The sequence below is a fragment of the Oreochromis aureus genome, linkage group 17 (genome assembly GCF_013358895.1).
Source record: "Oreochromis aureus strain Israel breed Guangdong linkage group 17, ZZ_aureus, whole genome shotgun sequence".
Taxonomy (NCBI): domain Eukaryota; kingdom Metazoa; phylum Chordata; class Actinopteri; order Cichliformes; family Cichlidae; genus Oreochromis; species Oreochromis aureus.
In genome coordinates, this window is record NC_052958.1 from 1,829,392 (window position 1) to 2,076,139 (window position 246,748).

At 42.5% G+C, this 246,748-nt stretch overlaps 12 protein-coding genes and 1 long non-coding RNA gene across 24 annotated transcripts; 6 read left to right on the forward strand and 7 right to left on the reverse strand.

Moving 5' to 3' along the window:
- The first annotated feature begins 28,736 nt into the window (after window positions 1-28,736).
- ptprc (protein tyrosine phosphatase receptor type C) lies at window positions 28,737-45,799 on the forward strand. The gene is given in 31 exon segments (XM_039601322.1): window positions 28,737-29,026; window positions 32,130-32,144; window positions 33,591-33,813; window positions 33,816-33,898; window positions 34,045-34,194; window positions 34,402-34,419; window positions 34,649-34,915; window positions 35,012-35,251; window positions 35,342-35,470; window positions 35,611-35,745; window positions 35,860-36,009; window positions 36,816-37,036; window positions 37,149-37,209; window positions 37,331-37,439; window positions 37,639-37,676; window positions 38,929-39,038; window positions 39,187-39,277; window positions 39,365-39,441; window positions 39,637-39,673; window positions 39,756-39,853; window positions 40,020-40,145; window positions 40,263-40,420; window positions 40,712-40,847; window positions 41,710-41,859; window positions 42,182-42,272; window positions 42,361-42,500; window positions 42,661-42,795; window positions 42,877-42,993; window positions 43,100-43,260; window positions 44,096-44,231; window positions 44,767-45,799. Coding segments are annotated over 31 exon segments (3,990 nt in total). The 5' UTR covers window positions 28,737-28,962; the 3' UTR covers window positions 45,091-45,799.
- Window positions 45,800-50,051: 4,252 nt separating this feature from the next.
- abhd8b (abhydrolase domain containing 8b) lies at window positions 50,052-60,027 on the reverse strand. Its single transcript, XM_031758695.2, has 5 exons — window positions 59,598-60,027; window positions 55,852-56,661; window positions 53,319-53,489; window positions 52,726-52,942; window positions 50,052-50,835 (listed from the first exon to the last, which is right to left on the reverse strand). Exons 2-5 carry the CDS (start codon window positions 56,649-56,651, stop codon window positions 50,596-50,598), a joined length of 1,428 nt encoding a protein of 475 aa, XP_031614555.1. The 5' UTR covers window positions 56,652-56,661; window positions 59,598-60,027; the 3' UTR covers window positions 50,052-50,595.
- Window positions 60,028-62,445: 2,418 nt separating this feature from the next.
- Window positions 62,446-65,986, forward strand: dda1 (DET1 and DDB1 associated 1). The gene is made up of 5 exons (XM_039600991.1): window positions 62,446-62,783; window positions 63,349-63,429; window positions 63,531-63,582; window positions 63,717-63,778; window positions 64,131-65,986. The coding sequence occupies exons 1-5, from the start codon at window positions 62,775-62,777 to the stop codon at window positions 64,233-64,235; spliced, it is 309 nt and encodes a 102-aa protein (XP_039456925.1). The 5' UTR covers window positions 62,446-62,774; the 3' UTR covers window positions 64,236-65,986.
- Window positions 65,987-66,044: 58 nt separating this feature from the next.
- ano8b (anoctamin 8b) lies at window positions 66,045-104,390 on the reverse strand. Of its 2 annotated transcripts, XM_039600990.1 has the most exons (20): window positions 103,700-104,390; window positions 85,236-85,346; window positions 83,515-83,647; window positions 80,334-80,472; window positions 80,155-80,251; window positions 79,881-79,997; window positions 79,666-79,793; window positions 79,414-79,575; window positions 77,576-77,728; window positions 77,173-77,299; window positions 76,590-76,645; window positions 76,432-76,506; window positions 76,208-76,342; window positions 73,962-74,209; window positions 73,488-73,647; window positions 73,022-73,405; window positions 71,311-71,502; window positions 70,990-71,121; window positions 70,207-70,317; window positions 66,045-69,888 (listed from the first exon to the last, which is right to left on the reverse strand). In XM_039600990.1, exons 1-20 carry the CDS (start codon window positions 103,875-103,877, stop codon window positions 69,139-69,141), a joined length of 3,588 nt encoding a protein of 1,195 aa, XP_039456924.1. In that variant the 5' UTR covers window positions 103,878-104,390; the 3' UTR covers window positions 66,045-69,138. The 2 variants fall into 2 exon arrangements, with proteins under 2 accessions (XP_039456924.1, XP_031614544.1); XM_031758684.2 differs by lacking the exon at window positions 76,208-76,342.
- LOC120433919 lies at window positions 70,333-71,396 on the forward strand. Its single transcript, XR_005608838.1, has 3 exons — window positions 70,333-70,606; window positions 70,901-71,151; window positions 71,287-71,396. It is a non-coding gene; the product is annotated as an uncharacterized LOC120433919 (long non-coding RNA).
- Window positions 104,391-106,386: 1,996 nt separating the features above from the next.
- gtpbp3 (GTP binding protein 3, mitochondrial) lies at window positions 106,387-121,285 on the forward strand. Its single transcript, XM_031758706.2, has 11 exons — window positions 106,387-106,754; window positions 107,064-107,338; window positions 108,777-108,863; window positions 109,614-109,696; window positions 111,062-111,181; window positions 113,977-114,049; window positions 114,737-114,880; window positions 116,992-117,157; window positions 119,737-119,852; window positions 120,049-120,223; window positions 120,437-121,285. The coding sequence occupies exons 1-11, from the start codon at window positions 106,690-106,692 to the stop codon at window positions 120,666-120,668; spliced, it is 1,536 nt and encodes a 511-aa protein (XP_031614566.1). The 5' UTR covers window positions 106,387-106,689; the 3' UTR covers window positions 120,669-121,285.
- Window positions 121,286-125,187: 3,902 nt separating this feature from the next.
- Window positions 125,188-129,891, reverse strand: plvapb (plasmalemma vesicle associated protein b). The gene is made up of 9 exons (XM_031758691.2): window positions 129,486-129,891; window positions 129,002-129,178; window positions 128,806-128,893; window positions 128,246-128,447; window positions 127,939-128,158; window positions 127,016-127,165; window positions 126,798-126,854; window positions 126,226-126,330; window positions 125,188-126,068 (listed from the first exon to the last, which is right to left on the reverse strand). The coding sequence occupies exons 1-9, from the start codon at window positions 129,684-129,686 to the stop codon at window positions 126,060-126,062; spliced, it is 1,209 nt and encodes a 402-aa protein (XP_031614551.1). The 5' UTR covers window positions 129,687-129,891; the 3' UTR covers window positions 125,188-126,059.
- Window positions 129,892-132,125: 2,234 nt separating this feature from the next.
- Window positions 132,126-136,901, reverse strand: babam1 (BRISC and BRCA1 A complex member 1). The gene is made up of 9 exons (XM_031758692.2): window positions 136,767-136,901; window positions 135,722-136,171; window positions 135,577-135,635; window positions 135,381-135,501; window positions 135,114-135,192; window positions 135,009-135,033; window positions 134,765-134,894; window positions 134,574-134,660; window positions 132,126-133,015 (listed from the first exon to the last, which is right to left on the reverse strand). Exons 2-9 carry the CDS (start codon window positions 136,154-136,156, stop codon window positions 132,815-132,817), a joined length of 1,137 nt encoding a protein of 378 aa, XP_031614552.1. The 5' UTR covers window positions 136,157-136,171; window positions 136,767-136,901; the 3' UTR covers window positions 132,126-132,814.
- A 390-nt stretch (window positions 136,902-137,291) lies between these two features.
- ushbp1 (Usher syndrome 1C binding protein 1) lies at window positions 137,292-146,680 on the forward strand. 2 transcript variants are annotated; one of them, XR_004200604.2, is made up of 15 exons: window positions 137,292-137,503; window positions 138,495-138,718; window positions 138,940-139,067; window positions 139,239-139,402; window positions 139,630-139,788; window positions 139,910-140,157; window positions 140,739-140,879; window positions 141,008-141,096; window positions 141,221-141,356; window positions 141,487-141,694; window positions 142,138-142,296; window positions 143,787-143,884; window positions 144,375-144,497; window positions 144,608-145,237; window positions 145,840-146,676. XR_004200604.2 is itself a non-coding variant. In XM_031758702.2 (14 exons), the coding sequence occupies exons 1-14, from the start codon at window positions 137,498-137,500 to the stop codon at window positions 144,771-144,773; spliced, it is 2,049 nt and encodes a 682-aa protein (XP_031614562.1). In that variant the 5' UTR covers window positions 137,292-137,497; the 3' UTR covers window positions 144,774-146,680. The 2 variants fall into 2 exon arrangements, 1 of the variants encoding a protein (XP_031614562.1); XM_031758702.2 differs by having other exon boundaries at window positions 144,608-146,680.
- A 3,255-nt stretch (window positions 146,681-149,935) lies between these two features.
- nr2f6b (nuclear receptor subfamily 2, group F, member 6b) lies at window positions 149,936-174,809 on the forward strand. 2 transcript variants are annotated; one of them, XM_039600703.1, is made up of 7 exons: window positions 149,936-150,121; window positions 151,642-151,715; window positions 165,833-167,822; window positions 168,625-168,719; window positions 171,766-172,100; window positions 172,184-172,430; window positions 172,982-174,809. In XM_039600703.1, exons 3-7 carry the CDS (start codon window positions 167,551-167,553, stop codon window positions 173,254-173,256), a joined length of 1,224 nt encoding a protein of 407 aa, XP_039456637.1. In that variant the 5' UTR covers window positions 149,936-150,121; window positions 151,642-151,715; window positions 165,833-167,550; the 3' UTR covers window positions 173,257-174,809. The 2 variants fall into 2 exon arrangements, with proteins under 2 accessions (XP_039456637.1, XP_031614561.1); XM_031758701.2 differs by lacking the exons at window positions 149,936-150,121; window positions 151,642-151,715 and adding an exon at window positions 163,170-163,390.
- A 1,562-nt stretch (window positions 174,810-176,371) lies between these two features.
- si:ch73-61d6.3 (occludin) lies at window positions 176,372-193,727 on the reverse strand. 2 transcript variants are annotated; one of them, XM_039601160.1, is made up of 9 exons: window positions 193,456-193,727; window positions 189,719-190,310; window positions 187,386-187,577; window positions 186,835-187,002; window positions 181,789-181,952; window positions 179,801-180,061; window positions 178,627-178,798; window positions 177,734-177,775; window positions 176,372-177,604 (listed from the first exon to the last, which is right to left on the reverse strand). In XM_039601160.1, exons 2-9 carry the CDS (start codon window positions 190,295-190,297, stop codon window positions 177,506-177,508), a joined length of 1,677 nt encoding a protein of 558 aa, XP_039457094.1. In that variant the 5' UTR covers window positions 190,298-190,310; window positions 193,456-193,727; the 3' UTR covers window positions 176,372-177,505. The 2 variants fall into 2 exon arrangements, with proteins under 2 accessions (XP_039457094.1, XP_031614501.2); XM_031758641.2 differs by lacking the exon at window positions 193,456-193,727 and having other exon boundaries at window positions 189,719-190,416.
- A 7,744-nt stretch (window positions 193,728-201,471) lies between these two features.
- On the reverse strand, window positions 201,472-235,588 carry csnk1g2b (casein kinase 1, gamma 2b). 7 transcript variants are annotated; one of them, XM_031758624.2, is made up of 12 exons: window positions 235,329-235,588; window positions 231,857-232,632; window positions 219,640-219,709; window positions 212,577-212,725; window positions 211,654-211,888; window positions 210,655-210,740; window positions 209,475-209,559; window positions 209,237-209,382; window positions 208,897-208,980; window positions 206,809-206,910; window positions 205,720-205,826; window positions 201,472-204,024 (listed from the first exon to the last, which is right to left on the reverse strand). In XM_031758624.2, exons 2-12 carry the CDS (start codon window positions 232,082-232,084, stop codon window positions 203,970-203,972), a joined length of 1,347 nt encoding a protein of 448 aa, XP_031614484.1. In that variant the 5' UTR covers window positions 232,085-232,632; window positions 235,329-235,588; the 3' UTR covers window positions 201,472-203,969. The 7 variants fall into 7 exon arrangements, with proteins under 7 accessions (XP_031614484.1, XP_031614479.1, XP_031614481.1 ...); XM_031758619.2 differs by having other exon boundaries at window positions 209,237-209,385; window positions 235,329-235,586; XM_031758621.2 differs by lacking the exon at window positions 235,329-235,588 and adding an exon at window positions 235,205-235,265 and having other exon boundaries at window positions 209,237-209,385.
- A 298-nt stretch (window positions 235,589-235,886) lies between these two features.
- On the reverse strand, window positions 235,887-239,020 carry zgc:101100 (uncharacterized protein LOC445169 homolog). Of its 2 annotated transcripts, XM_031758659.2 has the most exons (4): window positions 238,871-239,020; window positions 238,073-238,245; window positions 237,408-237,583; window positions 235,887-237,239 (listed from the first exon to the last, which is right to left on the reverse strand). In XM_031758659.2, the coding sequence occupies exons 2-4, from the start codon at window positions 238,236-238,238 to the stop codon at window positions 236,754-236,756; spliced, it is 828 nt and encodes a 275-aa protein (XP_031614519.1). In that variant the 5' UTR covers window positions 238,239-238,245; window positions 238,871-239,020; the 3' UTR covers window positions 235,887-236,753. The 2 variants fall into 2 exon arrangements, with proteins under 2 accessions (XP_031614519.1, XP_039457366.1); XM_039601432.1 differs by lacking the exon at window positions 238,871-239,020 and having other exon boundaries at window positions 238,073-238,427.
- Between the last annotated feature and the right edge of the window lie 7,728 nt (window positions 239,021-246,748).

The window sequence follows — 246,748 nt, forward strand, 5'->3', positions numbered from 1 at the left end:
CTACATTTGATATTTTTGTCCTTTTACACGTTTTGTCCATTTAACCTCCTGCGATCAGTTTACATGATTTAATTTCTGGGGAAATAGATGGCTTTACATCAGTGTTGGGTTTAGAGCTTTTATTGACAACAGCAGGAGAAGTTAGAAGTCAGGAACATGAACTCTACATGTGTTCAGTCGTCATGTCCTCATATTGTTTTAAGCTGTGAAGGACATGAGTGTGTTTAAGTAGAAGTCCTCATATGGTAGGACCAGTGATTGTAGTGTGTGTTACACTGTCCTCATATTGTTTTAAGCTGTGAAGGACATGAGTGTGTTTCAGTTGCCTTCTTCATGTGGTTGGACCAACAACTCTAGTGTGTGTTACACTGTCCTCATATTGTTGGTAGCAGAACTGTACAGTGTTAAGTTTCTTTAGAATCTGGTATAAGGAAGTCGGATCCTTCTGTAATAATGTTCACTGCTACAAATATGATCTGTAGTTGATCATCTAGTCGGGATTTATACTAGAGAATGTTTCTGACGTTATATTGTTGTCTTTTGTTGCAGACACCAAGTGCTGAGGTCCTGTCTCAGCCTCATACAGACCAATCGGTGAGTGACTTACCCACTTCATTCTTCCAACAGGTTACACATCATATTTTTGTATTTGGTATCAAGTATATGTGTCAGATGGGCCTAGTGCATAAATGAAATGTACTTTAATTGTATTAAAACAATCAGTTTCAGTCAAAGTTAACCAAAATCAACATTAGCATTAGGAGAAAGTAATTGTCTATACCAGGGTGCCCAATCCCAGTCCTCGAGAGCTACTGTCCTGCAGCTTTTAGATGCATCCCTACTCCAACACAGCTGAATCAAATAGTTGGATTACCAATTCGGCATGCCATCAAGTCTGGCAAAGGCCTGATAACGAGCCATTCATTTGATTCAGGTGTGCTCGAACAAGGACGCATCTAAAAGCTGCAGGGCAGTAGCTCTCGAGGACTGGGATTGGGCACCCTGGTCTATACCATTTGTTAGTCCAAACTTTCCTTAAAGCATCAGCGTGATCTTTATTCTGACTACATTTGATATTTTTGTCCTTTTACACATGTTTTTGTCCATTTAACCTCCCGCTGATCAGTTTACATGATTTAATTTCTGGGGAAATAGATGCCTTTAAATCAGTGTTGGGTTTGGAGCTTTTATTGACAACAGCAGAAGAAGTTAGAAGTCAGGAACATGAACTCTACATGTGTTCAGTCGTCATGTCCTCATATTGTTTTAAGCTGTGAAGGACATGAGTGTGTTTAAGAAGAAGTCCTCATATGGTAGGACCAGTGATTGTAGTGTGTGTTACACTGTCCTCATATTGTTTTAAGCTGTGAAGGACATGAGTGTGTTTCAGTTGCCTTCCTCATGTGGTTGGACCAACAACTCTAGTGTGTGTTACACTGTCCTCATATTGTTGGTAGCAGAACTGTACAGTGTTAAGTTTCTTTAGAATCTGGTATAAGGAAGTCGGATCCTTCTGTAATAATGTTCACTGCTACAAATATGATCTGTAGTTGATCATCTAGTCGGGATTTATACTAGAGAATGTTTCTGACGTTATATTGTTGTCTTTTGTTGCAGACACCAAGTGCTGAGGTCCTGTCTCAGCCTCATACAGACCAATCGGTGAGTGACTTACCCACTTCATTCTTCCAACAGGTTACACATCATGTTTTTGTATTTGGTATCAAGTATATGTGTCAGATGGGCCTAGTGCATAAATTAAATGCACTTTAATTGTATTAAAACAATCAGTTTCAGTCAAAGTTAACCAAAATCAACATTAGCATTAGGAGAAAGTAATTGTCTATACCATTTGTTAGTCCAAACTTTCCTTAAAGCATCAGCGTGATCTTTATTCTGACTACATTTGATATTTTTGTCCTTTTACACATGTTTTTGTCCATTTAACCTCCCGCCGATCAGTTTACATGATTTAATTTCTGGGGAAATAGATGGCTTTACATCAGTGTTGGGTTTAGAGCTTTTATTGACAACAGCAGGAGAAGTTAGAAGTCAGGAACATGAACTCTACATGTGTTCAGTCGTCATGTCCTCATATTGTTTTAAGCTGTGAAGGACATGAGTGTGTTTCAGTTGCCTTCTTCATGTGGTTGGACCAACAACTCTAGTGTGTGTTACACTGTCCTCATATTGTGTGTAGCAGAACTGTACAGTGTTAAGTTTCTATAGAATCTGGTATAAGGAAGTCAGATCCTTCTGTGAATAATGTTCACTGCTACAAATATGATCTGTAGTTGATCATCTAGTCGGGATTTATACTAGAGAATGTTTCTGACGTTATATTGTCTTTTGTTGCAGACACCAAGTGCTGAGGTCCTGTCTCAGCCTCATACAGACCAATCGGTGAGTGACTTACCCACTTCATTCTTCCAACAGGTTACACATCATGTTTTTGTATTTGGTATCAAGTATATGTGTCAGATGGGCCTAGTGCATAAATGAAATGCACTTTAATTGTATTAAAACAATCAGTTTCAGTCAAAGTTAACCAAAATCAACATTAGCATTAGGAGAAAGTAATTGTCTATACCATTTGTTAGTCCAAACTTTCCTTTAAGCATCAGCGTGATCTTTATTCTGACTACATTTGATATTTTTGTCCTTTTACACATGTTTTTGTCCATTTAACCTCCTGCTGATCAGTTTACATGATTTAATTTCTGGGGAAATAGATGGCTTTACATCAGTGTTGGGTTTAGAGCTTTTATTGACAACAGCAGGAGAAGTTAGAAGTCAGGAACATGAACTCTACATGTGTTCAGTCGTCATGTCCTCATATTGTTTTAAGCTGTGAAGGACATGAGTGTGTTTCAGTTGCCTTCTTCATGTGGTTGGACCAACAACTCTAGTGTGTGTTACACTGTCCTCATATTGTTGGTAGCAGAACTGTACAGTGTTAAGTTTCTTTAGAATCTGGTATAAGGAAGTCGGATCCTTCTGTAATAATGTTCACTGCTACAAATATGATCTGTAGTTAATTATCTAGTCGGGATTTATCCTAGAGAATGTTTCTGACGTTATATTGTTGTCTTTTGTTGCAGACACCAAGTGCTGAGGTCCTGTCTCAGCCTCATACAGACCAATTGGTGAGTGACATACCCACTTCATTCTTCCAACAGGTTACACATCATGTTTTTGTATTTGGTATCAAGTATATGTGCCAGTTGGGCCTAGTGCATAAATGAAATGCACTTTGATTGTATTAAAACAATCAGTTTCAGTCAAAGTTAACCAAAATCAACATTAGCATTAGGAGAAAGTAATTGTCTATACCATTTGTTAGTCCAAACTTTCCTTAAAGCATCAGCGTGATCTTTATTCTGACTACATTTGATATTTTTGTCCTTTACACATGTTTTGTCCATTTAACCTCCCGCTGATCAGTTTACATGATTTAATTTCTGGGGAAATAGATGGCTTTACATCAGTGTTGGGTTTAGAGCTTTTATTGACAACAGCAGGAGAAGTTAGAAGTCAGGAACATGAACTCTACATCTGTTCAGTCGTCATGTCCTCATATTGTTTTAAGCTGTGAAGGACATGAGTGTGTTTAAGTAGAAGTCCTCATATGGTAGGACCAGTGATTGTAGTGTGTGTTACACTGTCCTCATATTGTTTTAAGCTGTGAAGGACATGAGTGTGTTTCAGTTGCCTTCTTCATGTGGTTGGACCAACAACTCTAGTGTGTGTTACACTGTCCTCATATTGTTGGTAGCAGAACTGTACAGTGTTAAGTTTCTTTAGAATCTGGTATAAGGAAGTCGGATCCTTCTGTAATAATGTTCACTGCTACAAATATGATCTGTAGTTGATCATCTAGTTGGGATTTATACTAGAGAATGTTTCTGACGTTATATTGTTGTCTTTTGTTGCAGACACCAAGTGCTGAGGTCCTGTCTCAGCCTCATACAGACCAATCGGTGAGTGACTTACCCACTTCATTCTTCCAACAGGTTACACATCATATTTTTGTATTTGGTATCAAGTATATGTGTCAGATGGGCCTAGTGCATAAATGAAATGCACTTTAATTGTATTAAAACAATCAGTTTCAGTCAAAGTTAACCAAAATCAACATTAGCATTAGGAGAAAGTAATTGTCTATACCATTTGTTAGTCCAAACTTTCCCTTTAAGCATCAGCTTGATCTTTATTCTGACTACATTTGATATTTTTGTCCTTTTACACGTTTTTGTCCATTTAACCTCCCGCTGATCAGTTTACATGATTTAATTTCTGGGGAAATAGATGGCTTTACATCAGTGTTGGGTTTAGAGCTTTTATTGACAACAGCAGGAGAAGTTAGAAGTCAGGAACATGAACTCTACATGTGTTCAGTCGTCATGTCCTCATATTGTTTTAAGCTGTGAAGGACATGAGTGTGTTTAAGTAGAAGTCCTCATATGGTAGGACCAGTGATTGTAGTGTGTGTGTTACACTGTCCTCATATTGTTGGTAGCAGAACTGTACAGTGTTAAGTTTCTTTAGAATCTGGTATAAGGAAGTCAGATCCTTCTGTAATAATGTTCACTGCTACAAATATGATCTGTAGTTAATTATCTAGTCGGGATTTATCCTAGAGAATGTTTCTGACGTTATATTGTTGTCTTTTGTTGCAGACACCAAGTGCTGAGGTCCTGTCTCAGCCTCATACAGACCAATCGGTGAGTGACATACCCACTTCATTCTTCCAACAGGTTACACATCATGTTTTTGTATTTGGTATCAAGTATATGTGCCAGTTGGGCCTAGTGCATAAATGAAATGCACTTTGATTGTTTTAATACAATCAGTTTGAGGAAAAGTTTCCCAAAATCAACATTAGTATTAGGAGAAAGCAATTGTCTATACCATTTGTTAGTCCAAACTTTCCTTAAAGCATCAGCTTGATCTTTATTCTGACTACATTTGATATTTTTGTCCTTTTACACGTTTTTTGTCCATTTAACCTCCCGCCGATCAGTTTACATGATTTAATTTCTGGGGAAATAGATGGCTTTACATCAGTGTTGGGTTTAGAGCTTTTATTGACAACAGCAGGAGAAGTTAGAAGTCAGGAACATGAACTCTACATGTGTTCAGTCGTCATGTCCTCATATTGTTTTAAGCTGTGAAGGACATGAGTGTGTTTAAGAAGAAGTCCTCATATGGTAGGACCAGTGATTGTAGTGTGTGTTACAATGTCCTCATATTGTTTTAAGCTGTGAAGGACATGAGTGTGTTTAAGTAGAAGTCCTCATATGGTAGGACCAGTGATTGTAGTGTGTGTTACACTGTCCTCATATTGTTTTAAGCTGTGAAGGACATGAGTGTGTTTCAGTTGCCTTCTTCATGTGGTTGGACCAACAACTCTAGTGTGTGTTACACTGTCCTCATATTGTTGGTAGCAGAACTGTACAGTGTTAAGTTTCTTTAGAATCTGGTATAAGGAAGTCGGATCCTTCTGTAATAATGTTCACTGCTACAAATATGATCTGTAGTTGATCATCTAGTCGGGATTTATACTAGAGAATGTTTCTGACGTTATATTGTTGTCTTTTGTTGCAGACACCAAGTGCTGAGGTCCTGTCTCAGCCTCATACAGACCAATCGGTGAGTGACTTACCCACTTCATTCTTCCAACAGGTTACACATCATATTTTTGTATTTGGTATCAAGTATATGTGTCAGATGGGCCTAGTGCATAAATGAAATGTACTTTAATTGTATTAAAACAATCAGTTTCAGTCAAAGTTAACCAAAATCAACATTAGCATTAGGAGAAAGTAATTGTCTATACCAGGGTGCCCAATCCCAGTCCTCGAGAGCTACTGTCCTGCAGCTTTTAGATGCATCCCTACTCCAACACAGCTGAATCAAATAGTTGGATTACCAATTCGGCATGCCATCAAGTCTGGCAAAGGCCTGATAACGAGCCATTCATTTGATTCAGGTGTGCTCGAACAAGGACGCATCTAAAAGCTGCAGGGCAGTAGCTCTCGAGGACTGGGATTGGGCACCCCTGGTCTATACCATTTGTTAGTCCAAACTTTCCTTAAAGCATCAGCGTGATCTTTATTCTGACTACATTTGATATTTTTGTCCTTTACACATGTTTTTGTCCATTTAACCTCCCGCTGATCAGTTTACATGATTTAATTTCTGGGGAAATAGATGCCTTTAAATCAGTGTTGGGTTTGGAGCTTTTATTGACAACAGCAGAAGAAGTTAGAAGTCAGGAACATGAACTCTACATGTGTTCAGTCGTCATGTCCTCATATTGTTTTAAGCTGTGAAGGACATGAGTGTGTTTAAGAAGAAGTCCTCATATGGTAGGACCAGTGATTGTAGTGTGTGTTACACTGTCCTCATATTGTTTTAAGCTGTGAAGGACATGAGTGTGTTTCAGTTGCCTTCCTCATGTGGTTGGACCAACAACTCTAGTGTGTGTTACACTGTCCTCATATTGTTGGTAGCAGAACTGTACAGTGTTAAGTTTCTTTAGAATCTGGTATAAGGAAGTCGGATCCTTCTGTAATAATGTTCACTGCTACAAATATGATCTGTAGTTGATCATCTAGTCGGGATTTATACTAGAGAATGTTTCTGACGTTATATTGTTGTCTTTTGTTGCAGACACCAAGTGCTGAGGTCCTGTCTCAGCCTCATACAGACCAATCGGTGAGTGACTTACCCACTTCATTCTTCCAACAGGTTACACATCATGTTTTTGTATTTGGTATCAAGTATATGTGTCAGATGGGCCTAGTGCATAAATTAAATGCACTTTAATTGTATTAAAACAATCAGTTTCAGTCAAAGTTAACCAAAATCAACATTAGCATTAGGAGAAAGTAATTGTCTATACCATTTGTTAGTCCAAACTTTCCCTTTAAGCATCAGCGTGATCTTTATTCTGACTACATTTGATATTTTTGTCCTTTTACACATGTTTTGTCCATTTAACCTCCCGCTGATCAGTTTACATGATTTAATTTCTGGGGAAATAGATGGCTTTACATCAGTGTTGGGTTTAGAGCTTTTATTGACAACAGCAGGAGAAGTTAGAAGTCAGGAACATGAACTCTACATGTGTTCAGTCGTCATGTCCTCATATTGTTTTAAGCTGTGAAGGACATGAGTGTGTTTCAGTTGCCTTCTTCATGTGGTTGGACCAACAACTCTAGTGTGTGTTACACTGTCCTCATATTGTGTGTAGCAGAACTGTACAGTGTTAAGTTTCTATAGAATCTGGTATAAGGAAGTCAGATCCTTCTGTGAATAATGTTCACTGCTACAAATATGATCTGTAGTTGATCATCTAGTCGGGATTTATACTAGAGAATGTTTCTGACGTTATATTGTCTTTTGTTGCAGACACCAAGTGCTGAGGTCCTGTCTCAGCCTCATACAGACCAATCGGTGAGTGACTTACCCACTTCATTCTTCCAACAGGTTACACATCATGTTTTTGTATTTGGTATCAAGTATATGTGTCAGATGGGCCTAGTGCATAAATGAAATGCACTTTAATTGTATTAAAACAATCAGTTTCAGTCAAAGTTAACCAAAATCAACATTAGCATTAGGAGAAAGTAATTGTCTATACCATTTGTTAGTCCAAACTTTCCTTAAAGCATCAGCGTGATCTTTATTCTGACTACATTTGATATTTTTGTCCTTTTACACATGTTTTTGTCCATTTAACCTCCTGCTGATCAGTTTACATGATTTAATTTCTGGGGAAATAGATGGCTTTACATCAGTGTTGGGTTTAGAGCTTTTATTGACAACAGCAGGAGAAGTTAGAAGTCAGGAACATGAACTCTACATGTGTTCAGTCGTCATGTCCTCATATTGTTTTAAGCTGTGAAGGACATGAGTGTGTTTCAGTTGCCTTCTTCATGTGGTTGGACCAACAACTCTAGTGTGTGTTACACTGTCCTCATATTGTTGGTAGCAGAACTGTACAGTGTTAAGTTTCTTTAGAATCTGGTATAAGGAAGTCGGATCCTTCTGTAATAATGTTCACTGCTACAAATATGATCTGTAGTTAATTATCTAGTCGGGATTTATCCTAGAGAATGTTTCTGACGTTATATTGTTGTCTTTTGTTGCAGACACCAAGTGCTGAGGTCCTGTCTCAGCCTCATACAGACCAATTGGTGAGTGACATACCCACTTCATTCTTCCAACAGGTTACACATCATGTTTTTGTATTTGGTATCAAGTATATGTGCCAGTTGGGCCTAGTGCATAAATGAAATGCACTTTGATTGTATTAAAACAATCAGTTTCAGTCAAAGTTAACCAAAATCAACATTAGCATTAGGAGAAAGTAATTGTCTATACCATTTGTTAGTCCAAACTTTCCCTTAAAGCATCAGCGTGATCTTTATTCTGACTACATTTGATATTTTTGTCCTTTTACACATGTTTTTGTCCATTTAACCTCCCGCTGATCAGTTTACATGATTTAATTTCTGGGGAAATAGATGGCTTTACATCAGTGTTGGGTTTAGAGCTTTTATTGACAACAGCAGGAGAAGTTAGAAGTCAGGAACATGAACTCTACATGTGTTCAGTCGTCATGTCCTCATATTGTTTTAAGCTGTGAAGGACATGAGTGTGTTTAAGTAGAAGTCCTCATATGGTAGGACCAGTGATTGTAGTGTGTGTTACACTGTCCTCATATTGTTTTAAGCTGTGAAGGACATGAGTGTGTTTCAGTTGCCTTCTTCATGTGGTTGGACCAACAACTCTAGTGTGTGTTACACTGTCCTCATATTGTTGGTAGCAGAACTGTACAGTGTTAAGTTTCTTTAGAATCTGGTATAAGGAAGTCGGATCCTTCTGTAATAATGTTCACTGCTACAAATATGATCTGTAGTTGATCATCTAGTTGGGATTTATACTAGAGAATGTTTCTGACGTTATATTGTTGTCTTTTGTTGCAGACACCAAGTGCTGAGGTCCTGTCTCAGCCTCATACAGACCAATCGGTGAGTGACTTACCCACTTCATTCTTCCAACAGGTTACACATCATATTTTTGTATTTGGTATCAAGTATATGTGTCAGATGGGCCTAGTGCATAAATGAAATGCACTTTAATTGTATTAAAACAATCAGTTTCAGTCAAAGTTAACCAAAATCAACATTAGCATTAGGAGAAAGTAATTGTCTATACCATTTGTTAGTCCAAACTTTCCTTTAAGCATCAGCTTGATCTTTATTCTGACTACATTTGATATTTTTGTCCTTTTACACGTTTTTGTCCATTTAACCTCCCGCTGATCAGTTTACATGATTTAATTTCTGGGGAAATAGATGGCTTTACATCAGTGTTGGGTTTAGAGCTTTTATTGACAACAGCAGGAGAAGTTAGAAGTCAGGAACATGAACTCTACATGTGTTCAGTCGTCATGTCCTCATATTGTTTTAAGCTGTGAAGGACATGAGTGTGTTTAAGTAGAAGTCCTCATATGGTAGGACCAGTGATTGATTGTAGTGTGTGTGTTACACTGTCCTCATATTGTTGGTAGCAGAACTGTACAGTGTTAAGTTTCTTTAGAATCTGGTATAAGGAAGTCAGATCCTTCTGTAATAATGTTCACTGCTACAAATATGATCTGTAGTTAATTATCTAGTCGGGATTTATCCTAGAGAATGTTTCTGACGTTATATTGTTGTCTTTTGTTGCAGACACCAAGTGCTGAGGTCCTGTCTCAGCCTCATACAGACCAATCGGTGAGTGACATACCCACTTCATTCTTCCAACAGGTTACACATCATGTTTTTGTATTTGGTATCAAGTATATGTGCCAGTTGGGCCTAGTGCATAAATGAAATGCACTTTGATTGTTTTAATACAATCAGTTTGAGGAAAAGTTTCCCAAAATCAACATTAGTATTAGGAGAAAGCAATTGTCTATACCATTTGTTAGTCCAAACTTTCCTTAAAGCATCAGCTTGATCTTTATTCTGACTACATTTGATATTTTTGTCCTTTACACGTTTTTGTCCATTTAACCTCCCTACGATCAGTTTACATGATTTAATTTCTGGGGAAATAGATGGCTTTACATCAGTGTTGGGTTTAGAGCTTTTATTGACAACAGCAGGAGAAGTTAGAAGTCAGGAACATGAACTCTACATGTGTTCAGTCGTCATGTCCTCATATTGTTTTAAGCTGTGAAGGACATGAGTGTGTTTAAGAAGAAGTCCTCATATGGTAGGACCAGTGATTGTAGTGTGTGTTACAATGTCCTCATATTGTTTTAAGCTGTGAAGGACATGAGTGTGTTTAAGTAGAAGTCCTCATATGGTAGGACCAGTGATTGTAGTGTGTGTTACACTGTCCTCATATTGTTTTAAGCTGTGAAGGACATGAGTGTGTTTCAGTTGCCTTCTTCATGTGGTTGGACCAACAACTCTAGTGTGTGTTACACTGTCCTCATATTGTTGGTAGCAGAACTGTACAGTGTTAAGTTTCTTTAGAATCTGGTATAAGGAAGTCGGATCCTTCTGTAATAATGTTCACTGCTACAAATATGATCTGTAGTTGATCATCTAGTCGGGATTTATACTAGAGAATGTTTCTGACGTTATATTGTTGTCTTTTGTTGCAGACACCAAGTGCTGAGGTCCTGTCTCAGCCTCATACAGACCAATCGGTGAGTGACTTACCCACTTCATTCTTCCAACAGGTTACACATCATATTTTTGTATTTGGTATCAAGTATATGTGTCAGATGGGCCTAGTGCATAAATGAAATGTACTTTAATTGTATTAAAACAATCAGTTTCAGTCAAAGTTAACCAAAATCAACATTAGCATTAGGAGAAAGTAATTGTCTATACCAGGGTGCCCAATCCCAGTCCTCGAGAGCTACTGTCCTGCAGCTTTTAGATGCATCCCTACTCCAACACAGCTGAATCAAATAGTTGGATTACCAATTCGGCATGCCATCAAGTCTGGCAAAGGCCTGATAACGAGCCATTCATTTGATTCAGGTGTGCTCGAACAAGGACGCATCTAAAAGCTGCAGGGCAGTAGCTCTCGAGGACTGGGATTGGGCACCCTGGTCTATACCATTTGTTAGTCCAAACTTACCCTTAAAGCATCAGCTTGATCTTTATTCTGACTACATTTGATATTTTTGTCCTTTTACACATGTTTTTGTCCATTTAACCTCCCGCTGATCAGTTTACATGATTTAATTTCTGGGGAAATAGATGGCTTTACATCAGTGTTGGGTTTAGAGCTTTTATTGACAACAGCAGGAGAAGTTAGAAGTCAGGAACATGAACTCTACATGTGTTCAGTCGTCATGTCCTCATATTGTTTTAAGCTGTGAAGGACATGAGTGTGTTTAAGTAGAAGTCCTCATGTGGTAGGACCAGTGATTGTAGTGTGTGTGTTACACTGTCCTCATATTGTTTTAAGCTGTGAAGGACATGAGTGTGTTTAAGAAGAAGTCCTCATATGGTAGGACCAGTGATTGTAGTGTGTGTTACAATGTCCTCATATTGTTTTAAGCTGTGAAGGACATGAGTGTGTTTCAGTTGCCTTCCTCATGTGGTTGGACCAACAACTCTAGTGTGTGTTACACTGTCCTCATATTGTTGGTAGCAGAACTGTACAGTGTTAAGTTTCTATAGAATCTTGTATAAGGAAGTCGGATCCTTCTGTGAATAATGTTCACTGCTACAAATATGATCTGTAGTTGATCATCTAGTCGGGATTTATACTAGAGAATCTTTCTGACGTTATATTGTTGTCTTTTGTTGCAGACACCAAGTGCTGAGGTCCTGTCTCAGCCTCATACAGACCAATTGGTGAGTGACATACCCACTTCATTCTTCCAACAGGTTACACATCATGTTTTTTGTATTTAGTAATCAAGTTTATGTGTCAGTTGGGCCTAGTGCATAAATTAAATGCACTTTGATTGTATTAAAACAATCAGTTTGAGTCAAAGTTTCCCAAAATCAACATTAGCTTTACTTCTTTGTGAAGATCTTAGGAGAAAGAAATTGGCGTACCATTTGTTAGTTCTAACTTTCCTTTAAAGCATCAGCTTGATATTTATTCCTACTAAATTTGATATTTTTGTGTTTTTGTGTTACATTGTCCTCATATTGTTTTAAGCTGTGAAGGACATGAATGTGTTTTTGTAGCCTTTCTCAATTGGTAGAACCAACAACTCTAGTTTGTGTTACATTGCTCCTTTAAAGTGCTCCAGTAGAAAGCAAGGTTTAAGAACATTTTGTATTCACATTATAAACTATAAACTAGAATATTTTCTATCTTTTCTTGCATTCACATTAAGATATTTTCTTTTGTTTCCATTTATGACAGCTGGGAAGGTGAGAAGCAAGTGGACAAATGATGAAGTAAAGGTTGCTGCAAAGTACCAGGTAAAAGGAATGTGACTGCTGCTTCCAAGCAGAGCCGGCAGCTCGTAAAGGCAGAGACTGGGTTGCCATAAAGTACTACATCCACAACAGGATCATTGCATTAAAAGAAAGATGCAAGGAAAAAAGAAACAACCAAGAGAGATACTTTGTTGCTTCCACAGTTATGTCAATATTGTAGTTTTCTGTATTGCATTGTTCTTACTCATAAATCTGTGGTTTATGCTGGGTGCTTTTTCAATTAAATGATAAGAAAGGCAGATAATGTTCCACGTTTTTATTGACATGAACATTCACTACAAAATGAATTAATGCATTACAATATTAAGACTTAAAAAGTAGACTGACCACATTTGACCTATGTCTTTTTAAGTCTCTACACAGCTCATATTTACTGTTTTATTAACACATAAATGTCTGATATTTCTGTCAGAAGTTACCCGACTGGTGAGCATTACTATTGTGCATCCATGCCTATTATATTGTAATCTCAAAAGGAGCCAAGCTTAAAAATACAGAACCTACCCTTACCTGGTCCTTATAAGTCATATATACTTGAAAATTATGTGTTTCCATGGGCTTCACAATTCACCTAAACATGAAATATCAGTGTGTGACCTTATGGTACTCATAAGTCACATAAACCTGACAGTGTCCTCACAAGTAGCATTAAATTCAGGTTTGACCAAAATTTCACCCTAGCCAAAATCTCAACAGATGGGCGTGTTCCTGGAAGCATGGGTCAAACTTTGTGTGATTCCCATGCCTCTAGGACCTTCAGAAAGGCACGTTCCCATTTGTCACATTTTTGTCATAGGTCCTGATATTTCACGAAAACACGTATGTGTGTGTGTGTGTGTGTGTGTGTGTGTGTTTTCCTCAGAAATGGTAATGCCCTTAACCCCAATGCAGGGGAGACTTAACAGTTGGTATTGACTTTGTGAACATTTACCATTGAGGATTCAGACTATTCAATTCTATTTCAACTGAGGGCTGCAGACGAAGAGGGAGGAAGTCCCAAGGCGCCGTGTTGCTCACATACAAACACACACACACACGTACACAAGCACACACCCATACACACACTCAGACTGCGAGTTGAATCTGTTATTCTCCAGTGATATCGACTCAGTCGGATTTTAACCCCTCTCTGCCGTACAGAGACAAATGCTCTCAACATAACAAAGGCTTTGTGTGTGTGTGTGTGTGTGTGTGTGTGTGTGTGTGTGTGTGTGTCTGCATGCATGTGTGTGCTTTTCGCATTGCTGTTTCAGATGTGTAGCCTTTTGAATAATCACCACACAGGGGAGCACAAATGCCACTTCCATCAATGCAAATCAAAATAAAACAATGATTTATGTTTGCATGCACATTTTTACTTCATTTTTGCCCTGAAATCAGTTTTTAATGTGACAAATTGACGCTTTGGGAAATATGATTTCTGATAGAGCTGGCTCAGTGAGAGGATGGATATCACTGCTGAATATGTCCTTTAAAAGTGGGAAATTAGAGCATCCAGTTACCTAAGCGCTAACTCGACTGTTCAGCAGAAAGAAAATGGCATTGAGTACTAACTAACTTACAAAGTATAAAACCACCGAGAGGGATGAAGACAAGAACATCCTCAAGTTTCTGTTGGTTCCCTGCCAACTGCTCTCGAAGGCTACGTCCTCTTTTTGAAAACAGAGATTTTCCGGTTTTTTTTTTTTTTTTTTTTTTTAAATCCCGTCCACATGTGCAGTTTTGAAAAAAATATCTCCATCCACATGTCATCATGTTGGCCAATCAGAAGCCTGGGAGGGAAACAGGGTTTTTGTGTCCTCACAAAACATTAAGTACTTCTGAAACGTTTTTGTGCCTTCATCATTTCACATGTTAATAACGAAAGACAGCATTTTGTTGTTGTGTAGACTCACAACTTAGGAATGAACAAAATGCATACAGCACACATAAATAAAAAAATTTTTAATTAAATTTATTCAAAACTGACGTCGAGATTTGGGCCCAAACGCATAGAAAAATCTGTGTTTTCGAAAATACCCGTGTACGTGTGGACGCAGCCTAAGAAACAGTAACTATAGCAGCAGCTGTCCTCTCTGCACACAGGGAAACATGGGATTGTATGACCCAGCGCTGGTTAGTTAGCAGTGGCTAAATTTCCAGAGTAAAATATTCATAATTGGGCTTCTACAGTGTATTTCTACACTGCAGTGACACGTGTATTTACTTCTAAGGCCTCCTCGGCCATTCTTTGCATATTTTTGCTCTTCTCTGTGCTCTGGGAGCACTTTGCGGTTTTCTGTCCTCCACCATTTGTCAGCTTCTGGCCTGTTCCTCCCGCCCACGCTCTCTGAGGATTGTGTCCACTCAGCCACACATCCTACACCCCCTTCAACAACCCACCCACCCACATCATTTATACATGTGAGCATTAGGACTTGTCACAGCCTTTCAGTCAGGGCACTTTATCAGTCCAGGCCATAGATCCTCATTAAACGGGTGAATCCCCAGTCCCTGACACTGGGGCCATCACATGTCCACTCTGCCATCTTACCACTACTGACCATTTGTCCAATCTAACTGGACAGATAGTGGAGAGATCCCTGGATTGTTTGCCTCTCTGGATGCTAGACTGGGATTTCTGCACTGCTGTTGTATTACACTGTGAAACGTTCACGTTAAAGTTTTAGAAAATTACACAATTTGTCCAAGAAAAAAAAAAAATCCTACACGGAAAAGCAATGATGTGCCGCGTGGTCATGACTGTGCCTCTGCTTACTGTATCTTGACTGGATGACGGGCTAATCAGTCGAGCCGGTGGTCAAACGCGGTCAGGAGATAGCCGGCTCTGTGTGGTCACTAGATAAGAGACACGGATCCTCAAAGGCCGGGCGAGCTGCCTCGTTAGTGCCGGGTCAGTGAACTGCCGTCCAGATTTTTAAATGGCCACTCAAAGCCGAGAACTGGATTTGTATGGATGTGTGTGCGTGAGAACGATGTTACTGCCGAGTCCCTGGACTTTCTCACTGAAGGGTGCAGCATGTCGTCACAGGGGAGAAGTGTTTAATAGGGATGTTTGTATTCCTGCACTGCTGCTGATTTGAGATTAGAGCTGAACTGTTGAGCGGGGGATATGCACACACACACACACACACACACACACACCATCCTGAGGGGCTTTGTTGCAATATTAAGGCGGGTAAGTATCAGCCGCATATAGTATTTAGGGGGTCTCATCCAGCCCCTTGACCCTGTGCCTGTCTGTGTACATGCTCACATTCACACAAACACAGACATCCAGCTCCTGACCCCCACAACAGAGAGGCAGTGAGGTCTGCACTGCGCTGCTGCCTGATTGACTGGCAGTTCGTATGTGCGTGCAGAGAGATGCAGGCAGTGTGTACAGTAGTGTAGGTGTGTGTGCTACAGAGGCCCAGACCGGCAGAGGGAAAGCAGGATCTCCAGGGATGGCCGCGTGTTGGGTCGGGAAAAGAGGAAAACAAGAATGGAGGAAGAGAAGAGGGGTAGGAGACATGGAAGACATGAATCCATTGGTGTGTTCCTGCGTGCACGCGTGTGCAAAGTGTAAGAAATGGATGCATCCTCCACCTCCTTCTGTATTGGCTATTTGTTCGGCATGTGGGAATCTCCTACACAAACCTATAGGATAATAGCCTATGCATGCATGTGAGGGGAATCTGCAGCAGATTTTGATTTATACATATATTGTACATATATTTTTGATACTATACATCAACATTTAATAGCAGCAGAAGGGTGGGAGCCTGCACATTTTTCCACCTCCTTTTCAATGCACCAGATCTGTCACTGCACGGGGGGTAGAGAGAATGTCATGGAGGAGGTATGTCTTTCTTCAACGTATCCATCCACATAGTATTTTAATTGGGTTTTCGCTCCCTCACAGAAAGAAAGGAGGTAACAGAGGTGAGAGGAGGGATGAATCATGAAGGCGTGGAGGGGGGAGAAAATGTGCTTCTCCGGGTTTCCATCTTCACCTCGCCAGCTATGCCATCTCATCACCGAGGCCCTCACAGCACACTGACACACTCATTCCTGCACCTGCACCTCCTCCAGCCCGTATTGTTTGCCGCTGTAACATTTGTATTGAACCATATCGAACAATGGTGCAGCTGACATTCCTCCTGTGTTGGATAAGGCCGCTTCATAGAGACAAAATAATGCTGCTAAACCTGCCATGTCTCCCAGAGACGGTCAAACGTTCCTTCAGCAATGGACGAACTGATTGAGGCTCAGAAATGGGATGGAGAATGCGTGCAGAAAGAGAGGGTAGATGTGTTTGTGGGTGTGTGTGTGAGCATAAATATGGGAGTGAGCGTGCGTGTGTGCGTGTGTTGTATGTTGATAGTTGATGTACAGGCCTGGAGGGCAAACGCTCTAGGCTGCTCTCGTTAAGAACCTGTCAGTCATCGGCAGAGAGGAACCAAAAGGAGTCCAAATCGCAACACTGAGCGGGTGTGTATGTGAGCGTACGCATGTTTGTGTGTGTATAAAATGCATTCAGCCACTCGGCTATTCCCAAAAACAAGTCAGAAGAGAGATATGTGTGAAAAGGGAACGGCTGTGCCGCAACGTGAAGCCACACTGCCCTCCAGTGGTTTTCTGTTGCTTCACCACAGAAAACCAGCGTGCTGTGAAACTCTGGAGGCTCGAGTGACAAAACACAAAGTCTGCTACTAATTTACTGCAGAGATTTGTAAACTAGACGAAATGCAAAACATTTTTCTTGAAAGTGAACGTATCGTTACAAGTGGAAGTACTCGGTGTTTGCATAAATAAATGTCGTAGTGCTGCAGTGCGCACAGAGTGCAGCAGAGAGCTGAGACAGGAAGGAGAAAGGGGAAGTGTAAGAAGAGGTTCTGACAGCGATCTGTATCGCTCAGCACAGTCCTAAACAAGCCTGTCTCCATTTCAGTGTCTGACGTGGAAAATATGTGAAAAGAAACAAAGGACGTTTGTGTCTTTTGGATCCGGTGAAACATTGATGAGAACTGAGAGCACAAGTTTCTAAGTTCACGTGTTGATGCGTGAGCAGGTCTTGTTGTACTCTCATGGCACATGCTAACGTGAAATGGTGTCAGTGTGTGTTTTAAGAGTCCAGAGCCGGATATCCAGAGCTCTGGGCTGTAGTAACCACCTACAGGGTGCGCAGCTTTTAACGTTAGATGCTTTTAAGAGCCCACCTCCTTTATGTTTTATTGTATCAATGCAAATAGCACAGCACGCCAAGTTTACCGCAAGTGTTTTATAATAACTTTTGACCTTTTGTAATAAAGACAGAGTGTAAATCTTCTTCCCTCACCTCAACCGCTTTTCTTATTTGTACTTGCTCCGAATCTGACGGTGAAACAAAGAAATAAATCCATCTATTTAATCAGGTTTCCTAAAAACTTGTATCTTTATGAAAAGAAACAGATCTCACTGAGACTGCCAATCGATATATTTTTATTGGTTTGCTTGCTTCCATTGTGTTGTTTCCATTGTGGCTGCCATCTTTGTCAATCATCTAAAAATAATAAAGTCTTCAAAACAACAGGAAGATGTTCAAAAGCCCAAATAAAAAAAATGCATTATCTGAAACCCTTAACCCACAAAGTGTAGGTGCAGGGTGCAAAGAGTAGAGAAGAAGCTGCATGCATCTATCTGGGTGTAGCACATGCACAGGCATGCACACGCATCGCTTGCAATCCATTTTTATCTCACCTCCCTGTGGTCACAGCTGTGACTGCACAGAGGAACTAACAGCGCACATTTCAGTAGATAGTTTGTGCCCTACCACCGGTGTAATATGTTCACTGCCATTGTCTCGCCCCTCAGACCTTTAGAGAGCAGAGGGAGGAGACGAGAATAAGGAAGATGAAACTTTCATGCAACAACCCAAAATTGCAGAAGAAATTGGGGAAGCTGTGGCACAGTTTCTCATTCTCATTCAAACCCCACCCCCTCTTCCTCGTCCCCTACATAAACATTCAGACCTTAAAATAGAGGCCTGAGATAGTTTTACTGTTAACACTGTGAATTATGTTAATTCCTGCTGTGTAGTAGCTGGAAATCACTAAAATCTATCTGACCTCAGTCTTCCTATGACATTTACATTTGCTGACTGATAACAGGGAAAGTTTCAGTTGTACAATAAAACAGGTTTTCTCTCTTTTTAACGTGCTTCACGTCAGGAATGTACCCCGTCTGAGGTGAGATCAGTATTTCCCCCTGAAATCTTACCAAACAAAGGAAGTTCTGTCGAGTGGGAGGAAAGACGACGTATTGTTTCCCTTCACCTTGCAGCCTCACAAGTTTCTGACTGATGGATGTGAAACAGGGAGCCTGTAAATAAAAGTAAACCAGGGTTGGTAAAGTTTAGACGGAAATCACAGTTTGAGTAGGATATTAATAAACGTGGTTTAGTTTAACAGTTTGTTTCTGATTTGGATTTTTAGTTTGAAAACTGAACTGATTCCTTTTCACCAAAGAAAGAATTAAAAAATATGGTGTGTTATAGTTTTTGAAGTATTATGAACAAAGTGTAGTGCAAATAATAATAAGTGTTACTATGTATAGTAAGCCTTATTATCATACACCTTATCAAAGGCCACATGTGACTGTTGACGGAGACATAATTCATTCAGTCACCTCCTGAAAAGAGGAAAGTTCGTCACCAGTTAAAAGCACAAATCGAGCTCTAAGATGAGATGCTGGTAAACTTACGGTGCAGTATAAATGTATTTTAATGGGACGCGTGACTGTGTAAGATAAATGTTTTTTTGGTTTGTGGACTTTAAGCCTCAGTCTTTGCATTTTGGGTTTCTTGGTTATTTGAAACTACACATACTGACAGGTCTGAGTGAGAACACGAGGACACTGTGCTCTAATATGCCAGTGACTTGTCAGTCACACAGTAACCACATCCTAAAGCACATTTATGTTAGAGCTTCTAATTGTCTCCACAGATTAACTATTCAATTCAATGTTATTTATACGGCACCAAATAATAACAACATCATTTATCAAATTATGTTATCAGAAAACGAATGTGGGACAGGTTTTACTGCCATTCTAGTGCTATAATCACACACACACACACACACACACACACACACACACACACACACACACACACACCAGATGCCCCATGAGATGATAAAATATTTTTGAGTCTTTTGCAAAATGCTTACTGTACATTCTGCTTAAAAATTCTCTTTCACTGTAACAAATTCATTGAAGGCTTGTTTTCATTTTTGTTCACTAATCTCGGTACAATGATCCTGGCAGGATGTGGCATTTTTAAAGTGACATCAGACCCTGAGGGACAGCAGCATCACTGATGTGACAAAGCACCACATCCAGTTCTACTCAAGTATGTTTGAGCCCACAGAGGCAAAAGGAAACTGTATTAATATTAACAGCAGGAAATGAATAATGATGGAGAAGGTTTGAAGTTTCATGAAGGATACAGGGACACAGTGATCAGGCGTCACCAAGACCAAATCACTTAACTAGAACCTGACAAAGTAAAGTAGGGACATTATGTCACAGTCTAAGATGGGTTAAAAAGCCACGTTTGAGGCTTTGTGACTGCATTGAACCACAGTGAGAACCATCATCCACAAATGGAGAAAACTCAGAACACTGATGAACCATCTGAGCAGTGGCTGGGCTACCAACGTTATTCTAAGAGTGCATCAATGACTCTTCCAGGAGGTCACAGAAGAACCCAGAACAACATCTAAATAACTGTTGGCCTCACTTGCCTAAAGTCAGAGTTCATGGCCCCTCTTCTGTGGAACCAGCTTCCAGTTTGGATTCAGGAGACAGACACTATCTCTACTTTCAAGATTAGGCTTCAAACTTTCCTTTTTGCTAAAGCATATAGTTAGGGCTGGACCAGGTGACCCTGAATCCTCCCTTAGTTATGCTGCAATAGACGTAGGCTGCCGGGGATTCCCATGATGCACTGGGTGTTTCTTCTTCACTCACTATGTGTTAATAGACCTCTCTGCACTGAATCATATCTGTTATTAATCTCTGTCTCTCTTCCACAGCATGACTTTATCCTGTCTTCCTTCTCTCACCCCAACCTGTCGCAGCAGATGGCCCCGCCCCTCCCTGAGCCTGGTTCTGCTGGAGGTTTCTTCCTGTTAAAAGGGAGTTTTTCCTTCCCACTGTTGCCAAAGTGCTTGCTCATAGGGGGTCATATGATTGTTGGGTTTTCTCTGTATGTATTATTGTAGGGTCTACCTTACAGTATAAAGCATGTTGAGGCGACTGTGATATTGTGATATAAAAACCTGAAGCCTCCGTTGTACATAAACTGAGGGTTAATTTTTTACTGTAGTATAGTGTGCTTCTTACTTTAACTCTAGTTTCAATGACAAAGACACAGCCGATGCCCACAGCAGAGTTTGTCAACATTTAGAAACAATCATCACAAAACCACAACTTTTTCCTGCGCGTGCAGAGCGATTAGTGCTGAATAATGAAAATGTCAAAAATGATCAATAGTCTGCATTAAAATGCAAAATAAAGCCACGAGTCAAATGCTTGGATACTAATCTCTAAATATGTATATAAGCATCAGAAAGCACCGCACTAATTGAAGAGAAGTTGGTAATTTAGAATAAATGCATTCGGATTGTTGAAGTAATTCGTGAGAAAGTAGGAAATTGTGGAAGTTGGTGTTATTTTTTGATGCTGCTGATAATAAAATGCTTTGTGCAAAGATGAGGCAGAGGTCTTTGTTTCGTTCTTTCGTCGAGGTTTCATGAAGCACATACGCTGTAGGATTGGTCAGGTCTGGCTGATGATAATAAAGTCCATCAGTGTGTGAAAGGTTCCAATTGATTCCAAAGTAAAATACTCATGGTTTTAATCAGCCTCGTACCAAAAGGAGGTCTGAGGCTTTCACAAGCAGACATGGCTGTTTGCTGACTCCACTGACTGAGACGTTTTTCAGGCCATGTGACTTCTGTTTTCAATTTGTGGTTTTGTTGGGTTTTTTTAGAAATAGCAGTGAGAAACCCAAGTGGGCAGCGTAACAGTGTGTCATTTTTATGGTGTGACTCACTTCAAAGAAAAGCTTTCATTTAGTATGTCAATGTGTGTGATGGATAAAAAGAAGTAAAGTAATTCTGCCTTGAAGTCTTACTGTAGTCGTGTGTTGTTATATATTTTATACAATGGTTCATAGCAAACAACAGTGTGTGGCAGTAGCAGTGTGGTACAGGGTGACTGTTACACGGCTTCTGATCTCTTCTCACCCAGAATGAAGATAAAACTTTTACACAGATCTCTGTCAAGTTTGTGTGTGTGACAGGATGATTTGTTACTCTAACTAAAGAAGTAATTGTATTTCATTCATTTTTTAAAAGGTCAGTTCAGGCCATAAACCTGTGTTCGTAGTACGCACACCTTCAGTTCTTCTTCTTCGTTTGGCTGCTCCCTTTAGGAGGTTGGACAATGGATCATATTCCTCCAACATATCTTTAAGAATAGGGCGGAGTACAAGGAGACGAAGGGTCGACAGATGCTAAAGTTCGTGTTCACTGCAGCCATTTCCATTCATTTTTTGCTAAACCATTTGTACTTCTGTATTTTCTCTCATTTTTTTCTCCTTAACACCGTCTCTACCCAACTCATCCCCATCACTTGCCTACGTGTTCAGTAAAGTCTGGTCCAATATGTTCGTATACCACGTTTTGGGCCTCCTATCATGCTTGTCCTGTATCATTTAAGCTCTTTGTGTCTGGTTTCTGATACCATGTTGTGTTAGATTGAGTTATTCTTTGGATCCTGCATTTGGGTCCCCTGTTCTCAGGGGTCCCAATACTGTAAAGGTTTACAGGATTGAATATGCTGTTAAACAGGCATGATCTGTAAAACAGTATCTAATTGGTAAGCATTAAACCATAACCAGCAATGTTGCACATACAAGTGTCAAGGTCTTTATTTAAATGTCTTTCATGCTCGCTGCTACTTTCTTTCGCTTCCTCTTTCTTCTACTTTTTTGCCCCTCTCTTTTAATTTCACCTTCTATCTGCTGAGCTTACAAAAATCCTCCTGAAGGTGGGCCCTGGTCCATTTCCAGTATATATTGTGCTATTCTTAGTTAGTGTATTGTCTGTCTTTGTTAATGTTTGTTTATAATGGAGCACTGTAACAAAAAAATTATTTCCCCTAGGGATCAATAAAGTATTCTGATTCTGATTCTGATTTCCTATTGGATTCCTAGCTGACACGTTTGTTCCTCATTAACCGTTTAACTGCTGTTTAACTGTTTAACTGGTTATCTGTTTAACTTTCTGCAAAGCTGTTACATCACTTTAAACGGTGTTACTTCAGGCCTATTCATCTACTTTGGTCACGTACTCCTTGCACTCATCTGCGATCAGTACAACTGAAGGTGCGAATGCAAGACCAGCTGACCTGAGAGACAGGATCATGATCAAGCTGGAAATTCATGGTTTATCACAAAGAAGTACTCTCTGAGGGGCTACTAGAGGATGTGGATGCAGCATTAAAGAAAGTCCCTACTGGTACATCACCAAGACTAATCAGCTGATCCACAGCAGCAATGATCACTGAGATGCTTGGCTACAAGGTCAACAGCCACAAGGAGCAATACCCTCCATGGAGAAGGAGACAAGAGGCCAAGATCAAGGCAGTGCAGAGAGACGTTAGCTACTACAGGAGCTGCAGACAGGTGGGATGAAGAAAGGGAAACAACAATGCTCAGAGACTTGTGGCTCTAACAGGAGACCACAGGAATCTCCACTAACCATCACAGTGGCAGACATCCAAGAAAGGGTCTCCAGTATGAAGAGTTGGACAGCACCAGAACCCAACATGGTTCACGCCTACTGGCTGAAGAAGCTGACTGCACTCCACAAGAGTCTGTCAGCACAAATGAACCAACTGCTAAATTATGAGAGACACCCAAAATGTCTAACTGATCACCAAGGATCCCCAGAAGGTACCAGTCTCATCCAACTACAGGCCAATAACCTGCCTCAGTACCACATGGAGGCTCCTGTCAGGCATCATGCGGGCTAAGATGAAGGGGCACATGGCTCAATATATGATTGTGGCACAAAAAGGGATGGGCAGGAACACCAGTGGATTGCCTGGAATGACTATAAGAAAGCCTGTGACTCGATGCCCCACACATGGATCCTGGAATGCCTAGAACTGTACAAGATCAACAAGACCCTAAGGGCCTTCATCAGAAATTCAGAGGGGATGTGGCGAACAAAACTGTAGGCCAACTGCAAGCCAATAGCACAACTCACCATCAAGAATGGGATTTACCAAGGAGATGCTCTGAAACCAGTCCTGAGGGGGTCAGCTAACTGGCAAGAACAAGATTTGGGCAATCAACACCTACGCCCTGCCGGTGATCAGATACCCTGCTGGGATAATAAGCTGAGAGAAGAAGGAGATAGAAGCCACTGACATCAAGACCAGGAAGCTCCTGACCATGTATGGAGGGTTTCACCTCAAATCTAGCACACTGAGCAGAAGGTAGGAGGTTGGGTACTAGTGAGAGGCACTAACCTTGGCAGCACAGAAACTAGCTCTGAGTGCAAGATCCATAGAGGCTGGGGTCTATCACACCAGGCGAGACCAGCCAGGCTGTGTAAAGATTCCCCTCAGGCAAGCTACCAAATTACAGCAGGGTGTAAGATGCTAGCAGGCAACATCCGTGCCAAGCATGGCCTGGAAGTCCTGAGGTCAAAATAGGACACGCCCCCTACAGTGGTTGAGAATGACCGAACTAAGATCCTGTGATAAATGAGCAAATGCAACATTAGATAAAAGGAACAAGAGAAGCTTGAAGTACAAAGGGCTGAGAGAAGAGTTCAAGAAGACGTAGCTTTAGCAGATCCCAGGAACAAAGTTCTCTGTCCAAAAGAGCACAACCAAGGAACAGCAAAGATACAGCGCAGGACCTTCAAGCTCCAGGTGTCTGGTAGAGGACCTGAACTTGAAGGATAAAGTGGGGTTTTTTAATTTAAAATATTTTAACTTGCAGAAAAACATCTTTGTCTTTATTTGCATTGCCTGGTGCAAGTTCCTGTCAGTGTGGCTCCTTTCACCAATACTGAGCTCCATCTCGAGAAACTCGTGTCTCTGGACTCCAGCTGCAGCTGCTCCCTCGTTACACTCTGCTGCTGAGCTGACCCTCTGACATACTAATGTCTGAACTTGTTCATCCTTTTCACTCCCAATGAAAATATTAACATTTTCAGCCTTGCTTCCTCCTCCTCCTCTTCTCTCCAGTGCATACCTCCAACCTTTCAGGCTCTTTTCCACCTGCCTCAGTGGCAGCACTGCAAAAACTCAAAAGCTGCAACTCACCATTTTCACTTGTTCCATTGGCAGATTTTTTTCACTTATTTCAAGCTAAAATATCTTGTATTAAGTAAAAAAATCTGCCAATGGAACAAGTGAAAATTGTCTAGTTTTAAGATTTACTGTCTTGGAACAAGTTCCTTTAGCTTACTGAAATGTTGCCCTTTAGCTGATTCTGTCTTATTTGAAGTGTAATGAGATAATTTTGACTAGAAATAAGGCAAATACTCTTGGTAAGATTTTGAGTTTTTGCAGTGAGCTGTTGCCGACTTGTCAATTCAATTCAATTCAATTCAATTCAATTTTATTTATATAGCGCCAAATCACAACAAAAGTCGCCTCAAGGCGCTTTATATTGTACAGTAGATAGCACAATAATAAATACAGAGAAAAACCCAACAATCATATGACCCCCTATGAGCAAGCACTTTGGCGACAGTGGGAAGGAAAACTCCCTTTAACAGGAAGAAACCTCCGGCAGAACCAGGCTCAGGGAGGGCGGGGCCATCTGCTGCGACCGGTTGGGGTGAAAGAAGAAAAACAGGATAAAGACATGCTGTGGAAGAGAGACAGAGATTAATAACAGATATGATTCGATGCAGAGAGGTCTATTAACACATAGTGAGTGAAGAAGAAACACCCAATGCATCATGGGAATCCCCGGCAGCCTACGTCTATAGCAGCATAACTAAGGGAGGATTCAGGGTCACCTGGTCCAGCCCTAACTACATGCTTTAGCAAAAAGGAAAGTTTTAAGCCTAATCTTGAAAGTAGAGATAGTGTCTGTCTCCCGAATCCAAACTGGAAGCTGGTTCCACAGAAGAGGGGCCTGAAAACTGAAGGCTCTGCCTCCCATTCTACTTTTAAATACTCTAGGAACAACAAGTAGGCCTGCAGAGCGAGAGCGGGTGCTCTAATGGGGTGATATGGTACTACAAGGTCATTAAGATAAGATGGGGCCTGATTATTTAAGACCTTGTATGTGAGGAGCAAGATTTTGAATTCAATTCTGGATTTAACAGGAAGCCAATGAAGGGAAGCCAAAACAGGAGAAATATGCTCTCTCTTTCTAGTCCCTGTCAGGACTCTTGCTGCAGCATTTTGGATCAGCTGAAGACTTTTCAGCGAGATTTTAGGACATCCTGATAATAAAGAATTACAGTAGTCCAGCCTGGAAGTAATAAATGCATGAACTAGTTTTTCAGCATCACTCTGAGACAGGATATTTCTAATTTTAGAGATGTTGCGCAAATGGAAGAAAGCAGTCTTACATATTTGTTTAATATGTGCATTGAAGGACATGTCCTGGTCAAAATGACTCAAGGTTCCTCACAGTGTTACTGGAGGCCGAGGTAATGCCATCCAGAGTAAGAATCTGCTTAGATACCATATTTCTAAGATTTTCAGGGCCGAGTACAATAACCTCAGTTTGATCTGAATTAAGAAGCAGAAAGTTGGCGGCCATCCAGGTCTTTATGTCTTTAAGACATTCCTGCAGTTTAACTAATTGGTGTGTGTTACCTGGCTTCATGGATAGATAGAGCTGCGTGTCATCTGCATAGCAGTGAAAATGTATGCTATGTCTTCTAATGATGCTGCCTAAGGGAAGCATGTATAATGTAAATAGAATTGGTCCTAGCACTGAACCCTGTGGAACACCATATTTAACCTTAGTGTGTGAAGAGGACTCTCCATTTACATGTACAAATTGGAGTCTATTAGATAGATATGATACAAACCACTGCAGTGCAGTACCTGTAATACCTACAGCATGTTCTAATCGCTCTAATAGGATATTATGGTCAACAGTATCAAACGCAGCACTGAGGTCTAGCAGGACAAGCACAGAGATGAGTCCACTGTCAGAGGCCATAAGAAGATCATTTGCAACCCTGATTAAAACATACGTTTGTTATGTAACATTTATGTCACATTAAAAATGCTTTGGGCCTTTCTGTCGTGGATACTGAAGGTCAGGAGGCTGTAATTCTTTGGACTGTTCAGCTGTTCTATTATTAAAACCACTGTAGTAAGATAACCATGTTACATGTAACCATGTCACTAGTTGGTCAATAGATGGTAAAGGTAGCCAATCGACTTCTTCTTTCTCTTTTCATAATGATAACAATCTAATTTTGATACAATATTCAGGAAACCAAAGTTTTCAGTGGTTCCTCAGGACGAACTGTTCACTTTTTAAACAACAAAACTTTGTAGTTTCTTACTAAAATGAACACACTGTTCATACTTTAAAGATCATATTTAAAATATATCTTGTGATGAAATAATTTAATCCGATTTTGCGATCATTTCGTTCTGAAAGGCTCGAGTGCTGACAGCATTTTACAGCATTTAAATGTGATTAAACATGAGGCGATTTTCTTTCTTCTTATTTTTCTGTCTGGCGGGGGAGGGCGTACAGGCGAACACAAGCAGCATTCAGAGGTTTCATCGTGCTACATTATGTTCTTCATTTCTAAATACAGTGTGTATCTAATGAATGACATGCGGTTACACTGGTTAAATATCTGTGTAGCTACTAACAGCAACACTGCGCTCCTCGTACAGTCTTGCAGTAACACATTTTATTTGTACCAACAGCTTCAATTTGATTACATGAACATTGGGCTGTTTGCTCAAGAGTCACTTCCTGATTACAAGAATCTGCACTGTGAGAAGTGGAAATAGCCAAATGCATGTGTTTCATTCGTCTAGGAGGAAATCCATATTTAGATTTTCTACAAAAAGCTGATGTCTTTGTCGGAAACAATGTTTCTGCTGGGTTTGTAAATTCAAACTAATTTCCACAGAATATTTCAGAGTGAAAGAAAGAAGAAACTTTCTCTTCTTCAAAATGAATGAAAACATCAAGGAGATCATGTGACTATGACTACTGCTCTTTTTTAAATAGACTATATATAACTGTGTGATTCATATCAGCTTGTCACGCCATGCAAAGTGTGCTGTGTAAGTTTAAGCAAAAGGTTTTATCAGCTCAGTACGACCGTCTCAGCTCACAGAAGGCTCCGCTTAGTTCCCTGCATTATTTCATATAAGAGCATGAAAAGCTGACTGTGTTTCATCCATTTTTACATCAGCTCACCCCCCCAGTTTGTGAGTCTCACTCCCCGGAGAGTTTTCGACTCCTCTCCTTCCTCTTTTATCCCCTATTTTCTTCTGTATGTAAACAGAAGTAAAGCATTTTTGGGCTCCGAGGCAAAGCGTGGTGATCAAACACCACGATCAATGACTTTGAAGAGATCTAACACCTCTTATAAATGTCGTTCATGCGAGATGAACTGAAGCAATGAAGAAATTCATTTCTGGAGCCAATGGCCGCGTGTTTTCTCTCTTTAGAAGGAGAGAAGAAGAAAAAAGAGAACAGAGTATAACAAAGGAAAGACTGCCTCTGGTTTCTTGCACGTTGCAGTGTTAACTTCTTGTTAGCTTTGACTGCACGGACGAGCAGTCGTGGGCCTGCAGGGGAGGAGTCAGTGGAAAAGACGAGATGCTCTAAGAAGTTTCACAACTCTGTGTCTCGCGTCTCACAAGCAAACTTGTTGAAGTTTAACATGAATAAAACAGAAATTACTCAGGCCTGAAACTTTAACCTGGAGGCTTCACGGTGCTCTCATCAGTCTCATCTTCCATTTGTGTGCTTCATGTTATTTGAGCTAAACCCTAATATGTCAGACGCAACCCTTAAACTGAAATCTTGACCGTATTGGTAGCTATCAGCCTCCTTTTTCAAAGGTCAGAGCGATTTCACCCTTGAGCAAATTCAAGTGAACATTAGACGAGCGAAGGCTTCCTGTTCTTAGTGGCGTAGTTGAAATGATGCTTCCTGTCAGCAGACGTTAAGGTAAAGGCAGTCTCTTAAGTGTGACATCACTGCCACTCGCTTGACTCGAAACCAAAGGCGAGGTTTAGAGTTTGGGGAACAAGTCCAGGAAGCTGTGTCAACCGATAAGACAGAGAACTTATGTAGCTTTAACAAAGACAGCTTTTTCTATGTTAGCTTTGAATTGAGGTAAGAGTTGGAAATACGGTTTGGCGTGCGACGATCTGCCGGCTGGTTTCACTGCACGGTGTGTGGCTGTACACACCCTGACTCCTGGACATGGCAGGTCTTTGGGGTCTGAAGATCCTGCTGTTCTGGGCCGGGATCATCGGTTTGGCCTACTGTAAGTGACCATCTGCAGTGTTCTCGGTGCTGCTTTCTTTAAGGATTGTAGAAAGACTTTGAAATGTCTCTTTGTGTCTGTAAACTGAGGAGAAATAACAAAAAAACGTCTGCAAATGCAAATCATGTAGGTGATGAAGTCTCCCCCCTAAACTCGCTGTGTTTGAAGTCGGATGTTGAGCTTGTGATCGTGTATGAGGATTATTATCCATGTGTTAGATGGAGACGTGAATCTGTCAGCTGAAAAGCTTTTTTAGTTTTTGAAAACTGTAAAACATCATCAAGCAAAATGTGACCTTTTAAATAAAAACCGAGGGCAGAGGCTACGCTGTAGCACGCTTTGGAGATGCATCCGCGTTTGTGCTGCTTCACGTTTCTTAAACTTTCCAACCCCAAGAACAGCAGACAGGAACTGCAGACGCTTGTGATGTGAAAGCTTAAAAAATGACAGGTTTCTGAGCCCTTTGGCAGAAGAATGAACTCTTATGTTCAATCAAAGGCGGCTGTTAATAGGAAGAAGGCGCTTTTAAAACATTTTCCTTTATTTGGTGCTTTGGGAATTTTTGCAGTCGTGTTTCTGTTCTGCTTTGATACCGTGCACGTATGAATGTGTGATTGTGTCCTGTATATGTGTAACTGTGGGTTAGTGGGGGGAGGTGGGGGGGCTGTGTCTGTCTGAAAGGAGAGACATTTTCTGGGGTGTGTCCCTGCAAGCTGCTTCTTAACCTCGGTGACTGTGGGTGCTGTATGTGATAAAGACTTCAGTGTGTGTGTGTGTGTGTGTGTGTGTCCGTGCACGTGTGTGTGCATGCACGTGTGTGTGTGTGTGTGTGTGTGTGTGTGTGTGCACGTGTGTGCACGCTGAGTTACACTGACCTCACTGCCTCTAGCATCACTCATAATTCATCTATAACTCTGCTGTTTTCAGCCTGTCTGTGCTGATGAGCTGAAATAAAATCTGTCATTTATTTCACTCCATCGTCTTTGCCCTCAGTCTGGGTCAGTGTTCCTTGTTTGTTTCTAACTCAGCCAGTGTGAAGGTGAAGGCACCCAAAACATGGTTGTTGTTTTCCTTTCAGTCATATTAATATGGATTTTAACTGATCAGCCATTATTTAAAAAATAATTAATATATAAAAGTATCCAAAAATCAAATTTCAAATTTTTCTCTTTAGTGATGTATCTCATTTTAATTACTGTACTTTATGCCCATCATCCAGTAAATCTCATCTTGAAATATTATTATTCTAACTCCACTGAAAACTTACAGTTATTATTAAACAAACATTGTTTTACAATTTAACTGATTTTTACATTAAATTTTATCCAACACTAAACACATAACACTGTGAACTGTGTTTAAATATTTACTTTAATAAATACTGATATACTTTTATTTACTTACATGAACTTAATTACGTTTAAAGAATCTGAATTCACTTTAATAACATTTGATTTTATCTTTTATTATTTATCTTTAGCAAGCTATACGTGTAATCGTTACAGACAAAATGTTAAGAACACCGCTAAACATCCACGCTTTTAATCAATAAAGTTAAATTTGATTGTGCCATTATTAATCTAATGTCTCTCTGAGATGAAAGTCTCTTAAAAAGTTAAAAGACATCTCCCAAAAAGATGTGGATTAAAATAAAAACACATGCTCTCAGTGTGTGATTGTCTTTTAATATTAAACACATTTAAAAGTAGTTTAAAACTCTGCTCAACTTCTTCATCTTTTTCTATATTTTCCTGCTTTTTTTCATCACTTTTAAAGAATTACTACATGTGTGTGTCAGCTCAGTAGTAAATGCTGTTCACGTGTCTTTTGCTTAAACTGGGCGAGAGAAGCTGGGCCCCGTTTGCATTAGCAGCAGCAAGACGGCGTTGTGTGATCAAAACGTTTGACCACTTCCGTGTTCCATTCTGAGTCGTCTTCATTTCCTGGCAGCGCAGCGCGGGCCGAGCAGACCGAGGCACCGCGCAGCAAATGACTTGAGAAAAAAAAGGGGAAGCACAGGGTCTAAAATGAAGAAGTGAGGTCAGAAATGTTAAGCATGATTTTAAAGTTTCTGGGAGGAGGAGAGTGTCACACAGCAGGACTCTGTGGTGAATGCAAAACATGAGAAGGAGGAAAAAACAGAGAAAATCAATGAATTAGAGGCAGAGCCGGTTACTGTGTCAGTGTCTTTACTGCATTCAGGGATAATCACATTATTGCATTTATGATTGTCATAATACTATAATACTGTCATTAAAATTTTTACGTTCCTGGGCTTCAAACACATCATAACAACATAGTTATGATATATATAAAGATTCAGTAAAACGTCCCTCAGATCTTCCACTAAACCTGTTGCAGTCATCTCCAAACTAATAATCGATGAGCTGCGTTTGTGCGAGGCGCTGAAATGTCGCTGCAAACATGTTGCATCTCTGCACGATTGAGTGAAACAACAACGCGCCAAACCACATCCTGAGTCTCATTGTTTGACTGTCCCCAATCACCCAATCATACAGTTCTCATTTCTATTGTTATAAAGAACAAATCGACAAAATCAATAAACCCATTCAAAGTAAACTAACTCCTGTACTTGTGGATATGTTTCAAATTTATTTTTTTATTTTTTAATTCTTTGTAATATCGAAAATACTGATTTTGGAAGTGAAAAGAAATTCAAACAAAGAACAAAAGAGAACTTCATACCTGACAAATATTATTTGAAACCATATTTATTGAAACACTTTGGTTAAAAATGTATTTTTGGTTGTGTCTGGTTCAGTGACACGGCCAAACCGAAACCAGTTTTGTAAGTATGGGGTGGTTTTAGGTTTGAGTGCAGGCAGGAAGCTGCGGTTTGCTTTCTGATATAGCATCTGTGGCTCTTTGTCACAGTGTCATAGCAACCAGGTTACACAGCAGCGATACCTCATCCACAGTGCTGGGTAACAAAGTTTATCCTGTTGTGTTCAACAGATGGATGTGTGAAAATATTTAGTAATCACTGGTTGTTTATGTGTTTTCTTTTCTTTTTCCTGCATGTACAATAAATGATTTAATCACAATCAAAGTGATTTACACTTTTTTTCTCTTTTAATTACAGCTCAAGTCCCCACAAGTGAGTGTGATTATACTTTATCATGTTATTGAATCTCTATAGTTGTTCACATCACGTAGTCATCATTACAAATATTTGGGAATCACTCATTGTTTGTGTTTTCCTGCATACACAGTCAATGTTTTCATGACCAAAACACTAATTCTGACATTCTTTTCTCTAATAATTCCAGATGGCACCAAACATGAGTTCCAATATATTTATGATGTTAAATAGTTTATATAATTTACTTCTTATTGTGTCGTTTTCAGACTTGTTTAATTGCAGTTGTCCCCTGCTGTGCTTCATGATGTAGCATGCATCTCCCTCAGCCTCCTACTGTTTACATGATCTCTTCTCTTTATAGATATATACACCGTCCTCAAACACTTATTATGAAATGACAGAAATATGTCTTGTTACTTAAATTCATGAACAGAGGCTTCCATCTGGGTTATCTGTGTCAGCAATTTAAATGCAATCACCAAAAACAAAAAAATAGTTATGTTTTTGCAAAATGTGTAAAATGTATTGTTATTTGTGTTCATTTAATTGTAAGTTTACTGTGAAAAGATGAAATCCTTATTTTCATATAGTTGCTGTTTTGCACAGATAATTTTCCATAAATGGGTAATCACATATATGTGATCAAGTATTTTCAAATCATTTTTACCCTCTGTGAAGCTGATTGAAAGCAAATTAACATGCTGTATACCAGCGGTTCCCAGTCGGTCTGTGGCCCGAGTCGTTTGGTACCGGGCTGCGAGAGTTGAGGCTCGGTGTGAAATTTATGGTTTTCAGGGTTTTTAGCGTTAACTCAGTTTCCTGGGTCTTTTCCCATAGTGACCAGGGAGCATTAAGGGGCAGAGAGGCTAATAAAGTTACACAGTTACACAGTGAATTCACGTTAATTATTATATTTACAAAATACCACAGTTTTTGTCTCGGTTGTATCATTTTATTTTGTTCTATTTATCCGCACACCTTAAAGGCCGGTCTGTGAAAATATTGTCTGACATTAAACCGTCCATGGTGGAAAAAGGTTGGGGACTGCTGGTGTGTAGCTCTAGTCGTTACTGTCATGTTTGGGGTTTATTGTGTCTCATAGAGTCCAAAGCACTGATGAGATTTAGATCAATTTTCCAAGGGTTAGAGTCGTGCACACGCAAGTCTATCCATCATTGTAACTTGTAAGTCAATGATTGTCCAACCTGTACAACAGAAGATAGTACTATATTTATCTAAAGCATTAAGTTATTGATAGGATTATATTCACATACCAGTGACATTAAATCCACCTTTAGCCAAACATGAAAACATGTGTAGATGTAAATGAGGGAAAGATATAAAAGTGGCATATTTATACTGAGAGGAGGGAAAACTGTACATGAAGCACGTTTCACAGCTGATGAAAATACCATTATGATGTCATACTTACTTCTTTTTCTGGGATTGAAAATGTTTCAGCCTCCTCACCTCCAAGCACGACCACAAGTCCTGTAACAGACACGCCGGTCGCCACCTCACCTCCAAGCACGAGTGCAAATCCCGTAATAAACCAGTCAGTCTCCTCCTCACCTCCACTCACTGTGAATCCTTCCACGGTCACAGCATCTACTTCCACAGCACCTGCTTCCACAGCACCTGCTTCCACAGCACCTACTGCCACAATCAAAGTCATTCCAACTACCCCAATTCTTCAGTTAGTTTGACAAATAACTCCTCCTCTCAATTAAATTCTTCATTTCAAGAATCCACTTCAACTACTAAATCTGGTAATGTATTCAGCCTCAGCTTGAGTTTTGCATTAGTTATTATTTTTACAAGTCAAAGTCCCAAAATGTTAAACACCATATAAGGTAAGACTGCTGGCAGTTAGGTTTTTCTGCCTAAAGCTGACTCCAAGCATGCTCTCCAACAGCAAGCACTCCTCCTCCAATCACCTCGAAAGAGATCTCACCCACATCCAATACATCCAGCATCCAACCAGCCTCTCAGGCAAACAGCTCTCCCACCCAGACCTCACCTCCAGGCACTCCGCCCAGCACCACAGTGACAGCTACAACCAAAGGTTGGACGTTTCTGTTTTTATCATACAAGACTGTGATAAGATTGTTGAATCCACATATAGTGTACAGACAGAGATCACCAACACCTCTGAGGTACCAGTAGCTGTAAGGTGCTTTGAGGTATTCTGATACTTTCATTGCATAATTATAATCATATACTAATGATTTGTTTTCTTCTTTTCTGATCTCATTGAAATGTGTCCTCTCAGCCTCTCAGCCTCAAAACTGTGAGTATCAGTTTAAAAGATCAGTTGTATTGAATGTTTTCAAACACTGTTGGTGCTCAGCATTTCTCTCTAAATCTATTCTGAATTACAATGAAAGCATTTTTTACACTGATAGAAAATGTATTTTCATCTTCACCATGATGTTGATCACAGTCAACATCAGAATTAAGAAACTATCTGAGATCAAAAGTGTAACTGACTGATTCTTACTGACAAATATATTTTGCAGGTTCTTACACCGTCACATACAACAACATCTCTGGTGTGCAGATTGAAATAAAACCCTCTCGTAACTACACACTGACTGTTTTTGAAGAAGGACGACCACAGACTGGAAAGAAAATCCAAACTGATCACTTAAAGCAAATCCCAGTGGGGAAAACTGGACACCTGAAGCCGTGCACTGATTACAGTCTTAGTGTTTCATTTATTAATGATGCTGGAAATGAAATATTCTGTAACTCTACGGAAAATAAATTTAGAACAGATCCAATGAGTGAGTACAATTAATTCATATATTTATGATTTACATCCATCTTCTTTTAACTTAACAAACTAATCTTTTATAAACTGACACATTTGTTTAATTTAGGTAAAGGAGACGTTAAAGAAACCAGCTGCATCCCTGGATATGTTTGTTATGGAAGTGACTGGGACATCAGCTCTTCAATATCAACACCAAATAAACATTTAGTTAAACAGTGTAGAAATGACAGTCAAACAGTCTGTGTCAGACCTGCTAACGAGGACATTTGCTCAGATTTGAACGTAACCTTTACTTCAGGAAGCTGTGTGAATTCTTCCTTTAGCTTCACCAAAAGCATCAGTGTTGGTACGCACGCGACGCAGTCCACGTCTGCTCTCAGATTCAAACATTCACACCTGATTTAATCATGTTTGTGATCATTCATTTTTTCCACAGATTTCTTAAATCCCAGTGAAATACAGCAGATTGAACCCACTGGACTTCCTGCAGAAATAACCACAACATTACCAAAGTGTAAAACCTCTCAGTTAGTTACACCTGTTCAGGTAAGTGCAAACCTTACGAGTTAGAGACACGAGCTTTGTGCTCTCTGTGAGTCTGTTCGGATTTATTTCTTTGAATGTGTTCACATTTGAATCTAAACCCAAAGGATGAATGTTCACACACTGAGGAACAACAATGATGTCATCTTTGTGTCTCCTCAGAAAAACACAACCCTGATGTTGTGAAACTGTCTGAGCTGGAGCCGTTCACAGACTACAACTGTACTGGTCTGATCTTACAGAACAACACCAGCATAAATAAGACGACTCCATCTGTCCAAGTCAGGGTTGTTTGTGGTGAGTTTATATTTCCTTTAGCTCAGCGAAATAAAAGCTTTTATTCTCACACAGTTTAGAGTGAAGCAAAGGAAACTTCATTCACTGTTACTGATGTTTACTTTGTTCCAACAGATCTTACAATAACCTACACAAAGAATGATTCAACCAGTACTTCCATTGAGTTCAGCTGGACAACAACCAGTAAGAACTGTCAACAGGAGCTTCCCAACTTTCATAAGCTTTCTTATGACTGCAGTTGTCAGAAACACAGTCCAAAACCAGGTGAGTGAGACGACTTCTCTACTTATGTGTTCATGTTCATGATGTTTGACTGTAAGTGAAAAACCAAACCTCTGACTGGGTGTGAATAAATACATACACAGTTATTAAAATAAATAGCAAATATAAAACAGAATAAACACTGAAACATCAGAGTCGAGTTTCACACAGAAGAAATGATGAGAAGCTTTGAGCTGTTTGAAGGTAAAATCTGATGTTTGAAATTTAATTGTCTTTATAAAAGCAACATAAACAGTTTCTCAGTCTGTTGGTTTCTAACATGTACGTAGTTTCTATGAGAAGCTTGTAGCATCAGTGCTTTATGTCAGCAGGAACACAGACTGTAAGTGAAACAGGGTTTTGCCAGTTTATGGATCAGCTGACAGACAGAACTACCAGCTGATGTATGTTTGTGAAACTTTAACCTGACATTTGTCATTTAAAGTTTCTTAACATGATGATGTTGATTTAAATCTCTAAACACTTCACAAGGTTCATGGAAATTATGTTACAATTACAGCCACAAGTCCTGATGGAGGAACGTGTGTTGTTACTGGATTAAATCCATACACTGATTATAAATGTAGAGTCGGAGCCAAATACAACGAGATTCAAGTTTCCACTGGGGTGAAGTTGATGTGAAAACTGAGGTTGGAAGTAAGTAATCAAACATTTTTATTACATAATGTTAGAATTTATTTCTCACTGGATATTTGAGCAGTGAAGATAAACAGGAAGGACACACAGCAAAGGGCTGCAGGTCTGTCAGTCTTACTTTAAATATGGCTTCCTTTAAATTTCTCCTACAGCACCTGCTGCAGTCACTCAGCTGAAATTACATGTTCACGATCATAATACGATCAAAGTGAGCTGGCACAGACCCTCTACATTCAACGGACCTGAGGAAAAATACATAATACAACTAAAAACAGCTGATGATAAGGAAGTGAGAAAGAAGGGGACGCAGAGTTGTACAAAATGTGAAGTTGAATTCAAAGATCTGAGCTACTCTACGACCTACAAAGTGAAGGTTTGTTAAATCCATCATTTTTGGTTTAATAAATAAATTATTATACTTATAAATATTATTTTAGACTCCTGAATGTTGTAATTCACAGTGAACTGACATTTTGTCTTTAAAGGTGACGGCTCACAACGGACACTATGAGAGTGACCCTGAAATAAACCAAATCAGCACTTTCTGTACGTCCTGTTTTCATTCATGATACAGTTTAATGACATAAATGCTTTGTCTCATTTTAAACACACATATTTCTATAATTTTTATCTTCACATAAATGTAATTTTTAATATTATTTCACAGACAACGACAAAGCTGTTATTGGGTTTCTGGTCTTCCTCATCATCCTCACGTCTGTGGCTCTGCTTTTTGTCATCTATAAGATCTACATTTTAAAACGCAGAAAGCACCAGTAAGGAAACTTCTGCTTTTGATCATTTAGTTTTACTCAAATCAGCCCTCTTTGTTGTAGTTTACACATATTTTTATATAAATTGCAGACATTCATGTTGCCTTTTGATTTAGATTTTATAATGTTATCACACTATTTATGTAGACTCTCTAGTGCTAAATATGACTCAAAATCTTTGTCTTTCCTAACTTCTTTTCAGGGACTCGGGTGAAAATATTCATCTTATTTCAACAACAAGTGAGTTGAGCTTTTTTATTGTCATTTTATTTTTTTCATTGCATTTACTACAGCCTTTACATTCACACTGTTTCTTTGCAACGAGATACCGCAGTCCCTCTGTTCACATACTGATAATAATTAAAGGATATTTAATGTGCTGATGTTCCACACTGTTTATAAAGCACGTTTATAAACAATAGCAGGGCTCAATAAAACCTCTAGGTGTCATGTTTCGGCTGTGTGCAGGCAGGAATTGGACCCAAACGCAAACTCACAGGAACAGAAATTAAACTCAAAAGCACAGCTTTATTGCTGGGAACAGGCGATACAACAATATGAAACTAAACTGGGAAAACTAATTATAATATGCACAAGGAGACACAGGGGTAATCACACACAGCTATGAGGGATGACGTGACATGGAACAGAGGGAGACTCTGACATAAATACGCAGAAGGTAATGAGGGAAGTGGAAGCACACAGGGAACACAGCTGAGGACAATTACACCAAAATACTCAATTTTGCTCTTAGGAGGTTAAACATAACACAGGAAGTACACAGAGACAGCCTGGAGAGAGAGAGAGAGGGAGAGAACATGAAGAAATACACGAAGGGAAGAGGAAAACACGTAACACAAAGCACAATAACTCACATCACTATATAGACAGTCACATAGAGGGAGACCCAGAAGGCAACAACACAGGGGGGAGACTAAACACAGAACAGAGGGCGCAGAGAACCATGAGGTGCAGAGGATCAAAACCTAGGAACCGTAGAATAAATGACAACTGAACCTGACATAATACAAAAATCACAAAGAACTGAAAACGCTGGGTCAGGAGACCCAGGACCCTGACACAAGGAGCCTGTATCTCAACCATGTCTGCTGAGTTAAAGGGAAGATGTTACATTTAGGATGAAGACGATAACAGAGACAGAAGCATAGCAATGTAAAATACCTTCCTTTTTTTTGGTAATGAAATTCCCTGTTTGAATGATGTTGTCCATACAGTACAGATGAGCAGCACCAAGAGGTAAAGATCAACACAAGGTTGTTGCATAGGCCAGGCATAGCCATAGGAAGAATATGGCTAAAGTCACTCATATGTAAGATCCATGATCACAACAAGAGGCACATGAAATAACTAAAGCTGTTTCCTTGAGATTTGCTTGTTAATATTGTGTGAAACACATATGCATAACAATCAGTGGTCGGGTAAAAGTATGTGTATTTGTAATAATCTCTCCTTTGCTGACTGCTTGTTGTAGATGATGAAGAAAACCTGTTGCTTGTTGAGCCCATCGCAGCAGAGGTCCTGCTGGAAACCTACAAGAGGAAGCTCGCTGATGAGGGGAGACTTTTCCTGGCTGAGTTTCAGGTAAATTCATTTATCGGCTTATGGGAGGATGTCAAGGCGTCAGTTTCAAAACACAAAGGCTTGTTGGTCTTGGGTAGTACAGAGATGAAATGGTGTGAATGGGTGCTGAGTATTTTCTGTAAATAACACAGTCTATATTTACTTGCAGAGCATCCCCAGAATTTTCTCAAGATACACGGTGAAAGAGGCCAAGAAGTCCTGCAATTCTGTCAAGAACCGCTACGTGGACATTTTGCCCTGTGAGCTGATGAATGTTATTAAAGTTACTGAGAGTAACTGTAAAGACTGTCATCATTTATTTTATTTTATTTTTTGTCTTGAACTAGATGATTATAACCGTGTGCAGCTAACCACAGGAAATGGGGAGCCAGGATGCGACTACATCAACGCCAGCTTCATTGACGTACGTAAAAATGTTCAGCTTGTTCTGTCTTTGCTGCTGCTGCAGTTAACAGAATCACATCATTATTAAACTTCATACAAATTTAAAAATATTCTATATATCAAATCACATCAAAGCTTTTGAGTTATTACTCACATAAAGTTCATGACATCTGTTTGATAAAACAGTCAAATATGACTCCTGTTCTTCCTGCAGGGATTCAAAGAGTCCAAAAAGTACATCGCAGCTCAAGGTAAAGTCACGCTCCCGTTCTTCACACAGCAGCACTGAATGACTGTGTGTTGTGTGGTTCTTATAAGCTGTGTTTGCTGCAGGACCAAAGGAAGAAACTATAAATGACTTCTGGAGGATGATCTGGGAACAACAGTCCTCAATCATCGTCATGGTAACACGATGTGAGGAGGGAAACAGGGTAAGATCATGTTTAAACTTTCTTAAAATGAGTCACAGAGAAATATCCTTTCTTTGAAAATCTTCTTTATCAGATTTGCTTAAATCTTAAACCTTCGTATTGTTTGCTCCGTTCTCCTTCCTCACTGAGTGACAGTCAGCTTCTCTCCTCTCTCATCATTTCACAGGTCAAGTGTGCTCAGTACTGGCCGTCTCCTGACCGAGAGACTGAGCTCTACGAGGAGTTTATTGTGAAGCTGAACTCAGAGGACCACTACCCAGATTACACCATCCGCCGTCTCAGCCTGACAAACGTGAGCCTCCGTCACATGTTGAACAGACAAAACTGTAAAAGTGTTTAATGTCTGTAATCATATCTGTGTAGAAGTGTTGCTCAGCATGCATTTTCATTTAAATAAACACACCTGCAGAAGAGAGAGAAGAACTCAGAGAGGGAGGTGACCCACATCCAGTTCATGAGTTGGCCCGACCACGGAGTCCCCGGGGAGCCACACCTCCTCCTGAAACTGAGGCGGCGCGTCAACGCCTTCAAGAATTTCTTCAGTGGGCCGATCGTTGTTCACTGCAGGTATGAAGAGGTCACACTCCACGCTCGGCTCAGGTTAAAGTGTTTGTTTAGGAGCCATTTCACTTTGTTCCATCAGCCATGTCAGTACATTTGTAGGCTGAAAACAAGCAAAGTCTGACTGGATGAATGTCTATTTGTAGCCACACCTACTTCTTCAGATCCCCGCCTCATAGTTTAATTCAGATTAAACCAGAGCTGTTAATTGAGATTAATCTAAAGTACGTCATTGTACATCAGACACACGTTAAATAAGACAACCACACTCATAGGTGATACTTCTTTCTCGTGCAGTGCGGGAGTCGGCAGGACAGGAACCTACATTGGCATCGATGCCATGATGGAAGGTCTGGAGGCAGAAGGCAGAGTGGACATCTACGGTTACGTGGTCAGACTCCGCAGACAGAGATGCCTCATGGTCCAAGTCGAGGTAAAATATCAGTATAGACAATATAGAGACAATGTAGACACTTAGACACTTTACTATATTTGTGTGTGTGTGTGTGTGTGTGTGTGTGTGTGTGTGTGTGTGTGTGTGTGTGTGTGTGTGTGTGTGTGTGTGTGTGTGTGTGTCAAATAGAAGAATAAATGTAAATACAATGAATTTGATGCCAATTCTCAGGAAACACAGAAAGTAAATCTCCTTATCTATATCTGCATCTACAGACAGAATAACAGATGGATGGATAGATATATGACAAAGATGAACAATTAGTTAAATCAGCTAAACTTATATATGTACAATTGTATATATTATATATATTTTTATATATTTTTAAAAATGTTCGATTTATAAAAAGTTGTATTTTGAACATGTACACCGTACTCTTTCTGTCATTTCCTGTCTACCTTGGTTTTATTATCACCTGTCTTGTTCCGGTTTTGCTTCCTGTGTTTTTTTTGTTGTTGTTTCGCCTCTTTGTGGCCCCGCCCTCTTTTTCTTCACCTACATCTGACTCTGTGCAGCTCTGTGTCAATCAGCCCTCTGTGTGTACATGTAGTCCTGTTCTTTATTCTGCATGTTCATATTTCAGACTTATTCACCTTTATGTTCAGCTACTGTGTAAAGAAATCACTATAATAGCTAAAAATGTATGTTATGTGTGTTGTTTCATATTCATCCTCACAATCAGTTAGATGTACATACATTGACTACACGACATATAAACAAAGCTTAACTTTTTTAACATCCTGTATTAAACCAATAATTGAGGGTAAATGAGATATAAACATGTGGCACATTCGAGGTTTGTCTCTTGTGTATTAACATGAGTGCATTTGTGTGCACACAGGCCCAGTACATCCTGATTCACCAGGCCCTGCTGGAGCACAACCAGTTTGGAGAGACAGAGATCAGCCTGTCTGAGCTGCACAGCGCAATGAACACGCTCAAAGAGAAAAACTTAGACAACGAGCCCACGCTCATGGAGGAGGAGTTTGAGGTACGCAGTATTTTATCACTTTTATAGCTGTAAACTACAGAAGAGCAGTGCGAGGGACTGAAAGTGCAGCTTCGATCATGTTTAAGTCGCTGAGTGAGTCACAGGTTCTTACCAAACTGCAGAGAAATCACGTGAAGAGTGTCTGAGAAAGCTCTGACAGAATCATGTAAATGACCTTAAAACATTTATCAGATGTAGCACAAACGTCTTAAATATAAAAATATCATCATGTGTGCCTATCGTCCTCTTTTCCATCACATCCTGCACGATGGATTGGATGGAAGCAAAGTTTTAATATTAAAAAGAAAAAATGACCTTGCAGAGACTCCCCACCTTTAAAAACTGGAGGACGTTCAACACAGGAGTGACCGAAGAAAACAAGCAGAAGAATCGTACTTCGTCGGTCATCCCCTGTGAGTTTACACGTCTTTGCATGCACACGTGCGCTCACATGTAAGATTACATCTGCTCAGTTCCACTTCTTTCATATGAAACCTGCAGATGACTTCAACCGAGTGTTCCTGAAGCTGGATGAAGGACGAAGTCAGGACAGTGACCCTGACGAGGATGAGGAGGAGGAAGATTCTTCAGATGAAGAGGATGAAGACTCCACTCAATACATCAACGCCTCGCACATCACGGTAACGTGCAGCCAATTTATGAACCCGTTTCTATATAAACTGCTAAAAATACCAGCTGATGTTAAACTGTGACAAACTGCTTCCTGTCACGTCTTTCCTGTTGCACCGAAACGTGTCTCATCTTCTTCGTTTGGACTCGATGTGTTTGTCTCCCACACAGGGATACTGGGGCTGCCGTGCCTTCATAGTGGCGCAGACCCCACTGGCAGACACCATGGGCGACTTCTGGTCGATGATTCACCAGAAGAAAGTTTATACTGTTGTCATGCTTTCAGACAGCAGTGAAGGAGACACGGTACATACAATATAATAAGCTTATAGTGATACACATTAAATGTACATGTGGTAAATATGCTTGTTTTCTTCTGCTCAACAGGACTGTATTTACTGGGACAAAGAGAAGAAGAGTTTTGGGGAGATTGAGGTGGAGGTGACGAGCACAGACAACTCGCCAAATTTCATCAGACGCACCATGCAGATCCGCCACGCCAAGGTAACACAGCAGCCACCTACTCTGCCTCTGTAACCGAGCATCGCCCGCTGATGAGACCGGACATTTTTAACCCAGCTGTGCTCTACTCGTCCTCTTCTATCCACAGAGGAAAGACAGACGGGAGATAAACCATTTCCAGTTCCTGAAGTGGACGAACAAAGAGGTGCCAGAGAAACCTCAAGACCTCACAGACATGATCAAGGACATCAAGCAAAACTGCGGCACCAGCAAATCACAGAGGAACAATCCCATAGTGGTCCACTGCGAGTAAGAAACACACGGGAAACATGTCGTCTGTTCAGTGATGAGATCTGAACGGGACAGCACGCAGCGAGGATGAGTCATCGTTCACAGCTTTCAGATCAGCAAAATGTGTCGCAACAGCCGACTTCTCCATCTCACCGGGTTTCAGGGTGGACTCTAGTGTTCCCTCTGATGAGTGTTTTTAAATAAAGAGCTCAGTAAAAGATAAACAGCAGGATGCCTTTTTAAACAGAGATCAGCTACGTAGCTGCATTTCTGCGCATATACAGATGCTGCTACATGTTTTAGTGCATGCCTTAAAGTTGACAGAACATGCATGAAAACAATGAATGCAGCAATCATTTACGTTGCAAATTTTAGATAAAGATCTTGATGAAAATGAGCTCACCCTGGTTTGCAGCCTCACCTCATTTCAAGGAAACGATGCATTTGATTTCCTTTGGGGCGTGAATATGTTATAAAAATAGTGCGAATACTCCCAACTGCACTCTCTAAAGCCACCTTACAGAAAGTGTGATTACTGAGTGTACACAGTAAAATGCATCTATGTTAGTGTGAGAGACAATAAAGCTCAGCTGATCAGGAATAGTTGATTATTCCCATGGATTTAACCCAGCATCATTTATTCTTTTAAGGAAATTTTAAATCCTTGTTTAATGTTTAATTAGTTATATTTTTATTTCCTATAACAACAGATTCACTTTCAAACTTTTTCTTTTTCGTGTGATGTCCTTCACAGGCTCACAGCTGTCTAACACATAAATGGATATGTATAAATTAATAAACTGATCAGGAAACTGGTTCCTGTTTGTAACTTGTGGTGTTTTGTGCTCCTCAGTGACGGCTCGTCCCGCTCGGGGGTTTTCTGCGCCCTGTGGAACGTGCTGGACAACGCTGAGAGCGAGAAGCTGGTGGATGTTTTCCAAGTGGTCAAAACGCTGCGCAAAGAGAGACAGCGCATGGTCTCCAGCCTGGTGAGAAAGAGGAACCCAATCGTTCACACTAAGCGCTGTTTATAACCAGAGATCAGCATTGCACATCACCAGTTCCCTGTTCTAGCTCACTATGAGATGCAGTATTTTATATTACTGTTTTAAAATCAAAAGTAAGCTCAAGTCTAAAGATGATTTATGCCTTTTATTTGATAACAAATCCATGAGAAGACCACGCCCATTTGTTTTCTCCCCACTCTTACTATAAATTAAGTAAATATGAGTAATTGTTGCATTTTGCCTGTTTTCAGCTGTGTGTTCAGGCTTATGTGAGCTTTTACAGCGGCTGGAAACTGTAATGACTAGTTTTTGGCGACAGTAGCAGTCTGATATGAAGCACCTGTGATATCCGTGCTTGTCCACACAGAGTTTAGTAGTATCGGTTCAGTGTTTGTGTTGTGTTCGTGCGATTCTTCTTGCTGGTTATTTAGGGAAGTGTGTAAGACTGTCTACAAAGCAAGATTAACTCTAACAAGAAACACACTGAAACAATATTTGTTTCCTCTGTTTCTAACAGGAGCAATACCAGTTTATATATGATGCCGTGGAGGCTGTGTTCCCCGTTCAAAACGGGGAAGTGAAACCGGTGCAGGCCTCCGCGGCCGACTCGGTGCAGATCGTCAACGAGACGAAAGCGGCCGAGCAGAAAGACGAAGTCAAGGCTGAGGAGCCAGCCAGCACTACCAGCAATGACCAGCAGGCGGCAGCAGAGAGCACTCCTCTGGTGTCTGACGGAGACAAAGAAGAGAAGAAAGAGGAGGCGGAGAAAGAGGCCCCACCCACGGAGACCACGCCGCTGGATGACACCAGCAACGGTCCCACTGTCACGGTGGAGGTGTGAGGGTGACGGCCGTGACTGTGTCCACTGATGGAAATAAGCGCTTCAGTTGTTGCTTTTTTAAATTACCTTATGAATGTATAAACATTGTAAAGCTTTTGGATTTGTGGAAGAATTTGACCAAATGTCTCATGTCAGTTTCCAAAATGTTTGATTTAAATTAAGTTATAAATGTTTCTGAATGCAAATATAATTTCTGTCTTTTCACAAAGTTTACCAGCACAGCTGTCATCAAACTAGACTCTGGATTTACTGGATACTTAAAGGCATCTAACAACTAAATCTGAAACATACAGTAGACCAGTTGTTGTTTTGTCTTCTGTTGATTTAGTTCATCTTCTGTTTTCCTCATTGGTACATAGTGACAAGTATTTTTGAATCATTTAGTTAAAGTCAGTGTTTTTTGTTTTTTATTACACTTAAAGTTGTATTTATGTGATTTTTATTTGCTCACTGTCATCGGCTTTGTTAAGCATATCTTTAAAAGATAAGTATGTTACTCACTCAGCTTCTTACCGCAGGAACACTGAAAGGTTTGAAGTATTTGTTGTATATTTCTCCCACTAATGAAGTTGGAGCAACATTTGAATCAACATTTTTTGGTTGTGCCGGTTTGAGTTTCTTTAGGCCACACCAGTAACGTACTCGTGGAGCAGACGAGGTCAACGATTTTCTTTTTCCTTTGCAATAAATTTACCTGATGACCATTTTACTCTGGATCTTTCCTTGAATAGAAAAATGTGCGAGATCTGAAAACAAGCTCAAGTTTTCAGGAGGTTTAAATCATACACGTGTCTTTGTTCTTCATATTAGTGTCAGGGCTGATTGTGTTGATCAGGCAGGGAGAGCACAACACGTCTCAGCTTTGGTATGAATCAGAAAACTTCTCAGGGCGGCTCTGAGCAAGAAACCAAAACCTTGAGCTTCATCAAAAGTCGTCGCTAAGTGTGTTAAAGTGTGTGATTGTTTCAAAAGATGGGAAAAAAACAAATTAGAAAACTGACAGTGCAAAAAAATAGACTCAGTCATATAATTGAAGCTCTTTAAAAGACATAAATAGAAATATCTCATTTCAATAAACTGGGTGTTATTCATTCTGCCTTAAATTATTAGAAACTTTGCTCACTGTTAACATTTATAGTTTGCTTACATTTATTTAATGTGTCGCTGTGAGAACCGCTGGGCTTGTTTTATTGGCTGTCTTGCATGACCTGTGCTTTGGTGATGGTTGGATCTTCCTTTGTTTAGGTTGATAATTATGATTTAAGTGAATAATATGAACTACAAATATTCTGTTTCCTCTGTGTTTAAGATTCTCTTAAGTCCTTCTTTCAGTCTCATCTTAGAAGCAGGAGCAGTTTTTATGTCTTTACTTTTGTTTTATCGAGATTTAGTCTCAACTTTGAAGGGAACATCTGAGAAATATCAAATTCTACAGATTCAATTATTGTTTGTACCTTTGGAAGCTTTCTGAATACTCGCCCGGATGTCAGCACTTTAATCCTCGAGGACGTGTGTGTGTGTGGGGGGGGGGTTGTGAATCCCAGTGCTAATACGCTGTGGTTGGACAGCTTCTATGCAAGTTTATGTGCAACAATATGACTGTAAAGAAGGTTGTTTCTGATTATTTTTTAATTAAAATGGCAGCTGCTCGAAATGTAGAAAAAAACAGAAGATTTATCTTTTATTCTTTTGAAAATTCACATTTACTGTGATCATGTAAATAATTTATCACGTTTTTCATTGTCAAAGGCCAACAGTTACAAAATGTAAGACACACAAGATACAAAACAGACAGTTTCCTTCTATTTAGGACAATCAAAAGCAAAATTTCCTGCTTTGAGTCTCAAAAACATTCATCCCAACCTGAAGTCAAATGTATAAAAAGTCTGTCCTACGAATTTAAAAAATCTAATATATTTGAAAAGAAAGAAAACGGTGAGATCTGTGCCACACACTGTCCTGTACAGCTGACTGAGGCTTTGAGGGTTTGTGAACACAGCAAATGTCAGAATTTAAATACACAAACTAACTAAACCTTTACAGTCACAGAGGATTTAACAGCATCGTAGTGTTGACTGTCTACACTGTGGAGACACAGATGTCCACATTAAACTATGAAGGACTCAAACGTTACATTATTACAGTCAGTGCACTGGACAGTAACACGTTTCCAAACTAAACTCTTTTGTGTGCGTTCAGCAGACACAATAACACCACACAGTGTAATAACGGACGTGTAGAAGCTGTTTGTCAGTGACTCTCAGTCAGTTTTAGTGAGGAATTAAATCTCAGAGGTGCTACAGCACTGACACGTAGCTGCATTACAAAATCAACAATGTCTACAAATACTTTGTGGTGTTCAGCTTGGACACATTCTCTGTTGCAGTGCTCGACATGCTTTGTTTCCTGCTGCATTAACACCTCACTGCATACATGCAATTATGTTGTTCTTGTAAATGTAGGACTCAGCAGAGGTGTGGACTCGAGTCACATGACTTGGACTCGAGTCAGACTCGAGTCATTAATTTTATGACTTTAGACTTGACTTGAAAAAAGGCTGTAAGACTTGTGACTTGACTTGGACTTTTACACCAGTGACTTGGGACTTGAATTGGACTTGAACCTGTTTACTTGAAAAGACTTGATATTTTACCCAAATCTAAAATTTAACATACATATTATATAAAAAGTGCGGACCATTAATTCACTTTATTCATTCATTCATTCATTCTTACCACACTCCGTATGTATGTGAGCGTGGGCTGTAGCACAGCCAATCAAATTAACCAGATTTGAAAAAACAAGAACAAAAACGCTCGAGCCAAAAATGCTTCCAAGAGTAATTTCTTTCGGGTACATAAACTACAAGTAGTCAACAAAAACGAAATGCAATATGCAAAACATGCAAGAAGAGAATCACAGACGGAGATGGAACAACTTCCAACTTTGTCCGACATTTGAAGTTGCATAAAGAACGGTAGGTGGTGCTTTTTTTTTTTTTTTTTTTTTTACGATGAAATAGCTGACTTAGCTAACTTCATCTTATTAGCAAATGTTCTTCGGCTACGTTGATGATACTGTTTGGCTTTAACAGGTATGATATGTTTGTCATGCTATTTTAAATCCGGTCCTGCAAGCGCATCCAAGAATAACATGCAACTTGTTAGCTCAGAATTGTCGGTGAATGGTGAGCAGGGTCCGTTTCAGAAAGTGGGTTCTGTAGCTGTACTCAGTCTCTCCGTCTCCTCCCATCATTAACCCCGTAGATTTAACCCAGTTTAGACTGACAAATATTTATTTTACCATCACATCACAATTCAAAATCACTGTGTTTAATTTGCAATTAGTGTATGGTCGTGTTTAACTTTTGCATGTCTGAGCCTGGGAAATTTTTTTTTTTTGGTTCGAAAATCTGGCCCACCTTAGTGTGTAATTGAGTAGTCCTGCTATACATGGCCTTTTTCTTCTGTCATTTATGTCAATACATCAAATAAAATACTTGGATCTTATATTATTAGCTGTTGTTTATTTGCAAAGGTTATTCTCAACAGGGATGCTAGACAAAAACGGCGTTTTCTACAGACAGCCTAGCATACGCTCTCCACTTGCGAGTGAAAAAGAAAAACACCCCTTCCCTATTGGTGTTAGAGTTTACCATGTCAGCCAATCAAAAAAATGATAAGGCAACATGTGACATTTGGTTGTTTAGGGAGAAGGGGAAGTTTTTAGGAGTGACACCCGCGACGGAAAGCGGGCGAGCGAAAGAAAGAGAGAGAGAGAGTTTTCATATGTGAGACATTAGTGACGTTTAGCGTGTTTGGAGGCTGTAGTTAGTTTGTTGTGTAGTTATTGTTTTGTATTGTGTGTCGGTTAGACTGCTGAATTTCATATTTGATCTAAAAAAGCTGTCAAAGGCAGATTCCAGTGTAAACGCTGTCTCCACATAGAAAACTGGACTGATGCACCTCCAGTTGTCAGACCTGCAGGGTTTAGGCCTGTGGTGTTCTCCTCTGTCTTATACTGAACACAAACTACATTTTTTGGACTGGCACAAATAATTTGTGTGCCTTCTTATTTGATGCAGCACACCTGATTGTTCTGTAAATAGATTTAAATGGTTATATAAAAAACGCCTGAGGCCTTGGCTGCATTTTTAGGTAAATAGTACCATATAACTTTGTTGTTTGCAAAACTTGTGCATAATTTTTAGAAATGTACAATTTCTATTTGCATTTCAAGTTATGAAAATGATTCGTTAAACATGTAAAAAATATAACTTTTTCTACTCGGATTCTGAATTTTTGTCTGAATTTAGATCAACTGTGCTAATATAGTATACCAAAATGAAAAAAATAACTCAAATTTCAGATATTTGAGGTTGTGCTGTAAATAATGATACCAAACAAGGCAAGAAAAACATATTTTAAAAGTGAAATATAGAAGTAAAATCAAAAGTAGTCAAGAACGGCCAATTATACCCGGGACCCCAGAGGGTTAAAAAAAAGACTTGAAAGGACTTGAAAGTTTCGGACTTGGGACTTGACTTGAAAGTTGTCTGTCTTGACTTGCGACTTGACTCTGACTTGCTTGACTTTACTTGAGACTTGACTTGTGACTTGAGGATAAAGACTTGGGACTTACTTGAGACTTGCAAAACAATGACTTGGTCCCACCTCTGGGACTCAGTGATGACCTGCAGTTATTGCTGAGTTTAGCAGTGCACACTCGATTGAACATCATTTTCTTGATGTCTCAGAAGTAGCAAACTTACTTTCACTTCTTTCTGGATCCTTTTCACTTTTTCAGCTTGACAAGTCTCCCCTATTATTACACCCCATTAATGCATTTCTATTAAATACCAGAAGCAGCTGCTTTCATAGCTGCACTGAGCATGAGATAAAGCTTCATGCATCAGTGCACAGTGTGAAGATATTCTGGTTCAATTTTAAGAGAGAAGAAAAAGGCCAGTGGACGAGCTTTTTTATCAAAGAACATCTTCCCAATTTGTTATTTTGCGTATGGCATTGTGTTATTTTCACATGCTTACCTTTACAACAGGTAAGGTTTGCAATACTTATGAGGAATAAAAAAGGCTAACTGACTATCCAGCTACATTTCATAAGGTTGAGTCTCAGCTGTTAATTTACAGATTGTGCTCAACCAGGAGCCACATGTTCTTGTCCCGGGTTACCATCTTTCCCACGTGGCAGCTGTTTTCATCGTTGCCTTCATGGCTGTTTCCATTTGTGCTTCTCTGATCCAGGTACCGTCACTATGCAACACTTAAAGGCACAGACGCGTCCTCGCTGCTGTGTTAGATGGCGGGAGTTTATTTGGAATCAGTGACGTCTGCAGAGTGTCCCGCCTCCAGCAGGACCAGTTCAGATAATCTGGCTCATCATCAGGTTCAACATCTCGCACCAGCTCGGCTGCTCGGGATGCACCGACTGGCTCGAGTCACCGTAACAACCAGTGTTTCAGCACTGATCTGAACCTGCTGCCGCTTCATTGGGCTTGTTTAGCAGTCGCAGGCCGGGCCTTGCTGGGCTCAGCTATCGCCTGAGCGTTATCAGTTCGAGCTTTAGCGGTCTCTGGACGGGTTTTGGACTCTTTCTTTGGCGCTGGGAGGGTCGGCGGTTCCCAGAGGAAGAACTCATGCAGGAGCGTATTAACAGGATCCGGACACTCCATCATGACCATGTGACTGCCGTCCTCCAAGACCTTCAGGAACGCCATTAGAAGTATCTGATAAAAAATAAGGATAAGAATAAACGTTAGACTCGTCACCGGCTCGACACTTTCTGAATGATATTGTCAAATATTTCTGCAAATAACAAACTACAGTTTAAATGAATGAATCAGAGTCAAAGTGTTAATCCAAACAAAGCTGTGGGAGGTAAACAACCACAGTATGTGTGTAAGTTCATAGAAGGGCACAATTTGGCATTTAAATGAATTTCTGTGTCTCTTCTCATGAATCAGTCTGTGAAGTTCAGCCGCTGCATCATCATTTTGGCTGTTGTTTACCCGAGAATTTGTTTTTTGTTTTTGCCTGTCCCGTTTGGCTCTTTTGCCATCAGAATTATTGTCTAAAGGCGAAGAAAGATGCCCAACGGATTTACTTTACCAAATGGACCATCCCAGCCTTGCCGTATTGGTCTATTTGATTCACCTTTTATTGTTTATTTTATTTTATTTTTATTTTCACTTGCTAAATACGGGACAGACTTGAATGAGGAAAAGAAAAGGGAGAAAGAAAGAGGGGGAAAAAACAGCGGAGAAGAGGGACGGGGATAAAGGGCAAAAAACAAAAACCAACAGAATAAGCAGACAAAAAATACATATATCGCCTCTGTCAGTGCGCCCCAGGGTGGCTGTGGCTACAATGTAGCTGCCATCACCAGTGTGTGAATGGGTGGATGACTGGATGTGTAAAGCGCTTTGGGGTCCTTAGGGACCAGTAAAGTGCTATACAAATACAGGCCATTTACCATTTACCATATATCAATCACCTGGATCACCTGTTGAGAAAGAAAAAAGAAAACAAGCAGAAGAAAACGAGAGCAATAGAATAAACAACATCACAATGATCTGTGGGAATATAACAGTAAATACTAAATATTAAACATTATTGTGCAGCACGTGAGAGCGACAGCGCACAGTGTGCTTTGAGGTAGGAGCCAAAAAGGGTGTAGTTTGTGTGTGTGAGCCCCCGTGTGTACACCTGTGAGCATGGACGCGCTTGTTTTTAAAAGGTTCCTTCATGTAATGATCTGCTAGAGTACCTGAGAATTTGTTAAAGCAGCTGATTTTTTAAACGTTCACTGGATGCTGCAAACAGATCTCTGACATGATTTCATATTTCAGCTTGTTACAGTGAATTTGTTTGCAAACTGCTGCTCGTTTAGCAAAGCACTGATTCATTTGTGGTGTTCAGTTGCTTTTCTGGCCACCTGAGAATTATAATCATATTTCTGTATTTGCTTTGATTACCGACCCCTGAGGGAACTATCTCGCTCTGAAGCTGCTAATTTCATCGCCGTGTTGCAGAGCAGCTATTCTCAGCAGAGAGAAAAATCAGGCAAAGAGATTATAACTGAACTCACCAGGGAGTTCAGTTTGAAACACAAAGAAAGGTGATGATTCCTCCAGCAGGTGCTTTTTCTTATATTACATAACTGTGAAATTATGATGCTTTTCTACAGCACAGCTTTGTCCTGTCTTCCTCCAATCACCAAAGCTGGTCGCAGCAGATGGCCCCGCCCCTCCCTGAGCCTGGTTCTGCTGGAACTTTCTTCCTGTTAAAAGGGAGTTTTTCCTTCCCACTGTCACCAGTGCGCTTGCTCTAAGAAGGGTAAGATGATTGTTGGGTTTTCTCTGTTTTCTTCGTATCATTGTAGTGTCGCTACCTTACAATATAAAGCATGTTTAGGCACCTTTTGTTGTGATTTGGTGCTGTATAAATAAAGCTGAACGTCTGCTTTAATGAAGATTTTTAACTGGATTTTCTTCTTTCCAAACTGGGACACATTTCTTATCTTTTTCACCGTGAAATGATGTTTTCAGTCCACAGTCTGTTATTTATAATAATAATAGCTTCATTTGGAAGTGTGGCCTTGGAGACCCCCCTCTTACCTCTGCCATTCGTTGGTCCTCTTCAACAGGGACAAATTTGTCATGCATGCCATGCACCAGCAGGACGGGCACTGTCAGCTCAGCGTGGTAGACCTCGTCCCCCTCAGGCCAGTACTGCCCGCTCATCATGGCACGCAACACAAAAGACGACACATTGAAGGCATTGTTCTCTTTCAGCAACTGCTTCTCCCTGGCGCCCTGCCGAGCAAACCCCGCCCTGCAGAGTAGACGACATTTAGACCAAAGAAGAAATTATTATTTTAAACATTAATCTAACAGCAAATGAAACATGGGAAGAATTATCCTAGATACACGATATTACACATACATTAAACATGATTTACATTTAATACTACTGCAGACAGTTTTACTGTCTGTACTTCTTTTATTTCTTTGTCAAACTCTCTTACTTATACTTTCTGCTCTTTCTCTTTCTTCTGTACATTTGACCATCTCGTTTCATCTGACTGTGCTTATTGCGTTAAAGCTTTTATGTTTAGGAGGCTACAAACCTGAACTTCAACTGTTTAGAGAAACAGAAAACAAACTGAGTCATGGCCTTTAGTGACGACCTTTCAGTTTTGCTGTCTTACTTGAGGAAGCACCAGGCGAGCAGCGGGGAGAGGCAGTGAAGCACACAGGTGGGCAGGTTGAAGATGGAGCAGAGGCTGGGCTCCAGAGCTGTGGGACCGCCACCGTTGATCATCACCATCTTGTGAATTTGTTCTGGATATTCATGAGCCAGGAACGTGCAGAACGACACACTACACAAAAAGAACAAAAGGCCGGTTACAGGACAGACTGAAAAAACGAGGTAATCATGATGTGGTAGTCATCTTTGAAATGAAACTAACTGTTCAGGGGATGTTAAAACTTTCTTTTGCTTTTTAATCTGTTTGAATAGATCTATGGTCTGACAGGAGGGTGAAGAGTTGGCCTTTTTTATGTGTGGGTCCAAATATTGTGCCCCACTTTTTCACTTGCTCACATTTTCACAAGACAGCACTGCAAGTGTTTAAAGTCTGGATTAAATATAGATTAGAAAACAGTGAAATAATTATCACAACAATAACACCAATTTTAATGGCTATACAGGAAGTAAAAGGAAGTTAGTGTAGCATAAGACCAGGATAAATAACAGACAGAATCAAATTTAGCATTATTTATATTCACTACACTCAAAGATTTACTTATGCACAAAATGCTGACTTCAAGTCATTTAATTTCAGAAAATTACAGGAATTTGATTACGTGTAAATTTTCCATGTAATTTTGTTACATAGGTACAATGTAACAAAATTACATTTATTAGAATCTGGTCAAAAGAAGTTCACCTGATGGGCATACATTCAGTTTACAGGCTCAGGAGGCAGAGCAGGTCATACATACTAACTGGAAGGTTGGTGGTTTGTGGGTGATGCCAAATATCCTTTGGAAAGATACTAACCTCAAGTTAGTCCCCAACCGGTCGCAGCAGATGGCCCCGCCCCTCCCTGAGCCTGGTTCTGCCGGAGGTTTCTTCCTGTTAAAAGGGAGTTTTTCCTTCCCACTGTCGCCAAAGTGCTTGCTCATAGGGGGTCATATGATTGTTGGGTTTTTCTCTGTATGTATTATTGTAGAATCTACTGTACAATATAAAGCACCCTGAGGCGACTGCTGTTGTGATTTGGTGCTGTATAAATAAACTGTAGTTGTTCTCTGATGCATCCATCCGAGTGCGAATGTTAGTTAGAAAGCACATATGCACAGAAAAAAGTGCTTAGATGAATTATGCAAGTTGTATAAAGCTACCTGAGTGCTCAGTGGAGTAGAAAAGCACTATATTAGAACCAGTCTGTTTACCATTTCATTCTGTTGTATTTTACTCAAAGTTATTGTTTCATGCTTATGAGGGCAAAGAATCATTTGAGTGTTTATTTAGTTAGACTGGAAAGTCCCTTTAAATTAAACATATATGTTATTCAGTGGAGGAGTTTAAGTTCGCGAGTGATGGGAGAAGGGAGCCGGAGATCGACAGACGGATTGGTGCTGCGGCTGCAGTGATGCGGACGCTGCACCGGTCCGTTGTGGTGAAGAGGGAGCTGAGTGTAAAAGCGAAGCTCTCAATTTACCGGTCGATCTACGTCCCGACCCTCACCTATGGCCACGAGCTGTGGGTAGTGACCGAAAAGAACGAGATCGCGGATACAAGCGGCAGAAATGAGCTTCCTCCGAAGGGTGGCTGGCCTCTCCCCTTAGAGATAGGGTGAGAAGTTCGGCCATCCGGGAGGGGCTCAGAGTAGAGCCGCTGCTCCTCCACATCGAAAGGAGCCAGTTGAGGTGGTTCGGGCATCTGACAAGGATGCCCCTGGGCGCCTCCTGGGTGAGGTGTTCGGGCATGTCCCACCGGGAGGAGGCCCCGGGCAGACCCAGGACGCGCTGGAGAGATTATATCTCTCGGCTGGCCTGGGAACGCCTTGGTGTTCCCCCGGATGAGCTGGAGGAGGTGGCTGGGGAGAGGGAGGTCTGGGCTTCTCTGCTTAGGCTGCTGCCCCCGCGACCCGGCCTCGGATAAAGCGGATGAGGATGGATGGATGGATGTTATTCACATACTAAATGACTAATCTGTATACGCTTTGTTTTTAGTTATAGCTCTAATTATATAAATTTAACAGTTTATGGCAACTTTCTCTTCCATAGTTTAGTATGACTTGTCTAAACAAAACCTATTTTTAGAATTAGTTTAGAATTATTTTTAAAATTCATCCCCCATAGGTCTTTGATCATCTTATTTGTTTTTATTGTAGTTTAATTGGCATCATTTTTGTACTTTTTATTGTTTTTAATGTATTTAATAATTTTTGCGTCAGCACTCTATAACTGCTGTGGCTGTTGAAGTGCTTTGTAAATGAAGTTTGGTTTGATAAAATTCTTGTTTTATCTGACTAACTTCATGAAATCTAAAGATGTTCAATTTTAACTGACATGAAACTGCAGAGAAATACTCGTATTTAAGAACCTCCAGTAAGATCTCAGATCTTTGCCTGATAAATGACTGAAACAAAGAGGCGCTGAGGATGTTTCCTGAACACTTCTGGATGACCTCTGGCACCGTGTTCTGTTTGAACGCTGTGATCTGGAACTCACCCGTAAGAGTGTCCTATGAGGATATTCCTCTTCCGAGCATATCTCTTGAAGATGATTCTCATATCCTCAGCCAGCGCATAGAAAGTGTACGCTGCAGGGATCTGCGGTGCTGAGCTGGCTCCGTGTCCTGCCAGGTCCGGGGCAATCACTTCGTAGCCCAGCCGAGAAAAGAAGTCCAGCTGGCCTCCCCAGATATCCAGCGACCCTCCGACTCCGTGAATGAAGAACAACGCCACATCTGGATGTGTCCCTTTACAGGCTGATATCTTCCTTTCACAGTCGATCACCACAGTGCGCTTTGGCTTCCGCCTGCGCTTCCTGGGTTGCTGAGATTGGTCAGTCTGTCCAGCAGCAGGTGCCTCACCTGCTGCTGCTGCTGTCTCAGATGCGCCGTTGTTTCCAGCCGTGACAGAGTCTGATCTCGCCTCAGGAATGCTGACGGGCGGCGACAACTTACCACAGTCCGTCAGTTCCACCTCCACGGTGCTGTTGGGTTCTGTCTCTCCATTCTGGCAGCTTTTCAGCTCTGCGCTCGCCCTGTCACCCAAGTTCTCAATGAACAGCTGTCCATTACGGTAAACTGTGATTTTTCGTTTGCAGCTCACACTCCCACCAAGCCCGGTGGGCTCCTCCACCACCGGCCTGTCGGGGGTAATGTGCCGAACTCGCAGGATGCGGCCCGGTTTTACCTCCACAAACTCGTAGCCATCAGCAGGTTCTGAAGTTTCTACAGGAACCACAATATTGGTCGACTTTGAGGTGAAGCAGCAGAGCAGACCTTCCAGAAAGCTGGTCAGCATGGCTGCCAGTCTGCAGGGAATATAGTCACATAAAAACCCACATAAATCAGAACTGAAGAGATGCAGACAGGCAGCAATGTGAACTTGAATCATACAAGCAAGCTCTCTAGTTAAGTTAGAATAAGAACACAAAAACATGGCAAAATCATTCTCTGCTCATGTCATTAGAAATTAGCTTTGGAAGATGAATATGAGGAGATGAAGGCACAGTATACATGCATACATGCATCAAACATGCATTTGGAGAAACAGCAGAGTTAAATGGCAAATATTAAATAAATATATGCTACATGTCATTTAAGACATCTCTACATCAACTGAGTATCTGGGAAGCTTAAATGTACCATTCAGAGAGATAAACAAGTTCGGGTGCCTTTACAACCCGGCATCTGATTACAGCTTAAAGCCCTGCTACTTTCTGTCAGACGTAACTGAGCACCATCTTTACTCAGCACGGCCTTTCGTGGTATTAATAGATGTGAACGGACGGTAATAGCTCCCTGAGTTAAAGCTGTCCACCATGTGATCGCTCTGCAGGAGCAACACGCAGCAGTGCTACTGGTTAAAACCACACAACAACCCATCGATGATTAAAGCTGCTTTTTTGAAGCGTTGCTCAGTGATTATTGAAGGATATTCAAGAATAAAGAAAAGCCAGAGTGTTACTTTGGTGTAAATTAAGCTCATATAGAAAACACATTAGCGCTTCGTCTTCTACTGTATACCATATTCTTCTATAACAATACAACCACCTATCTACTTCCTTGCTTCTTTTGAAACTTCTGCAACAATTTTGTAACTAAAAAGTCCCCAAAAAGGTTGTTGCTGTGCAATATACAGCTGCTCCTGCAGTATCAGTTGTTGGTTGATTATCTGCTATGGCAGGAGCACAGCAGCCGTGCAGGGTCTGCAAGCGTCTCTGCTGGTTGCATTATCCTACCTTCCTCCCTGCTAGAAAGGATTATACTCTCAGTCTCACTGTTTAAGTCCACACAGCACAATCTGTCTATCTCTGGATGACAACAGGAAACTATGGCACTGTGCAGAGACAGTTTTATACTTTGTGTGAACTGTTGCATTTTTCTCTCAACTTTACATCAGCTCCTGATTTCATGTGGGGATTATAAACACAATGTAAAACAATATTCCTGCTTGGCTGGCCCTTTTAGCCCTTTCTGCTTATACTGGCACATCCACTCTCCAAATAACAGTGCGGTGCTGCGTTTACTGACAGGAAGAGGCTGAGAGTGACATTTTCACATGAGTGTAGGTCACCCATCCATCTCACAACAAAAGGCATCATTTTGATCAGGCAGAAGGAGTGACGCATTTTATTTCCTGTTCCGTTTGTATAAAACACTGGTGAGGCTGGACCATAACCTAAACCAGCTTACAAACATAAAAAATAAACATTTATCCATCCACCACGCCCCCCGTGACATAGTCCGATCCCCCCTCACCAGAATTTACATTTCAAATATTGTTTAACAAGACAAAACTGCAAACTCTAAAGCCTTTGATTGAAATACCAAATAAACACATCGGTCCTCTCTTTCACACGCGGCAGCATTTCTGCAATGATTTTATTTGTATTGAACAAAATCAGAATCCAGACATAAGTGACACATGAGTTTGTGACTGTCTCACTGAACTAACACAGCGGATCCCTCTGCATGTTTGTGCTCTCTGCCCATGTTGGCTTCATATTGAATCATTTTTGGAACTTATTTTAACATCGCACTCCACAACAAACAAATCCTCCCTAACCATAAAAGTCCCTTCAAATTGCATTATGTTTCCTTACGTCAATATACGACCTGCAAGTGACGTGGGCCGCAAGTGGCCCCGAGCCATGAGTTTGACACCCCTGATGTAAAAGGACTGAACACAAAGAATGTCTTAAAACAGAGCAGTTTGAATCCACCACCAACCAGGACACATTCAGGCATTAACCCAGAAGGACTGCGTTTGAGCTCTTTTTTTTACATGTTGTAACACAAAGTCACACATAAAAGTATATTTTTAATGCAAAGTACAGCCAGGGTGTTACTATCTATTGATTTAACAATGATGAACTTATGGTCAGAGGCCAGGCTGCTAAAACTTCCCAGTGATATTCACAACATGCTCCCTCTGGCTGTGCCGTCCATTTAAATATCACCTGATTAAAGTCGTCCCTATTAGTGAGTTTGCTTCTTGCTAAAGTTTCTGCTCGGGCCCTGTTGTCAAAGACTGTGACTGGCTGTTATATAACGTTGCATGCAGGTTAGACACAATCACAGTAGGGACTGGTGCCCAGAAAAACGAGTAGAGACTGTAATTCGGATTAAAAACAACTGCATTAGCTTCACTGTTGCTATAGTCCCACACTTGTTTATTTAATCAAGTGTATTAGTTGTGCTGTACCATTAAAGATCCATGTTTGACACAACTGGAATCACATATCAGACTGAAGCTTTGAAATCTGTTATGTTAGTAAGTTATACATTTTTATAAGCAGTTTGATGTAACAACAAATGCATAAAGTGATCATTAAGAACTAATTTAAGCAAAAACAAAACAACAAAAGTCCATCTCTAACGGTTTGGCTTGTGGTCTACTACTAATAATAGGAGTCTTGTACCTGGTATTTAAAGCTGCTGGGCCCATCCATTCACTAAACACAATAAAAGCTCTTTGAATAGACTGCTCACTGTCTGGTGCATCAGGTGAAGCAAGTGCCAGAAGGTTTCTCTTTGAGGGGACACTAGAATTTAATGCCAAATAAAAAATCCTTTTCGTTATTCACACCGACTGACCCGTGCGTCTTCAATGACGGAGCTCACCTTTACATGGCGACCTTCGTCTTGCCTCCTGCCAGAAATCCTTAAACTACCTTATAATCTAAATAGTTACAGTCCATAGAAAAAAGGGGGGTAAACACACCAAATAAATCAGCAGGCTTACCTTTCCCTGTATTCCCTCAATTTCCGTCTAATTTTTCAGATTGTTTTCTCGTCAAGCATCGGGGAAGTAGGAGAACTATAATCTGTTGCGGTCAATCCAGTAATCTAATTTATCTGGATTTTGTTGCCCTGTCGGTAGCCTCCACATGGCGGCCAGTATCGGCCGACTGACAGCGCATCTCTTTGTGGGTCACAGGTAGATCCACATATCTGCGCGCTCCAGAAACTCCACGTCCACGCCGAAATATCTGCGCGTGCGCTCGGAAACCCACCGGAGCTCCGCGGATGCTTTTAATCCATCAACAGCTGATGCGTCTTACAAACACCGTGGGCTCCCGGTTCTGTTAGTGGGAGTGAACGCATGTCCCCTGCTGCTATGTAAGGGGAGACTGCAGCAGACGGACGATTGGAGAGAAACCTGTTTGTCCAGCTAAAAGGTGCCAGTGAAGTAAAAGTGATTAACATTTAAATCAATTTAAAAAGCAACGAAAAAGAAACGTAAAGAACGGTGTGTGTGTGGGGGGGGGGCTGGTCAACGAAACCTGCACCTCTTCTAAAAGAAAATAAAAATGTACTATAAGCATAAATGTTTGAACAATTGACATTAAGAATCTTGTTGTCGACTTAGATTTGTGTGTGTGTGTGTGTGTGTGTGTGTGTGTGTGTGAGAGAGAGAGAGAGAGCGGGGGGGGCGGTTAGGGTAAGCAGTTAGGGAAAGCATTATGTCAATGAGATGTCCCCACAAAGATATGAAAACACGTTACTGTGTGTGTGTGTGTGTGTGTGTGTGTGTAAACAGAGAGACTGATCGGGTCAAACAGCATTTTCTTTGAGCAAAACCCACTGGCACACTTTTAGAAAAGCACTCAGTCCATCCTTCCTTGCCACCTTTCCTCACCGCTTCCTCTTTGTTTTTCTTTACCTTGCATCCTGTCTGCTTCTCTCTCTCTCTCGCTCTCTCTCTCTCTCTCTCTCTCTCTGCCACACCCCTTTGTCTCTCTCTCTCTTCTTTTGTTGATCAGGGAAACAATTTAGCTGAGCCACAGTTTCTCTTTAAATGTGGTCAATTTCTTAGACAGTCTTGCTCAACAAAACCAAGAATTCTTTCATTCACTTTTAATAATATCTCCTTCACCTCACCTTTAAATAACTTTAAAGGTAACTAAGCTAGATTTACAATGGTTAACTTGAAAGGTCAAATTCTGAAAGTGTCTTGTCATTGATTTGAATATTTCAGATGACTCCTCCAGTTAATGAGAAGTCATAAGCACAGAATAATCACTTCAGTTAAATTTAATTCAGTCTCATTTGTACAGTGATCCTTCAAGACAGCAGCAATCTCAAAGAGCTTAAATTCATTAGTTTGTGAATCTGAATACTCTCTCCATCTTCTTAGCATTTTTCCTCCAGCATCATAAGGCCCTGTGGCTGCTGTTGCTATGTAACTAAGCCACTCAGCCAGTTATAATTTAAGTGTCCCTGTTATCCAGAAGCCCCATTTAAATCCATCAGCCAACTTAGAACATACTTCAGATATTTTGCACAAGTCTTCTTAAGTCACAGTGAAAACAGATGTCATACACAAATAATATTCTCTCTATCTTTGCATTTTGTTTTATTTTTATTTTATTTTTTGTCCTTCTGCATCATAAGGAGCTGCTGTGGAAGTTGCCATGGCTGTTGTTGCTATGTAACTACTTGTAAGGAGTCCAAGGAGGCAGGTGACAGCGAGGTGGGAGAACATACAGAAACCAAGACCCAGCAAACCACGAGAAACCGGAAGGACTGGCAAATCCACTCACGCACAGTTATAATTTACATCTCCCTTAAAGTCTATGATGTTACGCAAGAGCACTGTTTAAAATAAAGCGTACAATAGTGTGACACTTCAACTGTGCTTCTTAAGGCCCTTTTTAAGCACCACTACCATCATGTGATTTAAATCTCATCTCCTGGACAAAGTAAATACTCCTGCCCTCTTTACTCATATGGATTCCTGTTTGACTGAATCCATTCTGACTTTCTCTTTTGTGTGCAGGTACAAGTCACTGAACCTAAGAAACACACTAAGAGACTTCAAAGTATACAGTGTGCAGCAAAATGGCCTTTGTCACCCATATAAGGTTAGAAGGCACAGTCTATTCTGTCTGATCCTAACAGCACCTTATTAGTCTGGGTGTAGACACAGTATACTGACATGCAGTCTTTAAAATATATCATTATATTCTTAATATTAATGATGCTCAGTCCTGCTTTTTTTGTATATTTATTGCCTATTTATTGCATTTTGCTTGATTGTTGTGTGATTTTTTAGGACAAATTCCCCCTTGGGGAGAATAAAGATATTGTGGATCCTTGATTTCAGCGATTGCTGTGCACCCATCATAAATTAGATATTTCTGATGCTAAAAAAACCAAAACAATTTTGCGCTACACTCTTTAAACACACAGGATTTAAAAGAACAACAGCGCCTGAAAGACTTATGAAAAACCTTTTTTTATCCCTAGTTTTCGGTTTGTCACCCTTCAACCTGAAGTTTTCGACTTGTGTAAACTTGCAATAAAAGTGAAAAGAATTAAATAGTCCTTCAGTTTCCTGAAGCCTTTAATACAAACACCCATAAACATTAGCGCGTGCAGGAGATACGTGCGCCAAAATGCTTTCCACATGATGACATCAATCATGGACTCGGATCAATAGTGGATCAATAGTGGTGATGGTTTTCATAATGAAACTCAATGAGGGGGAGGAGATTGCCTGGTCAATGGTTTAGGGAGGAGCTAAATTGTGTTGTCTTTAATAATTGGTTGTCCGGTCAAGCTACTACCACGTGGGAGTAAGAATAAGCCAATAGGCGCTACTTGGGGCGTGGCCTAGAAAAGCGTCGCTGCCATCATGCTAGCTGAGGAAGACCTGTGTAACTAGCTTTGCGAACTCATGTATTGAGCGTTTTGGTGTGTTTGCTTTTTTTAATGTGCGTAGTGTCATTTTTTTTCACAGTCACTGGGAAGTAAAATGGAAACAGCAACTTGTGTTTGAGGACGGTGAATTTTTCTTTCAAAAAGGACGTAGGACAGCGGTCTCGGTTTCCTAGCCTGTAAGCTAGCGCGGCCATCACGACCAGAACAACACACACCACAAGTCGGCGTTTGGCAGTTGGACCTTTCTGCCACCATCATGGAGAAGGTAGTTCGCATAACCTGTGTTTATTACGGTGGTTTAAGCTGTATAGCTGGTGTCATAAGGCATACTGTAATTGTAAGCCAGCTAACTGAGGCTACCGGCTAGCTGCTAGCCACACCTGCTCCTCCTGTTGGTATTCAAGGCCAAGCCGGCATCGATTTGTGCTCTGAGCTGCTCAGCTCTGTCTTGCTCATTTGAAACCTCTTGATGGACACTGTGCGATATTGCATCCACTTTGGAGGTTAATGGCGACGTTGAGGTCGGGGGGAGGCGGCAGGTTTGTTGTCGTGAAAGATGCGGTAACGCCCTGGATGCTGTATCCAGTCATCTGCAGGGACCTGTCACCTGCTCAGCAGCATCTGCATTAAGAGAAGCACACATACACTCGTGTCGGTGGTGATGATTTAGACTGTTGCTGTCAGCCGACGCGAGTAAACTACAGCAGTCTGGCTGCTAAAAGTCAGATGATTTGAGATTTGCGATCTTTGGAGTCGTAACAAGTTGAAGATGAAAGACAAATGAAATCAGAGCTGCAGAGTCTAACAGTCACCTCACTTTCTTTCCACAGGCTGATTTCTTGAAAGGACTTCCTGTCTACAATAAGAGCAACTTCAGCAGGTTTCATGCAGATTCTGTTTGTAAAGCATCTGTAAGTAGCCTTTAAAATCACTTCATGCAGTTTTTTAAAGGTTTGCTCATACATAGAAGGCACAGCTCTAATTTACAGCCTCTTTCTGATCTGTCCTATAGAACCGCAGGCCCTCCGTGTACCTACCAACACGTGAATACCCCTCTGAACAGAGTAAGTACAGTTGAAACTGTAAACCAACCCTCTCTGCTGTGGTGGTGTTTTCAAACACTTAGTAACCGTGGCTAAACTAGCACCGTACGTCATGTCTTTTGTATGTAAAACATCTTGCATGTGTTCGTTTACAGTCATTGTTACAGAAAAAACCAACATTCTCCTGCGTTACCTCCACCAGCAGTGGGACAAAAAGGTGAGCATGTGCAGTTCTTTAATTTCTCTCTAGTCTTATTTCGCTGCCAGGGACCACATCCTCAATTAGGGTTAGGGTTAGGGTTTAACAGTCAGCAGGTACTCATGCAAGAACCTCACTAAATGCTGTGTATAGTGCAGGAAAGGAAATATATTCATGGAATTGGCAGAGGAGAGTATGAGCTGTGGTCCCACTCCTGAAATTCAAAAGTCTTTGTAAGGAGTCTTTATTAGCTGAAATAATCATGTGGTATAAAGCAGCTGTTTATCTGTGCTTCTGTCACTGACATGTGTTTAAAGACAGAGAGGATGTGATTTTGCTGATTCCTGTGTTAATCCTCTGTGTCAAACAGAATGCAGCAAAGAAAAGGGAACAGGAACAAGCTGAGGGTGACAGCCCGGCGCCTCCGAGGAAGATCGCCAGGACAGATAGCCAAGAGATGAACGAGGACTCATAAGTGCGCGTCTGAGTGCGTGTGCGTGTGTGTGTGTATACATGTGTGTTTGCATCCACGGGGTATAGCCAATTTAAGCAAAACCATAGGATAATCCCTCCTGCATGCAGACTTCCTGGTTTTTCCTGGACTATAGCAGGATGTCTTTCCTGGCATTCAGTTAAGTCACTCCAGAGAGAATTCCGGGAAATTCCCATTCACAAAGCCGCCATTTATGGTGTATGAAAATAACATTGGTAGAAATGATCTCAAGTCGTGGAGGGGAAATCATTACTGGTGTTTTGATTATGTTGGCTCTTCCCCATGTGGGCCAGTACACATGTATATGTTTGCGTGCATGCTGAGCTGTGAGTGCAGACTGCGCGTGTGCCGTACGTGCGAGTGGATCGTAGGATTAAGATGAGACGGACTGGACAGAAAATGTCAGACACTACTCTTAAAAATGTAACTGGTACAAGACTCGTGTAGCCTCTCTGTCATCCGGACAGTCTGTTCTGATTTGTGTGAATATTTTGTTACTGTTTTAATTTTATTTTATGATGTTTTTGTTGTTGTTTGTAAATGGCAATGAGCTTCCTGCCAGCCACAGTGCCCACCATCTCAGTTTCACTGCCCACTCTGCAACCACACGGGGGCATTGCGACTTCTTTTCCACACTGTTTGAATCGACAGAACCAAGAATGCACTGTGAAGAACAGCACAAAGTAGAAGCGACTCTTCCCGGATCCCCACCTTTTTAAACGTGTGGCTTCTTTTGTTTGTTTTATGGTGAATATATTAATATCTGCGTTCTATCCTTGTAGGATTAATGTTGTGTCGGCGTGGCTGAGAAGTAGTGTCGCGTCTAGCTCCTCCCTCTGGCTGGTCGAGGCGAGTAAGAAGAAAAAGAAAGCTGTTATGTCTTAATAGGAAAATACAGAAACAGCACAGACACTAAAGAGAAATATCTATAGTAACGTGTGGGAAAGGGAAAAGAATGCATAACGTGTGTAAATAATTACAGTAGCGTATCCAATTTAGTGTCTTTGTGTCTGCCTTTTTGTAAAAGACTACAGAATAAAGTAGAGAAGAGCCCCAGTGTCCAGTGGATGTTATCTTGCCTTGCATGTTAATGTTTCAGTGGCTGGATGTTATAATCCTGGACCAGAAATAAAGTGTTGGGGGGGGGGTGTTATTTTTGTGTGGAAGGTATTAGCCGAGAGGCCTTAAGACTCGTCACGATTCGGATCCAGCTCAGGGCCCGGGTTAGCGTTACTGCTCGTCTCATCTTTGTGACAGCCCTGGATGGTTTTTATTTTATTTCCCCCTTCTCGACTGAGAGCTGGCTGTTATGAGCACCGGGGGGTTTAGAGTATTATACTTTCAGCCGTAGAATGCACAATAAGCATGCACAGCAAAGTGCAGCTGCCATCCTGCCTTGTTCCTTGTATGACATTCAGTTCGTATTGGTGTCCATATACTGTGCAACACCCAAAAAAGCTTTTCTTTTCCTGTCCTCTAAAAAAATTGTTCCTATCACTGCCCGGCTGAGTCACGACGAAACCTCCTCTCTTTCCTGTTTTGTGGGTCGACAGTGCGGTCAGTCATCTTCCTACCTACAGTGTAAATATCCCGTCTTGTTATTTCAAGTATAAAAACCACATTATGCTTCTGCTCAGATAGACTGTTCTACACCACCCGAAGCCTTGCCCCACATGTGTTAGATCAGATATGTTCTTTTTAGCTTTGCTGAAATAAAACTGGATTAAAACAGACTTTTTTGGTTTATGTGGTACTTCAAAAATGTAAAAAAGCAGTTCACAGCACATGGAATGCATTTGAAATAGTTTTATTAACTATTTGTCAGGTCTTACAAAAATATGACAAAATAAATTAAAAGAAATAAATAATCCCATTTCCCAGTATTTTTCTTTAAAAGATCTTTTTTTGTACAGTGGTACATTGGAAGAGCGTATGATGTTGTGTAAGTGAGGCTTCCATGAAAATGTCTCATCTTTGAGGTTCGGCTCGGGCTTTAATGTAGCTGCGGTGAGAGTCTCACCTGTTCACATCCACTCTGAAACACAGAAACATTAATACGTCCATTCAGTCCTTTCCTGCTTATTCCAAATGAGGCAGACGATCTCCGAACCTTTCAAAGAAGCTGTTCTGATAAAGAGTCCGAGCTTCGGTCCTAATGCAGGCGATGCCTGCGCCGTGACGCTGCTGTTCCTCCAAACGTTACAGATCTCTGTTGCAGAACATGTTTCGCTGCAAAATGAAAAAAGTAACAAGCCGATTTCTGTTGTGATGCTCTTCAGCTTTACCTGAATAAGGTGGGAATGCACACATGGAAGTGACCTCCGCTCGGCATCAGCAGATCTATTCAGCGCAAAGTTCTGCTTCTCTATGGGACTTTTTCAAATGATGATAAATGGACTCTTATGCACCATGAATCATTTATCCATGAAATCCTGATGCTGCAAGAATAACAAGGGTTTCATGACACTGTGCTCAGCTACGTCATAACCGTCTCGCTCTGCTGCTCCCATGATCACAGACGCTGATGATGTCACGTTTGTCTTAGCCTCAAAATGATATTCCTAAAAATGATAACATGACTGCACAGACTATTTCGGTATTGCATTTAATGTCAGTAAGAACTTTTTGCCTCTCGGAAAGAACATTTTTCGTCTCTTCTGCAGGCATGTGAGCGAAAAATGGACAGACTTTTAAAACTAACACATTAAAGCTGCAACAGAATACAAAAACCTGTTTAGCCGATGGAGGCTGTTATTTTAGGTCAGGGTAGGTTCTTTACATTAAATAGGAAACAGGCGATCTGAGAGAGCTGACACTAAAACATAAAGGGGGGAAAATGCATAGAGTCTGGGTGAGGATGATGCTGTGGAACTGGGGTTTGAGGTTGGGTGGGGGGTGAGTGTAGAGCTTTAGTACTACACGTCAACTTTAACTCTGTATTATTGCCCGAATCCTCGCCGGAGGTGAAAGTGTGGAAATGCATAGTTAATGTTTCCGTATCTCGACAGTGCGACGGCCTCTGAATCCTCTCTCAGTGTCTCACATCATCACAAACTTGTCAGACTGCTTTAATTTTGCTGCCTGTGGTGTAGACTGGTGACTAAATAACCAGCTTCTTAACGTCATCATTTTATGTGGATAAACTGGCGCCACCTTCTGGAGACCCCGCAGAAGTGAAATACCAGCTAAGGGTAGATGTGCTGGGCTCGTTGAAAATACATGGATCATGCAAACAATATGCAAAGTACAGTACTGTGAAAAAGTTTTAGGCACTCTGAGATGTTTGTATGTTTTTGTAAATCACATGATGTCATCCTGCTTTTTGAAAAATGATGATGACCTCAAAATGTATCTTCAATGAGAAAAGGGAGTCCTGCAACACATGCATTGGTCCCTGCAGAACCTTGATGGTGATGTCATCAAGTAAGTCAGTAAATGCATGAAGGGAGAGACGCAGCCCGACTCCAGAGAAGGATTCTGGGTAAGATCTCCATAATGACTGAGCGACATGAAGAACTGCAGCTGCAGGCAAGTCTACTGTGGAAAAGTAATTAAATCATGTTCTCGCTGATGTAGGGTTTTTCTATTTACTGAACTCCTGTCAGGTAAACTGACATCACGTGTTTTAGTGCCTAAAACTTTTATAGAGTACTGTACGTCTTGGGTTAACATTTATTCTGAAAAGTTCTGCACTGGTTAAAAAAGGGGGAATTTCCATCATCTGCAAATAAAAACAGCTGTTCAAGAACAAAAGAAAACATGAATATTTTGAAAGCTCGTTGTTGCCGACAGCATGCACCATGTGAAAGGAGGAAATGAAAAGAAATGCAGTTTTTTGCATAATGATGAGGCAGGCTGGTGTGGGCCCTCTGTGCCGAGGTGGTTTCTATGCAGGGCGTCAGGCTTTAGTGCAAATGTTACTTCTTTAACTCTGTGCTCGTTTGCCAAGTCTAGCTGGAGTTTGTGGAATGAGGCACCATCTGTGTTTACAAGGCGCTCTACGGGCTCGGATGGAGAACAGCATGCGACGGGCATCTCTGCTCCTTTTCCTCGAAAATCACTCGCTCTTCCAAAATACTGTGATTTTTACGACTTACTAAGCTCACCGCTTTCTATTCGAGCAAACCGGGTTCTGCAAAGCTCAGACCTCACCTCTGCTTTGAAAATAAAGCTGGTGATACATCAGGGGCGACTGTTAAGGAGGGGCTTATGCGATGATTGACACTTAATAAAAAAACAAAAACACTGACTCATATTGCTTTTCCACTCTTCAGCTTCAGTATGAAAGCGAAGGGCCCAACAACTCCTCGCAGTTTAAAAATGAGACTGATTTCTAACGATCGTTGTGTGGTGACAGCTAAAAAAAACACTCTCAGTAATTATTTGATGTACAATCTCTGATCCGTTCGTACCGCCATGTAAGCGTTTTCTCCTTAAACTCCTCCCCTCCACGACAGACTGTCACGTGTTGGTGTGAAGCCAACGAGATGTTTACAATTTCTGACAAGAAGAAATCAGGAAACACAGCTCTGCTTTAAAGGCTTAAAAATATTAGAAACGCAGCTCATGCATTTCTTTATGTATTGCAGACAAGGAAGAATTTGTATATTTGTGTGTGTGTGTGTGTGTGTGTGTGTACTCGGTCATGGGCTTTCGTCTTTCTTACAAAGCCTGTTTTTTTGTTTCTTTCTTTTTTTTAATTTATTTTTGTCTCGCAGCAAAAAAGCCAAACCGGAACAACAGTCTCGTCTCATCAGCTTCAGCTCCGAGTACACCGGCCTGTGACAGCACAGAGGGCAGGTCAGGCCTTCCTCACAGTAAACACGTCACCTGTTCAGGTGAGATGGAACCAAAGACAAGTTGGGCTTTTTGTTGTTGTTGTTTTCTAGATTTTAAAACCAGCCGCGTCCAAGTCTGACGAATGTCCGTTCTCTGCGCCTTCCCCTCCGGGTGAGGGGATCTCGTCTGGAACGCCATTCAAGTCAGACCGGGAAGGCTGTCTTTCCGACGTCTGCGATGATGACCCCTCTCCTGACCGGGGCAGCGGAGCCCCGTTCGTGCAAGTCCCTCCCTCGGATTTCCCAAAGTTAAACAACTTCCCGGGGTTGAAGGCTTTATTGGGTGACTGAGAACGCTCCTGAGAGCTGCTACCTGATAATGATGATGATGATGGCGCCGCTGTCGCCGTGGCGCCGGCGGATGTGGCGCCGGTGGCCGCAGAAGCCGCAGCACCTTCCCTCTTATTCTCAGGCGACTTGAGGAATTTGAAGCTCAAGAAGCCGGGCAGTTTTGGCTCGCTGCCCGTGGGTGACTGAGGGGAGCGGGCGCCACCCGAGGAGAACTTGCTCTGCAGCGGGATGATCTGCTTCAGCTTCATCACGTTATTATTGGCCAACAGGGAGCTGGGCCTCTTGGGCTTGTCCGACCCGCCGCTCCCTCCTCCGCCTCCACCCCCAGAACGTGATTTGCTGCCGTGACCTTTGTCGTGGTGGTGATCCCCCGAAGGGTCGCCTTTGCTGTCGTCCCGCTCCCTCTCCCTGCGAGCCATGTGCTCTGCCTGCCTTTGCCTCTCCTCCTCCTCCCTCTTCCTCCTCTGCAGCTGCTGGTAATGCTGCTGCGCCTGCCGCTCGTGCTTCTGCAGAGGAAGGGAAACGTTCTCACAATGCATTCACAAAGAATCAGCACTAGCCAACTACTACAATACTGCAGCGCGACGTCTAAAAAAGCCTTACTACAGTCAGAATCTTGCATTAGTGCTCCCGGGGCAGCTACAAGCTAATCTCTTTTTCTGTGTTGTGCAGCAGAGCTGACAACTTTACAGTAACACAGTCATTTTGCTACAATATCAAAGCAACTTTAGTCATTTATTTCCAAAAAGAAACAACTGCAGTTCTGTAGCATCATAAGGTTAATGAGGGAGACTAAAGGGCTTCTTCAAACTCCCTGAAGTCACCTTAAAGGCCTCCCTGCGCTGGTAATCCAGTTTAGCCATCTCCTCTTTGACCCACGTAGGAATGTCGGGAATAGCCACATGGATGATGTATTTCAGCAGGATGGCAAAGTGCTGCAAACAGACAGAGAGGTGGAAAACAAGTCAAAGAATTATAAAGTAATTCACGTACAGTAAATAGGACACAGTGCTTCAAACACCCTCTTTAAGCACTTGAGGTCATTCTCGCAACGTTTGGGCTCAAACTATCTTCATTATCAGGGCAGCACAGAGCTGCAGGCTGTTTACCTCTGTGGCTGCAGACGGCCGGCACACAGTGAAGCACAGCCAGTTTCTAAATATGTTACAACTGCAGCAGCAGCGTTGTGCACAGAGGGTTTCAGTTCCTTTGTTCATGCGTTTGGTGAGTTAAAACCGGTTTGATGTCATCGCTTTGAACAGCACGGGCGATTTGATACTTTGGAATAAGTTGTTACACAAAAGGGGTTTTTTTGGTCAGCGAGTAAAGATTATCTCACTGCAAAAACTATAAAATGCGTAGTTATAATATAACAGCACGTGTCATGACGTGACCGCCAATCTCCTATTAGTAAACTATTTCCTGTTGTGTCATGAAAGTGGAATCTCGGTGTTAAACAGTTTACCGTCTGATGAAGTGGTTTGAGTAAATGTTTGTTCTGTTAAATGTCCATCGCAGTCTTTACAGGTAGGAAAACTGTGTGACGGGAAACGGCTGAAAGAGCGCCGCTGTGTTTCCGACTGACGAGCAGGAAGTAGCTGCGGTACCTCGAGGATGACGATGGAGATGATGGCCATCTCAGGGCTGAGCCATGGAAAAAGACGCTGTAGCTGACCACACTGACCAATCAGGTAGCAGTTCACTATGATGGCAATCAGGCCCATGGCTTCCATCGCAGTCTGTGAACGGGGAAAAAAAAAAAAAAACAGGTTTCCATTTTTTTCTGACTTTGCTCTTAAATCAAGTTCAGCCAGACTCTGATTACTGATTAACTTCGGTTATTAACATTAATGCCGTTTGTGTGTTAATCGACTCCCCTTGACCTTTAAATCCATCACTTTTAGATGTTCACACAGTGCATTTCTTACCTGCCACTGGCCGATGCTCTCCACACGGACTCCAAAAGGTCTCTGCAGGCCGGTGCAGAGCTTAAAGGCATCACTGCGGATCTCTATGATGTTGTTGATGAGAGCGCACATGGCAGCCAGAGGAAAGGCGGAGGAGAAGAGCACCACGTAGCCAAACTGGACAAACATCTCCTGGTAGTCTTGGAAAGTGTCCTAAGAAGGACAAAGTGGAGCAATGAGCCAAACACGGTCTGTTCAGTACGTGACTACGTGCTGAGGACGACGCTGCATTTTCTGTGGACTAAAGTCATTTGTAGATGAGATATTTAAGATATAATGAGATATGACAGTCATACAAGTGTTTGTAACCTTTTGAGTTCTGTAGGATTCATGTTGTAGTTCTCATATTCAAAATGTGACCAATTTATAAAGAGAATAATAGAGAACGTGTCATTCTGCCTGTAAATATTAGATGTTTAGAATGAACTGTGATGAAACTCTGCAGGTGGGTGGAGTCGAGTCATGTTAACAATCCAGCAAACTGTGGCTTACATCTACCGAGGTCTGCAGGGTCAACTTAACGATTTATTGGTCAGAAAAATGATAAAAAGGCTTATGACTTAGAAACTATGATTATTACACGTGTGGTGGACAGTCAACATCGGTCGACATATGTAAAGTACTGATTTTAAAAGGCTCAAAATATCACATTTGACTCGGATTGATCTGAAGCTCAAAGTGACAGTAATGCTGTACCGAGCTATGTAAATCTATGCAGGCTTTTAGTGATTCTAAGTTTCACGTTACTCAATCACCTCTGATCGCTTCTTCAAGGTCAACTGAGGTCAAACTTTCAAAAGAATCTCAGATCTTTAAAACTATGCTTCACATTCTGCTGCCCTATGGGGATACTAAATATCACACTACAGTTTGGATCCAAATATGTCACACTTGACCTCTGACCTCACTTTTGCATTTCCCTTCTGTCAGTAGTTTAAGGAGCTTGGAAAAAAAATAGTCTGGACTTCTTTAAGTTTCCTTGAAGATGTTTCATCCGAGAAGCTTCTTCAGTTCTAAGAGCGACTGGTGGACAGTCCCAGAGCCCTGTGGGAGTGTCCCCAAGAGGGTCGTGGACCCCCTATTGATCCTCTACCTAATCACACGAGCCAAGGTGTGAAAACAGGTGTAGGTCACAATCAGTCAAAGTTTTGGGTGAGCTGACTGTGAAACCTAGCCCCACCCTATCATGTGATTTCCTGAGGTCAAAGGGCCCAGGATGTGAGTGGATGTTAAGGCGTCTGGGAAGGATCTCAAAACTGGATTATAGATGTGTTTTAAGCCCTGCCTCTGTTCAAAGATGGTCGTCCACAGTGGACATAGATGTTTCTTTCACTGACGATGCTTCTTGGATGAGAGGTGAGAAGAAGTCCAGACACTTTTCTTTCCGAGCTCCTTAGACTAGGATGAGCTGGATGACTGAGAACCTTCACAGACACCTTCTGTCAGTTATTTCAAGTCTATTAAAATGAGTTTCAAAAGCATAAAAAAGTTTAAAAAGAGCAAAGTAAACACCGCCCAGAGAGTGAGTCTGTGTTTGAAACTGTCACTGATGTGTTTCTGCTGGGAAACAGGAGGAAATGATAATCTCCTACGACGGTAATAACAGATTAAATATGAGAACAACACCCAGGGTAACAGGATACGTGCAGGGTGAGTACATATGCACACTTACTGAGTACGTCTGCATGCAGCTCTCCATCTCCGCCTGGGTGAGCGTGGTGCTCTCTCTCTCCTCTGGGGGATCCATCCACGATTCCCTTTTCGTTTTCGGCTCGACCCTCTCGGCGCTCCGGCCTCTTCTTCTGTGACGCAGCGATGTGCTGCCCTCAGATCCAGAAGGCAGCGGGGCGGCGGCGGCGGCACCAGCGGCAGCATTAGCAGCCTCAGCCCCGCCCCCGCTCGAGTCCTTCACATCATGAATTCCGTTGTCGTCGTCGTCGTCGCACATTTCGAACACCGAGGCCGGGTCCATTCCCTTTTCCACCATCGTGGGGCTTCCCTCCTCCAGAAAGCTGCTGTCCACGGGGGGCCCACTGCACGCCGCCTTTCTGTCCACCTTAACGACGACATCACTGATCAGTTACGTGATTCAACCTCTAAAGCGTGAACAAACTAACGCAGGTCACACGGCACTGTACCTTCTCTATGAAGCTCACTTTCCTCAGCTTCAAGCCGCAGTCGATCAAACTTTCCTCCTCCGTCTCTCCTTCGCTGAACCTCCCGCTGTCAGCCTCGTCCTTCTCACCTCCCTCCTCCTCATCAGGCACTCCACATCCTCCGTTCAGACACTTCTTTTCCCTGAGAGCAGGTGAAGAGGCAGATAAACGTCAGAGTAACTGTGTGCCACTCACAGCGGCGTTCTGGTGGTCTGTGCACTCGATGTCTGATAGCTATGAATCATAACTGCATGCGGTGCGTGAACAATAGCAGAGGACGATGTGTCGTTCTGTTTGAACCCGAGCGGCTCTGTTTGTAGTGACTAACGCAGTAAGTGTTGGTGTGAATGACAGCTAAACGCATCAACGTCACGGTTCGCCACACCGACACAATCGGATCTTTCAGCACATCCTTTCTTTACTGCATCATCTTTACTGAACAGCTGACAGCACCACCTTCTTTCTGGCTGCCCCACTCCAGGCCTGGTGCCCCTCAGTCCGGGTCCTGGCATGGTCTGGTCAGTGGGAGATGCCATGGCTCTTCCAGCTGCCAGCCGGGCATATTTCAGCAGCACTGAGAGCAGCAGGTCCCACACGGCTCGCAGCGTAAGCTCTCCCAGCTTGTGACGCTCATACAGGTAAGGCTGCAGCACCTCCTTAACGTTTTGAAGGAACTGGCGTATGATGAGTAGAGTGGCCAGCATCTGACAAACACAAGGCAGAGAAACAGCTGCAGCACTCACAGATCACAGCAGACTGATTGGAGCATTGAAAAGAAACAACAGGATGGATTACAGTGGACAGAGCAGAGAGAGAGAGAGAGAGAGAGAGAGAGAGGTCTTCATAAAATAAGGGAAGAACATTTCAAATAAAGAGACGTGTATGCAGACTGTGTGCTCAAGGAAGCTCCGCCCTATTCAAAGCAGTGGGAAGGACCCTGTAACTGGGGGTCCTGAGGTCTGTGTTAGGCAGCAGATCTGGTTTATCCTTCAGTCGTTGTGTCACGTCCTAATCTAACTCTAAAAAGTCCAGCAGCCTCCCACCTACAGACCTCGCTGCACACGGCTGACAAGAACGAACCGCCGATCTCAACTACACTGTTTCACCAAGCCGAGACACAAAGTGACGCACAATATTCAACATGCACACCCCAATAATTAAACCTCCACCCTGTGGCAGCACAGGGTGGAGTGAAAAGTTCATCAGTCTTGAAACTACAAAGTCTCTTTAGACGCAGCAGTCAAGACGTGTGACAGGCTTATCTGTGGACAGCTGACTAGAAGCATCAAAGTTGTCATGTTTTCCCGGCTCTGTCATGGCTGCACCTCTTCCCACGGTCCCACAGAGGCCCGGTCCCTCGTTTAAATACTTTGACCTGTGGGTGAACAGGAGACGTCCAAAACAGGAACGTGTTTGTGCTTTAAAAGGAACTGACGGGAAGCAGAACGGCTACAAATAAAATAATTTCATTCGTTTTAATCTCATGTGTGAGTCCAACAAGGACAAAGTTCTTTGTTTCTGAAAATCTAATCTGAGAGAAGAAATATAAATGATGCGTGACAATAACAGAGATTAAGATTAAACGGGTAACTGAACACAACTATACTCTTATCATTTTGGGATTCATGTGTAATAACACTGTAGACCTTCATTTATGTTTGATTCTTATTGGATGTGAACGTGTCTGTCTGTGCACACAGGATTTATTTAGCTTTACAAAATAAAGCTGCTTATTTAATCTGGTTAAACTCTGTGATCTCCTGTTTTTTCCAACAAATAATGTTTCTTTGTTTGTCTGATCTTGTCAATAACCACAAAAACAGAAACTGAGTTGCATTAAAACATAACTGAGCTTTAACAGTCAAAGCCAAGAGTTTAATATGTCTTCATTCATTTAATACACACATGCAGAGGTTAGACATTTCAGAGACTGCATCACTGCAAAGCTCAGTTCCTCCGGGTCAAACACTGATGCAGAAGATGCTACAGCACAGAAACACAGAGAGCATAATGGACATAGTCTTCTGTCAATAATGGACAGTACAGGAAGTGAGAGAAGGAGACGCTGGTCTCTGATTGCTGATATATCTCAGCACTGCTTAGTCACATAACAGCTGATTTCTCTCTCATCAGCTGGAAACAAGAAAAGTCTCACATGTTTTCAAACTGATCCTTCGTGGGAGTTCTAGTAAATGGATTAACTGACTCTGAAAAAGCTTGTACCTGGGCTGTGCTGGTTTAAACTGGGAAAACTGGGAAGTCAGCTGACACCGAGAGTCTGAAAGGTGGAGCAGATGGTGAGAAGCTGAGGGACAAGACGACTCACAGAGAGGAAAAAGCCCAAGAAAGAAATCCACAATTCCCATCACAAGGATAACCAAGGACTGATCCCAAAAGAAGAAGCATGAAGAGGCGTGTTTTGAGAGTTGATGTCATTGAATATAAAGTTTGTTTTAGATAATCAGACGTTATCTGCTGACAGCTACAAAGTCCCAAGTCTCCCAAATACAGAGACATAATGAAAGCAGCCCTGCAGCCATTTAACAACATGGAAGTTTGGAGCTTTCAGCAGACAAACCAGCACAAGTTCTTTCCAAAGCACAGCTGCTCACTGATTGGCACCGAGCTGGCATGCAAAGGCATAACGGAGGTGGTCAGAAACGGACCTCTGACCTTCCCTACACGCGTAACAGGGATCGTACTTTGTTCCCGAGTAAAGCCCTGAAGAACCAGGGAACAGAGACCACCAGCATCTTGATCTTCAGGGAGACGTGAGGCAGCACATTGACCCGGACCTGCCGCTGCAGACTCCTGATCAGAGACAACACCAGCAGCATCTTCCACAAACGGACAAACGCACAGATGTGCGGATTAATGACAACGTCGACGAGTGCGTGTGAGTATCTGAGCGGCGGAAACGTCTCACCTCTTTCAGGCGCTCCATGTCTTTGAGGTAGAATCCGATGTAAAAAAGGCTGAGATAGGAATTTACAAACTGAAACTGCAAGAGACAGAAATGCCAGGTGTGATTAAATAGGAAGAGGAATTAGCACTATAAATCCCAAAGCAAAGGACGACACTTACAAGAACCATTTTGATGATGAGATTTTTCTCATAGGCACTCTGGAGTCTATAGTTTTCTGTGGAAACAACATCAGCCATCTCTTAACACACCTGGCGAACCATTAAAAAAATGCAGCACACAGTGAAAGTTTTGATAATTAACTACTTAATTAGTAACTAATGAACAGACTGGTACTTCTGTAGTGCTTCACTCCTTTATTTGAGCGCTCAAAGCACTTTCTTCTACAAGCCTGATTCACCCAATCACACACTCACACACACACACACTCACACACACACACTCACACACTCACACACACACACTCACACACACACACACACACACACTCATGCCTTTTTCGTTCAGCCTAACATTCACACACGCTGATGGACGCATCGTGTCCAGACTGCAGGAACCTTCTGATTAGTCCGACCTGCTCGACCTCTCGAGCTGCAGCCAGCTCAGCAGGTCACGCTCAAAAGGAATTGCAAGCGATTCATAATTAATATTAAGGAAGCGACTTTTAGAAGATCATCTTCAATAAGAGACGCTCTGCTCTGAATCTGCGGTTACGTTTTACCGGCCTAGAAGCTCAGCGCTCACCCATGTCATTGAGCCAGCAGGCGATTTTCCTGTACACCTCATCACATGCAGTCACAGTGATAGCGAGCATGATTTTGGGGATGAAGCGAGCCAGCCGAGGCATTTCCTTGATCCCCATCACAAACTCCTGCAGAGACACAAATACAACTTCTCACTTATCAGCCCCCAAAGGAAATAAACACTCGCATTCTGGAGCCGGATTATGAAGCGTGCAGTCTATTCGTGTATTATCAGTTACTGTTGTTTTGGTTTCGTGGCCATTAAAGCTTCTTTAAAACGCTTCATTACGTCAAACTCTAAAAGAAATCTGACAAAAGAAGATGATTTTTTGGTGTTAAATTTGCTGCTGCGTTCATCAAAGCGGGACACAACAAAGAAAACAGATGCTGACAGCTGGACTGACCTGCAGCTCAAAGCAGATGAGCATGACCAGGAAGACAAAACAGAGACAGAGGATACAGATGGGCAGGCTGACCAGCCACCTGAATAGACGCCTCCGCCACGGAGGATAGTAGAACTCCTCGCATCCCGTTATAGGACTGCAGCGCTTGATTCCCTGCAGACAGGCAGAGAACATGAAACAGCGTTAAAGAGGAGAGGCTGGAGGAAAAAGTATTATCTGTAGAAAGCACTTTTATTTGAGTTCTCAAAGGTAAAAAGTGAAGCGGAGCCTTCAGCCATCGATACACGGGAGACTCGCTGCCTTTATTGTTAGCTTTAAATGTTCCTTTTTGATAAAGCCAATATTTCAGGGGTGGATCAGGTGACCCTGAGCCACTCATTAGTGACACTGTTAGATAAAAACAATAACAGTCATATTTTTGTTTTGTGCTTTTTCTCCTCTTTGCATTTTTTTCTTCAACTTTTGAAAACACAAAGTGCAAAATGTGCACGTTTCACATAAATGGACATAAATGGACTGTTTTCTACTCACTGCTCAAAGCACTTTATACAACTCGCCTCATTGACTCACATCAGTACTGTGGTTAAGTCGAGGCAGCCGTCAGAAATGAAACCCGTCCTGTCGAGTCTCTGATCTAAGCATTTACTGTAATTCATTTGCTTCCCATTAAGTTTTGAATCCATTTTAAAATTCTTGTATTTGTTTTTAAGTCTCTTAATGGTCTCGCCTCTTCTTATCTGTCTGAGCTGCTTCACCCTGATGTGCCGCCGCCTGCTCTCAGCTAACCAGGTGCTTCTGACTGTCCTGGAGACATATTAGAAATCCAGAGGAGATCGAACCTTTGCAGCTTTGGCTCCCAAAATGTGGAATGAGCTTCCTCTCAGGCTCCATCCCTCAGCTCATTTAAAAACACACCTTTCCTCCTCGGCCTTTAGCCGATGTGAGTTATCATCTGTGTTTTTGCCCTGTGTATGTACCTGCACCGATTTATTCTTTTGTTCTCTTATTTTTATTTTTGTACAGCACTTTGATCAGCTGTTGTGTTGTTTTTGAAGTGAAATTCTCACAAACACTGTTTATGCTTTTGTACTGAAGTGCTTTCTATCTGACATTCATACTTCATTATTTTCTTTCCCGAAGATATTTGGCATCCAGGCTGGAGCAGCCAGGGATCAAACCACCGACCTTCCGATTAGTGGACGACCTGCTCGACTCCTGAGCTACAGCCAGTCAATCAATCAATCAATCAATCAATCAATCAATCAATCAATCAATCAATCAATCAATCAATCAATCAATCAAGCAATCACTCCTCAGTTCCACTTCTGACATCTCCTTGTAATGGGGTAAAAAACTAAACCTCCGTTCCCAAATTATATAGTTGAAGTTTCTGTCAATAATAGCAGGAGAAAAAAGTCAACTGTACAGGAGTCAGCATCATTCTGATGTGGCCGCTATCATTGGTGAGCATTTATCAACAGGTCGCTGTATTTTCAGCTGTAGTCCTGCAGGGATGTTTTTCCATAACAAGGACAGCATGTAACCAGTTTCACCAGTGTTATACTGGGAGCTTCCAAAAAGCTATTGTTTCTCATTTTTAAATATTATCTGGATATTTGCCCACTATAGAGCAAATATCACTCAGCTTCATTACATGTTGGACTATTTGTTGATTCATGCTCTGCTTTAAATCTGTCCTCCTATTTTCCATCAACTTTCAGATCCACATTGTTCACCTTTAATTCCTGTTACAAAGCTTTGTTCAGTGTTACTCTGCTGTATAGTCTCTATCTGACGGTGTAAAGCACCTTGACTGAGTCAGAGTTAATTTCTCTCACCCGGAACTGAGGCCGTGGTTCCTCCAGGGACTCTGCAGGCGCGTCCAGCGTTCCCCACTTATACGCCAGCTCCGCCCCCCTCCGCTTCCACCGCTCCAGAAACAGAGTGGCCCACACCACATTGAAGAGGGCAAACACCACGCAGCAGATGTCCCGGCTCGTCTGAGGCAAGCATGCAGACATTTATCGGTTTGATTGGGCGGTGTCATTGTTTCCTATTCCTACACAAGCACACGGCTCGTCTCTGCTCACCTGATCGGACTCGGTGAGCATCCAAAGCACAAAGCCGATCACGGCAGGATATAACATGGAGGTGGTGTAGAAGCCCAGCCAGGCAAAATACATGGCAATCTTCACCCCGAAGTAGTCACAGATATCATCTGTTTATGAGATTGATAAGATACCAGTAAGAGAAACAGCAAAGTCAGAAATGGAAACAGCGTAAAAGCGTGCTTTAATTTATTAACCTAACGGCTGCTTCTCACAAACAGCCTGGACCCAAGACTTCATCAGCTGGCTGAGGATCCTCTGCTCATGGAGAGGGAACACCTGCTGGATCACACCTCTCGCACTCAGCTCCGGGACTGCAGAGAGTAAGTGAGCAGCAAAACATATTTAAGCAGATAATTTACTTTATTTAGTTAGAGAGAGAAACACTCGAGGAGAGGAAATCATAACTGCAGTAATCACACACATCGCAGCCTCCTGAAGACAACGGAGCGTTTAGCTCTGATCACTTACTGATTGGCTGGCCTTCCAGGAAGCTGATATTATGAAGCACCTCCCCTTGTTTGGCACGTAGATTGTCCAGCCAGTATTTAATGATGCTCTGCCTCTCCTGCAGCCGCCGAGAGGAGGAAGCAACGTGAGAAAAACGTTTCCCAGTGTAGTTACCTGGGAATAACTGGAGTCGCACTGACCTGCGAGGTGAAGAAGCACAGCTCGCTCTCGATGTTCTCGTAGATGTAGTCCTCCTCGCAGGAGAAGCTTCGTGTTCCTCCACCAAACTCGGGCTTCACTGCTTTCCTCAGTCCCATTTCCTCGGCGCCTCGCAGCAAACTGCACGACGACATCAGGCAGGTTTTTTTTTTAAAGCCAGCCTCAGACGCCCAGACTACATGTTTAATCTGTGTCATCTGCAGTGCATTAATCTCGTCTAATTAAATCTCCTTTTGTTTCTAATTGCCTACACAGCAACACCCGGGCTCTCACACTCTGCTGGTGGTTACACTGCACATTATGGAGGCGGCGAGAGGAATAATGGGAGTAATTACATAGTAACAACAACACGCGGTGTTGTCTCTCTTTTTACAGCTATGAATTATAAGCATGTATGCCTGCATACTGCCACGGTGCTTTTTTCTTCTAACATGAGTTTGGACTGTTGGTTAAACCGATGATTGAACACTAAAAATAATCCCAATAATCACCTGATTTATCTCCATTTATTCACAGCACTGCAGCATTTCTGTTTGGCCAGTTCTCCTTTTTACCAAGGAAAACAATGGTTTGTCCTTCAGCTGTAATGTCTGAACCTCATCTCATTTCCCATCATGCCTTCCTGCACATCTTCTATCCCCATGCTCTCGTCCTCTTTCATGCCCACGCTGTCTTCTCTCAGCCTCCCCTCTTCATCCATCGCTCTCCTCCCCTCCTTCTATCCCATCATCCTTTTTTCCATCTCCGTCTGTCCTTCCCGCCGGCCTTGTGCTGAAATCTCAATAATAATGCAGCTCCCTCTCTGTTCCCTACAGGCTAAGAGCTCACCTCGCCCTCACATGTATATATAGTCTTTACGCGCACACACAAAGAAGTACAGCCGATGTGGGCCTGTAACAGCCATCCATCATGCAGCTCCGTGTACTCGCAGGGGCAGCACAAAGAAGCACGGACGGCACCTGATGGATTACAGCAGAAATCTGAGGTGTAAGCTTCTGTTTCACAGCTGAATACTGCTTACAGCGCAGAACCGTCACAATAAAGGTCCTTGTGTGAGGAAGAAAAAAATAAGGCTTTATCTGTTTAAAGCAACTGTTTAGTAATCGAAGCCAAAACCAGGAGGCCTTTTAGAGGCGTGCAGCTGCTGCTGCTGCCAGGAATCTTAATGAGATTCTCTCTTTTCTTATTTCATCAAAAAATGTTCAGCTTTTTAACAAGAAAATACAAAAACACAAAGAGAGAAAGTCTTACTGTGAGGCTGGACGCAAAGTGTGGACAAAGCTAACCTTGTAAAAGAACGTAATACTGCTGATGGAGAGCTCTGCATGTAAGGGTTTATGCTAATGTAGCAGAGGTAATGCAGAAACTCAGCAGATCCAAATGCCACACTGTAAACTGCCCCGTCAGAGCAGCAGAATGAGTAACTGATGACACGTCAGGTAAGAAAATGTTCTGTTACAGCTGAATTTGCTGCTTTCAGATAAATGAATGAAGCCTTTCTGAAAATAACGAACAAAACGCTCCCGAGGCCACACGTACAGCTCCATCCTGCACCCAGAGCTGCTTCTCTTTCAACAATGATAACAACACAATTATAAATCATGTGATGATATAAAACACGCAGGACAAATGGCACAGCTGAACATATCCAATAAAACTGAAACAGGAAAGGATTTCTCACTGCTTCATGGTGGACCAGGAATCATTATCCGAGGGGAATTCAAGAGGACGTGGAGTACTTTCTGGGTTATGATTTCTATCACATGAAATGTAGGTCAACCAACAACAGCAGGTGTGTGTGTGTGTGTGTGTGTGTGTGTGTGTGTGTGTGTGTGTGTGTGTGTGTGTGTCTTTACATATCTTTGTGGGGACCAAATCCTGGTCCCCATGAGTTTGAGACTAAAAATGTGATTTCAGTGTCAGGGTTACAGTTGAGTTATGATTAGGTATCATCTCTAGGCAGGTGTATCTCTTAGGCATTGATTTTTCATGGTTAGGGTAAGCAGTTAGGGAAAATGAGATGTCCCCACAAAGATATGAAAACACATTACAGTGTGTGTGTGTGTGTGTGTGTGTGTGTGTGTGTGTGTGTGTGTGTGTGTGTGTGTAAACAGAGAGACTGATCGGGTCAAACTCCATTTTCTTTGAGCAAAACCCACTGGCACACTTTTAAAAAAGCACTCAGTCCATCCTTCCTCGCCACCTTTCCTCACCACTTCCTTTTTGCTTTTCTTTACCTTGCATCCTTTCTGCTTTTATCTCTCTCTCTCTCTGCCACGCCCCTTTGTCTCTCTCTCTTCTTTTCCACAATCTGTCCACTCTTATTGCATTCACAGGTAAAAGGTTTATTTTAGATAAGCCCTTTGTCTAAAAGCGCAGTCAGCACAGAGGACTCAACATTTGTTAAGAGGTGAAATGCAGCACAGGAGCAGCTGCCACCCTGATCCCCAGATTGTATTTCTCTGTATTTATACGTCAAAGTCAGCACTGATATTAAAGTGACCCTGGACTCATCTGTGACGGTCTGTGACAGTGGGAGTGTAATCACAGCAGATCCACTTCACAGAGGTTAGCATGACGCTAAAGCCTCTGGAAAACCTGAAAGACCAGCAGCAGAGGAGTAATGCTGATTCACCAGGCGTCAGCTCCACTCGTGATTCACAGAGTACGAGCTAAACTGCTGCGCCTACTATAAGCTGCAACTAAATTTAAAACTATGATAAACAGAGGCGCTGCTTCACACCGACACAGAACAGCAGGGTTATTCTCGTCTTTTACATCCCGACTCCCGTAGTAACGTTCAAAAATAACTACACCTCGAGCCAGTGGGGGACGAGGCGATATTAAGTAATATCTGCGATGGGTAGTTTGTTAATTATTGATCAGTTAAAACAGCACCAACATCTAAACTATGATATGGCTGAAGAAGCAGTGACGACGAGAACAAGCGAGAGTAAAAATCAGTTTTATCATAAATCTATAATATTCCAGTCATTTTAAATGAGAGAGTGAAACATTGAACCAACTGATTAACTAGAAGAACAGTCGAGACGATAATCAATAGTAAAGTGCTGCAGTCCTACTGTCAGCGGCATCAGCCAACAAAATGAACAGAAGCATGAACCAGAGATTTCTTTCTGATTTGATTGGTTGATTTCTTACTTTTCATACGTGGCGGTGATGAAGAATGCGTAGACTCGCGTGTGTTTATGATGTCGGATCTGGATGATGAGCTCTGGGATTCCCAGTCGGATGTGGTTCAGCAGCCATAGTAGCGTGTGGTCATCTGTAGTATCTGTAACAGGAAGTGGAAACACAAAGAGCTCGTGTTCACGCCCCCGTAGGATCTGCCGAGTACTCCCACAGTCTTTGCTTTTACTGCTGAGCAGCTGGAGGTGTAAGGTCAGACTACTGAACACGTGAGAAACACTTTTTCTCTCTGTTGCTGTAAAAATCATCACGTTCTTCTTGGCCTGCAGGGTGCCGACCTAAACTAGGAAATAAGAGCACATTTAACATTTTTCCAGCGATACTACAGCGACTGACTGAGCGTCGGAGTAAAAGCTCGTGTTCACTGCAGTTATTGGAAAGTTAACATGTATCAATAATAAGACTTATGTTGCTCCAGGACTGTCATTGCAACTGAAAAGTCTTATTGTATGCTGCGGCCAATCAGCTCCCAACAGTCCTCATGGTAAGTAAAGACCCTGCAGCACAGGTGTCCAACTCCAGGCCTCGAGGGCCGGTGTCCTGGTTTTAGATGTCCTTGATCCAACACAGCTGATTTAAATGGATAAATGACCTCGTCAACATGTCCTGAAGTTCTCCAGAGGCCTGGTAACGAACTAATCCTTTGATTCAGGTGTGTTGACCCAGGGTGAGATCTAAAACCTGCAGGACACCGGCCCTCGAGGGCTGGAGTTCGACACTCATGCCCTACAGTCATGGGGAGAAACCCCAACAATCACACGATCCTCTATGAGCCAGCACTTGGCGACAGTGGGAAGGAAAAACTCCCTTGTAACAAGAAGAAACCTAAAGCAGAATCGGATTCGAGGATGGACGGCCCTCTGCTGGGACCGGTTGGGAGTGAGGGGAGGAAGATGAGACAAAAGACACACCATGGACGAGAGCCAGAGATGAATAATAACTAATGATTAAATGCTAAGTTGTGTTCAAACATATAGAGAGTAGAAGAAGAAACAGTGCAGCCCTCAGCAGTCTAAGTTAGATCTGATCCAGGTCTAACTTTAAGCTTTATCAAAAAGGAGCGCTGTAAGCCTAATCTTAAAAACAGAGACTGTGTCTGTCCTCTGAACCTTAAATATTTCAGTTCTTTCTTTGGTCCATGTGATTGTTTCTGCCAAAACTCTATAAATTTCCTCAAGGCATTCCCAGGACATCACAATGGGCCGAACAATCCAAAGAAACACTGTGCCTCCGAGAGCCTCTGTGCTACAACAAACAATAATTCAACAATAAGTCTAAAAACACCAGCCCTGACTTTTGGTTTGCAGAATACGAGGCGTAGCCTCCCAGGTGAAATTTAGGCGTTCGGCCCGTTCCTCTGCCAACCTCCTCGGCCTGTGAAATGAGTCTCATAACCGTCAGTTGCACTGAGGGTCCTGGAGCTGCATTAATGTTGTGCTTTAAGAGCAACACCTACATCCATCGCTTGTTCCAGCATTTCAAACACAGGGATTACCCTCTTTTCCTACATGAAAAGCAAATTAAAATGTGTGTGATGATGAGCAGTAGCTCCACACTGAGGATTAACTGTAGACAGTTCTGTGGTTGTGATATCAAAGGTTAAATGAATGAGCTGTCAGTCGGGGTCCTCACACATATAGAAACAAGCAGGAATGTGTGTGTGTTTGATTGACCTGCAAATGTCATGAGGACGTCGCAGTTCTCTGTGGGCACCGTTTTCATCCAAGACTTATGAGACATGATGTGTCTTCCAGCCTGCAGCAGCCGCTTCCCGAACAACTTATCTGAAAGACAGAGAGACAGACGGACACTCAGAGAGGGGGACAGTCACCTTTTCAAAGAGACAGAGTGTAAGCAGAAGTGGCATTTTTAACATTTTCACACACCCCCGCCACCTGAACCCACTTTACCCAAACCCTTACCCCTGCTGACACACACACACACACACACACACACACACACACACACACACACACACACACACACAGGTCTTTCTTGACGGGAGAGATTTAAATGTCAGGCCCCTCTGACTCACAACACGACACTGACTGAAATAATCCTGCCCTGCCAAGACCAGAGGCCACACATTGTTCACCACCCTCTGCTCTGATTTATCTCACACACACACACACACACACACACACACACACACACACACACACACACACACACACACACACACACACACACACACACACACACACACACACACACACACACACACACACACACACACACACACACACACACACACACTTAAAGCTGTTATTTCTGAGTGTTGTGATATGTGGTGAGTCTCAGAGACAATGCAATGCTCTGCACAGCGGAAAACAAAGTCTCTCACATGCATGAACTCGGTCTGTGTACATTTACTTCATCTGTGGTTCCTGAAGTCCAGAGCAAACTGAAAATAGCTCGACTGTAGCCACACAGTAATGTGACATTCAAAACGCTGCCAACTCCAGGCGGGCTGAGGGAAGACCAAGACAATAAATTTTCCTCCCTGGATCCTGTAACATCGCTGCAATCTCCAAATGGGCTTTGCTGTCGCTGACACCTCGCTCATCTTTCAACAACCTCGCTGAAAAATCGGAGCCAGTGCGAAGAGTTAAAAGAAAGCCGAGTGAACTGCGATCGGTGTAAGCTCACATCCTGCTCGGCTGTCACAGGACGGTCTGTGTAAACGGTTTACGAGTCCTAAATAACAACGACAGCAGCCTGGAGAGGCCATCCCACAGCATCCCCCCCTAATGAAGAGCAAAGTCAAGAAAGGTGGAATCGCAGTCATGAAAAGTTTATTTTTGTATGTTTGTAAAAGGTATTTGTCAATGAGTAAAATGAATCTTACAAATGTAAAAGCTCGTTGTCAGTCTTATCAGTTCAGATATCACTTAAATGCTTTTAAAATGTGGCAAACAGGGAAGTTGAGGCCATGGCTGCTAATTTTATTACGGTGCTTTAAATCAAACTGTCACATTAATGCATCTCTGCGGTGGTGCCATCAGCGTGTCATTCGACTTCCTGGAACTGCGAACAGACGGACGTCCGGTTCGGCTTCGGGGAAAAAAAGCCACAGAGTTTATTTGCACATCTAGATTTGTTTTTCACCTTAACATTATATATGCACATCAGCACTGGATCAACGTGCATTATGAAGTCATCTCTGTATTCATGAAAGGTGATGAGATCGGCTGGTATAATCCCTCAGCGTTTAAAGCTCTACCAATGCAGATTTATTTATTTATTTTAAACAAATAGAGCAAATTACCAGGTGTACCACGCAGGTGTTACTGGCACCCGAGAGCCGTTTGTTCATGGCTGACAGATCACCGATAAAACCCGCTGTAAGTAAAGCACACAACACACTGGGCTGGCTAACTAAAACAAATAAACTACAACAACTACAGCCCAGTGCTGGATGCTGCACATGTGACGTATAAACAGGAAGCTTTTTGGTGATTTTTAAACATTTTATTTAACCAGGAAGTTCCCACTGAGATTTAAAACCTCTTCTTTGAGGGAGACTTGGCCAAGATGGCAGCAGCGAGTATCTCACAGTTACAAAAATCCTCAAGGATTCAGAGTTTTGATTTAAAAGCACTTAATGAAATGAATTCTGTTGTTTTCCAGTCGTTGTGCAGCTTGTTCCAAGCCGAGGGTGCAAAATGGACAAAAGCTCTTTTTCCAAGTTCAGTTTGTGCAAATGGAACAGAAAGCAACAAATAAGACAATAACAAGCAGCATGTTTCACTGCAAGCAGGAAACATTATTGTATTATTAAGAATGGATGGATCCACCTGACCATAGTTGTATATTATAAAATATACATAACAGTATATTTTACAGTTTTTATTATTAAGGCCATTATTATTATTATTATTTACCAAATATATACAAATATATCCAGTAAATCTAAAGATTCGTCTGCCTCCTGTTATATCAGGTGTCTTTTGTTGAGAATAATGATTTCAGTACCAGCATCAGTATTTAAAGAGTCCCTCGAGTACTTACGAAGAGGTTGCAACCGCTTTATCTGGTTCCACGCTGATTTTCCTCTGAAGAACATTTTTAAACATCTCAACAGGCCAAAGAGGAGACGGAGGTGTTTGGAGTCTTTATTCTTCAGTGCTTCTCCTAGATACTGAAATGTGACTGGTTGTTCCTCTGTGCTTTAGATGAGATGCTGCAGGCAGTGCTGCAACATGACAGCAATTCTAATGAGTCCTGTATTCATCGCTGAAGGCAACACACACACACACACACACACACACACACACACACACACACACACACACACACACACTTGGAGCAGCTAACAGATTGGTTTCAACAATTCAACAAAGCTTCATTTTATGTGTCCTGGTGTTTGATTCATACGTCGCCCATCAAGGCTTTAATGCAGAGACGGGCTCGTGCTACAGCTTTGTGTTTGCACGTTTCTCCCCCTTTGCTATAGAAATAACCCGCCTCTCGTGTTCTGGGAATAAGTTGTTGTCATTTTCATAGAAATTTATTTCCATCAAGCAGCACAAATGAGCCCACGGCCAGATAAGCAGCTATTTTTGGAGTGTTTTGAGGTAACGGTTTGTAAACAGCAGCAAATAACGGTATTAACATGGCTTGTGCAGTGAGGGTCGTGTGATTTGTTTACTCTTTTGATCCATATTTATCTTTAAACAACATCTCGGTAAAGACTATGGAGCAGGTAGACAGAAAAAAGATCCCGGATGTCATTTTGGTCGGTGAGACTAACGTCTGAGCTTGAAAGCCCCTTTGGCCCCGTAACAGAAACCAGGTCACTGTGGAGTCGGCTGGTCCAGGACTCACAGTCATACAGATGACTCCTGTATCACTCACGGCCTTCAGAGTGAGGCGGCTGCTGCGGGGCTAATGCTTATCAGACAGCAGCCAGGCAGGCATAGCAAGCAGGGCGTCGTTCTGTGATCTGAGTCGACTCTGAAGTCTTTCTCTGGGACGTCTGTGTGTGTGTGTGTGTGTGTGTGTGTGTGTGTGTGTGTGTACATGAGATATAAAGTATGAGATTAATGGGGTGTAATTCAGTCATGAAACTCAAGCAAAGCCTTTAAATGAAGGTCACAGACACTCAAAGAAAGACCTGATCTGTCTTCAGCGCCTGTGTGAACAGTTTGATAACTGATTGCCATTTATGTGACCTTGAGCCTCCTTTAAAGATTTTGCTCTGCCAGGTAAAAGCATGTTTGTTTTTAAAGTTTTTATGAACTTAATTTTGAGCTCAGTCTTTAAAATGGGATAAAAGCTGGGACTGAAAGCAAGCAGCAACCTGCGAGCCTGAGAAATGAAGGCAGCAACAGAGACTCCATCAGGTACCAAACATGGTCACAGCAGATACAAACAGTGGCCAAAACACACAAGTTAAGCATTCAATCTGATAATAATATGTTTTTATGTGTTATTGAGTTTGTGCACAACTAATTAATTGTCTTTTGTTCCTCACTCAGTCCTCACAGCTTCCAGGTTTTACCTCAAACAAACTCATGGATGTCTGGTTAGACAGTGAGGTTTTTTTTATTCTCTGCCAAAAGATGTGCAGACAGGAAAAAGATCAAATGCACATGCTATGGAAAAAAAGCCTCATTAAACTGTCAGAATAAGCAGATTTAAGTTTGAAGTCCTTGAAAAACTCATTTCAATGTGAAATAAACTGGTGAAAATAAGGGAGCAAGTGAGTAAGGGCCCACACAGGCCTGCAGAGTGGTCGGCTACCATCTGGCAGTTTCTGGTCATGAGTGAAAAATGACTGAATGAGTCCCCAACCGCTGGGAAGTGGTTGCTGGAAGTTGATGGCAGTTGTAGTGAAAATGTTTGCTGAAGGCTCTGTCACAGAGGGCTACAGTAACCCCTGGCAACCACCTGTCACTGGGAAAAATGAGTATTCCCCAACCAGCTGGCCAAAACCTCCCAGTGATTGTTTTGCTGCATCGGTTTGAATGGAAGAGCCGGACAAACAGTTACTCTAAACATGCACGTTTTCAAGTTTCACTACTGCTGGAATATTTACTGAGATTTCCAGAGAAACGTGGAAAATTAGAGGAAATTTGCTCCAAACTAAAGAAATCACAGTTAGATTATTGTTGCAGCACCTTCTGTGCAACCGGCGTAACCTCCAGGAGCCACTCCCAACCGACTGGTAAATACACATCTCTACCTAGCAACTGGAGGTTGTATCATTTCCAATATGGCGGACAACTCATGAGCAATATGCACGTGATGTCATGTGACCCCAACACTCAGAGCTGCTGTGAACCCACGACTGATAACGCTGATTGATGTGGGACTATGAAGCTAAAGGAAGATGCTTTTACCTTGTGGTGCATCACTATGTAGATAATGAGCGAAGCTTTGCGTGGCAGACCTACAGAGGTCCTTAATGAGCATCCTTAGAAATCTCATTAAACTTTTACTGCAGCTTTCAGGTCCTACAATGAACCGCAGGACATTTGAAGACCGCACATTTCTCTTCACGAACTTTCAGCTCATCGCTTCAAACCACATTCCTGAAAATATGGTCACAGACATTTGGTCCCGAACAGAAATCAAATGTGTCGCTTTAAGTAACAACCGGCAAGGAGAACACGTTTATGGTTAGCAGTCATAGCTTCTGTGCTTCACACAGGAGGAAGTTCGGTGAAGCGTCGCACTCTGATTTATAAACAGGTTTCATATAAACAGAAAGCATCACAGGAAGGCACACGCACACAATCAGTCAGCCTTTATCATCATAAGAAACTGTCTATAACAATATTATGTAGTCTTTATCAAATATTCTGTCATCATGAAGTCTGATTTGTTTTCCTCAAAAATGACATCCTGAGAAAACAGCAGGTTTGATGATTCACTGATGAAATCTGTTAAATCAGTTTAATGAAAGTCTGTATTGAGCTTTTGAAGACTGGATGTTTGGTCTGTTCAACAGAGAGTCTGAGACAGACATAAAGTAATAAAGGCAAAGACACAGACACAGCTCCCAGCAGACAGGAAGGACGGCAAAATATAAAACAGGCAGAAAATACTTGTACTGTCACATCTAATGTGCAAATGACCCTATTACAACGATTACATCAGTAAGTGGGACAGCGAGCCTAATCGGGTTCAAACACCCAACAGTTTCATTTATGTTCCGGACTTGTTGCCATCCTGCGAGTCCACAAACAGCCACAGAGGACCCGGAGCTGTAACCCCAACACAAAGAGACTGACAGCTGTGCGTTTACTCGTACAAACACACAGCATTTCTACACCGAGTCACCAAATCAAATCGTGGCGCCGAGACGAAATAAATAAAACATTAGATCATTTCGCCCGAGCACAAAATGATCCTGCGTGTCTCGAGGAAAGCAATAGAAACCACATCCGTCCTGCTTCCTCCTGCTCCCAAACACTGACTCACTCCATCGCGGCAGCGGCCGCCTCTCTGTACCACCGCAAGGTACATGTACAGACACCGACATCGACCAACGCACACACTTCGATCTCGTACACCACGTCCTTCTGGCATCTGCACACACAGATGTGTTTTAGAGGATATGAAAGGCCCTCATCCCAAAGCAGCACAGCATTCCTCCTGCCTCTCCTCACTGTCCTTCCCCTCAGTCTGCTGCTCTCTCTCCTCTTTATATCTTTTTGCCAGCATCACTGTCTCTTTTCCTCCATCTAAATCCTCTCTTTTCAGCCCCTTCTAGGCAGAATCCATCAACCCCTCCTTCCCGCCATGCTTTCGTTTTATCCGTTTCTCTCCTTCAGCTCTCCTGCCTCCTCTCTCAGTCGGGCTGTCTCAAGAGGTATTTGTCATCATTGTGTACACAGAGCTCTTACGGATGATGCCTTCACACAGGCAGGGGGAAATCCAGAGGAAGCTTTATAGTGTGCTATAGAGCTAGAGAGAGCCCGCTTCCTACGAAATTACCCTCACCCTAAACCATTCTTCATCACTGAAGGTACACGAGGAAGAGCACGCCGCTTTATTTAAAACACACACAAACACCAGCTACGGTTTCAAACAGCCAGGCCCAGTGATAACAAGCCATCTTCTTTTTCCAGCTGTTAACACAGGATGTTGAGGTACTTTGGGATAAGTCCTAACATGCTCATAATTAGAGCCCGACTGATGCAGCATTTTCAACACCCATATTTAATCATTTAAAATCTATCAGCTGATATTTTTTTCCTTTCAGACACATCTCTTTTTTTTAAGATGATTTTTTTGCATTTTTTGCTTCCTTGGATGTGTAGCAGTGAAAGCTAACCGGCTATAGGTCAGACCTGAACCTGGCCCCCTGCGCTCGCGCCCACAAACAGATTTTTCTGACACTGTTTTATGTGTAGCTATTTGTGAGTCCGTCCCTAGCTAGCACAACAAAGCAGTTTAAACTAAATCTGTTTTAATTGTTGAAACAAGTTGTGGATTAATTCATTTACACTCTGCCCAACTCTGCTGGTTGTTGCCGATGACTGTAAAAAATATGGACGACGCGGCTTCACTTCCTCTCATTGTGTAAAACTGAAGCCAAAATATCCCGGATCTGGGAGACGCCATCTTGCAAATTTGGATCTAGAGTCTGCGCAGTAGTAGCCACGGATGGAGCCGTGGTATGAAACTCCCACCCACAGACATACGTCAGTACAACCCCCTCTTAACTTTTACGTAGCCTGGCCGTTCTCCTGCTGGTTGCACTACACAAATTTTCCAGAAGGAGAAAGACCCATTAAAACACGGTAATTACAACAGCTAAGAAACGTACTTTGAAATTCCCACATCTCAACATGCCGTCATTATTAAAAGATAAGTAAAGAGGTTTTTTTGTTAACGTCAACATACCTGTTAAAACATGGTGCTTAGCTAAACTATCAGTATATTTTATACGATTGGTTGTTGCCAACAGGGGGGGCTGCAGAGCGCCCTCTGGTGGATAAACCTCGCAACATCAATGCTCATAACATAGTTGAATGGTGTTTCTCCCATCTGTTCTTAATGCTGATACCAATATATCAGCCAATTTATGCATCTCCACCACCTGCACAAGGCAAGTAAAAGGTTGTTGGTTCGATTCCAGCCACAGACACAAATCCCCTTTGAGGCTGTGGCATCAAACAGAGAGCAGAGCTCCTGACTGTGGCCACCTCCTGTGGCAACGCAGCAGTAGCTTCATATCAGTTCTACTCATAGTGACAATGATAACATGCTAGTTTTTAGCAAGCATGTTTTTGCACCAAAGCATTTTCCAAACATGGGATAAATAAAGTATCTAATGTTATCCTGACCCAGTGACACAGTCTCCTGATGGTGCTGGATTAAAATTATAATGACTGTGTTTCACTGTGTAGACGCCGAGAGTATTCATATTTAATGCTGAATTACAGTTGTTAGGATATCTAATTCAAAACTACAAGTATGAAATATTTAGCTTGAGAATATTAAGGAGATGTAAAAGGAAAAAAAAACCTCAGGGTTTGTTTGCAAGTCTGTTGTTTGATTGAAAACAATTTCTATAAAATTTTATTGAAACTTGTGACAAATTGGTCCAAAGGAGACACATAAGTGCAGAGAGCTGTCCTGAGATAAAAGCACTTATCGATGACGTCGCTCGGATTACAATTTCTGTGTTTGTTACACGTTTGTGACAAATGGGATAAAGACGCGAATGCCCGTGGATGTCAGAACTCTGGTTTCCTCATTAACAGACGCAGGGAGGATAACAGAGACTCATCCTTGGCTTCAAAATGACAATGATTGTTTATGACACTGGAGCCGCCTGTGGCTGAGAGCCAAGAGCACGTAAGAAGAAAAGAGCCCCACTGCTCACATGGCAGAATAATCAAAGCATGGCGTTTCCCATCCCGGCGTCTTTCTACCCTTTACATCACTTCTTTGCCTGCACTTCAAACCTAGTCTCTCTAAATGTGACGCCTTTATTTCCGACTCTCTTTCCTCTGCCAAGTGGGCTAATCGCTGGTTCATTTCAGGTTAGCTGGTTAATTTGAATGAGCAACCTCAGCGAAACAGCAGAGAAGCAGGGACTGGGCTGTTGTTTACAATATAAAACTAGGGGCTGTGTGCATTCATCAGGTAATAATCATAAACAGAAGCCGGCGCCAAATCCCTCTCATGCCCGGTCGGTGCAGAGTACGCCTTCAGACGGCCACAGACTGGTTATCTAACTGCATGAACTGAACATTGTCAAGCAGGGATTACGAATTATGAATAAGTGAGTGGTGATGATGAATATAGTGGACTGAATAGCACCCTTTGTGAAGCAAACAAACCTCCTTGTTGAGCAGTGGACAGCTGCCAGTGTGGAGGAAGGCTTTTCTGAGGGACACGGAGCAAAAAGGACACGAATTACAAAAGGCAACGTGTGCAAGTGGGCAAGTGGGCCTTTGTGAGCTGTACACAGCGACGTTTTTCACTTAAGTCACAGATTAGATGTAGTTCTGGCTACATTTGATCACAAAATAAACAATAAACTCGCTAAGCACTGACAACGTTGTTAGTTTCTGGTGAAGAGTTTGACGTGGAAGAAAAAATATTCAGAGATGTTATCTGAGAAAACATCGATTCGCTTCGTTTGGATACGTCACAAACGTCATGAATACGAGTTCTCGATGTGTAAAAGCCATCACCTTATCTAAATGAGGTGCAAGGTGAAATCTGGGCAAAGTCCTGCTGATGATGATTTTACGGAGAATCAATACGACCTTTTATCCAGACATCACGCAGAGGGCCGTATGGACGACTGAACAGCTGAGGCACTGAGAGAAAACAGACTCATACATTTTTAAAAAGCTTTAACAGAGAGCATTAGTGTGCAAAGTACACGAGCCCTGTTATTGTGAAAGGGACTGACTTTACTTTAAAGTTCAGCAGTCGTTTCGGTGGGACCGAGCTATTTGGGGAAGGTTGATTGAATTGTTGTCAGATCCTCTGAGATTGTATTCGCAATGACTCAGAGGATCCAGCTCCTACCAGCATCCCGGAGGATCAGAAAACACTATTAATCATTTGATAATCAGATACTGTGGTGCAGTGAGAGATCCCAGTAAACACTGGGCAAACTGGGCATTTTTATTCATGTCAGAAAGCATAAGGGGGGGATAATTAGATCATTTAGAGAAAAGGTACTATAGTCAGTCAGTCTGACGGAGCTGTGTCTGTACGATGGTACCATACGCTATTCCTGGACAGGAAAGCCGGAAAGGAGGCTCCGAGTGGGATCAATACCCCGGAGGAACCAGTGATTATTGGACATAACGACACCATTGCTCCCATTTCCTTTCCCACTCAATTACAAGCAGAAGAGGATATCATTAATGACTTCGTCAGCTTTGATTTCTTTTTCAAAAGGAAACATGAGGAAATGCAGCAAATCATCATAATTCATTTAGCCTGGCAGCGCACAGAGAGAGATGTTGGGAAGGTCAGTTAGGCCACCGTGCACGCAACAAGGCAGAAATCAGATCTCTCCAAGAAGCTAACACAGTTTAAACAGATGCAGCTGAACTCAGGGAAATGGATTCTTACTGGTCGGCGTGAGGCCTAATTCAAATTCAAAGTCACAGCATCTCTGAGCTGCCGAATGCTCTTTTGTTAAAAGGGGGCCACACAGTCGCACTCAAAGACCCTCACACAAACGTTAGGCGCTCAGCTGCCGCCTGAATAAACAGTGATTGGGAGAAACGTGAAAACGGGAGATCGCCCTCTCTCACAGCCAAATACAGTAAATGGTAAATGGACGGGTTCTTATATACCGCTTTTCTACTCTGAGCACTCAAAGCACTTTATACAACTAATTCATTCACCCAATCACACAAGCACTTTCTCTAAGCTGTTAGTGCCTATCTAACATTAGTAGCTTGCCATCACCAGTGTGTGAATGTGTGTGTGACTGAATGTAGTGTAAAGCACTATACAAATGCAGGCCATTTACCATTTAACATTCATGCACATTCACACTCCGATGGATGCATCGGAGAGCAACATGGGGTTAGTATGCCCAAGGATATTTGGCATGCAGACTGCGGGGAAGCCAGGAATCAAACCACCAACCTTCCAATCAGTGGACCTGCTCTACCGCCTGAGCTACAGCCACCCCAAATACAGGTGTTATAGTCATGGCGATGCAGATCCTGTCCCTCGGCGCGCTTTGCCACGACGAACGAGCTGGAGTAAAAGCTAAAGGGCGCGTAGCCGCAGAGGACACACTGAGTTTGTGCTCCTTTTGTGATGACGTAGACTCAAGAGTAAAGATAAGCAAGGAGAAAAGAGAAAACGGAGGAGGAAGAAACCTCTGCTCCATCAGAGCTGGAACTGTGTGTTCCTGTTCAGCTGTGGACTTTCACCACATTCAAGTTCTCATTAAAGGCACAGGCCAAGATCTGACTCACGTTTTTCAGATAAGGAACAAAGGACGCAAACAAAGAACGAGGAATGAAAATTACCTCATTACACTCATTACTAATTACACACTCTTCAACCCCACAAGCCTATCAGGCTGTACAGACTCATGCTACGCGGCCGAGCTTTATTAAAGGTCCAAAACCTTTAAAGACTTCAAATATGTCAATATGTCAAACTCTGTAAACAAACAATAATACATAAATGAAGAATATTTCCATCCTGTAGAAGAGAACAGCTGTGAGCGTATGGAGGCTTAAAAGACATATAATGGTTTCATTGTTGGTTGGAACAGTTGATACACAATATACACTCACCAGCCAGTTTGTTAGGTACACCTATTCAACTGCTCATTAACGTAAATATCTAATGAGCGAGTCGCGTTGCAGGAATTCAGGACGTTCAGGGACGTAAACACAGCCAAGACGGCCTGCCGTAGTCCAACCTGGCTGGACTCCTCCGCAATGGAGGAGAAAGAGAAACTATCCGATGAGCAGCAGTTCTCTGCCAAGAACAAACATGGAGCATTTTAACAGGACATTCAAAGAAAAGCCTGGAGCGACGCTCTTATCTGTCATCTACAGCTCTGAGCTTTGTGCTCATATCAAAGCAACAAAACAATGTTTTTTACACTCACACATGAGCTACTTTCTCTTCAGTTTGGAACAACAAACCCTGATTCTGATCCTGATTTGCACTAAACCAGCTCCATGTCTCCCTTACATGAAACCAAATCACATACACACACACACACAGAGCCGTGTCAGACAACCAGGGTGACAAGCACCTCGAAGAAAAACCAGACAAGTAATCACAGGGAGCTGTAACATTTCTGACTTTGCTGTACGTCAGACAGACGCTGTCTGCTTTCAGGCTGCTTCAGAGAGGTGAAGGAGACGACCGTGAGGACTGATTGATCAAGTTTAGTGGCTGAAACAAAATGAGTCACAGGAGGGTATTTACTGAGAACCGTGAGTGATAGATAGGACAAGAACCAACGTTACTGTGCTTTAAAACTGTCTCCGTGCTAACACTGACATGAATATGTCCGGCTATGAGCTTCAGGAGAAAGAGCATCCCTCCCTGGTGAGTCGTACACTACGCTCTGACAAACCTTTAGTGTTTGTGGACACTGCGGAGCAGCCAGTGTAGAGCAGTTTCCTGCGACTGCGACAGGAAACAGCATTCTTCACCATGGTCACTGTATTTCTCCTGGCTTTGCTTAGCAACTGACGAGAAAACGAGGAAATCAAATCCAGGCCTAGTCAGTGCAGTCGCACAGGATAAAGGGCACGCTGACCCAACTCATCTCAGTCCTCGTATTTATGTTTCTTCCTTTCAGGAATGAGATATCAGCCGGCACAGGACCGAGCTTTGATCACAGAGTGGAGCCTAAACCCGCTGATAAGGTTTCTGCATTGTGTCACTGCTTCCACACAAACAGGAGGACGGGCAACACCAGCAGCGCTGCTCTGCACGCCTCACACGCATTAAGCTCCGGAGTGTGCATTATCGTTTTCCGCGTGCAGGACCGATAATCTTCATGGCTATAAATGGAGGAGCGTAAACTTCCAGAGGCCATGAATGGAGTTTTCGAAGTCGCTTGGCTAGAAGCAAAGAGGCATTACGGATGATATGATTAAGCCATTAAAAACTTGAGAATGTAGGGCAAGTGAATCACTGCTGGCAAGACAGACGGTTTATCGCAGCTCTGGGAAATTATCTGTAACTTCCTAAAACATATCTGCATCTAATGTTGTTGGATACACACAAACACCTACACAGCAGGAAGCCTGATAATGAAAGTTATGTGTGTGCTGGAGCATCTCTGCAGTTTAAAAAAAAGCCACCAACAAGCAGGTAACAAGAAGGTGAGGGCGGGGCCACACTGACCAAGGGCGGGGCCACACTAACCAAACGCTAAAGGGATAAAAGTTCATCAGAGCGGATAGCTCTCAGTTTGTTTTAGGTTTCCTTTAGTTCGTGTTTCAGTTTATATTACTGACTTTAGCTCATGGGCTGGTCCCAGTATGGCCTACAGTGGGCTGGGCCAGTAAAACCACCACACATATTTAAAGGTTACCTCCGAAAGCCTGCGTTAGAAAAAAGAAATAGAAACAATCTCTGTTTTCTCAGGTCCATCATTCGACTCATTCTGTCACAAAGGCCCAATAATGATGCTGTTCCTTTCACGCACTGCAGAATCAGTGCAAAGACAGCTGTGTCATCAGGCCACTGCACTAAAGAGTTATAGCAACTTATCATTTAAGGTCCTTTAAAGTTGTTTTTGTGAACGTGCGGCTACCAGGGAACGTTTTTGTGTTTCTTTGTGTGGAACAGTTTGAGTGTGGAGTTAAAGCAGGGTCCAAACATAAAGCACTTCAAAAAGAGGAAATCCACCGAAGAGGAAAACTTTCAGTAAATGTCTCGGTTCAGTAAGTTGCTGCTTCATTCTTATTCAGATGTTACAGTGGAAACTGGGGGTCGTTGGCTTTAATGTGTGGAGTTATGGAGTTGTAAAAACGAAATAATATGATGATAATTTGTATTTTACACAGTTTAATATTCAGTGTTATTAGAAATATGTCTATTGCTGATATATTTCGGAGAAGGATGGAGTTAAATAAGCGTGCACTTCTTCCCGCTCCTTTTGGATATGTAAACTGAGAATAGATGGAGTGTATTTTGCTTTATCTTCTATAGTTTTTTTCTTAAATGACTTTCTGTATATTGTTTACATCAGGGGTGTCCAACTCCTGCAGGTTTTAGACGCGTCCTTTATCTTGACCTAAATGACCTCCTCAACATGTCCTGATGGTCTCCGGAGGCCTGGTGATGAACTAATCATCTGATTCAGGTGTGCTGACCCTAAACCCTGCAGGACACCGGCCCCCGAGGCCTGGAGTTGGACACCGCTGCTTTACATGATCAGATTAAATTGAAAAAACAAAAGAAGATCTGTTCAGTGAACAGTGTCGATAACTCCTTATGCCAGATTTAAGACTCCTTTAACAATCTGGGGAAGCTCACTTTGTTGGAACTCACAGGAATCCTTTGTAGGCAGTCTGACATTTTTCTGGCACACACAAAGATCCACTGTTTCCACAAACACACCGCCGCTGTCATCATCGACAGAAAATCATTGCAGCATTAACTGCAGTGTTTAATATCATCTGGTCGGCAGCTTGACTTTAAATGATCCCAATTTAAAGGCAAGCTGCTCGTATAAAGAGCGGGCCGTTTCATTTTATAGTCAGGCCGACGGTCTCAGGAATACTCGCAGGAAACGTCTCGCACCATCAAAAGCTGGTTCGCCAAAGCGATCAGTCAGCTGTGCGTGCGTGTGACGTAACAGGGAAAGGCTGATAAAGCTACAGCATCGCAAGCAGCAAGGTCACCCCACACAGAGGCATTTTTCCTTGACTGCTAATGCAGCTAATGTGCAGCTCAGCGCTTACACCAGAAGGCGAGGAGAGAGGGAGGAACAGGAAACACATCTCTGTGGAGCGTGCGATGAAGATCGGGGGACACAGGCGAGGAGGCAGATGCAAGAGAGACATTAAGTTCAGAGTCATTAGGCACAACGCATTGCTGTCATTATATCATACTGCACGACATTCATCAGCCCTTTCATTACGAAGCCGTGGGAGGGCACAAAAGCAGAGGCTCGTCTGCCGCTGCTGTGAAAAGCAGCTCTTCTTTTAGGAAGTTCAGTGGGATGCTTTCCCCTCACGCTGCTGTATTTAAAGCAACCTGTGTGACACTCAACCTGACTAAATCTGTCTGAGGCAAAGCTGAGGCATTCAACTCGCTGAAGAGGCGAGAGAGAGCCGGAGATACAGCGAGAGCGGCGCTCTGGCAAAGAGTGTACGGCTGACTGCTTAATATGTTGTTCTCATGAGGACGAGGCCAGACAAGTTTACAGGGATGGAAATGGGCCGCTCCAGTCTCCCCACTGGATCAGACTAGAGTTTCAGATAAAGCAGGGGTCCAAGAATGGTTTCGGACTATCACCTGTGAACTTACTGTCAAATGTATTTCGATTTTACATCAGAGAAATGATCACACGGGTTTTCCTGTCATCACAAAGTTACATTTATCTTTATTCCCAAATTCTGGGCTAGTTTATAAAAAAAACCTTCCACATTTACAATCCACTAACTGGTGTTTGGGGTCAAAAGAAGCTTTTAACAGCACCATGAAAAAAGTGAACCATTATCAGTGCAGGAATAACCTCAGCGCATACGTGTCCTTAATCCTAAACCACAAATTGCATGGCCTAATTTCCATAACAAATCTTATCAACACTGGCCTCAGAGGGAACACAAACTAATTGGTGAGGCGTTAACGTTGGGGCCTAATTAATCCTTGAAACGCGGGCTTTTGAGTTTTGAGGCTACAAAGGAGGATGGCTGCGAGGATCAAAGTCATGCCAGACTACTGCGGTGGGAGAGATTAGCAAAATACGGTGGAGGCACGGAGACAATCGAGCATCCGAGCCTTTCGGTTCCAGAGCGCAACCAAGACCTCAGCTGCACGAAGAAGTCACCCTGCCCTTGTGCTTTGCTCGCTGACTGACACTGACACGTGCGGGGGCGTTATGTGATATCGTAGTAATGCCACTGAAGTCCCAGAGCCTCTTTTTCATAACCCATGCAGGAGAACAGACACAGGAAGGAGTTACAGTCACTGCTGCAGTAACTACTGACAGCTGGATAGCAGGTTGTTGTTTTTATTTCATAGTTTGTGACAGATGTGGGTGATTATGAGTTTAGTAAGCATGCATGTTGTTTATGCATGACAGTGACCAAACTAAAGGAGAAGGTTAGGACAAAAAATGTAGCTGATTCCCTAAAAACACAGTAGCTGTTGCAGGGGTGTCCAACTCCAGGCTTCGAGGGCCGGTGTCCTGCAGGTTTTAGATCTCACCCTGGGTCAGCACACCTGAATCACATGATTAGTTCGTTACCAGGCCTCTGGAGAACTTCAGGACATGTGGAGGAAGTAATTCAGCCATTTAAATCAGCTGTGTTGGATCAAGGACACATCTAAAACCTGCAGGACACCGGCCCTCGAGGCCTGGAGCTGGACACCCCTGAGCTATTGGCTGCATGGTTTTCCCTTTGTTTATGTAATTAACAAGTATTTATTATAAGTAAATGGGGCAGGTCACTCCAAAATCTTATAGTTATTTCAACTTTTATATAAAAATAGGAGAACAAAATGGCAAATCTGCAGAAAAATACATTTGAAACTCTGCAGCAGTGTCTCTTTTCAGAAATCCTGACCCAGTTACTCAAAAACAATACACAAACCTTTACGTAGGAACTATTTTCTCTCACCTAACAGCCGATGGAAGCTTGCAGCTCAAATTTAAGCTCAGTTTAGGGGAACAGCATTAATGTTTACATCGTGTCACACTGCCATGAGCGCGAGCCTCTCGTCACGGGTGAAGGCACTCTTGCTTCTGCACGGCGATACAGTTCACATTCTCGAATATGGCTCCATCATATTTAAGGGAAAGCACACATGTCTGATAACTCCAACACTGGGAGCTCACAGCAGCACAGCTCAGAGGAAAAACATTGGATTTCGTGGTGAACTACCCCTTTAAGAACTGCTTCATGGAAACGTCACTGCATCATTTCATCATCGCTGCTATCTGTGAAACAGTCTTCATTCACTGAACGACTGCAGGTGTAATAGTAGAGCCAGATGTGCTGTGAAAATCCTCACATTTCCCACTATTTGCTTCTCTACATGCATGTTTCTGTAATGCTGGGGAAACTATTACACTAAAGTATCTGTTTTCATGTAGATTCCCACACTGTAGATGGTTTTGAAGTTTAACCATCCATCTATGTTCTTATGCTTATTTAATTCAGGCTTGAAGAGGATGGGCCAGGAGCCGGAGCCTATTCCAGCTCGCTGGACAGGTCACCAATCTGTCAGAGGCAGAAAACCATCCATGCTCACGTACTGAGATTCACCAATCCCCCTGTTTGTGCTGGAGTACCCAGAGAGAGCCGATGGGGGAGAATGTGCAAACAAAACCAAACAAACCTGGATTCAAACCCAGCACCTTCTTAAGTGAGGCAACAGTGCTAACCACCTCACCACCTGCCACACATGTTGATGTTTATTTCTACACATAAGATTCTCGAGCACAGATGAGAACAATAAACATCTCCGAGCCTAGTTCATGTCACAGAAACCTTTGGAAGCATTATGTCTGGCGTACAGCTAATATAAAACCTCTTTTAGTTACTGTCCCTGCACTGTGGGAAGCACAGGGACTTTCTATAATCTCATTTCTTCTCTTATTAAACTTAATAAACATATAGAGTCAAACAAAACCAACATCTGAATAAAACTGTGATTCCTCTGACTGATCTGAAGATTAACAACACAGTGTTAGAAGTCTGATCAAGCATTCAATGCTAGCTTTCTGTACAGCTCTGCATACTTGATACTATTTAGATTTGTCCCACACATGTTTGTAGACGGCCTCTAGTTAAAGCCCTAGTCTCTTCTCTTTGCCCCGGCACTGCCTCTAGCTTGTCGAACCACCGTAAAGTTGAACTCATCTCCATTTCACCGGCCCTCCACCAGCCTGTAACCCATTCAAGGACCACTGGGTGCCACCCTCTCAACTGGATGACAGGTTGCTCTTCCATTCGGCAGCTGCCTGCTCAGGTTACCTCGACCAAGAGTGGAAAGAAGGTCTCATCTGCTGACAGCCCACTGCTCCACTGCATCACTCTGCAGCAGTACTCACAGGAGGCACGGAGGCTGTCTCTGCACCCTGCATGCAGGAAAACAATCCTGCCTTGGCAGCTGAGGCTCCCTGTCCCAGCTAATATTGTGGTCTGATCCAAAAATAGCCTCACTTGTAAATCTTGCAAAGAGACAACTAAGATATGGGCTGTTCAAATCCACTGTCAGAAGCACGGAGTATTAACATGAAGCAGGTTGATTCTGTTTATCCTTTGTAAATAAAAAGGAGGGAAAAGTCGATTTTATGATTTTTATTTTCTTGCAGCCTCCAATACAAGAACAGCACCGGAGACCAATATACAATTAAATGTGAGGAGGTGTGAACCAAGAAAAAAGCAAACACTACGATCTTAAAGCAGATTAAACAGGCACCTGTCCTCGAGTCTGTCCAATAGCATGGAAACTGGCACTGAGGAAATAACGGTGCGCGACGCTGTGTGCAATAGTGCAGTCCACCTGCAATAGTTCGGAAATGCCGAGTAAAGTGATCTCGAAGGTAAACAACCTTAAACCTTGACAAGAGAGGACCCCCTTAAATAAAAATAGGCTAACTATCAGCCAATCAAGGCCGCATGTGAGGACAGTATGGACAACAACAGCTGCCCAGAGGGAACAAATGGGCTCATAACAGGAGGCAGGCTAATGGGCTAAACAAACAATAACCGACCAGAAGGTCATAACTCGGATGTGCCAAAGTGGCCATTTTTCCTGAACACCTTTTATCACATCAGTGATTTTTGGAAACAGCACGAAATGCAAGTCAGAGCCATCGTTTACAGGCCTGCTGCCTGACCAGGTGTTGATTTTGGGACGCCCTCGTGGAGACAAAAGAACCGTGCCACCGCGAGGTGCGCGACGGCAGTGCGCCTCTTGTCTCGTTTTCCAACAGCGTCGCGTTCACCTGTCCTTCCCTCCGCCTCCTCTCACTCACCCAGCACGCCGGAGGAGGTCTGTGGCGGAGCCGAGCCCGGATCCGGCCTCTCTGCGTCTCCTTGCGGCGCTCGGTGTCGGTGCCGGGAGCTCTCGGGGCCGTCCCCGGAGGTGGTCGCGCCACCGGCGGCCGCCCCGGCTGCAGCAGCGCCCGCCGCTGCCGTCCCCGTGTCGGGCATGCTCTCTATCAGCGAGGAGCGACTGAGGATGAAGGTATTCTCCGGGAAATCGTGCAGCGGTGTCGCATCTCAAGAGGAGGGCAAAGCATGGGTGTAGCGTAGGGGCCGGTGGGGGGTCAGAGTGGGGGTTAAATGAGAATGAAAGTGAAGTGAAGGTTGTCGGCGTTGGCGCAGCGGCGGATCATCCTGGTGGTACTCTGGAGCAGGATGCGCGGTTAGATGGAGAGCGCTCCTCCAACCACTACAGGAGGAGGGACAAAGAGAGGGAGGGAGGAAGGGAGGGATGGATGGAGGGGGCTGTGTGACACACATGCACCTTCATGGTCGATGACTGATTTAGCGACTGATTGTTGTCTCAGGTTGCATTAGCAAAACTGTTAAATGTAACAAAGCCGCACCACGCACACTGTAGGAATTTAAAAATCTATGCATGCATGTAGTAGCGGTTCCTCCATCTCTGAGAGAAATGTATTTTTATCACCTCGCAGGCTGCAGATCGAGGACAAAAATAGAATCCAAATGGCTACATTAAAGGAAAACTCATTCAAAATGCATGGTTTTCACAGTGATGACATTATTTTACAGGCAAGATGCCCATTCAGATGATCTTTTAATGTGCACGCCTTTGATAATCCTTTCATAGACTATCACTCTTCTTTGAGTATGACCGGAAAACTGAATAGGCTGTGCAAAAAATATCTTCATGGATTCAATTTTTAGTGACACTTGGGTGTGGCTACCGGTAATATCGCTTCTCAGTCAAACACTCTACAGTAAACACAGCGTGGAGCTGTGCAATGTTTGCTTTCCTGCATAATAAGCTTGGTCATTCCATCACTGTATCGCTATAATAAGGCCAGTTTACATGGTCACACTGTCTTGAAAAGAGAGCAAAGAGCAGTCCTCCACCCTAAAGAGACACACATCCCTCAAAATAAATGTTGTTACAGCAGAGCGAGTCAGATGGTCCTCTGCAGGTAAAATATGTGCTTTGTCTTTAATTACTATGTTTGCCCCTTTTTCAACCTGTGGGGGAGTTGCTAAAGCAAATGTTAGGAGTACTTGTGTGTGCAAGGAAGGTGAACACAGCTATCGTTGTAGACAAAGATCATTTCATAACCTTGAATCATAATCGGGGCTGAGAGGTAACTGTCTCTGTTTGGACTGTATTCTGCAGCTGTGAGGTGGCAGCTGTCATGCTCTGTGCATACACTGAGCAGTCTATAAATTATTTAGATCCCAGGTTAAAGATTGCTCCCAGGCCTCGGGCCATGCCTCTTCACCGTGTACACAATCTATCATCTTGGTCGTCCCTCCTGGAGGCCGTGTTTCACTGTGCGGCTACAGAGGCAGGCTGGCAGCCCGCCCCCTCGTATGGAGCATCTCATCTGTGAGCACAAATTCTGCTTACTCACCACTCTGGGATGACAGCTGCAAGACGCTGCAGTGGGGCACACACACACACACACACACACACACACACACACACACTGATGCACAGAATATAAACAGATGCTCTGTTTATATTCTGTTACATGCATGCATTTATGTAGTATATGAAGAACCACAGATCAAATCACTGTTAGTTTTAATAAACACAGAACGCAATCTAAACAAATACTGTAAAACTTATCATTTAAAAATAAATTAAAAATAGTAGTGCTGTAAGAATAACCCTGTTTGCACTGCTGTTGATTCTCACACACTAAGCGATACCTTCCACCTTGTGCTGAAAAAACCAAAACTTGACTGCTAATTTGTGTCCTCAATAACATGTGCATTCTGCATAATGTGCCAGAGGTGTTTCCCCCAGTCTTCGGTGATTTGATAAGAAAATTGGCAGTAAAACAAACTCTGGTCTGTCCTGAACTGAATTTTACAGCCTCCTTTTTTCCATATACTAACCACAAAACAAAGGTGACAGACATGTTGGCACGGACATCGCACAAACAGTAGATCCTTTGACAGCAGGTGCATCACTGAGTTAATCATTTGAGTTCATGTAAACATAAGTAAAACATTAAACAGTAGTGATAAAAAGTGAAATGTTTATAGCCCCAATAATAATGATATTAGTTATATACACAAAAAGTAAAACATTGGAATTTGCAGCAGGGATCGATGTACACCAATGACAGTGTTAATGAATCGTTTTGTGGCCTAAATCACATAAAATCCCTTTATATTAGAGGAAGATTTGTAAACATCACAACACAATTTCAAGTTAAACAACGAGTCATTTTCATGCTCTATTTCATGCAACGCTACTTTTGTGGGGGACAAAAGATTACTGTCAAACAGATTCCTTCCATAAAATAACCAAAATTTTATTTTTACATTTTTAAACGGATGTATTTGTTTAACGTGATATAAAACAACAAAAAAGGCTGAAAATCAGACCTATGATCCCGGAACCGATCATATTTGAAATAGTCACACGGACCGAATTTTCAGCGTACGATAGGCGTGGCTTATGCTAGATTGACAAGCGTTGAACAAACGGGAGAGCTTAATCTGCTGTCGTTGGGAGAAACGGTAACCAATCGGAATCAAGAGTGGGAGGAGCTACTTAAATGTGACTGAAAGATGGGAAGGACAAATCACGAGCGGGATGAGTTTGTAAATTACGAACATTATACTTTAATATAACAGAAGATAAGACGCAAATGATTGAATGTTCGGATTTGGCAGCTAACATTAGCTTCACAGACACTCCGACGTTAACTGAAAAGAAGCAAAGTGGAAATAATGTGTTGGGTGTCAGTCTGTATGAGAAGCAGCAAATAAATGAAACGTTTGGTGTCTCATAATCATGCTGCCGCTGCGGACCGTGTGTGGTGGGATATGGAGAGCTGCTGTGCACACAGTCAGGACGAGGTTTGTTCTGTTTCCCGGCCTCTATGTCAAATTCATGTCTTTATTTTTATGGCTGCATTCACTGAAGCAAAATAGTGCTGTTAAAATATAGTTACATTGATTTCTTTGGGCACTTTCCATTATTTATCCACACTTTTACCCACACAAGTTTAATGCTCGTTGTTACACTGACTTAACTTGCAGTGTTGTTTATTTAAGTGCTTATTTATTACTTTGATTTTGAGTTTAAATAATACAATAGAGGTATAATAACTAAAAACAAGATGTACAGTATGTTATAGTATGAATCAGTCATTTTCTTATTTCCAGCCGTGGAGCTCCACCCTACAGGCTCCTCTCTTCTACCTGTGATGGAGCCCCGGCTGCACTGGCTGATGCTGACACCATCTTTGCGCTGTCGTCCGGGCACGGCAGGTGTGGGGTGGCAGTGGTACGTGTCAGTGGTCCCGCCTCAGCTACGGCCCTGAGGGGTATGGCTGGGTTCACGCAGCGTCTGCCCCCTCCACGCACCGCCCTGTTACGCAGCATCACAGACCCCCGCTCCACAGAAGTGCTGGACCGTGGGCTCGTCCTGTGGTTCCCAGGTCAGTTCCACTGGACCGTTCTTACATTTTGTTCTTCTCTTTTTTGTCTGAGAATATGAGGATGTGGATATGTTTTTGTTTAGAAGCACATAAGTTACATTCATGTCCAAAGTTGTATCAGCATGTCCCAGATATGTAGACAGACTCGTACTTAGTTATGGTAAAAAAGGAAGTATTCCCTCAGCCAGTGTTATTGTTTTACATATCAGTACACAATATAAAAATGATGTCGTGTTTGGCAGGTAATAAAAGTAGGTAAATACAACCTGAGATGAATATTGCCGTTTGATGTATTACACAGTGTCATTATTCCTCAGGCAGGGACCACACCTCAGTTCTGATTAAACAGTGCTTATTGAAACAGGATGATGGATGGAGTGAGCACAGATCTTGATTGATGCTGCGGTTTGGGGAAGGCCTCAGAGAGGATCAGCAGTTTCTCCTGAGTCCTGGGTACCAGGAAGCAGTGTGTGAAAAACTAACTACACTCCATGATTCAGGAACTAGTAGAACCACATTTAGCAGCAATAGCTTGAAGTATTGTTGTGGAGGAATGTAGGCTCACTCTTCTTTTCAGATGTGCTTCAGTTCACTGATGTTTGTGGGTATTTATTAAGCCACAGCTCTCTTAAGGTCCCAGCATCTCAGTCACGCTCAGGTCTGGACCATCGCAGCACCTTGATTCTTTTATAGCCATTGTGTTGTCGGTTTACTGCTGTGCTCGGGATCTTTGTCCTTATGCAGGACCTAATTTGGCCAAGGTTTAGCTCTTTGATAGACTTTTGACTCCAGAAGACTTTAGCGTACAGAGGAGTTCATGCTCGACTCCGGGACTGCAAAGTGGCCACACTCTGTGGCCAAACCTTCATCACTCCAACACTGTGCTGAAGTGTTTGTGCTAAGATGCTGTGTTTCTCCACTTTGGTCTCATCTGCCTAAAGCACATTGCTACAGAAGGCTTGTGATTTGCTCAGATGCAGCCATGCAAACCGAACATGCTAACTGAGGCCTGCAGAGTCTGAGACGTAGTTCTTTGTTTCGTTTTTTCCCCCCATTTCTCTGAGCACGATCTGAGCTTGGAGTGACTTTGGTGGAAGGTCTACGCCTGAGAAGTCTAGCATCTGCCTCAAATGTTTTCCACTCGTGAAATAAGGTTTTTCACTGCATTGTTTGGAAACGGTGGAAATAGAGCGGTGCGCTGCTTTAAAAGTGGGACACATTCTCTAAACAACATTACAGAGTTTGGTAAAACCACATCATTTCTCACTAACATTTAAAGTCAGTAACCCACAAGTGAGGGCTGCTGTGTTTTATCTAAAACCAGTAATAAATCTTTCCAGCATGTCACGTCCTGCCTGTTATTCACTTCATTTCTCTTTACTATGTAAATAGCTAAAGGACGCACAGAGTGTTGTTATTCCTTTGTTTGTTTCATCAGCTCCTCGTAGTTTCTCCGGAGAAGATAGTGTGGAGTTCCATATCCACGGAGGTCCCGCAGTCATTACTGCTGTCTTACAGGCTCTTGGTAAGATGCGATTCTCAGTATAATGTTTTCAACAACTTGATATAATTCAATGTGACAAGCAAACATATGCAGACTTGAGATGCAGCGCTCCCTTTGAAGAGCGTTTTGAAGTTTGAGTCTTTGTAGCTTCCTGAGCTCTAAGCCTCCGTAAGTACGATATCTGTTGGAGTCAGGCGGCTATCCATCACTGCGACTTAAAACAGAGAACTGACGCATGCATCGGCGTGTCTGAGATACTTTTAATATGCGCTGTGGCAAGCGTGACCGTCCTTCTGTGCTTGATGTTTTTACTGCAGTTCTCCTGTTGACCTCCCAGGGGGCAGCATTGTATAAAGCAGAGAGTCAGTCTATGCGCTGTAAGGTGTTTTTCTAAGCAGGGAGGAATATTTAATATTACATTACCTTTGTTTTCAAGGTTCATTCAGATAAAATTGTTGCCTTTGTTTGGAAACCAAAAACACTGAGATTGTCGGCGAGATCAGTCGGGTAAAATGTCTCTAATCAGGAGACGGTGACCCACGTTTGCCAAATGGTTTTGCACTCACTATTGTCTCTCCTGATGAGATTTGCAAAGTGTCTGAGAAAACAATGAACCCATAACCTACTTAACCTGTAGTTGTGCCTGTTTTTGCTCTCTACGTGAGTCATTGACCTTGTGTTTTGTCCTCCGTGTGTGCATTGTGTGCACGATGCATGCCTACCTCGTGTCTCATACATTTCTTCGTGTTTGTGTTTACGTGTGTTTTTCAGGAAGCGTGCCTGGCTTGAGGCCGGCCGAAGCGGGGGAGTTCACGCGGAGAGCTTTTCAAGCAGGGAAACTCGGTTTAACGGAGGCGAGTCGAGAGGAATGTGTAAAACACATTGTTGTGCATCTAGAGTTATTATAGCGACCTGTTCGGGGATTTCATACGCATGAAATGTAAACAGGGACATCTTCTCCTTTTGCATATTTTGCCCTTTGGCAATTTTATTTCATTGAGTTGTTCGATATTCCCGCATTAATGCAACAACTGGGCCTCTGTAGATGTTTTTTTTAATATACAGCCTGAAGCATTAATAAAAGTCTGTTTGGATTTTCTGTGAAGCGTAAAAAAACCAATATATTAACCTCACACAGTACATTGGATATGAATAACACGCACGTACAATTTAATAAAGTTTTTAATGGACTGTTTTGAGAGGACAAGTAAAATTGCAGATGAGCCAGACGCTCGCAGAACTTTCAGATAAGATGAGTTTTATTGGTGCTGAAAGGAATTTGGCCTGGGTGTCTATTCTGTGGCAGCGACATCCCTCTCTAAACAGCAGCAGGATGCACTTTCCTGTAGATAACACCTAATGGACATAATAAGGGAAAAACACTTGATGAAACAGCCCGCAGCACTTCTGAAAACTGTTGTCAGTGAACACAATTCATTTTAAAATTGGTGTTGGAAAAGCCTCTGATGATGGGACGCATCAAAGTTTGCAAATATGTTTTTTGGAAATCGTGGGCGCCAAAACGGGTGTTGCACGTATCCCAGCAGCCAGACTCTGAGTGCTGAACAGGCAAGACCCACATCTGCGTATTCAATGGGCTGCATTATATATATTTATATACACCTCAGCCATAAAAGGCTGATTGGGGGGCAGGGGGGTGATAGGTCAGACAAGTTTGAATCCCAGTGTCTTTGACCAAAAGGTCAAAGGTCAGAGGGCAAGGTTCCTGAAAATCTTTCTAACCTTTCAATAACTTGAAAACAAGTCAGTGTAGGATTGTGAAACTGTTGATGGCACAGGGATGTCTGCTAGGACGCTGAGCTCTGGGTGTTCCCAGTATTTTTTATACCCTAAAACTCTTGCAGTGCGTCTGCTCATTTCCTCATATGCTCACAGTGTGTTATAGATCTGATAAACACACACGGCAAACATTTCCACGTCTCTGCTTTTTTTGGAAAGATGACGGCTTCATTAAAGCCAAAAATGATTATTTATGTTGGGTTATGTTAAAAAATAATAGTAATGACATTTCTAACCTTTAACGTTTGATATGTTGTGTTTAAATATTCGGTTTAAATGATTTGGAAATTATTGAATTTGCACTTTATTTTAAACTTTTTGGGAGAAACGTTGGTGTTATTACAGGAGACAGAAAGGATGTCAACATATTAAACATTCCAGTATAAGGATATATGTAACATATGGTGTGTGATTCATAGGTGGAGGGGCTTGGGGATCTGATCCACGCAGAGACAGAGGCCCAGAGGAGGCAGGCTCTTAGACAGATGTCAGGCGAACTGGGACGCCTGTATCAGGACTGGAGCGACAGACTGAAACGGGTACGTCCTCTGGTAGAAAAGTGGCTGGTGTGAAGAAGTATTTGCCCCTTTTACATATGTTTAAATTTTTTCTGTGTCACACATACATATTTAATTCATTTACACCTGACAGACCTGCTGAATCAAGAGAAAACGAAGTAGTATAAAAAATCTCAAAAAGAAACTGCTGAGAAACAAAGTCGGTTTGGAAAGAGTCACAGAGCATCGTTCAGCTGCGGTGAACAATCGCAGGCGTGACCGGCCGACCAGAATTACTCACATCAACGACTCATCCAGGAGGAAGAACTCAGAACAACATCTAGAGAGCTGCAGGCCTCACGTGGGAAAATGAATTGAGGACATATCCTGATGAGTCCAAAGCTGAACTTTTTGGAGTATTTGAGGCCATCCACCGCCACCCCAAACAGTCGCAGCAGATGGCCCCGCCCCTCCCTGAGCCTGGTTCTGCCGGAGGTTTCTTCCTGTTAAAAGGGAGTTTTTCCTTCCCACTGTCGCCAAAGTGCTTGCTCATAGGGGGTCATGTGATTGTTGGGTTTTTCTCTGTATGTATTATTGTAGGGTCTACCTTACAATATAAAGCATGTTGAGGCGACTGTATAAATAAAGCTGAATTGCATTGAATTGAAAAACTGACGCAGTGATTCAGTCAAACCTGGTGGTCGTGTGATGGTCTGGAGCTGCTTTGCTCTGAAACTTGCTCCGGTCTTCAGCTGGACTGGATGCAGCAGCTTGGACACCCGGTCTCTCCTATCTGCACCTCGTCTCTGCACAAACAGAAAGCATCTGTTTTAGCTCATTCTAGCTTGGCACCTGAAACGAGGGGAACTTCTGGAGTTTTCCCAGAAGAAACTCAGGAAAGAACCTGTCCTCACTGTGCTGTAGGTCAGGATTCACTTGCTTCGTACCAACACAATGCATTTTTGTACCTCTAAGACTGCACAGTGTTGATGCAGCAACCTATGGGAGTCTGAGGCTTCCTGTTTTCAAGTTGCTGCAGTACGTGCGTTTCTGTTCAATGCTTGGAATCAAAGTGATAGTCTATCCCGGGCACATCTACACAAAGTATTAAAGTACTTTTAGTTTGACCTCATAGACATGGAATTAAAAGAAAGTCATATGAATCCAATCAGCCAGCGTAACAGTGAAACAGAAGGTTTTCTAAAGTCGCAGTAACTTTTTAAAATGGTTGAACATTTCTTACAAATACGAATAAAATGCTCCGACGGGAGAGTCAGAAGCGGTCGAGTGAGTAACGGCAGCGTTTCCTCTGATCAGTGATGTGACTCGCTTTCCAGAGAAAAATAAAAAACCTGTAATTTTTAGCATTCGTGGCATCAGACCTGAGTCACTGCCGCTGACAGACTGTGTTAACATTTTTATTTCCTGAGGAAAAGTGCGGTGTTAGTAAGCAGACAGCATCTGTTTCTGACAAACAACTGTTGTTTTAGAAATGTGATTAAAACCTGCTGCAGTGCTTTACTGAGCGTCTGAAAGATGAATTATCTCAAACGTGGCCGGCGTTTATCTGAAAATGACCACAGTCGAATAAAAGCATGATACAGTACGTGCAGCGGTATTGTTCTTCTTATCTGTGTGAGGTATCCTGTGTGCGTCATAAATCAGTAGGTGTCGCTCAGGTTAGGAGAAGTGAACGCGAATGTAAATCTCGGGTTAGAGACTGTTTTTGCTCCTCTTACTGTAGCTCGTTGCCTTATTTTGCCTTATTATTTCTAAAGATTTAAAAAGCAACGTTGTTCATTTGTGGTTGAGTTGATGCATGCAGTCCAAAATGATAAAGAAGTCATCGTGAGTTGAGTCCAAAGTTAGAGGACGCTGACGTGGTGCCGTGTGTTGCTGTGCGTTTGCATAATCCTGACCTGATCGTGTTTTTTGTTCCCATTTTGTGGAGGCAGTTCACAGGAGAAGGTCGCTGACCGCGGATGAACACTTGAACTCGCTGGATGTGGGCCAAGCCCTTTTGTACTCTGACCTGTTTTGAAAAGCATAAAACGGTTGTCTTTCAATACTTTGGCACCAGACCTGACCAACCGGTCCAGGTGTTCTCCCCTGAGAAAATCTACTTAATTTGCTTGTTGGCAGCTACTTAGCACAGTTCCTAGAAGCTTTTAAAACACGGCTTTATTTTGGACCCGCGTTTCTGAGAAGATTGCTAATAAAAAAGTATCCTATATGTGTATGTTGGTGCAGGTCAAACCTGCATTTGACACCAAAACACTGCTGCTTTTTTAATCATAGGTTTCCCGCATTTACAAATTGATTCAACTATGGGAATCTGATGCTTCCTGTTTTTCTGGAGCTATACCGCTATTGTGTTTATGTTCCACAATGTCAATCAAGATACTGATCTTGGTGGAAATGCTGAAGCTTTTCTGTATACAGAGCTGATCCTGAGCTTAAATCTGGCAGTGAAGCAAAACTACAGAAAGACTCAACAGAAAGGATTCATGTTCATATCTGCAGATAAGTGACGTAAATAACTGAGGAGAAAGGCTCTTCTTGCTTTTACCTTGAAACTGAACGTAAAGTGAAAACATTCAGTGACTTACAGACGTGTTTCTGCCCTTTCTTTGGCTGAATTACATCCCTGCATCACTGCAGGCACAGCGACCTGCTGTTCACGAGTCTCCTGCTCTCTGTCGTGTATTTTTCTGGGCTCGTGTCACATTTCATGTAAATAAGCTTTGCAGTAAAAATAGAAAAACTGGCTTCATTTTTTTAAGACTCCTCCAAAAATGTTATCGTTAAGTTGTTTTCTGTTTCGTGTGTCTTCACAGTGTCTGGCCCACGTCGAGGCCTTCATAGACTTCAGCGAGGATGAGCTCATTGAGGACGGGGTCTTGAACCGAGGTACCTGTGCACTTTGACCTTTGCAAAACAGCAACAGGACAGTCATCCTTTGGGATTTTAAGGGGTTAAAGGGAACCGAGGACTTTTTCTGTCAGTGAGAGAGGAGTCTGACTGCTCTTCCTGTTATGAGCTCTAAGTGGCAATTTTTCTAAGGGTCATTTTCTTAGGATGTGTTGAGAGGACGGCCAGAAGGACAGTTGAGGCATTTGTCTTGCCTTCAAAAACAAGCCTACTCCCAGGAAGAGCGCCGTCAGCGGCCCGACTGGGTTTCCTAAACTCACAGTGTGAGAGAGAGCGACCTCCCCTGTGAGTGTCGCCAGTCGTCTGGCACTGCCAGGTTCTTTCATAAGTCTCAAATGTTTTGAGATTTCAGCACAAAGCCTGGGAACGGGTGTTTGTTTTGGTGGTGAGGAATGTTGGCTCATGCCACAGAGCGGAAAGCAATAATAGACTTTCAAAAATAGGAAAGGTGGTATAAATACTTTGCTTTTCCACTTGCAAACATACAGCAAGATTTATCTGACATTGTGTTCATTTTTACCTTCATAGAGGCCAAAATTCGAGTGAAATACTTTGTCCATCGAAGAGTTTTAAGGGAAAAGGATTCTTTACACGCTGTAGTTTGACAACTTAGAGGACAGAAATGTATTTTATAATGCCACTGTGTCTGTGTTGATCCCCTCATAGTGGATGTGTCAGTACGTGATCTGCAAGCGGAGATTGAGCGACACCTGAAGGACGAGAGACGGGGCGAGCGGCTTCGCGGCGGGGTCCAGGTGGTGATCGCGGGAGCTACTAATGCGGGAAAAAGTAGCCTTCTTAACAAACTCTGTAAGAGAGCCAGGAAGAGTTGGACACACCCTCACATACAGCGAAAGGATCAAAATTATAATCAGGGAAAAAGATATCTGTCATCTCAGAATGGACTCAAAAAGAGTGACATTTCTGTGCTGCGTGCCCATAAACCACAAGAAACCTGATTTTTTATCCTTATCAGAAGCCGCTCCTCTTTTTTTATGATCTGTTTGAAGAGTGCCGAGCCTGATGGATCGATCCGATTCATCCATCCAGTGTAGCATCAGGAACGACTTTAGGGAATCGCAGCACATTTGGTGCAAACGCCAACGTGGAATCAGAGACAAACCAATCACAGTCCAAGGTCACTGTGACCACACTAAACATGTTGTTGAATGTAACTCAAGAATGAAAACTAACGTGGACAACTTGGTTACATTTTATATCCAGAAAGTCAACATTCAGCTTCACTGTGACATCAACACAATTCAGACTAGGGCTGGGTTTAAAAATCGATTTCCTGATTCAAATCATTTTTAGTTTGAATAAAACACAGGCCTGATAAAAATGTATTTTACCAGAAATACCAAAAAACTATTTAAAACAGCAAATGAGAGCAGGTACACGGATCCACACAAGGATGTAAACCCAGAGCGTGGATCGTTCACCCCACAGCACGTACACGGACACGCCGTCGGGGCTGAAAGTCGACATCTCACAGATTCTGAAGCTGCAGGTTTCGTCACTCTGACCAAAATTGACTGAAGCAGCAAAAGAAGATGAAAACTTCACGTCATTAATTCTCTCTGACTTTGGCTGTTTTGTTTCCACCACGATAAAAATCACACTTCCTGCACAGCTCTCTCTGTCAGTGTACTCGGACACCAGTTTACCATCAAGATCCTCTGTTTTCTGCATTATTCACTGATTATTACGCATCAGTCTATCGTTGTGTTCAGTGCTGCCGGCCTCAGACAAGAAAGCCTCATTTCTGCTGTTCAATCCAGAGGAAATGTAAACTTTGTAAAATGATGCCAAACTTTATCTCTGTCTGTAACTTTGTTTCACTTCAGCAGCGTCAGGTAATGTTCACAGGCTGATTCATGGTTTTCTTCAGTTTTTGATCTACTGCAGAATATTTTTAAGGTTATCTGCTATAAAAAGCAGGCCTGTGTTTTATCCTCAGTTACACAAAGTTACACCTCTGATGAAGTGTCAGCTTTGTTTTTATACGTAGATATAAAAATATGGATATTAACTGATAAATGATCAGAATTATAATATTTCTGACTGAGTCAAAATCGGATCGATTATAGAAATCGAAGTCGATGCTCAGCCCTAATTCAGAACCAAAGGAGAGATTGTGGCCATATTTCATATTTGGTTGGATAAAGACTTGGTGACTTACCTTTGTGCCCAGTTCCTTCAGTTCAGTCCTTCATATTCTTCACTAAATGTGAAAGAATAATAATGAAAGGAGTCTGGATGGAAACATAAATGCACCTGAAGAGCTTTCACACCTTTACGCTGCAGCTTGAGTCAAACAGTTTGTTCTAGTTTTTGATTAGACAAAACTTTCACCTTTTGTCTTTTTGTGAAAGTTTTTTAACTTCTGCTTTTCATCGTAGTTTTTTGTGTGAAAGACGGAAACCTTTATCCCTACGTTCTTACTTAAAAGACTTAAAAGAATAAAACATTTAAGATATGAGTAATATTTTCACATTTGTTAGATGTTTCTGTAGTGTTTAAATGTTCCACTTCCAGGCTTCTCTCTAATTATCTTCTATGTATATATTTGGTGTTTTGTAATGTGAGGACATGTTTCCTGACATTTTGTCGAACCTTTTAATGTAAGCTCTCCGGACTTGAAGCTTGGATGTCTTCGTATCAGAGCGACAGGTGTGTTTGACAGATGACAGATAAAGTCCTTCCTGCTCTGATTCGTGCTCCCAGCCGCCCGAGCTCACACCCAGAAAGCACAGATATGTCAGCATTATTAGACCCAGGAGATTTCTCTGGTTATTAATGATCTTCTGTATTGCAGGTGATAAAATTACCAAATTATTACTTTGAGAAATGCACACAATGCTTGTTTTATGTGACAGGCAAGTTTATTTATTAACATTTAAAAACATTTTGTATTTAAGGTCAGAGACCTGCAGCCATTGTGTCTCCCATTGCCGGCACCACCAGAGATGTGGTGGAGACGGCTCTGGACCTCGGTGGGTTCCCCGTCCTCCTGAGTGACACAGCTGGCCTCAGAGACAGCTCGGACCTGGTGGAGAGAGAGGGCGTCCGCCGCGCTCGGGAAAGGTAGCGCATGAAAACCTTTTAAAGTTGGACTTCTGTTGCATTGTTTTGCTTTCGTGTTAATAGAAAGAAATAAAGACTGATGTTCGAATACTTGCACAGGACAGGAGTACAAGCGAATATTTATTGCAAAGTACTGCATTATGTGTGATTTAACAGAACACATTGGCCTGCAGACCAATGCGAAATGATCTTGGAAACAAAGAAAGGAAGAAATAAGTCATTTCTGTAATGTCTGTCCAACCCCAGAGTTTATATTGATGCTAAGCCACGGTTATAAATACACAGTGCAAACACTCTCAGGAGGTTGCGTAACGAAGAGTCCCCTTTCCTCGTTGTACCGTCGAGAAGTTTCGTGTGTGTAGGAGAGATGAACATACAGTATCAGGCCGTTCAATGACAACACATACATCTCTGCAGTCAGACTCAAGAATAGAAAACAGTATCCGCCGTGATGGAGCCGCGAAGGCTTTATAGCACGTTTAGAAGTTCTACATAAGTCCGCATAGAAATAGTAACTAGTAAAGACATGAGGAATAAATAGCAAACAGAGGAAATATATACAAACGGCACAGAGAATAAAGAAACGGGTCAAGAGGAGAGGTTTGGTAGGAGCCTCGGGGAAAGCAGGTGAGGCACACAGAAAATCTTCTGTTTGTCAGTTATGATTTAAAGCTGGTTGCAGTGCATGCATGCATGCATGCATGCCCACATACTGGCCAAACGAGATAGCGCTGTGCTCTACAGTATTATTAATGGAAGCTAAAGCCGAGTCGTTAGTGCCAAGTGTTAATAAAACATCAGCACACTGAGTGTGTGTGATGTAAAGCCAGACTTATTTTTTCACGTCACAAAAGGTTGGAAATGGTACAGGACAACTTTCCCCCTAATATTAGTTTTAAAAATATTGGAAAAGAACCTGAAATTATCGAAGAGATCAAGGTTACGTTTCTCAAGCACAGGCTGCTCCACAGCGTACTTGGACCAAAAATGAAGGACACATCCGGAGCGGTATTATTTATGACTCATTTGTGCCTCTTTAGGGAGGTGAGGTGGTAGGATGGCAGGAAGTAGGTTAATTTAGACTAGAGTGGGTTTTTTTAAATGTATTAGACTAGACCAAACTTGTGTAAACTAGTCGGGCAGATGGGTTCAGGTCAGAGCCCCGAAGTGTAGAACAAGTTTTCACTGTCAGTTCAGTGTGTGAGCTAATAAAAGGGCTAAAAACATAAAGCTTTCACATTAACTTTAATTTCGCATAAACAGTGTATGTTTCTACACCAGATAAAGACAGCTGAGCCCTGTGATGGGCAAAGGTGGGCTTCAGTCCCCCTGCTGCCCTAAACTGAATATAAAGTTAAGATGGATGGACGGTTGGAATAAAGTATGGATGCACGGATAAACAGATGGACAGACGGATGGATGGATGGATGGATGGATGGATGGATGGATGGAGGCCTAGTACGTGAGTCAGTGTGGGACATGAAGGGGCCTGCAGTGAAAGAAGGACACTCATATTTTCACTCTGTACTCACTGGTACAGAGTAAAGTGACTACAGAACCTCATACATGTGTCGGCCTTCACAGCACTACGTTGTATTTTTCTTATTCGTCACCTCCTGACTCCCAAAATGAATGCACTATCAGCTTTGCTGTCACTGCTGGTATAAATCCAGATGTGTCCAGAGGAATGCAAATGCAGTCTCATCCCATTACTCTTTGTTTAAGTTATGTGGCTGACCTGGTGGCTCTATAGGAAGGGCAGGCGGTTTGTGTTCTGTGGGAAACTTCTTTTGCAGGGAGCAGGAGAAAGGCTCGTGACCTGGGTCACTACAGGAAGGACGTGGTAAGTACAAGCATCCGCCTCCACTCCTGCTGCTACCTCACAGCGAGACGGACGCAAGGAACCAGTATTTCACGTGAATACCATTTAGAGTCATGGGATGTCTCTGCCAGCTTTTCCGGGCTTATGGTTCGTTTGGTGTACAGCCAAGAGTGGGCACAGGTGGTGGGAAACGTATTTGGACTTGATGTATTTCCCAACAGTACTGCCATAGATTGTAGAGCATAAAAGGAGCTATACTTTATCCTAGAGGAACCACCTGTAGCACAAAAACCATCACAAAAGCAGTCTTGAGTGCCGGTGTTTGTTCGTCTGTGTACAGTGTAAGATACAGATGTGAAGGTCATAGTCAACGATCGGTGGGATCTGAACCATAAATATCCAAAGTAACGGCCAAAGAGACCCCAGATTATTTTACAGTTGCACCTTGACTCAGTACTCCTGGTTTGGACTACACCTACTTTTGCCCTTCACCTTCACTTTGACCTCCGCTATCGCCCATAAAGTTTCCTGACTGCATCTTACACGATTTTCACACTGTTGTGAAAAAGTTGCCTCGAAAAAACAGATTTCAGAAGCCACGTCCAAAATACTGACGACTGTCCTTGTTGTAGTTACCAGAACCACATTTAGCCATGAAAACACAAACAGTGATGAGAAATACCTGCCACGCCATCATTACAGGTCGAGTGTCAGCAGCGGGTTTGTGACTAAAGTGGAGGCTGCTCTGTTTCTCCAGGGTGGAGCAGGCGGATCTGACGCTGGTGGTCGTGGACTCTGCTCATCTCCCCTCTGAGGTTGACCGAGCCGCGGCGTTCCTTCGGGAACACCTGAGCAGTGTGCTGCCTGACACAGGTACCGTGCCATGCGTTTGTCTACTGATGCACCAACTGCATTTTAAAGATGTTTGACTTTCACAGTAAAGCCTTGGTGCCTGTAGCTGTCTGTAATTAGTTAGTTAGAGTCTTAAACGTGTGCATGAGGTAACCGCAGTCAGGGACAGGTGAGGATCCGGATCAGTCAAGTTAACTTACCGCATCACGTCCTGCAGGCAGGTGTCTCCTGGTGTTGAATAAGGCCGACCTGCTGCCTGAGAAGCAGAGACAAAAGCTGGACATGGAGCTGAGAGGTGTCTCTGGTCTCCCTGCTGTCTGTCTGATCTCCTGCCAGACTAACGAGGGACTGAAGGACTTCCTCACAGTGCTGCACAGCAGTGTCAAGACTCTGTGAGTTTGAGTTTTGTTTTGTTGCCACAGTGCGAAGGCCAAGTCTCATTTGAATGTCCTCTTGCAGGATGTGTGAGATAGCTGTACAAACTGAACTGATGGCAGGGATCAATCTTAACTGCTTATTTGTTAAGGCAGTCTTCCCAGTGCATCTTTATCTTTATAGTTCTCCTCCAGAGGCTCTTCACATTCGCTGATTAACTTCCTCTCTAGGTGTGGCGACCCTCTGTTCGGTGCCCCCACCCTGACACAGGCTCGCCACAGGGCCCACCTGCAGCGCTGTGCGGCGGCTCTGGCTCAGTATCAGCGGTACCGTGACACTGACCTCGCTCTGGCAGCCGAAGGTGTCCGTTTAGCTGTCACCAGCCTGGGCCGGATCACTGGACGGGTCGGGGCAGAGGAGATCCTGGACATCATCTTCAAAGACTTCTGCATTGGAAAATAAATGAGTGAAAAACTGACAGATATGCGATCGCCGGCTGCTCTGAGAGGAAAACTGCATTCCTGCAGTCTCACGGTGTCAGAAAACAGGAGTGAAAGGACACAGCTGGGCGCTGGGCCAGGCGTCGACACAGTCGCAGCTGAAAGAAAAAACTCTGTGTTCTTGGCCGCCGAACGCGTGCGCTCCCAGGACGCTAAAATGTTTTCTGTTGATGCTTTTTATCAGGCCGAAATAGTTTGAGCATGATGACAGGTGCCTCAAAGGCCCAATATACCGAACAAGTGTTTGGCAAGCCTTGAGTCGTCGTTTGAAAATAGATGTCGAAAGCCTTTGATAGGTGAAGATTGGCCTCCTGGGCTGCAACATAACAGCCCAGATCTTTTAAAATATAACCTGCAAGGTCATGGACTGAAAGTTTGGATGTTTACTTGTGCTGCAGGAAAATGACTTATTTTTTTTTACTTTGCACCTTTATCACATTTATTTATTTTCCAAAAAATAACTAATAATAATCAGAATGATTGTATCGGTTTGTTACATGTTGCTGTCTTACGTTACTTTGGACCCTTAAATAAATGAGATCGTGTGTATTTTTGTAACAAATAAAAATTCTCTTTAAAGAAAACAAACATACGCAGAAGCTACGATCTTGTTTTTTGCTGAAGCTAAAACAGTGAACTAAAAATACTCTGTACCCTCTTTGAGTCACTAATAATAATAATACAGATGTAAACCCATCAGCTACTCGTTAACAGGACAAAATTAGCCTGCCTATAGAAAATTACATTTCCCTCATGCTATTAAACATCAAGGGATTTTTACAGCTTTTCAAAACATATTACTACATATTGCATAATAAACAAATATAACACACACCGATTATAAACTGCAGGAATGTCTTAAAGACATAAAGACCTGGATGGCCGCTAACTTTCTGCTTCTTAACAGATCAAACTGAGGTTATTGTACTCGGCCCTGAAAATCTTAGAAATATGGTATCTAAGCAGATTCTTACTCTGGATGGCATTACCTTGGCCTCCAGTAATGCTGTGAGGAACCTTGGAGTCATTTTTGACCAGGACATGTCCTTCAACGCACATATTAAACAAATATGTAAGACTGCTTTCTTCCATTTGCGTGACACTGAAAAACTAGTTCATGCATTTATTGCTTCCAGGCTGGACGACTGTAATTCATTATTATCAGGAAGTCCTAAAAACTCCCTGAAAAGCCTTCAGCTAATCCAAAATGCTGCAGGCCTACTTGTTGTTCCTAGAGTATTTAAAAGTAGAATGGGAGGCAGAGCCTTCAGTTTTCAGGCCCCTCTTCTGTGGAACCAGCTTCCAGTTTGGATTCAGGAGACAGACACTATCTCTACTTTCAAGATTAGGCTTCAAACTTTCCTTTTTGCTAAAGCATATAGTTAGGGCTGGACCAGGTGACCCTGAATCCTCCCTTAGTTATGCTGCAATAGGAGTAGGCTGCTGAAGGATTCCCATGATGCACTGCGTGTTTCTTCTTCACTCACTATGTGTTAATAGACTTCTCTGCACTGAATCACACTTGTTATTAATCTGGCTCCCTTCCACAGCATGTCTTTCACCCCTCCCTGAGCCTGGTTCTGCCGGAGGTTTCTTCCTGTTAAAAGGGAGTTTTTCCTTCCCGCTATCGCCAAAGTGCTTGCTCATAGGGGGTCATATGATTGTTGGGTTTTTCTCTGTATGTACTATTGTAGGGTCTACCTTACAATATAAAGCACGGCTGTATAAATACAATTGAATTGTGTAGAAAAGCGATTTCAGTGACTTTGACCATGGTGTGATGTTGGTGCTAAATGTGCTGCTCTGAGTATAGAAACTGCTGATCTATTACAGACCACATCCACAAAATTGTCTTAGTGCACTTTGTGCCTCTTAGTATCAGATGAGCATTGTTCAAACACCACAGCCTACCTGAGCACCGTCCATCCCTTTATGACCACAGTGTACCCGACTGCAGATGTGGCATGTCACAAAGCTCGGATCATCCCAAACTGGTTTCTCGAACATGACAGTGAGTTCATTGTACTGGAATGACCTCCACAGTCCATTGCATCACTGGTGAAACGGGAATGTGTCGCTCCGCGTTGATTTAAATTAATTTTTATTACACAAGTTTAAAGGTGCACGGACTTGTTACGGTAAAGAAGTAAAGGCAAAGACCAGATTGCACGAATCACATGCTTTAACCTTCTTCATTATGCATTACATATATTCCTGTGTGTTCCTACAAAGACTAGCTTAGTGTTGTCTAAACTAAAGCCAGCGTTCCCCTCTGTGAGAAAGACACATTCTTGTTGGCACTGCTTTCTGTGCCCTTTGTTTCCCTGTCAGTTTAGCCTTGATCAAATATTTATGTTTCCACGCTGAACTCCTCACCCTTCTTCCCCACTTGGTGTCTTCTTGCCCAGTCTCTGACGACATTTGCACCTCTGTTACCCAGCACCACTGCTGCCTTTCTGCCTTTTCTGCGTCTCTGGCTTCTGGCTGTGCTATCTGACCTTTCCTCTTCCTGTGCTGCTCTGTCACCCTTTTTGTTGACTTTCATGTTCTGCACTGATTAATTGCAAAACAAGGGAAGTGTAAACTAAAAGTGGGGCTTGTTGTCAGACAAATTAGTGGTAGTAAATTCTGGAGCTTTGTCTTTGAAGCCCTGCCCGTGTGCGATGGCCTCTGGGTCACTGTGTTTACTACAGCTGTGAAAGTCGGATGTTTTGTATATCAGTAGGAAAGTTGTACTTCTTTGGGACCTCGCAACGCTAATGGTGCCGCTCCGTGAATGCTCAGTGGTTGTTGTCAATTTTATGTGTCCTGTTGATATTTTATCTACAAATTCATGATTCCCAGAAGAAGAATTGCACTGACGTCCTGCACCACTGTAGTGCTGACAGCTTAGATTTTATTTCATGTTTTATAGAGCAAAAAAAATGTATAATTTTACATTGTTACACATGGTTTACATTAATGTGGTGGATCCATCCATCCAGGTTTAGTCTTTTTAATTGTTTTTATATGGAGGGTATATGAGGGAGATCTGTGACAATAAAAGCACAGCTCCTTAACACAGCTGCCTCGTGTTAACTAAACCTGAGGTATTTTATTTTAGCTGAATTGTCACGATTGCAAATATCAGTGCCCTGAGTTATAATAATGTAGTTAAACAAATTCAACATGATAACGTTTTCCTCATATTCATCAGTCAGCACACGAATGGAAAAAAAGAGGTGACGCATAAGCTCAACCTCGTGGTCACAGTTTGGTCCATATGTGACTGATGATGGGTACTTTTAGCTTTCTGCCCATTAGCTTCCTGTAGTTTAGATTAATGTCTGTCTGCTCCGGTGCAGCCAGTTCCACCCCTGCACGCATTTTACTTAAACCAGTGTGAGTGCATTCATAGCTATACACGGCACTGGAAACACCTGATGCGAAACAAAGGATTTCCTGAAAACAGGAGGCAGACCAGCTCACCTGTAACACACACATCCTTGTGTACAGCGAGTCTGGGAGATAATCCTGGTTTGTTTCTTATGTAATATGGAAACAAACTCAAATATTTGTTCTGTCTGGCCTTATTTCTTCCACGTCTGACGCAAGTTTGTCACAAAATGAAACTAAAACAAATCCTCGGGATTTATAAGACGGAACAGAAATACTTTGTTGAGATGGAGCCGGTCAAAGGTCACCATGATCCCGTTCTTGTGAATGCAGAACACCTGGAGGAAATATCTTTAAATTTAGCACAAACGTCGCGTCAGATTCAGGAACAAACTGAGTAGAATTTGTTGGTCAAAGGTTAAACATCTTTTGTGACTTCACACAAACTTAAATGAGGACACAACCTGTTAGATAATCGTGCAAATGTTTAGAAAACGTGCACGGGAATCTAACAGGATAAAAGAAATGATGGTATTATATACACAAATAGGCAAAGATGTTCTGCAAAAACGCTTTTCTGTCTGAACTTAAACACTGTGTTCACTAATCAAAGAGGAGGCGGTGACCGTCTGTGTTAATGCCCATGAACAAAATTCCTTCAAAGGCGTCATATAGGACACGAGTCTGGCCTAGAACCCACGGACACCAGTGCTGTGTTTCCTTCATTAACGTGCTGTGCCAGGCCGTCACTGCAGCCGCCTCAGCTGCTGCTTGTTTCTCTCAGGCTTTGGTTTTTGCATTTATAAACTAAAAAGCATGCTTTTCTGAGTTAAGGCGGTTGGCTGTGACGTGCATTTGGACCTCATACTAATTATTACAGTGAAAAGATAACGCGATACAAGCGTAACCTCTGAAATGAAATGAAAGGACCGGGTGTCATGTGGCCATGAAACTGGTTGTCAGTCACCTGCAGTTTGAGTTTCTGAGAACGTGGGCGTTTGTATAAAGATGGCTGTAACTCTGTGTAACTGTAACAGTACTTTTGTTTAATCCCGTAAAGCTGAACATCTGGTAAGATTAAAAAAACTGCATAACTGTTAACATCGAATGGTTGTGTATTCTTTTATTAAATATACAGTATTTACATCAATTGTAGCAATGAAACAGTCTTCCAGTCAGAAGCTGAAAACATTGCAAATAACACGACTTTTCACTGCATTTGTGTTGTTTTCCTGATATCATGTCCAAACGGATCCACAATAATCATAAAAGCAGACTTCTGTTTCCTGCCACAGACTAGACGTGCTCAGCGATCTGTGCTTATGACGAGAAAAGGAAGCAGAAAAGCCTGAAAACAGCAACGAAACTGGAAAATGACAGTTCATGAAGACTCAGCTGTTTTGTTGTTTTTCTTTCTTTTCTTTAAGCTGATCATAAAAACAAGTGTTTTCAGTCGAATTCATGATTCCTCGTTTTGACATCCAGTGTTTACGACTTCGAGCGACTCGGCTGACGTGACCATGTGTTTATGACTTAATGGACGTCTGTACTGTCATCCGGGCTACGTTAACATCTCATGTGAAGACCTGCCAGCCACTGGGAGACTTAACAGTTGCTATTTTAAGACTAGTCTGTTTATCGCAGCCTAGTGAGCAGCTGCTGCCTGAAGCTGTGTCTGAGTCTTTGTTACATTTTTAATGTCAGTGGGACGAAATTTCATCGTTTCACTGCAAACAAACAGAGTCAGTTTTTCTACCTGTGACACACAAAAGGAAATATGTACACCTATTTCTTACATTTACCTGGGTACAAACATGCTTTCAGAGCAGAAGTTCAAAAACACATAATGATGCAGTTAATATGGAGGCAAAGTATCTGCACACTCTAGTATATACACGTGCTTTAAAAAACAAAGTCCTGAGCGCTGTGTGGGCTGGATTTGCCTCTCCTCTCTCTGTGACCATCAGGACGGATTATTTCATTTCACCTGGAAGATAAAACATCAAAACATTTTAAGTAAAATAAGCTGGACGTGTAAAGATCTCATCCCTGCTTAGCATCAGTATTTTATCATTGTCACGGGGACGATATCTGCAGACTGATGAAGCTTCCAGCTCGCAGTAAACAGCAATCTGAATGTTTACCGTTGGAGCTTTGAAGATGCCGATCGTTCCAACAGAAGTCCAGTTAGTCGGAGTGTGCCTGCCCTGCAGCGAGGATGCCTGAAAGCCTGCAGGTTTAGCACCGGGCTGCAAAACAAAGGATTTTTTCACTGTCATTTAATGTTAGACACAGTCAGCACACTGGTGCAGCTTTCTTTTGTGACCTTCTGCCTTCCTTTGTCATCTCGCTTCTCCATCCGCCCTGCAGCTGCTGCAGATTCCTGTCCAATTCCCCCTCACCACCTCACCTCTGCACTGATGTCTATGTAATCACCAGAACTGTTGTAATTTCAGAGCTCAGAGGTGGATGACACTCTGAGAAGGCTGTGACATGGTAACATCTTGGCTTTGGGGGATAAATAAAGCTGAGGGATGAGAATTCATTTATTTATTTTTTTCCAATTGGAGGGAAATCGAATCCTCCATCCTCGTCAGCTGAGATTCAAGATTGAGTCAAACGTAAATACAATAAGTGAATATCTGTCCCGAGTCCTAATCAAGCTCTCGTTCTGTGACAGAGTGTTTGTGTTTATTTATTTGTTTGTGTCTTTTACCTTCATATTGGACAGTTGTTGTCTCAGTTCTTCCTTCTCCCGCAGTAATTTCTCCACCTGAGGAAAATACACACGATGTAAATCAAACAGTGTTTATGTCTAATATGAAACTAGGATTTGCACTCTTATAAAAGCAGATGAAAACAGGAGTGATGAACACATCTGCGTTGTAACGACACAGTGGGCTCTCACTTCCCGTCCATCCAGATCTGATTTACCTTATCATCATGAGCTTTTTGCGCGATCTGCGACTGTTTGGAAGTTTTTTCAACAAACTCTGAGTGATTGCGTTGACACTCCTCGAAGTCGGAGATTAAGTGTTTGTTTTTCACTTCCAGCTCACTGGACTTTTCTTGAATTTGAGACACCTGAGAGCAAAACAGAACACAATAGTTATCTTCAAATAAATGCAAAGCCATGCATTTCCCTTTAAATGCAGTATTTGCCCTGCGGCTCTGCATCAGACACTCATTTATTTTATTTTAATGATGGACAACATATGAGTAGATAGATTTTTTTTTTTTTTGCTTTCCGAGCTGCAATTTTGAGTAAAAACATGAAAAATATCAAAAATATTTTTGAAGTTTCGAACGTTTTTAAGCTGTTTTAAGAACTTTGACCCGACACTTTCAAGGCGTCCGAGGCTCATTTTAAAGTGCTGCATCAGCAGAGACACATACTTCACGTCTGCTTTGAGCTGGCATTCGCCTCACAGGACATCTGTCTCTTTGGCTACATTTATCAGCAATGATACAATGCAGAGACTTCCTCCCTTGAGAAAGCGGTTTCCCATTCAGATTGTACTCAGGGATATTCCACAGAATTAACTTCTTCAGGGAGAGTTCAAAAGTTTAAAGGCTGAAAGTCTGGCTGAAAATAAACGTCCTCTCCCTCAAGTAGTTAATTTACTGAAGCAAACATCTCTTATGCAGACATCTCCTTCCACGCTACACCTCGCTATATTTATCTGACCTTTCAGAATAAAATGAGAACTGAAATTATGATTGCCTGTCACCCCTTCTTAAAAAAAACATATCTGGTTGATTGTTTGATGAGTTGGCAGCAGCTGCACCAAAGAGTGATTTTAAACTGAAAGATGCCCCACGGTTCCACTGAGGCATTAGACTAATGTTAAATTTACCATTTTCCCCACATTGTCGAGATAAACCTGGAACTTATTCTCCACGTCTCTGGACAGGTTCGTGCAGCTGTTTTTTATCTTGTCCATATGCTCCCGCTGCTTCTCGCAGGTGAGGTGAAAGGTGAGCTGGTGAGGAATCAGGTTGTTAATCCGGTCCAGGAATGCGCTGGTCACCATCGTGATGCCTTCTAGAGACTTTGCAAAGTCCTCTTTGCACTTGCTGGCGGAGGCAGAGAGAATAAAATAAAACGCTTTAACTTTGCTTATTTTTCAGGTAGTTTCAGTCTCACACGCCACACAGACGTACCTGGTGTACAAGGCGTGCTGCTCCCTGAGAAAGATGTTGTCGCGCCGCAGCTTGACCACCTCCTCGTTGAGGCGCGTTCGGTCTTTGACGGCGCTGTCTAACTCGTCCCGCAGATTCTGCACCGTCTGGGTGAAGTTTGCATTGACAACGTCCAGCTTGGCTTCCTGCTGATCGTAGCGTCTCTTCAGGTTAGTCAGCTCGCCTGGAGGATTCAGAGAGAAACTGTCACGGTGAGACTCGAAGCGACGATTTGACTCTTATTAACTCCAAATAATTACTCTCACAGTTATGCTTATTAAGGCTGAACGCATCAGTTATTAATGATTCAGAGTTATTAGATAACGAGTTTCCAGATGGTTTGCAACATGTTTAACTGTTTAATCAGAAAGAGATCAACCTCGCAACCCAAAAGCATTTTGGATAAAAGACCCGCAGCATCGATATTCTTTTGACTTAACTGTCGCAAGAAAAAGTTCACTTTAAGAAAGACACGTGCACTGTTTATGTTTCATGTTTGATAAAACAGATAAAGAAGAAGAAGATGGCACTGAGGTACATACTGCTCGTGCTGCTTCTCGTGACCATAAGAGGGGGCTGTAACTGAGGGGGGGGACGCCGTGCTAGGTTCAGTAGCCTGTTGCAGTCCTCCTGTGAAGAAAAAGTAAATGACACACAAACAACGACATTTGAAGAATGGTTCGAGATTAATGGGTTTATATTTTCTTGCACTGGTGACCAACGGGGAAGTGAACTTACAGACTTTTTCTTCAAATCCTGCTCCGTCTTGTTGGCATCAAGCTTCTGCTTCGCCATCTCTTTCTCCAGAGCTGCTCTCTCCTCAGCCCGAGCCTTCAGCTGAGCCTCCAGCTTACTTTTCTCCTTCCTCAGCTCGATGTTGTTGTCACTCAGTTTATTGAAGCCCAGCTCCAGCTCCTGCAGGATAACAGGCACTCAGCATGAAAGCCATCTCTGCTTCTTACTGCTCTACATATGATAGTAGAACAACTGGGAAATCAAATAAAATGCTAAAATAATTAGAATTATAATAAAAATATTTACAGTGGAAAAAAAACACATTAATGGTTTCTGAACATGACGTCACTGAAATCTAAGAAAACCTCTCAAGGTTCCACTAATAAGCTGTTGTATTGTTATATAAGGTGGGCCTGGACATATAAATGTCTTTAAAAATATTTGAACGCTTCAGTTTAATAAACTAAACTTAGACCAGCTCACTGACCTTGACCCTTTTCTCTGCTGCAGTCTTCTCCGGCTGTCCGTAGATGACAAAAAGCACCAAGCTGACAATGATGAGTGACTGGATGAGAGAAGAAAAGAGGAAGACGATCCTCATGTAGTAGCCGCAGCTCTTCCCTTTGGACTTGTTCAGGTGCCTTACCTCTGGGCTCAGTTTGGCCCGAGAGTAGCTGGAGCTGTACATGACTGACTACAGAGAAATTATTTGTCCATAAAGAAAATCCGCAAGTATTCTCCTCTGGAAGATGGAAGAAGTCGAGCGTGCGGTGAGGTGATGGTTTCCCAGTCTTCTGCTCGCCTTTTACAGCTCTGCAGCACTGCCGACGTGAAGAAACAGACAGGCACAAGTGGCAGGCAATGATGGACGTAAACAATGACCCTTAGGTGTCCAGAAGGGTCATGTTTATAATTGGTGCTTGAGGCACACTTCCTGTCCATCCCAGCCCAACCTCTCCTGCCTCCCCCTCTTCCCCTCCCGTCCCTAATCAGCCTCTGTCGCAGGACAGTCTCCTGCTGCAAAGCTGCCCAAGTTATCAGAAACTTTCCATGGAACATTTGAAACAAAAATAAGTTGGTGTGGTGGGAATTATATTTAAAGACCTTCAAGACATGTTTCAAGACAAATAAATTTACAGCTTTTCAACAAAAACTGTAAGAAAACCATCAGTTTTCACAAAATGTGCTCATGCTGCCTAAAGAAGTTGCCTTTACACAGGACTGTGGCTGCATGTTCTCCTGTAGTGGCATCTACTAACTCTATTAAATGACCTTAAATTAGGGTTTAAAATAAGTGAGCAATCACTTCCTTATGCCTCCGTGGTAACGGCTCGGACCCACTTTTGCCTTCAGAACCGCCTTAATAATTTGTGGCACAGAATCAACAAGGTGCTGCAAACATTTCTCAGAGATTTTGGTCCATATTGGCGCGATAGCATCACAGCGCCATCAGAAGATGGATGCACTGTGCTCATAAAGGGATGGACCTAGCAACAACACCCAGGCTGGGCTGCAGCAGGATGGATCCATGATTTCATGCTATTTGCACTAAACTTTGACCGTACCATCAGAAGGCTGCAGCACAAATCAAAACTCAACAGACCGGGCAACATTTTTCTAATCTTCTGTGGTCCTAGTTTGATCCTCAGTTTCCTGTTGGCAGGTGAGGCCTTCTGCTGCTGGGGCCCATCTGCCACAGTCGTTCATTGATGCTGTCCTACAAATGTTGGTTGAAGCGCTCTGGTTTTTCTTTGTATTATTGTACGGTCTGGACTTTACAGTATAAAGTAACAGCTGCGATTTGCCACTACATAAATAAAACCTCTTTTTTAACACTAGAGATGGCTGTGCAGTAAAATCCCAGCAGATCAACAGTTTCTCAAATACTCCAAGCAGCTCAGTGAGCATCAGCAACCACGGCACGTTCAAAGCCACTGAAATCAGTTTTGCTCAGTTTGCATAAACCACATACATCATATTTTCTCAGATAAATATCAAATCACTGAGGACCTCCCATGTCCACCAGAATTAAAAGCACAGACGTTCAGTACTTCAGTAAGACTGCTTATGTTTTGTTTTTTTTTTACCCATGACTTCATGTGATATAAAAATAATGAAGAAACAACAGGAAATATTACCCATCAGTGCCCTATTTAATTATAGCTGCTGCAGACTGATCGTATTCCCCTGGTGCTTGATGAACAATATAAACCATTTAAGGAGTAAAAGCAGAAAATGCCAAACAAAAAAAATTTTCCACCATATCCTGCCTTGAACGAGCACGGAAAGGAGTCATGGTAGTGGAGGAGTGAAGGAGTGAAAACAATAGGGACCTGTCATTCTTTGGGGATGAGGGAATAACAAATTCTCCCTGCAGAGCGCAGACACCCTTCACCCCCCGTCCCACCCACGGCATCCACGGTTGAGCTGGTGACGTCAGGCGCAGTCGGGTCTGCCGGGGAAGGGTGTGAAAGGGGAAAGGTCCTCCAAGCCTGAAGCTTTCCTGCTCCCTATTGTCTCCCTGACAACCTGTCTTCAAGTGGAAAAACACTTATTTATGAGGCACGTTAAGAGTGACAGAAGACAACGAGTTGGGAAAGAGGTGTTAGATAACGTGAACAAAAGCAGGAAACCGAATGGCTGAAGACCGTGATAAGACACCTTTTAAGATAACAGACTAGACATCTTTAAGGTGACGGGAAAACATATTTTACAGCTAAAGCGGTGATTCTCAACCTGGGGGACAGAGCCGCTGCAGCTCACGAACCACGGGGGGGAAATATGGAGTGGAACCAAACTGAATGAATATGATGCTGTCAGTACTTCACTAACATTTAACTGTAACCTTCAAACAGCACGTGAAGCATCAGAACAAGACTGAGAACCTCCACACTGAATTAATCTTCATGCTACAACTGGAGAAGACTTCCTGTTTATAATGGTGTCTGCTGCTCGACTGCTTAATCACCCGCCATATACACGAACACAAAGACATCTGAGCTGCAGTGAGGCTAGAGCACGGCAGTGACATCACAGTTACAGCTGAAGAACAGCAGAGGCTTTGCTGCCATCTCCTGACAAAACCTAGACATTAAAAAAATAACAACAAATACACAAACATGACAAGTGTCATTAAACGAACGTTGTTTTAATTCACAGAAACAGTTTTACAAATGTAATCTGTACACAGCAAGTGCATCTACGGGCAGTACAAAGGCCATTTTTACAATCATACCCTATATGAGTTTTTCATTGCCGATGTAACATAACGTAAGTGTGACAGCTAAGAAAGAAAACAAGCCATTATAAAACAGAAAGTACATTAAAACAGGCAGCAGAGGAAAAGGCAGGATCACATACTTTGTGACATGTATCTCTGTGATTCACTATTTCAAATTAAGGTTCATTAGTTTCCTAATCACCTGCTTTGGAGCAGTGTGGTGTGTTGTTAGAAAGAAAGCAATAAGGGATGAATGATGCTTTTACACCGTTTAGCTGTTCTTGAACTATTCTTACTGCTTTTATCCTTTTCTTGGATTCTGGGACTTTTAATCATTCCCACGACACCTGCAGCAAACAACTGCATGATTTCTGCAGTTAAGATGAAGAAAAATCAATCACTCGTCTATTTTAGTACGGACATACAATGACTGTGCAGTTGACAACTCACCAAACCCCTTGGTTATCCTTAGATCTACACCTACATCCCAAATAATACATGAATTACAGCAGCTTAGAGAAAAAAACGGTCATAATGTGGAGGAAAAACCGAAACACGTGTGCGTGTGGATTTCGCAGAGAAGCCAGTGTCCCATTTTAAACTGTTGCCTCAATGTCCTGGGGGTCGTCCCCCTCCAGCAGGCTGTAAGATGCATGACTCTGGAAAGGCCTTTGTAAAGGGTGAGCCAGAAGTTTGGCCATGCAATTGTGCAGCTCAATGGCGGGTCCGCTTAGGGAAACCTCAAAGCGATAACACATGCCCTTTGAGTCCAGGTTACTGAAAGAGCTGTAATTGTCCTGGAGAAAAAGCAAATACTCAGTTTAAGAGTACCGGTATGCAAGAATATCAGGCGACATGGTGTAAAACAGCTTATTACATACAGAATCAAAAGGCCGGTGCTGGTTTTTAGTGTCAGTACAACAGTTTTGTCATCACTGGGTGTGAACACAATGTGAACACGAGCAGAAAAGGGTTTGGAGGTGAGTCGGGTGTGCAAAAGCTCCACAGCCCAGAGTTTGGCATCGCTGTCTTGCAATGTGCAGAAAATGTTTAAAAAACGATAAGCTTGGAGGTATAGATGGTTCATTCTTTTCAAATATATATTTTTGGGGCTTTTTAGCCTTTAATGAGATGGGAGAGTGGAGAGAAGACATGAAAGCTGGGAGACGACATGCAGTAAATTCCCTCAGGCGAGACCTCTGCAAGAGCTTTAACGCATGTCTCGCTCCCTCAACCCAGTAACTACAGCGGTGCCCTGATCCACATTTAACGTGCCACTGAGGCTTTTCAAACACGCTGAACACTGAAGAGAAACAAGGACGTACTTTATGTTTAATCATTTATTCAAAGGTTACAACACATGTACTCACTGGACCTTGTTGGTACCGGTTATCTCAGCTGTCTTAGTCCTTTGGGTTTCAACAAAACACTGGAAACATTTCTCAGAGTTTTTGGTCCATCTTGACATGATAGCATCACGCAGTTGCTGCACAGTCATCGTGGAAATCTCCCGTTCCACCACATCCGAAAGGCCAACGCGCTCTAATGGCGGAGTGCAGTGATCTCATCGTCACGTTCAAGAAACCAGCTCGAGATGATTTAAGCTTTATGAGATGGTGCGTTACCCTGCTGGGAGCCAATCTTCCAATTCTGTTGAACCTGTGTGAAGTGTAGCCTCAGTCTCCTGTTTGTAACTGACACCCAGTGTGCTCCCCTGCTGTTGTAGCCCATCTGCTTCATTAAGACACCAAAACACGTCATGTTTAAAGTGACTTAAATCACCTGCTATGCTGACATGTGATTGGCCGATTGGATATTTGCATTAACAAGCAACTGATCCTGTGTACCTAAGAAAGTGACCAATGAGTGTATAGTGTGTGTGCTTTGTGTAATACTTGCTCTTTGAAAAGCGTGTTCTCAGTAAAGCACTCACCCACAGTGTGCCATTATTGGGTCGTTTTATCGACTGAACTAACTTATTTTAACAGATTTGATCTTTATCACGAGTTATTTTATGTTCCTCTGTCTTCTTATTCCTCATGTTACTAATCATCCACACTTTTCCCCCGTTTGGTAACACAGTAACTGCATCGCTGTGTCACAGCATGAAGCTTGCTTGACTCCTTTAACCACCCGGTCCGTGACAGTCTAAGGCTGCGGTCAGTTTGAGCCTGGATACTATTCGATGCCTTGTGTATGGACCGAAACCTCTGATGAATGTTTCCAGCACCTTGTTGAACCGGTGCCACAAAGATTTAAGGCAGTTCTGAAGGTAGAAGTGCATCAAACCTGGTACACGGAGCAGCTGCACACAGTTTAAACCAATAACCCTCCATCACCAGCTTCTGCACTCACCCTCCAGCTGGTCTCATCCCCCTGCTCCTCCACCCCGTTGTGCAAATAGACCACGTCGAAGAAAAAATATGGCGACTGCAGCATTTTCTGTGACAGGACAGAGAAACACAAAGTGCACAGTCAGGAACAGGTCCCACGTGTAAAAACTAAAATACAGACACAAAGAGATGCCCCATCAGTGCTGTACTTACACTAACAGCCTCAGATGGGTTGAACTGCAGCTGCCCAGCATGACGGCTGTAGATAAGCACAGTCCGCACCACATACGGAGGCGGGACAGTCTGAATATTCTCCATCAACGGCAGCTCGATTTTCTGACGTCTGCAAAAGCACAAAATGAGCAAACGGCTCAGTTGAAACATTTGTGTGTTTAGAAGCTAAAAAACTCGTATTTTTAATCAAATTGGGACACTTTAGTGCAGATCTTTTACTTACATGACATTAAGGAGATCTTCCAGGTCTACAAAAGGGCAGTTAAGGGTCGAAACCAAACATCTAGAAGTTACTAGCATTTTTTTGTCAATTTCAGTCAAAGGATACTGAAGGACTCACACACGTTGGTCTCCAGGTCATACAGACAGCTGCACAGCTCCCTGGGATCAGAGGTAAAGCCTGACAGCTGAGATATGTCAACAGATGGATTAAATGACGTTACATTAGGGAAGTGGATTCAACCGCCATAGACAACAACAAAGAAATAGGAACTACATGATCATACCCAAACAAACGGCTCAGAGTCTGTTGAGTCTTCTACATTTTTTAGAGGTAACACATAAAGAAGAGCATCCTAACAGCTCTCGTACTCACCCACAGGGCGTCATCGTTGACGACCACCAGAGCAAACTCATGCCGTTTGTCAATCTTGTGTTTTGTTCTGACAAACATCTCAATCATCTTCTGGGATATGTTCAGAGCATTTGTTTTAGACCTAGGTTGAAAAACACTCAAATTAGACGGTGAAACTTTGACGACACACAACGAAGTTTAACATGCAGTCGCTTACCCATTAAAGGACTCCAGCTTTGGCAAAGACATCTCTTCAGAAAGATCTAAGCAGATAATCTGTCATAAAAGAGAAGAACTTACAGTGAAAATGATTTTTTTTTTCTTGTGACCCTTCAAAAATCAGAAATGTTAAGTGGACCCACCACTTTCTCTGGGCAGTTTACGCGGGGCACTCTGAGCTGATACTCTGCCGGTGAAGGGACGGACGTGGTGAGTGTGGGCTGCTGCTGTGTGGACTTTGGCCTGTCTTTGGTTGACACGGCTGTAGTGGAAAGCGGTACCGTAGCACTGGCCGCAGCAGTCGCGCCTGCAATGGCAGCAGGTGCTACAGCCTGAGCTGTAGACACTGAGATGGTTGCGGTGGTGGAACTTGGAGGGCTGTCGCTGGTCGAGGCCTCGCCTTCTCCCTCCACACGACTTCCCACGGCAGGCTGAGATATGCTGGGGTTCCCGTTGCCTCCGAGGCTGCCAGTGCTGCTGCGTCGGTCCTCAGCACCCTCGGGGTTGGAGCGCGTTCGAGGTCGAAGCTCTACGAGACGCTCCTCTCCATCTGCTGGGCCGGGCTCTGGTGTGTCCATTGATAAAGGAGGAAGCTACAGAAGTCGAGGTGGTGAGGTTAAGTTAGATAAGTTATTCTGGATCTCAAAGATTTCTAGCATTTAACAGGTGATGGAATCCCTTGACATTAAAAGGCTGGGAGAATATATTTTTAACTTTGCTTGCTGTCCATCCTTCACAAAGACCAACAAGTGCAAATCCACCTAAAATCCTACACACGGGCTTCTCATAAACTGCTTGCCCCTAGCTTACAGAGGGCAGATTTACACCAGACCACCACACAACCATTTTCATCAACTTTAAAATCATATTTCTACTTTCAGTGCAAACTCAGTCCAGTTCATTTTACACAAAAGGACTCTACGTGTTAGCTCGAGTGTAATGTGTCGATACACGCGGTGGTGTATATTTACGTGAAATATTATTAATTAGCAAAAGCTTCAGTCAGTGCGACCAGAAAACCTGACAAAGTGCTAAAGACCACAGCAGACAGAGCAGCTGATGCTCCACGGCTGTAGCAACATTAGCCGTTAGCATTAGTTAGCTTTAACTAAAACAAATACGTCAAATCAGTTACTCTGTGAACTAAAGCATGACTTTTACATCTGAAAGAAAAGAACACACACTTACTTAATTATTACGACTGATCTTGTATTTATATACGGTAAAAACTCATTGAGGACTGAGAAATATTCCAACAGCGAGCTAACATTTGTTTTGAACGGACACTTCCTGAACGGAAATGATACAACCAGAAAATGGAACGGGTACAATGGAATTGTGGGTAATGAAGTTTATGGATTGTGGTGCTCAAAAAACAGTGTTGCTGACCTAATAATATAGTTTTTACTGCAGTAACAGTAGTAGTAGCATAAAAAGCTCTGTTTGAGTCCACAGATACTGTCATGCATAAGTAATCGATTGATTTATTGATGTATTGAGTTTATTCTACCAAAGTGAGTCTTTTACTATATTTTTGCCAACACTGAGAATGTGCAGAATGTATCCAAAAAATAAACAGATAGCATTTTTCCGGTGTATACATCACATTATAACCAGATAGGATAATTCACACCCCCTTTGGTCATAATCAGACATGGAAGCACACTACGGACAAAACAGGAAAGGACTCAGAGTGAAAGGGAATGGGTGGGGATGACTTTTCCACTTACTTCACCCATCACACAAAACAGTGTTAGGCAGACATGGAGAGAGCAGACTTATTACAGAGACTGACTCTTGGAAACTATAATTACACAAAATAGTAGGAGTGAAGAAAACAGCCCCTCATTTTGTCAATTTTTTTTTTTTTTACACACGTGTAAACTGAGTAACTTCTGCAGTCACACAGATCGGCGAGCATGGAGGTAAGTTATGATGAAATGTTTGAGTGATTGTTTTGAAGGTGTAGTGAGATTTGGAGCAACACAAATCCAGTAAAGCTTATGATATGTGACACAGTACATGAGTTTGTAATGCAGTTCAGAGCTGTCATTGATAAATGTCTAATGCAGATGTCGCATGTTGTTCCAACATGCCCCATAAGAGAAGAACTGTTGTTTGCAGAACTGCTGCACCACCATAATACAGACTTTAAATGGTTTAATCTGCACCATTGATAAGGCAGAGAAAGTTTTTTTTACTGTTTAGAAACATGCACTTTGCACATAAATAATTAAATCCACAAATTTGAAATTAGACAGTTGGTCTGACAGTATATGTTAGGTCTTTGTTCCCCATTTTCATGCCTAAATGACTTTTCTCTGACACTGACTGGGAATAGTTTGATAATGAGGATAAGGAATTTCAAGTATGTTGCCAACTCCGGCCTGCACCATATATACGTGTGTTATTAAAAAAGATGTATGTGTTTAATTGTTTAAAAAGTACATTTTCATTCTACATCTAACTATAGTTAATTCCATAATAAAAGAGTTACATTTTGTTCTGATTCAACATTTTGTGTCTGAGAGATTTGTTCAGCGTTCTTCATGAAAACAATAGATGGTTCGGTCCACAAATATTTGCTTGGCAGGAAGTTGGATGTCAGGATGTTTTAGTTTCCTCCTTTTCCGTTGCTCAGAACAATGGCTGCCAAACATGTTTGGCTCAATAGCCTAACAGATTTTTAATGCTGATACATTATATAATTAGATTATTTTGCTGTACTCGCTTATAGGTGTTTGTTCACAGGAAGAAAGAAGGCTACATACATCGGGTGTGATGTGTGTTATTATTGGTCCACACAGAAGTGACAGATTGCAGAAATATACAGAAAAATATAGCAAAAAACTAAATTAATGGGTCCACCGAGTTATTTTTTTCTTTCAGTCCAAACACGACTCCATGTTTCTGTAGGATTTCAGGCGAAGCAGATGTGACAGTCTGGATGTAGGGTCAAGGTGTGACAAGGAGGCGATGAGCCCGAGTGACTATATCCCCCTCTACCACGAGGGCTGTGACCCCGCAGTCATCCTCGAGCCTACACCAGCAGAGCTGGCTCAGTGTGAGGCTGAAGTGGGCACGCTGCTCAACATCATTGCTGAACTGAACAAGAAGATGGGGTCACTAAAAGCACCGAGGTAAGCGAGGCGTCCGGCGCAATGGCGTGATTTACTTTAGCAGCATTTACTGCAGCATCACCTTTGGCTCGACTTTGACTTGAATACTAATGCCACCCTTACAAGACACCTGAAATCTGTGGATTTGTATTCATCCTTGTGGCCAATACCACACATATTTTCACATTAATAGGGAGTTTGATATTCAACTTATAGCTCGTCTAAACGCACTACTCTTGCAGTGAACCAGATGACACGAGACCGCCGGCTCCATCCAGGCCTCTGGTTCCAGATCTTCTGTCTCACCGGCTCGTTAGAAGCAGCCCAGAAAGAAACAGCCCAACATCTAAACCTCCGCTGAATGACCAAGGTTGGCGTTACCATAGCACCACTCGTTCATCAGCAGATCTTATCAGTTTGGATGCCATGCACTTTCATCCAATTCAGAAGCTTCCACCAAAGAGAACAATTAATATTTTATGTTTATGTTCTTTATTGCAATAGTGCATATATCCCTGTACCTTTGCTTTCTATCCACTAGGAGGCAGTGGTGTTGTCTGGAGCAAACTCCAGGAGGTCTTATCATCAGTGGAGGACTCCATCAGCTTCAGAAGGACCTGGGCGGCCCCCATCACAGCTTCTGACCAGGAAAAGCACAGAGAACATCTGAGAGCAGCTCAAGAGAACTGGGTTAAAGCCAGCCAGGTATAAGTTAAAAACAAATCAGAATAATCACAATTAAAATATCTATTAAGTAATTTAAAGCTGCTAAGCCCAAGAAAAAAGAGCTTCAGGTCGATATATTGGCTCTTCTTCTTTCATAAAAAAAAGAAAATTCAGCAAGGATCGGTTTATTAGAAAAAAATGTCATTGTACAGACTATCTTTAGACTCCCATCAGTCCCTTTCATGATGCTGCTTCATTTCCCACAGATATTGGAAGAGATGGAAAGAGAGTTTGGGATTTCATGCCCGTCAACCTTCCCAAGAGACCAGTACCAGGAAGACACGCTGGATGGGGACAAACAGGAGTCTGCTCTCAGAAGCCTGCCACAGAGCAGCATCAGCCCGGTGGAAGAGGAGAAGCACAAGGTGGGAGAAGGTGTCTCGTACTTTATTAGCCAGAATGAATCTCATTCAGTGGACAAAGATGCACTAAACAGTACAAGAGACTGACAAGAATCAGTGCAGTTGCCTTTCTCCTGTGTTTCAGCTGGTTGGTCTCCATAAAGCCTGGAGGTCTGGCGGCCACATTCCTTCCTACCGGTCCACTGCTGGGGCCCTAAGTCCAGACTGGGCCCTGCCTCCCTATCCCGGTTCACCTTTACTCCACAGGAGAGCCAACAGAGCTGTGACGCCTCTGACTGTGGGTGGGGATGGATCTCCACTGGGATCAGTTAACTCGGGCAGTCCCTGTCCCAGCCCCCTCAGCCTGGAGTCTGAGACAGAGCGGCTCAACAGGTGGGAGTGATTAGCAGCTTAGAAGGTTTAGGAGTTATAAATAAAAATAAAAACTCTGCTACCACATTGTTGACACACGTTGTCCCTGTATTTACATGTATGTAAAGAAAGACAGATACAGTTTTTATTGACCCGTTCACTTACTTGACTTATGACCATTTGTTCTTATAACCTCCCACAGCTCATTTAAAGACACTGGTTCTTATCACCTTTCTGCTCTAACAGAGTACTCAAAGCATTTTATACAACATGCCGCATTCACCAGTACTTTCTATTTATCATTCACACTCTGACTTGGAATTAGTATCTTGCCCAAGGATAATTGGCATACGGCCTGGAGGAGCCAGGAATCGAACCACCAACCTTGCAATTAGTAGATGACCTGCTCTACCTCCTGAAGACCGCCTCAAAGTGCATATAAGGGTCAAATCTCAAATCTCACTGGTCTGATTGATGATGTAATTGCTGAAGATTAACTCAACCAATGAAATAAAGCGGCTACTTCCTTAGCGACATGTATTATTTTGATCATTAAAGCCATTTCACTCTTAATCCCCTCATCCTCACTCGCTTTACCGCAGATGCATCGAGAGGCTGAAGGCCAGAAACGAACGTCTCACTGCAGCTCTGGAGCGAAGGAAAGGAGAGTCGGAGCAGATCAATCTCACGCTAAACAGGCTTGAGTCCGACTGCTCGGCCCTGCAGACGGCTCTCAGATACTGGTACAAATAAACATTTCTGTCTGTGTCAACGCTTGATGAGTTTGTTATCACCTGTCAGAAACCATCAGCATGCACAGGTCGGTTTAACAGTATTAGCAAGGTCACGTTTTGTCTTTTGTGACTGACAGTGAGGAGTGTGAAGAGGCCTACGGCGAGCTACTGTCGCTTTATGACGCCAGGAAGCAGCAAAGCAGTCCTCAGCAGAGTGTCTCAGCAGGTGATGGAATACCAAGTTTTTATACTGCTCGCACCAAAGGGCACTCAGACACTGACGTGTACAATATACGGCTTTCAATCGTGCATCAGACACAGTTGGGTTCTCTCTTTTTCCCCATCATCAGAGCCAATCGGTGACAGTCAGGACCCAGACAGTCCATTAGCTCAGCTGAGGAAAATGGGAACTGAAGAGCTGTCCACCTCCTTCTCAACAGCAGGGGTCACAGAGGAGACGGAAACACCGAGTCACACGGGGCAGAGGTGATGTTTTAAAACGCTTACACACAACAAAGCTAGCGAAAGAGTTCGAGATCACCGCGTAGGAACTTCAAATATGCAAATTTCTTGGGCTGCGCTTTTGTCAGCTTGTTCACTGCAAGTAACCCCACAGGACGCCCGAGGATCGGGAGGCGGCTCTCCGGCAGCAAATTGAGCGCCTGAAGAGGGACCGCGCAGCCATTTGCCTCCCTAAGGCAGGTCCGGGAGTAGAGGCCAGACTGAGCCCACCTGGACAAAGAGGGGGTCACATGACTAAAGACAAACCTGCTGATAACAAGAAGGAGAAGGCTTCCCTGTTTTATGAACTGATCTCAGTCAGGGTATGATGTACATTACAATCACACCATTCCCAGGAAAAATATAAAAGCATGCAAAAGTATGGATGCAAAGACATTATGAGGAGTAAAATATTTAGATTGCATACTTTCCTAAAACACTGTTTGCATAGTACTCTAAATATGTATACGGGATATAGTGGATGAGACGCCATGAATATACCGATTGACCTAATTCCTAATAACTCAAACAAAAGTGCAAACCAGCTAAACGAGACAGAGTTTCATGAATTTACATGTAAACAAAAAAGAAAAATCATGGGACACAACATCAGGATATTCTAAAGAAATCTTTTATATTTATAAAATCAACAGAGGAACCAAAGCTGGGCTTTTGTGCCTCTACAGCTGATATGTAAAATGACCCCACTTTATCTTTCTCTATCATGTAGCTGCCATTTACTCTTTAAATAACCGTTTTTGTTCAGGAGGAGATGTCAGATCTGCGAGCTTTAATCCGCCTCAAGGAGAAAGAGCTGAGGTGTCTGGAGTGGAGTTTAATGGGGCAGAAGGCTCAGGGAGCAGCTGGAGTCTTCATCCCAGAAGGTCTCCAAGAGGAGGTGGGGGATCGTAGGACTGAACAACAGGTAGGATACACTCCCGCAGCAGCAATCCAGACGGGGTTTTTATCCTTTCTTTTTTTTCAAATTGGAAAATAATACAAAGTCAAGGTGAAACGAGCAAGAGGGAGCAGGACGCTGGTCTACTGTGACAGACCCGATTCAAATATGGGTGCCCCACGTGGGAAATCACACATCTACAAAAGCAGAATCCCTCCAGGCCAGGAAGGATATTTTGGTTCCACAAGGTCTTCTGCTGAGCTGTCCTGTCACTGCAGCACAGATTCGTACCGCGCATCTCTGTCATTGTCAAATGACAAAGAGTGGAACAGCTCCTTTAGCTTTCTGTGACCCTGTGATGTTAATTTGCACTGGCTGTTTGCCTCCAGATTACAAATGGGAACAGCTTTCAAACTTCATGTGCTGCACGCTGCCTGGTTTCTGCAGACTGTATCCTGTTTGGCTAGTTCGCCTAAAATCTCAGTCAGCGCCCATGCTGTGTAATAAATGCTCCCGTGTACATGCAGACGTCTCAACCAACTGATTTTGCTCAGGTGGAGAAATTAGACCCAAGTATTATGTTCCTGATACAGTCAATGATAAAAACAAATGATGTGAAATTTCAGATTCAGAATACGTTCGAGGAAATTATGTGGTCACATCGCTCGGAGACAGTAAGAACAGTAGCTGACCACAGGCAGGGATGGTTCCTCTGTCTCTCACTGAGCGCGCTCCTGTCACTGGCCAGCACGTCATGTGGGGGCTGGGAGGTATCGTCCAGCATCGTCCTTGTCCTGGAAAACGTCCACCTCTCTGATACCACTTTAAGAGAGTCCAGCTCCATCCCCACAACACTCCGGGCCTCGCGGATCACTTCACTGTTGGACACTGAACTGTAAGAAATACTGGCGACCACCGGTGCTACCCCCCGGCCTCCTGGTAGCTCGTATGGTATGAATTAGAAAATCTCAATTAATCACAATCACAAGATTTTCAGAAAACTTGACCTCTGACCTTGACCTTGAGGTCAACATTGGGATATCAAGACCACCTCATTCTCAGGTTATCCTATTCACAAACTTCGGTGTCCACGCCCGACAGTATCCCATCAGCCTTAAAGTGTAAAAACACGTCCATATTTTCCCCTTTTTTCACTTTCCATGTTTCTAAACCATAAACTATCTTACAGTACAAAAAATCCTCCTGGCTGCCAGTGCTGCCCCTCAGCCTGCTGTCAGATCCACATGTGCCATAAATGTTCAAATCCTAGGTGATTTTTGATTGAAACTTGTGCGAGATTTGTTGTGGATATGTTGTTGTTGTGGAAATCTGAGCTAGGAAACTTTATTCTTTAGCTGAACTGCTCGCAGCAGGGTGTGAGGAGACATCGCATCCTGACAATCTGAAACGCCTGGGAGCCACAGCTTTAGATCAAAGTGCACATACGCTAGAAGAGAAATGAATGGAAGACACCTTTGGGACTTTGGGCGTTATCCTAACTGAACGTTGTGTTTCAGAGGCTCTGTGAGAATGCAGCGAAGCTCGGTTGTGAAGGGGACGTCGTTGGTTATAGGACAAGACCCATCCTGAAAGAGCTGCAGGCGGTCCTGCAGAGGTGAGGGTTGGATTCAGTCTTTTCCATACTTAACGGTGTTATATGGCCTCTATATAGAAGCACTTTAGCGCTTGACAACTTTTGGTTTCGTGTCTTAACAATAAAATCTGATAATAATTATGATAGTAATTATCTGGATGTTGAATATGTGGACGTACTTGAATATAATCAGGTTTGAAAATGCGTCATACGTCTCAGACATCTCTTGGCTGCTTTGAACTGTTGCTTAGGAACGCTGCAGACTTTGCACATAAAGAATTTCTAGCTGTTTCTCTCCACGAGGTGCTTCAGAGAGCACCTTTTCTCTTCTGACCTAGAGTGCTGAATACTTTTAAATAAAGCACTCCTGTTGACACAATGCGTCACAGTGGCTCTAAGGCCAAGGACGCATATTAAATATGAGTCTGTGAGTAAACATCTTTTGTGCTTGCAGCAAAATGAATAACCTCACAGGATGTTTTCTCCACTGACCTCACTATTTCTTTTCCAGGGAGCAAGCCTTGAAGAAGCGGCTGGCTTTGGTCCATGAGTCACTGAACGCGGCCGTCTCAGACAGTTCCTCCCACAGGAGGGACAATGCAGAGCAGATAGCTCGCCTCACACAAGCTCACAGGTGAATGGAAAAAGAAAGCTGCTGAATTACTTCTTTGGTGTTTGTTCATCAGGCCCTTTGTGCTCAGCTTGAATCAAAGTTAAAAAGTCATCTGGATCTTTTCGTCGCAGCAAAGCCTTGAGTTCGTACCGTCAGATACGGAGGAAGTATCGGGAGCAGGTGTGGCGGCTGGAGCAGAAATTGGCGGCCTCGATGGAGAGTCGACACGGCCAGGGCGGAGCTGCAAAAGCTGCAGAGGAAGCCTTGGAGTGGAGGAGGGAAGAGACTGTTTTATAAGACATCAAGTCTTCGCTGAAAGCCATCTCGACATCCACATCTTAATCACATCAGCTACATGTACAAATATGACGAATATAGATTTCTGCTTTTATCTATTTTATATTAGGTGCTTATATTTTTAGCTTTCTTCTGGCCCTGTAAAGAATATCTATTTATGTAGCGATCATTAATGACATCCAGCACTTTCTTTGGCTCTTAGGGGGTAAAAAATAAAACATAGAAAACACTGTGATTTTTACCTTTTCGATGTTTGTAAGATTTATCAATAAACTGAATTGCACTCTAAAGCTTCGCGTCTCTAAAAGGATCCACACGTCAGAAGACACATTGGACAAACAGCCGGGACTCAAAGACTGAGCCCACTGAAGGCCTCAGGACTGATCTCAACAGTGCACGCGTCCATTTTCCTGTAAATGCCAACAAGCTGCTCCCAGTCATCCCTCCTTTTGCGACCGAGCAGGGTTAGTAGTCGACATAGTAGCGTACCTACTGTGTCATTTTCTAAGCTTCGCTTCGCACTCATATGTCCAAACTTACCTTGTGTATGGTTATTGTTCAGCTATCTGGAAATATCTGCCTTGTACATTTGTGCTGTAATCCAAATATACTGAGGAACACGTTCCTGCAAAGGAGACACACTTTGTGCCTCCTTTCCTGTAAAATACCCAGACGTTAGTCAATGTTAAGTTATTCCATAATATAGTCCGACCCTGAAAAGTACGGCGTATCTATGTTGTTTGTTTTTCTGCTAAATCACCAGGAAATGACACAGTATTTAAATGTACTTATAATATAATTATTTCTTTATACCCTGTAAAAACCTTACTTGTTACCTCTTTATTCTAGTGTACCTATTTCTTGGTCAGTAATGTGCACTGAGGAAATATGTTGTTTTTTAAATTATTATTTCTAAATTCAGTGGATTGACCCTTTAAGACCCCGGCTTATTGAGCTTCTCATCTTGTCACCCACTCGTTCATATTTCAATCTCTCTGCCTTTACTCTTTATTTCCTCCCCCTCCATCTTCCCTGCTCTCATCTCTCACCCCTCGCCCTCTTCCAGTTGACACTGCGCCCTGACCTGCCCGAGCCGGTTAGCTGCAGCTGTGACTGCCGGTCAGGAGGTTAAGGCAAAGGTTGAGTGTCACACCCACAGGGTCACAGCGATGCCTGCCTGTTGTGTTAGGCTGTGAATGGAGAGTTCACAGTGCCAGACGAGGTGGCGAGCCCCTGACGCTCCGACTCCTGCCTGAGCTCGCCCTTTCCCGAGCAGAGGTCACCGGAGAGGGCCCGTCCTCCCGCTCCCCCCGTGCCTCCAGGTCACCATCGCCATTGTTGTAATAGCTGCCATTAGAGCAGATGATACAATTATCTTTCCATTTTGTGTTGCCGCTCTCTAAGATCTGCGTTAAGCTTCTGAGTTCATCAAAGGTTTTTTTCGATGACACGATTGTTGTAACCTCTGTGTGACTCTTGTGTCAAAGGCAACGCAATAAAGCAAAATGTCTCCTGGAAAGAAAAGGATTTTTTTTCTTTTGTTTATCCTCGAGAGGTGGAAAAAGTATTCAGATGTTTTATTCTGGTAACTAAAAGCACTCTATTAAAAGTCTGCAATCATAAAATCGTCCTTTCAGTTATCAAAATAAAAGTAGTGACAGTTTATTCATTTTAAACAGCGTGTTATTTTTTAATACATTGAACGCCCAAATATCTTGCCACTGCGGCAAACTGGAGTAAAATGTTTATTTTCATTTAAAATATACTAACAGAGTGTAACCTCAGTAATCATTCAATATACTTTGTTACATTATTACTGTCTGAGAATTCCAGATCTAGTAGATACAACAAAAAAATGTCCAACTTCAATGATCCATAAACACATATATATTTGCTGTTGTTGGGTTCCTTTCTAATATCCTCCTTTTGTTATTTAAAGATGATGCATTACTTTAGCTCGGCTAAAATGTTTTTGTTCTTTAAACAAAACTGGAGCCAACCATTTGAAACATTTTTAATAAAATAATAAAATGACCTTCAACATTGAGCCGTTTCTGACCCATTCACTGTCCACAAACACAGGAAAAGACATATAATGACTACAGCTGTCTCTTCTGGCTGTTTTTCTGTGCATGTAAAATCCTAATTCATTTGAATTCATTTGCAACATTATTACAAAGGAGCAAAAACAAAATAGTTCAATGTAATGTTAAACACCTGTGCACTAATGCAGTTTTCCACCATTAAAAAGTGAGAAAGGGTGAAAGGTCTAATCTAATCTAGCTCATGATAAAGTGATGGCTGATACGTGCGCGCTAAAGCATGCGCTGAAATACAGTTTTGCAAAAGTGCACTCCCAAAGGATGTGAGATTAGAAAGTCAAACAAAGAGCATGAGAACCGAGCGATTAGCCCCAACAGTCTCATCTGTTAACGTTTAGGCTCCATATTTCTGGACACACTTCTACCCCCACGTATAGCAGCCTCCGCTCCAGCCTGTGCATAGCGGCGGTTTTTTTAGTGCCTGGGAAAAATACCCAAACCATTATTAGACAAAGACAGCGGCTGTCAATCAGTGTGGGGGTGGACACAATCACACATGCACATACGGAGATGGGGGTGGAGGGGTGGGGGGTGCTGACCCATGGGTTTTAGGTCAAGTCATTTACTCTCTGCATCCGTTCCCACATTTTAATAATTTGTCCCTTCGTACGCTGTATAAAGAGATCACAACCTGCACCTTCAAGCCTGCACCTTTTCTTTCTCAAAGCCATTAGCTCACCTACCACAACCACTCCATCTCCACTCCATCTCCTGCTCTCTTTACTCCTCTATTCTCTGCTTTGTGTCGTAGGACACTGCCTCGCTGACCTGACATGTCACTCCTGAGCTCTCTGACACCAGCCGGCCCATCGGAGAGGTCGGAGCATGATGGAGGGTGCTTTTGGCACGGTGGAGCGCAAAAGAGATTTGACCTCAATCAAATGGCCTATCACATCTGCTTTTGTGCTCACACACACTCAGATAATGAGATCAAACAGCTCAGGCCAGCAGCCCATCGCACCGCTGAGGCCGACAGATAAAGACTGAAATCTTGTTGCACATTATAAGTCCACTTAGGGGATTTTCATGCTTTTATAGGATTGCATGCTTGCCTGTCAGCAGGTTGAGAAAGCTGTTTAGATTTACAAATTCAGTTAAGATCAGTGTTTCACTGTGCTTTGATCAGCTTTAATGGAAACAGTTTCCACATCAGAAAAATGAACAAAAACAAGATTTTAAGGTAATTTTTACAACGGGCTTCTGTTCTAATGTGCTTCTCTGTACAACGCAATTTTCTGCTCTGCAGTTTAGGAATCATGAGTCCAACAGTATGTGATTTACTGTAATGGAACACATACTGTATATCAAGTACATGTGGTAAAAATTAGAAATGCACAGGCTTCATCTGAGATAGCGCACAACTGTTTTTATAATGTTGGTATAAAGGAAGCCAGAACTACAAACTCCTGCTAATCTTATATCATGGAAGAGAAATCCTTAAGTCCTTTTTGATGCAATAAACAAACTGGTATCTCCTGCTTCTTCTGGCATCCCCACATTCTCTAACAGTACCAATTCCATCCATTTTTGCTTATCCCTATCAGGGAGCAGAAGGACAAGGGGCTGGAGCTACCTCACCACCGTATCTTCATCTACTTGTGCTGATTTCATGTTCATGTTCTGCAAACCATCTTAAAACCATCAGGAGGTGATTGTGTTCGAATCAGCATTAGACTGGTTTTAACTTTACCAAACAGAATTTTCTTTTTGTCACCATTAATCATGGAGTTCCACAGGGATTCGTTTGGGGACTTATACTGTTTAGCTTGTATGTTGTATAATTTAGTCATTTAAATAATGTTTCTCACCTAATTTTGTACGCAGATGACATCCATCTCTCCTGTTCCTTCCAACCTAACAAGCTGCCGTCAGGTCTCAGGTAAATTGGTTGGCTAAATCTGGCTTATGTGACCTTGAGGTTATCCTGAACAATTTTCGTCTTTAGCCCGTCAGGAAGCTGACTCAGCCCTCATTTATTCATCAGAGAAACATTGCTGAGTTAAGACGTGTTAATTCTAAAGTGGAACTGCTGGAAATTGTTCATGGATCAATGCAACTCTCTATTTACCTGTCTTAACAAATCTGTTTAAAATGGAGCGGCACGTCTTTTAACTAATTCAGGAACGAGATCTCTTCAGTTTTAAAAACCATTTTCTCTCTTTAGTCTTGGCTCCCTTTCAACTTTAGAGACACATTTTTAAAATCGTTTTAACCACTCCAGTATATCTCAGAGCTTTTACCGACCTGTTCTTCCTACCAGTTCGTCGGGTCTTCAGAGCAGATTACTGCTCGAAACAGCTAAAGAAATTTAAAATCAGTTTAAGGAATATTTGTCTCACCTTTATCTGTTTTATTTCTTTTTTTATTGCTCTATTTGTCTGTGAAGGGTGCATTATAAATTTACTTAGTTAAATAAACTTCACATTTTCACCTGGTCGTCTACACAACACACCGACAGGTGGTTTGGTGCTTTCGATATCAGAGCAGAATTTAATTTTGGGCCGACCTCAGCTAAAATCGTCCCCAACCCTTCTCTGGAAAATATTAACTATGTATTGTTCATGTTTGATCATTTGTGCTTTATACATTTAACACAACCATTATCACGGCCTATTGTGCAGGAACGAAATAAAATAAACCAGCAGATGATGCTTTTTGAAATCAGCCAACCACTTTGATTGTTTTTGAAATGTTCAAACCAGCAGAGCAGTCATAAAGAACGTAACAAAAGCCTAAATATGATGTTTTACATAACAATGCAAATATAATTTAACGCATATTAAATAAGTTAAATAAAAAGTAACTGACTAGCGAGCTAACAGTAGGTTACCAATCACGATACCTGTGGTTTACAACAGGTAAGCTCGCCTAAGCTGCCGCACAAGGCTTCAGTCTGTTTAACTACTGTCAGTGTTAGTTAATGTTAATGATAAATAAGTAATATGTAATTATTCATGCAGTCATGTACCTTTATACTCCTACTTTTGTCCTTTACCATAGGCGGTTAGCCGGCAGCTAACCTTCCAAAGCTCCGCCCCCTGAGCAGATGTGGGCGCTCACTTATCTTCCAATGTAAGCTAAGTAGTAATATTCATTCCCTTCAAGTCCAGCTCTATCCCAGAATTGGTTGCAGGCTTTTCTCATTATGTGACGTATGGATATGAATGGGGATTTATGACAGCAAGCCATCATTGCCTCAGGCCTCCTGCGAGTCCAAACCCCACAAACTTTCAGCCATCATCTCCTGTAAGTGTTGGACCACATGGAAATATGCTAACAGCTAGCTATCTGGAGTTACTGTTCAGCAAACACACGCTGTGGGCATCTACAGCACTTACAGTGATTTGTTCTCTTGTTCTTCTCATTATCCTCCAGTGAACAGTACGAAAGCTTAAACTGTCCCTGTTTGATGACATATTTCTGACCCTGGTTATTACAGTCTGTACCTCTGCTGTTTCATGCTGGTGGGATTTTATACACTGTGGTGTTATCGGTGTGTGTTTGTCTGCACTGCTTGCTTCTTTTTCTGCGTTTAGCTTTAGTTTGAAGGTGGAATCAAAAAGTTACAGGTCAGTATAAAAAATGGAGCAAGCTTGCAGGTTTGAAAAGTGAAGCTCCTGTTTTTAAAACAAATTCTGTGGAACTGAATTTATGAGCTTAATCAGCAGCTTCACCAGTCGTACTGAATGACAGTTCATTTTCTGAATTAGTCATTTTTAGAGTCAGAAAGCAGGATGTCTCCAAGGTTTAGTTAGATCTGCTCGTCTTCCTCGAGCTTAGTCTCTAAACACTGAGATGATGATCAAGAAAACTCCAAACTCAACTCAAGGCTACATAATGAAACATCGCTAACAGATGTTTGATGTCACCAATATCACATTTATTCTGACTGTGCCTCTAAAAGCAGAAATACTTGATTTAAATTAAGCCCATTAAAGATAATCTACCTGTGCAGCCATGGCTCATGTCTAGGCCACCTGAAAGATTTGGATCTTTCTCAGGTGGTCCGGCTCTGATGACTTGATGGTGGGCATGTCTGAAGCGCACTGGATCTCAAACTGGTGACCCATTAACTTGCATTTTATTTTGAAGAAAAGAGCAAAGTTGCTATTTTTATGCTTATCCTGCCTATAAGACAGCAAGTGCTCCAGTTCATGCTTTTGCACCCAAAGTCCACAAACATCAGACTGACTGTGTGGGATTAATGGTGGACAACCTGTCAATGTTGGATTAAAAAAAAGAGATGAAAATGCTTCTGGTCATGCACCTGCTTTCTTCAGGCTCGAGACTGCTGTTTGGTCTATGGAACAGGTCAGTGACCTAATTGAAACCTCAGAAGCTTTTAGGTGCAGCTGATCACACCTTGTGCATTTTAGTCAATGTTAACCTGTACTGGAAGCAACTGCATGGAATCTGTAGCTGTATGTACCCTTGATGTATACACGGATTTCATGGCAGCTGTTGTATTTGACGTATTAGACATCTATAATGATTGTACGGTGGTATAATGATGAGAATAATTGATAATGACAGGATAATTCATACTTGTGAAAAAGCACAGCAGGCTTTCAAATAACAAAACTCGTCCCAGTCTTTAGTATTTAGTGGTGAAATCTTTTTTAAAAAGCATAAAGATGTTAATAATCCGATGTTCATGCAAAGTAATGTTTAGATTCACCCCACAAGGAGAACGGCTGCATACAGACATATTTATATACATATTAATGCCACTAAAGTAAGTTTTTTTAATGTTATTTATCAAACAGAAACTGAGACAGGAACCGAAAACGACAGCAGCTCTCTGGCGACATCAGTGAAAGGACTCCGGCATGAAGTGAAGGTGACTCCAGTTTCCGACAGCACACAGCTGATGATGGCAGGTCCAAAAAAACAATAACACAGTTTTCCAACATCTTCTGTTGATGTTTAGGACTTTTTTAGTACTTTGGCCTCATGTTACTTTTCTCAGTCTAAGCTAAAGTTACTCATTCAGAAATGTAACACAGATGGTGTCGCTATGACCGAAGCCAGCGACCGATTGTGTCAGAGTGACACAAGTGACATCATCTGAGTGTGAATACAAGGCGCCATCCACTTAGCCTCCACCACAGCACCACCAAAGTATTAGCTACACACAACCTCTAAGCAGACTACAACTCAGCACAAGTGTGTTATGTCTGCCGCTGCCGTCTGTGTGTTTGTCCACAGAGTAGTGTAGTTTAATCTTTATCTGAGAAAAAGAACAAAAATATATCCTTGCTTAAGGAAGAAGCAGCAGGAACAATGACTTTTAAGCAGGAAAATCCTGGAAAAATATCGGAATTTGATCATTTCCAGGAAAAAACACCAAATTTTGATAAGGTCAGGAAATGTAGTGCACAAGCAGAGGTGAGTAGAGTAGCCAGAAATTGTACTCAAGTAATAGTAGCATTACCTCAACATAGTTTTACTCAAGTAAGAGTAAAAAAGTATTAGTAAAAAAGGCTACTTGAGTACTGAGTAACTGATCCTCACACCTGATTTAATGTTTAAAAGAGAGACAATCAGACAAAAATATAAAGTTTAGTGCAAATTTTGTTATTTGAAAGACTGAAAAGCAAAAACAGAGAGTATTAATAATAAATGGTGTTTCATTTCTTTGCTCTCCAAATGACACAACAACAAACTTTATGCACAAACAAAATCTCACTTTGACATAAACTGCAGGTTTGTGTCTGTGTCTCCTGCATTTTTGGTTCAAACGTGTTTATTATTCACTCAGTGACATCACTCACACTCAGGAGAGTAGCCAGAAATCTTTCGCAAAGTCTTATTACTCAAGTAAAGCAAAAAGTACAGTGTAGTAAAACTACTCCTAAAAGTATTTTTTTTTCCAAAAAGTTACTCTGTAATTAGTTACTACCCGTCTCGGCGCACAAGTCTGCACCTTCTAACACGTCACCACGTCTGAGGAGTGCTGGGATTCTTGTTTTGAATGACTGAACAAAGACCAGGACAAGAAACAAGTAATCTAGTTTTATTTATATGGCACCAAATCACAACAACAGTGATTTCAAAGTCATTTATATCGTAAAGTAAAGGCCCTTCAACAATATAACTGTTGCATTATGGTAGGGTATTTTTGAGAGCATTAGCTACACACGCTTAATGAGCTCAGGGCCGTGCTGCAGATCAGCTCATCAGAGCTTTTTCTTCCTCAGTGTCAGAGTGACAGAACATAACGGTTCTATAAAGATGTTTTAAATGGCCAAAAAGAGCTGGATTGGTGATCGGTACAATCATTCAGAGTCATAAAGCCTGTTGTCTACAGCCGATGAACAACATAGGCAAAGATTTTGCAAATCAAACGCACACAGTAACGCAGTCGGTGTCCTGAAACGAAGCTCCAGCTGCATGTAATGTGGGCCCTAAAGGTGTCTGTCACAGCTGCTGTCAGTGTCAACGCAGGTGTGTGTTTCACTATGGAAAGTTGCGTTTCTGGAGATGCTTATTGCAGCACAGGGTACCACAGCGACAGTTTGAAGTGCTTAGGGAAAAATTGTCGTGCTTGCACGTGTCTGTCTGTTGATTTTGTCAACATGTTCATGTCATAACCGTGTAACATGCAATCTTTCACAATTTCAGCACAACTGTCAAGACAGCTGAAGGTCGGTTGAAGGTGGGTGTAGCCCCATTGTTACTGAGCTGGAGTACTCCGCACTCAGGCTCGGTAATCATTGCAAGTAAGGGCTTAAGCACTGACGGGTCAGGAAGTCAGCACCTTATTATAATACTGCCGATGTAATCGGATCACAACATGGATGCTGCTGATGCTTTCTGTTAATGCCGGTGTTGCTGTCCCCTTTATCGGGCTGTTTCCCAGATATCACTGCCTCACAGTCAGTGATGTAATATATGTTAAGACTTTTATTCAATCTTTCAGTCACAAACAGATTCTTTTTGATCGAAACGGTTCCACAGAACGGCGGGGACAATTTTCCACAAACACATGGAAAACCCACCAAATATTTTTCGTTAAAAGGTGTTTGAGCGTTGCAGCTTACAGATGTAATGTTATGAAAACAAGCTGATGTGAATCATAAACTGTAACCTTCACAGTCAGAAGATGCAGACGCAGCTGAACTTTTAGGGTGTGGACTGATGTGTTGAACAGTGCATCAAAAGCAAATAAGGGAATAACTTTTGGAAAATTTTGCTTTTGCCGAAGCAACATTTTCCAATCTTACCTCAATGAAACTGTGAAGTAAGAGCGGCACTGAAAACCTCGAAGGACTCATTTTGTGCAAACTGATACTCATCTGAGTAATGATATCCAGCGTGAAATAGGATTTGATGGACAAACTGGGTTGTAATGGGAGCTGGCACTTTTATGGACTTTTGCAAATTTTTTAATCTAATCTTTTATGCTTCAATAACACAGCTGAGAGAGAGACAGGATTGGGAAATTGCATCCAACAAAAATCTCCAGTTAAATTTGCTTTGACACTGCAGTTCAAAGAAATGCTCTTAAACTCACAGGGAAGTACAGCTTTTCACAGGAAGGGGCATTTTTCCATGCTCCAGGCAGACACTGGTGTTCATTCATTGCCAAAGAGCTTTCTTGACGTCGCTGAAATGGTTCATTCATTTGATGGGGTTAATGTGGGAAAATTGGAAGGCACGATGAAGCTGTGAGAAATTCATAGATTTACTGTTAAAGGCTTGGTGATGTTAAAGATTAGGAAAGGACGCTCAAACCAAAATGCCTACTTCCTAGACTCCTAAATCTAAAGCCAGGCCCACTTCCTGTGGATCAGTCCACAACTAGTTATGCAATTCAGGGCTTAACACAGGTATTGTATTAAGTGCTTAGGAGTACTCATTTTAATACACAGTCATTCATTTTCAGAACAAAAACTAACCGAATTTCAAATATAACGATTGTTCTGAATAGCTGGATGAACAAGTGACTGATTGGGTATCAAAGAATATCCCGTTCCTGTGCCGTCACAAATTCTTGGGTTGCGTCATTAAGCGTTGTGTTGTCTGGTCATTCTGCAGCGTTTGACTGAGTTTGAGCAGAGAGTGCAGTCGTGTACACGTCACCGTTCATCCTTTAACTTCTGTCAGCAGTCACATGACCTGGTTCCACCGGCAGCCATACATGCCCATGCCATAACATTAGCTCCACCATGTTTAACAGATGATGTGGTACGCTTCAGTTCATGAGTCGTGTTTCATTCTCCATACTTTCCACTTCCTGTGGGTACAAGTCCATCTTGATTTCATGAGTCCATAGTTTGTTTGTTTGTTTGTTTGTTTGTTTGCCTTTGACTCTTTTAGAAGTTTTCCTCTAATCTCGTCTTCTTGTTCCTGAGTGTAACCTTGTTGTTGTATTTACATTCATGAGGGTGTATCTTGAACGCTTCCTTGGAGCGTTTCTGACTTGAGTAGATATTTAGAAGTTTTTCTTTATCATGGAAGTAATTCTGTCAGAGCACACTTTAGTGTGGACCACTTCTGTGGTCTTTCGGTGTTGCTGAGCTGGCCGGTTCCCTCGTTCTCCTGAGTTTTCAGTCGCTCTGATAGATTTACTTTAGGTTTTTATTATTATTATTTTGTTTTGCTCCCAACCTATTGATGCCCTCCCTCACTTTTATCTACCTCTCTTTGGACCTCATATTGAGAGTTCCTGTGGACAGCTACCAAATGAAGTTCAACACCTGGAATTAACTACAGATCTTAACTTGCCATGCAATAACCAGAGAACAGACCACACTTGACAGTCAAACTGCTCGTCAGTCAATGGCTGACTGTGTATAAAGATGACAACAATTTGGTTTAAATCCCCTGAATTAAAGCTGAAAGTATGCACTTGATTTAAAGTCCACTGTGCACAGAGGCAAGAAAATGTATCATTGTCCAAATATTTGAGCCCTGAGTCAGATGTGATGTCAGCACCTTATCAGTGGCTGGACCTCAGCTGTTGGTTAACAGCATTCTTTGTTATGTTCACAAATACTCTGCTGAACACTTTGCTTGGATCAGAGAGTAGAAGGACCCTTCTGTGGTTGGAACCGTTGTCTCAGTCTTCTTTCTGAGGGAACTTAGCTATAAAAGCTATTTTTTCAGTCAGGAAGCTTCAGTGATATCCAGGTCTGCCTTTATTATTTTACTATGTATCCTGGCTGGGTTGATGGTTATTTTACTTTCTATAAAGCCTTTCTTTTACTCTGTGTTGCTGATAGGATCAGTGAAGTTCTTCAAAAAGTTTAGTCAGTTTGCTGAGTTAGTGTCCATCCATTCATCCATCCATTTTCTTTATCCGCGGCCAGATCGTCGGGGCAACACCCTAAGCCAGGGGTGTCCAACTCCAGGCCTCGAGGGCCGGTGTCCTGCAGGTTTTAGAGTTCACCCTGGGTCAGCACACCTGAATCAAATGATTAGTTCATTACCAGGCCTCTGGAGAACTTCAAGACATTTAAATCAGCTGTGTTGGATCAAGGACACATCTAAAACCTGCAGGACACCGGCCCTCAAGGCCTGGAGTTGGACACCCCTGCACTAAGCAGAGAGGCCCAGGGCCACCTCCTCCAGCTTGTCCGGGCGAACACTGAGGCGTTCCCAGGCCAGCCGACAGATATAATCTCTTTAGCGTGTCCTGGGTCTGCCCTGGGCCCCCTCCTAATAGGACACCTCACCCAGGATAGGGTGTCTTCTTAAATGTACTAAACTTCTGTAATTTGGTGTCTGTGGCTTGCTGCACTGGCCTGGCATCGTTCTGGGGGTTCTTTCCCATGTTTTCACTGTTTCCTACTCTTTTCATGCTCATGTGCCGAGACATCCTTCCTGACTTTAGCCTCTGCTCGCTCCTTTCATCTTTTTCACTTGTTTCAGCAGTTTTCAGCAGACATCCTTTTGTTGAGGTTTCCAGACATGTCAGTGCTAGTCTCCTCCTAAAGACAAGCTCTGAAGAGCCTCCGGTCATCCGCTTCTGCTTTACCATAAAGCTTTAGCCTAGCAGTTATAATATTTGCTTCCCTTCTGAACTAGTAATGAAAACATCACACACTCCTTGGGACTTTGGTTTACTCCATTAACCCTGAATGCACACCATTAGTGGAGCTGAACACCTTCCTGTGATGGTTTTTGACAATAAAGCCAACTTGGAGAGGTGCAACCACAACAGGTCAGAATGGCAGAAAAAACCTTGCAAAAGAGCTAATGAGGTCGATTAGCTTGTCAACATGTGGGGGGTAAACTACATTATTAAGGTGATTAAAGGGGAAAGGTGGCGAGGGGTGGGGCCTCGACCTAATCCCGTTAAAGCATTTGAGACGTCTCTAGTGAGCTGATTAGCTCACTTTTCTGTCATCCTAAGCACCTTAGTTGACCTAGAGGCATGTTTGTTTGATATCAGAGGGCACACATGGGGAGCAGTAGATTGGATGGAGTTTTTCAAGAGATCTAAGCTGGTGATTGATAAGGTGATCCGATTATTTTCGATGCCGAGCTTTGGGGTTAATTACATTTTTGATGGTAAAAAGCAAACAGCTTCAAAGGCTATATGGTCAAAACCTTTGGGCCATACTTCTTTATATTTGAATTCAGGTGTTTTCAGTCTCATTGCCGTGGGCGTGTAACATCAGACATTTGGGAGAGTATAGGTCGTTCTAAAGTACTGTACTGTAACAGGTTGCAACCACTGCAACAAGTCAGTTTGAGAAATTTCTTCCCTCTTAGAGATTTCATGAATTCCAAACCTCCTGTCATTAAAATCAGCACAAAAACTTGCACCAGGAGTTTAATGGCATGGGTTTCTGTGGCTGTGCACCTCCTGCAGGTGACTCAGAACTTTATCCATATCATCTATTTTAAATGGGCTGTTTGTTGACAGCTTGACAACCTGGCAAACCAATGTTACAAACATTACCACAAAGTCTGTTCAGCTTGCATCTTCAAGGTGGCCTAAACGTTGCTGTTTGACTTTCTAGTTTTTGTTCAGGAATTATTTTCTACTGTGCGAATGAAACAAGACATCGAAGAAAACAAAACATTGCTTGGAGGGTGACCCAGACCTGTAACCTCTTACTTTCAAATCCACCATTTATCCTACTACGCTAATTGGCTTAACGTTAGACCGGAGCATTCCTAAGTCTGTGATGTCAGCATCTTGGGCTCCTGTCCAAGGAGATGATTGTAAGAATCCGAGGTGTTAAGTTCACCATGTAAATAGCTTAAAAGTGTTGTTTATTAAAAATGAAAGGTCTGTGGAGAAGTCTGTCACAACTATACTTTAAACTAGTATTTACTTTCTTCTTCGACATAATCTGGTCTGTATTTCTGACTTTGTAAGAGGACGGCCTTGATGGTTTGATCCGAACTCTGTGTGGAATCGACATCAGTCCGCCTACAGTCCAGTTTTTGCTGTGGTATCTGACCACTTTTGACCAGATAGATGATGCTGGGTTTTAAAGTTCACATCAGCGTCCTTTGACCTGACGAATTGTTCATTACAAACTTATATTGGCTGCAGAACCACAAGTCAAACCATCAGTGACAACAACATGTATATGAGGAGGAAAAGGAGGCTAAAACTGGACTTCTTTAGGTTTGCAAAGACGTCTTACCTCTCATCCAAGATGCTTCTTCAGTTCTAAAACATGATCAATAGTGCGTTAGCAACACTCTGGACTGTCTCCAAAGGGGGTTTATTACCTGGGACTCTCTGCCAGTTGTTTTTTGGACTGAAGATGCTCTTGAATGAAAAACAAAACATCTTCACAAACCTAAAGGTTTGCCTTCTTCTTTGCCTTTTTTTCAATCTCTAAAGACTGCCATGACCTGAGAACCTGCACAGACATAAATCACTGCTGGTCTTGTAGCGTCTCCCAGGAAAGATGTTAAACTGTAAGAAAGGGTTACTATCTCGTGTTTGCAAGTTGGTTTGGGGTGAAATGTACATGAATGGCTGTGATACAGATTTGATCATTTCTGCTCCATTGTATAATAAAAGAAATAAATGTTAACATTCACGCAAATTTCATGCTAATAAAAGGCTGGGAAGCAGTTCTTTGTTGAGTATTGTGCTATAGAAACCTACTCTATGCAGAAAAGAGGAAATGGTATTTTCCTCTGTAGATGACACAAAAGAAAGTTGAGTTTCGCTGCGTTTGCAGTCTTGTTGTAAAGTCAGGAACTGCTGTTGTGCCGTTGGTATCCAGCTTTCCTACTTTTCGAGGCATCAGCCCACATTTATTGTTTTTGAGTGGCTGTATCTGCATAGCTTTGAGTACTGAGAATGACATGTAAACTGCAGTATATGCCCCTTGAATTAAAGTCTGGACTTTAAAACTGGGGGAAAAATACAAAAAAACAACAAAAATTTCCAGATATTTATGGACTTTGCTATGTAGTGAGAGTTGGCTTGGGGTTGCCCAAAGTTTGAAAATACTTCCACCACCAAAACCAGTGCTTAATTCAGAGAGAGATTTTCAACCACTGCTCCCAAGTCCTCCAAAATCTCAACTTCATATTGCTCGATGTGGATTGGTTGATAAGTGGACAGGGATGGGAGCGACAATGGTGCTATTCTCCACGGCCGGCCGATTGACCACAAACAGCACAAGCACGAGTAGCCCACACACCGTTTGTACCACGTATTACTGACACTGCCACCATCTGGAGGTAGACGAGCAGTCCAAAGCTACCCACAGACTGCTAATGCACTATCATCGTTGAGCCATAATTTCTCCATAAAGCTGACGAATTATCAGGGTGTAGCTCAACTGTTTCCTTCATGTATAAACAAATCTGTTTAAATGAGTGTCTGTGATTTACATGAATGCATCTGGTTGAGCTATTTCTTGGCGAATGCAAGCTTAGCAGAGTGCACTCCCACTGATTCATCATGTCCCTTTTGCATTTCTGTTTATGTTCAGACCGAGGAGACGCAATCATGAATTCATTCCCTCTAACTCTGCGTGCACAAACATGTCATTGGTAACAATGTTCCCATGTCGCTCTGCACAAGAAAGCAAGAATTTGTTGTTCTCATTGCTAAAATAAAATAAAATTCCCCCAGGAATTAATTAGAGCATCTAAAAATGACATAAACATGTGAATCGTACTTAATAACACTGTGGGGGAAATTCTTGGTGTCCGGGTTGAAGTGGATAGAGCAGACCAAAGCCGAGGCTTATTTGTCTTTCTTTTTCATCGGCTACATTCAATATTGTATCTTATCTTTTACAGTAGACAAAGAAAAAGCTGCTGTGGCAAACAGCTCAATCGACTCTTCTTCAAACAATAGGTCGTCGTTCGCACCGAAGACGAAATGGCTGATTTGAATGACAACGAAACAACAAATGGGAAGTTTCCCACCGTTTCCAGCAGGTCCCGGGCAGTAGGGCAAATATTGATTAGACACCGTGTGTTGCTCTGGACTCACCACAGCAGATGTTTTTCTTTGGCAGGTTGTGTTGCTGTGTTTATTTTAAATTGCTCTGTCATTCGCTCGAGGTCAAAGGCCTGAGGTTGTACAGAGTGTTGTGAAGGAGAGAGAGAGACGGTGTTTTTTTGTTTCTCAGGCCTGTGGGCCAAAGGGCATTGGGGCTAATAAGGAAGGAGCAGAGAGTCATGTGTCCGTGCACGCTCAGAGTTACTCCAGAGTTAAAGTTTAACCCCTGCCTTCAAATTCCTGTGCACTGAAACTAATGCTGTTAACACACTGCCAGACTAATAATTAGAGCAACGCTCACAGAGGTAAGCCTGAACCGTCTGAAGCTGGGGTCAACCTCAGTCTGTGTGCAAGATAAGCACGACATGCAGGCAGCTGTGGAAATGTCCCCTAGTTTTAAGGGGAAAACACGACGTATTTAAAATGAACTCGGGCGGCAGAGACATTCAGCCAGGGAAATAGTTCAGTGTCCTTTGAACGTCATCTGACGCTTTCTGACACAAGACTATTGTGTTCAGCCAAGAAGGTTATGGGAGAAATGTGAACCTTTGCTAAACACATGATTAGAGTTCAGCAGGTCCTGCAGCCTGCTGCACTTCAACTGGCTAATCCTGAATGTACATAACAATGGCATGCACATCTGTTTCACTGTGAAACGGTATATGATGCACCACATGTATGCAGTCCTCTTTATTGTATATGCACCGAGGCCAAAATGTGCGCTTTCGTTTAATTTCTTGACGACTTAAACAGACCTGGACAGCAGTTTGATGGTTGTCGTGTCGATTATTTTTAATGCATTTCACATATTCAAAGACCGCGTCACGTAAATGTTCGGTCACTTGTGCTCCGTTTTGACTTTTTACTATCACCAGTAACATTAGCCATGTTAGCACACGAGCCTTCGACTTTTGTTTTTTAGGGTTTTTTAGCCAAACTTTGATACGTACACCAATCATTTCACACAGATGTTAAAGAAATAAAACATATTTTATGTCAATACAAGCTCTGTCTCTCTTCCACAGCATGTCTTTATCCTGTCTTCCTTCTCTCACCCCAACCAATCACAGCAGATGGCCCCGCCCCTCCCTGAGCCTGGTTCTGCCGGAGGTTTCTTCCTGTTAAAAGGGAGTTTTTCCTTCCCACTGTCGCCAAAGTGCTTGCTCATAGGGGGTCATATGATTGTTGGGTTGTCTCTGTATGTATTATTGTGGGGTCTACCTTACAGTATAAAGTGCCTTGAGGCGACTGCTGTTGTGATTTGGCGCTGTGTAAATCAAACTGATTTGAACTGAAAAGCATAAATATTATTACAGCATAGAAATATTATTATAGAGAGATACTTTGTTGATCCCACAAGTTAACAGTGTGCAATAAATAAACGACATAGCTGACAGGGCTCAGGTGAGGGCCTTATTCTGTCAGATTATAAATGTACAACAAGGATTAAGAAAATAAAAATGAGGTTTAGGAGAACAGAGAGTAAGACTGAGATTATGAAAGAGTGGGGTAAATACATAAAAAATTACATGTACACTGTACATCTAAGAAACAGCTGCAAGGAGGTGTAAGACAGAAATATTTGTGCGATTGTTCCAAATCTGAACAGTTTGGCTCCATCGTCGGTGCACGTTCGTGTGCCGTGTAATGTGGTGTTCAGGTGAGCGTACTAAGAGTGGGTCCCGTTTAGCTCGGATCACTCTGGGCTCCAGAGAGCGTTGAGAATGCGCCACAGCCGACTTCACGCTGAGAGCAGCTGCATTCCTGACCTGCAGTTCAAAGAGCAAAGAACAAACACACACATCCACTAACCTCTGGTTAAGTAAGGCACATGTACGGTACTTATGCACAAGGGTATGTGCGTGCGCTGCCTGCGACTTTCAAAGACTCGGCCCTGCTTGTCCAACTGCTGCAGCACCCAAACAGATGCAGCTGCAGTGCATGGGGAGCTATGCTAAACTCACAGGCTGAGCACAGGACGAGAGAAAGGTCAGCGACGTGACCTCCTCTTTATAAATGCTGCATAAATGCTCATTTGTGAATATATATATTGTTGTTTATATATATAATGTTTTCAGCACATCCAAAGCAGTCAGGTGTTTATAAGCAAAATACAACAACAAGGCAAAAGTGCAAAATTTGGGCTCTTTTGGTCACACGAGCACTGAGCTGCCCAAATGAGTTGACTTTATCTTTATTTGATAAAGGCTTAATTTAAAACATCTAACTGATCTAATAATCTGTTTTTTTCCCACTTTGGCTTTGTTTATGTCACTTATCACATTTTATATGATATTAAATCTAAGCACAAACACGATTTTAGTCCAGTGTTGAGCTGCGCTGTGTCCAACCCAGCCTGCTTTGGAGAGTTGACACCAGAAAGTTAATCATCATTCTCAAAAATGTGCAGTCTTCTTAGAAAAGTGTTCACTGTGTATGACAAACAGATTGAGGAGCTGAGCTTTAAGCATGCTCCTCAGTCAGCTCTATATAATGGAGCTCTGACCTCTGCTAACACACAAACACGCTCAGGCTTACAGAAAAGCACTAATTCAACTTCCAGCAGCTTAAACCCTGCTAACCTCTTAACCAGACAAAAGGCCGATCCACGCGCTGGATGTAGGTTAAAGTTACCAAATGCTCACATGTACAAAGCTGGAAAACAAATAAATCTTTGGTGCCAATTTTTTTTTAAATCAGCTTTTAACTCTTCACCCTTTTGACTTCGGTAAATCTTCAGAGACAGCGTGTTCTTTCAGAGACCACAGGGACAGCGTGTTTTGTCATTCAGGGGGAATTCCTGTAAAACCATGTGATGAGCAAACACTTTTTGGTACATAGAGGTTCTTTAAGCCGTGCCTGCTTGGAAGCAACAGTGAATACCTCACTCCTTTTTTTCTCTCTCTCGCTCTCTATTTGGAGGCTGTTATTGGAAACTGTGGTTGGAGGCTCCGATTGTTTATTCTGTCCTCCCCTTTTCACGGAGACCTTCACATGACAATACTGCCGGTGTGGCAGGGAAAGCAGGCCAGGAATTCCACAGGAGTTCTGCCCACCGCCAAGACGATGGATGAGCTGTAAGACAGAAGCCTTATGTACACGTTACCGTGCTTTTATCTGCCGAATTAAAGTGCTAATCATCCAGCATTATCTAAAATGACCGTGCTCTTGTTATCTACGAAAACATTTTTGTGGCTGGGTTTGGGCAATGTCAAGGAAAAAGTGAACATTAGAAGATTGCGCACTTGTTTTAATACTGGAAAGTTCACTTTAAGAATGACTAAAAGTGTCACGTAACCTTGATTAGCATCTTACCAAAACTGTAAACTTCCACTGCTTCGATTGCACACTTGACTCAGGATGTACCCCGGTTTCTGGTGTCAGAGTCTTGTGATATACGGCCAACATTCGCAATGCAGGAAGCAGTTATGATTTCCATGAAAACAATGTTTGGAAAACTGACTAGTCATATATAAACAAAACTTCTTGGAGGACGAATTAGAGATAAGCTGTATTGCATCCTCTGCTGCTTTCAAGTGTAAGGAAATAAGCATCGGGGTTATCTTAGTTTAGGACATTGATTTTTTTTTATTTATTTTACTCTTTAAACCTGTCAGGTTTGAAGAGCCTTATCACCAAGTAAAGGAAAAGTGTAGTTGTGAATATTTCTTCTAAATTCAGGGTTTCATTAAGTGCACCTGCAATTAGGTGCGGTCCAACAGAAAGCCACCTGAATCTTTAAAAAACGTTTTAATAAGCTTTTTAACTTAATAAGCTTAATAAGCTAAATGTGCTGACCAGTTGTGCCAGTTTCCTGCGCTGTGGTTAAGAATGAGGTAAAAGTACGCTGTATTTGCTCATCTGCCTCCACACGCATGTGACTGTGAGTGACATCCTATTCTGAATCCACAGGGTTTAATATGATGTTGACCCACCCTTTGCAGCTATAACAGCTTCAGCTTTTGTGGGAATGCTTTCCACGAGTTTATGGGAAGTTTTGGCCGTTCTTCCAGATGTTCTGTTCAGGTCCAGGTGTTCTGTTGGGTTAAGACTGGGACTCTGTGCAGGCCAGTCAAGTTCTTCCACACCAAAAAACTCGCTCATCCATGTCTTTGTGGACCTGGCTTTGTGTCCTGGTGCGCAGTCATGTTGGAACAGGACGGGACCATCCCCAAGCCGATCCCACAAAGTTGGGAACATCAAATTGTTCAAAGTATCATGGTAGGCTGAAGCATTAAGAGTTCCTTTCACTGGAACTAAGGAGCCAAGCCCAACCCCACACTACTAAACCTTATAGTTGGCACAATGCAGTCAGGCACTTACCGTTCCCCTGGCAACCGCCAAACTTGTCCATCGGATTGTCAGTTGGGGAATCGTGATTTGTTACTTCAGAGAACACGTGTGCACTGCTCTAGAGTCCAGTGGCAACGTGCTTTTCACCACACGTTTTGCGGTTGTAAGCCTTGGACGCGGCTGCTCGGCCACGTAAACCCATCCCACGAAGCTCTCTGTACACGGTTCTTGAGCTGATCTGAAGGCCACATGAAGCTCGGAGGCCTGAAGCGATTGACTCTGCAGAAAGTTGGCGACCTCTGCACACTGCGTGCCTCAGCATGCGCTCAACCCGCTCTGTGACTTTACATCCTAGTGGCTGAGTGTGGCTGAGTTGCTGTCATTCCCAGTTGTTTCAACTTTGTTATAACACCACTAACAGCTGACTGTGGAATATTTAGTAGTGAGGAAATCGGTGGCATCCTATCACTGAACCCGTTCTTTCACAAAGGTTTGTAGAAACAGTCTGCTCGCCCATGTGAATGATTTCATACACCTGTGGTCATGGAAGTGACTGGAACACCTGAATCCAGTGATTTGGATGGGCGACTGAATACTTTTGGCAATACAGCGTGCTAGCAGTGTGGCAACTGGAGACCAATAATTTCAGAGAAGAAGAGTTTAAATTAAAATTACCAAAGCAAAAACGAATGGAGGCAGAGATTATTGTTAACCTTTAGGTTCATGACCAGAATGTGTACAGGAGACCAACTCGCATTTGGAGATGGGCGACCAGCAAATCCCTTTAGGACTGTGGAAAATAACATATGTATGTAAGATTAAGGTTAGACAACTAAAACACGTGTTTACTGTTGACTGCATGGCCCCACATTACTTCCTGTCCCTGCACCGATCATCTTCCTGACCACCATGTCTGCATAAAATCACAACATCTTCCTCCTCTTGCTCATCCAAATAAACGAAATCCTCCGTCTCAATGTGGAAAAGAAAGGTCGCGCCACTGATTGTCAGCCGGCGCAGGCCTGTGAGTGTGCGCAGCAGGTGTGAAAAGGAGCCGGTGGCGTATCATATAACCTTTTGACAAGTTGCTCAACAACAACAGGCGCTCCCTGTTATTATTGGGTCAACAAAGTCGGAGGAAGTCTTTGGGATTAGAGTGGAGTGGAGAGTACGAGTGTGAATGCCGTGTGCTCGTTGAGCCCCCCCTCATCTTCTTTCTCTTTCAGCATAGAGGTTAACTCCCCCCACCGCCACCACCACCCCTACCACCCCTTTGCTCCCAGGCAGGCCCGGGGTCAGGGCAGAAACCGGCAGCCAGTCAGGCATTCTTTCTGTGTACATGTGTGTGTTTGTGTGTGGCTGCAGCCCACTCTGTGCTCTTTGACTCCGCTGCCCTTATAAGGCGAGCAGCGCCATGGCAACAGCAGGGCTTGAATAGCAGTGTCAAATCCCTCAGCACACAGACACACGCTCACTCTCCCTAAAGGAGGGAGCGAGGCAGAGAGACAGAGCGGGGATTCAGAGAGAGAGAGACGAGGCTATCTCCGGGCTGCTCTCCACTGCCGCAGCAGCAGCGTCGGGCTTTCGCTCAAAGGTCTGTGACCGTGTTTTTTCCTGCGCTTGTTGTTTGCCTAATTTATTCCTGCTGGGGCCAGCAGAAAGAAAGAAAGGCAGAAAGGGGAAAAAAAGGACAGGCAGAATAGCAAAGAGTGCAACAGTACACCGTGACTCGCCGACAGGGAATGCAGAGAGAAGTTCTGGCCTCTGGTTGTTACTGCTGGATGGACAAGTACTGACAAAACAAGAGGAGGAAGAGAGGCAGCACTTTGTAAAGCTGTGAGAGAGGAGAGGCAGCTGCGACTGAAGAGATTTCTCAACTCTGCTTTTGTTTCGGCTTGTTGTTGCTTTTTTTTCCTTCTGTGACATCTGATCCCCCGCTGACTTTAAAACAGTTGAAAGGGATCACGAGAGAAACTCAGCGTCACCCCGGACGGCAGAAACAGGAGGACGTCTCTGGTGAACTTTGCTGCTCCTGAGACTTTATCCTGAGAGTGAAAGGCGTCTAATTCTTTACTTATTTTCATATCAAGCCTGGACTCGAGTGCAGATAGCCTTAAATATACTTTTAGATTAATAGGCGGTCAATTCGCCGCAGTTTCCCAAACTCCTCGGCTTAATTTTTAAGGGGCAAATCTTTTCCTCCTCTCCATCACTATCAGCCTCGACAAGTCAAGAGTGAGTCTAGGCTAGAACTGGCTCTGATGAACAGATAAAAACCTCAGCACGACAGGAACTGGTTGGACGAGTTTATAAGTCAGAGCAGAGGGCAGGGCAGTTTAACCCTGCATGAAGGAGGGCTGTGTACGACTCTCCTCCCGCCTGCTCGTCCTTTCCAGAGAAAGTCGTGCGCTGAGACGGAGAGAGGGGCAACAGAGGCTCTGTTTGCCCCCCCCACACCCACACACAGACACATACTATGCTTGGGGATAGGTGAGGGTTTTTCTTTCAAAGGGGGAAGACGGAGAAAGAACGTGAGAGGGAGGGAGTCAAAGTGTAATTTATTGTTTCCTGTGAAAAGAGCAAGGCTGCACCCTTTTCGACTGCCTGAACTCTGAACCACACACCGTGTTTGTGTGTGCGCGTCTGAAGTTTTGTCGGACCTCGGGAAGCCACCGTGATCAGAGGTCAGGGCGGAAAACAGGACAGAGAGAGCCGGGGATTAAAGAAGAGAGGGACGACAGAAAGTGGAAAGACCCACAGGTCAGCTCGACCGGACGGCAAAGACGAGAAAGGTCAAGAGGCGGAATTTCCCCCCGCGACTTTTAAATCTCCTCGGATCGGGGGCGGAATCGGCTCTTTAGACTCTGAGAGCCAGTTGGAAGGCGGTGGGACGGAGCAGGTCTGTGTGTATGATCCACTCACAGGGCTGCACGTCTCAGAGAATATGGCCATGGTGAGCGGAGGATGGGGTAATCCCAACGGGGGCGCTAACGGACTCGGGGAAAAGGCTTACCTGAGGAGGGGGGAGGACGAGGAGGGGTCGCCCCGCGCCGGGAGCAGCGACGTGGACGTGGGCGACGAGGACAAGGCCTGCGTGGTGGACTGCGTGGTGTGCGGGGACAAGTCCAGTGGGAAGCACTATGGCGTGTTCACCTGCGAGGGCTGCAAGAGCTTCTTTAAGAGGAGCATCAGGAGAAACCTCAGCTACTCCTGCAGGTAGGGACAAAACGCTTTTACACTTTAATGAAGTTAAAAACAAACCCAAGTCTTTGCTGGAAATGGTGCTTTCCAGCATCTGTAACTCCTCCTGCAGGCAGGTGTACAGGCACATAATCAATGAGCTGCAGCAATATATGCCCTTATATCTACAAAGACACCGTGCACACTCTGTAATCTGATTACATTAGTGTAAAGGTCGATGGCTTTCTTATAAGCTGTTATACAGTCATTCAGCAGATTAGTCCATTTCTCACTCCTGAAGTTTGCGATCCAGCCTCGGCCACATCTCACAAACAGCCAAAAAAAGAAAAAAACAGAAATGAAAGCACTGAAGGTCAGTCATGTGAGGATGGATTGCTTCAGAAGGTCAGCATTCCCATTATTCTTCACCACAGGAACATTATGTTGCAACTCAGTTCTCTTACTGAGACCTCTCTCAGCCGCCCAGTAAAGTTATTTCTCCTGCAGAATATAGTGTTACCTCTGAGTGCAACACGTCCCTTTTGTCTTTTGTTTTGTTGGTTTGTCACATCTGGGGCTGAAAGAGCTCCCTGTGAAATGTTGGCAGACCTCAACCTGCTGCAAGAGGCAACGCAAGGGCGTGTAGAGCTGATGATTTACAAAGGTCACGAGCCTTGATAGCTTTCAGCCACTCCAGCTCACTTATCATGACTCTGGGGGGGAGGGCGGGTGTCCGTGGGGACAGAGGGAGATTTAAATCCAGGAAGTTTGTTTGTATTCAGTTCAGTTCAACATTTTCAACTTTAAATGTTTTTTGTGTTGTGCTTTGTTTGTGCAGATCAAACCGAGAGTGCCAGATCGACCAGCACCACAGGAACCAGTGTCAGTACTGCCGTCTGAAGAAGTGCTTCCGGGTCGGGATGCGCAAAGAAGGTATCGAAAGCTTCTTAGACTTTGCCCAGCGCTGAGTTCAAACTACTCCTGCTAAAGGTCATTAATAATAATAAACGGGTGGAGTTGCCGCCGTGGTGGAAGATCCCACTGAAAGGTGCACCGGCATCAGTATGTTTGTATCAACAGTGGCTCTGATTACGACAAAGGGGAAAGACCTGCCACATCGAGCGGGGAGGGTGAACCGAAACACTCCTGCGCGCAGCAGGGGAGCCGCTCGGCCGTGTAATAATTACCCGTTATTCAGAAACGCATCGGCTCCTTATCTGCCGAAATTTCACAAATATTTACAGACAAGCCGGTCATATCAGCTCAAAAGGTCTCGAATGCTGTGTTTACAACTTGTTGCTCTGTTGCCTTCAGCAACAAGGAATTCAGGTTTCAGGATAAGCAGCGAGTGGAAAATGCTCCGTTTGAAAGCATTAGGTGAAGAACTTGCTTTGCCACTTGCAAACTACTGCTGGATTATTATTACCGATGCATTAATATGTAAGCTGCTTTTAGTGTTGTCGATAACTGAGGTGGAGGTACACGGGCGCCTTTGTCAGGTGGTTGGGCTTGTGATGATGACATAGCTACATCTAAAGAAACTGGGAACTCTGATTCGCACCGAGAGAGGATGTTGGTTGCTGCTGCTTAACATGCTGAAGTAGGAAACAGCTCTGAAGCACCTACTGGGACATTGTCCAGGTATCCAGTTATCTGTCAGCTGAGGCCTGTTTTCACTCAGATGCAGCAGCTGAGCTTCAGGGAACAACAGAAGATGACAATGCTTAAATTTCACACGAGGAAAACCAACGACTGACAGTCCCGACTCTGCTTCATGTGCTGAGAACAGTTCATCACCTTTGTTTTGGATTAGTGCGAGCATTTCAGTGTTTCCACCCTGAACTCGCTGCCGTCGAGTTGACTTGACAGAAACCTCAGCTGTAATTGTGCTCGGGTGTAACTTTACCCCACTTGTATTTCTGTCTGTGTCAGTGGACACCAGACGCTGTGCCATACATAGTGCGCACGGGTGCAGCGTGCCAGGGGTTACATTTGGCCTGCGGTTATTAGTGAACCATGCTGAGCGTGGCCGTGACGCAGGCTGAGTGTTTCCACATTACCTGGAAATGTGTGTTTCACCTCTGACCCAGTGAGGGAAGCAGCCGTTCAGGTTGCCTTAAGCGAGACTTTGACACCAGCACTACGTTTGATTCGGTGTAATTTAAAACGGAAATCTGGTGCACAGAGAGCGGAGGATTTCAAATGTTAAAAAGCAACAAAAGCATCGCACTCTCACTACTGATTTACTTGTTACAGAGCGGCGGTGATGCACAGACACCGGCTCTTTTATCCTGTGCCGGTGCGAATCTTTATTTAGTAGTTATGTGCTGAAAAACAGGCGATCGCTGCAGTCACACGTACGGGAGAGCTTATTAAAGATGTCACGACGGCTCCAAAGTAAATACCAATGGTGCTCAGTGTAACTGCAGTAAGGATGAATCTAATTTACTGCTTACAGATCGACAGCATAACTAACTTTTTATCTAATGATGTCTTTTTTGTTTTTAAACGCCTGCAAAGAAACTGAGCTGTTGTAACAGGTTAACTCTGTTTTCATTTGCAACTTAATAAACCAAACACTTGCAGAGGTCACTTACTGAGAACAGGACAGCAAAGATGGCCTTTGTCTATGTGTCAATAAAAACACATAAAGCCCTAATGGATAACTCGTAAAGAGCTAATCTCCCTGCACCTGAGAAGTCAATGTTTTACGTATAGGTAAGAGGTGACCTTCAGGTGAGCAAATATATACCCAGCAAACATTTAATCCTGCCGCTGAGCTGGGAGAGCGTAACCTCCACTGTGACTGAGACTAACTAAGGACCAAAAGGTGAGAATTGTTGTAATTATCCTGTATTTTTAAAGCAGTGTAGTTGTATAGCACCTTTCTACTCACCTGAGCATTTAAAGCACTTTCTGCTGCTAGTCTGTGTTATCCAGTCTCAGAGGTCACATCTGCACCGAGGACGTCAAACTCATTTTACATGGTAGGACACATACAGTCGCACTTAAACTTCTTTACGTCGTTTAAGATGAAACTATACATTTAATCCCTGGGATATTTTAGGAGAGGAGAAAGAAGTGCAACATTAGTTTTTCTACATAATAAAGAGAAGCTGCTGCGCGAAATGAAAGAAATCAGCACGACTCTTTGTAGGAGTTCTGGTAGCTCGTTGCTCCAACTGCAAAACTGTGAAACAGAAACTTTTTGTTCGTTCGCAGAAAATGTGCTTTTTCTGTGGATCTGCTTTAAACAGATTCTATAGGAGGAAAAACCCCAACTTTTATTACTTAATTACTCTGGTGTCGTATGCCTGACTGTGGGGGCCGTTGCTGCCCTGCTTCACCTTCCCAAAGCTGTCCAGTGGGCCAAATTGGAGCCTTTGCTGGGCCGATTCTGGGCCCTGGGCCTTATCTTTGATATACCTAAGTGCTTCCTAACATTTGCACTCACTCCAGTGGATGAATCAGGTGCAACAGCGGGTTAAGTATCATGCCAAACAATATTTTGGCATGCAGACAGGAGGAGTCTTCTGACTGGTGAATAACCCGCTGCACCACCTGACCCACCGGAGTTTCAGATTTCACTAAAACAGATTTTTGGACCGAGCTAATTATGTTAGTCATGTTCTACTCGTGGACACTGTACAGCCAAAACACCTGATTTAATAAAGGTATGCTCTGTAAACTCTCGACCCCTCGCAGCTCTTCTGTGAACTGGTTTGTGTCATGTTTCAGCTACTGGAACATCGGGGTCGGGTTTTTCTCAGAAGTTGGTGAGGGTGTTCTCTGTCTGCCCTTGGAAACATCTGTAAACTGTTCTAACCGTCATCAAAGCACATTTTTATTGATCTGTCCGAGGCGTCTTTATGGGGCAAGAACATAAAGGTTGCATACATGCAGCGTGTCATTCATTTACTCGCTCTCTGGACTGAAGCGAGTGGTTTTCAGTGGTTTTCCGTTGCGTCTCTCTCTGCAGCTGTCCAGCGGGGTCGCATCCCTCCATCGCACTCAGGTATCAGCCCCAACTCCCTGGCGGGCGGGGTCGCGGGTGTGGTTCCAGGTCACATTGGGGCAGACTACTTCAACGGCCAGCCGGTGTCCGAGCTCATCTCCCAGCTCCTCCGGGCCGAGCCGTACCCCCCGAGCCGCTACGGGGCGCCGTACGGGCAGGCACAGATGCAGGCATCTGCGAGCGGCGCCTCCGTCATGGGCATCGACAGCATCTGCGAGTTGGCAGCCCGTCTCCTCTTCAGCACCATCGAGTGGGCCAGAAACATCCCGTACTTCCCGGAGCTCCCGGTTTCAGAGCAGGTCAGGTCTAAAGCGTGGTGACTTGTAGCCGCCAAACTGAACAACAGACACTCGTGGCTCAAAGTGACCCTTTCGCTCCACAGGTGGCGCTGCTGAGACTGAGCTGGAGCGAGCTGTTCATCCTTAACGCGGCTCAGTCTGCTCTCCCGTTGCACATGGCTCCTCTGCTGGCGGCAGCCGGCTTTCACTCGTCTCCCATGTCCGCCGAGCGCGTCGTGTCCTTCATGGATCAGGTCAGGGTTTTCCAGGACCAGGTGGAAAAGCTGAACAGGCTTCAGGTGGACTCGGCCGAGTACAGCTGCCTCAAAGCCATCGCGCTGTTTTCTCCTGGTAAGTCTGATCTTCTTCTTACGAGGTTATGTGACTGACTCACTGCGGCGCGATCTCTTTACTGTAAACTGAGCCCACGGTTTGGTCACAGAGAACCAAAACAAAGCTGTCGGAGGCATCACACAAGTTTCTCAGAAATTAAATCACTGCCGTCTCAGGGAGATGCTTTGATTTGGCCTCTTTGACCTCTTTGACCTCTGACATCATCAAGTAGTCCAAACCAGAGATATCCTGTTACTCAGTAGTTAAGTGTAAGAATTATAAATAAACACAAACAAATGTCAAACTGGCCAAATTAAAGTTTGGATCTCTGAGTTCTGTTTACAGAAGCCTTTAAAACAGGGGTGTCAAACATAAGGTCCAGGGGCCACGATCGGCCCACCAAAGATTCCAATCTGGCCCACTCGACAGCTTTGGAAAATGTAAACAGAAGTAAATGTTATCATTTGTCACGATCTGCAGCAGAAATGTCTATTTTTAAAGTTGATGCGCAAACAAAAAGCAAGCAAAAACTTTTAGCACTGGTCATCAGGTGTTTTTCTGCCTTTCAGACGCTTGTGGTCTGACGGACCCGGCTCACGTGGAGTCCCTGCAGGAAAAGGCTCAGGTCGCCCTGACAGAGTACGAGAGGTTGCAGTACCCCAACCAGCCTCAGCGCTTCGGCCGCCTGCTGCTGCGCCTCCCTGCGCTGCGCGCCGTGCCAGCTAACCTCATCTCCCAGCTCTTCTTCATGCGGCTGGTGGGCAAGACGCCGATCGAGACGCTGATCCGAGACATGCAGCTATCGGGGAGCTCCATCAGCTGGCCCTACGCACCGGGACAGTAAAGCCAGCTCCGGAGTGAGATCACACTGAGATGACTCAGAGCTGTGGAGGTCACTTTTTCCTCTCATTAGCTCTGCAAAGTTTTCCTGACATGACACCAAAGCTGCTTTCAGGGGCAAAAAGTTTGATTGTCTCTAATGCAGCACACCTCTCTCGCCCTCATTCCGGATGAACTCGGCTTTCGGTAGAACTCTTTACCGCGAGGCCTCGTGCCGGCACTACCTCCTCCCCCCATCGCCCCCAGTGTGACTTGAAATCAGAGTGCGCTCTGAACGAAGCCATAGCAGCGCCGCTTACTGTAGGCTGCCGTGGCCGGGACACGGCGTGCAGGTCGCACCCAAGCTGTGTGACGTTTTGTGCTGAAGTGAGAGACTTTGCTGCCAGACGAAGTATTTGTGAAGACTGCGACGTGTCGCTCCAACACAGAGGAGGCTGCATCTCAGACCTGTTTTGTATGCCGTGTGCAGAAAGGAATAGTTCAACATAGATCAAAGTAAATCACTCTCAGGACTGTATGATAAATATGAAGCTGTGCCAGCTTCAGCTAGCTCTGTGCAAAGGTACCAAATCCAGCAGACAGCACAAAAAGCTCTTGTTAGCGCCTTTACGAGGTGTTGGAAGGTTAAAACGATCTTCTTTTCTTGTTTATATTCTGAACTTAAAGCCGGCAGCTGAAGCCTCAAACGAGCACGAGAGCGCCGCCGACCTCCTCGACCATTTTTCAGCAGAAAGTGTTGAACTATTTCTTTTTAGTACGTTACACAGCGCTGCAGAAGCTGCCGTTAGAAATCAAGCGAATGTACTTAAACACAGCCGGGCTCCTTGGGACGGTCACATCCCAGTCGGACATTATTACCTCATGTTTTATACATCAGTGACAGATGGAGATTGTATAGAAAACTATGTGTGTGTTAAAGATATTTACAAAGGGATCAAGGCACTGCTATCACTGTAAGCAAACAGCAAGACCCAGCGGGCAGGTCTTAGCCAAAAATAGAGATTAAAATGTTAAATTTCATGTGAGAGGACTTCAATCGTTTGAGATCATTTAGTGGAAGCTACACTGAATCAGGTGATGCCCGCTTTGCTGATTTTTCTGTGTCCTTTTGTGAGGGTAGATGTGGTTTGAATTGTTATTTTGTGTCAGCGGCCTCTTTGAGATGATTGTGAAAGATACTCTGACGTGTAAAAGGATGTTTGTTGGCACTGACGTAAGAGGTACTTTGTTATTGGTGTGTTATCGCGACGACCTGCGGCTCATTGCGATGAATTGTGATGTTTGTTTTGCCAAACTGACTGAAATAAGACGACAAGTAGGTGATCATTTCTGTTCTTTTTAAATTTCCAGTTATGTCATAAAAGGCGAGCGAGACCACGATCCCTCGCTGTCAGACGACTTCATCGCTTTGATGTAAACTCTAGTGATTTGATTGTGTAGTTTTACGTTTAAAAGAATCATCTTTGTGTGACTGCGGCAAAACTGAAACATGCAAAAGACACCCGCACGTCGGGCTCGTTATTTTTGCATTGGAAATAAACGTATACATTATTTTGAGTGGTGCATTTTCTTTCAGACCTGACGAATAACTTCATGTGTAACATGTTTGAAGAGACAACCGGGAACTACTGTGTAAGGCACGTTTACATCCAGGGGTGGAGGAGGTGGGGTTTCTCTCAGAAAACATGGGAATTTCTCAAAATTTGGCACCAACTTGGACTAAGTGATGATTGTCCCTCATTCTTGGCGACTCCTCATTGGGTCTCTGATTTCTGCACTAATTAGGACTACATGTCACACCAATGTGTAGAAAGGTGAAACAAAGTGATGACGTTTTCTACCCGAAAAAGTCAAAAGTCGATTCTGGTCAGACGTGGGTTTCGAGTGCGCCGTGACTGGTTGTTGGAGGCAATAAAACTGCACGGTGATAACTCATCCTGCTGTTTATGACAGGTTTAACCTCCTAAGACCCGAACTCTTCCACGACATGCATTTTTAATTTCTCTTTGATATTTGGGCATATTGGGGCCCGATGAATGTAAAAACAAAGAATTTCCAGATTTTTTTTTTTTTTTTTTACCTTATTTTCGTTTTTAACAAAAATCAGAGCCACAAATGAGGACATTCATTTAAAATTTTGATAGAACAGTAGCAGTATAATGTCCTCGTAAGTGGATGTCAGGCCCATGTAGAGCAAAATTGAGTATTTTGGTCAAAATAACCAAAAATGTGATGTCCACATATGTGGACGGCAGGTCCTAGGAGGTTAAATGAACTGCTGAAGACAGACGTGTGATGGAAATAACTGATACCTGCAGCCTGAATGCAGCACAGTATCTGCAGATCTGCATGGGCTAATGCAGCTGAAGAGGTTGTGTCGGTGACCTCATGAGATCTTATTAGGCTAACTAGTTTCACACTTGATTGCTACAGAAACAGAAATGAGTGAAAGTGGCAACACAAACCTTTGCGGTGTTGGTGACGAGTACATAGTTGCTCTTTAAAATGTGTAAAACTGGGTGACAAAAGTTAAAACGTGCAGACTTTGCATTTCGGGCCCGTTGTCGCTTCAGTCTTACATCTTCCTGCGATCAAGTGCCGAGGAGTCACAGCACAAGAGTCAGTATTTACAGAGCTGGCCCAAGCTGGATATCAGCTCTTGGGCCAAAGCCCGAGTGATAAGTGATCGATTCCAGCTTTATCAGTACTCCAAGTCTGTATGCTTCCACTTGCTTTTTAGGGACTAAAACCATCCTCCTTTCAAACAGTGACAGTCTAAGCGATTTCCAGCATGCTGGAGCGCCGTGTCACAAGGCAAAAGTATTGAAACTGAAGGATTGTTGATGGATCAACGGCCAATCTTTATGATAGGAATGGATCGGGATCAATCAGGATTTGGCCAGAAGCTGATTTCCAGCAGGCGGCAGAGAAGTGGAGAAAAGTCTGAAACTTATGAAACAGAAATAAAAATCTGACTAAAACCTGAAGCAGGAAAGTGCATGAAGCACAGAAACGCACCACCAGAGGGCAGTATTAGCTCACATTAGTCTCACTGCATCAGCGCAGCGCTCCTGCTCTCCCTGCTGGGAACTCGCTGCAGATGCACTCCAGAGCAAATATTTAGAGAATTAGCAATGTTTATTATTTACAAAATTCAGTACTTTTTAAACAACATCATTTATGGAGGTACACAGTTACAAAAATGGTCTTTTTATAACAGCGTCAAAGAAAATAAATTCTTACAAAAATAAATGGCTCGCAAATGGTTTTTAAAATGACAACAATGTTCTTCATAAAAATACAAATGCAAGACGAATCACAAGCGAGTCTACATGAATTTAAGGTTTACAATAGATTTTCACAAACGCAGAGGATTAAAGCGCCTTTTCATTGGCAAAGAATCAAATGAGTTCAGCTTATGGACAGAAACAGCGAGGCGGGTTTTTCAGGAGTGTGTGTGATGAAAACCTACAGACACTGTGGTTAATTTGACTAATTTGCATAGTTTAAACACACAACTGCTGCTATGAGGCTACAGTATGTACAAGCACTAATGAATCTCGAGGTTTTAGAGACCAACTGTAAATTTGTTCTGATATATACGAAGAACACGACTCGTTAAAAGAACACACAATACAACAATGCCACACACAGCCCGTTGGCCAGTTTTGGTGTCACAACATCTGTAAAAAAATATAAAAATCTCGACAAAAACAAAAAAACCGGTAAAAGAAAGCTGTGAAGTTCACCGACATTTAAGGTTGTTATGAACGGCGAAGCAGACGTGAGAAACCCTCAGCTAATGTTCATCGGCCACACAGAGGGTTAAAGAGGCTGCGTGTTTGCTCACGGCCGTCTCACCTACATCACTGCTCCGACTCTTATCTGTGGAGGAAAAAACAAAGAAAAGTCGCCTATCGGAGAGCAAACGCAGAAAACCGAGCAAAGCGTCACCTCGGGCGACTAATTATTAGGTGACCTTCAAACGGCCTCTCTGCAGGCTTTGATCCTCAGGAGTAGCCGTACCCTGCAAACACTGCGGCCAATCAGGACGGAGGCTCCTCCTCTCATTCTCTCGAAAAATCAGCGATTATTTGTTTACAGTAGATCATTACTATGAACTTGCAGTGTGTTCCCCGTGTGTGTGTGTGTGTGTGTGAGCATGTGTGTCCTTTAACTTTGGTCTCAGCAGGTCACAGAGTCTTTGTGGCATGTTGGAGTGTATCATGTGCTGTGGGGAGAGTGGGTGCTCCTCAGTGGTTCTTGTCATAGTCCTTCACCATGCGCTTGATGTGGAACAGTTTGTGTCTCAGCCGGCGGCACTCTCTCTTCTTAGCCTGGTAGTCGGACGTCTGCAGACGCAGAAAAGCCAGTTAACAACAAAAGCTCCACACAGGTTTGGGTCAAAGGGTCTTTAATAACTGCGTAATGTTTTTTTTTTTAGGTGAGTTCATAAAAAAATGCCTGATATGTCTCCTCACCTGCTTCAGATCCTTCAGCTGGTTATATTCCTCAGCTACAATCTGGGGAAAAACACAGAGGTTAGAAGGTTTATAAGGTTTGGTGTGATCGTCATACACAAAGGAAACATTAAAGCTCACATTTTGTGTTTTTTATGCACAGCGAGCTTAATGAGCAATGACTTTTTTAACACAGTGGCTCTGAGTCACTCTTCACCCTCGTTAAAGGTCAAGTCACACAGCACAGATCGATCGGTTACCAGGTCAAAGACGAGAGACTTTACAAAGTCTGACAGGTTGGAGTTGTGATCTGAGAAATGAACTGACAGTTAATGGAGTGTTAAAACTCTGATATTAGCATAACTTCCTGTAACAATTCTTAGAAACGTTAGTATATTTATAACAGCGGGGGACTGATCAGCTTCTAAAAGCAACGAGTAACGATGGAAAAAGCTCCTGCGTGTGACTCTAGGAGCTTAATATAGACGCTTTCCATTAGTGCCTACTCGGATCGACTGGTTTTCCATTACAATCGAAAACCACCTAATGTGCGTGATCGTTGTTATAGCGACGCATGCGAGCATCTCATGGCGCAATTAGTATGCGTCACGAACGTTGAGGCGATGATATAAACTGCAGGTCGGTCTGTGTGGCTTTTCGTCACGCTCGGGGAACGCAACTCGTGACTCTGCGAATAACGCCACTGACCAGCCAATCAGTGGCGTGCAGTCTGACGACGTCACATTTTAGTACCTGCTCGGATCGACGACCTAATGGAAAACCCTGAAAACCGTGTCGAGTCGATCCGGGTAGGTACACCAAGGCGGCCTTTATCATCACAGTTTTTTAAGTGCTACAACAAGGAGCTCAGCTGTGTCTCTCGTGACTTTCCGAGGAGCGTGGTTTCATCTCACCTGGTATTTGGCTGAGGTGTCGTCCAGTGTGTCCAGCTGCCGGCTGAGCTTGTTCAGCTGGTCGTTAATGTCGTCCATCTCAGCACACAGCCGCTTGTACTCCCGAAGGTCGGCGTCAAACTCTCTCTTATAATCGTGTCGCTGATCATCCGATGTTATCTCCGGGTACATGCTGGAGGAAAAGAATGAAGGGAGGCAGGTGGTGCAGAGGAATAAATGATGGAGAGACAGCAAAGGAAAGAAAGACAAACATCAGCATCGCAAATAAATCTCGACCAGTCAAAATGCAGTGTTATCAACTCTATCAGTCAAGTAAACGTTTACTTCCACAGCACATTTAAAACAACCAGGTTATACATCACATGCACCATAATAACAGTCACTAAATCAACTGTAAATATACACTAAAAATCATTAAATAAAACCAAGTAAAAAATACTTTTTCTATAGTAAAATCCAGCTCAACTAGAACTGAGTCTGGATCTTGGAATATCCAAAAGCAGCTGGCTCACAGACCTCAGTGCCGTCATAGTTCAGTAAGAGGGCGCCTAACCATTAAGACAAGTACTAATGTACCAGTACTACAGAGCCAGTATCAGGAGGCCACCAAAGGTGAGCTGCTGCTCAGGGATCAAAGCCAACATAAAAGAGTCACTGATATTCCTTCAGCACAGAAACACTGTGAAAGTTCAGCTGTAGCGAGCTCAACTTAAATGTCTCCCTCTGGGATATTTCTGAAAGTGAATAAATGTAACCACACAGTGTAAATATCCTGTCTCTATAATGGACCTGGTACCTTTGTCCCACTTCTCTAACTATGCCCGAGTACAGCTCATGTGAGGCGGCATGCTTTAGAGGATTAACTGCTCTCCTGGACAGAACGAGGGAAACGCTGTGGCCTCTCCTCCTCTGAGTATCTGTAACGTTACCATTTTAAACGTACATGTTTCAAATCAAGAGATGTTCTCCCTGCACTTTCCCGTAAATGAAGGTACTGTGCTTGATCTTCTGAGCTTAGGAATTAAGTTGTGTCAGAGAATATAGGTCAGGTCCCGAGGGGACGACAGCATTCGACTGCAATCCCCATCCGGAGTTTTTTGTCTAATGACATTTTCTTCTCTAATCCAGACTGTGTGTGAGCAGCTCACAGATAAAGTAGAAGAATGTTTCTCACCTCTCCAATTCTTCTGTATCCAGTTCATTGCCCGTCTCTCCTCCCGTGGTGTACTCCGTGTCATACTGAGACTCGTCCAGTTCTGGGTTACGTCTGCGCCTCTTGCCCCTGTTTGCGGAGGGTTTGCGGCCTCCGCCCGTCTCTTCTGAGGGGCTCGAGCTGGTCCCCCCGCTGTGGAAGAAAATGTCCACTTCATGGCTCTGTTGAGTGAGGTGTGGTGAGAACATTTCCGATGGTTTGCTGTTTGTCCGTTCAGAGTACCTGCAGAAAAAAGACATGAGAACGCGGCTTCTTCTTTCACGGGCTTACCCCCCCGAGGGGGTAATGATTATAAGTTTAGAAGAGCTTAGAGCTCCGAGCTTTTTGTTTTTCACCAAAGAGATTTTTGCATTTGTGTTTTTCATCGGTTTGGGAAACAGTAATGACAAACATCATCCCATACATCAAAAAGATCAGCAGCATTTAAACCATAACGTGCTTGACGCTGCCAGCAGATAGGAGCTCAGACAAAACCAATCGATAACATCAGCAGAGTTTTTCCATGTTAATCTCTGATCTAATGATCAATACTAGTTTCTTACATCATGCAGCTAGACTGGAATTACATGTAAAAGGGATTTAAAGGGGGGGGGGACTTTGCATTATGAGGCTAAGATTTAAAAAAGCAGACTGTTTTCATCGTGCAATATGACCCAGAGTTACTGCAAAAAAACACCATCACATGTGCTGCCACCCTGCTTCCTTTTCCCTCAGCTGCCTTTAGCTTTTTTTAGTTTTCACAGTGCAGAAAGGTGTAGTAAAACATTTTAAAAATATTTAACCAAAGATAAAAAGTTCTAAGGACATTATAATCAAAATAATAAAAGAACTCTATTTCCTTAAATGCCCCGTGTAGACGCCATATGGAGGAAGGGGAAGGTAGACCTTTACTAACCCATTCATGATTATTGCTGCTCATATCTACAATCTGACTCTGTGCCGTATGGAGGCTCTCAGTGACCAGGAAGCAGCTACAGCTCTTTAATAACGAGAAAGGGAGACACATTCAATTTTGTGGGTTTGCAGGGATTTGTGGAGGAATCCAAATCCAATGGCACAGATATTACAAGCTCCTAAAAAACCAACCGTGCACATTGCATCTCTGGCTGGCATTTTTGCTGCTTATCAAAACACTAGTTCTGTTTGCCTTGTGAGGAAAATCTGCACTTTGAACTGCAGCGTCGAGTCGGTGTATAGATGTTTGTGCTGTTAACAGCACAGTCTGAGCTGATATAGATACATATTTGAAAAATGCAGAGACAAAAGGAAGTGTTTGTGACAGCGTTTATCCAAACACTGCAAAACAAACAAAAACAAGGTGCTTCAGAAATCCTTTGTAGACATGAAACGCAAATATCCTGCTGTCGTCCTCAGAGAATTCAAACAACATGAAATTTTACAAAAGGGAAGATTAATCCAACAAGGACTCAAAGGTCACACACACACACACACACACACACACACACACACACACACACACACACAGATCTGTGTTGTGGGCAGGGCAATATCTTTTCGTGGGGTTTAACATGGTTGGGTGAGCCATGTGCTCTAAAGTGGGCTTTGCTTTCTGTCAGAGGACCGCCCCCCAAAAAACATAAACAGTTGAATTCTGCATGACTGAGCCAAAGAATCTGTGCCAAAGATATTTTGTAACAATCTATTTCTTTTCTGTTCCTCTGATACAATAAATATTTTCAATGATAATTCTTGAGCTCAGGTGTGTTCTTATTATTTATAACCATCACTGTGATCTCACACAGCTGAAATTACACTGACTGAAATTACACAAATCAGGAAGCACGAAACAGTTCTGTGGGACTGTGTGAAAAGAATAACAACCTACAATAATAATAATAATAATACAGAGTATATACTATACATGCCAGACAAACATTTGCAAGCTCACGGTGTTGAGATAAGTATTCAAAGAAAAGTGAACCACCTACTCGTTGTTGTCGTAGGCATCGTCATTGTAGGAGCTGCTCTCCACCTTGGGTGGGGAGTAGGAGACGACGCTGTTAACTGAGGCGTTAAGCGGCCCGCCTCCCTTCTCTGACACCAGCAGGGTCGGGGCATCCTGAACACTGCGGCTTTCCTCCACATTGTTCACCTTCAGCAGGCAGGAAAAAGCAGAGAGAGCAGGCTCAGCAGATGCAAACAAACAGCTGAAGCACTCACAAAGACCAGACCAGCACACGGCCTCGTTTCTGTGTTATTGTTTTCTCCTCTTACACATAACCGCTGCACTAAAACCATCTACAGAGAATTTGTTTTGTGCCATGTCTCATTCGTAATATTTACTACTTTGGTATATTTCACTGCTTCAAAACTTTTACTGAAGTAGAAAGTGATACCGGAAAGCGTTAGCTTCAACGATGGCTTTTAAAGACGAAGAGAAAGAGATGAAGGAAAAAGTTTAGTAATTAGTACTTAAAGTCTGAGTGAGCAGTCAGGCATAAAATTGCACTTTACAATCCAACTCCACACTGAGCGGCTCGGCTCGCAGTGCACGAAAAGCTCAGGAGAGCAAAAACAAAGGAGAGCTACAGGAGGTTAATTATAAATCAAAAATAAGCCTAACCAAAAATAAACCAATTCTTTCAGACTGCAATAAAATACTGTTTGAGATTGTTTTACAGAGCCACACTGTACGCCTGTTTCTGATCCTGACATACACAGCAATGCTTTCACTTCTTTCTACTGTCTCACGTCTTCACGGACACCTGGAACGGATCTGCTCTTCCTGTCTGTCGTTAAACAAAAGGAGTCAAAATGTTTCCCTTAATCTGTATTTCCAAGTCCTTCCTGTGAGGTCAGGTGACGGCATGACGGCTTTCCTCCCAGTGAAGGCCTCAGGGTCGGTCAGTGTTTAATCCACAAAGTGTATCAATGATTAGACGCTTTATTACAAGACCTCCAAACAAAGCAGTAGCCTTGAAACTGGAAACGGGCGCTCTACTATCTCTACTACCTTGCACCGGTTAGAGGCGAGGGTTTACTAATGAACCACCGTACACAGCTCTACTCCTGTGATAACATCGACCAGGTTTTCCGCTCTCTAGGTGGTACATCGCTAAATTCCTGAGAGCTAAACATCAGCCTTGCCCCTAAAAAACAATAATCACACTGGGTGGAGCGCTTGGGTGGGGGCAAGCAGGGCTTCGTGCAGCTGCAGGAGAATCCTGTTGGAAGAATCTCAACAATGTCCTCTCAGTGAGAAGCACAGCGGCCGCTGGGCTGTGAGCACAAGCACAGTAAGAATGTCTGAGAGTGCTGGGCCTGCTGAAGCAAAGCCAGGAGGAAAAGATTGACAGGAAGATTTAAAAAGTGGCTTGCAGGCAGTGTTGGATGTTGATGAGGAGGCGGTGACCCATGGAGCAGCATTATAAATGAGGCATATGTGCATGTCAACAAAGGAAGGAATTAGGAGGGCATAGACACAGAAACAGAGTCTTGATGGAGACTCTTAAGTCTTAAGTCTCTGTTTAAAAAAAAAAAACTAAAGTAGAAAATCAGGAGCGGTGTTTGTGTCAGCTGGGAAAGGTCGGCTTGCATAACTTAAAAACACTTTTAATTGGAGGTAATTAAGTAGAGATAATGGTCTTAACAGAAACTTGTTAGAGCAGTGACTAATCAGAGGTTTAACTACTCAGACAAGAGGTGATTATGTGGAAGAGTAACCAATTCTTTGCTTTCCAACTCTCACCAATATTTTCTCACAATAATGTTGAGTTCACGCTGCTTAATGTCCTGTCAGAACATTTTCTAACACTGTGTCTATGAAGCAGCTCAGGATGCTGCAGACAGCCCTGCAGGAACCGACTCTGATGACCTCATGCAGTAGACACAATGCAGCGCACCACCTCGGGCGAGCTGAATGCAGCTTGTGTGTGAGGTCATCAGAGCGAGCCAGGCCTCCCTGAGCTCAACAACAGAGACGGGTCCAATCTCAGACCGACCACAGCCTTAGACTGTCACTGGCCTGGTGCTTAAAGGAGCCAAACAAGGCTGATGACTCATTCTGTGGCACAGAGACACAGGTAGTGTGTCAACAAAGTAATAAAAAAAGACTGCAGTGTGAATGTGAATGGCTATGATCATTATAATGATAGTAATATAAGGAACATAAGGACAGGAGAAAGCCACTGGCACACGCTGGCCGATGTGCTTCATATAGAGCGCAGTCTTCATGCAGGAAGTATGACACACAAACTACAGATCATATATGTTGTAAACTTCTAATTATCTGCTCCCACTGATCATTAAATCTTCTAAGATTCATCTTTCTTACTGTTTTGACTTCCCGGAGAAATTTGTTCCAGTGAAGTAGCTTTCATTACTGCAGCTACAACGAGCTTGATGACTTCACTGTGTACTGCTCCATTATTAGACAGTAGTGCTAGTCACTGTGGGCTCATCTCAATCACTCTGCCGCCTGTACACCTCTGCGTGCGCCATGTTACACTCTCGGGAATGACGAGCTCTCTCAACAACAAACAGCTCTATATCATTCACCATTACAACACGTCTGTTTGGTGGTACTTCTGGTATCTTTGCAAGAGCTACACTGTGGCTCCCAGCTTTCTTCGACACACCAATGTAATCAAATGATATTAGGCAAGAATGTGGAAGTCTTAGTTTTGGTTGTGTGGCCTGTCCCGGCTGTCTTAGGGGGAGAGGGAGCGTACACCCTGGGCAGGTCGTCAGTCTGTCTCAGGGCTAACACAGACACAGACAACCAGTCGCACTCACATTCACACCTATAGGCAATTTAGAGTTACCAATTACCCTAACCCCACTAACTGCATGTCTTTGGACTGTGGGAGGAAGCCAGAGAGAACCCACGCAGGCAAGGGGAGAACATGCAAACTCCACACAGAAAGACCCCGGCCTGATGGTGGAATTGAACCCAGGACCTTCTTGCTATGAGGCAACAGTTCTAACCACTGTGCCCTGTTTAATCATTAACATCATAATTAAAGGAAATTCGCTTTACATCTGGGTTTCTTTCATTTGTAGTTGGCATGTATCTACTATGTGCCATGTTTGTATATTTATCTGTGTTTGTGACATTCGAGTGGATGATGTTTGAACAAACACTAGATGGGAACAGGAAATATAGATCATTAGTGTGATGAGGTGGGGGCCGGAAACCTGCAGTAAATTACGTGACTGAAAACAGTAAAACATTTCTTAGATAAAAGTGCACGTTTCTCTGCATCCTTAATTCATCAGACTATCCTATTAAAGCTGGTTATGAACTATAATTAAATCTCTTACACAGCACTCTTGATGCTTTCATTCACTATGGGCCCATATTTCAGTTCCCGGTCCTACATGGCTGAAAGGCTATTGACTTTTAGAGAAACACAAAGGCAGGCTCTCTAGAAACCACCTGCCCGCTTACTATCTCCTCAGGTGGTTAATGATTATTCAGAGTGAAACCAGGTTGTAGGCCATTTGCAAACAATCAGCGATTGCTATCATCCTGACCCTGAACAAAGTGACTCAGTCAGAGGAAACGCTGAGTTTAGTGTTATAGTTTCCCTGCTGAACCCTTCACAACATCACACATGAAACTCCTCTCGGACTGTGAACTCATAAAGCCAACTAATAAAAGCATATGAGAGAAGTAAACTGGCGATCAACACCAATCAACTGTCTCTCGACACAAGTTACATGTTACAAATAGCAGGGGTAATCAACAGACTAAAATTGGGTATGTGCAAGTCTCTGCTTGGCTATTTACAGGTCACCACAATCGCCTACCTGTCATTATCACTGATGACTATCTACACAAGAAGATGAATACCTCACTGACAGCTTACCTGCTCACCTACTTCGCTGCCATTTAGCAACAAATCACATTATTTGTGACAGAGAGGCAAAGCAAGTTTGTTGGCTTAATCTTTTATGTAAAAGAAACAAAACTAGAAAAATTTCAGCCTTAACGCTGAAGCTGTCTGCTGAAAATAGCTGAAGAAGATGAAAAGTTGCAAAAAGTTGTATGGTGGTGAAGAAGCTGAAAATCCTGCTGAAAACAAGTGAAGACGGAGAAATTTTGCTGAAAAGTGGTGGGAAAAAAAAAATGTTGCCCTGAGCAGGATTTGAACCTGGCCCTCCTGGTCTCAAGGCAGCTACTCATCTCACTGACCCAAACTCATTCTCCCAAAGAAGAGGTGGAGAGACTGACAATTCAGCTGAAATTAGCAGAAGCTGCTGAGAATTGTGCTGATAAGAGGTGAAAATTCTGAAAATTCTGCTGAAAAGAGTTCAATCAGCAGAATTTCTGCTGAAAAGAGGTTTTTGCTGAAAACAGCTGAAAAAGCTGGGATTTGTGCTGAAAAGAGTAAAAAAAGTTTAACTGTTAACTGAAAGAAATGTTGCCATAAGCGGGATTTGAACCCTGGCCTCCCAGTCTGAGAACGGATGCTCATCTCACTGAGCTAAAACACAGGTCAACCTGGCAAGGAAAATCAGTGACGCCACTGATGATATGGCAGAAACGGGCAAAAAATATTGCAAAAAAAAATTCAATATCTCAAAAAGTATAGGAGTTATGAGCACCAAAGGTCATAGCAAACATTAGCAGAAATAGTAGAATTTTTTTAAGATTTGAACGGCGAAAATCTGATAAAAACTGTGGGAGTAGTTAAGGTCCAAAAAACGTACGGAAGCAACTAGAATAATAAAGATTAAAGAGAAACAGGAACTCAATAGTGTGGATGCTTCCAGCATCCACACAACAAACTTCACTGTAGTTGAGCATTTCATCATCTAATCAAATCTGTGGGTGATCACTGTGCTCCACCTGAGGCTGGATTTAAACTCTGCGTGACCCTGCTCACTTGACTCCAAGCTGTGCATGCAAAGACTCCAGGCTAGTTTGGGGCAAAGGAAATGCAGGAATGCAGGAAGGAAATGCGATTTTGTTTTTTAAATCCTCCATTTAAACCTTATTAAATTGTGTCCACCATCCTGTTGTCTCTTACCCAGTCTTCTACATCTCTGCCCTCTGAGGCCTTCCCACCAACAAGAGGCTCTTCCCAGTAAATATTCGGTTTGCCGTAGCGCCAGATCTTCCCTCTTGTCCTCTGAGCGAAGAAAGCAGCAACACTCAAGGCGATGACAACCAGGAATCCACATGCCATTGCAATTCCCTGGTAACGACAAGAATACGAGTCTGAGTACATTTTGAAAGAGATAAGCTCCGAGATAAAGTTGGTTTATCCCGGTACAAAAAGTACAAATGTGTGGCAACATTATGAGTCACAGTGCTGCACAGGACTAATATGAGAAGAAATCTCACTTATACCACAGTTTGAACAGGTTTTAACAAGCAGATAATAGAAAACAACTAAAGTCGTTCCCATTTTCACGCTTTTAAACAGTTGATAAACACAGAAATAAAAAAAAAAAAAACAAATCAATCAAGAAAACCTCTTGGAGACTTTTTACCATTTCAGAATAAACAGGTTCATCAGTCAGCATCATCATTAAATAATCCTGGAAACAAATCCTACAATTCAATATAGCTACAGACCTCCTGTGGGTCCACAAAGCAGTAATGGTACAGGTACTGGTTGTACATGGGGAAGCCTCCCACTCCTCCCATCTGTGAGTAACTGGTCTGGTAAAGATTCTGGCACATCATGAGCATTGGATTGTACATCATACTGGAGGAGCTCTGGGCCATGGGGTTTACCCCAACGATGTAGACAATGTTTATGATGCCCTGAAAAGACACAGAAACAGTGCACCAACAGATTTAGTGCATCAGTAAAGACACATGTACCATCTGAGGTCTGATTAGTGAAAGAGACATTTCATAGCAGAACACAAGGCAGCAGCATCAGATTACATGATGGCAAACAGTCAGCAGCAATCTTATCACATGTGTGGAGAACACATAGTGAGTCCAAAGGCCACAGTACAAGGAGGAGACAGACACCTTCCACGTTGGACTAACAAATGTTCACTGGCTCTCTAGCATTCACTAGTATGTATTTAATAGTTAAATAAAGTGGAATCATTAAAAAAAACCCAAAATATTTACGTTAACAGTAAATTAATGAATCATAACAACAGTGAAAACTTGAGTAAATCAGGTCAGCACAGTTTCTCTGTTGAGAGGAAGTCAGACCATACTACACTGAGTGATTCTGCCAAAAATGAAGACTCTCTCTCTTTTCACACTGGCTCTAGAGTCATGCTCTGTACACTGAGCTCAATAAACATAATGATGTGCTGGATTAACATCTGTATGCAGTGGTTAATCAGGGGAATGGCGTAGAAGGATTCGGTTTCAAATTATGTTTCTGGTATTTAGGGTTTTACAAAACATCCAAATTTAAATACTATTCATAACAAAGAAAGACGTTCCCAGTTTTGACTCAGCCGAGCTGTGAGATGGGAAGCTTGCAGGAAAATACTGATGATGATATGATTATGTTAAAAAATACACTTTATTATCCTAATGGAGTTCCAGTTTACTATTCACCTGAATTAACCTGAAAGAGCAGAGCTCTCACAGACTTGCTTGCTGTCCATGTATGTATCTGTGCATGTGACTTATTAGTATATCATTACATCACTGAGCTCAGTATCACAATGACTGCCAGCTGTTTGCAGTGGACAACGACACTGTCTACAGGCCCATTATTACATACTTAAACTCAGAAGCTCATCAATCTGTGTGTGTGTCCCTGTATTCATATCTTTGTGGGGACAAAAATTGAAAGTTCACTATGCTTGTGGGGGACCAAAATCCCAGTCCCCATGAGTTTGAAGGCATATTTCAGGCTCAAAATCTGGTTTTATTGTCAGGGTTACACTTAGGTTTAGGCTCAGGGTTTGGATAAGGGGCCAGGGAATGTCAATGAGATGTCCCCACAAAGATATGAAAACACGGTGTGTGTGTGTGTGTGTGTGTTTGTGTTTGTGTGTGTGTGTGAGAAAGATTCAGATTCAGTTATGACTGCAAATGAATTTCCCTTTAAGCTTTACTGTCTGTGCAACAACAATTTAAGTATGTCTTATTCTAAAATTATTTTAGCTGCATGATGATGATAAAGTTGAGCTCTTTTGGCAAGGGAGTTGGGGATTTTTGTCAAACAGCTGATGAGAACGACTACAAAAGGTTTTGTCCTAAATGGGAGGTTTATGAGGGAGCTCAGGTCATGTTGGGGTGGCTGTAGCTCAGGAGGCAGAGCGGGTCATCTAATAACTGGAAGGTTGGTGGTTTGATCCCTGGCTGCTGCAGTCTACATGCCAAATATCCTTGGCTGAGATACTGACCTCAAGTTGCTCTCTGACGCATCCATCGGAGTGTAAATGTGTGTGAACGGTAGACAGAAAGCACTTGTGTGAATGAGGCATGCTGTCTAAAGCACTTTGAATGCTCAGGTACATTAGAAAAGTCCTATTTACCATGTTATGCTAGCTTTTGTAAATAATTGACTTAATTAAAGGGTTCCTGTGTTCAAGTGAAATGTTTCAGTCTCCTCAGTGATGCAGAAGTACAGATTGTGTCAGAGTCCGCTCCATTAGATGAAGACTCTTTTCTATTATCTCCAGAAAATTGGTAAAAATATATTTACACTTTAAAACTGTCCAGCAATGGTGTTTTTATTTAGTTTTGTACCTTCTTTAGTTTGAATTTGTCGAGAGTTCTTTGCTTTACTGATTATTTGCCGCTCCCATATTTTACAGTGTTATGATAGCACAACCTGACAAACACTGAGGAGACAAAGTATTGAGAAACATAATTTTCACATGAATACTACGCTTTCAGAAGCTTATTCACCAAAGTACTTGCACTCCTCTCTCTGTGTATTAATAAAAAAAGAGCACATGGGAAATTAAAAGCAGTTTTACCTGCAGGACAGCCATCAAAACGCTGGATATCAAGACGGCCAGAAAGTACTTTCTGCCGCGGACTGCGTTGGTTTTAGAGAAGCTGGCAATGAAGAAGGCCAGTGCTCCTACAAAGTTGATGGCTGCCATGGCGATCATAGCAGCTTTGGCCGAGTAAGGAGAAATGTAGGAGCCGGAGCCGTAGTAGTTTCCGTATCCCCCGTAACCACCGTAGCCCGAGCCGTAGCTGCCGCCAATGTAGCCGCTGCCGTAGCCCATCCCAGAACCGTAGTAACCCATTCCAGAGCCATATCCGTACTGGATGTCCCACATGAGCGTGGAAGCCACACAGGCGAATATCGCCAAACACAGCACTATGACTGTGACCATCATGGCTTTGACGATCCCAGGAGGTGACAGCCATTTGTAGAAGTGCTGCGGCTTGTCCTCCATGTAGTAGGATCCCGGTGGAGGTGGGTACATGTTGTAGTCGCTCTGAGGGCCATGGAAGCTCGCCGCAGGCCCAAAGCCATTGTTGGGTGGAGGGGTGAAAGGAGGACTGTAGACTGGTGGACTCTCATAATGCTGTTTGTCAAACATCGCTCAAAGATGTCTGGAAGTGTACAGAGAAACACCAACACACACACAAAGTCCGTCAGCAACAGAGATCAAAATGTACGGCACACAGGCAGGAGGAGCCGTCCTGAGCTGTGTTTCAGCTGAACTGATATGAGTAACGCTACAAAAACAGATACGGGAAAACTAGGTGTGACTAGCAAATGAGGCTTAGTGAGGGAACAGTGTAAATGTTTTACCATTTACAAGGGAGTGCATTTTATGATGGCACAACTTAGCTCTGTTTGTCCAGTTTTCTCCTTCTGTTTGGCTGAGAAAATCACCTCTTGGACAGATAACATACTCTTATACATCAACAGAGAAAAATGAGAGGAATAACCACAGTTATGAGGTCCTTGAAGCAGCCGAGTCAGAATCAGTACGGAGATGTCAGTACCAGGACAGGGAGAGCATCCAAACAACAATACTTTCCTTTCTGCCTCTTTACAGGCTGTGGAAGTCTCTCTCTAGCCTCACAATGTCCACAATTTGAATATTTCACATCTTAGTATTCAGCTAAAACGTTTTTCTGCTACACAGAGATTTGCAAGGCCACAGTTTACAACATAACAATCCCCATTCTTCTAACACCGAGCTGTACAGGGAGTGGGAGGCCGACATGTTTCACTGAAAGGCACGTAAACAGCTTTGCTGCAGAAGACAGAAGACCTCGAGGCCTCTATTACCTTTATGTTACTGACAACTGTGCTCTCTCTGTATGTGGTGTAAATACAATAGGAGTATAACAAAGCGTTCCACCTGCAACTAATTAGTTGACATTATAATTCAACAAATAAAGCACCACAAGTTTAACCGGATCTCAAGATTAAAAAACTGAAAAACAGCATGTTGATACACTTAGAGCTGGTGGAAGAGCATATTTGACATTTTCCTTACTCAGTTTCTGTGCTGAGATGTGTCGGGGGGTTTTATTGGTAATTGAGAAAAAAAAAAAATCAAGTAAACTGAATAAGTTACCTGGAACAATAATTGTACCTCCATATTCTTCTAAGCACATGCTGGCAGAAGGAAAAGCCTAAGATACCGAGTCATTCAGAAGTTTAGACACACAGAGAGATACAGTCCCTGGCACTGCCCACAGAGTCATAACTCTTGCTCTCTTTTATGGGACTCGGGTGAACACAATAGAAGAAGAGGTCTCGCCTCAGAGCCTCCATCTCAGACACCTTCCCATTACACCCTCCCTCCGTCCTCCATCTCCTTCAACCCTCTTACAATTGCCCTGTCTCTTAACTCTCTCCCCCGCTTCTCTCCTGCCCTCCATAACTTCTTGTCTTTGTTTCAGGAGCAGGAGGGCCAAAAGTCAAGGCTGCCCGTCACAGGAACAGTGTTGCTATGAAACCAAAGTTTAAAAAAGAGAGAGAGAGAGAGAGAAAGAAAATTGGGGCAGTGTCCGGGGAGGATCAAACAAGGGCTCCTCTGTGCTGCTCCTGCACGGACCGAGGCAGAAAACAGAAAAACAGAAAGAGGGGAGTACAGGTGGATGAGCATGTCCTTTATTCTCAGCTGGGTGCTAGTTTAGTTCCTGCTACTGTGTTTGTTTATACCGGTAATTTAGCTTTTTACGAGCGATCAGATTCAACTAGGGCAGCCCACGCAGCTCTGACTGCGTGACTTCCACCTCACTTTTAATTGCTCCTCCTTAAAATTTCCACTTGATTGCCCTAGCAAAAGCAGAGCACCTCAGGGCATCTCACGGAAGAAATCCAAATCTTGAACTGATCAAAATCAGCCAACAAGCCACTACACACTTAAAATACTCTATTTTAAATAAATAATAAAACTACTACTACTACTACTATCACTACTTCAGATTAAGAGTTTGCACATGAACAAGAAAGATGTTTGTGTCCTCAGCATAATGATTGTTATAGCCCACAAAAACATGGGGATTACTTATTGGGAACCTTTGCTCCCAATATTGGCCTGAATACAGTGTATCTACTGTAGCAGGAGTAGTACAAGACCGACAGTAGTAGCAGTATCAGTACATGTGTTTGTCTAACACTGGATTGCCTGGCTCATTTTGAGGCTGGGCAGAGAGCACAGTGTTTGGACCGAAGTCACAGGTCATGTCAGACGCCCACCAGCCGCAGCCTGAGCACCACTACAACACAGAGTCTCTATCATCTGTCGCTCATAAAGGAATTCCAGTTATACAGTCACATGCCGTACATCTGTCAAAAACTATTAGAACCCTGCCCGATGTAGGCTGCGACCCACTGGCACACTCACACGGGAGTCAGCCAAGACTTCCTGCTCAAAAACACCCCACTGACAAAGCTCCTGCACCATAAAATCTGTGGGGAATAATCACAGATTTCCTTTAATGCTCTAACACGAAAAAAGCGTCAGGAACGTGTTTCACCTGGTGGTCTTAGAGCCCTCCCCGTGCGAGACTGTTTGGGACACAAAGACAGGCATACGGACCTCCAACAATTACTTTACAGAATAACCAGCTGATTGAGGAAAAAGTAGGCAAAACTGAAGCAGGGAGGGAGGCAACAGCCCCATGGTGTCTACAAAGCTTACACGGTCTTAATAAAGGTTACATTAGTTAAGAGTCGGATCAGCCAAGAGAGTAGCTCTGCTTGTAAATATGAAGGATGACATGATCATTAAAGGCACTGTAAGGTGTGCAGTGTCTTGCATGGCCAAAGCACAACTTCACACACACATGTATTCATATTTATAAGCGCTAACCTGGGTACATACATCACTGAGGTAAATACCAACACAACACAGCAGTCTAACCGATTACATGCTTATGATCAAGTACTTTGGATTTAACGGTGATTTATTTTACTTCAAACTAAATACACGTCGTGATATCAATACAGGTGGGGTTTTACGCTCTTTCGAGCAGGAGGGATTCTGGTATAAGTAGTTTTAAACAGATTTATGTATCGTAAGCTAGCTAGCAGGACTCTCGGGGGTCGTTAGCCCACCTGTCGAAGTAACAAACGTACCGTGTAGTTACCGTTAAATCCGACACTCGCTGTAACAGCGGCAAGTATGAACAACTTTATGAGACAGTAAAGAAAGTTAGCTCACTTCTTAGAGGCAAAAAAGGTCACAGTCTGCTATTATTATTACCTCCGTCCACCTCACGGTTATCTTACCTGAGGTCGCCGAAGGGGGGGGGGGGTAAAAACTTGACCAGTGTCCGCCCTTATTTCCTGTCAAAACTCTCCTTCCTTTAAAAGTGTGAAGCTGTTTGGGAAACTAAAGCGCCCGTAGAAAAAATGCGTTTCTGTGTTTAAAGTAAACCTCTATCTGAAAGCAGCGCTGAAGCGGTTTCTCCGTCTGCAGCGTCCCAGGCACACAGGCGCAGTGAGCGGTCTCTGAACAAGTGCTTTGTCCCGCTAGTCCGCCGCGGTGATGAGGCCCGCTGCGCTACACCGCCGCCTTTCAACCGCAAGAGGTCACGCTTTCTGCCTTAGCACGACGACCACAGCAGACGCACGCATGATTAGAAAGTAATGTTTTCGCAGCAGACACACAGTAATAACATTTAGCAGCAAAAAGGGTAAAAAAAAAAAAAAAAATGGAAGCAGGCATAGTCTTCCGCCAGACAATATAGTTCTTTAAGCTCATTAACAAACCGTAAAAAGTTTTACACTAGAAAATAACACCGAGAGGAAAAAATACAAATTAAAACTTTTGTTTTCAATAAAAATAAACTGTATTTTTGGCACGTGCTCTTTAATTATGTATTTATTAATTAATATGGCTGGAGAGGTTTTTACAGGTTTATACAGGAAGTCATGACGGATATAAAATTAGAAGAAAAGTTTGCAGTTGGGGGCCAACACATGTGTCCAGTGTACTGTCCTAAAGTCACATAAACACTCATAATAAATAACACCGATACTTATCAGCAGTTCTAATACAGTTTGATAAAATTAATAAATGTAGAAAAAAAGACTGGTGTGTTTAATAAGTAGAGCTGATAGAGTAAAATAGTAATAGTAGTAGAGATGATAGTGCCATATCAACAAATATTCCTCATTTATTCCCTGTATTTTTACTTTAATGCTGCTCTATTACACTGTTATCCTCAATGAACCTTAATAAACAAGGATTAAAGGAGTGCTTGTAAATAAACCTGTGGTATTTCATGCATGTATGATTCATGTTAGTGTAATGTTTTGTTATTCATGCCATAATTCAAAATGTCCTGTTTTTTAAAAAATTTTTTTATTGCTGTTTGACCCTTAAAAGCAAACAAAGAAACACTTCCTTTTAAAAGAATAAAATCACATCACACTCGTGCAGTTTTTCCTTCACTGTTCTATTTTCATCTCACAACCAATCAATTTTTGGTTATTCATTTCCTAGAGCACACAAGATCAAAGCGGTGCAAACTGTAATAGTCAGGAAGGTGTCACCTTTCGTGTTTAAGCGCACAAAAAAAGTGAAGTTCAAGAGGTTCACCTCCTTGGATCGGCGCCACAAACACTGCCAGTGCCAGGTCAGCTAAGACATTTGGCTTCACAGAGTACAATGGAGACGTGGAGAGGAATGTTTTACTCCATTCCTTTTAAATCAGGAATAAAAACTCTTCATTGCAGCCTTTTAAAAACATTTTCCCCTTCTAGTGCCTCACAGCACGAGTCACTGTGATTGTGAACACGTCAAATCCTCCATGACATGTAGCTCTAATCATCTGCTTCATTTGTAAATAGAGCTGTAACTTTAATCCTCAGTCACGCAGCTACATTTTAATATAATTATAGAATTCAGCAGCCTAAACTCCTCCAGTAAGGCATTGCATTACATATTCATAAGCTTGATGGTAGCCTGGCTTACCTGGCTTTATCTGCACAGATTTTACTTTTAAGTCTCAATCAGTAAATTATGTCTAAATATACTCATATATCAGTGAGATCCATCAAATACCAAAACTGAGAGAAATCAGCATAAATCCAAAATATATGTAATCCTGCCATCATATCAGAGGTTATTTAGTCCCTGTACAGTAATTATTAGAGATGGCACGATACCACTTTTTTATGTCCGATACCGATACCGATATCATAAATTTGGATATCTGCCGATACCGATATGAATCCGATATTGTGTTTTTTAATCAATAAAACTGTTTTTTTTAATATCTTGCTGCATTTTGTATAAGTTCATACTCAAGTTTAAATAAACAACAACACTAAAGCTATTCTGTTATACCTGTGTGTAAAAATACACTGCACCCAAAATATTTCATAGTTCAGCAACACTGATCAATCTAATAAACTTAAACCTGCTCCATCCTCCCTATTCTGGTATTTTAAAGAGTACTTAGCAGAAATATTAAGCAACCTAACTAATAGGGTTGCAAACTCCCAGCAAAAAAAAAAAAAAAAAAGGGAACCACCCCCCACCCTCCACCTCATGATGCTTAATCGATGTAATCAACTTTAATTTGATGCAGGGTGAAAAAAAATGCACAGAAACAAATTATTTTTCAAGAATAATTAAATAGATTCAACATCTTTCTTCAACAGAATTGCAGAATTCACAGACGGTACCTTCCCAAAGGAAAAAGTACTATAGCTTACTAGGGTATATAGACTTAAGAGTTACTATATATAGTAATGGACTTCTATACATTTTACATCAGATTAAAACTTTGGGTGTAAGATTCAGATAATTATTTATTAAAAGCTACATATTTTAAATGAGAATAAGAAAGAAAAGTATGTCTTTGTGCCCCTTTTCCTGTTCATGCCCTATCGGCCCCCTGGCTAAACTTTGCTAGATCCGCCCCTGCACAGTTACCAGCCGTCAGCTACGTGAAAAGGATCCTGGTGTAGAAAGTAATATTAAATAAATTCTAACAACAGCTTATCAAGCTTAAACGTGCTGCTGTTGTTCAGCCGCTGGTTTCCTCTTTCTGGCGCGAAGTGGGCCAAAAACAAAGAAGAGAGACGGACTCCCGACAGAAAAGCCGATCAGCTGATCATTAAGCAGTTTCACGATTGAAGTAGCAGGAGAGGGAGAGAGAGAGGGAGAGGCAGTCGCTCCATATATCGGTTGTTAAGCTTAACATGGGAACACTTTACAAACATTCAGAGATGAACTTACACACTTGCTTTACTTCTCTCTGGGATAACTTCCTCAGAGATGAAATGCTGGTTTGGTAGCGAGGCTACAAATACACACAGCCGCTCTATCACATGACGCATACTGCTGCAACGTGCTACGGTTATGAGCCGAGTTACGCCGTGTTGCAAGTTTTGTGAGATGCTTTTTTTGATATTTAATGGATCGGAGTGCATTTTTTATTTTTCGCCGATATCCGATCCAGTAATTTAGGTCAGTATCGGACCGATACCGATACGTAATATCGGATCGGTCCATCTCTAGTAATTATGTTATGAGGTAGCACGTCTGACTGTTTTGTAGAGTTGAACCCAACACATCCCAGTCTGTTTAAGCAAAACAGTCCTGCGGGGCACCGGGGTACAGACCTGACCTGTGTTACTGTAGACATCATCCCGTGTGTTTTTATCACAGGTGGGAATGTTCACATGCTGATAAAAAGAAAAAGACCTCAAGCCTCAAAATACAAATATGTCATAAGTTTGCTTCCGACAAATTCTCGCATCCTCAAAGCAGTCCAAGGGACCCCTGTCCCGGTCTGAGCTTCAGCTACAGACACTAGATAATTACTCTGTAAATGCAGAATGTAGCTGAAAAGGCCTGAATAACAACCTCCTGTTGTACAGCACTTCTTCATCTCTTCGGTAGATAATCTAACTAGATTTTGGAGCAACAGCCACCTAATGCTTATTTCTGCATTCAGCTACCTGTGTGTGTGTGTGTGTGTGTGTGTGTGTGTGTGTGTGTGTGTGTGTGTGTGTGTGTGTGTGTGTGTGTGTGTGTGTGTGTGTGTGTTGTGTGAAATCAGACGTATTTTCTGGATGATATTTTCTTTCTCGACAGCTTCCATTAAAGACTGTAAGACACAGATAACCGCCGGGTGTCAGTCACAGAGGGACTCTTCTGCAAGACGGGACACTCTGGACCAGTATGACCCCAACACCATTAGGCACCTTGTCTGTCAGACCCACTGATCCATAAACAAAAAGCTCCACTTTTCTGCCAGTATTACTACAGTTCCTTTAGAAACAGCAAGACACACTGAAGTCTAAAAACAGCTCAGAAACTCTCACTCAGTCTCGACTAAGACCGAAGAGCTCACCAAACGTTTCTCCCACTGAAAACATTGCGTCCAGATGAACAGAATCAACCTTTGGGGAAACCACAAAGCAATCATTGTACTTTGGTGTTTATGGACCTTACTGTCCATGAACACCAAAGTGGCAAAAACCCAAACACCAGCAGTGAGCCAACAAAACAGCCCATCTGACAATAAACAAGCACATTTCATTTCAAGTCAATTTTTCTTTCAAATTGATCAGTTGACACAAGACCACGGCTCCAGCTGATATAACAGCCGTCATATACTGACTGTGGATGGATTTGTCATCCCATGTGGGAATATAGTATAAAAACCTATCATATATACGACAGGATAAAACAAAATGCAGCTATTGGAAAATCCACAACCTCCAAGAACAGCTCGGTATAATAATCCACATCCATCCACTCGTTCATTTTCTTCACAGCTTATCCAGTTCAGGGTTATGGAGGTTCACTTTAGTTTATTTTATTAATTAATTGACATTAATTGTTACAAATAAACATCTTTAGGATTCACAGTAGCTCATTTCCTTTTTAAATGATTAACTCCATCCCAGGGACCGACATGCTCGTCACATAAAACGTCGAAAACCTAACAACAAATAACCAACTCTAAAGATTATTCCTGTGTAAATATATACTGTTGCAATTTTTTACAAGTTGTTGTGTTCATTCCTAAGACCAAAAACTGTGGAAGTGAATTCAGTGCCACCATCACTGCTCTATACTGTACTCTCCTCTGCATTGGGTTAGTTGAGCAGGGAGGGAACAAAAAACGGTGCCTGTCTGTCGACTGACGTGTAGAGTATTGATGTACATCACAAAAAATTAACAAGAATTTTTGGTGCTTTTGCTACGATGATTTTTCTAATAAAACTAACTGTGGAATAATTACTCCTGCCTTTTACACTTAGAGAAATGAACACAAGGCTGGTTTGGCCAACACTGCTACTAAAAGGAAAGTGTAGAACTAAACAAGCAATTTGCAACTTATACAAATTTATTCCAGTTGTTTGACCAAACGGTCGAACAATAATCTAAATGTGACAAAACGAATGATTCAGCAAGTGTTTTCATCACTCTATTAGAAATACATTTTATACAGTGCTTTACAACTGCCTTACTCCTGCTTATTTTCAATAATATTTGATTTATATGACTGTTAACATACTGTCAACAGTTACACTGAGTAACTTTGTCTCCAATAACAGAACCTCCCACTGTCAAACACAGCACAGGTGAATCTTTTTAAAGGTGGCTGGAGCCCCATCCCAGCTGTCCCAGAGAGGTGGTGTGCACCCTGGGCGGCTCTGCTATAATAATAAATATTAAACCAAAGCTCAGAGTGAAACTGAAAAAAGCTGACACTGATGCCTCTGAGCTGGCTGACTGGTTTCAGAGCCAAAGAGAACACAAAGCCACATCAGCAGAGTTATGATGGCAACATTTTAGATTAAGAGCGGAAAAGGAAAAGTTATTACTCAGCTGCCACAAAACATTGAACAAAGCCACACAACTCATTGTGTGGCCATAGTTTTGGTAACATGCGTGAGCTTGTGAGATAAACTGAGATACAGCTGTGAGATAAGTTCACTATTGGTCAGGTGCACCTGGTTATCCCAGAATGAGGAGTCTCTGCAGTAGATGGTGGGGACCTACACCTGAGCTCAACATCATGGAGTCTTACACGACAGACAGAAGAAATGAGACTGAATGTGAAAGCGTTAATTTCTGTGTGCATTCAAGTTGAACCTTGAACTTTTCTTTGGTGGTGTAGATGCTCCGAGATAGCATCCAGTGCAAACTGTGGTGCATTGGTGTTTTTATGAAAGTCTGTTAAACTTAGAAGTTAAATGTACTGAACTACTATTATATTCAAAGGTGGTGAGAATTCAGAGGCTGATCCAACTCATCCACAGCATCAAACACAGGGCAGGAAGCTGAGCGAGCCTTGGACAGGCTGCCAGCTCATCACAAACCTAACAGTTAGAGATTTCAGATTTCACATACACACCTAGTGTCAATTTATAATCACCAAATGACGCCACACAGAAAGACAGTCAAGACATTTGAACCCAGCACCTTCGGCAGTGTCAGAGATTTTCCTATTAGAAACTTTCTGAATGAGCCAAAAGTTACTCATCACAGATTCAAGCTCCACCTGGTAAAAGGATGGCTCAATGAACCAAGAGTGAACTACAGCTTCCTATGACGGTGCAGTCAAGATCAGGTGATCATCCCTGTGCGGCTGAGCCAGCCTCTTTTGTACCCATGTGGAAGACCCAAGAGAACAATACCCCGGCACCTATTATGAGAACCAGTTTCTGTGAAAGAGACAGCTCAGATGAAATTTCTGATTTTGCCAGAGGTGTTGAAACCTCTCAGGTATTTCCTTTCTTGCCCTGAACAAAGAGAGGTCTGTGATGGGGGGGAATCCACACTGTGCACAGCCTGGAAGTCCAGGCCACAGCATCCACTGATATGCAGCTCCATTTGCTCTGTTCTGGGTGCGTTTGATATTTGGCAACCTGCAGCGAACACTTTTCCATACGTTTTGTTTTTTTGCACAGGCCTGATATTTCTTTAAAGCTAAGAAGGAGACTCAGGAGGAACAGAAGAAAAAGGGGAGGCATGGAAGGAATTGGACTAGAGCTCACCTCATCATTCATGTTTTCAGAAAATACCAAGACCACAGTGTGACCAAGAGATAATTCAACAACATTAGTTTAGTTCAACAGTTTGGCAAATACATTTATTTGAGCACTTTAAATATAAAACTGCTTATGAAAAATCGTGTTTCCAATGATTTATTAGTCCCATATAACATTATCTGAGTCACCACCTTTTACTAAACTGGCTCACAGGACGTTTTGAAAGGGACTGATTTTATACATCAAACTGATGAATGTTTTTTGGGGTGAAATTCTTAAGATGTATTTATGTAAACCGACATTTCTATCCGCATATAACAGAAGAGATAGCTACTATAGCAGGAAGGAAACCTAAAGTGTTTTTTATCATCTGAGTCATAAATGCTTCGAAGTGATATAACCAATAATAAAGTGACGTTTAAGTACAGCTTAAAAAGCTCAGACAAAGGTGACCTGTAGTTTGATAACAGCAGCTGTGTCTCTTTCCATTTAGATACTTAAAAATGCCCCTCTGATGTTTTTGGTTTTACATTTATGCTTTTAAATCAGTTTGATTTTACATGCTGTGAGCAACCGATCATTTTAGCTGAAGTTCCTCCGAAAACATGATGATGATGGAGGAAGGAAGGAAATAGAGGACATGGGCCCACCGAGGAGTCTGTTCTTGAAACACAAACGCGCAAAGCCCTTTAAATGTTTTTAAAATATTAGACCAACTGAAAAATGTACCTTAAGAAAAAAACATATAGATTTTATATCTCTCTGTCTCTCTCTATAGATAGATATATGATATTTAATTACTACCATAAGGATGTTGCTTCCATTACCAATATGTTTGGACATGTCCTAATGTAAGTTATTACGCACGGGTAAAAACCACCCCGTCATAACTCTGTACTGTACTGATTATAATTTTAAAAAATGATGATGAGTATAATCACTGGCATAATGTTTGTGGCAGAATATAGGAGATCACTCCCAAAATGACAGAGAGCCGCCGGTCATGCGTCCAGCAGATGCCATGTTTTCCTCTTACCGTGCCTGACGCCCGCTGTCCTGGTGTGGCCCGTATCCAATCAGAGGCACGCACACTCCGTCCGCTTCTTGGCCAGTCAGCTGTCACACACACACACACACCTTAACTGCGCTGTGATCGCAGGTTAACCATTAAATATGTGACCCACGCAGGAGGTCGTTCAGAATAAAGTCCCGCTGGGTAACAAACCCGCCTGCAGACTGACAAAGAGCGATCAGCAGGCACACAAACTGCTCCACGTTGACTCCTGTGATAAAACTTTGCTTTATTCACAATTAGAGATCTGTCGTTGTCATATTTACAAATACATAATGCAAGTAGGTACACTAAGAGACGGAGAGCAGAATTTACATGGGTCAACCCTGCCATCTCCAGAAAAACAAAACAAAACCTGAATTATAAAATTAATAAACGCGGTGATTTTGCAAAGCCAGGTTCCCACCCAACTTTTAAAAGAGTGACCTCAGGGCCTAAAAGGGGGGAAAGTCTTGGGCGTCAACAGCGCACCTGATCACCCCGAGTCACACCTTTGCTCTGCGTTTGGGTTATTGCAGCGCACGCTGTCTAATGAAGCCACGACAACACTGTGACTACAGACAGCTGGCTCCTCTGACTTCACCTGGTGGGTTATTTAAGCACATTTGTCTTCCGAAACCTGCTCAGACACACATTTATCTCCCCTTTCAAAATAAATCACTAAACTGAGAAGGTAAAACATTAATTCATAAGAAGCTGATCGACTTGTGTCGTCGATCCAAATGTCTCGTGTGACTTTAAATACATCCCGAGGTTGTTTGGTTTAAATGAAAACACTAAATCTTGAGCATCCCGTAAAATTCTTTGATACCACCCACATTAATGAGCAAGATCACTTTTTGTAAACCGAAACTGTGACGTGTCGTGCCTTTCACTTCGTCATCAATCACATGATCAGCCCTGTGCAACAACAATCATACCGGTAGGAAGGCTCGATCGTGTCCTTAAAGGAGCAGGCCACAATTCGTGACAGCAAGACGGCTCATCAAAACCAAAAAGAGGTTCCACTGATTACAGCAGAGGGTGAAGCTGTGAAGATGCATTGTGGGTTTTTTCACAAATCCAGAGGAATTTCAACTTTTTTCCCTCCTCTCACTTTTACAGGAAATGCAACGTAAAAATTAAAGGGAAAATCTTTCTGATAATCTTCAAAGCTGTTGAAGAAATGTTTGGCACCGATGTACGCCGAGGCAGCAGATGTGGGTTGTTGCCCGTTGCGTCTTGCTGAGGTGGCACAGCACACACGCCAAACCGCCACCACTGTACAGATGTGGCGTTACAGCAGGAGACAGAAAGATGTATACTGACTTATAAGTGACTGACAGGGATGTGCACAGAGTCATCTGCCTGCAAAACCTCCAGATTTGGGAACACACACACACACACACACACACACACACACACACACACACACACACACACACACACACACACACACACACACACACACACACACACACACACAGAGTAATCCAGTGAGCATTAGGGTCAGATTAGATAAAATGTCATTGCGGGACACTCACTTGAGCTTTAAACATTTTACTTAGAAAGGCACAAACTATGATTTCCTGGTAAATTATTTTTGATGTAAGAAATAAAAATCAAAAAAAGACATCTCCTTTTCTTTTCATGAGAATCCACAACATTTTTCAGCCATAACTCAGATATAAGCATTGTGAAGGACTCTTCCTAGATCAGTCTTTATTAAGTTGTTTCCTTAATTGTTAATTTCAAACCTAAAGTTTTCCACTGTAATTGTTTTTTTCCTCCAAAAAGTGCAATAATAATAAGAGAGCTTAATATCGGTTCCTCTCATTCTTCCACAGTACCTGAGGCCAGTGACTGTGCTACAAAGTCCGCGTCGACAGACAAAACAAAATAAAAGAAAGCCAGAGTCAGGAAAGAATTGAACTTGAGAACACTACAACATAAAAATAAGTTTTCAATGCAGGGATTTGACTTTGAAAACTGAGGATTCATTTACAAAAAAAAAAAAACAAAAAAAAACAAAGAGGAAGAAAAAATACATAAAAATCCTCCAGATTCTGATTTATAGATGAAATGCTTCCTGTGTCGCTCACATTTAACATCAGCATAGTTCACCTTTTCCTCTTTCACCTTGATCCCAAAAAAAGACACACCAAAGAAAATAAAATTAACAATTTCCTAATAAAGGAGCAGATTTCTTGCACTCGAACCACTTGAATGGTTTGCCCTGATCAACAGCTGACTGTTCGAACAACACACGTTCTTTATGGAATCTAGAATACAACAACTGTTTCAAACAGTATCTTTTTTCATATTCACGCCACGGTATTCGAGTTTCATTGTTACAGCTTTTTTTTTTTTGTTTGTTTTTTTAAACGTTTTTCTCGAGCCCCTCCCCCTCACACTGCCCTCATGTGGTGATGCAGGTTTGTTTATTTTTCATCTGTAAAGGAATCAGGAGTCTGTTGTGGAGTCGCTGTGACTGCAACATTCCTTTTACTCGCCGGGGAGCGCTGGGATCGAGAGACAGAGAGAGAGAGAACTCAAGCAGGGAGGTACATGGTGACAGCGGGGAATGAAAGGAGTAAGGAGGTGAGGGGAGGGGGGGTAGCTGGAAAGAGATAATGGGCGGTGGGGTGGGTGGGGGAGTCTGTGTAGTTGCTTCCATTTAAAACTTGACAGTGACCACAATGTTTCAAGTTCTCTCTGTTCTCTTCTTTCACTTGTGCCTCTGGAGCGCTTTCCTCTTCCTCCTTTTGAAGAAACAACAGCACCTGCACAAACACAAAGGCATGGCTTCCTTTAGAAAAGCAGGTATTTACACACATGTAGATACTGGTACATAACACCGCTTGTGACGGTTGGGGTTCAGTAACCAGCTCTAATCTGGCTTCCTTTCTTTTAACCAGACATTTCACTTACTGTAATCTCATCATTTGTCTTCATAATAGTTATAAATGAATTAAGGAAGTCGTGGACTTTTAATAGCTCAGATGTTCATGTTTGAAACTACAAATATTTGTTTTTGGGGATCATCTTTGAGGATCATCCATGGCACCTAATCGACTCGACTCTGCTCGGTCTTTAGGGTTTTCCACTAGGCGGCAGTGTCATGTACCAGGTGCTTTTTTAGCGTTATCCACGTGAGCCAAGTTGAGCCAAAAAATGTGACGTCAACAGACTCCATGGCGCTCATTAGCCGGGGAGTGATGTGAGTGGATGAGTCATGAGAGCGACCCCTTCAAAAGAATCAAAGCCGCTATTTTTGAAACACGGCAACACACAAACGACACCGTGGTCTGACAGGGTGCAGACGTTTGCACTGTCCTCCATTGGTGCGTTGTGTTTGTCTCGCATGCGAATGACGTCACAGGACTGTCGAGCCTCCTTGCTACAGCGACCCCACCCACACTGGGGTGGTACACAAGTGTAACGGAAAACAACCAAAACCCAGTAAGAAAAAGTCGAGTCAAGCCGAGTAGGTGCTAATGGAAAAGAGTCGCAAAGCTCAACTATGATGATGGTAATCTAGCTGGTCGCCTGTTTAAAATTAACTAGAGCTAGCAAAGTTATGGGCTGTGAATCACGTAGAAAAAAGACAACGTGAACACGAAGAATGCTTCAGAAAGATAAGATGATGTATCTGCTTCTAAATTAAATGAGCCATATTCATTTAAACATATTTCTGAGGATTAAAAGTGGCTGTTGTTGTTTTTAAAAACTAATTAAATATGTAAATAACAGCCTAGTCACTGCTTTTGCTGAGTCACAGTAAATAAAGGAGTTTTAACAATAAAGTAGGTCTAGCCTGCTTCACTACACTTACAGTTATATTCTTCATGTGCAACAGTTAAAATGTTCCCCTCCCTGCTGGTGAACTTTAAGTCCCATTATTAGCATTCCTACTACGCCTCAGCTGCTACAACCTGATTGTAATCCTGTTTTTCTGAAACAGGATTAGAGGTTTTTACTGGTCTACATACACAGGACGCTACAAACAGAGATATGACAGTGCCACACTCATACTTGATGTTTTAGTCAGACTTAGAACAGAGGCTGCCATATTTACAGCAGGTAATAGCTCCAATACTAGATTGTCATAGAGAAAATCTGATTTCTCATTATCTTTATATTGTTGTGATAGGTTAAAACAGTGTATATAAATGCACTGCTGTATTTCTATATAAACAAACCTAAGTTCACTGAAGTAGGATGCATGGAAACACTATGTAAAAAAGCACAAACTGCAGCTCGTTAGTGTGACTAAGTGACTGCCTGTACTCAGCCAACAAAAGGTTTCTCCATAGAGGAGCTAACAACAAGGAACACAAAACGATTTAGATGCTTTTCAGCACCAATTTTGGATTTGGACTTGTTATTGAACCCCAATCCAAAGATGAGCAGCACTGAAAAAGACAAGCATGTGTTTTCTGTGTGTGAATGTGAGGACCCCCCCCCCCCACACATACTTGGTTTCGTCAGGTACGTCAACCTCGGTGGGAGCGGTGATGGGAGCGTTGGAGTGTCCGGCTGTGGGATCATCAGTGTTCAGCTCGCCATTTGTTGAGCTCATCACCTGCACCATTAGAGAAGGACACCAGACTGAATCCAGTAGATGAACATTCACAGGATCAAATAAATGCACCTTGACTATCACAAGTCATCCGCCCTCTCAGGTAAGAAAACAGTTAAGCAAGTAACCCAGGATGAGCCAACTAAAGCCAACAAAGTTTAAAGGACGGGTTCACACAGTTCATTTCTGTCTTAAAACACAAATAAGGCACCGAACAAGTATTGAAAGAGATCTTCCTTGCTGTGATCATTTCTCCTGCTTTTTGAGGCGGGTAAGAAATCCTTTCCTTCGTTTTTACTCCAAAATCTCTTCTTGTTGCTAAAGTCAGTTTGAAACACACTGAGAAAAAAAAAAAAATAAAAAAAATAAAATAAATAAAAATATCAGCTGATGGACAGCTGAACAAGAGAAAGGAAAACTGCAAGGAAAACCTGATATGTGAATACAGACTGCAAGACAAGAATGTGAACCCATCCTTTAAATACTGCAGTTCGATTAGCCGACACTGGGTGGCGCTTGTGCACCACAATGTCCGCTGAGACGTATTTCTGGTGACAGAGTGTACACACTGAAAACAGCAAAAACACAAAGATTATAGTTTTGATTGCTCTTCCATCATCTTAAAATAAATGTACAAAAATAGACTGAGCTGTTTGTCCTTTTGGTGTTTCTTTTATATTATTATTATTATTATTATTATTATTATCATTATTATGAATTTGTATAGTAATCTGTATTTATTTTTTTATAAGATACTGCTGGATGTCATCTTTGGATGGCCTTGAATGCAAGCAGCCTAGAAGCAGACCGACAGCAGTGACACACAGGACTCACACAGTCTGATTCGAGCACAGAGTCGAGACAGAGCATCTAACGGGCAGGCAGTGTGAAGTCAGTGAGAGAGGTGGGGGGGTCAGACACACAGACAAACCTATGTGGCCTCATGCATGAGCCATCAAAGCAGCAGCTGTAGCAGCAGCAGTACCTGAACAGAGCCCCCCAGCCGCTCAGCTGTGAGGTGCGACCCCAGAGTCTCCTTATTGGTCACGGGAGTGGGCTGAGACTCACTTCCTTTGGGCTCAGGCGACTTGACGCAAAGAGCAAAAAGGGTTGAGGCAGGTGGGTGTGAGGTGGTGAGAAGGGAGAGGGGGGTAAAGAAGGTTGTGGGGGTTATGGGTCAGGGGGTGAAGAGTGAGGGAAAGGCAATGTGGTTGAAGAGGGTGAGGGCAGAAATGTGGAAGGACAATGAGAGGAGTTGGGGAGGGGGAGGGGGAGGTTAAAAAAAAAAAAAAGAAAACAAAAACAAAAATTATAGAAGACATCTCCCAAGCAAAAGCAGGCTTGTTAAGACGAACTATGTTAATAGAGGAGTAGAGGGAAGCAAAAATTTATGTGAAGCACAGATCGACACTCTAGTAAAATCATGCAGGAGTAAAAGAAAACAGCCTTGATCGGCTCAGCTGGCACCGCTGAGTCTAATTAAACGGCGACAACCCTCCACGTCATCACAGATTCTTTAAACTTAGCTGTGGACTCGGGTTTACAGTACAGCAGTTTTTACACTCTGCTTTCACTGACCTAAAAAATATATATACAAATATGAAGTTTGGCTACAGATGCTCACAGAGAGTGCTTTCTATTGATAAGCTGTTTTAAGCAGGATGTTAAAGCTTTTACAGCCATTACTGTACATGGTGCAGAAGGCCGTGCTCTGCGAGCTTTAAAAGGTGGAACGTTATCGCCGAGCCAATTGCATTAAACAGAGAGTAATAAAAAGAGGCTAGAGTCCACAGTAACAAGTCAATCATAAAGTCAAATGGATTCCTTGTACAGCTTTACTGGAACCGATGAGTCAGACTCACCTAGTACAACTTCATGATCAGGAAAATTATTTGTTATCACTGGTTATATTTTATAGATGTTTTTTTGGCATAATAAAACCAATGAATCATTATCCTATCATTAACATTATATAAAAACAAAAACAAGGCTCGGATAGCATGCTATTAACAACAAAAAGTCTACGCTTTGTCACAGACTAAGCAAATAAAGACGGATGACAAATTAAAGGAAAAACATGAACCTCTGATTGCCACAGTGAGGTGATCTGGTGACTCCGGCATCTCCCACCTGATATGGGCCCACTTTTCAATTCTATTCAATTTTATTTATACAGCTTAAGGTGGTTTATATTGTAAGGTAGACCCTACGATAATACATAGAGAGAAAAACCCAACAATCATATGACCCCCTATGAGCAAGCACTTTGATGACAGTGGGAAGGAAAAACTCCCTTTTAACAGGAAGAAACCTCCGGCAGAACCAGGCTCAGGGAGGGGCGGGGCCAGCTGGGGTGAGAGAAGGAGCCTAAAGGGATGTTTGACTGCTCATTGATACAATGCTATGCTGAGTGGCTGTTCTGACAGGAGTGATCTCTTCCAGGATAGTCACTGATTGGTTTGGTGATTATGAAAATAGTGTGAATCGTGTGCTATGGCCCCAAAAGTCAGGAGATATGAGCCCAAGTGAACACCAATGGCACATTTTGAGCTTGGCTGCAAGACGGTGCTCAAACCCTCCAGGAGAGTTCAAGAGGTATAAAAAATCCAGGTGGTGTCCTGGCAGCTCGTCACCTTCCTAAAGTTTGGATTTTCTTTTCATTTATTTGTCACCCGTCTGTACTTTGTCATTACTGGTGTGAACAATGCAATTTGCATTTTCAACTCATGCATGCAATGACTGAGCTTAGCGTGGCAAGGTGTGAAGAATTTAACCAAGTCAAAAACGATGCTTCGTTTCACAGCTGGAGAGTCTCCCTCGTAACGGCACGTGCCCGTTAATTTGCTCCAAAGGCATTCGTTTTTTTGTTGTTTTTTTACTTTACTTTGTGGGGAAGCAGGCGTCACTGCCGAATAGTCAGACTGTAGACGTGAACAGGAAGTTGCTTACATTTGGAAACAACGAGAGTGACCTCGAGAATAAACCTGACTGGTTTGGGTGGTCACCCAAGCAACTATATTGGTAGGCGGGTGTGGTGATTGTTGTGTTTTAATGTCGTTGCTGATAACCTCACCGGGTTTTTGGTCTGCTGTTGTGCTTTGTCTCTGCTGCTGGGCTGCACGGGCGTGTCACTGGGGATGGGGCCTATCGGCGTGGGCTGCAAGGCAAACGCACAAAAGCACAAACAAAACAACCTTAGTAAGAATTTTTTTTTTTTTAAAAACAACAAACAAAAATAAATAATATTATTCCTCTCGTAATGAGAGACGCTTTTGGCAATTTGGTAATCGGGTTTGCAAAAATAATTAGCTTTGCTTTATTGAGAAATAATTACAGTGAGAGCAACAATATAAATGCAGCCATGGGTTGATGACGCTAGCAGAGGTCAGGTGGGTTCAGTGAAAGGCACTCACGAGCGATTTGCCGACCCAGTCGTATTCGTAGTCGAAGACGTAGCCGTTCCTATCAAACAGATCAGTGAAGAGCTTCCTCAAGTAATCGTAATCCGGCTTCTCAAAAAAATCCAGCCTCCTCACATAGCGCAGGTAGGTGGCCATCTCTTCTGTACCAAAAGATATTATACTGTGAAATCTGCACCACTTTAATTTAAAATAAATACACCCGAAAGGAGGAAAATAGCGCTCTACTGACCAGGGAAACTTTCACAAAGGACTTCAATCGGCGTTGCTCGTTTGGTGTCTCCAATTTTCTGATACCTCTCCTTCAAGGTGTCGGCCTGCAGGGGAAACAAGTTTAAATGCATACTGTACTACAGATTCTACTCTAATCTAAATATGAGCACGTGCTGCTGCTTGAGGCATCCATGAAGATGTCCAATATTCAAAACAGACAGATTCTCAAGTCGTGATATCACACATGTGCAGCGCCTGCATTTGTGCCGCCGCGGCTCTTTAGACTCAAAAGTTCGATCACTTTTGCCACATGTCATGTCGATATCAGCACTTTGCAACATCATCTCAGCTGCAGACATTTGTTGGTGTGGGGAAAAAAATCCCACAAATCTAGGGCAACCTGTCACCGACCTCCTCACTGGCACGGGAAAGTGAAAGGCTTCTCAGCTGTTGTTTAATTTTCTATCACACATGATGGGATGTTCTTCTGCTCTAACCCAACCACATCCCCCGACCCTTCAGGGTGGTATAGTTTTACACTCCATACAGGGGTTTAGCACAACTCTGTGCGAGTTCCTTAGCTGCCAATATATTGATCGATAAGCTTCAGCGGATTTTCAAGCTCACTCTCCTGTTGTGTGTTTGTGTTGGCCAGAGCGATCCAACATCCCCCACATTTATACATCCCTCACATTCATCTACCAAGAGCTTCCACCCACATAGCAAATGTTCAGATGAGGTGTCTTGTCTTCTAGTCTGTTCTGTCTACACCTTTGATACTGATGCCTTCAAAAAGCAACCACAGCAACTCTGCAGCCTGCTGAAACCGGCCCTTCAGACACCTGCGACTGTGGCCGTGCTCCTTAGTCATGTAAGCTTTTTCTCGCAGCTCTTAAGATGCAAAACAAGGTGCAGAAGGTGGTTTCCTGTCACATCTGATTGTTTGTGCAGAAAAAGGTGTGTAAAGTCAACAGAAAAATAAAGAGATAATATTTTAAGTATCTAACTGTGCCTATTTAACTGTTTCTCAGTGTTTCAGTTTCTAAAAAGCGAGATCTTAAAATGTCACCAGTCTGAGAGGATGCTAACGTTGAGTGGGTGTCAAGTATCAAAAGAGAAACCGCTACGCCACGCATCAAGTGGATTACAAGACAAGCGTTATATCAGCATGAGACAACACAAGCAAATCGCTGCAGTACCTTTAGGCCTTGCCAGGGAAGGCTGCCTCGAAGGAAGTACATGAACATGTGACCCAAGGCCTCCAAATCGTCCCTTCTGCTTTGTTCTGGAAGTACAAGATCAGGATGAAAATTAGGTTAGCTGTGATAAACAAATTCATTTTATAACCAGCTGGTAAGACTAACACTGGCTTCAAAGAAACAAAGCACGAGTCCACTGTTCCCGTCTTAAAAACGCCTCATCGAGCCTTAAAATGAAGATGGCCAATCGTGCGTCACGAACAAGCAACAGACTCAGCTTTTTACGCCAACTACTGATTAAGGCAACAAACCGATCAATGTTCAAGTTCAATACACTGAGATCTATCCTTATCAGGGTTCATGTACACTAACAATGGCAATCATGCTAGGCGGTCACATGAAGGTTGTTATCAATGCGATAACCAACAGCCAGTCCAGGGTTTACCAATCTATTAGCACGTTTATATAAAACAGGCATTGCTGGCAGCATGTGCCCAAAAAAGGACAAGAGTGCTAGCAGCAGATTTTACAGAGGTTAATAACTTTCTAAAAGCACAAACATATCGTCAATTTTTTTTATTGACTTCATGGCTATTTTTGTTTTCAACTCTTCTGTAGAAATGACCACCTCTGTGACACTGAAAACTCTGGGTTAAACCTACAGTTACCGTGCTGGGCCCATAATCCTGCATTGTGCTACAGGTGTATGAGGTTACTGGTTAAAATGCTTCCAAATAACCCAGAAATCAGAAAAATCTGATTAATTTAATAATCCTAAAGTATCCCTGGTTATCTCGTACATCAACAACATTCAGGTAACACCCAGTGACTAAACAGATAACAGTATGTAAAAATCAGGTTAATGCCATTTGTTTGCAATGCTGCATTTGTGAGCAAACCAGTTAGGACATTCACATTAAACTAAATATTCATGCAAATAAAGTTTGCATATCCAAATTTAGACAGCTAATCAAAGGCCTATTCCTGAGACTTCCTTACCCTTTCCCAGGTGTGTGTTAATGCTCATGTAGCGTGCCGTCCCAGTCAGACTCTTGTGCTCCCGATAGGGGATGTGTTTTTTGGTCTCGGGGTCTATGTATTCTTTGGCCAGACCAAAGTCAATGATGTGGATGGTGTGCTGCCTCTTGCTTCCTGGCCGCCCAACAAGAAAGTTTTCAGGCTTCACATCTCTGTAGATCAGACTCTTGGTGTGGACATACTCCATCCGTGTTATCTAGGTGAACGATCCGTGTTAGCATTTGAAGTTTTAATCGCTCTGCAAGCTGAACAGTTTCCAAACATGAAAACTCAAAGCAGTTTATGTAAAAGGCGATAAAAAGAAAGCCTGCCCGTTAAAATGTTAATGGCAGCCAAAACAAAGACAAAACTGCAACAGCAGAACAAGCATGTCCACCTCAGCAAAGGTTTAGAACATAAAAACATCCTAAACCCAAGCACTTGTATCTTTACTCAATTTTTTTAAATTTGAGTGAAAAAAAAAGATTAAGTTTTAAATGCACAGGCTTCTCTTATACTCTCATGTTGTGGCTGATGTAATATCTTACCAGTGTCATCTTATATCGACTAAGATTTTAACACCAAATTCAGACTCAAAGTAAAATTGGAACTAGATACTGCAGAACTTTGTACTCTTCTCCACTCTGTTTCTAGCTCCAATGATAATGATTTTTTCCTCATCTTCCAGGCAAACACTTTACTAAACTAAAATTCGGACTTTCTGGTATTTACCCACTAAGTTCAGAGTCAGGGTGAGGGGTCAGTAAACCTGCCCTCTGGAACAAGCCGCTAACGACAACATTTGTATTCACAGTTGCACTATGAATAACTTTCTGGGAAGCCTGAGGTCACCAAAGCAAGCTCCTCTGAACACATGCTCACTCCTCTCCCACTTTAGGCCTTACCAGCTGTATGGCTATCATGAGGACAGTCTTGAGAGAGAAGGTGCGGTCACAGAGGTCAAACAGGTCCTCTAGACTGGGCCCAAGCAGCTCCAGCACCATGGCATTGTATTTCCCACAAGGACCAAAGTAGTACACCTGAGGGATTCCCTCTGTGGAGACACAATAACAAAGTTAGTGAGACTTTTTAGATTTTGCCTTATAAATTAATTGACTGCAACACAGTTATTGATAATCAGCTTTCCATAATCACTTTTGAGATTGACTTTTAGTTTCAGTGTGTTACTAAGCCAGAGTTTGTTACACCAGTGGTTCCTGCTAGGTCAAAAGTACTACATGCTGTCGGTGTTGTAGTCAGTCACAACAACTGTAAATGTAACAACAGCAGTGAAAACATGAATGATGATGTACAAGTTGTTTTAAGTGTTAACATAAATTAAGTTTAAAAGTGCTTCGTGTGCTGAATTATGGCGCTGGTTTGTTGATAAGAAAGAGTGAGAGGAATGACAAACTCTTATTTCCTCAACAGGTTTTTCAGAAACAGGAGTGGCTTAGTGCTTTCTTTGTCCTCTGAAGCAGGAATAAAGGGAAAGGTGTCAGTGAATGTGAGCAGCGCCCAACCAACAACTGTACAAAGCCTTTGTTACCAGAAACTGCCACACCCATCACAGTCTGTGTATAGGACGACTTCCAAAGAATGTGGAAGGATCAACCCGGCTGATATATTTACTTTCTTTAAATATATCAGCGTTTTGTCAGTGGAACTTCTGGGGGCGTGGCAAAAATGTTACGAAAACACACACCCCCTCCCCCGATATGGAATCATCAGGAACGCAGTAAACTCTTGCTTAATTTTTCAAAATCACGAGTGCATCTGAAAATCACCAGGGAAGATTCAAATCTCTTAAAATCAACTACAGTTTGTGCAGATGTTACACAGTAAAGTTTTTTGACCCGAGGCTGTGGTTTCCATACGCTTTATTCTGACGACAACGACGACAACGACAACAACTACTGAGATCAGGGAGGATCCAGATTTATCATTTCCTTATAATGGTTAATCCACCATCATGCACAAGCTCTTTCACCAAAATTATATTTTTAATCCTAAATATAATTATTGTTCTTATTTGTGAAAAGTACAAAAAAAATTGTTAAGTACATGTTTTTTGATTAAGATGCCAAATTACAAGTCTTTACTTGCATTGCTGAGATGAAAAATTTGTTTGAGTGATTGAAAGTTAGGCTTCATTAATTCTCAGAGATTCTTTGTGTGGGCTAAAATTTGGGTTAACAATATACTAATTTTCCTATTTGTTTATTTATTTATTACAAAAGCACAAGAAGAACAGACTTGCTTATCTGGACAGATGTTTTTTTTTTTCTTCTTTCAGTCTTATAACATTTTTTTTGTCATGAGCAGGGCTTTTGAGCCAAAGCTAGAAAGTCTGCAGCTTAATGCTGAATTCATGGTACCAAATTTGTGTCCATTTGCATAACTATTTGGCTACACAGAGAGAAAGATCATGGGTATGCGACCTACACAAACGTGCTTGTGTCCAGACTTCTAAAAACCTACAGGGACGATGCTGTGCATAGATTAAATGCTGATTTGCTGAAAAGGAAAGGAAGTGACAGCAGAGATCACCAAATGGAAAATAAACAAAGATATCAGTTCTCTTATAGGTTATAAGTACAGTACTCTCTGCAGTGTGGAAGAGCCACCCCCAGAATGATTGTTTGACACATGTCTGACGGGGTGGTAAACAGCTACAAAATGTAGGCGATGGTCTGCAAAGCTGTGCACAAGACCGAGGTACAGAGCCGCACGTGTGTGTTTCAGGGTTTAATGCTGTCGTTTCTCAATCACTTTGAATGTGGTGAACGTTGCTGAACAGAGCTGAGGATCCATCCATTAAAATATGCCTTTAAACCACAACAGTGCTCCTACCACCAGATTTACATAAAAATAAAATAGAAAGAGTAAAATACTAAAAGAATGATCAAGCTCTAACATACAAATCTAAGAAGGAATTATAGTGAGACGGAGACGAAAGAGTTGTTTAAAGAGCTAGGGATCTGACTTTAGGACTAGTCACGTATTTCTCTCTCATTTAAATAACAGCTAGTAAATCAGTTGCCAGGAACATGCTTAGAGTGGGCACAACTCTGCATTGCCTTAATGGTAGTTTAACATTGCAACAGGACCCCAGTGCATCCATGCACACGCATACACACAAACAAGCACGTCCGTCTGCACTTTAGCCTCTAGGATTTCACTGGTGATGGAATGGACTGTATTGACATTTATAGAGCACCATTATACTCTTGCTGACCACTAAAAACATTTTACACTAAAAGCTACATTGACTCTTTTTTTTTTTTTAAATCTAAACTTGAAACATAAACATCAAGGACTCTATTCTTTGCATGTATCCAAACCAACAGCCAGTTTGGAATCACCAATTAAATGCATGTCTGTGGTCTAATCCGACAGATGAGGCAGTGATGAGAGATCACTCGGAGGCTGGCTCGTCAAAGCTTGGCCCAAATCTAGAGGGCATTCAACTCATCACGAGAGGAGAGTGCAGCGTGTATTATAATCTTCTGCTGGTGAGCAAAGCTTGTACACAGAGCAGCTGTGAGCACTAGTCTAAAAATGACTGGTGGCACAAGCTGGGAGTAAATGAGGTGATTTTTGTCAAAAATGTAATATAGACCATGATATAACAATAGCTGTGCAAAAGAGGATGTTGTCTCAAGCATAACGACAAAACAGGGATCCTTCAATAACACACAAAGCAAACTGAAACGCCCCTGCTAGGATAAATGGCTGTAATTCTAACTGTAACATAAAGTCGTACAAAAATATAAACTGTGTGTTCAGCATTGTGGGAAAAGCTCTGGCTTTCACTGCAAGCCTGTGTCAGTGGCGCTCTGACCCTTGCTGTCTTGACAATTTCAGACAATTCACCCAATTGTATGTGCAGGCAGTCCTTCTCAGGCGACACAGCAAGAGGGAAGGCGGCATCATGCTAGTCGAACACAATGTTGGCCTACAATAAAATGTCAGACTTAAGGGCCAAAGAGGAGAAGGCTGGGGGAGACGGGGCAGCGTCAAAGAGGAGGGTAGAGGAGAAGGAATCCATATTAAAGATTTAGATTATAGAGTCGAGTATATTGAGGAGAGAGCAGGAGAAGTAGAGACTTCCATTAGGTCCGCTGCTCTGAAGAGGTTCTTACAAAGTTGAAATATGATCAGCGTTCGAGCTTTGAAAGACTGAGCCGGGAGCTAAAAATGCAACACAGCTTTAAAGCACAACAATCTCCAAAGATGCAGTCAGGTTAAAAACCAGCAGCGTGAGGATCAAACAGCAATACTTTTGTTGAGTTTACGTAAGTTAATCATTAATTCTATCTGATAACTTTAGATTTTAACCTCTGCAGAAGCATGTGTGGCCCGATGACACCACAGCTTAAGGACACAGTTGTTAAAATAATCTTATCAGTCCAACTTTGAATAATACCAGCAGCAGTAAATATATAAAAGCACATGATTTTCCAGGGTGACAGCAGGTGGGTGGATGAGCCTCAATGATTTGCAGAAAACACTATCAACAGAGATCCTGTGTCACCAACATGCCGCATCATGCCACTGAAAGCCTTCATGATTCTGAATATTAACAGCCGCAATATTCGACAAGAGACCTCCATACAAATGACCCTAATTACATAACATCCATGCAGGCGTGATGAGATGACTCGAAGAGCTACACCGCCTATGAAATGCCATTAAATGATACCTACTCTCTATAAACTGGAAGATGGAACTGAAGCCAGTCCCCTGACGGTGGTAAAGTGAACGATTGCTAGCATTAGACTTCTTCTACAAGGATATGTCAATGACTTGCTTTGCTACTGGTAGCAGAAGCAACTGCAATAACAGATCCATTTTAAATTTTCAAAAAAAATCTGCAAAGTGGGAGACAGGATTCCCAACAGCGGGGATCTGTTCAGGACAAGAGAGAATTAATAGTGTGCAGATAAGCTCCTCCTAGGCGTTAAGCACCGAGTAGTCCGTGCTGTGACATATTTGAGGCTCTCCGGTTGGGCAGGACTAACAGGGTCACATGTCCCCATTAAGCCAAGTTGACAACATAAGTAGATTTAATCTATCGCCTTGATTCCTCCCATGCTAGACGGTCAAGTGAGCCTTCCTGACATATCACCATGTAGTGGCCAGTCATCAGCTGGAGATGAGGCCTCTCTGCTGAGCTCTAATACTGTCAGCTCTAAAGTGTTATGCAAGTAGCAAAAGAATGAATCACAGTGAGATAGAGTCAGATATTCCTCATTACTTTCCTTGATTTACACACAGTTTGCAAAACTGGACAATATTATGTAGCCACCTGTTGAATGTGAACATCTCTTAATGTCAGAAAGCAGCCAGATTGCTTCCTTTATTTAAAATAAATGAGCCTTGCCACAGAAATTATTCATGTGTGTATGCTTCCATTTTCAAAAGATTAAGACAAAAGATATCTGGCATGGGTCGGTGCAAATCACTATTATTGAACCTGTTTAGAACAGGAACATAATATACTTCAACCTAAAACAAATTAAACCACCGACAGTTCAAGTGAACAACCTTGATTATCCAATTACACTGGCACCTGACTATTAGGCAGTCAGTGTTTAAAGGATAATGTGGTGGAAGAAAAAACAAAAAGTGTAGGAGTTCAGGGAAAGCTGGCCTGTGGGGTTGTTACGGCAGTGCTACTGCAGTAAAAACTGCTGAGAACCCTAATTTTACTCAGTGAAAGCTATCCAAACACAAAGTACATCACAGTTTGCTGCATATGGAGGTCTGCAGTCACTCAGCGTCCACGCTGACCCTGTCCAACGCCCCATGCTCACAATGGGCATGTGTGAATCAAAACTGGACAGGAAGTGGAAGGAAGATTGCTTGGTCTCATGACGCATACCATTATTGTGCACACCCAGGTGCGTGTGTGGTTCCAGCAGTTGGGAAAAAGGCAAGCCAAAGCGGTGTGATACTCTGGGCTTCTTTGGCTTGTTGTCCCGGTGAGTGACAGGGGAGGACTAAAACAGCCCAACAGTGCCATGTGTGGGATTAATGGCTGTGAGCCACATCAGGGATACTTTAAAAGGCCAATGATCACTTGGTTGTTTTTAGCACCCCTGAGGGATGGCTACTGAACAACAAACACAGGAATGGAGAGGATATGTTTTTGCATCACTTAACTCCACACTTAGTATCGGTGCTGAATTCAAGTGGATAGGGACAATTGTGTGTCTTCGCCCAATATCAGTTTGAGTAAAGACAATATCAGAGTTAAGCAGGTGCAAGAAAATGAAACTTCTGTCTGATATAGGGCAAGCTCTTGTTTTGCTGTAAAACTATATATATGTTCAGTGTATTTTTAAGTCACACTTTTAAAATGTCTCCACATATTTTAGCATGAAAATTCAGAGCTGGGAAGGTGATTTACAACATATCTGAAACAAAAATCATGGCAAAGGTTGTGAAATGGCAGCTATACATTTTAGTTTGTAGTAGTAAACTTTAGTGACATGTTCTGACTGAAAACATACAAACATCTCCTAAGATGACCTAAGATGGTAAAAATAAAGCTAAAGACCAATAGTGGTCTCACTGAAAGGAAGAATGCAAGGGAAACAGGCTTGTACTGCAGGAATCCTCTGCTATAATAAAGGAAAGTGGCACAGGAGATGACAGGTACAGTTATGGTTGGCTAAATGTAAATGTCGACTTGTAAGCTAATCCAACGCAGTGCGACTCAAATGAAGAGATTACACCAAAGAGCGCCATCCAGACAAACAAGCCACACCCTGTCAACACACCTTGGAGCGTTTCCCTACAGTGTACAGGCAGCACACAGAGAGGCAGAGGATATTGTGACTAGGGAGACTAGGGAAGCTATCCAAGCAGACACCATAATGGCCCAAATGCTTGTAGAGGGCCAGCTATAAATAGCCAAGGACTGCCCTAATGCCCCACCTCTGTATCAACAGTGGAGGGTTTTTGCTCAGGCGCAAGGAGCCAAGAAACAGGCACGTGTCACTAAATTAGACCAGGACACATGCACTTTACTTGACAGACAGACAAGAATCACTGCAACAACAGGAGCACTTGGAGTAGATTTAGAATAGCACACACAAACGACCAAGTAAGCTTCGTTTAAATGGGTACAGTCGGTCTTTTTGAGTTTAACTGAAAAAATGTTGCACTTATAAATATACATTGATTGGTGTGTAATTAGGTCTTCCAACAAATTGATGCATTCTCATAATATTTGAACTAGTCCATTCAAAATACATAGGAGCGAGCGCTGGATTGCAGAAGCCACAGTGTTGCCCAACATCCTGAATACAGTGGCTGAGACATCACCATTACACATTTATGAATGTAGCTAGAGACCAGCCACATATGTAGGATGACAAAGACGGAGGAGAAGAGAACTCAAAAGAAGAAAATTTAACCAGGCGGGGTTAGAGGGTGAGAGCTGATGGTGAAGCCCATCATGCAGGTGCAACCACCAGTCACCGCCACGAAGCCTGCAGCTGCAAACTAGAGCAAGAAGAGGCCCAGACCTCACAAGCCTTGGAAGAGCCACTGCAGGTTCATAGTTATGACACCATGACACGAGTTCTATTTCCTAAGGAAGAAGCGAGCAAAGGTAGAAGCTGTATCTTGTTTACACTTCCAATATCTCGACTTGCAGCGAGTGTCCTTAGTAGCAGGTGGTGAAAGTAAATCACTAAAGAAAAATGGGTGCACTGGATTTATAAAACAAGAGCATTGTTTCATAACCCGCAGTGACCAAAATCCTAACTAACAATGAAATTCAATTAATCACCCATCTTCACAGGTGCTCATGATTGTCTTTCTGCGTAAGGTTTCACTTGCAGCACAGGTAAATATAGTGTGAAAACGTCCCTTCACATTCAACTCCCGCCTGCGCTGTCTATTAGAGGGAAAAACTAAATAAAGAAAAAGAAAATACAAAGTCAAGTCTCTTACCTGAATTCCCCAACTGTTTGTAAAATCTATACTCCAAATGGAGCTGCGGCGCCCTGGATTTTATAGGTTCCTAAAAGAGAAGAAAGGAAGGAGAGTGTTCACAAATCAGTTTGTGTACATATGCGTGCCTACTGCATCAAAAGTTGCTTTTTTTTTGACAAAGAAAAAGTTTTCCTGTGAATGAGATAAATGTAAAACAATTCCAGTTTCCACACCGTGAAAGGACGTTTTAAACTCTCTACACCATAAAAGTGCGAATTTTACCCCAAGGGAGCAACGTTTGTGAGGAACAACCTCGCGTAAATTTTTATGATTGCACTGCCTTGCAATTAACTTAAATACCTATAGTACCACGTTTTACTTATTTTAATGCCGAACAGAACTTTAATTAAGTTTCAGGTCACACTTGAGGGACGTGAGAGGATAAAGAGCAGTTCCAGCTGGTGTACAACAGGCTTTTGTGATGACATGGCTGATAATCAACCTGCCAGGACATAATGTTCATTATATCGCAAGCTCCAGCTTTGCAACCTAAAATGTAATCTGATTAACCCCACTCTCATGATGACAAGGGCATTATAGACAAACGTGAAGGGGATAGAACAAACACACACCCAACTTAATTCCTCTCCTTAATCTTCAATAGCTGTGCCACAGCCTTTGCTAAAACCCAAGTTTTAGTGCTTGGTGTACTGGCTTTACATGCCTAAAGTTTTGTAGCTTTCTGTGTGTTAAGTCAGCTACTCTACATACAAAAATATGAAAATTCCCTAAACTTTATTGAGCCCAGCAACTTCACTTTGATCAAGTTGTTTCCCATGGGCATCTAATTCCAAAGCACTTCTATTTTAAATTATATAAACTGAAAGCTGAAAGGCTGTTAAGCTCCCACATTCACTCCATTAGGCCTTTATCAAATCAGGAGCATCGTCTACTTCTGGTGCCCTGCAAGGACGTAGGAGTGTGAACACAAAGTATGAGCCATGTTGAACACGGTAAGGGACTTTACATCCTTTTATGATAAATGGCTGTCAGGGCTATAAATACATCCTGTGGCTTTTGTTTAAGGTGCTTTCAGAAGACGGTTTAGCGGAGGTGGTTTTAAAAAAAAACAAAACAAAACATAAGAGCATTGACCAACCTTGCTATAGTGTTGCCTGTGTGCTAAAATGCCACCCACATAGGCCCTGGTTTAATCAAGGTGCCTAATTGTGGGGAAAACAAAAACAGCTGTGATCAGTGTCATACAGCTGATTGGCTTTTTCCTTCTCTGATCCACTGGATTTATTTGGTAATGTTATGTTATGTGTTTTGTAGTGTGCAACTTCTGCAAACAGCTGAGAAAGCTAGCATTTAAGCAGTCTTTACTAATACATATGAAGGCTTCTTGAAGGACATTGAATTGTCTGCCTTTTGCTCTTTGTCAACATGATCCAACACTACTCTGCACATAATGATGTTGATTTTATTAAAAATATTTCAGATCTGGATCCATCACTCCATAAATCTGTGTCCATTGATTTTCTTCAGTCATTTCTGATGAGGTTTCAGTGAACAGTAAATGGATCAACAGGGCCAGATCCTGTGTCAGTCTTTCCTAGAGACATGACTTATACTGCAACTCTACGGTAGTTCTTTTAAGCCTGGCAGTTCTTTTGTCCTTCACTTGTCGAGTTTCATCAAAATTATTGAGAACCCATTACACATGATGGTGTGATATGCCAAGTTTACGGCTAACAGGTCTTTGTGTATCCATCACCTTGCTGGTGAAAAACCGCTGGATTGTGCCTGTCAAACTCCACCATCTTTGGCATTTTTGTAGATTCAACTAAATAAATAGGAACAACTATGTGTTGCTGTGACAGGCTTGTAGTAACAAAGTGTCCAGTTATTCATAGATCAGTGTTAAGTAATTTAACAAAAAAAGAAAGAAAGAAATATTCCTCAGATACAAACAATCATTCAGTGTCCTTGGAAAAAACTTTGAAAGGCCTCCAGAAAGACTGAAGACCACCTTTAAGCAACCCTGGCTCCTTAGAAGCAAAATATAAAGAAATGAGGGGTGGCTCAAGACATTTGCACAGTGTACAAATGTAAACATAGTATATTAATAAGCACATGGAAAACTCTTCTTTTAAAAAATACAATTGGGTGTAATGAGCTTGCTCATTATGCTAATTCATTATCTCAGTTCATGCCAGTAACAAACACGAACATAAAGAATGAACAGTCAGGTTTTGGTTTGAAAGCAAAAAGAAAGAAAACAGCTGTCAGATAATTAGCCACATAAGCATAATAAAAATCTTTAACAAACTTCAAAAATGTAATAAACGTTAGCTGATATAACAATACGCATAGTTTTCTAGAACATATGATGATGGGATAAGCCTTTGGGTGATCTCAGAGTCAGCATATACATATTTTTCTGCAATTCTTCAAAGAAAAAAAATGTACAGAAAAGCACAGAGCTAGTGTACACGCCAGAGAGTAGAATCTGAGGAGGCAATAAAAAGGAGTGGAAGCCTGAGGGAGAAGACATGTGACTGCTCTGGGAGGTGGAGCGGGTCTCTCACACATGTCAGGCCATGCCAGGGAGGAGAGGGAGAGAATATATTAAATATATAAATAAGGGGCAAAAACAGATGGCACCAACCCGCAGGACCCTTTAAAACAGCTTACAATAGGAAACAGAGGCTTATAGCAGCTTTACGTACTTAAGAGTCATCTCTATTCCCAGCAGATGGGCTAAGCTATGGTTGTGTGAATGACCAGGGCCGAGCTACAAATGTCTGATGTAACATTTCTGTATATGACAAGGATTCTTCTCAGCTTCCTCCACATATCAGATTTTTTCTTTAATCTGCTTCCTGGACTTACTGTGCATGCTCAGAATGGGAGCTACCCTGTAGCGTGACTGGGCAGGGCAAAAGCACTATGGCGGAAGGAATACAACAGTAGGGTTTCATTGTCTTAAATGTATACTCAGCTGATCCACAGATCAGGAAAAAAAAAAAAAAAAAAAAAAGGGGGGTCCTTCACCCCACCCACCCTCCTGCATCGACACCCCCGCACAGACACCCCCGCACAGACACCCCCGCACAGACACCCCCGCACACACTCCATCTATATCACATATGAGGACCGAGGAACCCACATTAGAAGTGACACCAGCATTTAAAGACAGAGCCCCCAAACAGCCCTTCAGGTTCACTGGACTCACGTGGCATACAGATTCTGCGACAGCTCGGACCACAATTCATATTCCAAATCTAGCAAAATAACAAAAGTTCACATCAATATATGCCTGTCAGACCAGCAGCAGTTTTCGGCTCTATATTCTTTCTGATGGGTTAATGGTCAGGTGATGGGGACATTTTGTGTGGTTAAAAGGGCACAAAGGAGCTATGCTATCTTTAGTGGAGTAACAAAATACAGGGCTTTATCAGGCACATTCCTACAGTTAGAAAGAAAGACTAAATATACAGAAACAGTCATTTTAAGTCTCTTATTCTTACTGGCCACTCAAAGTGCTTCAGGACCTTGGCCTAGTTGAACCCCAGGAAACTGAACCCTGAGCTTCTGATTAATCAATGGCCAGCTCTGTGGGATCAGAACACATGGGCCAGGCCTTTCCTCCCCACACACATCAGGGAGCCTTGGCACCATTGATCCAGCTGCCAACTCAACAACTGTCCATCAGTGGACCACATTAAATTAATAATCACAGCATACTGGAAGCACCCTAAAGGTGTTAGCAGTGTTGTTTCATTTGTCTTTCCCTGATTGTAGTTCTCCTGGCTGACTGGTGTACTCTATGTGTGTGTGTGTCAAAAAGGCCACACAACAGTTTGCTGCTGACATCTACGTTTTTAAATTTATGATACCAAACACTAAATAAAGAAAGGAAACTAACCCAGAGCTGTAGATTCTGACAGCTTTATCTCCCACTGACAAAACAAATCCTTATAAACAACTTCACAAGCAAGAAAGCAGGAGTAGATTTTCCAAAAGCATGACAGCCATTCAGACACAACACTGCAGCAGCTTCATTATAGGGTGTCTTCAGTCTAACTACTGAAGACACCCTATAATGGGCAAGATGGGAACTGAAACAGCTATAAATGACTACTAGCTGCAGCTCAACACTAAAAAGGTTACAGACTTGTTGATATTAGCACAAAAACATCCCTTAGAGCCTCAAATCCTGCAGCTACAGCCTGCGAATGGCACAGAGTTTAAATGTTACATGCCATTTGAAGGATGACCCTTAAGAGTAAAACACTTGAAGCTTGTACAAATATACGATTATGTCATCAGCGATTGGTTGCTGGTTTCTGCATTATAACTTTTCATGGCCTCCAAAGACTTGTGTAGACAGAGCAGACCATCAGCACCACACAAAGTCCTTTTCCTGGGATTAACCAACTGCATATGATGTCATCTGGGCTAAATCTGATCTCCATTTCCACACAGCCGAGAAACATCAGTTCTGGCCTCAGGGATTGGGTAAAGTAACAACCACCAGATTACAGCAGAAAAAATAAAATTATAGCTGAAAAAATCAAGTTTTTTTTTGGTTGCACATGTAGCATCAACTTAAAATAAATTTAGATCTAAAATAAATATTTGTAACCACACTAATTTTGAAGACCAGTTAAACAATTATTTCTAGAGCTGACATATTCAGCTGCAAAGACAGATCATGTCATAATAATTAAATAAAAGAGATTGCCTCTTGACCCCCTTGAACAAGAGCATACACTTAAAATTGGCTGATGAAGTAACAGCTGCACGGATGTAATGTAATTCATAAATAAATATCTGTTGTTCGGCCCTGGTGACATTGCATATGTATGCCTATGTCCAGGGAACAGACCCAGCATTATGCATAAGCCTCAGAATAGATGCTGACCTTTGCTTGGCTCCCAGTAAACCATTTCAAAATATGAAACTGACAATGTGACTCATCTCATCTTAGACAGAGCAACACAAATGTCAACAGAGTGCATCTTTACTTGGAAGCCATCACATTCGCTTTACTCGTGCTGATGGGTCAGCGTAAGCCTCAGACAAATGGAGATGGCTGAGGTGTGCTCAGATTCTCTCAATTAAAACTAGAGGTTAGAAGGTGTTTTTAAGAAGTCAGCGGCGTTCGAGGGCAGCAGCTGGCCGGTGCCCAGCTCTTCTCCTGTTTCAGCTCAGATTTACCATGCCCAGATGGAATCATCAGCTGTTTCCCCAAAACCCAGTGCGGCAATCAGGAAGTGCTGGGATCAGCCAGATTTAGACATCCATTTCATCCTAAAGAATCTTTTTCCTTTTTTTAAATGTAAGAGGTGAAGAAGAACATTACGGACAAGGTCAAGAAACACTTACTTATGCACACGAGTAAAGTAAAGGAGTGGTGGCCTCTGACCCGTGTACACTATATTCCAACTGTGAATTACTGCCTGTGTTAAGGAGTGGCTCTGTGACAGGTGTGGCACAGCTGAATGAATTGAGAAACACAACCATGTTATGTTATTATCTAGACTCAAGATGACTTCAGCAGGAATTAGTGTTCAATATCTATTATTATCAGGCTCTGAGGTGGTTATAAGATGCCATTTACTGCAATCATAAACTACTTTCCCTAATTTTATATTACAGTTATGGCTTATAGCTTCTGACAATTCTTTGCGCATTTAAAACATGTCGAAGTCAGCCGCTACAGACAGAGCAGGAAAAACATATTACGCAGTGATCTACACAGTCATGGGTTGTTCCACTGACATGAACCTTAATAGGAAGTCTGCTTTGTCTTTTACGGGAGCAAGTCATGGCCAAAGTTTGATACACTGAATTGCATAGCCTTGTTTGTTTAACTCTGAAACTGTAGCCACAATTTGTGTAAATAAAGCCTAGCTAGAATTTCAGCTGATCATTGTTTATAACATCTTAAATTGAAAGGTACGCACACACGCACACACACACACACACACACACAGAGGATTGGTGTCAGTCACAGTGCAATGCAAAACAGAAAACAATCAGCAGTCCTTACTGTATTTTATTTACACTTACTATATTTTAATTCCCTGATATGAAGAAATTTTTCGACAGATTTAAAGAGCCTGTAGTTTCATTTCAAAGCTAACAAGCTTAACTACAGTCAACATTACAAAAAAATGACTCAGTGTCCCTTTCCTAATCATCTGCCCTAGATCCTGTTAAGCCCCAGCAATACAGGAGCATATCTCAATTTTCCTACATGGCATCAAGCAGCTTTAACTCTGAACTCGAGCTTTTCCCCCCCTTCTCTTGCAAAGCAAACTCTCAGAAATAGACCGACCTGAGGTCAATCTGGCTCTAGGTCTTTTCAAATGACCATCATCTGATTCTGGTTTGGTTATTTTGGCTCTTGTTTACCACCTCAATTACAATCCTGTAAAGAAAGTCAAGGCAGAGCGGTGAAGAATGCATTCACGGCAGTGACCAATAGGGAGCAAAATGTGAGAAACTGGTGATGATTGAACATTGCATGTAATTTGGTGATGGACTCTCGAGTGTAACTCCTGAAACAGCTGAATGGAAAATGTGACTAGTGCTTTGGTTTGAATCAGGATGTGCACTTAGAAGCTACAATTACACAGCACTCACTGCTCCACAGGCACACACGCCCATACACCATATTCAAACCTATTTTTTATGCTGTCACGATTTTGCAGTGTCAGTGTTTTATGTACTTCTATAAAAAAACACCAACATTTAAGACACAGACATTCTTGTGCAGCTTTTATGCCTGTGACAAAATCTTGACAAACATCAAATCTGTGTCTGCATGAATGCACTGTGTTGCTGCCGGCTACCGATTCATTAGAGGATTAGCTAGCTGACTAAAGGTAGGCTTTTACATACTGTTGACATCCAAGGATCTTTTCACTCAGTCTGCCCAGCATGCACTCTAGAGAGCCAAAGCGTCAAGATGTCACTTGAATTCCTGACAAACATGCTGATAGAGCTTTTGATCCTTCAAAGTTTTTCGACAACTGCCTCATGGCGAGCTGGTGTAAGCTGCTGAACTAGACCGCAATGAGAGCTGCTTATCATGATTCAGTGGGAGGCAGACAAGAGAGTTGGATGCAACCCCTCAGATTTCCATCACGACTGACCCAGCACTGTAACTGGCTTCACTCAGATACACCGCCTCACTCATATGCCTCTGCACCGGTGACTCAGCCACAGAACATAAAGTCAACCGGAGACAATCATCTGTTCACCAAACATGATTTCAAATTTGGATTTGAAAAGAAAGAAGAGAAGAAAAAAAAAAAAAAAAAAAAAAAAAGGAGTAAGGTATATAATCGGTCATGCTATATTTGGACTTTCACAGAGCATGCTAGGTATGGTCATTTTCAAACAGACAAGTTCTTTAAAAGATCAAATATTTTGTGAGACTATTTGTTGTACTACAATCTCTACATCCTGGAGTTTACCAGCACTTGTATGTAAACTACCACCCATACTACATTCTGTAACACACAAAGAATCGATTTGTTACCCAACATTAAACAACAAAAACAGAACAACGCCTCAACAACCAGATATCATACCGATGAATTATATGTGGTATGGTGATATTAAATATTACTCCATAAATGTGAGAAATGCACAATATTAAAAAGTCTGTTAAAACCACAAAATAAATAAATATTTCACAGCGAGTATCAGATAGTATTTATGCTTAAAATGGTCACCCCTTGTAGTTACCAGTGTATACTGTTCCTCACTGGAAGCAAAACATTTAATGACATACGTCAAATAACATCAAATGACTTTTGGGGGTTTTTTCAACAGAGTGAACATCTGCAAACACATACAAATAGATATGAGTGTTCGTTTGTACTTGGCTGTCTGGCAACCTGAACATAATGCAGTCCCAACAACCATGTTGCTTCTCACTCCGTTTGTCCTTGTATAAGTTACACTGGAGCTCTACTATGTTCACCAGCTAGATACTAACTTTGAAAGTGTGCTTTTTGGGTGTTGGAAAGGAAGGAAGCAGTGACACTGCAAATTTGCCATCCATAAACAAAAATAAATAAATAACGACAATAAAACACTCTAGCGCTGATGGGGGAACTGCAGATTTACCACAGATTAAGGTTATTTTTCGCTGCTATTTGACTCCAACTAAGCTATCTAATAAGGCTTTCTAAAACTTGCATAATGCACTCAGCTAGATCATTTCCCTAAATAACAATATGCACTCTGTCTTTTTTCACAGTGAAAAAAAAAAAAAAAAAAAAGTTAAGCGTCTTTTTTTTGAACGCCACAATAGCTTTACGGTGTTTCTTGATCTAGATAGGCATCATGTTCAAGTGTAAAAGGCAGAGACATCAACAAAGCACATGCACCAATCAGACATTTTGTACTTTATCCAACTTGTAGATTTGACTATAACTAGCCCTAGTTTATAAATTCATATGGTGTCTTTCTATTCCTCCAAACAAATGTTGTTTTGAAATGTGTCCCTGTCTTTACCAAGCACCGTCTACATAAAACACTCCTCTGCATGCACGTGGCTGGCACACAATGCACAGTAGGATGCTGTGTTTACTGTGTTCATCTCCCTAGATGGCCATCCAACATCAGCCCCCTCTCACTGAGCTATAGAGGCATTGGCTGCACAATAAGTATCAACACCACACTACTTATTACTCTCCTCCTGCGTTCAGCAGATATTACAGACATTTGTCATAGCTAAAGGTAGTCATCACCACAAAGAGGAGACTTCATTTATTTGATTCATTACTGGCAATACCAGTTCTGAAGGCGGAAAGTATCACAGGCCTTTCCTATCTGTTGATAAACAACCAGCTACATCAAAAGGGATTAGAATTAAAACCAAACTGCAAAGATTGTAACTCAAAAGTTTGTTCCAAGTGGACCGGTAGAAATGCTAACAAAAATGTACGCACAAACTAAGGGAAGTGGTTGAGAGGGGGTTCAAGACCTCTCAAAAAACAATTAACTACAGATGGTAAGACAGAGCGAGTGCTACATCAACACAGCAGTATTAAAATGAAAATCTGTCAAATGCTTCATGGTTAAAAAGGATTAGACGAAAACGTTCTGATGGAGATGTGTCACTTTACCCTCTCAGTAAAGCCTGATGGGTGGCTAGTGTGTAGAGTAAGCCATAACAGCAAGCAGACATTGAATGGTTTTGTTTCTTTAAGACTCTGGGATCTCCCCTTGGGAGTGAAGCCTGCAGTGTACTTACAGCAGCGTCTGTACAGTCCTGCCTCCAACACGTAGGCACTTGCTAGTGTGAGAAAGCACCCAGCTGAACCAAAGACTGACCTACTGTGTGTCCAGAGGCCTGCCAACAAAGACGACCTTTCAGCACTTAGCAGCTTCTCTCTGAAGCAACATTTAAAGCAATTCTCGATCCACTGCCAGAGGATCGAGTGCACAGGCTTTTCATACCATACCAACTCTCTCTATCTCTGTCTCTGCTATTAAGTGGCAAAGCAGGGTGAGACTGACATTCACCTTTGTACCTTGATCCACAGAGGTGCCACCAAAATACCCAGCCAAACACAGCATTCAGCAAACAACAGTACCAGCCAAAGACTCAGTAATCATTACGTGCCATCCTTCAGAGCTTAGCATTTACAATTGGTTGTTACAACAAAGCAGATTAAAAACTACTTTCGTCAACCAGATTACATTTGTTATCCCAAGAAAATCGTTTTATTAGTTTCTTGGTAAAACAACAATCTTCACTCGACCGGGCATAAAGAAATTTATACTACACACTCTCTCCATCCATCCTTTACATCCCTCCTTTAAGAGATGTTGTCCAAAATGCACCATTAAATCAGGCTCTAGTCTTTATTCAAGTCTATAATAGACCTGCTAGAAGTACTTAACAAAGCAGAATAAGCACACTAATCTTTTTTCATACCATTCAAATGTCAACATTTTCTACTTCTCTTTTTTTAAACACATATTTAGTAACATTTGTGTTACTAAGTCTGATGCTCAGTAAAAAAGCAGCATGAGAACATCTGATATGTTTCATATGACATTTATATACTAAACAATTAGTGAACTGTTTGAAAACTGACTGGCAGACTAATACATGTAACAAACAGCATATTTTCTATTTTTGTAATTTTCATAGTGATCACTGTTATCAGTGACAAAAAGACAATACACAACTCATGTCAAACTTATTTTCACAGATAACAGGACTCTTATTTGTTTTAGTCTGTAAGGAAATGCTCGACAACAGCCTCTGACAAATCAGACACCCTACTTGACAGGCAGTGACACTCACGGGGTTACCCCGGAGAGCTGTGAGATCAGGGACAGACAGAAACAAGTGGACAGGGAACTATCTGGAGTCTGGGTGAAGGGAGAAGCCCTCTTCATGTCAACGCCAGTAACGCCCAGAGCTGTGCCAGCTGTTAAGTGTCCTGACCCATCCTGGCTCTACTATTAGGGCATTCCCTTCTCTGGGAACAAACCAAAGATGCCACGAAACAGCAGTGTGTGTGTGTGTGTGTGTGTGTGTGTGTGTGTGTGTGTGTGTGTGTGTGTGTGTGTGTGTGTGTGTGTGTGTGTGTGTGTGTGTTATTTTTTATGTATTCACTGATTTTTTTTCTTTCCCATGTCTGTCCTTTCTTCTTTTTTTCTTTATGTATGTTTAATTCAGTCTGTAAAGAGTAGTAGTCACAAACCTTTCTATTGGACAAAGTAACTGTCCTTTCTTCTATACCCATACATACACAACCTGCCAATAAACTCACACATAGCTACACATATGCAAACAAAACATCAATTGTAATTTTACTGTTACATGTTGCTGTTTTTCTGTGTCTTTCTAAAATATTAGATAAATAAAAGCCCAGTAATAACACTGATGCTGAAAATGTACGCTTACAAAAGATAACGACAGTGAACCTGAAAGGAAGCAACAGGAGTCATCATTGTAACTCTAAAAACAACATGAAAATATACATTTAAAACAAAACAAAAAAGTCCTTAATAACCCCGAGTCTACAGAGTCAGGTCGGGTCTGATGAGCCCTTAGGCAAACTTCACCCTGTTGTTATTTTACAGTGAGGGATGTTGGGTCCAGTGGCCACGAGATCCACGTAGTGGTGTTACATCCCTAATGCCAGATCCAGATATAGCTGGACACCATGGGGATAAAAATACCCAAACAGATGGGAGGGTTCACAGGCAGAGGGGGAGAGGCACCAAGTACAATTAAAGACTTCAGAGGAGAGGAGGACTGCAATTACAGCTGTTTGCTAACCTCTGCCTTCTAGTGGTTAGCACAACCTTTAGTTAAGACCCATTCAGAGATAATGACCTCCCTCAGAGATAGAAATGTTAAAGTTAATCATATATAAATCAGATGCTTAGCCCCAACAGCTTCAGTATTAACACCTACCTAGAATGTGAGTTAGACCTCTTCTTCAAGACTGACCAAATTTTAGGGGGAAAAAAACAGATTTCAAAGATCAAAGTGGCAACAAATTTATGGTGAAGAGAAAAGTTGAAGTGCTGAGGAAATGTCTGAGCTGTCACAGGCTGCCCCAGAATCAAGCAATCAGAAAACAAACAGGCCTTGACATTTCATGTGGTTTTCACAGTCTGTTTGAAAGCTACTAAACCAGTGCCGCTGGGGAAAAAAAACTGTTCATGCTGACACAAAGCAAGTACACTACTGACTGAGCTTAAGTCCTGTGTGGGATTATTTAATAAGGGCCTACAAATGAATTAACATTATTCTAATGATGAAGAAATTGGTGAAAGGGAAGGAAGTGTAAAAATGATCTTTACAAGAATTGCTACTGTGCATGATGTGACAAAGGTTACTAAAGAAAAAAACAAAACAAAAACAAACAAACATTATTTGGCCTCTCACTGAAATGCACTTAAGAAAAATGTTCTTTCAGTCGCAGTTTCTTCACCTCATCCAAAGGACAGCTGACTGAAAAGCATACAAGAGCAGGTCGTGGGAAAAGGGCCCCGTCTGATTGTTCTTATTTACTTCCTGTGTATCTCACTCTCAAACAGTCAAGTGCACAATGAAACTGTGCTGTAATTAAAATAATAACTTTGCAGATTGGAGATTTATCAGAATAAGTTATTTGAGGACACCTGGAACAGTAAGTTTTTGTTTTCAATTTCAAGAGATAGTTCAACAGATACTTACCAATTTGATGGCCACATATTCGTTAGTATAGAGATTTTTTCCCAGCCGCAGTTCTCCAAAGTTTCCGCAGCCAATTTTTTTACCCACGCGGAAGTTTGGACCAACCATAAGAACTCCAGAATTGCTCCCTGTACTCCTGCCCCCATGTCCAGTCCTGCTGCTTGTTGTCTTAGACATCTTTTTCCCTTCCTCTGTCTCTCCCTTGCCCCCTCTCTTGTCAAAATCCATAAGCTTGTGATACCCTGGCCTCTCCACGGTTATTTTCCAGCCATGCAAACCATAGAAACTCCAATGACAATGGAGACTGTTTTAGGGAGGGGGAGGGAGAAGTCTCACAGGACAGAGGAAAGGTGTTGCTGTTAAAATGCGAAGCGGTTCAGAAGACACTTAAATGAGCCAAAACTGCAGCCGAATGGACCCGTGTGTCTATTGGACAGCTTTTTCCCTTTTTCTTCATATACCACAGGGGCTTCTTTGTTGTGCGTTTCTCCACTCCAGTCTCAGAGCATCATGTACCCGCCTGACAAATAGGCAGGTGGTGTTAGGATGTGTCCAAACACACACATGCAACACTAGTCATAAAAAAAGCACTCGGAAACGCAACTACTGCATCCACAAGGCCACTTGGGAACATCTCCTGGAGTGCCTCATTCCTTCTGGTCAGCCTTCAGTGACACTCTGGACACTCTCCATGATGCAGGGCCACAGCTTAGTGGGCAACCCGGAATTACACCGACAGCAGAAACAAACAGTCTGGGGCGATGTCGGTTTGTTATCTGAAAAAGAAAAACATGGCCAGAAATCAGTCCGTAGGTTGTGATGTATTTTGGTATTATCTCGACTAAGAACCCAAGCCATCATTTACACATAACCCAATCATTATTCACGCTTACAACAGAAATTAGCTTGTTTGGAGATGGACAATTTGGACTGTAATTGCAGAAATAAAAGCTCTGCAATGGAAGGTATCTGCCATAACTTTACAAAGCATCTACAAAACAATTAAAAAAGGTAAAAATACTGGTAAATTTATCAAATTAATCACAACTTGTTCCAGCAACACCTGGGCCTTTGTGAAATTAACATTTTCAGGGGGAAAAAAACAAAAAAATCAAGCCTTTTGCATGAGTATCACATTATATCTACAGTGGCTGTTCCTTACTACAGCTGAAATGAGATCTTTATGCGGACTGACGCAAAGCAAATTCAATAAAGGAATCAATACGAGAGAACTATTCCACCGTTGACCTCAGACATGAGAAATTACAAAGAAAATATTCTCAAAGAAACCATGTAACAATGTGCCGTGTTTTTATAATGAAGACCAACATATCTAATACTGCTAAATAACCATCTTGTTGTTGTCTTTCACAACCACACGCAGGCATCTCTGCACAGAGCCACTCCGTCACATCCATGATCTAAGATGCTGCTGAAGAGAGCAGGTAATGCAGGCGCTAGCTTTGGGCAGCTATGGAAAGGCACTTACACAGATCAATGACTGCTGTAATGCTTCATCTAATCACAACATTTGCATCACTGGACAACATTATTGGAAAGATTCAGAAACAGTCTAGTCCACAGCTGGCTCAGCCATGTCTGACCATCACAAGATAAAAAACACAGTATCATCAGACAGACGTTTGCTAGGGATGAGCGAGTAATTTTTTGTGTTTAAATAAGTCTTTACTACAACGACACATTTGTCAAAGTGACTGGCCAATGCAGAATTCATTCCAAAGTCTACAAAGAGAAAAACAAAGCACTAAATTATATATATACCTAGGCTGCTTTGCATATGGTGACACTTACTACAGGAATTGTGGCGAAACTAGCCTTGCCGGTCATCAGATAAGATGAACACTATGTGACGGAGTAAAACTTATCAGCTTGTGCATGCCAAAAGATGACAGCAGCTCCTGGAATGGTAGAGTGCCTTATGTGAGGCACTTCATTCTTCAAGCTGCCCGAGGCCAATACACTAATCCACACATTTAAAATAAAAACATGATGTAAGGACATTGGGCAAGTATGGGAATATTTCTGAAAAACACCAATGACCTCAGTATCTTGCTCTCTTGGTTAACTTTCCGTAGTCTGCCCATGTTTTCAGTCTGTCCCATTTAAGGAAGTGGTGCATTGTTTTTCCATGAAGCTATTTGACATAACTATCGAGTTGTTAAAAACATACAAAGCGAACAGCGACATATTTCACGTATTGAGAAGGTATTTGGAAGCACAAAGATGGGATCATTCATAAATGGACGATCCCCCTCCAAAAGAAACCTCCTTAAGCCAGATAATGTCCCTAAGGCCAGTTTCATAAAGCTACCTAGCAATAACACTAGCAGGACCGTTTCAAACCGTGTAAATACGAACACAAACACCAACAGAAAATACCCCAAAATGCAAATGAGCAGCGGTAACCAAACCGGAATGGCAAATTTTCCCTCGTCACATACCTTTCTGTTTTAGCTTGGGTTAATGATAGCTAATTGCTAAGTTGCTACTGTCTTAACAGCTGTCATTTAGCGTTAGTTTCGGACAACTCAAAGACTCGCTTTCTATACTTGTTAGCCGATTTGTTTCCCCATAAAGGACGATAAATGGAAAACGCCGTTTTAAAAAGTGAATACCGTCGGTATGAGCTTTAAGAAAGGCTCTGTAACATTACACTTGCTGGCTCGGCGGACAAGGCCAGATACTCTAAAGCTATCGTAGCGCCGGCTAGGAAGCCCGAGTTAGCTTGACATCCTTCAGTCGTAGCTAGTTAGTTTCTGATAAACGGTTGTTTTGATTACTTAATTTAGAATTAAGGGTAAGTGAATGTAAACATTTAATTTCAAGTTGTAGTTAAGCCAACATGTCCCACAGTTGAATTAAGCTAACCTATCCTATCTCGTACCTGCCAAAAACACTGATCCTCTTGGCCCAACGTCTGCTTAAAAAAAAAAAAAACAGCCGACGATGTAACGCTAGCCAATTTGTTAACAACACAGTATCACAACAACACGGGCTGCCTGTTAGGAAACACATGCAAATTAAACAAGTCGAAGCCTTACAGAGAATCAAATATTCATTGACTGACATTTCCTGAGCTACATCTACCTGGCTAGTTAGTAAATGCTTAATAACTGAGAAATAACGTCCCAAGCGACGCTGTTACAAATATTATCGACTGAAAAAAATACTATAATAAATATATATATAAATATCTTTGATTCACCTCAGAATGTCGCTTTTATGTTAGTTCAGATAACAGCTACAGCCATTACCCAGACCACTGCCGGGCAACTCCTTAATCCTAAACAAGCGAATGCACACCAACTGCAGCCCGGGATCTCTTACCGCTTAGCTCTGAAGCTAGTCATTTAGCAAGCTAGCACACCAGGATCCTTAAACTGCGTTGCGGCGTTTTGAAAAACAGCCGTTGGGAATGAAGCCCTGTCACGGAAGAAAAATGTATCGTTACCTTCAAATGTTCGCTATCGAAATGCAGTCGAAGTCATGGTTCTGCGTTCGTCGCTATCTTCCTCGTCTGGTGCCTCTTGTCCTCAAGTTGCTATGATTTCACTGTTGTCTCTTTAAGCCTCCCTCAGCACAGCGTCACCCGGGCTCACGCCACACGGCGCTACGCTGGGAAACCGGCGCAACCGCTTTGGTGAATAAGCAGAAACATCAGGCGATCGTAGCTCCCCGACTACGTGCTCCAGACCAGACCGGTTGCTTTTGATTGACACATGTGCTCCACCAGTAAAACTGAAACTAACGTGCTGCAAGTGCAGAGCTGCTCAGCCCGGCGAACATCTACTACTACCGTCCTTTTAAAAAGTACTAATACTGATACTACACTGTAAAAATACTCCTTTACAAATAAACAGGGAGCATACAGTTGAAGCATACATTAGGTTGTAAAAGTCGTTCAAGCTATTCAGTCCGTTGTGACAGAGGCAATAACGCAATGGTAATGATAATTGGTATTAATTGGTACTAATTATTGTTATTAATAATTAATTCATGGCAAAAATCATTTAGATTTTGAAATATTTTAATGAAAAACAGGACAAATATACATTTTTACTAACTGCATGTACAATTTACAACAGTTTACAATAATTACAACATATTTCAAGAATTATGGGATAATTTACATGTAAGTGACTGAAACTGTCTAGTAAAGGTAGTGGAGTGAAAAGTGCTGAAAATCTTGGATCAGAAGTTAAAAGTTATATAAAATTGTCACAGTACTAATACCTCAACGTGAGCTTGTATTTGTACTTGCTTCTTTTTAAAAAAAACAAAACAAAACAAAAAAACACTGGAAATATCAGAGTTTTAACTTCATTTCCAAAATGTCTGTGCAGGTTCTCAGTCACCCGGGCCATGGCAGTCTAAGGTGCTTGGAAAGAAAAGCGACTGGACTTCTTTAAGTTTCTTGAAGATGTTTCACCTCTCAGCCAAGAAGCTTCTTTAGTTCAGAAAGAACTTAAAGAAGTTCAGTCGCTTTTCTTTCCAAGCTACTCAGAGTTCATTTTCAATAGTTCCACTGTTTTCCTGGCTATAGTCTATACCATAATCCTTTCTTGAAAGAGAAGAGTGTAAAATAAATAATAGAGAGAGCAGGTGCCAATGATCTTATTTCTATGCTTCAGTGCTCAGTTACAAAATGACTTTTCCCAAATGCTTTTGCTATTTTTTTTAATTGTCTACTCCTAATACTAGTACTTAGCAGTGTAACACGCTATATAGCGCTGAGCAGATTAGGAAAAGAGAACTGTGAAAGTACAGAGTGTTACATCCGTTTATGCAGACAGGTGAAACTCACAGAATATAAACGTATACTCTCAGCAGCTGTCAGGTTTGTCTCTCACAGGACTGCTTCAGGTGTCCACATCACTTACAGCCCCAGATACGGATGTTGCACTGCTTTACTAGAGCAAGGAGTCTGAAGGGAGACGCTACAGTTTTTTGTAAGTGACAATGTAGGAATCCCGAGGGTGGAGCTGTGCTGCTGTATGACGGGCCAGAACACCGGAGGGAAGGCGAGCTCAGTGGACAGCACTCCTACAACTGGTTGGTGAGGCGTGTGACTGTAACACTCTCCTGCCATGAAGGGGAAAAGCGGAGGAGATGGAAGTCGTAGGGGGCACTGTGAGGTTTTGGAGTCTAAATCCCTGCTTTTGGTCACATCAGGGGGAGGAGGAGGCGCCGGTGGGATGCTCCTGTCACCACATGATAAGGTGATGTCCTGTTTGTCTCTAGCCTTGATGTCCTCGTGTCCTGCTTTGCTGTGATGTGGAGCTTCCTCCAGACTCTGGTCTCTGGACAGAGGGGAGCATCGTTGACCTTTACGAAACTTTGCCCTCCTGTTCTTGAACCACACCTGGATGAGGAAGACAAGACGACAGATTTGGATGAGAAGCGAGGAAACAGATGCACAAATGCGCCACAAATAAGTGAGGTGTTTTAACACCATTAAAGCTTAATGTAGTGACCCTCAAAGCTAAACATGCATTTTTATTTTAAGATTATACTTGAGGTGTGCTCTCACCTGAATGCGAGCCTCGGGCAGGTTTATACAAACAGCCAGCCTCTCTCTCATGCCAACATCTGGGTACTGCGTCTGCTGGAAGGCTTTCTCCAGAGCCTGCAGCTGCGACACTGTGAATGCAGTGCGGCTGCGGCGCTGCTTCTGCTGGTTGCCATAGCGAGCCTCGAGGATGAGCTCTGGCAGGAAGAAAATGGGAGCAGCACAACACTTCAGGCAAGTTTTCAGCAACTTTCAGAGGATCAACAAAAATGTCAACTATATCAAAAGGACAACGACAGTCACTTAAACTAGGAATAATTCTTAAGCATCATGTTTAAATGGGTCACTATGAGTTTGGGATGGAATTCACTGTATTTCCTGTACTGGACAAACATATCTTTTTCTCACACTGTACAAATATTTAAAAAAAAAAAAAAAAAAAAGGACTATGAAGTCACCCAGCACTATAAAATATACGTATATTGCTGTTTTTAATATTACTTATAAAGATTACATTATAATCATTGATGCAGCAATGAGACTGCTTCCCTCAGGCTCAGTATCAATCATAATTTGTGTTATTAATCTGAAAGTAACTGTAGTTACTGATACATGCTATGCTGTAAAAGATGAATGTACATTGTGAGAAAAAGAAAAAAGTAACCCCACCGTGGTGACTGACCCACCTGCCAGCCTCTCCGCCACAGTGAGTGTGTGCGCTGCGGGACCTGCTGCAGAGTATGCGTGGTACTGCTCCGCCATCTGGTGGCGCAGATCCACCAGCATGGAGTTAACTCCGTGGAAGGGGTACACGCCGCCGCCGGACGTCCCGCAGAAATTCAAGGAGTTCATGCTGAACCTGAAGAAACAGAGAGACTTCATGAGCTTAGTTAAGATGCGTGCGTTTTTCCCTCTTTACTGTGGTATCGTTACAATAATTGCCCACCGGAGCTCAGGTTAAGATTAATCGAAAATCCAGAGTCTCCACATCACTGCCATCTCCTCTCGAAACGAATTCACTACTAATTAAATGGGAACAGGGTGACACTTGTCTTATTATAAATTAATAAAAGACCATATTATTTTTTTATTGTAGCCACATGTGGAATCTGGGAGAGAATGAGCATAAACTCTATCATTATTTACACTGATGTAACAGAATCTGAAGTTGTGGGGGTAAGCGGGTCAAAGTAGATTAAATGGTATAATTGCCTCTTTCGATAATAGTGATATCAGTGTGAACGGGTCTAGGATCACGTCTGCACTCGTGGGTTATCACTTCTGCTTCTGCTTTAGAGCTATTTCTGTCTTGCGGTAGTGACTGCTGCTTAACCCAGAATTCCCTGTTTAGAGCTCAAAAGTTTTAGCTCGTAAATTCAGTGATATCATCATGCAGCCAGGAAGCTAAACTAGAATAGTAAGTTGCTATCCGGGTTAAGACGTTATTCAAATCTCCTCCTTCTTTTTTTAAATTTTATTTTTACCTGATACCCGAATCCAAAGCAGAACCGTGAGATCCAGCTCCAAGTCCGTCTTTACGCACACAGGTCGGCCGGTAAACGGTAGTCCAGTTTTTTTTCTTAGTCCAATTTGGGCCTTAAATCCTCGCAGAGCAGCGCTCTTTGTCGTGGCATGGGCTTAATTCTCCCAAACCATTCTCACCCACGACTATTTAAGAAGCGTTTACCCAGGCTCCCCTCAGCCATTAGCCAATAGAAAGAAAGGTATTAGCCGGGATTAGGTGGGATGAGGGGGGAGACGGGGGCTGCGAGGAGCTCAAGTTTTTGAAACTATTGAACTTGAGAGATTTATGCCAAGGATCTCCCTATAAGAGCGCGTTTCATTCCCTCCCTTTAAAACAATTAAAACAATGTGGTCGGCTAATCTCCGAGGCAGGGCAGATTAAAATAACAGCCTTTGATTGTCCTCTCCTTCTCGGTCCCTCTTTCTCCCATACCGCTGGTTTTGACAGTCTCCCCCTCGGAGGGGGGTTTTCTCTAAGGGTTTGTTTTGCTAACAGGGACCATATTTTGCCTATGAACTGTCACAATGTGAAGTTAATCTGAACCCTACTCAGCGAGAACAATTTATAAGCTCCAGCTGAGCTAAATTAGAAGTCCTCTCAGGGAACCAAGACCAAATCAAGGACTGCATCAAATCACCAGAAAGAATAAAGTCCTCCAGCACCAAATGACCAGTGTGGAGACAGAATACTTCCATCGCCATCACTTCTGGTGGACTTTTTTTAAAACCATGTGTAGTTTAACTGCAAACACTTTGACGTATTTCCACTTTTGTTTTCAGCTCATGGTGTCACCTTTTGACTCTCGAGGCTTAGAAAGAAGACACGCTGATGCTCATTTCTGCAAAGAACTCATAAAACAAAATTTCTAAGACCTCAGTTCTGGCAAAGCTCCAAAAACACTGGTCCCCTCATGTCCCAGAATGCATCTCTGTGGTGTCTTCCCATCACCCTTTATCTGCTCCATGTTCTTTCACCTCCAGCTTATAATCAGGATTTCTGTCACAAGTTTGTCATTTCAAACCAGAGTTTGTTAATGAGACAACACCTCATTAGGAAACTTCACAACAGCGTATCAGAGCCCAGATTCTTGGGATGAGTTAGAAAATGATGACCTAACAATTTAGTACAGGAGAAGACTTTTCTGAACTGTAATAAAAATCCAGGTTTCTCTGTATACTCATATTCCAATGACCAATAAAAAGAAAAAGACGGGAAGATATTTCTTTTGTTTTTACAAAACAATCTCTACAAAACAAACTACAGTTTTTATTCTTGGATTGAAAACAACTTTAACAATGAGTAAAATGAGGAAACCTCATCAGATGAGATCTTCCTCCAGGTTAGACAGAGATTTAACGATGCTGAACGAGATAATAGAGTTTATCCCTTAAACCTATTCCACAGTAAAGTGGACAGATACAGTGAGGCTAATAAGTCTGTGTTTTCAGCAATGACTGTGTAGATGCTTGATGCAGTCTGAAGAGTGTGTCCTGCATCGCAGACTTCATTTAGTAATGAAGCAAAGACCTGCATCAAACTCATTTTGATGGCAGGGGTACATTCCTAGACCAAAAATCGATTGCACGTAAGGAAATTGCTCACATTTGTATTGATACTCAGCAATAAAACACCTGAGCTGCCCCCCCGCCCCCCAGCCCCATGCCGTGTACTTGAGGGTTGACCACGGTTCACTTCACTTGTTTCCCATTCAAACACAATCAACTGCTTAGACTTCCAAAATATGTGAAAATGTTTGTGCTCTTCTCTTCCCAGTTTTTTTCTCTCGTCTCCTTTCACTGCTCTTGGCTGTCAGGCTATATTAGTGTCCGATAGAAATAAGTCATTTAGAAGAGGCTCTGTCGGCCAGCCCCTCAGCCCCACTAAAAGCTCCAGGATTAGGTCCCGGAGGCCTTTGTCTCCACAGCCCGCAGGATTAGGGGAGATTTACTGCGAGGAGAGAAAAAAAGTAGTTATTTCATGGCACTTTCATGATGAAACCTGGCCAAAGCTGTGTTGGCTGGGGGGATTAGAGGCACACAAAGAGTGTGCTTGTGTGTGACCCTCCCCATCCCAGAGCAGCCACCACTGACTCACTCACGAGCCCCCCTCGCCTGCCCACCCACCCCCACTCCGGTTCATTTCCCCCTTCTGCGGGCCAGCAGGGCTCGTCCGGGTTCACCACCTACCCATCAACACGACCGAGGCGCTTCATTTAGCGTCTTTAAACTCTCAACACCCAGTGACCTTTAACCGACGCCGTGTTTCATCAGTCTTTATGTGAATGCTGTGCAAGAGAAGGTACAGTCCCGTCACCGAGGTAAAAACAGTTTTTGCCTCGAGGACTGGAGTGCAGAGGTAAATGAGAAGTTAGTGGATTTCAGCCCCTCCTGTAGTGTTTAAGACCGCTTAAGAGGAGTTATCCTGCTCTTAGAGGATCCACTTACACATGCGTGGATTACGGCGAATAGAAGACAAAAGGCCAAGTCACAGCACTGACAACAGCTTCGCCGCCGAGCAGGTGTTATGCAGGTTTAATAACTGTTGTCACATAGCAGAGGGAATTACAGGGACCCTGCCGCTCCGCTCCCACTAAGAAAATGACAGTGTGAACGGTTTACAGTTTCCATCCTGCTCGATGTCACCAAACATGAAGTTAGTGCTCGCTCATACATACTTCACACGCTGCTGCAAACACACAGCAGGCTGTGTGTGTTAGTCAGGGGATAAGTCAAGGCAGACAAAGCCAATAAGTCAGCCTTTACTAAGAGGTGGTAATGGCTCTGGTTGCAGTTAATATTCGCTTCATAAATCATTAACAGGAACAACTTTTTGGGTGTGGAGAAAATGACATAATCCATGGTTTAAAGCCAAGGATGTACAAAGAGAAAAACTTTTGAATATAACTTATTAAACCAATCAGTGCTCCCTTTAAATTTCAAAATGTGTCTCTACCAGTGAGAGTGCAGTCTCATCAGGACTGGTCCTCCAAACCAGCTGTGAGGTCCCAAATCCTGTTTTTATCTTAGCATCTTAGTTGAGTTTAGAGGGGAAACATATCAGCCTCCTACTGACAAACTCTCCAATATTTTGCAGAAAAAACAAAACTAGAGTAAATGAACGTCTTGATGCATGCTCAACGAGGAAATGATCTCAGCTTTTGATTGATTTTAGGCGTGCACTCGCCTCCTGTTTGTTCTGGTTTTGGAGCCGTGCTTTTCTTCTTCTTCTGCTTCTTTTTATTCAGTCAGTAAGATGTTAATGCCTCCTGTTTAACAGATGTTTTATATAGTGGCCCAGTCTTTCTTTAATTACTTATCAATAGTGCTAATTTGTATTGACAAGGGCCTGTCAGGACAGGACCTTTGTAGTTGTCAGTTATCTCAAAGGACGGCCCCCTCGGACACCGAATGGATCGATTGGCACGCAAAATACAATTGGGAGGCCTTTTGAAGAGAGGGGGGGCAAGAGTCCGGGAGCATGTGTGCAGAAGAAGGAGAGCGGGCAGAGGATCTAAAGACTTCTGCGCAACACTCGGGGGAATCGATAGGGCCTGCTGGCCTTTGACCTGAGGGGGGACTGGGAGAGCGGCGGCAGCGGGTCAGTCGGTCCTCTTAAGTCCCTGTGAGTGCCAGGATCATGCTGAGGCCTGACACTGACGGGGCTTAGAGAGACATTGACCTGGCAGCAAACACACACAAAAAGCTCAAATATACACACAAAGACTGCTGCGGCTCAGAAAAGGCAGTGAGGAGATCAGTTATGACAGCTACAAGCCAACTTTCACACAAACTAAGAAATCCAGGAGACCTGAATAACCTCCTTTACAACAATTAAAGTGTCATTCGAGTCCAGTTATCTTACTGTGATGTCCCCCTGGGAGCACGGTAATAAGCAGCCACACAGGCTGATCAATAAGAGGGGCTCAGTAAAGATCAGTCTCCTAATTGGAGCTATAGAGACAGGCGGGGAGGGACGGGCAGCTGTGTGTGTCCCTGGGGTCAAGGGCACCCACAGCATGCTACACAGGGGAGCAGGGGTGAAGTCAGACCAACAGAGGGGCAACTGCGTGGGTCTTAAACCCAGTGACAATAAAATCTGTGTAAATAGTGATTTTGCTGGACTTATAAGGAGTTTGAGGCCAGTATGGACCAACAAGGAACTTTACACAGGCAACCGATTCCAGACAGTGAGTGGTATGACCTGATGGAGGAACAGGGGAGAACCATGCTTGTGGAGACCATTTTTGAAGTTTTTAATATAGTCTAGGGCAGGGATGTCAAACAGAAGGCTTGTGGGCCAGAATTGGCCCAGTAAAGATTCCAATTCGGCCTCCTTGACGGCTTTGAGAAATATGAAGGAGGGCATAGATTTTGAATTTTTAACTGTATTTTTTAAAGGTTTTACAGCTGCCGTGGCAATATATATGATACCAAAGTAGTTAAGTGTAAAAGCCCTGTATTTGAACTATTTACAACAGAAAGTTGTTATATTGTTTGTTTTTTGGTGGTTCCACGGTAAAAGCAAAAAAAATATTTGTATAAAATCAGTGTATTAATAAAAACCTTGTGTTTTATAAATACAGGGGAGCCTTAGCAATGAAAAACCGAGATGTGATGTTGAAATTGAACTTTTTTTCTTATATTAACAGATCTCAGGGATTCGATGTTTAGTTAAAGGTCTTGCACCGGTCTGGTCCAAGATATGAAAAGATTTTGACATCCCTGCTCCAGAGTCTCCATTTGTGTGCATCCCTTTTCTCTTGTGTCAGTCTTTTCCATTTAATCATCCACCCTCCTTTTTTTCTGTGTTGTCAGTATGTTTGGGATCTTTCTCATTAAAACTTTTGAAGTTCTGATTTGTGGATCTAACCAAACGAGACTACAGCGTGTCAGTTTTTGTACATCGATGATGAAAATGATCACTACTTACAGCCTACGAGCAGCCATTTGGCTCCAGGTTGCACCATGGAAGCAAAGGTCCTGTAGCCAGCTCAATAAATTATTGTTAATGACTTATCGATTACAGACTCGATAAACTCCAACGACAGTTTTAAGTCCATCCACGATGTGGGCAGTAAAGTGTTCCTTTGCTTCTCTCAGAGATAATGCAGCCCTCCGTCTCTCAGCATGTGGTCACTTTTGGGGTCCCAGCCTGCAGCTTCCCCCTTGCAACCCCCCCACCACCACCAGTTAAAGGTGATCACGGGGGACAGAGAAAGAGAGGCACTGATCGAATTTGATAATGAAGACGACCCCTCTAAGCTGCTTTGCTCCACATGTTCGAAATCTCTGGAACACTCAATAAACACTAGGAAGCCCCCCTCCCTGTCACTGGAACATTGTGTAGGTATTGATCCCTGCTAACTGGCTCTTTTAATACCTGGGGTCTGTGGCCCGGCCTGGGGAAATGCATACTGACATGTGACGGGAGGAGCTTAATAGGCAAACACACCGAAGAAAGGATGGGCCTCTCAGTTTAGCATTTCTCTCCTATCTTCTTTTTACGATTTACACATCTGCTGGAGAGAGGAGAGTTTAACCCGGCTGCACCTGCTGTTTTAAAGGGACATATAGACTGCAAGAGGCCCGGGCCTGTCCCGAGAAAAAGCTGTCACACTGTCAAAAGCATTTGTGCAGCAGCGGTGGAAGAAGTCCTCTGATCTGATCTGAACAACGGCAGAGACCCACGACACGTTAAAAGTCCTGAACGGCAAGAATTCAGCAAGAATCTGCAAAATCTTAAGTTCGAGCGCTTGCCGCGCACACAAACAGCACCTGTGTGACGGATCTCGCTGTTTGAGCTCATTTTAACAACTTTGCTGCAAACTTTGAGCAAGAATCTCACTGAATAACTGAAACTTTCCTCTTTTTCAGTTCTTTTCCGCAGCTCTAGAGCTCATGGAAAGGATTTTTTTCATCCCTGACTGTGGAAATGTCGAGCTCAGTTTGTTAAATCAAGCTTAAAATGAGACAATGCTCAAGAAAACACACATAATAATAAGAACATCCTTATTACACGTTAAAGTGCCCTTTATGGAAAAAATACAGGACTGAGAATATTATGTGTTGGAAGTTTAAGCTTTGCTGCACTGAAAGGTGTGTGTGTGTGTGTGTGTGTGTGTGTGTGTGTGTGTGTGTGTGTGTGTGTGTTCACAGGTTGACAATAAATAGTGATGTCACAAGTGGTTCAACTGGATATTTAAACCAGTGCGCCACGTGAGGCCTGAGAATAGATCTTCTGTGATGTAGGAGCCACCTCTGGTTGGACTAAAGGGGAGACGAACCTCACAATCAAACTTCTTTAGGGCAAAAATCATGTTGAGTACTGACTGTTGTTCAGAGAACAGCACTTCTAGTTCACAGAGGGGGTTTTCTAAATAACAGCATTAAAAGAAATAAGAGGAACTGCAGCTGTCACACTCAATTCAACAGCAACAGGAGAAGTTTCACAAGTCTCATCTTAACGTGAATTGCAGAACTGACTCCTAAAAGTGAGAAAGCTTAGTAACTTTTATATTTTTAGGACACTGTAAGTTTAACCCCAACGCTGGGTCCGCCTCCAGAAACACTCAGCTGTTTGTGACAAAGTTTGCATGTGATGCTGGAAACGCAATGTCGTCGTGACTCGATGACATCATTTCTGCCGAGACGTCAGCTGCACAGAGTTCCCGCCAGCGTCCCGTTCTACCACATTCCCTGGGTGTTGGCTGGTTCCTGACTGGGAATTTCACTGAATTCGTTTTGCTTGGTGACGTGGGTGTGTTACGACGACGACGGCAGCCATTAGGAATGGCCCCAAAAGACAGCACAGGATTCATGACGGGCAGCAGGGGCGGATCTAGAGAAAATTTCTTAGGGTGGCATGAGGGTGGCAAAGAAATGAAATGGGGTGGCAAAATCAAAGCCTTCCCCCCCAAACACATATGCAGGTGGTTACATATGGTTAAAATGATTCAAATGCAGTAAGTATACACGTTATAGTCTATAACTTAATTATCGTCTGTAGCCCACATAATTACACACTTTAGTTACATAAAATATGTGAGTTTTGATTCTATGTACAGTATAGCCTGTATAATAAATAAATATGTAGCCCAATAAGTATAAAATCCAGAAAGCTACACAACATGGGGCGGTTCATTTACAAACACAAGTCTAACTCAAGTTTCACACTGTTCTTTGTTAGAAAACAATCACATTGTTACAGCTTAAATTACATGAAATGTCAGAAATCTGCACTGTCATGAACATAAATTTAAACCAAATTTTTCATGATTTGTTGGATGAACCCTCTGAGGTCTGAAATACAACCGGACATTTTTGACTCCTTTTGAGTTTACGTTTGTATTTCACCCTCAGATTGTTTCATTTTATTTTTTCCCCTTGCCTTGTTTGGTATCATTCTTTCCAGCTCAACTGAATTTAGTTGTTTTTTTCACTGACATACTGCATTAGTATCACTGATCTGAAATCACACAAAGAACTTAAAATCCTAGTAGTATTTTTTTACTGTGAAAAAAACCACAGACATGTTGAGTAAATTTTTATAACTTGAAATGCAAATATAAATTCTACATTTTGTAAACATATACAACTATTTATCTAAAAATGCAGCCAATACACCTGCTGTTTCTTTCATTTTCAACAACCATTTAAAAATATTACTAAAACTAAAATGAGAGAACAATCAGGTGTCGCAATAAGAGGCCCCACAAATGATGTGTGCCAGTAAAAAAAAAAAAAAAGTTTGTCCACCAAAAGACAGGAGAGCAGCACAGGGATAAACCTGCAGGCCTGACAACAGCAGGTGTATCACTCCGCTGGTTTTCTACTTAGTG

What these genes read in the sequence shown, in the direction of transcription:
- gtpbp3 (XM_031758706.2), top strand. Translation starts at nt 106,690, where the DNA reads ATGCTGCCGCTGCGGACCGTGTGTGGTGGGATATGGAGAGCTGCTGTG. An exon ending in GGAAACTCGGTTTAACGGAG is followed by an intron (nt 109,697 to 111,061) that starts GCGAGTCGAGAG and finishes TGTGATTCATAG; the next exon opens with GTGGAGGGGCTTGGGGATCT. An exon ending in GTCCGCCGCGCTCGGGAAAG is followed by an intron (nt 117,158 to 119,736) that starts GTAGCGCATGAA and finishes CTGTTTCTCCAG; the next exon opens with GGTGGAGCAGGCGGATCTGA.
- dda1 (XM_039600991.1), top strand. An exon ending in ATTCTGTTTGTAAAGCATCT is followed by an intron (nt 63,430 to 63,530) that starts GTAAGTAGCCTT and finishes TCTGTCCTATAG; the next exon opens with AACCGCAGGCCCTCCGTGTA. An exon ending in TGAATACCCCTCTGAACAGA is followed by an intron (nt 63,583 to 63,716) that starts GTAAGTACAGTT and finishes GTTCGTTTACAG; the next exon opens with TCATTGTTACAGAAAAAACC.
- ano8b (XM_039600990.1), bottom strand. Translation starts at nt 103,877, where the DNA reads ATGCCCGACACGGGGACGGCAGCGGCGGGCGCTGCTGCAGCCGGGGCG. An exon ending in TTGTGAGAAGCAGCCGTTAG is followed by an intron (nt 79,794 to 79,880) that starts GTTAATAAATTA and finishes TCTCATAAACAG; the next exon opens with ATGATATCTGTGACTACTTC. An exon ending in CTGCTGGCTCAATGACATGG is followed by an intron (nt 76,646 to 77,172) that starts GTGAGCGCTGAG and finishes TTGTTTCCACAG; the next exon opens with AAAACTATAGACTCCAGAGT.
- zgc:101100 (XM_039601432.1), bottom strand. Translation starts at nt 238,268, where the DNA reads ATGAAGTCTCTCTGTTTCTTCAGGTTCAGCATGAACTCCTTGAATTTC. An exon ending in TGTGGCGGAGAGGCTGGCAG is followed by an intron (nt 237,584 to 238,072) that starts GTGGGTCAGTCA and finishes TCTTCCTGCCAG; the next exon opens with AGCTCATCCTCGAGGCTCGC. An exon ending in TGCCCGAGGCTCGCATTCAG is followed by an intron (nt 237,240 to 237,407) that starts GTGAGAGCACAC and finishes TTCCTCATCCAG; the next exon opens with GTGTGGTTCAAGAACAGGAG.
- nr2f6b (XM_039600703.1), top strand. Translation starts at nt 167,551, where the DNA reads ATGGCCATGGTGAGCGGAGGATGGGGTAATCCCAACGGGGGCGCTAAC. An exon ending in AACCTCAGCTACTCCTGCAG is followed by an intron (nt 167,823 to 168,624) that starts GTAGGGACAAAA and finishes TTGTTTGTGCAG; the next exon opens with ATCAAACCGAGAGTGCCAGA. An exon ending in AGCTCCCGGTTTCAGAGCAG is followed by an intron (nt 172,101 to 172,183) that starts GTCAGGTCTAAA and finishes TTCGCTCCACAG; the next exon opens with GTGGCGCTGCTGAGACTGAG.
- plvapb (XM_031758691.2), bottom strand. Translation starts at nt 129,686, where the DNA reads ATGTACAGCTCCAGCTACTCTCGGGCCAAACTGAGCCCAGAGGTAAGG. An exon ending in TCGACAATGTGGGGAAAATG is followed by an intron (nt 127,166 to 127,938) that starts GTAAATTTAACA and finishes TTTTGCTCTCAG; the next exon opens with GTGTCTCAAATTCAAGAAAA. An exon ending in AACAACTGTCCAATATGAAG is followed by an intron (nt 126,331 to 126,797) that starts GTAAAAGACACA and finishes TTTGTTTTGCAG; the next exon opens with CCCGGTGCTAAACCTGCAGG.
- ushbp1 (XM_031758702.2), top strand. An exon ending in ACTGGGTTAAAGCCAGCCAG is followed by an intron (nt 139,403 to 139,629) that starts GTATAAGTTAAA and finishes CATTTCCCACAG; the next exon opens with ATATTGGAAGAGATGGAAAG. An exon ending in TGGAAGAGGAGAAGCACAAG is followed by an intron (nt 139,789 to 139,909) that starts GTGGGAGAAGGT and finishes CCTGTGTTTCAG; the next exon opens with CTGGTTGGTCTCCATAAAGC.
- si:ch73-61d6.3 (XM_039601160.1), bottom strand. Translation starts at nt 190,297, where the DNA reads ATGTTTGACAAACAGCATTATGAGAGTCCACCAGTCTACAGTCCTCCT. An exon ending in GCTTTGTGGACCCACAGGAG is followed by an intron (nt 187,003 to 187,385) that starts GTCTGTAGCTAT and finishes TGTCGTTACCAG; the next exon opens with GGAATTGCAATGGCATGTGG. An exon ending in AGCTGAAGGATCTGAAGCAG is followed by an intron (nt 177,605 to 177,733) that starts GTGAGGAGACAT and finishes CTGCGTCTGCAG; the next exon opens with ACGTCCGACTACCAGGCTAA.
- babam1 (XM_031758692.2), bottom strand. Translation starts at nt 136,156, where the DNA reads ATGGACACACCAGAGCCCGGCCCAGCAGATGGAGAGGAGCGTCTCGTA. An exon ending in TCAACGATGACGCCCTGTGG is followed by an intron (nt 135,193 to 135,380) that starts GTGAGTACGAGA and finishes GACATATCTCAG; the next exon opens with CTGTCAGGCTTTACCTCTGA. An exon ending in GGGATGAGACCAGCTGGAGG is followed by an intron (nt 133,016 to 134,573) that starts GTGAGTGCAGAA and finishes CTTTTTCTCCAG; the next exon opens with GACAATTACAGCTCTTTCAG.
- abhd8b (XM_031758695.2), bottom strand. Translation starts at nt 56,651, where the DNA reads ATGCTGACCAGCTTTCTGGAAGGTCTGCTCTGCTGCTTCACCTCAAAG. An exon ending in CTCATAGGACACTCTTACGG is followed by an intron (nt 53,490 to 55,851) that starts GTGAGTTCCAGA and finishes CTTTTTGTGTAG; the next exon opens with TGTGTCGTTCTGCACGTTCC. An exon ending in CTCGCCTGGTGCTTCCTCAA is followed by an intron (nt 52,943 to 53,318) that starts GTAAGACAGCAA and finishes TCTACTCTGCAG; the next exon opens with GGCGGGGTTTGCTCGGCAGG.
- csnk1g2b (XM_031758619.2), bottom strand. Translation starts at nt 232,084, where the DNA reads ATGGATTTTGACAAGAGAGGGGGCAAGGGAGAGACAGAGGAAGGGAAA. An exon ending in TCATGATAGCCATACAGCTG is followed by an intron (nt 211,889 to 212,576) that starts GTAAGGCCTAAA and finishes TCGTTCACCTAG; the next exon opens with ATAACACGGATGGAGTATGT. An exon ending in GGCTGGGGGGCTCTGTTCAG is followed by an intron (nt 205,827 to 206,808) that starts GTACTGCTGCTG and finishes CTAATGGTGCAG; the next exon opens with GTGATGAGCTCAACAAATGG.